This window comes from Daphnia magna, linkage group LG5 (assembly GCF_020631705.1).
Source record: "Daphnia magna isolate NIES linkage group LG5, ASM2063170v1.1, whole genome shotgun sequence".
In the NCBI taxonomy this organism is placed as follows: Eukaryota; Metazoa; Arthropoda; class Branchiopoda; order Diplostraca; family Daphniidae; genus Daphnia; species Daphnia magna.
The window spans coordinates 2,636,163-2,852,584 of record NC_059186.1 but is presented as its reverse complement, the minus strand read 5'-3'; the positions used below and the strand labels follow the sequence as shown (position 1 = coordinate 2,852,584).

At 41.4% G+C, this 216,422-nt stretch overlaps 8 protein-coding genes, 5 long non-coding RNA genes, 139 other non-coding genes and 3 pseudogenes across 158 annotated transcripts; 101 read left to right on the top strand and 54 right to left on the bottom strand.

Annotated features, from left to right (window-relative positions):
- Positions 1 to 2,312: 2,312 nt before the first annotated feature.
- On the bottom strand, positions 2,313 to 2,977 carry LOC116933508. Its single transcript, XR_004400146.2, has 3 exons — positions 2,787 to 2,977; positions 2,550 to 2,719; positions 2,313 to 2,488 (listed from the first exon to the last, which is right to left on the bottom strand). It is a non-coding gene; the product is annotated as an uncharacterized LOC116933508 (long non-coding RNA).
- A 6,352-nt stretch (positions 2,978 to 9,329) lies between these two features.
- On the bottom strand, positions 9,330 to 11,376 carry LOC116933525. The gene is made up of 2 exons (XM_032941283.2): positions 11,109 to 11,376; positions 9,330 to 11,015 (listed from the first exon to the last, which is right to left on the bottom strand). The coding sequence occupies exons 1-2, from the start codon at positions 11,374 to 11,376 to the stop codon at positions 9,964 to 9,966; spliced, it is 1,320 nt and encodes a 439-aa protein (XP_032797174.2). The 3' UTR covers positions 9,330 to 9,963.
- A 2,872-nt stretch (positions 11,377 to 14,248) lies between these two features.
- On the top strand, positions 14,249 to 15,520 carry LOC123472584. The gene has a single exon (XM_045174444.1). It carries the CDS (start codon positions 14,249 to 14,251, stop codon positions 15,518 to 15,520), a length of 1,272 nt encoding a protein of 423 aa, XP_045030379.1.
- Positions 15,521 to 23,137: 7,617 nt separating this feature from the next.
- On the bottom strand, positions 23,138 to 24,091 carry LOC116933512 (vegetative cell wall protein gp1-like). Its single transcript, XM_032941274.2, has 4 exons — positions 24,083 to 24,091; positions 23,823 to 23,977; positions 23,256 to 23,755; positions 23,138 to 23,194 (listed from the first exon to the last, which is right to left on the bottom strand). The coding sequence occupies exons 1-4, from the start codon at positions 24,089 to 24,091 to the stop codon at positions 23,166 to 23,168; spliced, it is 693 nt and encodes a 230-aa protein (XP_032797165.1). The 3' UTR covers positions 23,138 to 23,165.
- Positions 24,092 to 25,498: 1,407 nt separating this feature from the next.
- Positions 25,499 to 25,572, top strand: Trnai-aau. The gene has a single exon. It is a non-coding gene; the product is annotated as a tRNA-Ile (tRNA).
- A 153-nt stretch (positions 25,573 to 25,725) lies between these two features.
- Trnas-cga lies at positions 25,726 to 25,807 on the top strand. Its single transcript has one exon. It is a non-coding gene; the product is annotated as a tRNA-Ser (tRNA).
- Positions 25,808 to 26,329: 522 nt separating this feature from the next.
- On the bottom strand, positions 26,330 to 28,076 carry LOC123472335. 2 transcript variants are annotated; one of them, XR_006646758.1, is made up of 3 exons: positions 27,927 to 28,076; positions 26,599 to 26,764; positions 26,330 to 26,539 (listed from the first exon to the last, which is right to left on the bottom strand). It is a non-coding gene; the product is annotated as an uncharacterized LOC123472335 (long non-coding RNA). The 2 variants fall into 2 exon arrangements; XR_006646757.1 differs by lacking the exon at positions 27,927 to 28,076 and having other exon boundaries at positions 26,599 to 27,154.
- A 1,099-nt stretch (positions 28,077 to 29,175) lies between these two features.
- Positions 29,176 to 31,084, bottom strand: LOC123472436 (solute carrier family 22 member 4-like). Its single transcript, XM_045173923.1, has 9 exons — positions 31,003 to 31,084; positions 30,828 to 30,907; positions 30,732 to 30,760; positions 30,442 to 30,675; positions 30,081 to 30,321; positions 29,905 to 30,008; positions 29,678 to 29,832; positions 29,445 to 29,613; positions 29,176 to 29,374 (listed from the first exon to the last, which is right to left on the bottom strand). Exons 1-9 carry the CDS (start codon positions 31,082 to 31,084, stop codon positions 29,191 to 29,193), a joined length of 1,278 nt encoding a protein of 425 aa, XP_045029858.1. The 3' UTR covers positions 29,176 to 29,190.
- A 1,712-nt stretch (positions 31,085 to 32,796) lies between these two features.
- On the top strand, positions 32,797 to 32,878 carry Trnas-cga. The gene has a single exon. It is a non-coding gene; the product is annotated as a tRNA-Ser (tRNA).
- A 333-nt stretch (positions 32,879 to 33,211) lies between these two features.
- On the top strand, positions 33,212 to 33,285 carry Trnai-aau. Its single transcript has one exon. It is a non-coding gene; the product is annotated as a tRNA-Ile (tRNA).
- Positions 33,286 to 33,438: 153 nt separating this feature from the next.
- Positions 33,439 to 33,519, top strand: Trnas-cga. The gene has a single exon. It is a non-coding gene; the product is annotated as a tRNA-Ser (tRNA).
- A 9,629-nt stretch (positions 33,520 to 43,148) lies between these two features.
- On the top strand, positions 43,149 to 43,222 carry Trnai-aau. Its single transcript has one exon. It is a non-coding gene; the product is annotated as a tRNA-Ile (tRNA).
- Positions 43,223 to 43,375: 153 nt separating this feature from the next.
- Positions 43,376 to 43,457, top strand: Trnas-cga. Its single transcript has one exon. It is a non-coding gene; the product is annotated as a tRNA-Ser (tRNA).
- Positions 43,458 to 43,790: 333 nt separating this feature from the next.
- Trnai-aau lies at positions 43,791 to 43,864 on the top strand. Its single transcript has one exon. It is a non-coding gene; the product is annotated as a tRNA-Ile (tRNA).
- Positions 43,865 to 44,017: 153 nt separating this feature from the next.
- Positions 44,018 to 44,099, top strand: Trnas-cga. The gene has a single exon. It is a non-coding gene; the product is annotated as a tRNA-Ser (tRNA).
- A 623-nt stretch (positions 44,100 to 44,722) lies between these two features.
- On the top strand, positions 44,723 to 44,804 carry Trnas-cga. Its single transcript has one exon. It is a non-coding gene; the product is annotated as a tRNA-Ser (tRNA).
- Positions 44,805 to 45,137: 333 nt separating this feature from the next.
- Trnai-aau lies at positions 45,138 to 45,211 on the top strand. Its single transcript has one exon. It is a non-coding gene; the product is annotated as a tRNA-Ile (tRNA).
- A 153-nt stretch (positions 45,212 to 45,364) lies between these two features.
- Positions 45,365 to 45,446, top strand: Trnas-cga. Its single transcript has one exon. It is a non-coding gene; the product is annotated as a tRNA-Ser (tRNA).
- A 333-nt stretch (positions 45,447 to 45,779) lies between these two features.
- On the top strand, positions 45,780 to 45,853 carry Trnai-aau. The gene has a single exon. It is a non-coding gene; the product is annotated as a tRNA-Ile (tRNA).
- A 153-nt stretch (positions 45,854 to 46,006) lies between these two features.
- On the top strand, positions 46,007 to 46,088 carry Trnas-cga. Its single transcript has one exon. It is a non-coding gene; the product is annotated as a tRNA-Ser (tRNA).
- A 333-nt stretch (positions 46,089 to 46,421) lies between these two features.
- Positions 46,422 to 46,495, top strand: Trnai-aau. Its single transcript has one exon. It is a non-coding gene; the product is annotated as a tRNA-Ile (tRNA).
- A 153-nt stretch (positions 46,496 to 46,648) lies between these two features.
- On the top strand, positions 46,649 to 46,730 carry Trnas-cga. The gene has a single exon. It is a non-coding gene; the product is annotated as a tRNA-Ser (tRNA).
- Positions 46,731 to 47,063: 333 nt separating this feature from the next.
- On the top strand, positions 47,064 to 47,137 carry Trnai-aau. The gene has a single exon. It is a non-coding gene; the product is annotated as a tRNA-Ile (tRNA).
- A 153-nt stretch (positions 47,138 to 47,290) lies between these two features.
- Positions 47,291 to 47,372, top strand: Trnas-cga. The gene has a single exon. It is a non-coding gene; the product is annotated as a tRNA-Ser (tRNA).
- A 333-nt stretch (positions 47,373 to 47,705) lies between these two features.
- Positions 47,706 to 47,779, top strand: Trnai-aau. The gene has a single exon. It is a non-coding gene; the product is annotated as a tRNA-Ile (tRNA).
- A 153-nt stretch (positions 47,780 to 47,932) lies between these two features.
- Trnas-cga lies at positions 47,933 to 48,014 on the top strand. Its single transcript has one exon. It is a non-coding gene; the product is annotated as a tRNA-Ser (tRNA).
- A 333-nt stretch (positions 48,015 to 48,347) lies between these two features.
- Positions 48,348 to 48,421, top strand: Trnai-aau. The gene has a single exon. It is a non-coding gene; the product is annotated as a tRNA-Ile (tRNA).
- Positions 48,422 to 48,574: 153 nt separating this feature from the next.
- Trnas-cga lies at positions 48,575 to 48,656 on the top strand. Its single transcript has one exon. It is a non-coding gene; the product is annotated as a tRNA-Ser (tRNA).
- Positions 48,657 to 48,989: 333 nt separating this feature from the next.
- Trnai-aau lies at positions 48,990 to 49,063 on the top strand. Its single transcript has one exon. It is a non-coding gene; the product is annotated as a tRNA-Ile (tRNA).
- Positions 49,064 to 49,216: 153 nt separating this feature from the next.
- Positions 49,217 to 49,298, top strand: Trnas-cga. Its single transcript has one exon. It is a non-coding gene; the product is annotated as a tRNA-Ser (tRNA).
- Positions 49,299 to 49,631: 333 nt separating this feature from the next.
- On the top strand, positions 49,632 to 49,705 carry Trnai-aau. The gene has a single exon. It is a non-coding gene; the product is annotated as a tRNA-Ile (tRNA).
- Positions 49,706 to 49,858: 153 nt separating this feature from the next.
- Trnas-cga lies at positions 49,859 to 49,940 on the top strand. The gene has a single exon. It is a non-coding gene; the product is annotated as a tRNA-Ser (tRNA).
- A 333-nt stretch (positions 49,941 to 50,273) lies between these two features.
- On the top strand, positions 50,274 to 50,347 carry Trnai-aau. Its single transcript has one exon. It is a non-coding gene; the product is annotated as a tRNA-Ile (tRNA).
- A 153-nt stretch (positions 50,348 to 50,500) lies between these two features.
- Positions 50,501 to 50,582, top strand: Trnas-cga. The gene has a single exon. It is a non-coding gene; the product is annotated as a tRNA-Ser (tRNA).
- Positions 50,583 to 50,915: 333 nt separating this feature from the next.
- On the top strand, positions 50,916 to 50,989 carry Trnai-aau. The gene has a single exon. It is a non-coding gene; the product is annotated as a tRNA-Ile (tRNA).
- Positions 50,990 to 51,142: 153 nt separating this feature from the next.
- On the top strand, positions 51,143 to 51,224 carry Trnas-cga. The gene has a single exon. It is a non-coding gene; the product is annotated as a tRNA-Ser (tRNA).
- Positions 51,225 to 51,784: 560 nt separating this feature from the next.
- Positions 51,785 to 51,866, top strand: Trnas-cga. Its single transcript has one exon. It is a non-coding gene; the product is annotated as a tRNA-Ser (tRNA).
- Positions 51,867 to 52,426: 560 nt separating this feature from the next.
- On the top strand, positions 52,427 to 52,508 carry Trnas-cga. The gene has a single exon. It is a non-coding gene; the product is annotated as a tRNA-Ser (tRNA).
- Positions 52,509 to 52,841: 333 nt separating this feature from the next.
- Trnai-aau lies at positions 52,842 to 52,915 on the top strand. The gene has a single exon. It is a non-coding gene; the product is annotated as a tRNA-Ile (tRNA).
- A 153-nt stretch (positions 52,916 to 53,068) lies between these two features.
- On the top strand, positions 53,069 to 53,150 carry Trnas-cga. The gene has a single exon. It is a non-coding gene; the product is annotated as a tRNA-Ser (tRNA).
- A 560-nt stretch (positions 53,151 to 53,710) lies between these two features.
- Positions 53,711 to 53,792, top strand: Trnas-cga. The gene has a single exon. It is a non-coding gene; the product is annotated as a tRNA-Ser (tRNA).
- A 333-nt stretch (positions 53,793 to 54,125) lies between these two features.
- Positions 54,126 to 54,199, top strand: Trnai-aau. Its single transcript has one exon. It is a non-coding gene; the product is annotated as a tRNA-Ile (tRNA).
- A 153-nt stretch (positions 54,200 to 54,352) lies between these two features.
- Trnas-cga lies at positions 54,353 to 54,434 on the top strand. Its single transcript has one exon. It is a non-coding gene; the product is annotated as a tRNA-Ser (tRNA).
- A 327-nt stretch (positions 54,435 to 54,761) lies between these two features.
- On the top strand, positions 54,762 to 54,835 carry Trnai-aau. Its single transcript has one exon. It is a non-coding gene; the product is annotated as a tRNA-Ile (tRNA).
- A 155-nt stretch (positions 54,836 to 54,990) lies between these two features.
- Trnas-cga lies at positions 54,991 to 55,072 on the top strand. The gene has a single exon. It is a non-coding gene; the product is annotated as a tRNA-Ser (tRNA).
- Positions 55,073 to 55,632: 560 nt separating this feature from the next.
- On the top strand, positions 55,633 to 55,714 carry Trnas-cga. Its single transcript has one exon. It is a non-coding gene; the product is annotated as a tRNA-Ser (tRNA).
- Positions 55,715 to 56,047: 333 nt separating this feature from the next.
- On the top strand, positions 56,048 to 56,121 carry Trnai-aau. Its single transcript has one exon. It is a non-coding gene; the product is annotated as a tRNA-Ile (tRNA).
- A 153-nt stretch (positions 56,122 to 56,274) lies between these two features.
- On the top strand, positions 56,275 to 56,356 carry Trnas-cga. The gene has a single exon. It is a non-coding gene; the product is annotated as a tRNA-Ser (tRNA).
- Positions 56,357 to 56,689: 333 nt separating this feature from the next.
- Positions 56,690 to 56,763, top strand: Trnai-aau. The gene has a single exon. It is a non-coding gene; the product is annotated as a tRNA-Ile (tRNA).
- Positions 56,764 to 56,916: 153 nt separating this feature from the next.
- Trnas-cga lies at positions 56,917 to 56,998 on the top strand. The gene has a single exon. It is a non-coding gene; the product is annotated as a tRNA-Ser (tRNA).
- Positions 56,999 to 57,331: 333 nt separating this feature from the next.
- Trnai-aau lies at positions 57,332 to 57,405 on the top strand. Its single transcript has one exon. It is a non-coding gene; the product is annotated as a tRNA-Ile (tRNA).
- Positions 57,406 to 57,558: 153 nt separating this feature from the next.
- Positions 57,559 to 57,640, top strand: Trnas-cga. The gene has a single exon. It is a non-coding gene; the product is annotated as a tRNA-Ser (tRNA).
- A 333-nt stretch (positions 57,641 to 57,973) lies between these two features.
- On the top strand, positions 57,974 to 58,047 carry Trnai-aau. Its single transcript has one exon. It is a non-coding gene; the product is annotated as a tRNA-Ile (tRNA).
- A 153-nt stretch (positions 58,048 to 58,200) lies between these two features.
- On the top strand, positions 58,201 to 58,282 carry Trnas-cga. The gene has a single exon. It is a non-coding gene; the product is annotated as a tRNA-Ser (tRNA).
- A 333-nt stretch (positions 58,283 to 58,615) lies between these two features.
- On the top strand, positions 58,616 to 58,689 carry Trnai-aau. The gene has a single exon. It is a non-coding gene; the product is annotated as a tRNA-Ile (tRNA).
- A 153-nt stretch (positions 58,690 to 58,842) lies between these two features.
- Positions 58,843 to 58,924, top strand: Trnas-cga. The gene has a single exon. It is a non-coding gene; the product is annotated as a tRNA-Ser (tRNA).
- Positions 58,925 to 59,257: 333 nt separating this feature from the next.
- On the top strand, positions 59,258 to 59,331 carry Trnai-aau. Its single transcript has one exon. It is a non-coding gene; the product is annotated as a tRNA-Ile (tRNA).
- A 153-nt stretch (positions 59,332 to 59,484) lies between these two features.
- On the top strand, positions 59,485 to 59,566 carry Trnas-cga. The gene has a single exon. It is a non-coding gene; the product is annotated as a tRNA-Ser (tRNA).
- Positions 59,567 to 59,899: 333 nt separating this feature from the next.
- On the top strand, positions 59,900 to 59,973 carry Trnai-aau. The gene has a single exon. It is a non-coding gene; the product is annotated as a tRNA-Ile (tRNA).
- Positions 59,974 to 60,126: 153 nt separating this feature from the next.
- Positions 60,127 to 60,208, top strand: Trnas-cga. The gene has a single exon. It is a non-coding gene; the product is annotated as a tRNA-Ser (tRNA).
- Positions 60,209 to 60,541: 333 nt separating this feature from the next.
- Trnas-aga lies at positions 60,542 to 60,615 on the top strand. Its single transcript has one exon. It is a non-coding gene; the product is annotated as a tRNA-Ile (tRNA).
- A 153-nt stretch (positions 60,616 to 60,768) lies between these two features.
- Trnas-cga lies at positions 60,769 to 60,850 on the top strand. The gene has a single exon. It is a non-coding gene; the product is annotated as a tRNA-Ser (tRNA).
- A 333-nt stretch (positions 60,851 to 61,183) lies between these two features.
- Positions 61,184 to 61,257, top strand: Trnai-aau. Its single transcript has one exon. It is a non-coding gene; the product is annotated as a tRNA-Ile (tRNA).
- A 153-nt stretch (positions 61,258 to 61,410) lies between these two features.
- Positions 61,411 to 61,492, top strand: Trnas-cga. The gene has a single exon. It is a non-coding gene; the product is annotated as a tRNA-Ser (tRNA).
- A 333-nt stretch (positions 61,493 to 61,825) lies between these two features.
- Positions 61,826 to 61,899, top strand: Trnai-aau. Its single transcript has one exon. It is a non-coding gene; the product is annotated as a tRNA-Ile (tRNA).
- A 153-nt stretch (positions 61,900 to 62,052) lies between these two features.
- On the top strand, positions 62,053 to 62,134 carry Trnas-cga. The gene has a single exon. It is a non-coding gene; the product is annotated as a tRNA-Ser (tRNA).
- Positions 62,135 to 62,467: 333 nt separating this feature from the next.
- Positions 62,468 to 62,541, top strand: Trnai-aau. The gene has a single exon. It is a non-coding gene; the product is annotated as a tRNA-Ile (tRNA).
- Positions 62,542 to 62,694: 153 nt separating this feature from the next.
- Positions 62,695 to 62,776, top strand: Trnas-cga. The gene has a single exon. It is a non-coding gene; the product is annotated as a tRNA-Ser (tRNA).
- A 333-nt stretch (positions 62,777 to 63,109) lies between these two features.
- Positions 63,110 to 63,183, top strand: Trnai-aau. Its single transcript has one exon. It is a non-coding gene; the product is annotated as a tRNA-Ile (tRNA).
- Positions 63,184 to 63,336: 153 nt separating this feature from the next.
- On the top strand, positions 63,337 to 63,418 carry Trnas-cga. Its single transcript has one exon. It is a non-coding gene; the product is annotated as a tRNA-Ser (tRNA).
- Positions 63,419 to 63,751: 333 nt separating this feature from the next.
- Positions 63,752 to 63,825, top strand: Trnai-aau. The gene has a single exon. It is a non-coding gene; the product is annotated as a tRNA-Ile (tRNA).
- Positions 63,826 to 63,978: 153 nt separating this feature from the next.
- On the top strand, positions 63,979 to 64,060 carry Trnas-cga. Its single transcript has one exon. It is a non-coding gene; the product is annotated as a tRNA-Ser (tRNA).
- Positions 64,061 to 64,393: 333 nt separating this feature from the next.
- Trnai-aau lies at positions 64,394 to 64,467 on the top strand. The gene has a single exon. It is a non-coding gene; the product is annotated as a tRNA-Ile (tRNA).
- A 153-nt stretch (positions 64,468 to 64,620) lies between these two features.
- Trnas-cga lies at positions 64,621 to 64,702 on the top strand. The gene has a single exon. It is a non-coding gene; the product is annotated as a tRNA-Ser (tRNA).
- Positions 64,703 to 65,035: 333 nt separating this feature from the next.
- On the top strand, positions 65,036 to 65,109 carry Trnai-aau. Its single transcript has one exon. It is a non-coding gene; the product is annotated as a tRNA-Ile (tRNA).
- Positions 65,110 to 65,262: 153 nt separating this feature from the next.
- On the top strand, positions 65,263 to 65,344 carry Trnas-cga. Its single transcript has one exon. It is a non-coding gene; the product is annotated as a tRNA-Ser (tRNA).
- A 333-nt stretch (positions 65,345 to 65,677) lies between these two features.
- Trnai-aau lies at positions 65,678 to 65,751 on the top strand. Its single transcript has one exon. It is a non-coding gene; the product is annotated as a tRNA-Ile (tRNA).
- A 153-nt stretch (positions 65,752 to 65,904) lies between these two features.
- On the top strand, positions 65,905 to 65,986 carry Trnas-cga. The gene has a single exon. It is a non-coding gene; the product is annotated as a tRNA-Ser (tRNA).
- A 333-nt stretch (positions 65,987 to 66,319) lies between these two features.
- Trnai-aau lies at positions 66,320 to 66,393 on the top strand. Its single transcript has one exon. It is a non-coding gene; the product is annotated as a tRNA-Ile (tRNA).
- Positions 66,394 to 66,546: 153 nt separating this feature from the next.
- On the top strand, positions 66,547 to 66,628 carry Trnas-cga. Its single transcript has one exon. It is a non-coding gene; the product is annotated as a tRNA-Ser (tRNA).
- A 333-nt stretch (positions 66,629 to 66,961) lies between these two features.
- Trnai-aau lies at positions 66,962 to 67,035 on the top strand. The gene has a single exon. It is a non-coding gene; the product is annotated as a tRNA-Ile (tRNA).
- A 153-nt stretch (positions 67,036 to 67,188) lies between these two features.
- On the top strand, positions 67,189 to 67,270 carry Trnas-cga. Its single transcript has one exon. It is a non-coding gene; the product is annotated as a tRNA-Ser (tRNA).
- Positions 67,271 to 67,603: 333 nt separating this feature from the next.
- On the top strand, positions 67,604 to 67,677 carry Trnai-aau. The gene has a single exon. It is a non-coding gene; the product is annotated as a tRNA-Ile (tRNA).
- Positions 67,678 to 67,830: 153 nt separating this feature from the next.
- Trnas-cga lies at positions 67,831 to 67,912 on the top strand. The gene has a single exon. It is a non-coding gene; the product is annotated as a tRNA-Ser (tRNA).
- Positions 67,913 to 68,245: 333 nt separating this feature from the next.
- Positions 68,246 to 68,319, top strand: Trnai-aau. The gene has a single exon. It is a non-coding gene; the product is annotated as a tRNA-Ile (tRNA).
- A 153-nt stretch (positions 68,320 to 68,472) lies between these two features.
- Trnas-cga lies at positions 68,473 to 68,554 on the top strand. Its single transcript has one exon. It is a non-coding gene; the product is annotated as a tRNA-Ser (tRNA).
- Positions 68,555 to 68,887: 333 nt separating this feature from the next.
- On the top strand, positions 68,888 to 68,961 carry Trnai-aau. The gene has a single exon. It is a non-coding gene; the product is annotated as a tRNA-Ile (tRNA).
- Positions 68,962 to 69,114: 153 nt separating this feature from the next.
- Positions 69,115 to 69,196, top strand: Trnas-cga. The gene has a single exon. It is a non-coding gene; the product is annotated as a tRNA-Ser (tRNA).
- A 333-nt stretch (positions 69,197 to 69,529) lies between these two features.
- Positions 69,530 to 69,603, top strand: Trnai-aau. The gene has a single exon. It is a non-coding gene; the product is annotated as a tRNA-Ile (tRNA).
- Positions 69,604 to 69,756: 153 nt separating this feature from the next.
- Trnas-cga lies at positions 69,757 to 69,838 on the top strand. Its single transcript has one exon. It is a non-coding gene; the product is annotated as a tRNA-Ser (tRNA).
- A 333-nt stretch (positions 69,839 to 70,171) lies between these two features.
- Trnai-aau lies at positions 70,172 to 70,245 on the top strand. The gene has a single exon. It is a non-coding gene; the product is annotated as a tRNA-Ile (tRNA).
- A 153-nt stretch (positions 70,246 to 70,398) lies between these two features.
- Trnas-cga lies at positions 70,399 to 70,480 on the top strand. The gene has a single exon. It is a non-coding gene; the product is annotated as a tRNA-Ser (tRNA).
- Positions 70,481 to 70,812: 332 nt separating this feature from the next.
- Trnai-aau lies at positions 70,813 to 70,886 on the top strand. The gene has a single exon. It is a non-coding gene; the product is annotated as a tRNA-Ile (tRNA).
- A 153-nt stretch (positions 70,887 to 71,039) lies between these two features.
- Trnas-cga lies at positions 71,040 to 71,121 on the top strand. The gene has a single exon. It is a non-coding gene; the product is annotated as a tRNA-Ser (tRNA).
- A 333-nt stretch (positions 71,122 to 71,454) lies between these two features.
- Trnai-aau lies at positions 71,455 to 71,528 on the top strand. The gene has a single exon. It is a non-coding gene; the product is annotated as a tRNA-Ile (tRNA).
- Positions 71,529 to 72,351: 823 nt separating this feature from the next.
- On the bottom strand, positions 72,352 to 72,423 carry Trnag-ucc. Its single transcript has one exon. It is a non-coding gene; the product is annotated as a tRNA-Gly (tRNA).
- Positions 72,424 to 72,490: 67 nt separating this feature from the next.
- On the bottom strand, positions 72,491 to 72,605 carry Trnal-uaa. The gene is made up of 2 exons: positions 72,568 to 72,605; positions 72,491 to 72,535 (listed from the first exon to the last, which is right to left on the bottom strand). It is a non-coding gene; the product is annotated as a tRNA-Leu (tRNA).
- A 742-nt stretch (positions 72,606 to 73,347) lies between these two features.
- Trnag-ucc lies at positions 73,348 to 73,419 on the bottom strand. The gene has a single exon. It is a non-coding gene; the product is annotated as a tRNA-Gly (tRNA).
- Positions 73,420 to 73,486: 67 nt separating this feature from the next.
- Trnal-uaa lies at positions 73,487 to 73,601 on the bottom strand. Its single transcript has 2 exons — positions 73,564 to 73,601; positions 73,487 to 73,531 (listed from the first exon to the last, which is right to left on the bottom strand). It is a non-coding gene; the product is annotated as a tRNA-Leu (tRNA).
- A 742-nt stretch (positions 73,602 to 74,343) lies between these two features.
- Positions 74,344 to 74,415, bottom strand: Trnag-ucc. The gene has a single exon. It is a non-coding gene; the product is annotated as a tRNA-Gly (tRNA).
- A 67-nt stretch (positions 74,416 to 74,482) lies between these two features.
- Trnal-uaa lies at positions 74,483 to 74,597 on the bottom strand. Its single transcript has 2 exons — positions 74,560 to 74,597; positions 74,483 to 74,527 (listed from the first exon to the last, which is right to left on the bottom strand). It is a non-coding gene; the product is annotated as a tRNA-Leu (tRNA).
- A 742-nt stretch (positions 74,598 to 75,339) lies between these two features.
- Trnag-ucc lies at positions 75,340 to 75,411 on the bottom strand. Its single transcript has one exon. It is a non-coding gene; the product is annotated as a tRNA-Gly (tRNA).
- A 67-nt stretch (positions 75,412 to 75,478) lies between these two features.
- On the bottom strand, positions 75,479 to 75,593 carry Trnal-uaa. The gene is made up of 2 exons: positions 75,556 to 75,593; positions 75,479 to 75,523 (listed from the first exon to the last, which is right to left on the bottom strand). It is a non-coding gene; the product is annotated as a tRNA-Leu (tRNA).
- A 742-nt stretch (positions 75,594 to 76,335) lies between these two features.
- On the bottom strand, positions 76,336 to 76,407 carry Trnag-ucc. Its single transcript has one exon. It is a non-coding gene; the product is annotated as a tRNA-Gly (tRNA).
- Positions 76,408 to 76,474: 67 nt separating this feature from the next.
- On the bottom strand, positions 76,475 to 76,589 carry Trnal-uaa. The gene is made up of 2 exons: positions 76,552 to 76,589; positions 76,475 to 76,519 (listed from the first exon to the last, which is right to left on the bottom strand). It is a non-coding gene; the product is annotated as a tRNA-Leu (tRNA).
- Positions 76,590 to 77,331: 742 nt separating this feature from the next.
- On the bottom strand, positions 77,332 to 77,403 carry Trnag-ucc. The gene has a single exon. It is a non-coding gene; the product is annotated as a tRNA-Gly (tRNA).
- Positions 77,404 to 77,470: 67 nt separating this feature from the next.
- On the bottom strand, positions 77,471 to 77,585 carry Trnal-uaa. Its single transcript has 2 exons — positions 77,548 to 77,585; positions 77,471 to 77,515 (listed from the first exon to the last, which is right to left on the bottom strand). It is a non-coding gene; the product is annotated as a tRNA-Leu (tRNA).
- A 743-nt stretch (positions 77,586 to 78,328) lies between these two features.
- Positions 78,329 to 78,400, bottom strand: Trnag-ucc. Its single transcript has one exon. It is a non-coding gene; the product is annotated as a tRNA-Gly (tRNA).
- A 67-nt stretch (positions 78,401 to 78,467) lies between these two features.
- On the bottom strand, positions 78,468 to 78,582 carry Trnal-uaa. Its single transcript has 2 exons — positions 78,545 to 78,582; positions 78,468 to 78,512 (listed from the first exon to the last, which is right to left on the bottom strand). It is a non-coding gene; the product is annotated as a tRNA-Leu (tRNA).
- A 718-nt stretch (positions 78,583 to 79,300) lies between these two features.
- Trnag-ucc lies at positions 79,301 to 79,372 on the bottom strand. Its single transcript has one exon. It is a non-coding gene; the product is annotated as a tRNA-Gly (tRNA).
- Positions 79,373 to 79,439: 67 nt separating this feature from the next.
- On the bottom strand, positions 79,440 to 79,554 carry Trnal-uaa. The gene is made up of 2 exons: positions 79,517 to 79,554; positions 79,440 to 79,484 (listed from the first exon to the last, which is right to left on the bottom strand). It is a non-coding gene; the product is annotated as a tRNA-Leu (tRNA).
- A 742-nt stretch (positions 79,555 to 80,296) lies between these two features.
- On the bottom strand, positions 80,297 to 80,368 carry Trnag-ucc. The gene has a single exon. It is a non-coding gene; the product is annotated as a tRNA-Gly (tRNA).
- Positions 80,369 to 81,291: 923 nt separating this feature from the next.
- On the bottom strand, positions 81,292 to 81,363 carry Trnag-ucc. The gene has a single exon. It is a non-coding gene; the product is annotated as a tRNA-Gly (tRNA).
- Positions 81,364 to 81,430: 67 nt separating this feature from the next.
- Positions 81,431 to 81,545, bottom strand: Trnal-uaa. The gene is made up of 2 exons: positions 81,508 to 81,545; positions 81,431 to 81,475 (listed from the first exon to the last, which is right to left on the bottom strand). It is a non-coding gene; the product is annotated as a tRNA-Leu (tRNA).
- Positions 81,546 to 82,287: 742 nt separating this feature from the next.
- Positions 82,288 to 82,359, bottom strand: Trnag-ucc. The gene has a single exon. It is a non-coding gene; the product is annotated as a tRNA-Gly (tRNA).
- A 67-nt stretch (positions 82,360 to 82,426) lies between these two features.
- On the bottom strand, positions 82,427 to 82,541 carry Trnal-uaa. The gene is made up of 2 exons: positions 82,504 to 82,541; positions 82,427 to 82,471 (listed from the first exon to the last, which is right to left on the bottom strand). It is a non-coding gene; the product is annotated as a tRNA-Leu (tRNA).
- Positions 82,542 to 83,283: 742 nt separating this feature from the next.
- Trnag-ucc lies at positions 83,284 to 83,355 on the bottom strand. The gene has a single exon. It is a non-coding gene; the product is annotated as a tRNA-Gly (tRNA).
- A 67-nt stretch (positions 83,356 to 83,422) lies between these two features.
- On the bottom strand, positions 83,423 to 83,537 carry Trnal-uaa. Its single transcript has 2 exons — positions 83,500 to 83,537; positions 83,423 to 83,467 (listed from the first exon to the last, which is right to left on the bottom strand). It is a non-coding gene; the product is annotated as a tRNA-Leu (tRNA).
- A 741-nt stretch (positions 83,538 to 84,278) lies between these two features.
- Trnag-ucc lies at positions 84,279 to 84,350 on the bottom strand. The gene has a single exon. It is a non-coding gene; the product is annotated as a tRNA-Gly (tRNA).
- A 67-nt stretch (positions 84,351 to 84,417) lies between these two features.
- Trnal-uaa lies at positions 84,418 to 84,532 on the bottom strand. The gene is made up of 2 exons: positions 84,495 to 84,532; positions 84,418 to 84,462 (listed from the first exon to the last, which is right to left on the bottom strand). It is a non-coding gene; the product is annotated as a tRNA-Leu (tRNA).
- Positions 84,533 to 85,274: 742 nt separating this feature from the next.
- Trnag-ucc lies at positions 85,275 to 85,346 on the bottom strand. Its single transcript has one exon. It is a non-coding gene; the product is annotated as a tRNA-Gly (tRNA).
- Positions 85,347 to 85,413: 67 nt separating this feature from the next.
- On the bottom strand, positions 85,414 to 85,528 carry Trnal-uaa. Its single transcript has 2 exons — positions 85,491 to 85,528; positions 85,414 to 85,458 (listed from the first exon to the last, which is right to left on the bottom strand). It is a non-coding gene; the product is annotated as a tRNA-Leu (tRNA).
- A 440-nt stretch (positions 85,529 to 85,968) lies between these two features.
- Trnae-cuc lies at positions 85,969 to 86,040 on the top strand. Its single transcript has one exon. It is a non-coding gene; the product is annotated as a tRNA-Glu (tRNA).
- A 1,410-nt stretch (positions 86,041 to 87,450) lies between these two features.
- Positions 87,451 to 87,565, bottom strand: Trnal-uaa. The gene is made up of 2 exons: positions 87,528 to 87,565; positions 87,451 to 87,495 (listed from the first exon to the last, which is right to left on the bottom strand). It is a non-coding gene; the product is annotated as a tRNA-Leu (tRNA).
- Positions 87,566 to 88,002: 437 nt separating this feature from the next.
- Trnae-cuc lies at positions 88,003 to 88,074 on the top strand. The gene has a single exon. It is a non-coding gene; the product is annotated as a tRNA-Glu (tRNA).
- A 230-nt stretch (positions 88,075 to 88,304) lies between these two features.
- On the bottom strand, positions 88,305 to 88,376 carry Trnag-ucc. The gene has a single exon. It is a non-coding gene; the product is annotated as a tRNA-Gly (tRNA).
- A 5,204-nt stretch (positions 88,377 to 93,580) lies between these two features.
- Positions 93,581 to 93,652, top strand: Trnae-cuc. The gene has a single exon. It is a non-coding gene; the product is annotated as a tRNA-Glu (tRNA).
- A 368-nt stretch (positions 93,653 to 94,020) lies between these two features.
- Positions 94,021 to 94,135, bottom strand: Trnal-uaa. Its single transcript has 2 exons — positions 94,098 to 94,135; positions 94,021 to 94,065 (listed from the first exon to the last, which is right to left on the bottom strand). It is a non-coding gene; the product is annotated as a tRNA-Leu (tRNA).
- Positions 94,136 to 94,575: 440 nt separating this feature from the next.
- On the top strand, positions 94,576 to 94,647 carry Trnae-cuc. Its single transcript has one exon. It is a non-coding gene; the product is annotated as a tRNA-Glu (tRNA).
- Positions 94,648 to 103,433: 8,786 nt separating this feature from the next.
- On the bottom strand, positions 103,434 to 103,505 carry Trnag-ucc. The gene has a single exon. It is a non-coding gene; the product is annotated as a tRNA-Gly (tRNA).
- Positions 103,506 to 104,119: 614 nt separating this feature from the next.
- Trnae-cuc lies at positions 104,120 to 104,191 on the top strand. The gene has a single exon. It is a non-coding gene; the product is annotated as a tRNA-Glu (tRNA).
- A 230-nt stretch (positions 104,192 to 104,421) lies between these two features.
- On the bottom strand, positions 104,422 to 104,493 carry Trnag-ucc. Its single transcript has one exon. It is a non-coding gene; the product is annotated as a tRNA-Gly (tRNA).
- A 2,781-nt stretch (positions 104,494 to 107,274) lies between these two features.
- Positions 107,275 to 109,862, bottom strand: LOC123472354. Its single transcript, XM_045173758.1, is given in 4 exon segments — positions 107,275 to 107,694; positions 107,789 to 108,737; positions 108,897 to 109,063; positions 109,066 to 109,862. Coding segments are annotated over 4 exon segments (1,962 nt in total). The 5' UTR covers positions 109,832 to 109,862; the 3' UTR covers positions 107,275 to 107,614.
- A 1,023-nt stretch (positions 109,863 to 110,885) lies between these two features.
- On the top strand, positions 110,886 to 110,957 carry Trnae-cuc. The gene has a single exon. It is a non-coding gene; the product is annotated as a tRNA-Glu (tRNA).
- A 230-nt stretch (positions 110,958 to 111,187) lies between these two features.
- On the bottom strand, positions 111,188 to 111,259 carry Trnag-ucc. The gene has a single exon. It is a non-coding gene; the product is annotated as a tRNA-Gly (tRNA).
- Positions 111,260 to 111,326: 67 nt separating this feature from the next.
- Trnal-uaa lies at positions 111,327 to 111,441 on the bottom strand. Its single transcript has 2 exons — positions 111,404 to 111,441; positions 111,327 to 111,371 (listed from the first exon to the last, which is right to left on the bottom strand). It is a non-coding gene; the product is annotated as a tRNA-Leu (tRNA).
- A 5,385-nt stretch (positions 111,442 to 116,826) lies between these two features.
- Positions 116,827 to 116,941, bottom strand: Trnal-uaa. The gene is made up of 2 exons: positions 116,904 to 116,941; positions 116,827 to 116,871 (listed from the first exon to the last, which is right to left on the bottom strand). It is a non-coding gene; the product is annotated as a tRNA-Leu (tRNA).
- A 2,162-nt stretch (positions 116,942 to 119,103) lies between these two features.
- Trnal-uaa lies at positions 119,104 to 119,218 on the bottom strand. Its single transcript has 2 exons — positions 119,181 to 119,218; positions 119,104 to 119,148 (listed from the first exon to the last, which is right to left on the bottom strand). It is a non-coding gene; the product is annotated as a tRNA-Leu (tRNA).
- A 5,096-nt stretch (positions 119,219 to 124,314) lies between these two features.
- Positions 124,315 to 124,386, top strand: Trnae-cuc. The gene has a single exon. It is a non-coding gene; the product is annotated as a tRNA-Glu (tRNA).
- Positions 124,387 to 124,616: 230 nt separating this feature from the next.
- Positions 124,617 to 124,688, bottom strand: Trnag-ucc. Its single transcript has one exon. It is a non-coding gene; the product is annotated as a tRNA-Gly (tRNA).
- Positions 124,689 to 124,755: 67 nt separating this feature from the next.
- On the bottom strand, positions 124,756 to 124,871 carry Trnal-uaa. Its single transcript has 2 exons — positions 124,834 to 124,871; positions 124,756 to 124,800 (listed from the first exon to the last, which is right to left on the bottom strand). It is a non-coding gene; the product is annotated as a tRNA-Leu (tRNA).
- Positions 124,872 to 135,315: 10,444 nt separating this feature from the next.
- Positions 135,316 to 135,387, bottom strand: Trnag-ucc. Its single transcript has one exon. It is a non-coding gene; the product is annotated as a tRNA-Gly (tRNA).
- A 67-nt stretch (positions 135,388 to 135,454) lies between these two features.
- Positions 135,455 to 135,569, bottom strand: Trnal-uaa. Its single transcript has 2 exons — positions 135,532 to 135,569; positions 135,455 to 135,499 (listed from the first exon to the last, which is right to left on the bottom strand). It is a non-coding gene; the product is annotated as a tRNA-Leu (tRNA).
- Positions 135,570 to 136,312: 743 nt separating this feature from the next.
- Trnag-ucc lies at positions 136,313 to 136,384 on the bottom strand. The gene has a single exon. It is a non-coding gene; the product is annotated as a tRNA-Gly (tRNA).
- Positions 136,385 to 136,451: 67 nt separating this feature from the next.
- On the bottom strand, positions 136,452 to 136,566 carry Trnal-uaa. Its single transcript has 2 exons — positions 136,529 to 136,566; positions 136,452 to 136,496 (listed from the first exon to the last, which is right to left on the bottom strand). It is a non-coding gene; the product is annotated as a tRNA-Leu (tRNA).
- A 2,437-nt stretch (positions 136,567 to 139,003) lies between these two features.
- Trnae-uuc lies at positions 139,004 to 139,076 on the top strand. Its single transcript has one exon. It is a non-coding gene; the product is annotated as a tRNA-Glu (tRNA).
- Positions 139,077 to 141,296: 2,220 nt separating this feature from the next.
- On the bottom strand, positions 141,297 to 150,350 carry LOC116922513. Its single transcript, XR_004394085.2, has 7 exons — positions 150,167 to 150,350; positions 148,923 to 149,672; positions 148,739 to 148,858; positions 142,822 to 143,020; positions 142,575 to 142,764; positions 142,392 to 142,519; positions 141,297 to 142,329 (listed from the first exon to the last, which is right to left on the bottom strand). It is a non-coding gene; the product is annotated as an uncharacterized LOC116922513 (long non-coding RNA).
- A 423-nt stretch (positions 150,351 to 150,773) lies between these two features.
- Positions 150,774 to 154,753, bottom strand: LOC116923787 (enhancer of polycomb homolog 1). The gene is made up of 9 exons (XM_032930322.2): positions 154,373 to 154,753; positions 153,964 to 154,102; positions 153,794 to 153,894; positions 153,591 to 153,731; positions 153,083 to 153,526; positions 152,715 to 153,017; positions 152,435 to 152,583; positions 151,791 to 152,363; positions 150,774 to 151,718 (listed from the first exon to the last, which is right to left on the bottom strand). The coding sequence occupies exons 1-9, from the start codon at positions 154,529 to 154,531 to the stop codon at positions 151,601 to 151,603; spliced, it is 2,127 nt and encodes a 708-aa protein (XP_032786213.1). The 5' UTR covers positions 154,532 to 154,753; the 3' UTR covers positions 150,774 to 151,600.
- Positions 154,754 to 154,942: 189 nt separating this feature from the next.
- On the top strand, positions 154,943 to 157,955 carry LOC123472167. Its single transcript, XR_006646438.1, has 3 exons — positions 154,943 to 155,668; positions 155,732 to 155,766; positions 155,880 to 157,955. It is a non-coding gene; the product is annotated as an uncharacterized LOC123472167 (long non-coding RNA).
- A 2,125-nt stretch (positions 157,956 to 160,080) lies between these two features.
- LOC116922567 (coatomer subunit zeta-1) lies at positions 160,081 to 161,442 on the bottom strand. Its single transcript, XM_032928940.2, has 5 exons — positions 161,281 to 161,442; positions 160,942 to 161,187; positions 160,738 to 160,871; positions 160,580 to 160,670; positions 160,081 to 160,235 (listed from the first exon to the last, which is right to left on the bottom strand). Exons 1-5 carry the CDS (start codon positions 161,296 to 161,298, stop codon positions 160,188 to 160,190), a joined length of 537 nt encoding a protein of 178 aa, XP_032784831.1. The 5' UTR covers positions 161,299 to 161,442; the 3' UTR covers positions 160,081 to 160,187.
- A 5,753-nt stretch (positions 161,443 to 167,195) lies between these two features.
- On the top strand, positions 167,196 to 170,380 carry LOC123472230. 6 transcript variants are annotated; one of them, XM_045173475.1, is made up of 7 exons: positions 167,198 to 167,355; positions 167,477 to 167,537; positions 169,027 to 169,085; positions 169,147 to 169,317; positions 169,377 to 169,506; positions 169,571 to 169,677; positions 169,762 to 170,380. In XM_045173475.1, exons 2-7 carry the CDS (start codon positions 167,528 to 167,530, stop codon positions 170,080 to 170,082), a joined length of 798 nt encoding a protein of 265 aa, XP_045029410.1. In that variant the 5' UTR covers positions 167,198 to 167,355; positions 167,477 to 167,527; the 3' UTR covers positions 170,083 to 170,380. The 6 variants fall into 6 exon arrangements, with proteins under 6 accessions (XP_045029408.1, XP_045029410.1, XP_045029409.1 ...); XM_045173473.1 differs by lacking the exon at positions 169,027 to 169,085 and having other exon boundaries at positions 167,196 to 167,355; positions 167,477 to 168,004; positions 169,178 to 169,317; XM_045173474.1 differs by lacking the exons at positions 167,477 to 167,537; positions 169,027 to 169,085 and adding an exon at positions 167,549 to 168,004 and having other exon boundaries at positions 167,202 to 167,355; positions 169,178 to 169,317.
- An 18-nt stretch (positions 170,381 to 170,398) lies between these two features.
- On the bottom strand, positions 170,399 to 172,261 carry LOC116923164. The gene is made up of 2 exons (XR_006646580.1): positions 170,881 to 172,261; positions 170,399 to 170,808 (listed from the first exon to the last, which is right to left on the bottom strand). It is a non-coding gene; the product is annotated as an uncharacterized LOC116923164 (long non-coding RNA).
- An 8,375-nt stretch (positions 172,262 to 180,636) lies between these two features.
- On the top strand, positions 180,637 to 181,533 carry LOC116923616 (annotated as a pseudogene).
- Positions 181,534 to 205,885: 24,352 nt separating this feature from the next.
- On the bottom strand, positions 205,886 to 207,085 carry LOC116920648 (annotated as a pseudogene).
- Positions 207,086 to 213,776: 6,691 nt separating this feature from the next.
- LOC116918611 lies at positions 213,777 to 215,526 on the bottom strand (annotated as a pseudogene).
- Between the last annotated feature and the right edge of the window lie 896 nt (positions 215,527 to 216,422).

Genomic DNA, 216,422 nt, shown 5'->3' with positions numbered 1-216,422 from the left:
CCTAATTTTAAAAGGTGTGATTTTGATCTATTTATTTTTGAATTCATTGCTTTTTCAAATAATTCAATGCATTGTAATAGTTTTAAAAGGTCTTGTGTATTTCCAATAAAAACTGAAACATCATCCACAAAAGCGCGAATGTGATACGTTGACTGGGATATTGTTATAGGTTGGATTTGTTTTTTTATTAGTGGTAAAAAAGGCTCAATAAAAATTATATACAAACACATCGCTAATAAACACCCTTGTCTTACTCCTCTTTTTAAATAAATGTCTCTTCCAAACGTTTTATTGATAATAACTTTACTAACCTAGTTCTCGTATAAGATTCTTATTTGATTGATAAATGTTTTATCGAAACCTAGCTTGTCCAAGACCTCATATAAAAACGTCCCATCAACCATATCATAAGCTTTTTCAAAATCAAAGTTTACAATTGATAAACCTTTTGTTTGATTTCTACAATAAAATTCTTTCCCTTTATTTCTCATATTCTTTTTTTGTTGAGAAATGTTCAATTATATTTCTATTAGCTATTAAATTCTGGGTTATTTTATTCCACCGGTTTGTTCCTCACTCACGATATTGGGTAAAATATTTTTAAGTCTTATTGTAAATTTTTTGCTAGGATTTTATAGCCAGAACATAAAAAGGTAATTGTTCTCCAGTTATCAAGTATGTTTCTGCTGCCTCCTTTGTGGAAAAGAGTTATGATTCCAATTCACTGGGTTTTGCTAAGATTTTGCGATTTTAAAATAAATTTATACATATTTGTTATTTCCTGCTTTAAAATAGGCCAAGTCTTCTTCTAAAATTCAATAGGTAACCCATCTATTTCTGAGGATTTTTCTTCCTGGAATGTATTTATTGCATTAAATACTTTTCTTCTGAAACTTCTCTTAAGAGTTCGTGGTTTATTTCTTTACTTACGTTGATATTTTCTAAAATTAATTTTCTTTGTTTTTCGTCGTCTTCTACCACTATGCCATTCAAGTTAGTAATTGTTACGTAAGTTGAAAAGAATTCACTATTGTTGGTTAGTATCCATACAAATTGCAGACGAAAATCTAAAATTATCGTCGTCTGCAATACTATATTTTGCTGGATACCAAATTTGTTCAACTTGGCCTCCGATGAACGTTCAATACATCTTGAACTTGCCTTCGTCAGCCTTAGGGCATGTACCATTCCCTGATTGGCTAGAATCATCACGTGACAAACCCTTCCCTCCCCTCGTAATTTTTGCGTCGCTATTTTGATTTTAAAATAAACTTTAGGTCAGCTGTGCTTGGTTGTGCATTATATATCAACGAAAATAAACAATAGTTTTAAATTTGTATGTACAGTATCCTGCACAAAAAATTGAACAACGATTTATTTTGAAAAAGCCATCTGTGGGTAGAAAATATTATTAGTTAACCTTTTTAAGGAGAGGTAGGGTGGTTTTGGCGCAAAATCATCATAAGGGGGGTTGGGTAATGTCAGTCCACCCACTTTTTTTTTTGCCCTAGGTATTAAATGTCTGGAAAAAAGTGTAGACTGTATTATCTGTAGACTCCCCTACCCCCCGGCAAAGTAGAACAATTTTAGCAATACAAAATAGAGTCTTTCCATTACTCATTATTGTCATTATCGGGTCGGGTAATCTGGTAGCAAATCTTCATCCATTCCATTATCAGCAACATTCGGTCGAATCGGATTTGTCGTAGTCACAGGAGATATCTCGGTGTTTTTCTCTCGGACTTCAACGAACTTCAACTTGGTGAGGTTGTAGTCCAAAGACCTTGAAAGCTTTTACAAAATTGCTCCCGTTATCCGTTATTGTTGCTGTTAGTTTTCTTGTAATATCAAACTCATCATGGATATCTTCAAGGATTTTCGCAATCACGTCATACGTCGCCATCCCACGAATTTGTTTGACAGCCAAACAAGCTGATCTTCTGGTCAAATCATCAGCAAACCAATGAGCTGTAACGCCCAAGTAACTCTTTCTTCTCGTGGACCAGGCGTCAGCCGTTGTACAAACCCAATCTACAGTTTTCAGCTCATTCTTAAGCATAACTTTCTGCCTTAAAAAGGCTGAATTTATCTTTTTTCGGTAAAACTTTCTGTGTCTCATGTGCAATTTTGGACACAATCTCTTCATGAAGTTTCGAAATTCAATTCTGTCAGTGTGGTATAATGGAAGAACTGCGTCGCAAACATATTCCTATGGAGAATTAATGATAAGTTGCAAGATCAGGATTCAGGAAAGTTCAAATTGGTTTCTCAGACTTACCACAACATAATTGTAGAAGCTATCTCTTGTCAAAACTCTAGGATAGCTGTCGAACGATATTTTTTGTTGGGAGGTTTTCTTGCCTGAGTAAGACTCGGTTTCACCTTTAAGTGGTGACACGTTAAAACTTAGTCCTGATTCCATCTTCTTCTTGTGATCCAGTTCTTTGCATAAATCCTGATACTTGGGGATAATATCTTTGTGTCTGCTCTATAAAAAGTAAAGTAAAAGTGATTAACTAAATTAATATTGACACGAATTGAAAACGTACTTTAAGGTGCTTCATGATGTTTCCTCTGCTGTTCCAATACACTCCTAAGGTATTGTTATGCCTTTTTCAATCACCAATTTGGCACTTAATGACGAATGATCCTGGTGTTCTTCCGTTGCCAATGAATTTAAACATTTCCGGTGGAAACGAAATGCAAACCAATTTCAACTCTGGAAATTAAAACACAATGAAGCAATTTAGAAAACATTTGAATTTCAAAAGGCTAAGAAGCGATACCATCTTGGGTTGTGGGTGTGGCTTTAGTTATGTCTTTACAGCCCTTTGGTTCCTTGCCCTTAGTTTTGTCGGTCTTTTTGTTTTCCTTGTTCGTTGGATCAGAAACTTGACTAAGTAGGCTAACATCAGTTCTTAGCTCGGTTACTGATTTGTCACTGTCTTCATGGCTAGATACATCAGCATCACTGCTGGAACCGTGATCAGCGTAATCTCCTTCACCTAGAGTAAGAAAATAGATAGTTAAGTTTGGAATAGTCTAAGAACAGTCCATTTATAAGGTACATCTTAGCTGAGCAGCGGTTGGAGGGTTGTTCACTGAAACTGGTCTTCGTACAGTTGGAGTTTCCTCCGATGAATTGAAAGTACTGCAAGTAGTCTGTCTAAGAGACTTCGCTTGTTGTTGTTCCACCTCAGTTGTTGGAGGTGGTTGCAATTCGTGTTGGGCTGCAACTTTTGATTGTTGATGTTCAAGACTCTCAATCGTAACTGTAGTTGAAGATGATTCAGTGGCAACCAGAGTTTTTGATTTCTTAGCACACTTACTGGCCTTCCTCTCCTAGAAACATTACAAATTTACACTTCAGTTTTAACCTTTTCAAAATCATAATGTTTCCACTTACTTGTTTGTCATTGTTCTCTAATGACGGTTCACTGAAATGCTTTGAATTTGAAGCACACGATACTGTTTACTGTCACACAGCAAAAGGAATCAAGTGTCAAGCAACGTGAGAAATTGCCAAAACCCAGTATGAAGTTTAAAAAACGACCAAGAGATGGGGTCGAGTCCGAGTAAAAATACCGCTACCGCGAGCTACGAAATTTTGTACCACGGTAACGGTAGCGGTAGTGTAAAAAAAAACTAACGCGATACGGTACTGCGGTACTACCGCGATACCGCGTTACATACCGCGTTACAATTTGGAACGCGGTAGGCCAACCCTGGAACCAACCTTTCACACCTTTGTGTCAGGGGCGGAAGCAGCACGCCTTCTTGCCACTGAGCAAGGGCAATCATTCCGAAAAAAAATCAAGGGAGAATTCAAAGAAACTGGGGGGTTCTGTGACAGCCAGAGAAGACTCGCTACCTCTTTAGATGTGCCAAATGGTGAGAGAGACTCAAGCACAAATAATTCTTCACTGGGTATGGCTAATGTGGTTTCTTCTACACACCATTTCATTATTATTTTTATTATTCCCTCTTCGTTGTTAATTATTACTTTTTGTATTTAAAGTTTTACTCATTAATCGAGTGAAATCTGTACCCACAGAAACCCGTTCAACTAGTAATACTTGTTGGGGGCCATCCAATCCTGCAAGTGCCTTAAATAAAGCCACTGACCAAACTGTCCACTCGAACACTACGGGCAGGATTATTGTTCAATGTCACTCAATCTCATTAACAGCAAATCCCACGGCAAATGGTGGTTCCAAAGCTCTACCTGCCCCAGCTATACCCACTGCCCGTTCGACCACTGCCTGTTCGACCACTGCCCGTTCCACAACTGCCCGATCAAACACTGCCCGTTCAACCACTGTCCGTTCGACCCCTGCCCGTTCGACCACTGCACGTTCGACTACTGCCCGTTCGACCACTGCACGTTCGACCACTGCACGTTCGATCACTGCACGTTCGACCACTGCCAGTTCGACAACTGCCAGTTCATCCACTGCCAGTTCGACCACTGCACGTTCGACCACTGCCAGTTCAACCACTGCCAGCTCGACAACTGCCCGTTCGACCACTGCCAGTTCGTGTTGAAATTGCCCAATAAAATATATGACAGGACAATTTAGTGCAGCGTGATTACCTTTATTGCAACTGACATGAGATAGAGAGAGAACACACTTGACATGAACATGACATGAGTATTCAGACGACAAAAAGGAGTACGGGCATCATAATAAAGAAGCCTCTGCTTGCCTCCTTTTTCAACACACCCACTCAAGCATAGGCAATAAACTTTTTAACAATCATGGACAGTAATATTAATCTCTTCTCTCAATTTTGTAAATCTTGGTCCATTAAGGGCTTTCGTCAGAATGTCGGCCAGCTGCACATCAGTATTAATGTAGGTGACGTCAATAGCCTGTTCCTCTTGCAGAGCGCGGATGAAATGAAATTTAACATCAATGTGTTTCGTTCGCTGATTAAACTCCGCATTCTTAACAAGTTTTATTGAAGACTGATTGTCACAAAATAGAGTAGTAGGTGCAGATTGCGGCAGACGAAGATCTTGAAGAAGACGTCTCATCCATACCACTTCTTTGGCGGCCGTGGCAGCAGCCACCTATTCGGATTCAGTGGTTGATAATGAGACACACTTTTGCTTTTGACTTTTCCAGCTTACGGGGCCTCCATTTAGCAGCAGAACAACTCCAGTTGTCGAACGCCTGTCATCGAGATTTGAAGCAAAATCTGCATCGGTGTAGGCCAGGAGCTCATTTTGAGAGTCAGAATTTCCAAAAATGATTCCATAATTCAGGGTCCCCTTCAGGTACGAGAAAATCCGTTTAACGGCGTCCCAGTGAGCCTTTGTTGGATAACTAGAAAACTGTGAAACCTGGCTGACAGCGAATGCAATATCAGGTCGGGTACAAGTGACAGCATAAATAAGAGAGCCGACAGCTTCACGAAACGGCTCCAACAACGTTTGACAGGTAGACGAGTCGCATCCAAGATTTTTTGATAGACGCGTAAACGGATCCGCAGGGACGACGCGTGTGCTGCAGTCAGATAGGCGAAATTTTTCAAGAAGTCGCTTGATGTAGTTTTCTTGAGAAATATGAATAGTTTTCTTCAATCTGTCTCGAACTATCTGAATCCCCACAAAACAATCGGCAGGACCAGACGTCATCTCAAATTGTTTGGCTAGAAAATCCACCACACTGGCAAGTTTTGAGGGATGACTACTACAGACTAAGCCGTCGTCGACCCAGATCGCGATCACTGTTAGGCATTTTTCTTCTTTTAGAACGTAAACACACTGATCTGCACTGCTGCGGACAAAACCAAAACTAGTGAGAAAACTCTGAAACTTCAGATTCCAGGCTCTAGAAGCCTGTTTAAGTCCATACAGGCTACGCTTTAACTTGCACACTTTTTCTTCATGACCGGGAGAAATGAATCCTTCGGGTTGAACCATGTATAGGTCTTCGTCCAAATCTCCATTCAAAAATGCAGTTTTAACATCGAGCTGTAGCATCTCGAGGTCCAACACCGCAGCTATGGAAAGAATGACACGTAAAGATTAATACTTCACAACAGGAGAAAAGGTTTCATGAAAATCAATTCCGGGGCGCTGCGTAAAGCCCTTGGCGACAAGCCTGACTTTGAAACGACGAATTTTTCCTTCTCCATCTAGCTTCAACTTGTACACCCATCTGTTTTGAATGGCTTGTCGACCAGGTGGCAGGTTCGTCAGCGTCCAGGTTTCGTTATTTATCAAAGAATCCATTTCCTCTTCCATCGCAATCTCCCATTGGTCTGCTTGAGGGGATTCCATGGCGCTCCTAAAATTTGTCGGCTCTTCCACGGCACCCACCGCAGTGAATTTTGCGTAGAACTTGTTTGCAGACTCGTCAATCCACCTTACCGGTGGTCTCCGAATTCTTCGTCCGAGGGAAGGTTCTTGCGTTTCACCAGTTCTAGGGTTGCCGGCCAACTCTTTCGTGTTAGCTTCTTCACGGCTGGGGTTGGAAGTTTCCACTTCTTGAGACTCTATGGATAAAGCCGGTTCATCTTGAATGTTCTCTCATTGAATGGAGACATCGAGTTGTGGGGCTTGAGGCAGTCTCATTTCCTCTTCAAAACAGGAATTGGCCACAAGGTCAAAAATACTATTTGGCTGCTCGATCTCAACTGCCCGATCATCTAATTCTTGAAAAACAACATCCCTGGAAATCAAAACTTTACGACTTACAGGGTCCCAGGCTCTAAAAACTTTTTGAGTTTCACAGTAGCCCACATGATGACATTTCACTGCCTTGGGATCAAACTTGCTTCTTTTTTCTTTTGGAATGTGCACATACACCGTGGATCCAAAAACTCTGACGTGGGAAACATTCGGTTTGACTCCTATCCGGTCAGAACTTAAAGCTAGTAAGAAGAATGTCGGGGTGGGTGTTCGGAATGATGGTATCTGATTGGGCAATCGGGTTATGAAAAGGACGGCTGATGGTCGACCCATTTGTAATTCTTGTGGCCACCTTTGAGGGTGATGAGCGTTCTCCTTGTTCCGACGGGGACAGAGGAAAGAATTTGGTTGTTTCGAACTCTTCTATTACAGGTACGGAGACGGCATCACGTTCAAGAAGTATACTTCGAGCTCCAGAAACTGAAGAGAATTGTTCCAAAAATGTCGATAATGTTAATGATGTAATTGGTTCGCACAGGTTAAGATCAAGAAACAAACTACGGTCTCCTGTGCGTTTTTCTTTATAATGATCTTTTGGTTGTATGCTTGTGTGATTATTGTATGATCGAGGACGATCCTTTTTTTTAGGTGGCGATATTGTTACGTATGTCTTTTTATGTAGTCTTGTGTAGTTGTTTTTATAAATGACCGCTAGATGGCTTTTTCAAGCGTGGTCTTATTAATCTAGAGCTAGTTAGTTTGCGTCTGTATGTTGTCTGGTAAACAACTTATGCTCTACGGTTTTTGTTTATAAGCGTTTCGGTTAAACTATCTGTGTTTTAGTCCATTAGGGCCCCATTGGAAGTAGTGTTAGAGTTCTTTAGAGTAGTCCAATGGTGAAAGGGACCTTTATGTTTGTGCCCAGTGACGAAAGGGCTAACATTTAAGTAACTTTGGCTTTGGGCTGTTTGCATCAACAAGTGTTTATCGCCTCAAACAATTCTACCCGTGACAATATATTGAGTACAATATCATTCCATGGAAATTAAACACACCATAAGGTAATTCATGAGTTTGACCGCAATAAGCTTGTCAAATAAGGGAGAAATGTAAATCAAAAGAAGAAAAGAACAAAAATGAAAAGCTGTATTGCAGATAACGAGCAAGATTGAGACTCCCGACTCTTTGTTTACAGATTTAATGATGAAAAAAGAAATAGAACAACTAGAAAATATTAAATTTTTTACCTTTAGATTCTTATAATGCAAATATCCAATGAAGAAAGAGACAATACACCAGCACTGTCCAAAATCAAATGATTTTTTTTTGCAGAAATAGTTTTTTTTTTCTTAGCCTCTAGCACCCTCACCAATATTTCCCACAAAATGGCCCCGGCCCGAATGCTGATTGGTTATCACATTTTAACTCGTTTGCGATAAAAAATCTCAAAATTATTCAACGATCTTTTGTTCCTCAGATTCCTGGTGTTACAACGATTAGAAAAAACACCTTCTGAGGTCTGAAATAAGAAAATTTTTGCTCGAACGGCCGTGCCAAATTTTCTGGTCTTTGCTCCCACTTCCCCTCCAGATACCGAAAATTTTCATTAATTAATTACGATTTTACTAAACGTCCAAACCGGAAGAATGATACAAGAATGAAAAGCCCTTGCCAAGAGCTTCCGATAAATGTAAAAATGTTATCAAAATGTTAAAGTCCAAAAAATTCCATAATGGATGTAGTTTATTCCTTTTTCTCGATTCAGTCGAGTTTCGCGAAAGACGACGAAATAACTATAAAATCATTAACTCTTACGGAAATTTGTTTGGTTTTAACATTTTGCATTAAATTTCACAAAAATCAAAAGCTCTTGACAAGGGCTTTTTATTTTCTTTAAATGTAGTTTCTTTTGACTCTTTGTTTATTTTTAATTTAGATTTATTTAGCTGGACACGGCAGCTTTATTAAAACGTTAAATTTCATTTATCCTCATTCTTATGAAGGTATAAATGATACATAAGACCTGTACTAATTAAGTGAAAAGAATATTTATTGAAACAATGCATTGTATTTGTAAAATAATGAAAAACACTTTCATCCATACAATCAGTAAATCTCATGAATTCAATACGGATCATCAAAACTATCATTTTCTTCACAGCTATCACGTTCGTCATCGTTAGCAGTAAGCTCGCCTTCTTCTTCGTCAGTAAGTTGGTCAGTGCTATCGTAATCACTCTCGGAATCTGAATCTTCTTCTTCGGGTTCCAATAAACCGTCGTCAAAGTCAAGATCCTCCGTAAAGTAAGTTTCATGTGGGCCAAAATTTGAATCCAATTTGAAAATTTGAAAGGCGTCAGAAAATTTTGCTGACAGACGCTCTCTTTCCGTGTTAGCGATTAGAGCCTTTCCAGCTAGCACACGTACAGCCAGGCAACTACCAGGTAGCTACCGACAAGAGTCGGTCCTACCCATAATTTTTGCGAAAAAGAGTTGTTGTCTGGCTGTTGTTTTACAATGACCTGGTAGCTACCGATTGTCTATGATTAGGAAGTATTGTTAACAATAATGGATAACAACAGAACTTCAAAATTCCGTTATTTGGTAGCTTTGCATGACTCAAGAACAATAGGTTGACTGATAGTTTTTATTAGTTTTAATAGTTACTTTTATTAAAAATCACGAATAAAAAAATGGGAATACTGCAAAAGTATCGTCATTTGTCACGGTGGTATCATCGTCCGAAATTTTGCCGTCGTTATTTAAAATTGGTATAGGCATTACTTTACATTTTACATCAGAAATGCGTACTTCTGATAGAACATTTTCTAACAACTGGACCTCGGCAATTTTTAAAATATTTGCGGCGTTTCTAAGATTCTCGTACAAGCTTGATATCACAGACATTTGTCGGCCAATTAAATAAACAAACCCAGCGCGTTGCACACCATTGTGAATCAAGAAGACAGTTTCATTGTTTAGGTAAACACAGTTGTTGGGTGGCAAACACGACAGCCTCCAGTGATCACACTGTGCTACTTTGAATTGTTGTTCTCTGGTGTTTTCAAATGGAATAGTTGGCCCATTCTTATGCTCTTGTTTTAAAATCACTGTATTTGGAGTAGTTTTCAATCCGCAATATTTCTGAGTTTTGGATGATTCACTAAGACGTTTAACTAATTGAGCTAGTGGGTTGTTGCTGCGCCTAATGCGTCTTTTCAATTGCTGTAAGTAATTTTCAAACGGGAAGCTACTAAATTTATCCAAAGGACCGAATCGCATAACATCATCAGGTAGGTGGATGAGACAGTGTACATTAAATGTTATGAAATGCCCACCGTACAGCTTTTCTGATTCCCTGGCAAAATGTTTAAAAGCCGTTTACAATAATGATTATGCGTAAAACAGAGAGGTTGTGAACAAAGAAATTTGATTGCCACATGGAAACATAGGAAATGGTTATAAAGCGGGGAAGGAAGAATTCCCTTTAGTACAATTGGGCCAGTAAACAGGAACTGTCTTAATTCAGTTGCTTTCCAACGACACAGTTCCGAAAGAGAGCGAGGAAGTCGTGAAAATTCACTTGGAACCCAATTTCTTAATAATTCTAGACGGTCTGATATTTCTTCAAGCATTTCAGGAGTGATTAAATGCTGTGTAGTTTGACGATTCACCCAATGAATGAGAAGTTTACCCATCACACCCATGCAGACCAAATGCATGTAGTCCAAAGGAATGTCTTTGATCATGTCAATTTGAAGGTCTTCTAGAACTGATCTCATTTTATGATGCTCTGGTGTTTCTCTGTCGGTAAAAGTCTGATGCGTGCGAAGTGCAGCTTCCATGTCTGAAAAAACAATCCTTCCTTTTTTTTTACCAGGCTTCACAAAGTTGATTCCAATAGCTTTGCATTTGGGACAAGCGAATTTCCCTGTATGTCCACATGTGCCGGCAACAAAAGACCGAGCTGGTGCGTCACATATGAATCCCGACAATCGTACTTTAACATTCACTCCTCGATGATCCAATCCATCCTTTTCTAATTGAACAGCTTCATCAATAAATTTGCTCAAGAAAGAATTCACACAATCGGGCTTTCCGGTTCCATGGTATACACCGATTGGGAAAGGTTTTTCTTCTCCATATATTAATCCAAGAATTGGCCAGAAGGTACTCCGGCTGCTTTTTGTCAATGGTAGCCCATCAACATTCACCAATATAGAGCTGGATTCGGGAATAGAATTGTGTGGAAGATTAGCAAGTTGCTGATGGATTCCTTGTTTCAAGCCGAAATGCCAGTACTTCCCGTCTGCAATGTTGTCTAACAAAACTGATCTTGGAGTCTTGAGTAGGGTACGAGCATTCAGCGGCAGATCTTTAAATGTTCAATTCTGTTTCTTTAATGACTTCAATCCTTTAAGAAGGGCATTCGACGCAGAATGTGGAATATTGAAACGATTGACCCAACTTCCGAGAAACTGTTCGAGTTCTCTGTGACCATCAATCTCTATTACTGGGTTCAACAGTGCTTCGCAGTAGTCGGAATCAATTTCTACGTATTCTTCGTCATCAGATTCACTCTGCAGCCATCCCTCATCCTCATAAAAAATTGAGTTCACTGTCACTGCAGCTATTAGACTCGTATGAATCGTCACTTTCATAGTATCTGTCAGTATCTGATGATGCTGATGACGCATCTTCTTCACTTGACGTAGCTGCACACGTTTCTCCTTCATTTGACTTCGGCGGTTGATTGTCTTTTCCGTTATCGTTTTCCTCAAGATGTTGAGACAAAATTTGTGTGTCTTCTTCTCCACTTGTTACGGTATTACCAGAGTCACTATTGCTACTCTCATAATCACTGTCAGAATTTCAATCGTCAGCGGTTCCAAGATATCGAATAAGTGGAGCTAGACGATTGCGTTCTTGTCCTTTAGAAACATTCAGCTTTCGTCTTTTCGGGGGAGGATCCATATGCTGACCAATCTCACTGCACTTATTTTATAAGCCTATTCAATAAATATAAGTAATGGATCAATTCTGAAATTAACTAAACAATTAATATTTTAATATATTCTCAACTGGGAACTTACGTGTAAAGTATTGGAAATGTTAAGCCGTTATCAGTAGAAAAACAGTCTGCAGCTCTATCCTATTGTTGCAAATATTGTCTCCGATGATGTGGCTGCATATAATGTTTGGATGACACTAAAATGTACAAAGAGAAAATGAATACCACTTATATGAATGTTAATAGACAACAGCTTACCTTTTATCATGTTAAATTAATTGATGAATAAAACAGCATCGACTAAATGAAGAGCACGCGTTTGAAACACCCTCTTGTCGTATGCAGTGAGTCGAAACTAATCGTATCTTTTCCTGTTGGAATATTCACATTTGTTAAATAATCAATGAAGTAGAGCACAATCTTATGGCATGGTTTTTATTGTAAAAGAATGGACGTAATTAAAGTATACCTTGTAATCGCAGTCGAAAAGAAGAAAATGGTCTTGGTAATGTGGCAAAATGGAAGATGACAACGCGATTCAGAAAGTGTCAATAATGCCAACCTTTCTATGGATGCTCTACTTACCAAAAAGGCGTCTTTGTCTCTAGGGCTATGCAGTCTCATTTATTTATGAAATAAAAGGTTTCATGGACTAAAAATAACAGACAATTTGTTTTAATTAAAAGACATCCGATTCAAAATATTGATTTCGATACAAAGACTTGTTATAAAAATTAACGTACACCGTCTGAAGTCAGCCGCAGTGGCGGCAGCACTGTCGTTGTCACTTGCCTTGGTGAATCACTACGTTGTTCCCCTTTTGATCTTTCTTTTGTGTTCTGAGCGAACCTTTGATATCTTTAATTACGTATTATCTTAGAATAAGGTATGTTTTACATATTTTCGAATAATCCTATGCTAAATGTTGTGGATGCTTTTTTGCATCTTTATTGTGTCACTGATTTTTTATTTGGTATGGCAGATATTCTTAACGGATGAACTAAAGCACGTGGTTACGTACGTCTGTGATGGTATCTATCGGCTAATTTTTTAAAGGTATATTGCAAACAAACGTAAAACTGAGTTAATGTTTTTTATGGTTTACAGTTTAACTCTATTACCAGAAGGTGTAACACTTCTTTTTACCTGCATCGATGTTTTGGTTCACATATTTTGCAACTCATTCATAAAACACTCGCTCACCTTTCATCGTCTGTCATAAGAGATATTTTGTTAAGCTTAGTCAACCATGGCCTACTAAATGGTTAAGGCCAGTAAACTTCAATCTTCCCTATGAGAGCGAGAGGATTTGCTACCAAAGCCAATCAGAATCCTTTCTGATCACGTGCCGATTAGGGCCAATCAGGAGAGGGAGGATACGACGACGCAATCTAGCGCTCGATAGTGTGACTCCTTAAATAATAACAATTTACAGAGGACAGGGAATTTGGGTAGTAGTAGTAGATCTCAGAAGGTTTAATGTCCATTATGTATTTCCATATACGTTTCTTCCCTGAATGACCAATCGTCCCCAAATTTTGTACAAAATTCTGTCAAAATTTGATACGTGGTGTAGTGGTTTTTCATTTGATTCTATTATAGTTTAAAAAAGTTAATTTGCGTAATTGTTACCTAGCTGGTTGCCGAATCCTAGGCACTGAATTTGCTTTTGTTTGCGTAACCTTACAACTGTCAATGCATTGCAGTCAGTGCAGAAGGCTGTATAACAGTCACTAAACACAGTAAGTTTTTTCTTTAACAAAATGTTTTATTCAGTAGATTTTTATACATTTTTTTATGTTGCAGTAGTAAACAGGCTACCAGAACGGAGACTATTGTCACGTGGAGATCACGTGACATACGCGTGAGACACATCCCACACTCACCTCCTTCTTGGAAACAAGCAAGGGCGAATGTACGAGTACATTCGACCTTGTTTTGTCTGAATGTTGCGGTGGCATCACAGGACGCTTGCACCTTCTCTAACGCTTCGGGGAAACAAGCAAGGGCGAATGTACTCGAACGTTCGGCCTTGCTTTGTAGTAAATGGTTAAGGGTATCTTCTTCTTTTGTAGAAACAAGCAAGGGCGGATGTACTCGTACAACCGACCTTGCTCAGTAATAAGTCATACGGGTTATTTCGATTGTTCGTAGAAACAGCAAGGGCAAAAGCACTCGATGATTCAACCTTGCTGTTCACCTACCATAAATAGGCGGTGTAGTGTCTCTTGAATGTAATGTTCTTACTTGACGTCTTACCGTGTGGACGTCCTAATACACTCGTGTTACACATCACCCCCAAGTGTAACAAATGGTGGAGATGCAGCATTACTAAGGAGACAAGGCAAGGAAGTTTATCTTATAGTATTATTCATTGTCAGAGGCGAAAATCGTTTAGGGGCTCTACCACAAGCGGTTTAACCAACGGGTTGTGCCAAATCTTAAATTGTTGGATACGGAGCCACGTTTTCGGCTGACAGTGGGGAAGACTATTTGGTTTCTATTAGCTTTCTCTCAAGGAAATCGTTTATTGCTGTGACAAGATTTTGAGGTATTGTAATGCAGAAAGACATTAATCATTTTTTTGCCGGAGGTAAATGAGAAAGTCATCGAATCGACGTTGGCCTAGTTGTCCAAGGGATCCGAGCAGACGTTTACACCCTTTGCCTCCATCTACGCGCCCGGTACCGGAACAGCATCTGGAAGGAAAAACTGTTGAGCCGGACAGCACAGAGGACGTAGTGGGAAGTGGGCAGCGGATAATCCAGGCTGAAAAAAGGTTGGAGAGTACTGCGAAAGATCTTGAAGAATCTTACGTAGACAAGAGTATTGAGGCAGTTAAAGAAGGTAGCGAAAAAAGTGAAGACGACGAGTTGGAGAGTACTGCGAAAGATCTTGAAGAATCTAACGTAGACAAGAGTATTGACGACGTACACGAAAGTAGCGAAGAAAGCGAAGAAGAGGAAAACGGGGATAGCACTGACGAGGAGCAGTTATTTGCAGATACCGATAGTGATTCAGGTACTGGCATTATGCCTCCTCAGATAAAGTTTTTGAGTCCCAAGGTCTTTAAGGCAACGCCGGAAGATGACGCCTTCGACTGGCTTGAGCGTTACGAGTCAACGGGAGCGTACAATCAATGGGGCGATACGGAGCTAAGGGCGAATTTCAGCATGTATCTGGATGGAGCGGCAAGAAAATGGTACCTGTGCTCCACACTTCCGACGGAGTGGCGTGATTTACCCATACGACCGGGGGTTGGCCTCAACGCAGCTGATCTTCCGGCAGTAACTGGAGTCAGAACACTGTTTTTGAAAGAATTTCAGCAACAAAACTACAAGCTGTTCCAGGAAACACGCTTGCGGAACCGGGTTCAAGGTATCGAAGAAGCGACAACTAACTACTATTACGATGTTATTGATCTTTGTAGGGTGGTGGATCCAACAATGGCGGAAGCCACCAAAGTCGACTATCTTTTTGGGGGATTACGGCCCTCGTTGGTCGAAAAATTGTACCCGTTACAACCCAAAACAGGCGAAGAATTTTTAGAGGCGGCGAAACGGTTTACTGATGCCAAGCTCTTGGCCAATAGACGAAACTGGCCGGACGCGGTGCTCGGGGTGGCAGCAACCAGAGTGGCGGATGTTCCAATTGATTTCATTCGGACCCTTCCAAAACCAGCTCCAACTGTGGCTGATACGGAATTATGGAAAGTAATTAAAGAACTGCAAGGTGCGGTAGAAAGTTTGAAGATTCAAGCAACTCCACCTCCGAAGAGACCAGGAAACGAGAAGACAGTTACGTGGGGAGAGTCGGAGAGAATCTACAGAAACAATAACGGAGTACTCAAATGTTACTGTTGCTGTTAATCTGCTATGTTAATGTTAATCTGCTCGTTTCCGACAACGATCCTACTCAGGTCCTCCTGGCCCACAGAGAGGGCCGTTGGGTCCTCCCGCGCCAATCAACATCGTGTCCCAGGCTAGCCGAGACGGCTGCAGATTCATCAACACAGAAGGAGATAAAGGAGCAACCTATCCTTAGACTTGATTTCAGCAAGCTGATCAGAGAAGAAGTCACTTGTGGAACACGGCAAGTAATGGCAGTCGTCGACACAGGGGCAGCACTGACAGTTATATCACCGGAGCTGCTACGTGCATCCCAGTTCGTGCTGCGTCCATGGGACGGACCGCGGGTGGTGATGGCTAATGGAGAACAAGCAACGTTGATGGGAGCAGCCACCATTTCGGTCAACCAAAAAATGGGAACAGCAACTGGCGAAGCGGTGGTATTTGGGATGGACGGAATTGATTTGATTTTGGGCAATGATTTCCTGAAACAGTATGGCAAAGTACAAATCGATTATCGAGAGCCGAAGGCCTCAATTACTTTTGGAGATCAGCCTCTTTCAGCCATTACATCGCAGCGGACAGATCACCAAACACGGTCGGTTAAATTGATTACCAACGCTGATGTAACAATCCCTTCTTTCTCAGTGGCCAATGTGATGACAGTAGCGCCAGCTTTACAGGCGGAGAACTTTTGTTTCGAACCATCAGGAAAACTTCTACAAACCAAGGGAGTGTCGGTGGGACACGCGTTACTGGCAGCCAAAGTGGATTTCACCCCGTTGGCCAATTTAACGTCGACTAGCGTGTGGATTCCAAAGGGGACGACATTGGGAGTCATCAGTGGCTACGACGGAGAAATGCTGAGCTGTGGCCTAACGACAAAAGAAGAGAACTCCCCAATGACCAGACCACCAACAAAGGAAGAAGTGAATCAGCGGAGGAGACTCATAGACGACCTCAAAAAACAAGTAAATCATGGCATTCCGAAAGACAAACGTGAAAAAATGTTCCAATTGCTAGAAGAAAATTTGGAATGTTTTGCGGCAAACGCTTCGGAAGTAGGCCGCTGCAACATATCCGAACATAACATTGAAACGGGAGATTCCCCGCCAATCCATCAGGCCCCGTATGCCAGCGCGTGGAAGGCTAGAACCATCGTGAACGAACAAGTAAAAAGTTTGGAAGAGGCGGGAATTATCGAAATTTCGGACAGCTCGTGGTCCGCACCGGTGGTACTAATCAGAAAGAAGGATGGAACATGGAGATTCTGTGTCGATTACAGAAAGCTGAATTCAGTCACGGTACGGGATGTTTATCCTCTACCAAAAATTGCGGATGTGCTGAGTCGATTGGAAGGAGCAGAATTTTTTTCCATCCTCGACTTACAAGCCGGATATCATCAGATTCCGGTGAGAGACGAGGACCGTCACAAGGCTGCCTTCATTACGGCTGATGGGTTGTACCAGTTCAAGGTACTCCCATTTGGCCTATCGAACGGTCCCAGTTCATTCCAGCGGTCCATGGATATTATACTGGCCGGACTTCGATGGACAGCGTGCCTCGTCTACTTGGATGATGTTATAGTGTACTCGTCAACAATCGACCTCCATGTCGAACGACTAAGGTTGGTATTGGAGAGTTTAAAGAAAGCGGGCCTTAAGTTGAAGGTGTCCAAATGTCATTTTGCGGAAACCAGTTTGAAAGTATTAGGTCATGTAGTGGATGCGGATGGTATTCGTCCAGACCCGGACAAATTAGCAGCGGTAAAGGAGTTCCCACCGTGCAACGAAGGAAAGACGGTGGCTCTTAAAGTGAAGAAAGTACAGAGCTATCTTGGCCTGTGCTCTTATTATCGTCCACACATCAAAGATTTTTCTATAATTGCACGCCCGTTAATTTTGTTAACCAAAAAGGATGCAGTGTTTGATTGGGGTCCTGACCAGGAGTCCAGCTTCAACACACTGAAGCAAGCGCTGCTTGCAGCCCCAGTCCTGGCTCATCCGAATTATGACCTACCAATGGAAATCATTCCCGATGCCTGTGGCTACGGCATTGGTGCGGTATTGGCACAACGAGTGGAAGGGCAAGAACATCCGTTGGCCTATGCCAGCCGCCTGTTAAGCAGCTCCGAAATAAACTACAGCATCACCGAGAAAGAATGCCTGGCCTTGGTTTGGGCCTTAAAAAAATTTAAAGGTTATGTATGGGGATGCAAGATCGTGGTAGTTACAGACCACCAGGCGCTGTGTTGGTTGTTAACCAAACGAGATCTCGCTGGACGGCTAGCCCGTTGGAGCTTGTCGATACAGGAGTATGACATCGAAATCCGGTATAGAAGCGGAAAACTCCATGACAACGCAGATTGCCTCTCGCGATGCCCTTTACCCGTGACCGAAGACCAAGAAGAAGATCGCTGTGTGGCCATTGGACTTGTGGGGAGTGGCAGATCGGTGGATTTTGGACCGGAGGAAGAATTCATTGCGGAGCAGCGTCGGGTCCCGCGGTGGCGTCGTCTGATGGACCAGTTGGAAGCAGGTCGTGCAACGTTAAAAAACTTCTGTCTATTCAATGGGCGACTATGCTTACAGACCATTAAAAACGGTAAACAGTATCGTCGCCTGTGCGTCCCACGTTCCTTTCGGGAACGCGTCGTAAAGGCATACGATGACGACTTGATATCAGGGCATATGGGAGTTCGACGCACCCTAACGAAAATTGCTAATCGATTCTTTTGGGAGCGTTTGGCGATTGATGTTACGAATTATGTGCAATCATGTCCTAATTGCCAGGGTCGAAAAGGAGTGAACAAACGGCCAGCCGGTTTCCTGCAGTGTATTCAGGTGGCACGTCCATTTCAAAAGGTGGGAATCGACCTCTTAGGTCCGTTTCCCATGTCCAACACCGGAAATAAGATGATCATCGTTGCTGTTGACTACTTAACGAAGTGGGTGGAACTACGGGCCATGCCCAACGGAAAGGCGGATATGGTGGCAACATTTTTCGTTGAACAAATTGTGCTGCGTCATGGAGCACCGGAATCCATCATTTCGGATCAAGGGAAATGTTTTATAGCTGAGCTTACCCAAGAAGTCATGAAGAATCTTGGAACCAACCACAAGACAACGTCAAGTTACCATCCACAGGCAAACGGATTGGTTGAGCGAATGAATCACACCTTGGCGGCTATGCTCTCAATGTATGTCAGCGCGGACCATAGAGACTGAGACGAGGCATTACCTTACGTGTGTTTTGCTTACAACACGGCGCGGCAGGAATCTACGGGATATTCACCATTTTTTTTGCTTTACGGGCGTGAAACAATGTTACCTATTGATTTGGAATTAGGTGCGGATGCCAACCCTCGGCTGGTTACGTCGGGAACGGCTCCGGATTATGCAACCCAGGTTGTGACCGAATTGACGAAGGCTCGAGCATTGGTGCACACGCGATTGGGAGTCGCCCAGGACAACCAGCGACGAGAGTATGACAGTCGCCACAGAGAGCTTCAATTTCAAGTAGGAGACCAAGTCCTGGTGTACAAACCCTTTCGAAAAGTAAAACGAGCAGAAAAATTGCTTCATCGCTGGCAAGGACCGTTCAAAGTGATCCGACAGACAACTCCCGTGAACTACGAAGTGAAGTTAAGTTCCGGATCAAGAAAATCGGAGATTGTGCACGTCATAAAGATGAAACTTTTTCACGACTTGGTCGAACGAGGTCCAAATTTGAATACAGAATCCACAGAGGCGACACGTGAGACACCTCTACCAAACGCCCCTCAACCACCTGTGAGGATTCATCGGGAGACGGGTACGGATAATGGAAACCACGGTGAGAGGGCTGCAGTTTTATCCGACAACAGCGTCCATCCAGTACCGTCATTTGGGGGAGTTCGTCAGCCAGAAACAGCAAGCAGGCCGGCCCGCCTCCCCACAAGGATACAGCCGGCTCGTCGAGCTGGTCGACCGAATCGTTACCTCGCTTTGTTGCTGCCTTACACAATTTGTGTATTGGCCTTTCTCGGGTCAGTCAAGGTAGATGCGTTGCTTGTCCGAGACAACGTGCTTTTCAATGAAAAGCCGGGTGTCGCGTTCGGAGAATCATTCTGGACAGTCATAACAGACCTCGATATACGACCGGCAGAGGCAGTGGTTCAGACATTGAAAGTGAGGCTGAAGGAGTACGCGGACATGGCCGTTAAATGCCGTAAAACAGGAAATCAACAAGGTGCATCGGCGGCCAAAAAACTTGATGTCAAGTGTCATTGGTTTGAACGTGAATTAAATCAATCCGAACATCGACTAGCAATTTTTCGGGACGCCATTGGTTCTCCTTCCAAACAACGTCGAGCGGTGATCGATGGCGGCGGATCAGCGTTAAAGTGGCTGTTCGGAGTAGCCACCCAGGCTGATCTCGCTGGATTGAATAAGAAGATCACCGGCCTTACACACCGGGAAAATGAAATAGTCCATTTGATGGACCAGCAGGCAACTGTAGTGAACGAATCACTTTGGGAGATCCGGACAAATACCAAGTTGATCCAGGAGTTGGAAGGGCAAACGGCGGAACTAACAAAGAATTACAAAAATTTGCTTGGACGAATGGCAGAGCGTCAAGCTTACATGATCGAGTATTTCGATTTTTTCATCAATCTAGACACAGCATTCGAGTCGATGGAAGCGAGCCTGCAGTGGCTTCGAGACTTGGCAGACGCTCTTGACGAAGGGTTGGCCCTCTTGGCAAACAGCCGATTAGCGCCTCAGATATTTCCACCTGCTCAAATGGCTTCGGTGTTGAAAGCAGTTAATCGACAACTACCCTTGGGTTGGGCAGTATCGAGTGAAGAATTATGGGTGACCTATCGTGAAGCTATGGTGACGGTGGCAGCGGTGGAGGGACGTTTTCGTCTCTTTATCAAAATTCCGATCTACGATCACGCACAGCAGTATACCCTGTTTGAAATTTTCAGTTTACCACGAGCAACAGACAATGGCACCCATGGAGTGGCGATCGGGGACCTACCGAATTTTCTGGCCGTTTCCACAGATTTGGAGACTTTTATTGAACTTTCGACTGCCGACGTTCGGGGTTCCAAACAATCGGAACGATTAATTTGTAATTTTCATACAGGTTTAGGAAAACGGGGAGCACGGAAATCCTGTGCGATTTCGTTATTCACCAATGACGCCAACCGTAAACTAACGCAATGCAGACAACAATTTAAAGAATGGAAAGGATCCGAAGTAGCTTATCTTGGAGAGAATCGCTGGGTGTTCTCAGCCATTACAGCTCATGAGGTGGTGTTCTCATGTCCGATCGGTAGCAGCCAAGGGCCCCCGCAATCACTGTTGCTGCCTCCGTTTGGGATTTTTGATGTCCCTCCTGGATGTACGGCTCGAACGGAAGACTGGGTCTTCCCCGCCAGTTTAGACGGACGATTGGAGGTCTCGTTAGATCCTCTGGTGGCACCCACGCTGGCCGCAGTGGGGTTTAATGTAACAACGTTCAAATCGGTCGCCATCATTGAGCTCCCGAAGGCGAATGCCACATCAATTAATTTCATCAGCGACCTACTGCGCCAAAACGACGGCACTCGTGCGTCGTCTGAAATGACAGGATTCCAGATTCAAGAGTTAATGAAGAAGACGACCGAAGAATTTCAGCTGTCGGAGCCAAGATATCCGTTTGAACTTCTGATCATGTTACTATTACTAGTGGTGGCAACAACTTATCTCAGTTACCAAACTGTGTGGCTGAGAGGCCGTATGAGGGCCCACGAACAATTAGACGTTCAAGACGATCACTTCCTACCGCACCTCGAACAGGTGGCGGAGGTTTGACACGACATTTCCTTTTTTTTTTTTTTTTATGCTTCTTTTGGGGGTTCGTTTGGAATTTTTTGTTTTCGGGATTTTTTTGTTTGTTCTTTATTTTTGGTGTGTTGGGTTTTCTGATTTAGGGTTTTAGGACTTTTTTGGGGTTACCGTTCTGGGGGTTTTATTTTTATCAAGCAGTCGGGGGCGACCGCCTTCACAAGGGGGTATCTGTCACGTGGAGATCACGTGACATACGCGTGAGACACACCCCACACTCACCTCTTTCTTGGAAACAAGCAAGGGCGAATGTACGAGTACATTCGACCTTGTTTTGTCTGAATGTTGCGGTGGCATCACAGGACGCTTGCACCTTCTCTAACGCTTCGGGGAAACAAGCAAGGGCGAATGTACTCGAACGTTCGGCCTTGCTTTGTAGTAAATGGTTAAGGGTATCTTCTTCTTTTGTAGAAACAAGCAAGGGCGGATGTACTCGTACAACCGACCTTGCTCAGTAATACAGTGGCTACCTAAAGTATCGGAACGCGCGAGAGAACCTTATGGGAAAAGGCGATTTTCTCGGCGCTCCTAAATACAGCGCATTCGTCGGAAAGCGACAAATTTTTTTTTGTAGGGAGTTATAGGGGTCAGCTATTAGTTGATTTTTTTTTAGATTTTTTCAATGTTGGGAAGGGGTGTTTTTAATCCGAGCCCTAAGTATCGGAACACGCGAGAGAGCCTTATGGAAATGTGGCTACTTTTACAACCTATTATTAGTGAACTATTTGTAATAAAACTACAGGAAAAGATGCAAAAAACAGAACTATGCTAGTTCTACGATATACATCATTTTCAAATTTTTTCATTTAAATTTAACCCAATGAATTTCAATTTGAAAATCCAATTTATCAATTTATCCTTTTTTCCCCTTTCTTTCTCCTCCCAGCAGAGTTTTCGCGTTTTCTCCCCATTGGGTTGGGAGAAAAAACATCACCATTTTCTCCCAAACCAATGGGGAGAATATACCCGGAATATGAAAACGCGACAACTCTGCTGGGGGGTGAAGAAAGGGGAAATAAGGATAAATTGATAAATTAGATTTTCAAATTGAAATTCATTGGGTTAAATTTAAATGAAAAAATTTGAAAATGATGTGTATTGTAGAACTAGCGTAGTTCTGTTTTTTGCATTTTTTCCCGTAGTTTTATTACAAATAGTTCACTAATAATAGGTCGTAAAAGTAGCCACATTTCCATAAGGCTCTCGCGTGTTCCGATACTTAGGGCTCGGAATAAAACACCCCTTCCCACCATTGTAAAAATCTAAAAAAAATCACCTAAGACCCCTATAACTCCCTACAAAAAAAATTTGGTCGCTTTCTGACGAATGCGCTGTATTTAGGAGCGCCGAGAAAATCGCCTTTTCCCATAAGGTTCTCTCGCGCGTTCCGATACTTTAGGTAGCCACTGTAAGTCATACGGGTTATTTCGATTGTTCGTAGAAACAGCAAGGGCGAAAGCACTCGATGATTCAACCTTGCTGTTCACCTACCATAAATAGGCGGTGTAGTGTCTCTTGAATGTAATGTTCTTACTTGACGTCTTACCGTGTGGACGTCCTAATACACTCGTGTTACACATCACCCCCAAGTGTAACACTATGGAGAAAAAAGTTACACAGCGGCGACAAGATACCTAATTTTTGATGCTATATCCACATGTATTATGGTGGTCATCTGAACAGGTATGTCCTCAAAACCATTATTGTGCTGGTTCACCACCAAAAAAAAAGAATACAAAATACAAAAAAACTAATTTGTTTTCTGTATCTTTGCTGGCCGATATCTTGGATTAGGGCAAGTATTTGCCATATGGCCCCTCTGTAAACACAAAAAAAAATAAATTTTTTTAGAATAAAAATATAAAAAAACCTTAACTTACGTTGTGGCAAATCCTGTGTTTGGCAACTTTGTCGACATGCCTTACTCTTTTCTTTTTTGATTTTTTTTTGTATTCCCTCTGGATTGGGAATTTCAGATGGTGGAGCTGGACCTGGAGCTGGACCTAGAGCTGGTGAAGATGGAGCTGGACCTGGAGCTGGACCTGGAGCTGGTGAAGTTGGGGACGGTGAAGTTGGGGACGAAAAAGCTTGGGACGGAGTAGTTGGGGACGGAAAAGCTGGGGACGGAGAAGTTGGGGACGGAGTAGTTGGGGACGGAAAAGCTGGGGACGGAGAAATTGGGGACGGAGAAGTAGGGGACGGAGAAATAAGTGGTGGCAAAGAAGATGAAGAAAAAGAAGAAGGAAAGGAAGAAACTGGACGAGGAAGAGGAGAAAATTCTGGAGAAGGAGATGATGGAGTCGGAGAAGGTGAACTGGGAATGGGTGAAGAAGGATAGGGGGCAGAAGGCGAAGTTGGGGCCACAGCATTTTCATTAGCTCTACTTTAAACAAAAATAAGTATTAATTTTTAAATCTAAATATTATTAATTATCTATTATAACTTACCCTAATTCACGATCTTTTTTCTTCCTATAATATTGCCTCACGAGTGAATGGCAATTACAATAGAAAGCTGGCAGCCATTGATTGTCCGAGTCTGGACAATTTTGAAATTTAACAAAATACCAGACTCGGAACTTACCATCTTCACACACAAATTTCTAATAAATGTGAATGACCTTTCTACTTTCTTGTAAATTATGTTGTAATCTATCTCTCTAGTTAGGAACGGCAAAAACTGTAGTGACAAGCTTGAAAAAACTGACAGTTGACATGCTGAAAGTCGTGTCAATAACAAGAGCTGTTCTGCTATTGATACGATGTCCACTGGGTGGCGCGACATGACGTGTCGTTTTTTATAATTTTTTTTTCCGTAGAGGCAGAGTTATAAGAGGAGATTGTTATGGCAATCGGTTTTTTTTGCCATAATATGGCAACCGGTCTTCCCTCAATAAAAATTCGTGCAGGAACGTAACAAAAATAATCCTACCCATTCACCATCTAGCGGTCGATTGCGAACTAGGTTTCCACAATCTAGTTTGCAAAGTAAACATGTCTTTCTCAATTCCTGTTCCTTTGTTATTATATTAGATTGAACTAAAAATTGTCTTTTATAAGCTAATATTACAAAAGGTCATGGACTAATTTGTGTTACAGGAGCTGGTCGTGACTTAAAAGAGCCAAGGCTTTGTCCGCAAGTGCTTCAAATATACCGTGGAGGCGCCTGGTGGTGGTTTGCAGCAATATAACAAAATAATTTCGCGCAAGTTTGTTTAAACATTTGTATTGATGCTTACTTTTGACAATACATTTTTTTCCATGAACAAAAGTTCTTGACAGCTTTTTACTAGTTTTCATAGGTGTTCTTTCTTTGGCTAGGTAAAAATTACGAAAGCGTTTTGATTCCGTATGAAATCTTATGTGGACATATTGCAGTATTATATATGGTAGTGACTCTTCATACTTCATGGAATGCGATCTTCCAGATTTAGCTTGCAATTCAGCTTTCCCCTTCATAATAAAGGTATTGATGATTACTCTTCTTGTAAATTGTAAATTAGTTTTTTATAGTTGAATGCCAATTACTCTCTAATTCAAAACTAGTTTATTGGTCCAATAATTGACGCCAATAATTGACGCTTCTGCGAAAAAGTGCAAGTTGAAAGACTTGGCTTGTTATTACCGATTATTTTGATAACGGTGACGTCATGACTCGTAAGTATGAAAGAAGACAAGACGGAGAAAGAAGCAAACACTATAAATTGATTGGAATTTAGAAATCTTGGATCCAAAATCTGTTTATCTTTGGCCCACGTTACATGTCTATAGACAATTTTTTTCAAAAAAATTGCCCGAAGGACATTACCGAAGGAATCTTGTTTACATCGTCAAAAACTTCGAAAATTACAAACAAGAATTGTCATAAATGATATTTCGTTAAGCATAGTCAACGTGCCGATTGTGTTAAAGGGAAAACTTCTAGTGAAGAGTTTTATATTTTGAAATGACGTTATAAGGTAGTCGTTCGACATTTGTGTGAAAGTTAAGGAAGCGACCTCGTATGCACAACAACGTAAACGGAAACAGGAAATATTGTAGTATGGTTCCGAGGTGGGATGTTTTTTAATGCTAGCTGAGACGCTGGCTAATTTAATCGAGTAAAACAATGGTACGAATATGACGGCCTGTTAGCTCAGTTGGTTAGAGCGCCGTGCTAATAACGCGGAGGTCACGAGTTCGATCCTCTTACGGGCCAGTTACGTATATATTAACAATGTCCTTTTGTTTACGTCAACGTTTACCTCTCGTTCCAAACCGGTGACTTTGCTGACGTCAATGTTTAACATTCAACAATTTCTTTTGTGTACGCTTTTAATATACCTTTTGTTAATTAATCGCCACTAATGTAGCAGATGTGGCCGAGTGGTTAAGGCGACTGACTCGAAATCAGTTTCCATCTTGGAGCGTAGGTTCGAATCCTACCATCTGCGAAATATGTGAATAATGTAACCTTTGAATTATTTACATCGTCAAAAAGTTAGAAAATTACAAATAAGAATTGTCATAAGAGATATTTCGTAAAGCTTAGTCAACTTGCTGATTGTGTTAAAGGGAAAACTTCTAGTGAAGAGTTACATATTTTGAAATGACGTTATAAGGTAGTCGTTCGGTGTTCTCCGATCTCGTACTACTTTATTCTCGTACCGGTACGAGATCATCGGCACGAGATTGGAACTTCTAAGCAGTCGTTACGAGATCATCGGCTCTTGACAGAAGATATTTTAAAAAATTTCTTCGTCGTAGAAGAGCCACTTCTCTAACCAACCGCCCGGCATTGCTCCAAGCCGCTTAATGAAATTTTAGGGAAACTGGGCCGCCTTATATACGGTCGCAGGGGGTGAGCGCTGTGCCACCAAGCGGGGTTCGTTCCCTTTGGGTACGAGATTGTCAGTACGAGATTGCCGGTACGAGATACTTAAGTAAGAACGATTTAGTTTTATTAGAAACAATAGTTCTGAAAAAAAAACTTGCTTTATTGTAGTTATATCTGTATTTTGGCAAGAAGCAACTGAATTTAAAAATCAAAATACACTATTGGAACATTTATACGACTTGACTGACGATTGTATAGATTCTCAATTCGTTTTCAAGAAAAGCAGTTGAACTCATCTAACAAGTAAAGACGAGATGCTTCCAGTGCTGCAGATGACGAAGAAAGCCTTCTAATAAAATAAACGATTATTTAAATGGATGTTTAGACTTTATCAAATTTGTAAATTACCTTAATCAGATTGGTCATATTCACAGGGCATGCGATAAGTCTTGGAGCAGTACTTCAGAAGGTCATCTACGGTATATTCCTTGGTGTGTTGATATTTCTCCCAAATATCTTTAATCCTCTCGTTGGTCCTCATATACACTTTGTTCTGACTCCTGACGTCTTTACCCTGTAACAACAATCTTTTATTAATCAAATTCATCTGAGTTTCTTTATAGAGAAGTTCAATTAGATGATAAAGGTTCAAATCGCCCTTCTTAGGAGCATGCATGTTTATCCGGTAATGCCACCCTTCGGCATCGTTATTCGTCCGCACTTCTTGAAAAAAGACGCTCCAAGTATCTGGATACCAAACACGACTCGTAATCCACTGTTTCTCGACATAGTCAAAGAACGTTCTCAGATCCGTAATAGGTAATGGTGGAAGATTATCGTCGGTTCTTTCTTCGTTTAATGCAATCAAATCATCAACTAATTGGACTGATCGATCCTTCAGTTTTTTGAAACAACCTTGAATTTCTTGATATGGAACGAATGGCAAAGCTAATGTTTCCCGCACTAACTCTTCAAAAAAAAAGAAAATCCAAGTCTTTTTAGATTACGATACACACTTTGCGTCCAATGAAAATTGCAACCAAAAATCTTCGTATCAGGGAAAACATCTTCAAATGCTCTTTTGGTCGCTGTTTCGAAATCCAAGACCACTTCTTCTAAGCAAGGTTCGTACTCGGGATCAAAAAGAGATTTTAATTTTTCAAGGACCGCGACATAATCGCTTAGCTTGCGACCGGACATCAACACATAGAGCAATGGAATCTGTTTTGACTTTCCATTCTTCGTGACAAACCCATGGATGGTGAACAACTGGCTAAATGGAAGTTTAGCCACATGAAAAGTCCCGCCAACATACCATCTACGCATATTTTGCAAATCCCTTAACTGCTCTTTACTGGCGAACAAAATGTGCCGTCTATCCCCTACAGTGATGTCACCAACAAAAAAATCCTTCGGCAGAGCATGGTGTTGCAATTCAAATTGGAGGGTGGTTGGATGTAGACGCCTGTCCTTTTGTCTGACGTAATTGCCAGCCTTAGCTAAATTATCTGGGTGCGGTAGATCTAAATCTGGATGCTGCATAGCAGCTGGGACAAGTGCTTCTTCAGCAATAGCTTTAGCAGATTCAAATTTTTTGGAGAGTGCATTTTCTTTAACTTTTTTTACTAAGGGAACTTTCAAAATCAGAGAGGGATCGGGAAGGTGACTATGACCCTTTTCACCTTCCTTAAATTCTTCTCCCTTTTGCTTTACAAACGCTGCACAGGATTGCTCACCTTTTAAACCACGCCTCGTACATAGCCAAGTGACTACTCCACTTTTAGTGGGTTTCTCGCTTTTTCTCCCATATCGATTACCTATTCCATCCAACAACTGATCCTTTCCCCTTATCGAAGCCCCAAATTCAATATAAAAGTGTTTCACCCAGATTGCTGGTGTGATTGGCTCCTCGTAAATCAGGCTTTTCTCTCTGATGGGGACCGGAGTAACGTGACGAGGCGAATGAACAGTATCTCCATTCTCTGATTCAAAGGATGATCTAAGTGATAAGACAAAATATTATTAGTTACTTCGTTTGCAATAAACATTTTTTAACTGTATACCTGCTAGCTGTGGAATTATCTTCTGGTCTAACTGGGCTTGGCGGGTGAAGTGAAGTGTCTAATCTAAAAGAAAAATCAAAAGGATTAATTGCAGAGTCATTCAGAGACATATTGGCAACTGCCATGTCAAGTAATTCCTGTGGAATATCTGGAAAGTCCATATTTATTGACGGCATTGGAGGGACAACTTCTTCAAGGACGACTGAGTGGTTAGAGGAGCTATGAATAGTAAATCTTTCATTGACAATTATGTTTGTAGTTGAAGAAGTTGAAGCGATAACTGAATCCGAGAAAGGAATAACTGCTGCATTTCGCCTTTTCGGAGAACTTTGGTCGTAACGAGGGTTCGGTTTTCTGTTCCGTTTAGGTCGTGATTGCTGGAGCGGAATCGAATTAGCTTCAACGGCGGCTGAGGGAATACTCTCCAGTTCACAAGAAAAACATGTAAACAAATTGTCCCGCTTTGCGATCTTGTAGCAATCCTTGTCAATCGCTGAAGTAAATAAAAAAAAATTAGTAAAAATCATAGGAAGACATCAATTTCACAAACAAGTTTTCAGCAAACAAGAAATAATGACATAGAAAATAGTCTCTTGCAATCTCATACTTTTCAAATCTTTCAGTAATAAGTGGAATACAAAACAGTTAAGAGCAAAGACTGAACTTACATGTAAAACAGCGTCGGTGAACCGATTTCTCGCACTGATTGCACTTAATTTTCTGATCTCCCTTTTTAAACGCTATCTTACACACGAGACACTCCATTCTTGGAAAAAGATGAAACACAACTGTCGTAGTTCTCAATTTTGTCTTCTTATATAAGACGTCAAAGCAAAGCAAGCCAAGGTCATTCCAGACGCAACCCTTGGTCATTCCAGACGCAACCCTTGTAAGAATCCCATGGCGCTTGTTTACTCGAAGAGAATTCTGAGAGGCTTCAACTATCATCTACCGACATGTCATGTACAGCCACCGGAAAGTCAACAGTAACTTTCTTAGTAATGACCAGTAAGTAAGCAGGAATGGTTTTCTTGTTTAATTTGGCTGCATTTTCATAGATTTCCTTGGCTTCAGGATATTTCTTCTTAAATGTTAGCCAGCGAGTCGATTCAGGCAAAATGCTAATCAAGAAAATCGTCAAACAACTGGAGCTATAAATAATTAGGGTAACAAAACGTGAATGAAACTTACAAATATGTAACTACCATTGTCCCCATCGGCACAAAAAGGCAGAGCTGCAATATTATCCAATTACGGATAAAATATGCCAGTAATCCACTAATAAGATTTCCAATGGATTGAAAGCAATAGATGAGACAAATAAATTTGATTCGCATTACTGGAGCCTGTGCTTCCAATCCTTCATAAACATAAATATTACATGAAAATGTTTTCTTAGACACTCAAATTCTTTATTGGCTTACCCCAAATAATGAGGGCTTGTAAAACAGCAACACCTCCCATACCAGTAAGAAATCGAAGTCCTGCAAACGCGTCAAAATTAGGAGCGAAACACGAACCTATGCCAAAGGCCGCCATCCACGTCCCCAGTACAACAACTGACGTGCGTCGTCCTATTCTAGAAATGATTCACAATTGAGGAATAAATGTCCAAACTACGCGATGTTCCTCCGTGGAACTGCGCACTTACAAATCCGGCAAAGGCCCGAGGAGAAAAGCCCCCAGCAAAACTCCTAGCATTGTGATGAACGAACCAAAGGTAATCTTCCATGATTCATCGCACACGAGAAGGTACTGGGCAAAAAATATTTAAACTAAATTAACTTGTAGAATGTATGGATATTTAAATGGGCAACTGTATCTTACGTCAGTAACGATTGTTCTTGTAAAAACAGACTTGTCGAAAATCCAGTTGTGGCAAGTGGCGTTGACCGTGTAATTTTTATATGCACACTCCGGGGTGGTAGCATTCGGTATGGTATCAAAATCCTGGTAGTTACAGCTCCATGCACGAGGAGTTGCCAGAAGACTGTTGAGGGCAGTTCCGTTTAGCCAATCGGCTTTGTACTCTGGATCAATTGGATCATCGCAACCATCAACAAAACACCTGTCCGCGCATAAAATGAGCACGCATTATTCCAAGGATAAAAAAGAACAGCAGAAATATGTGCTAAAAGGCATTTCCCATTTCATTTGTTATTTACATTCTTTGAATTTAAAATGTTACCTGTAAGCAGGCACGCCTCCCACAAAGACGTAAATAAGGATACACGACGTTGGAAAGAGCAGGCCATATCCGATGCAAAAAAGATACTTGATTTGAAACCATCCCATTTTGCCCAAATGACCGAGGATGATGTCCGCGTTAAAAGCATCGCCAGGGTCGCCATCGTCAAAAGTGTTAGCTGCTGATCCGTCTTGATTTGGTGGCTTCTCGTTTTCAATCGGCTTCGGAGCACAAATTCATGATTTGAATTTGTGATAATTCCGATGGTACGGATACAGCTTTTAATGTACCATCCTTTGTCGGTAAGCTTACGGTGGACCTAAAAATAAATACAAATGATTACACGTACAATCCCAACTACACCATAAATTATCCATTATTGTTACCTCTTGCTCTTCGGCGCGCAACTGTTGTTCACGAATAATGTGAGCGTAAGTGCGAGATCTAACGTCTGGGGTTTTACCGCCTACACAGAATAGCAATATTTAAAAAAAATGGATTTTAATTCAAAGTAAGGAAGATCTTGTAATCAAAATTTATAGAAAAATTGGCAGTCAAGACCCAAAACTCCCTGTGAGCGACGGAAAGTAGAAACAACTCTTAAACGGTTTCTTCGCCCACAAGAAGTTACAAATACATACATGGTTATTATTATTTTTTTACTTATGTTATTTATTATGATTACGGAAGGGGAATTTGAGCCGATCAGCTCCTGGCCCACAAGTGAATAATCCACCTATAATTAAGTAGCTTGTTCTAGGTTAATATTGGCTTCTAGTATGCTTAATAGTTTCTTGTAACAATTCCCCTTTGAGAGCCTTAGATTACTCACCTCCAAGAGCTTTTAACTTAACTGGTTGCTATGGCACTCTTTTAATTTGCCATTGGGTCACGATATGAGAATATAGATAAACAAAAAGAGTTTACTTCACAATCACAGATGTTCTTCATTTTAAAATAAGATTAAATTGAATAATGTGTTCCATTATTGCATTACAACACACAATTATACAAAATGAATAACAAATATTAAATTTACCTTCAGCAAATGAATCAACACGTTCTGGGGAAATAATCAACTTCCAACGCATTGCTCTGTATTATCTTCTCTATCAGCAATAGTTGATATCCGATGTTCAGCAAATGGGTCAAAGTCTTCTCCTGCCACATCATTGAGAATCGCAGCTGGTGCTGTGAAAGTTTGCCTGCCTCCAATGGCAACTGCTCCATCATAATCTTCTCCTTCAACTTCATCAGTTGTGGCAATTGAAGTTACATATCCATCAAATCGACTTTGAACTTCATCGTAGATTTCTGAATAAAAAAAGCCTGAAACGTCAAATCCGATGTGATCTTTTTCATATATATCTACCTTGCTCCTTGGCTGGATTTCCTGAACTTGAGCTGCAATTTCTGTAAAGCATGCTGGAAACTTGGAAAGACATATCAATATCCGCAGTCGTCTGCTTTGTTTTTATTTTACCGAGTTGAAATTATTGCTGCCGTTTATTTCTTTTTTCAATTTTTAAATAATTTCATAATTCCGAAAAATGGAATGCTATGGAATGAAAACGTTAACATACCAATTTTATCCGTAATTAATAATCTATAAGATTCTTTCCAGAATTAGTTCTACCGTAAGTTTATTTATTCAAAGTCTAAATCCATCTATTGGCGAATTTCATCTCCAATCTACAAGCGAATTTCATTCGTTTCCTCCGACCCAAAATGGAAAATGCCTCGCCCTAAATCACTTCGGGAAATTAAATTTTAACAAGAAAGTAAACAATAAGCAATATTAAATTTTACAAGAGGGGACGTAGAGCTAAACCTGATATATTTATTTATTAAATCGTTCTTACTTAAGTCTCTGGTACCGACAATCTCGTACAAGCAATCTCGTACCGACAATCTCGTACCCAAAGGGGACGAACCCCGCTTGGCGGCGCAGCGCTCACCCCCTGCGACCGTATATAAGGCGGCCCAGTTTCCCTCAGATTTCATTAAGCGGCTTGGAGCAATGCCGGGCGGTTGGTTAGAGTAGTGGCTCTTCTACGACGAAGAAATTTTTTAATATATCTTCTGTCAAGAGCCGATGATCTAGTACTGACCGTTTAGAAGCTCCAATCTCGTACCGATGATCTCGTACCGGTACGAGATAGATGGTACGAGATAAAAATGGTACGAGATAGGGGTAGACCAGTTACGTATATATTAACAATGTCCTTTTGTTTACGTCAACGTTTACCTCTCGTTCCAAACCGGTGACTTTGCTGACGTCAATGTTTAACATTCAACAATTTCTTTTGTGGACGCTTTTAATATACCTTTTGTTAATTAATCATCATTAATGTAGCATATGTGGCCGAGTGGTTAAGGCGACTGACTCGAAATCAGTTTCCATTTTGGAGCGTAGGTTCGAATCCTACTATCTGCGAAATATGTGAATAATGTAATCTTTGAATTATTTACATCGTCAAACAGTTGGAAAATTACAAATAAGAATTGTCATAAGAGATATTTCGTAAAGCTTAGTCAACTTGCCGATTGTGTTAAAGGGAAAACTTCTAGTAAAGAGTTACATATTTTGAAATGACGTTATAAGGTAGTCGTTCGACATTTGTGTGAAAGTTAAGGAAGCGACCTCGTATGCACAACAACGTAAACGGAAACAGGAAATATTGTAGTATGGTTCCGAGGTGGGATGTTTTTTAATGCTAGCTGAGACGCTGGCTAATTTAATCGAGTAAAACAATGGTACGAATATGACGGCCTGTTAGCTCAGTTGGTTAGAGCGCCGTGCTAATAACTCGGAGGTCACGAGTTCGATCCTCTTACGGGCCAGTTACGTATATATTAACAATGTCCTTTTGTTTACGTCAACGTTTACCTCTCGTTCCAAACCGGTGACTTTGCTGACGTCAATGTTTAACATTCAACAATTTCTTTTGTGTACGCTTTTAATATACCTTTTGTTAATTATTCGCCACTAATATAGCAGATGTGGCCGAGTGGTTAAGCGACTGTCTCGAAATCAGTTTCCATCTTAGAGCGTAGGTTCGAATCCTACCATCTGCGAAATATGTGAATAATGTAACCTTTGAATTATTAACATCGTCTAAAAGTTGGAAAATTACAAATAAGAATTGTCATAAGAGATATTTCGTAAAGCTTAGTCAACTTGCCGATTTTGTTAAAGGGAAAACTTCTAGTGAAGAGTTATATATTTTGAAATGACGTTATAAGGCAGTCGTTCGACATTTGTGTGAAAGTTAAGGAAGCGACCTCGTATGCACAACAACGTAAACGGAAACAGGAAATATTGTAGTATGGTTCCGAGGTGGGATTGTTCAATGTAATAAGTGGACAGTGACTAAGAGCCTTCTCGTTTAAGTAATTTATTGTAGTTCAGTCTCACTGTGGAGAGTAATTCTATTGTCTAGAATTAATTACATGATATGTAGTACTTACGGAGGAGAGCAGTAGCACACACAAGATTGATTTACTTGACGAAAAATAGAGAGACAATTCTTAACTTGATTCGACACGAGACGAGACGAGACACGTCACGAGGCGAGACATTAACGTCATGAGGCAGATGATTTTTTTTTTTTTTATGCTTTCTCGAACAATCAGGGATAAACAGCATCCCTTGTGAGGTGGGGGGGGGGGAAAGCATCTAATTGTTAATACTTCCCCTCAATCAAATTGATTGGAGTATATAAAGAAAGATAGGATCTCATCGTCAATACTTCCCCTTAATCAAATTGATTGGAGTATATAAGAAAGGAAGATAGGATGCGTAGGGTAGAGAGCATCATCTACACGCTAAACACTTCCCTTCAATCAAGGAGATTTGGAAGAAACACGGGACAGATACAGACAAAATGATTTTAGATAATCAGCAGTGCGGAGATGGAGAAGTGCATCGAAGTCTACTGGAGGGCAGCAGGGCGCTCGATCACGCCGATTCTTGAACGGTTAAGTTGAAACGCCGGGGCAGCAAGTGGCTTCGTAAAAATGTCCGCTAGTTGATCACGGGAAGGAACGGGAATCATTTCCAGATGTTTGGATTGGACCTGAGCACGGATGAAGTGGTACTTGATCTCGATGTGCTTGGTGCGATCATGGAATTCCGGGCTATACACCATCCGGATGGCGCTGTGATTGTCACAGTGAAGTGGAGTAGGGCCAGATTGACAACACCCAAGTTGGTGTATGAGTTGACGAAGCCAGACGTTATCACAGCTAGCGTTTCCGGCAGCATAATATTCCGCTTCAGCGGTGGATTGAGCAACAGGCTTCTGGAGACGGGATTTCCAAGATATTGGCCCCCTGTTTAAAAGATATAGAGTGCCGGTCGTCGAGCGGCGTGTGTCCGGGCAGCCGGCAAAGTTGGAATCGGTATATCCAACCATGACGTTGATGGGGTCACCTGCGGAAAAACACAGACCGTGATGAAGAGTTCCACGTAAGTAGGCGAGAACACGTTTCGCGGCTTTCCAGTGAGCCGGTCCCGGATTTTGACAGTAGCGAGACACAGCAACAACAGCAAATGCAATGTCTGGGCGAGTGGTTCCCATGATATAAAGTAGAGCTCCAACCAACGCACGATATGCTGTGACGTTCTGACTGTTGAGGTCGTCTGCAGCGGGACAGTTGGCTACGGAAAGATAAGAGCAGGGATCGGCCGGGACATTCATTGTGTTGCAGGTGGACATCTTGAATTTCTCCAAGAGTTTCGCAACGAAATTGGATTGAGTGAGAAAAAGAGTCTGTTGGGCGCGATCCCTAGTGATCTCGAGGCCGATGAAGTCATTGGCAGGACCCGAGGTCATTTCAAAGTGTTGTTCCAGGTGGGTGATAATTTTGAGAGCCATGGATTTAGACTTGCTGGCGATGAGGCCATCGTCGACCCAGATTCCGATGATGATGATGTTGTTGGGATCGTCATCAACGTGATAGTAGATACAAGAGTCGGCAGTCGATCTAGTGAGCCCAAACATGATGAGGAACGAGTCAAATTTCTCATTCCATTTTCTAGGAGCTTGCTTGAGTCCGTAGAGTGGCTTGAGAAGGCGGCATACGTAGTTCTCCTTTCCAGGCTGAATAAATCCCTCAGGCTGTCGCACGTACAGTTCCTCGTCGAGTTCTCCATAAAGAAACGCAGTTTTGACATCTAGTGTTGTGAGCTCGAGATCGAGTGCGGCAGCGATGGATAGGAGGATGCGAAGGGAGTCAAGTTTTACTACCGGTGCATAGATTTCAGTCTCGTTGTAGTCGATGCCAGCTACTTGAGAGAATCCTTTTGCTACAAAGCGGGCCTTGTAGATTTTTGCTCGATTCTGGCGCCCGGGCTTGATTTTAAATGTCCATCTGCTGTCTATTAGAGAGCGATTGGGAGGGAGTGGTACAAGAATCCAACTACCATTTTTCATGAGCGAATCGAATTCCTGTTTGGCCGCAATTGTCCATTCGGGAGCTTGTTTGGACGCCATGGCATCTCTGTATTGATTCGGTTCCGGTTCCTCGGAGAGGAGAGATCCAGACATGGCCATATGTTCACAGTCGGATGGGCAATGTAGAGCGGGATGTGCGCTGTCTAAGGCCCTACGCTCTCGAATGCGTGCGGATGTTCTAGGAAGTATGCGACTAGGTGGAGTTGGTGAGCCTGGGTTGTGGTAGTGTGGCAGGTCTACAATGAGATTAGGTTGTTCCTGGCCTGATCGAGAGTGGTCATCCACGTTGTCTGGTTGCATGTTGATATCGTTAGGCTCAATGACCGACTGAGGTGCTATGACAACTGGATGAATGGTATGTCCTTCTGCAGCTGGAGTAGGAGCCGGAGTTGCTGGTGGCATGTTGTTGGGAAGAAATACATCGATTCCTTTTTGTAGATCGGGTCGAGGAAGACGAGGCACATAGTGATGGCTGATGGGTGATACATCTCTACTGACGTTGATCTTTCCGCTCATTGGGTCCCAGTACCGATCGCCCTTTTGGTCATCGGTGTTGCCAACGAAGAAACACAGCAGACCCTTAGCATCAAGTTTGCGTCTCAACTCTTTGGGGATTAAGACGTAGAATTCGGATCCAAAAATTCGAAGATTGGAGATATCTGGTTTACTGCCATACCAGGTTTCGAATGGGGTTTTTGAGTGGTAGACGGTTGAAAGAGAACGATTGAGAACGTATACCATGCAGTTGACGGCTTCCGCCCATAGCTGAAGAGGTAGGGCCTTGTTGGAGTAGAGAAGTGTGCGTGCACCTTCGACTATCGTGTGGTTGTCTCGCTCCGCCTTGCCATTTTGCTGCGGGGTATAGCGAACAGTGGTTTCGTGCCGAATTCCCTTTTTCTTCAGCCAGGGATCAAGCAGTAGGTATTCGGTTCCTCCATCTGTGCGAAGTGAGACGACCGATTGACTAGTTTGTGTGTGTAGAAGAGCGATAAAGTTTCTGCAGCATTCTGGCACTTCGGTTTTCTCTTTGATGAAGTAGACGACTCGAAATCCGCTGAAGTCGTCTCTGAAGGAAATGTAGTATCGTGCGCCCTTCAGACTGTTCACCTGCATGGGACCGCACACGTCGCTGTGAACGAGTGATCCGATGTGTGTGGTTTTTGTAGTGCTCGTCGGGAAACTGAGTCGATGCATCTTTCCCATAGCGCAATCGTGACAGCGTGTGGTCGGGGGTTGAGAGCCTATTAGGAGTTCGAGACCTAGCACAGCCTTTTTATTGGCCATCTCGATGATTTTACTGTAGCTGATGTGGCCGATAGTTTGGTGCCAGTCCTGAAGAGATCTCTGAAATGGACGAGCAATAAATGCTTCGTTGTCTCGAAGAACGGTGATATCGAGACGGTAGAGCTTGTTGTCAATCCGGGTGGCCGTCATGTCGAGTGTTCCATTTCTTTCGATGAATGCTTGTGACTCGGTGAAGTGCACCTCACCACCTTCTGCAGTAACGGCTCCGACAGAGAAAAGGTTGATGCCGATAGATGGAGCATATAGAACGTCGCTGATAGTGTGTTTCTTCCTGGCACCGTTGACCGATGTTACGATGTGTATATTTCCTTTGCCGAGGACGGCAGCTCGAGCTCCTCCAATCCCGTTGATCCACCTGGAGTTGGCTTCAAATGATGTGAAGTTACTCAGCATCCATTGCTGATCGGTCATATGACTGGATGCACCAGAGTCTAGAAAGATGTCGGTTCTGGAACGATTTTCTGTTGAGGAGCATGCTGCGAAACCGTCGATCTGACGTTCTTCTAGGGCAAATTGTGCTGCGTTCAACTCATCTCTTTCTTTTGTGAAGCATTCTTTCTCGGCGTGGCCATACTTGTCGCAGTAGCCACAGGGTACTGCATTAGTGTTCTTGAAGTTACAGTTCTTTACTTCATGACCGAATATGTTGCAGTGGCTGCAGCGTCCAAAGTCGCGAGGGCGTTTATTTTTTAGTAATCCAGGTTCGTTTCGGGTGCCTTGAGTGTAGCCTCCTCGACCTCTTTGAGGATAAGGATTTGGTCTGCGTGAGAGATTTTGTTGTTTCCCGAATTGGACAGACCGCCCATGTGATGAGCCTCGGTGGGCATTTGCTTGATTTGTTGGTCGTCTTTGGCTTAGCCTCTGGTCAATGGATTGAATTTCTGGTTCACCGAAGAAAGCCTTGTCGGCAGAGCTGCGTCCCCCATGTAGGAGATTTAGTCGTTCCTCTTCTCTTACGAGTCTTGAGGTTAAGTTTTCTAGGGTCCTTTCAGCAATCGGGCAGCTCTCGAATGAACATCTAAAATAATGAAGACTTGCTGGAAGGGTGGTTAGGATTTTTCCACAGATTTCTTCATCGTCCATGGCACCACCGGCTTCTCGAATTTGTTGGGCAATGAGCTTGATAGATTCAATGTGGGCCCTCATGCATAGTTCAGGCTTTAGTTTGTAGTTTAAGAATTCTTGTACAAGAGACAGTTTCCTTTCTGTGGAATTCTGTTGATATCTGCTAGTCAGTGAGATCCAGATTTCACGAGCAGTTTGGCAAGTAAGTAATGAACGTTGTTGTTCTTGATTGCAGCTATCGAAGAGATAGTGCATTGCCAGGTTATCATCCTGATTCCATTTGTCAATCAGTGCTTGATTTGTTACCACTGGTGGAACAGCATTGTTGAGTGTCTACATGTGAAAGGATAAGAGATACTGTGAACTCTGTATATGTATGTAAATATTGAATTGTAATCTCAGTGGATGTATATGTGCATACCGGTTCAGGTTTTAATCTGGTTCCTTCGACTATTGGCATGAGATTGCTTCTCCTGAGTGCCAGGTTCACACTGAACTTAAAGGTGTCGAAGTTCTGTCCATTAAACTGAACAGTTCTTACTCGGTCTCCCTCAAACGAGGGCATAGTGTCTGTCATCACTGTATTGCGGGTTAGAAAACTGGGCCCATAACCTGTTCAATGTAATAAGTGGACAGTGACTAAGAGCCTTCTCGTTTAAGTAATTTATTGTAGTTCAGTCTCACTGTGGAGAGTAATTCTATTGTCTAGAATTAATTACATGATATGTAGTACTTACGGAGGAGAGCAGTAGCACACACAAGATTGATTTACTTGACGAAAAATAGAGAGACAATTCTTAACTTGATTCGACACGAGACGAGACGAGACACGTCACGAGGCGAGACATTAACGTCATGAGGCAGATGATTTTTTTTTTTTTTTTTTGCTTTCTCGAACAATCAGGGATAAACAGCATCCCTTGTGAGGTGGGGGGGGGGAAGCATCTAATTGTTAATAGGGATGTTTTTTAATGCTAGCTGAGACGCTGGCTAATTTGAAATATGATGATAATATGACTGCTTCTTGAACCTGACGGAAGGCTTATCTCCATTGACGTAAAATGTTTTACGTTTATTAATATCTATGCCCCGTCAGGTAAGCAGGTAAGGAATGAGAGAAACAATTTTCTTCGTCAAACCGTTCCTGCCTACTCGATTACCACTCGACTGCCCTTCGTGTTGATGGGCGATTTTAATTGTGTTGACGACATCCAAGATAGGGCAAATATCCAATCCCTCCCTGTCCCAAGTAGTGTTGTTAGCTATGCTTTGAAGGAGATGGTTACTGGTCTTGATCTGGTAGACATCTGGAAAAAGCTAAATCATAGTGATCCGGGCCACACTTTCCATTACCACGATGGTTCTTCTAGGCTTGATAGGATTTATGCTAGTCGATCGTTTGCTGATAGATTTTTACATATTTGTTTGCAGTCTTTATCGATTAGTGACCATCAGTCGGTACAATCCACACTTACTTGCAATCTTGATCTCCCAAATCGTAGCAGACCACCTGCCGGATTGTGGAAACTAAATACTTCAATATTGTCAGAAGAAGGTTTTCAGAAATATGTAACCAATTTTATTCAGGAATCTGCTAATCATCCTCTTAGGGAAAGTAATGTAGCAAATTGGTGGGAGAGTGTCCTGAAACCGGGTATCAAGCGCATTTCGGTGGATTATTCCAGGCAAAGAGCAAGGCTGATAAGAGAAACTAAGTTTTTCTATCAATCTTGCATACAGGAAATGGCCGAAGCAGATACCTTTGATTGGGTTGCCTTTCAACAGTTGAGAAAATTTTCAAAGTCTTGGGAGGAGAGCACACTCAAAGGGTGTGGGATTCGTTCCCGCTGCTTCGAAGGGCCAGATGTAGAGGAAGCAAGTATTTTTCACATAAATCGTGCCAGGAATAATTATCGAAAATGTTGCATTGATAAGATCATTGCCCCCAATGGCACTTGCTTATCGACCAAAGAGGAAATTTCAGCAGAAATTGTTGCTCATTTTACAAAAATTTTTTAAGACTCAACCTTCTCCTGACATACTGGCAGGGTCTGAGTTCCTTGAAGGAGTAAGAGATTGCTTTAAGCCAACCCCAAACCTAACAGCACCAATTTCCCTTCTTGAGATTAGAGCTGCTCTAATAGCAATGAAGTCAAACAAGTCCCCTGGCACCGATGGCATTCCTTACGAGTTTTACGTAGAATTTTGGGACGTGATCGCACCCCACTTCTTGGATATGTTTAATCATATCCTGGAAAGGGAAACTCTGACGTCTTCGCAGGGCCAAGCGGCGATCAGGCTAATTCCTAAGTCTTCGGGACTTTGTGGAATTTCTAATTTTCGGCCAATTTCTCTTTTGAATTGTGACTACAAAGTCATGGCATCTGTCTTAGCGAGACGATTGAGGCAGACACTATCTTCTACCATAGGGCCTCATCAAAAAGGTGGGGTACCTGGTAGATTGATTTTCGATAATTTAAGTCTTTACAGAGATGTCATTCAATTTGTTGATGACCGGGGATGCCATGACTCTTCCAACTCTTTGATTCGGGGTATGGGCGCTGCCATTGTTGGAGTTGACTTTGAAAAGGCCTACGACCTGGTTAACAGGGAAGTCCTCTGGAGGATTCTGGATGCCATGGGTTACCCCACCACTTTCGTCCGTTGGTTACAGATTATGTATTCTGTAACAGGAATGTCAATCCTCAACGGATCGGAGGTGGCTGGGGTGATTAGTGATATTCAGTCGATTCGCCAGGGATGCCCCCTATCTGTCCATCTCTTCGTTCTATACATTGAGCCTTTGCTTGTGCGTTTATCTCGAGTTCTCAAGGGTATATCATTGTTTAATGAAAAACTCACTGTCAGAGCCTTTGTTGATGACGTCACCATTTTCGTTTCTTGTGACGAAGATTTTACCAGGGCAGGACAAATCCTTGATATGTTCTGTCAGTGGACAAAGGCAAGGATGAATAAGGATAAAACAAAAGCCCTGGGACTCGGGACTTGGAGCTCTAGATCAATTTGGCCTCTTGAGTGGCTTGTGTCAGCGCCAACATTGTCCCTGTTAGGAATTAAATTTTCCCATTCCATAGAAGAGACAGCTAGTAGGATTTGGAATGATGCATTTAGCTCTTTAAATGGTATTCTGCGAGAGAATGCCAGTCGACGGTTTAATATTTACCAGAGGGTGCTTTTCCTCAAGTCGAAGGCTCTCTCCGGAACTGTGTACTTTGCACAGGTATTACCTTGTAATCAAAAAATGGCTGACCAGATTTCGAAGGCTGTCATGAAATTTCTATGGATGGGAAAAGTAGAAAGGCCGAAGAAAACCGTAATTTTCCGTACTGTCAAAGAAGGGGGACTGGGAATGGTCAACACACACCTCTTTTACCGTTCCCTTTTCCTGTGCCCCATGTATAAAGTCCTGGCAGGCCCAAACAGCCCAGAAAGCTCTCTACTTCGGTATTGGATGTCCTTCCCTCTCCGAACCTTATTGCCACTCTACAAGGACAACACCGTCCCCGTAGCAGTCATGAAGAGGCCCTATTACCTTCAGGAACCCCTGCATCAAATCAAGCAACTCTTTGCATCTTCAATCCTGGTGCAGGGGAATCCAATGGTTCATCGGAAAACTTACAACCATTGGGTCCTGGAGGTGACGACAATGGGAAAGCTGGAGATCCTGAGGCCTAATCTGGATTGGCCACGAATCTGGAAGGCGACTGCAGCCCTTCCTAGTAACATCAGAGAGACCATGTTCCTGTTCAACCAGCGACTTCTCCCTACCAGGACCAGATGCCATCGGTTGGATCCCAACGAGGACGCAAAATGCCAAATCTGCCATCAAAACCCCGAAACCGATGAGCATCTGATGTTCCAGTGTCCTGAACGCCTCACCGTTTGGAGCTGGTTGGAAGGAATCATGCGTCAAAAGGGCTGCAAGACATCAAAAGAAGATCTGATTCGTGGTCATTTTGGGCCAATAGGGAATCTCCGGCAAGCGTTTACTCTTCTGGCTGCCTACATCTTCATCAACTGGAAGGCAAGGAACCATCAACGTACCCCAAATCAAGAAGAAGTAGAGAGCTTATGGAAAACACTTTACCCCCATAGTTAAATCCACCATTCTTTTTTATCCTTTCCCATATTTTACTTTCATTTTGTTCATTTAGTTTGTTTGTGTTTTATTTAATACCTAAATATGTAAAATCTTTGTTTATTTTTGTTTATTGTAATATCCTACCCCAATGTCATCTGCTATTGTTTACTTTTGTTTATTTTTAATTAGCACAACCTATGATCCCTTGCATTTGCTTGTTTTTGTTTCTGTTTTGCTCTAAGGCCCCCATTGCCAAATTTTCTTTTCTCTGCCCTAATAACGTCTGCATCCGAAGGGCGAAATTATTTGTTTGTTTTTGTTTGCTTTTGTTTATTTTGTTTTTTTGAAAATTGAAAATTAACAGAAAATAAAAGAGAATTTTACAATAAAAAAAAGAAATCCGTTTCCATCTTGGAGCGTAGGTTCGAATCCTACCATCTGCGAAATATGTGAATAATGTAACCTTTGAATTATTTACATCGTCAAAAAGTTGGAAAATTACAAATAAGAATTGTCATAAGAGATATTTCGTAAAGCTTAGTCAACTTGCCGATTGTGTTAAAGGGAAAACTTCTAGTGAAGAGTTACATATTTTTAAATGACGTTATAAGGTAGTCGTTCGACATTTGTGTGAAAGTTAAGGAAGCGACCTCGTATGCACAACAACGTAAACGGAAACAGGAAATATTGTAGTATGGTTCCGAGGTGGGATGTTTTTTAATGCTAGCTGAGACGATGGCTAATTTAATCGGGTAAAACAATGGTACGAATATGACGGCCTGTTAGCTCAGTTGGTTAGAGCGCCGTGCTAATAACGCGGAGGTCACGAGTTCGATCCTCTTACGGGCCAGTTACGTATATATTAACAATGTCCTTTTGTTTACGTCAACGTTTACCTCTCGTTCCAAACCGGTGACTTTGCTGACGTCAATGTTGAACATTCAACAATTTCTTTTGTGGACGCTTTTAATATACCTTTTGTTAATTCTTCGCCACTAATGTAGCAGATGTGGCCGAGTGGTTAAGGCGACTGACTCGAAATCAGTTTCCATCTTGGAGCGTAGGTTCGAATCCTACCATCTGCGAAATATGTGAATAATGTAACCTTTGAATTATTTACATCGTCAAAAAGTTGGAAAATTACAAATAAGAATTGTCATAAGAGATATTTCGTAAAGCTTAGTCAACTTTCCGATTGTGTTAAAGGGAAAACTTCTAGTGAAGAGTTACATATTTTGAAATGACGTTATAAGGTAGTCGTTCGACATTTGTGTGAAAGTTAAGGAAGCGACCTCGTATGCACAACAACGTAAACGGAAACAGGAAATATTGTAGTATGGTTCCGAGGTGGGATGTTTTTTAATGCTAGCTGAGACGATGGCTAATTTAATCGGGTAAAACAATGGTACGAATGTGACGGCCTGTTAGCTCAGTTGGTTAGAGCGCCGTGCTAATAACGCAGAGGTCACGAGTTCAATCCTCTTACGGGCCAGTTACGTATATATTAACAATGTCCTTTTGTTTACGTCAACGTTTACCTCTCGTTCCAAACCGGTGACTTTGCTGACGTCAATGTTTAACATTCAACAATTTCTTTTGTGGACGCTTTTAATATACCTTTTGTTAATTATTCGCCACTAAAGCAGCAGATGTGGCCGAGTGGTTAAGGCGACTGACTCGAAATCAGTTTCCATCTTGGAGGGTAGGTTCGAATCCTACCATCTGCGAAATATGTGAATAATGTAACCTTTGAATTATTTACATCGTCAAAAAGTTGGAAAATTACAAATAAGAATTGTCATAAGAGATATTTCGTAAAGCTTAGTCAACTTGCCGATTGTGTTAAAGGGAAAACTTCTAGTGAAGAGTTACATATTTTGAAATGACGTTATAAGGTAGTCGTTCGACATTTGTGTGAAAGTTAAAAGGAAGCGACCTCGTATGCAACAAAAAAAAAGCACAACAACGTAAACGGAAGTGTTAATAGAAGGAGACGAAGAGGTCGAAAAAAAAAAAAAACTAAAAACAGGAAATATTGTAGTTTGGTTCCGAGGTGGGTTTTTTTTAATGCTAGCTGAGACGATGGCTAATTTAGTCGGGTAAAACAATGGTACGAATATGACGGACTGTTAGCTCAGTTGGTTAGAGCGCCGTGCTAATAACGCGGAGGTCACGATTTCGATCCTCTTACGGGGCAGTTACGTATATATTAACAATGTCCTTTTGTTTACGTCAACGTTTACCTCTCGTTCCAAACCGGTGACTTTGCTGACGTCAATGTTTAACATTCAACAATTTCTTTTGTGGACGCTTTTAATATACCTTTTGTTAATTATTCGCCACTAATGTAGCAGATGTGGCCGAGTGGTTAAGGCGACTGACTCGAAATCAGTTTCCATCTTGGAGCGTAGGTTCGAATCCTACCATCTGCGAAATATGTGAATAATGTAATCTTTGAATTATTTACATCGTCAAAAAGTTGGAAAATTACAAATAAGAATTGTCATAAGAGATATTTCGTAAAGCTTAGTCAACTTGCCGATTGTGTTAAAGGGAAAACTTCTAGTGAAGAGTTACATATTTTGAAATGACGTTATAAGGTAGTCGTTCGACATTTGTGTGAAAGTTAAGGAAGCCACCTCGTATGCACAACAACGTAAACGGAAACAGGAAATATTGTAGTATGGTTCCGAGGTTGGATGTTTTTTAATGCTAGCTGAGACGCTGGCTAATTTAATCGAGTAAAACAATGGTACAAATATGACGGCCTGTTAGCTCAGTTGGTTAGAGCGCCGTGCTAATAACGCGGAGGTCACGAGTTCGATCCTCTTACGGGCCAGTTTCGTATATATTAACAATGTCCTTTTGTTTACGTCAACGTTTACCTCTCGTTCCAAACCGGTGACTTTGCTGACGTCAATGTTTAACATTCAACAATTTCTTTTGTGGACGCTTTTAATATACCTTTTGTTAATTATTCGCCACTAAAGTAGCAGATGTGGCCGAGTGGTTAAGGCGACTGACTCGAAATCAGTTTCCATCTTGGAGGGTAGGTTCGAATCCTACCATCTGCGAAATATGTGAATAATGTAACCTTTGAATTATTTACATCGTCAAAAAGTTGGAAAATTACAAATAAGAATTGTCATAAGAGATATTTCGTAAAGCTTAGTCCACTTGCCGATTGTGTTAAAGGAAAAACTTCTAGTGAAGAGTTACATATTTTGAAATGACGTTATAAGGTAGTCGTTCGACATTTGTGTGAAAGTTAAGGAAGCGACCTCGTATGCACAACAACGTAAACGGAAACAGGAAATATTGTAGTATGGTTCCGAGGTGGGATGTTTTTTAATGCTAGCTGAGACGATGGCTAATTTAGTCGGGTAAAACAATGGTACGAATATAACGGACTGTTAGCTCAGTTGGTTAGAGCGCCGTGCTAATAACGCGGAGGTCACGAGTTCGATCCTCTTACGGGCCAGTTACGTATATATTAACAATGTCCTTTTGTTTACGTCAACGTTTACCTCTCGTTCCAAACCGGTGACTTTGCTGACGTCAATGTTTAACATTCAACAATTTCTTTTGTGGACGCTTTTAATATACCTTTTGTTAATTATTCGCCACTAATGTAGCAGATGTGGCCGAGTGGTTAAGGCGACTGACTCGAAATCAGTTTCCATCTTGGAGCGTAGGTTCGAATCCTACCATCTGCGAAATATGTGAATAATGTAACCTTTGAATTATTTACATCGTCAATAAGTTGGAAAATTACAAATAAGAATTGTCATAAGAGATATTTCGTAAAGCTTAGTCAACTTTCCGATTGTGTTAAAGGGAAAACTTCTAGTGAAGAGTTACATATTTTGAAATGACGTTATAAGGTAGTCGTTCGACATTTGTGTGAAAGTTAAGGAAGCGACCTCGTATGCACAACAACGTAAACGGAAACAGGAAATATTGTAGTATGGTTCCGAGGTGGGATGTTTTTTAATGCTAGCTGAGACGATGGCTAATTTAATCGGGTAAAACAATGGTACGAATGTGACGGCCTGTTAGCTCAGTTGGTTAGAGCGCCGTGCTAATAACGCAGAGGTCACGAGTTCAATCCTCTTACGGGCCAGTTACGTATATATTAACAATGTCCTTTTGTTTACGTCAACGTTTACCTCTCGTTCCAAACCGGTGACTTTGCTGACGTCAATGTTTAACATTCAACAATTTCTTTTGTTGACGCTTTTAATATACCTTTTGTTAATTCTTCGCCACTAATGAAGCAGATGTGGCCGAGTGGTTAAGGCGACTGACTCGAAATCAGTTTCCATCTTGGAGTGTAGGTTCGAATCCTACCATCTGCGAAATATGTGAATAATGTAACCTTTGAATTATTTACATCGTCAAAAAGTTGGAAAATTACAAATAAGAATTGTCATAAGAGATATTTCGTAAAGCTTAGTCAACTTGCCGATTGTGTTAAAGGGAAAACTTCTAGTGAAGAGTTACATATTTTGAAATGACGTTATAAGGTAGTCGTTCGACATTTGTGTGAAAGTTAAGGAAGCCACCTCGTATGCACAACAACGTAAACGGAAACAGGAAATATTGTAGTATGGTTCCGAGGTGGGATGTTTTTTAATGCTAGCTGAGACGATGGCTAATTTAATAGGGTAAAACATTGGGACGAATATGACGGCCTGTTAGCTCAGTTGGTTAGAGCGCCGTGCTAATAACGCGGAGGTCACGAGTTCGATCCTCCTACGGGCGAGTTACGTATATATTAACAATGTCCTTTTGTTTACGTCAACGTTTACATCTCGTTCCAAACCGGTGACTTTGCTGACGTCAATGTTTAACATTCAACAATTTCTTTTGTGGACGCTTTTAATATACCTTTAGTTAATTCTTCGCCACTAATGTAGCAGATGTGGCCGAGTGGTTAAGGCGACTGACTCGAAATCAGTTTTCATCTTGGAGCGTAGGTTCGAATCCTTCCATCTGCGAAATATGTGAATAATGTAACCTTTGAATTATTTACATCGTCAAAAAGTTGGAAAATTACAAATAAGAATTGTCATAAGAGATATTTCGTAAAGTTTAGTCAACTTGCCGATTGTGTTAAAGGGAAAACTTCTAGTGAAGAGTTACATATTTTGAAATGACGTTATAAGGTAGTCGTTCGACATTTGTGTGAAAGTTAAGGAAGCGACCTCGTATGCACAACAACGTAAACGGAAACAGGAAATATTGTAGTATGGTTCCGAGGTGGGATGTTTTTTAATGCTAGCTGAGACGCTGGCTAATTTAATCGGGTAAAACAATGGTACGAATATGACGGCCTGTTAGCTCAGTTGGTTAGAGCGCCGTGCTAATAATTCGGAGATCACGAGTTCGATCCTCTTACGGGCCAGTTACGTATGTATTAACAATGTCCTTTTGTTTACGTCAACGTTTACCTCTCGTTCCAAACCGGTGACTTTGCTGACGTCAATGTTTAACATTCAACAATTTCTTTTGTTGACGCTTTTAATATACCTTTTGTTAATTCTTCGCCACTAATGAAGCAGATGTGGCCGAGTGGTTAAGGCGACTGACTCGAAATCAGTTTCCATCTTGGAGTGTAGGTTCGAATCCTACCATCTGCGAAATATGTGAATAATGTAACCTTTGAATTATTTACATCGTCAAAAAGTTGGAAAATTACAAATAAGAATTGTCATAAGAGATATTTCGTAAAGCTTAGTCAACTTGCCGATTGTGTTAAAGGGAAAACTTCTAGTGAAGAGTTACATATTTTGAAATGACGTTATAAGGTAGTCGTTCGACATTTGTGTGAAAGTTAAGGAAGCGACCTCGTATGCACAACAACGTAAACGGAAACAGGAAATATTGTAGTATGGTTCCGAGGTGGGATGTTTTTTAATGCTAGCTGAGACGATGGCTAATTTAATCGGGTAAAACAATGGTACGAATATGACGGCCTGTTAGCTCAGTTGGTTAGAGCGCCGTGCTAATAACGCGGAGGTCACGAGTTCGATCCTCTTACGGGCCAGTTACGTATATATTAACAATGTCCTTTTGTTTACGTCAACGTTTACCTCTCGTTCCAAACCGGTGACTTTGCTGACGTCAATGTTTAACATTCAACAATTTCTTTTGTGGACGCTTTTAATATACCTTTAGTTAATTCTTCGCCACTAATGTAGCAGATGTGGCCGAGTGGTTAAGGCGACTGACTCGAAATCAGTTTTCATCTTGGAGCGTAGGTTCGAATCCTTCCATCTGCGAAATATGTGAATAATGTAACCTTTGAATTATTTACATCGTCAAAAAGTTGGAAAATTACAAATAAGAATTGTCATAAGAGATATTTCGTAAAGTTTAGTCAACTTGCCGATTGTGTTAAAGGGAAAACTTCTAGTGAAGAGTTACATATTTTGAAATGACGTTATAAGGTAGTCGTTCGACATTTGTGTGAAAGTTAAGGAAGCGACCTCGTATGCACAACAACGTAAACGGAAACAGGAAATATTGTAGTATGGTTCCGAGGTGGGATGTTTTTTAATGCTAGCTGAGACGCTGGCTAATTTAATCGGGTAAAACAATGGTACGAATATGACGGCCTGTTAGCTCAGTTGGTTAGAGCGCCGTGCTAATAATGCGGAGATCACGAGTTCGATCCTCTTACGGGCCAGTTACGTATGTATTAACAATGTCCTTTTGTTTACGTCAACGTTTACCTCTCGTTCCAAACCGGTGACTTTGCTGACGTCAATGTTTAACATTCAACAATTTCTTTTGTTGACGCTTTTAATATACCTTTTGTTAATTCTTCGCCACTAATGAAGCAGATGTGGCCGAGTGGTTAAGGCGACTGACTCGAAATCAGTTTCCATCTTGGAGTGTAGGTTCGAATCCTACCATCTGCGAAATATGTGAATAATGTAACCTTTGAATTATTTACATCGTCAAAAAGTTGGAAAATTACAAATAAGAATTGTCATAAGAGATATTTCGTAAAGCTTAGTCAACTTGCCGATTGTGTTAAAGGGAAAACTTCTAGTGAAGAGTTACATATTTTGAAATGACGTTATAAGGTAGTCGTTCGACATTTGTGTGAAAGTTAAGGAAGCGACCTCGTATGCACAACAACGTAAACGGAAACAGGAAATATTGTAGTATGGTTCCGAGGTGGGATGTTTTTTAATGCTAGCTGAGACGATGGCTAATTTAATCGGGTAAAACAATGGTACGAATATGACGGCCTGTTAGCTCAGTTGGTTAGAGCGCCGTGCTAATAACGCGGAGGTCACGAGTTCGATCCTCTTACGGGCCAGTTACGTATATATTAACAATGTCCTTTTGTTTACGTCAACGTTTACCTCTCGTTCCAAACCGGTGACTTTGCTGACGTCAATGTTTAACATTCAACAATTTCTTTTGTGGACGCTTTTAATATACCTTTTGTTAATTCTTCGCCACTAATGTAGCAGATGTGGCCGAGTGGTTAAGGCGACTGACTCGAAATCAGTTTCCATCTTGGAGCGCAGGTTCGAATCCTACCATCTGCGAAATATGTGAATAATGTAACCTTTGAATTATTTCCATCGTCAAAAAGTTGGAAAATTACAAATAAGAATTGTCATAAGAGATATTTCGTAAAGCTTAGTCAACTTGCCGATTGTGTTAAAGGGAAAACTTCTAGTGAAGAGTTACATATTTTGAAATGACGTTATAAGGTAGTCGTTCGACATTTGTGTGAAAGTTAAGGAAGCGACCTCGTATGCACAACAACGTAAACGGAAACAGGAAATATTGTAGTATGGTTCCGAGGTGGGATGTTTTTTAATGCTAGCTGAGACGATGGCTAATTTAATCGGGTAAAACAATGGTACGAATATGACGGCCTGTTAGCTCAGTTGGTTAGAGCGCCGTGCTAATAACGCGGAGGTCACGAGTTCGATCCTCTTACGGGCCAGTTACGTATATATTAACAATGTCCTTTTGTTTACGTCAACGTTTACCTCTCGTTCCAAACCGGTGACTTTGCTGACGTCAATGTTTAACATTCAACAATTTCTTTTGTGGACGCTTTTAATATACCTTTTGTTAATTATTCGTCACTAATGTAGCAGATGTGGCCGAGTGGTTAAGGCGACTGACTCGAAATCAGTTTCCATCTTGGAGCGTAGGTTCGAATCCTACCATCTGCGAAATATGTGAATAATGTAACCTTTGAATTATTTACATCGTTAAAAAGTTGGAAAATTACAAATACGAATTGTCATAAGAGATATTTCCTAAAGCTTAGTCAACTTGCCGATTGTGTTAAAGGGAAAACTTCTAGTGAAGAGTTACATATTTTGAAATGACGTTATAAGGTAGTCGTTCGACATTTGTGTGAAAGTTAAGGAAGCGACCTCGTATGCACAACAACGTAAACGGAAACAGGAAATATTGTAGTATGGTTCCGAGGTGGGATGTTTTTTAATGCTAGCTGAGACGATGGCTAATTTAATCGGGTAAAACAATGGTACGAATATGACGGCCTGTTAGCTCTGTCGGTTAGAGCGCCGTGCTAATAACGCGGAGGTCACGAGTTCGATCCTCTTACGGGCCAGTTACGTATATATTAACAATGTCCTTTTGTTTACGTCAACGTTTACCTCTCGTTCCAAACCGGTGACTTTGCTGACGTCAATGTTTAACATTCAACAATTTCTTTTGTGGACGCTTTTAATATACCTTTTGTTAATTCTTCGCCACTAATGTAGCAGATGTGGCCGAGTGGTTAAGGCGACTGACTCGAAATCAGTTTCCATCTTGGAGCGTAGGTTCGAATCCTACCATCTGCGAAATATGTGAATAATGTAACCTTTGAATTATTTACATCGTCAAAAAGTTGGAAAATTACAAATAAGAATTGTCATAAGAGATATTTCGTAAAGCTTAGTCAACTTGCCGATTGTGTTAAAGGGAAAACTTCTAGTGAAGAGTTACATATTTTGAAATGACGTTATAAGGTAGTCGTTCGACATTTGTGTGAAAGTTAAGGAAGCGACCTCGTATGCACAACAACGTAAACGGAAACAGGAAATATTGTAGTATGGTTCCGAGGTGGGATGTTTTTTAATGCTAGCTGAGACGATGGCTAATTTAATCGGGTAAAACAATGGTACGAATATGACGGCCTGTTAGCTCAGTTGGTTAGAGCGCCGTGCTAATAACGCGGAGGTCACGAGTTCGATCCTCTTACGGCGCAGTTACGTATATATTAACAATGTCCTTTTGTTTACGTCAACGTTTACCTCTCGTTCCAAACCGGTGACTTTGCTGACGTCAATGTTTAACATTCAACAATTTCTTTTGTGGACGCTTTTAATATACCTTTTGTTAATTCTTCGCCACTATTGTAGCAGATGTGGCCGAGTGGTTAAGGCGACTGACTCGAAATCAGTTTCCATCTTGGAGCGTAGGTTCGAATCCTACCATCTGCGAAATATGTGAATAATGTAACCTTTGAATTATTTACATCGTCAAAAAGTTGGAAAATTACAAATAAGAATTGTCATAAGAGATATTTCGTAAAGCTTAGTCAACTTGCCGATTGTGTTAAAGGGAAAACTTCTAGTGAAGAGTTACATATTTTGAAATGACGTTATAAGGTAGTCGTTCGACATTTGTGTGAAAGTTAAGGAAGCGACCTCGTATGCACAACAACGTAAACGGAAACAGGAAATATTGTAGTATGGTTCCGAGGTGGGATGTTTTTTAATGCTAGCTGAGACGCTGGCTAATTTAATCGGGTAAAACAATGGTACGAATATGACGGCCTGTTAGCTCAGTTGGTTAGAGCGCCGTGCTAATAACGCGGAGGTCACGAGTTCGATCCTCTTACGGCGCAGTTACGTATATATTAACAATGTCCTTTTGTTTACGTCAACGTTTACCTCTCGTTCCAAACCGGTGACTTTGCTGACGTCAATGTTTAACATTCAACAATTTCTTTTGTGGACGCTTTTAATATACCTTTTGTTAATTCTTCGCCACTAATGTAGCAGATGTGGCCGAGTGGTTAAGGCGACTGACTCGAAATCAGTTTCCATCTTGGAGCGTAGGTTCGAATCCTACCATCTGCGAAATATGTGAATAATGTAACCTTTGAATTATTTACATCGTCAAAAAGTTGGAAAATTACAAATAAGAATTGTCATAAGAGATATTTCGTAAAGCTTAGTCAACTTGCCGATTGTGTTAAAGGGAAAACTTCTAGTGAAGAGTTACATATTTTGAAATGACGTTATAAGGTAGTCGTTCGACATTTGTGTGAAAGTTAAGGAAGCGACCTCGTATGCACAACAACGTAAACGGAAACAGGAAATATTGTAGTATGGTTCCGAGGTGGGATGTTTTTTAATGCTAGCTGAGACGATGGCTAATTTAATCGGGTAAAACAATGGTACGAATATGACGGCCTGTTAGCTCAGTTGGTTAGAGCGCCGTGCTAATAACGCGGAGGTCACGAGTTCGATCCTCTTACGGGGCAGTTACGTATATATTAACAATGTCCTTTTGTTTACGTCAACGTTTACCTCTCGTTCCAAACCGGTGACTTTGCTGACGTCAATGTTTAACATTCAACAATTTCTTTTGTGGACGCTTTTAATATACCTTTTGTTAATTCTTCGCCACTAATGTAGCAGATGTGGCCGAGTGGTTAAGGCGACTGACTCGAAATCAGTTTCCATCTTGGAGCGTAGGTTCGAATCCTACCATCTGCGAAATATGTGAATAATGTAACCTTTGAATTATTTACATCGTCAAAAAGTTGGAAAATTACAAATAAGAATTGTCATAAGAGATATTTCGTAAAGCTTAGTCAACTTGCCGATTGTGTTAAAGGGAAAACTTCTAGTGAAGAGTTACATATTTTGAAATGACGTTATAAGGTAGTCGTTCGACATTTGTGTGAAAGTTAAGGAAGCGACCTCGTATGCACAACAACGTAAACGGAAACAGGAAATATTGTAGTATGGTTCCGAGGTGGGATGTTTTTTAATGCTAGCTGAGACGATGGCTAATTTAATCGGGTAAAACAATGGTACGAATATGACGGCCTGTTAGCTCAGTTGGTTAGAGCGCCGTGCTAATAACGCGGAGGTCACGAGTTCGATCCTCTTACGGCGCAGTTACGTATATATTAACAATGTCGTTTTGTTTACGTCAACGTTTACCTCTCGTTCCAAACCGGTGACTTTGCTGACGTCAATGTTTAACATTCAACAATTTCTTTTGTGGACGCTTTTAATATACCTTTTGTTAATTCTTCGCCACTAATGTAGCAGATGTGGCCGAGTGGTTAAGGCGACTGACTCGAAATCAGTTTCCATCTTGGAGCGTAGGTTCGAATCCTACCATCTGCGAAATATGTGAATAATGTAACCTTTGAATTATTTACATCGTCAAAAAGTTGGAAAATTACAAATAAGAATTGTCATAAGAAATATTTCGTAAAGCTTAGTCAACTTGCCGATTGTGTTAAAGGGAAAACTTCTAGTGAAGAGTTACATATTTTGAAATGACGTTATAAGGTAGTCGTTCGACATTTGTGTGAAAGTTAAGGAAGCGACCTCGTATGCACAACAACGTAAACGGAAACAGGAAATATTGTAGTATGGTTCCGAGGTGGGATGTTTTTTAATGCTAGCTGAGACGATGGCTAATTTAATCGGGTAAAACAATGGTACGAATATGACGGCCTGTTAGCTCAGTTGGTTAGAGCGCCGTGCTAATAACGCGGAGGTCACGAGTTCGATCCTCTTACGGGCCAGTTACGTATATATTAACAATGTCCTTTTGTTTACGTCAACGTTTACCTCTCGTTCCAAACCGGTGACTTTGCTGACGTCAATGTTTAACATTCAACAATTTCTTTTGTGGACGCTTTTAATATACCTTTTGTTAATTCTTCGCCACTAATGTAGCAGATGTGGCCGAGTGGTTAAGGCGACTGACTCGAAATCAGTTTCCATCTTGGAGCGTAGGTTCGAATCCTACCATCTGCGAAATATGTGAATAATGTAACCTTTGAATTATTTACATCGTCAAAAAGTTGGAAAATTACAAATAAGAATTGTTATAAGAGTTATTTCGTAAAGCTTAGTCAACTTGCCGATTGTGTTAAAGGGAAAACTTCTAGTGAAGAGGTACATATTTTGAAATGACGTTATAAGGTAGTCGTTCGACATTTGTGTGAAAGTTAAGGAAGCGACCTCGTATGCACAACAACGGAAACAGGAAATATTGTAGTATGGTTCCGAGGTGGGATGTTTTTTAATGCTAGCTGAGACGATGGCTAATTTAATCGGGTAAAACAATGGTACGAATATGACGGCCTGTTAGCTCAGTTGGTTAGAGCGCCGTGCTAATAACGCGGAGGTCACGAGTTCGATCCTCTTACGGGCCAGTTACGTATATATTAACAATGTCCTTTTGTTTACGTCAACGTTTACCTCTCGTTCCAAACCGGTGACTTTGCTGACGTCAATGTTTAACATTCAACAATTTCTTTTGTGGACGCTTTTAATATACCTTTGTTGTTAATTCTTCGCCACTAATGTAGCAGATGTGGCCGAGTGGTTAAGGCGACTGACTCGAAATCAGTTTCCATCTTGGAGCGTAGGTTCGAATCCTACCATCTGCGAAATATGTGAATAATGTAACCTTTGAATTATTTACATCGTCAAAAAGTTGGAAAATTACAAATAAGAATTGTCATAAGAGATATTTCGTAAAGCTTAGTCAACTTGCCGATTGTGTTAAAGGGAAAACTTCTAGTGAAGAGTTACATATTTTGAAATGACGTTATAAGGTAGTCGTTCGACATTTGTGTGAAAGTTAAGGAAGCGACCTCGTATGCACAACAACGTAAACGGAAACAGGAAATATTGTAGTATGGTTCCGAGGTGGGATGTTTTTTAATGCTAGCTGAGACGATGGCTAATTTAATCGGGTAAAACAATGGTACGAATATGACGGCCTGTTAGCTCAGTTGGTTAGAGCGCCGTGCTAATAACGCGGAGGTCACGAGTTCGATCCTCTTACGGCGCAGTTACGTATATATTAACAATGTCCTTTTGTTTACGTCAACGTTTACCTCTCGTTCCAAACCGGTGACTTTGCTGACGTCAATGTTTAACATTCAACAATTTCTTTTGTGGACGCTTTTAATATACCTTTTGTTAATTCTTCGCCACTAATGTAGCAGATGTGGCCGAGTGGTTAAGGCGACTGACTCGAAATCAGTTTCCATCTTGGAGCGTAGGTTCGAATCCTACCATCTGCGAAATATGTGAATAATGTAACCTTTGAATTATTTACATCGTCAAAAAGTTGGAAAATTACAAATAAGAATTGTCATAAGAGATATTTCGTAAAGCTTAGTCAACTTGCCGATTGTGTTAAAGGGAAAACTTCTAGTGAAGAGTTACATATTTTGAAATGACGTTATAAGGTAGTCGTTCGACATTTGTGTGAAAGTTAAGGAAGCGACCTCGTATGCACAACAACGTAAACGGAAACAGGAAATATTGTAGTATGGTTCCGAGGTGGGATGTTTTTTAATGCTAGCTGAGACGATGGCTAATTTAATCGGGTAAAACAATGGTACGAATATGACGGCCTGTTAGCTCAGTTGGTTAGAGCGCCGTGCTAATAACGCGGAGGTCACGAGTTCGATCCTCTTACGGGGCAGTTACGTATATATTAACAATGTCCTTTTGTTTACGTCAACGTTTACCTCTCGTTCCAAACCGGTGACTTTGCTGACGTCAATGTTTAACATTCAACAATTTCTTTTGTGGACGCTTTTAATATACCTTTTGTTAATTCTTCGCCACTAATGTAGCAGATGTGGCCGAGTGGTTAAGGCGACTGACTCGAAATCAGTTTCCATCTTGGAGCGTAGGTTCGAATCCTACCATCTGCGAAATATGTGAATAATGTAACCTTTGAATTATTTACATCGTCAAAAAGTTGGAAAATTACAAATAAGAATTGTCATAAGAGATATTTCGTAAAGCTTAGTCAACTTGCCGATTGTGTTAAAGGGAAAACTTCTAGTGAAGAGTTACATATTTTGAAATGACGTTATAAGGTAGTCGTTCGACATTTGTGTGAAAGTTAAGGAAGCGACCTCGTATGCACAACAACGTAAACGGAAACAGGAAATATTGTAGTATGGTTCCGAGGTGGGATGTTTTTTAATGCTAGCTGAGACGATGGCTAATTTAATCGGGTAAAACAATGGTACGAATATGACGGCCTGTTAGCTCAGTTGGTTAGAGCGCCGTGCTAATAACGCGGAGGTCACGAGTTCGATCCTCTTACGGGGCAGTTACGTATATATTAACAATGTCCTTTTGTTTACGTCAACGTTTACCTCTCGTTCCAAACCGGTGACTTTGCTGACGTCAATGTTTAACATTCAACAATTTCTTTTGTGGACGCTTTTAATATACCTTTTGTTAATTCTTCGCCACTAATGTAGCAGATGTGGCCGAGTGGTTAAGGCGACTGACTCGAAATCAGTTTCCATCTTGGAGCGTAGGTTCGAATCCTACCATCTGCGAAATATGTGAATAATGTAACCTTTGAATTATTTACATCGTCAAAAAGTTGGAAAATTACAAATAAGAATTGTCATAAGAGATATTTCGTAAAGCTTAGTCAACTTGCCGATTGTGTTAAAGGGAAAACTTCTAGTGAAGAGTTACATATTTTGAAATGACGTTATAAGGTAGTCGTTCGACATTTGTGTGAAAGTTAAGGAAGCGACCTCGTATGCACAACAACGTAAACGGAAACAGGAAATATTGTAGTATGGTTCCGAGGTGGGATGTTTTTTAATGCTAGCTGAGACGATGGCTAATTTAATCGGGTAAAACAATGGTACGAATATGACGGCCTGTTAGCTCAGTTGGTTAGAGCGCCGTGCTAATAACGCGGAGGTCACGAGTTCGATCCTCTTACGGGGCAGTTACGTATATATTAACAATGTCCTTTTGTTTACGTCAACGTTTACCTCTCGTTCCAAACCGGTGACTTTGCTGACGTCAATGTTTAACATTCAACAATTTCTTTTGTGGACGCTTTTAATATACCTTTTGTTAATTCTTCGCCACTAATGTAGCAGATGTGGCCGAGTGGTTAAGGCGACTGACTCGAAATCAGTTTCCATCTTGGAGCGTAGGTTCGAATCCTACCATCTGCGAAATATGTGAATAATGTAACCTTTGAATTATTTACATCGTCAAAAAGTTGGAAAATTACAAATAAGAATTGTCATAAGAGATATTTCGTAAAGCTTAGTCAACTTGCCGATTGTGTTAAAGGGAAAACTTCTAGTGAAGAGTTACATATTTTGAAATGACGTTATAAGGTAGTCGTTCGACATTTGTGTGAAAGTTAAGGAAGCGACCTCGTATGCACAACAACGTAAACGGAAACAGGAAATATTGTAGTATGGTTCCGAGGTGGGATGTTTTTTAATGCTAGCTGAGACGATGGCTAATTTAATCGGGTAAAACAATGGTACGAATATGACGGCCTGTTAGCTCAGTTGGTTAGAGCGCCGTGCTAATAACGCGGAGGTCACGAGTTCGATCCTCTTACGGGCCAGTTACGTATATATTAACAATGTCCTTTTGTTTACGTCAACGTTTACCTCTCGTTCCAAACCGGTGACTTTGCTGACGTCAATGTTTAACATTCAACAATTTCTTTTGTGGACGCTTTTAATATACCTTTTGTTAATTCTTCGCCACTAATGTAGCAGATGTGGCCGAGTGGTTAAGGCGACTGACTCGAAATCAGTTTCCATCTTGGAGCGTAGGTTCGAATCCTACCATCTGCGAAATATGTGAATAATGTAACCTTTGAATTATTTACATCGTCAAAAAGTTGGAAAATTACAAATAAGAATTGTCATAAGAGATATTTCGTAAAGCTTAGTCAACTTGCCGATTGTGTTAAAGGGAAAACTTCTAGTGAAGAGTTACATATTTTGAAATGACGTTATAAGGTAGTCGTTCGACATTTGTGTGAAAGTTAAGGAAGCGACCTCGTATGCACAACAACGTAAACGGAAACAGGAAATATTGTAGTATGGTTCCGAGGTGGGATGTTTTTTAATGCTAGCTGAGACGATGGCTAATTTAATCGGGTAAAACAATGGTACGAATATGACGGCCTGTTAGCTCAGTTGGTTAGAGCGCCGTGCTAATAACGCGGAGGTCACGAGTTCGATCCTCTTACGGGCCAGTTACGTATATATTAACAATGTCCTTTTGTTTACGTCAACGTTTACCTCTCGTTCCAAACCGGTGACTTTGCTGACGTCAATGTTTAACATTCAACAATTTCTTTTGTGGACGCTTTTAATATACCTTTTGTTAATTCTTCGCCACTAATGTAGCAGATGTGGCCGAGTGGTTAAGGCGACTGACTCGAAATCAGTTTCCATCTTGGAGCGTAGGTTCGAATCCTACCATCTGCGAAATATGTGAATAATGTAACCTTTGAATTATTTACATCGTCAAAAAGTTGGAAAATTACAAATAAGAATTGTCATAAGAGATATTTCGTAAAGCTTAGTCAACTTGCCGATTGTGTTAAAGGGAAAACTTCTAGTGAAGAGTTACATATTTTGAAATGACGTTATAAGGTAGTCGTTCGACATTTGTGTGAAAGTTAAGGAAGCGACCTCGTATGCACAACAACGTAAACGGAAACAGGAAATATTGTAGTATGGTTCCGAGGTGGGATGTTTTTTAATGCTAGCTGAGACGATGGCTAATTTAATCGGGTAAAACAATGGTACGAATATGACGGCCTGTTAGCTCAGTTGGTTAGAGCGCCGTGCTAATAACGCGGAGGTCACGAGTTCGATCCTCTTACGGGCCAGTTACGTATATATTAACAATGTCCTTTTGTTTACGTCAACGTTTACCTCTCGTTCCAAACCGGTGACTTTGCTGACGTCAATGTTTAACATTCAACAATTTCTTTTGTGGACGCTTTTAATATACCTTTTGTTAATTCTTCGCCACTAATGTAGCAGATGTGGCCGAGTGGTTAAGGCGACTGACTCGAAATCAGTTTCCATCTTGGAGCGTAGGTTCGAATCCTACCATCTGCGAAATATGTGAATAATGTAACCTTTGAATTATTTACATCGTCAAAAAGTTGGAAAATTACAAATAAGAATTGTCATAAGAGATATTTCGTAAAGCTTAGTCAACTTGCCGATTGTGTTAAAGGGAAAACTTCTAGTGAAGAGTTACATATTTTGAAATGACGTTATAAGGTAGTCGTTCGACATTTGTGTGAAAGTTAAGGAAGCGACCTCGTATGCACAACAACGTAAACGGAAACAGGAAATATTGTAGTATGGTTCCGAGGTGGGATGTTTTTTAATGCTAGCTGAGACGATGGCTAATTTAATCGGGTAAAACAATGGTACGAATATGACGGCCTGTTAGCTCAGTTGGTTAGAGCGCCGTGCTAATAACGCGGAGGTCACGAGTTCGATCCTCTTACGGGCCAGTTACGTATATATTAACAATGTCCTTTTGTTTACGTCAACGTTTACCTCTCGTTCCAAACCGGTGACTTTGCTGACGTCAATGTTTAACATTCAACAATTTCTTTTGTGGACGCTTTTAATATACCTTTTGTTAATTCTTCGCCACTAATGTAGCAGATGTGGCCGAGTGGTTAAGGCGACTGACTCGAAATCAGTTTCCATCTTGGAGCGTAGGTTCGAATCCTACCATCTGCGAAATATGTGAATAATGTAACCTTTGAATTATTTACATCGTCAAAAAGTTGGAAAATTACAAATAAGAATTGTCATAAGAGATATTTCGTAAAGCTTAGTCAACTTGCCGATTGTGTTAAAGGGAAAACTTCTAGTGAAGAGTTACATATTTTGAAATGACGTTATAAGGTAGTCGTTCGACATTTGTGTGAAAGTTAAGGAAGCGACCTCGTATGCACAACAACGTAAACGGAAACAGGAAATATTGTAGTATGGTTCCGAGGTGGGATGTTTTTTAATGCTAGCTGAGACGATGGCTAATTTAATCGGGTAAAACAATGGTACGAATATGACGGCCTGTTAGCTCAGTTGGTTAGAGCGCCGTGCTAATAACGCGGAGGTCACGAGTTCGATCCTCTTACGGGCCAGTTACGTATATATTAACAATGTCCTTTTGTTTACGTCAACGTTTACCTCTCGTTCCAAACCGGTGACTTTGCTGACGTCAATGTTTAACATTCAACAATTTCTTTTGTGGACGCTTTTAATATACCTTTTGTTAATTCTTCGCCACTAATGTAGCAGATGTGGCCGAGTGGTTAAGGCGACTGACTCGAAATCAGTTTCCATCTTGGAGCGTAGGTTCGAATCCTACCATCTGCGAAATATGTGAATAATGTAACCTTTGAATTATTTACATCGTCAAAAAGTTGGAAAATTACAAATAAGAATTGTCATAAGAGATATTTCGTAAAGCTTAGTCAACTTGCCGATTGTGTTAAAGGGAAAACTTCTAGTGAAGAGTTACATATTTTGAAATGACGTTATAAGGTAGTCGTTCGACATTTGTGTGAAAGTTAAGGAAGCGACCTCGTATGCACAACAACGTAAACGGAAACAGGAAATATTGTAGTATGGTTCCGAGGTGGGATGTTTTTTAATGCTAGCTGAGACGATGGCTAATTTAGTCGGGTAAAACAATGGTACGAATATGACGGCCTGTTAGCTCAGTTGGTTAGAGCGCCGTGCTAATAACGCGGAGGTCACGAGTTCGATCCTCTTACGGGCCAGTTACGTATATATTAACAATGTCCTTTTGTTTACGTCAACGTTTACCTCTCGTTCCAAACCGGTGACTTTGCTGACGTCAATGTTTAACATTCAACAATTTCTTTTGTGGACGCTTTTAATATACCTTTTGTTAATTCTTCGCCACTAATGTAGCAGATGTGGCCGAGTGGTTAAGGCGACTGACTCGAAATCAGTTTCCATCTTGGAGCGTAGGTTCGAATCCTACCATCTGCGAAATATGTGAATAATGTAACCTTTGAATTATTTACATCGTCAAAAAGTTGGAAAATTACAAATAAGAATTGTCATAAGAGATATTTCGTAAAGCTTAGTCAACTTGCCGATTGTGTTAAAGGGAAAACTTCTAGTGAAGAGTTACATATTTTGAAATGACGTTATAAGGTAGTCGTTCGACATTTGTGTGAAAGTTAAGGAAGCGACCTCGTATGCACAACAACGTAAACGGAAACAGGAAATATTGTAGTATGGTTCCGAGGTGGGATGTTTTTTAATGCTAGCTGAGACGATGGCTAATTTAGTCGGGTAAAACAATGGTACGAATATGACGGCCTGTTAGCTCAGTTGGTTAGAGCGCCGTGCTAATAACGCGGAGGTCACGAGTTCGATCCTCTTACGGGCCAGTTACGTATATATTAACAATGTCCTTTTGTTTACGTCAACGTTTACCTCTCGTTCCAAACCGGTGACTTTGCTGACGTCAATGTTTAACATTCAACAATTTCTTTTGTGGACGCTTTTAATATACCTTTTGTTAATTCTTCGCCACTAATGTAGCAGATGTGGCCGAGTGGTTAAGGCGACTGACTCGAAATCAGTTTCCATCTTGGAGCGTAGGTTCGAATCCTACCATCTGCGAAATATGTGAATAATGTAACCTTTGAATTATTTACATCGTCAAAAAGTTGGAAAATTACAAATAAGAATTGTCATAAGAGATATTTCGTAAAGCTTAGTCAACTTGCCGATTGTGTTAAAGGGAAAACTTCTAGTGAAGAGTTACATATTTTGAAATGACGTTATAAGGTAGTCGTTCGACATTTGTGTGAAAGTTAAGGAAGCGACCTCGTATGCACAACAACGTAAACGGAAACAGGAAATATTGTAGTATGGTTCCGAGGTGGGATGTTTTTTAATGCTAGCTGAGACGATGGCTAATTTAGTCGGGTAAAACAATGGTACGAATATGACGGCCTGTTAGCTCAGTTGGTTAGAGCGCCGTGCTAATAACGCGGAGGTCACGAGTTCGATCCTCTTACGGGCCAGTTACGTATATATTAACAATGTCCTTTTGTTTACGTCAACGTTTACCTCTCGTTCCAAACCGGTGACTTTGCTGACGTCAATGTTTAACATTCAACAATTTCTTTTGTGGACGCTTTTAATATACCTTTTGTTAATTCTTCGCCACTAATGTAGCAGATGTGGCCGAGTGGTTAAGGCGACTGACTCGAAATCAGTTTCCATCTTGGAGCGTAGGTTCGAATCCTACCATCTGCGAAATATGTGAATAATGTAACCTTTGAATTATTTACATCGTCAAAAAGTTGGAAAATTACAAATAAGAATTGTCATAAGAGATATTTCGTAAAGCTTAGTCAACTTGCCGATTGTGTTAAAGGGAAAACTTCTAGTGAAGAGTTACATATTTTGAAATGACGTTATAAGGTAGTCGTTCGACATTTGTGTGAAAGTTAAGGAAGCGACCTCGTATGCACAACAACGTAAACGGAAACAGGAAATATTGTAGTATGGTTCCGAGGTGGGATGTTTTTTAATGCTAGCTGAGACGATGGCTAATTTAGTCGGGTAAAACAATGGTACGAATATGACGGCCTGTTAGCTCAGTTGGTTAGAGCGCCGTGCTAATAACGCGGAGGTCACGAGTTCGATCCTCTTACGGGCCAGTTACGTATATATTAACAATGTCCTTTTGTTTACGTCAACGTTTACCTCTCGTTCCAAACCGGTGACTTTGCTGACGTCAATGTTTAACATTCAACAATTTCTTTTGTGGACGCTTTTAATATACCTTTTGTTAATTCTTCGCCACTAATGTAGCAGATGTGGCCGAGTGGTTAAGGCGACTGACTCGAAATCAGTTTCCATCTTGGAGCGTAGGTTCGAATCCTACCATCTGCGAAATATGTGAATAATGTAACCTTTGAATTATTTACATCGTCAAAAAGTTGGAAAATTACAAATAAGAATTGTCATAAGAGATATTTCGTAAAGCTTAGTCAACTTGCCGATTGTGTTAAAGGGAAAACTTCTAGTGAAGAGTTACATATTTTGAAATGACGTTATAAGGTAGTCGTTCGACATTTGTGTGAAAGTTAAGGAAGCGACCTCGTATGCACAACAACGTAAACGGAAACAGGAAATATTGTAGTATGGTTCCGAGGTGGGATGTTTTTTAATGCTAGCTGAGACGATGGCTAATTTAGTCGGGTAAAACAATGGTACGAATATGACGGCCTGTTAGCTCAGTTGGTTAGAGCGCCGTGCTAATAACGCGGAGGTCACGAGTTCGATCCTCTTACGGGCCAGTTACGTATATATTAACAATGTCCTTTTGTTTACGTCAACGTTTACCTCTCGTTCCAAACCGGTGACTTTGCTGACGTCAATGTTTAACATTCAACAATTTCTTTTGTGGACGCTTTTAATATACCTTTTGTTAATTCTTCGCCACTAATGTAGCAGATGTGGCCGAGTGGTTAAGGCGACTGACTCGAAATCAGTTTCCATCTTGGAGCGTAGGTTCGAATCCTACCATCTGCGAAATATGTGAATAATGTAACCTTTGAATTATTTACATCGTCAAAAAGTTGGAAAATTACAAATAAGAATTGTCATAAGAGATATTTCGTAAAGCTTAGTCAACTTGCCGATTGTGTTAAAGGGAAAACTTCTAGTGAAGAGTTACATATTTTGAAATGACGTTATAAGGTAGTCGTTCGACATTTGTGTGAAAGTTAAGGAAGCGACCTCGTATGCACAACAACGTAAACGGAAACAGGAAATATTGTAGTATGGTTCCGAGGTGGGATGTTTTTTAATGCTAGCTGAGACGATGGCTAATTTAGTCGGGTAAAACAATGGTACGAATATGACGGCCTGTTAGCTCAGTTGGTTAGAGCGCCGTGCTAATAACGCGGAGGTCACGAGTTCGATCCTCTTACGGGCCAGTTACGTATATATTAACAATGTCCTTTTGTTTACGTCAACGTTTACCTCTCGTTCCAAACCGGTGACTTTGCTGACGTCAATGTTTAACATTCAACAATTTCTTTTGTGGACGCTTTTAATATACCTTTTGTTAATTCTTCGCCACTAATGTAGCAGATGTGGCCGAGTGGTTAAGGCGACTGACTCGAAATCAGTTTCCATCTTGGAGCGTAGGTTCGAATCCTACCATCTGCGAAATATGTGAATAATGTAACCTTTGAATTATTTACATCGTCAAAAAGTTGGAAAATTACAAATAAGAATTGTCATAAGAGATATTTCGTAAAGCTTAGTCAACTTGCCGATTGTGTTAAAGGGAAAACTTCTAGTGAAGAGTTACATATTTTGAAATGACGTTATAAGGTAGTCGTTCGACATTTGTGTGAAAGTTAAGGAAGCGACCTCGTATGCACAACAACGTAAACGGAAACAGGAAATATTGTAGTATGGTTCCGAGGTGGGATGTTTTTTAATGCTAGCTGAGACGATGGCTAATTTAATCGGGTAAAACAATGGTACGAATATGACGGCCTGTTAGCTCAGTTGGTTAGAGCGCCGTGCTAATAACGCGGAGGTCACGAGTTCGATCCTCTTACGGGCCAGTTACGTATATATTAACAATGTCCTTTTGTTTACGTCAACGTTTACCTCTCGTTCCAAACCGGTGACTTTGCTGACGTCAATGTTTAACATTCAACAATTTCTTTTGTGGACGCTTTTAATATACCTTTTGTTAATTCTTCGCCACTAATGTAGCAGATGTGGCCGAGTGGTTAAGGCGACTGACTCGAAATCAGTTTCCATCTTGGAGCGTAGGTTCGAATCCTACCATCTGCGAAATATGTGAATAATGTAACCTTTGAATTATTTACATCGTCAAAAAGTTGGAAAATTACAAATAAGAATTGTCATAAGAGATATTTCGTAAAGCTTAGTCAACTTGCCGATTGTGTTAAAGGGAAAACTTCTAGTGAAGAGTTACATATTTTGAAATGACGTTATAAGGTAGTCGTTCGACATTTGTGTGAAAGTTAAGGAAGCGACCTCGTATGCACAACAACGTAAACGGAAACAGGAAATATTGTAGTATGGTTCCGAGGTGGGATGTTTTTTAATGCTAGCTGAGACGATGGCTAATTTAGTCGGGTAAAACAATGGTACGAATATGACGGCCTGTTAGCTCAGTTGGTTAGAGCGCCGTGCTAATAACGCGGAGGTCACGAGTTCGATCCTCTTACGGGCCAGTTACGTATATATTAACAATGTCCTTTTGTTTACGTCAACGTTTACCTCTCGTTCCAAACCGGTGACTTTGCTGACGTCAATGTTTAACATTCAACAATTTCTTTTGTGGACGCTTTTAATATACCTTTTGTTAATTCTTCGCCACTAATGTAGCAGATGTGGCCGAGTGGTTAAGGCGACTGACTCGAAATCAGTTTCCATCTTGGAGCGTAGGTTCGAATCCTACCATCTGCGAAATATGTGAATAATGTAACCTTTGAATTATTTACATCGTCAAAAAGTTGGAAAATTACAAATAAGAATTGTCATAAGAGATATTTCGTAAAGCTTAGTCAACTTGCCGATTGTGTTAAAGGGAAAACTTCTAGTGAAGAGTTACATATTTTGAAATGACGTTATAAGGTAGTCGTTCGACATTTGTGTGAAAGTTAAGGAAGCGACCTCGTATGCACAACAACGTAAACGGAAACAGGAAATATTGTAGTATGGTTCCGAGGTGGGATGTTTTTTAATGCTAGCTGAGACGATGGCTAATTTAGTCGGGTAAAACAATGGTACGAATATGACGGCCTGTTAGCTCAGTTGGTTAGAGCGCCGTGCTAATAACGCGGAGGTCACGAGTTCGATCCTCTTACGGGCCAGTTACGTATATATTAACAATGTCCTTTTGTTTACGTCAACGTTTACCTCTCGTTCCAAACCGGTGACTTTGCTGACGTCAATGTTTAACATTCAACAATTTCTTTTGTGGACGCTTTTAATATACCTTTTGTTAATTCTTCGCCACTAATGTAGCAGATGTGGCCGAGTGGTTAAGGCGACTGACTCGAAATCAGTTTCCATCTTGGAGCGTAGGTTCGAATCCTACCATCTGCGAAATATGTGAATAATGTAACCTTTGAATTATTTACATCGTCAAAAAGTTGGAAAATTACAAATAAGAATTGTCATAAGAGATATTTCGTAAAGCTTAGTCAACTTGCCGATTGTGTTAAAGGGAAAACTTCTAGTGAAGAGTTACATATTTTGAAATGACGTTATAAGGTAGTCGTTCGACATTTGTGTGAAAGTTAAGGAAGCGACCTCGTATGCACAACAACGTAAACGGAAACAGGAAATATTGTAGTATGGTTCCGAGGTGGGATGTTTTTTAATGCTAGCTGAGACGATGGCTAATTTAGTCGGGTAAAACAATGGTACGAATATGACGGCCTGTTAGCTCAGTTGGTTAGAGCGCCGTGCTAATAACGCGGAGGTCACGAGTTCGATCCTCTTACGGGCCAGTTACGTATATATTAACAATGTCCTTTTGTTTACGTCAACGTTTACCTCTCGTTCCAAACCGGTGACTTTGCTGACGTCAATGTTTAACATTCAACAATTTCTTTTGTGGACGCTTTTAATATACCTTTTGTTAATTCTTCGCTACTAATGTAGCAGATGTGGCCGAGTGGTTAAGGCGACTGACTCGAAATCAGTTTCCATCTTGGAGCGTAGGTTCGAATCCTACCATCTGCGAAATATGTGAATAATGTAACCTTTGAATTATTTACATCGTCAAAAAGTTGGAAAATTACAAATAAGAATTGTCATAAGAGATATTTCGTAAAGCTTAGTCAACTTGCCGATTGTGTTAAAGGGAAAACTTCTAGTGAAGAGTTACATATTTTGAAATGACGTTATAAGGTAGTCGTTCGACATTTGTGTGAAAGTTAAGGAAGCGACCTCGTATGCACAACAACGTAAACGGAAACAGGAAATATTGTAGTATGGTTCCGAGGTGGGATGTTTTTTAATGCTAGCTGAGACGATGGCTAATTTAGTCGGGTAAAACAATGGAACGATTATGACGGCCTGTTAGCTCAGTTGGTTAGAGCGCCGTGCTAATAACGCGGAGGTCACGAGTTCGATCCTCTTACGGGCCAGTTACGTATATATTAACAATGTCCTTTTGTTTACGTCAACGTTTACCTCTCGTTCCAAACCGGTGACTTTGCTGACGTCAATGTTTAACATTCAACAATTTCTTTTGTGGACGCTTTTAATATACCTTTTGTTAATTCTTCGCCACTAATGTAGCAGATGTGGCCGAGTGGTTAAGGCGACTGACTCGAAATCAGTTTCCATCTTGGAGCGTAGGTTCGAATCCTACCATCTGCGAAATATGTGAATAATGTAACCTTTGAATTATTTACATCGTCAAAAAGTTGGAAAATTACAAATAAGAATTGTCATAAGAGATATTTCGTAAAGCTTAGTCAACTTGCCGATTGTGTTAAAGGGAAAACTTCTAGTGAAGAGTTACATATTTTGAAATGACGTTATAAGGTAGTCGTTCGACATTTGTGTGAAAGTTAAGGAAGCGACCTCGTATGCACAACAACGTAAACGGAAACAGGAAATATTGTAGTATGGTTCCGAGGTGGGATGTTTTTTAATGCTAGCTGAGACGATGGCTAATTTAGTCGGGTAAAACAATGGTACGAATATGACGGCCTGTTAGCTCAGTTGGTTAGAGCGCCGTGCTAATAACGCGGAGGTCACGAGTTCGATCCTCTTACGGGCCAGTTACGTATATATTAACAATGTCCTTTTGTTTACGTCAACGTTTACCTCTCGTTCCAAACCGGTGACTTTGCTGACGTCAATGTTTAACATTCAACAATTTCTTTTGTGGACGCTTTTAATATACCTTTTGTTAATTCTTCGCTACTAATGTAGCAGATGTGGCCGAGTGGTTAAGGCGACTGACTCGAAATCAGTTTCCATCTTGGAGCGTAGGTTCGAATCCTACCATCTGCGAAATATGTGAATAATGTAACCTTTGAATTATTTACATCGTCAAAAAGTTGGAAAATTACAAATAAGAATTGTCATAAGAGATATTTCGTAAAGCTTAGTCAACTTGCCGATTGTGTGAAAGGGAAAACTTCTAGTGAAGAGTTACATATTTTGAAATGACGTTATAAGGTAGTCGTTCGACATTTGTGTGAAAGTTAAGGAAGCGACCTCGTATGCACAACAACGTAAACGGAAACAGGAAATATTGTAGTATGGTTCCGAGGTGGGATGTTTTTTAATGCTAGCTGAGACGATGGCTAATTTAGTCGGGTAAAACAATGGTACGAATATGACGGCCTGTTAGCTCAGTTGGTTAGAGCGCCGTGCTAATAACGCGGAGGTCACGAGTTCGATCCTCTTACGGGCCAGTTACGTATATATTAACAATGTCCTTTTGTTTACGTCAACGTTTACCTCTCGTTCCAAACCGGTGACTTTGCTGACGTCAATGTTTAACATTCAACAATTTCTTTTGTAGACGCTTTTAATATACCTTTTGTTAATTCTTCTCCACTAATGTAGCAGATGTGGCCGAGTGGTTAAGGCGACTGACTCGAAATCAGTTTCCATCTTGGAGCGTAGGTTCGAATCCTATCATCTGCGAAATATGTGAATAATGTAACCTTTGAATTATTTACATCGTCAAAAAGTTGGAAAATTACAAATAAGAATTGTCATAAGAGATATTTCGTAAAGCTTAGTCAACTTGCCGATTGTGTTAAAGGGAAAACTTCTAGTGAAGAGTTACATATTTTGAAATGACGTTATAAGGTAGTCGTTCGACATTTGTGTGAAAGTTAAGGAAGCGACCTCGTATGCACAACAACGTAAACGGAAACAGGAAATATTGTAGTATGGTTCCGAGGTGGGATGTTTTTTAATGCTAGCTGAGACGATGGCTAATTTAATCGGGTAAAACAATGGTACGAATATGACGGCCTGTTAGCTCAGTTGGTTAGAGCGCCGTGCTAATAACGCGGAGGTCACGAGTTCGATCCTCTTACGGGCCAGTTACGTATATATTAACAATGTCCTTTTGTTTACGTCAACGTTTACCTCTCGTTCCAAACCGGTGACTTTGCTGACGTCAATGTTTAACATTCAACAATTTCTTTTGTGGACGCTTTTAATATACCTTTTGTTAATTCTTCGCCACTAATGTAGCAGATGTGGCCGAGTGGTTAAGGCGACTGACTCGAAATCAGTTTCCATCTTGGAGCGTAGGTTCGAATCCTACCATCTGCGAAATATGTGAATAATGTAACCTTTGAATTATTTACATCGTCAAAAAGTTGGAAAATTACAAATAAGAATTGTCATAAGAGATATTTCGTAAAGCTTAGTCAACTTGCCGATTGTGTTAAAGGGAAAACTTCTAGTGAAGAGTTACATATTTTGAAATGACGTTATAAGGTAGTCGTTCGACATTTGTGTGAAAGTTAAGGAAGCGACCTCGTATGCACAACAACGTAAACGGAAACAGGAAATATTGTAGTATGGTTCCGAGGTGGGATGTTTTTTAATGCTAGCTGAGACGATGGCTAATTTAGTCGGGTAAAACAATGGTACGAATATGACGGCCTGTTAGCTCAGTTGGTTAGAGCGCCGTGCTAATAACGCGGAGGTCACGAGTTCGATCCTCTTACGGGCCAGTTACGTATATATTAACAATGTCCTTTTGTTTACGTCAACGTTTACCTCTCGTTCCAAACCGGTGACTTTGCTGACGTCAATGTTTAACATTCAACAATTTCTTTTGTGGACGCTTTTAATATACCTTTTGTTAATTCTTCGCTACTAATGTAGCAGATGTGGCCGAGTGGTTAAGGCGACTGACTCGAAATCAGTTTCCATCTTGGAGCGTAGGTTCGAATCCTACCATCTGCGAAATATGTGAATAATGTAACCTTTGAATTATTTACATCGTCAAAAAGTTGGAAAATTACAAATAAGAATCGCATAAGAGATATTTCGTAAAGCTTAGTCAACTTGCCGATTGTGTTAAAGGGAAAACTTCTAGTGAAGAGTTACATATTTTGAAATGACGTTATAAGGTAGTCGTTCGACATTTGTGTGAAAGTTAAGGAAGCGACCTCGTATGCACAACAACGTAAACGGAAACAGGAAATATTGTAGTATGGTTCCGAGGTGGGATGTTTTTTAATGCTAGCTGAGACGATGGCTAATTTAGTCGGGTAAAACAATGGTACGAATATGACGGCCTGTTAGCTCAGTTGGTTAGAGCGCCGTGCTAATAACGCGGAGGTCACGAGTTCGATCCTCTTACGGGCCAGTTACGTATATATTAACAATGTCCTTTTGTTTACGTCAACGTTTACCTCTCGTTCCAAACTGGTGACTTTGCTGACGTCAATGTTTAACATTCAACAATTTCTTTTGTGGACGCTTTTAATATACCTTTTGTTAATTCTTCGCCACTAATGTAGCAGATGTGGCCGAGTGGTTAAGGCGACCGACTCGAAATCAGTTTCCATCTTGGAGCGTAGGTTCGAATCCTACCATCTGCGAAATATGTGAATAATGTAACCTTTGAATTATTTACATCGTCAAAAAGTTGGAAAATTACAAATAAGAATTGTCATAAGAGATATTTCGTAAAGCTTAGTCAACTTGCCGATTGTGTTAAAGGGAAAACTTCTAGTGAAGAGTTACAAATTTTGAAATGACGTTATAAGGTAGTCGTTCGACATTTGTGTGAAAGTTAAGGAAGCCACCTCGTATGCACAACAACGTAAACGGAAACAGGAAATATTGTAGTATGGTTCCGAGGTGGGATGTTTTTTAATGCTAGCTGAGACGATGGCTAATTTAATCGGGTAAAACAATGGTAAGAATATGACGGCCTGTTAGCTCAGTTGGTTAGAGCGCCGTGCTAATAACGCGGAGGTCACGAGTTCGATCCTCTTACGGCGCAGTTACGTATATATTAACAATGTCCTTTTTTTACGTCAACGTTTACCTCTCGTTCCAAACCGGTGACTTTGCTGACGTCAATGTTTAACATTCAACAATTTCTTTTGTGGACGCTTTTAATATACCTTTTGTAAGAAGAAGAAGTAGTAGAAGAAGAAGAAGAAGAAGAAGAAGAAGAAGAAGAAGAAGAAGAAGAAGAAGAAGAAGAAGAAGAAGAAGAAGAAGAAGAAGAAGAATATGGCTGCGGCGGGGGTGGCGGCGGCTTCTACCGTCACACCGGGAACCAGACAATAGAAATTCAACAACATCTGGTCTCTTAAATGTCCGGGCATGGCTTTGTAAAGCAAAGCATGGGTTGTTTAAAAAGTAAAGGGTTAGTTTCAACTAAGCGTTTATCGTAAAAATTATTGACGCCAATCCCATATTGTCTAGTGGTTAGTTTTTATGGAGGGGTTTCCGGAAGGGAAAAATAAGATAAAGATAAAGAAACTAAGTGTTTATCGTAAAATTTATTGAGGCTAATCCCATATTGTCTAGTGGTTAGGATACCTGGCTCTCACCCAGGAGGCCCGGGTATAATTTCCGGTATGGGAATAAACATAAAGAATTTGTCATGTATTGGGAACAGATTAATTGCATGTATCATATTTATCTCCATTAATACTTCATGTTTCTGACCTGGCCTACCGAGGAATCAGACATTTTCCTCGTAGTTTTTTCCATGCTTAATTCATTCTTGCTCATAACGTATGTAATTTTAGACAACAGGTGGTGGACTTCGCTCCTAAATATTCATGATTTTCCAAATTAGGTAAATAATTTGTTGCGATGACCGAGAATCGAACTCGGGTCGATTGCTTGGAAGGCAACCATGCTAACCACTATACCACCATCGCTTATTATTACAGTAAGACACTCGTATGAAAAATCTACTCCGGAAGCACATTTTCCAAGAGAACAAACTGTCAGGAGTGGGATTTGAACCCACGCCTTCATTGAAGACCAGAATTCAGATGCTTTTGTGAAGTAAGATTTATATCCTTAAGTCTGGCGCCTTAGACCGCTCGGCCATCCTGACTTATTTATATCAGTTGTACCATTATGAAAAATTACGCTGTTCATCAACAAACTCAATAAAGCACTTTACATTTAATTAATAACGTTTTCCGACAGCAAAGCTTTTGCTTCAGCTATCAGAAGAAGAAGAAGTAGTAGAAGAAGAAGAAGAAGAATATGGCTGCGGCGGGGGTGGCGGCGGCTTCTACCGTCACACCGGGAACCAGACAATAGAAATTCAACAACATCTGGTCTCTTAAATGTCCGGGCATGGCTTTGTAAAGCAAAGCATGGGTTGTTTAAAAAGTAAAGGGTTAGTTTCAACTAAGCGTTTATCGTAAAAATTATTGACGCCAATCCCATATTGTCTAGTGGTTAGTTTTTATGGAGGGGTTTCCGGAAGGGAAAAATAAGATAAAGATAAAGAAACTAAGTGTTTATCGTAAAATTTATTGAGGCTAATCCCATATTGTCTAGTGGTTAGGATACCTGGCTCTCACCCAGGAGGCCCGGGTATAATTTCCGGTATGGGAATAAACATAAAGAATTTGTCATGTATTGGGAACAGATTAATTGCATATATCATATTTATCTCCATTAATACTTCATGTTTCTGACCTGGCCTACCGAGGAATCAGACATTTTCCTCGTAGTTTTTTCCATGCTTAATTCATTCTTGCTCATAACGTATGTAATTTTAGACAACAGGTGGCGGACTTCGCTCCTAAATATTCATGATTTTCCAAATTAGGTAAATAATTTGTTGCGATGACCGAGAATCGAACTCGGGTCGATTGCTTGGAAGGCAACCATGCTAACCACTATACCACCATCGCTTATTATTACAGTAAGACACTCGTATGAAAAATCTACTCCGGAAGCACATTTTCCAAGAGAACAAACTGTCAGGAGTGGGATTTGAACCCACGCCTTCATTGAAGACCAGAATTCAGATGCTTTTGTGAAGTAAGATTTATATCCTTAAGTCTGGCGCCTTAGACCGCTCGGCCATCCTGACTTATTTATATCAGTTGTACCATTATGAAAAATTACGCTGTTCATCAACAAACTCAATAAAGCACTTTACATTTAATTAATAACGTTTTCCGACAGCAAAGCTTTTGCTTCAGCTATCAGAAGAAGAAGAAGTAGTAGAAGAAGAAGAAGAAGAATATGGCTGCGGCGGGGGTGGCGGCGGCTTCTACCGTCACACCGGGAACCAGACAATAGAAATTCAACAACATCTGGTCTCTTAAATGTCCGGGCATGGCTTTGTAAAGCAAAGCATGGGTTGTTTAAAAAGTAAAGGGTTAGTTTCAACTAAGCGTTTATCGTAAAAATTATTGACGCCAATCCCATATTGTCTAGTGGTTAGTTTTTATGGAGGGGTTTCCGGAAGGGAAAAATAAGATAAAGATAAAGAAACTAAGTGTTTATCGTAAAATTTATTGAGGCTAATCCCATATTGTCTAGTGGTTAGGATACCTGGCTCTCACCCAGGAGGCCCGGGTATAATTTCCGGTATGGGAATAAACATAAAGAATTTGTCATGTATTGGGAACAGATTAATTGCATGTATCATATTTATCTCCATTAATACTTCATGTTTCTGACCTGGCCTACCGAGGAATCAGACATTTTCCTCGTAGTTTTTTCCATGCTTAATTCATTCTTGCTCATAACGTATGTAATTTTAGACAACAGGTGGTGGACTTCGCTCCTAAATATTCATGATTTTCCAAATTAGGTAAATAATTTGTTGCGATGACCGAGAATCGAACTCGGGTCGATTGCTTGGAAGGCAACCATGCTAACCACTATACCACCATCGCTTATTATTACAGTAAGACACTCGTATGAAAAATCTACTCCGGAAGCACATTTTCCAAGAGAACAAACTGTCAGGAGTGGGATTTGAACCCACGCCTTCATTGAAGACCAGAATTCAGATGCTTTTGTGAAGTAAGATTTATATCCTTAAGTCTGGCGCCTTAGACCGCTCGGCCATCCTGACTTATTTATATCAGTTGTACCATTATGAAAAATTACGCTGTTCATCAACAAACTCAATAAAGCACTTTACATTTAATTAATAACGTTTTCCGACAGCAAAGCTTTTGCTTCAGCTATCAGAAGAAGAAGAAGTAGTAGAAGAAGAAGAAGAAGAATATGGCTGCGGCGGGGGTGGCGGCGGCTTCTACCGTCACACCGGGAACCAGACAATAGAAATTCAACAACATCTGGTCTCTTAAATGTCCGGGCATGGCTTTGTAAAGCAAAGCATGGGTTGTTTAAAAAGTAAAGGGTTAGTTTCAACTAAGCGTTTATCGTAAAAATTATTGACGCCAATCCCATATTGTCTAGTGGTTAGTTTTTATGGAGGGGTTTCCGGAAGGGAAAAATAAGATAAAGATAAAGAAACTAAGTGTTTATCGTAAAATTTATTGAGGCTAATCCCATATTGTCTAGTGGTTAGGATACCTGGCTCTCACCCAGGAGGCCCGGGTATAATTTCCGGTATGGGAATAAACATAAAGAATTTGTCATGTATTGGGAACAGATTAATTGCATGTATCATATTTATCTCCATTAATACTTCATGTTTCTGACCTGGCCTACCGAGGAATCAGACATTTTCCTCGTAGTTTTTTCCATGCTTAATTCATTCTTGCTCATAACGTATGTAATTTTAGACAACAGGTGGTGGACTTCGCTCCTAAATATTCATGATTTTCCAAATTAGGTAAATAATTTGTTGCGATGACCGAGAATCGAACTCGGGTCGATTGCTTGGAAGGCAACCATGCTAACCACTATACCACCATCGCTTATTATTACAGTAAGACACTCGTATGAAAAATCTACTCCGGAAGCACATTTTCCAAGAGAACAAACTGTCAGGAGTGGGATTTGAACCCACGCCTTCATTGAAGACCAGAATTCAGATGCTTTTGTGAAGTAAGATTTATATCCTTAAGTCTGGCGCCTTAGACCGCTCGGCCATCCTGACTTATTTATATCAGTTGTACCATTATGAAAAATTACGCTGTTCATCAACAAACTCAATAAAGCACTTTACATTTAATTAATAACGTTTTCCGACAGCAAAGCTTTTGCTTCAGCTATCAGAAGAAGAAGAAGTAGTAGAAGAAGAAGAAGAAGAATATGGCTGCGGCGGGGGTGGCGGCGGCTTCTACCGTCACACCGGGAACCAGACAATAGAAATTCAACAACATCTGGTCTCTTAAATGTCCGGGCATGGCTTTGTAAAGCAAAGCATGGGTTGTTTAAAAAGTAAAGGGTTAGTTTCAACTAAGCGTTTATCGTAAAAATTATTGACGCCAATCCCATATTGTCTAGTGGTTAGTTTTTATGGAGGGGTTTCCGGAAGGGAAAAATAAGATAAAGATAAAGAAACTAAGTGTTTATCGTAAAATTTATTGAGGCTAATCCCATATTGTCTAGTGGTTAGGATACCTGGCTCTCACCCAGGAGGCCCGGGTATAATTTCCGGTATGGGAATAAACATAAAGAATTTGTCATGTATTGGGAACAGATTAATTGCATATATCATATTTATCTCCATTAATACTTCATGTTTCTGACCTGGCCTACCGAGGAATCAGACATTTTCCTCGTAGTTTTTTCCATGCTTAATTCATTCTTGCTCATAACGTATGTAATTTTAGACAACAGGTGGCGGACTTCGCTCCTAAATATTCATGATTTTCCAAATTAGGTAAATAATTTGTTGCGATGACCGAGAATCGAACTCGGGTCGATTGCTTGGAAGGCAACCATGCTAACCACTATACCACCATCGCTTATTATTACAGTAAGACACTCGTATGAAAAATCTACTCCGGAAGCACATTTTCCAAGAGAACAAACTGTCAGGAGTGGGATTTGAACCCACGCCTTCATTGAAGACCAGAATTCAGATGCTTTTGTGAAGTAAGATTTATATCCTTAAGTCTGGCGCCTTAGACCGCTCGGCCATCCTGACTTATTTATATCAGTTGTACCATTATGAAAAATTACGCTGTTCATCAACAAACTCAATAAAGCACTTTACATTTAATTAATAACGTTTTCCGACAGCAAAGCTTTTGCTTCAGCTATCAGAAGAAGAAGAAGTAGTAGAAGAAGAAGAAGAAGAATATGGCTGCGGCGGGGGTGGCGGCGGCTTCTACCGTCACACCGGGAACCAGACAATAGAAATTCAACAACATCTGGTCTCTTAAATGTCCGGGCATGGCTTTGTAAAGCAAAGCATGGGTTGTTTAAAAAGTAAAGGGTTAGTTTCAACTAAGCGTTTATCGTAAAAATTATTGACGCCAATCCCATATTGTCTAGTGGTTAGTTTTTATGGAGGGGTTTCCGGAAGGGAAAAATAAGATAAAGATAAAGAAACTAAGTGTTTATCGTAAAATTTATTGAGGCTAATCCCATATTGTCTAGTGGTTAGGATACCTGGCTCTCACCCAGGAGGCCCGGGTATAATTTCCGGTATGGGAATAAACATAAAGAATTTGTCATGTATTGGGAACAGATTAATTGCATGTATCATATTTATCTCCATTAATACTTCATGTTTCTGACCTGGCCTACCGAGGAATCAGACATTTTCCTCGTAGTTTTTTCCATGCTTAATTCATTCTTGCTCATAACGTATGTAATTTTAGACAACAGGTGGTGGACTTCGCTCCTAAATATTCATGATTTTCCAAATTAGGTAAATAATTTGTTGCGATGACCGAGAATCGAACTCGGGTCGATTGCTTGGAAGGCAACCATGCTAACCACTATACCACCATCGCTTATTATTACAGTAAGACACTCGTATGAAAAATCTACTCCGGAAGCACATTTTCCAAGAGAACAAACTGTCAGGAGTGGGATTTGAACCCACGCCTTCATTGAAGACCAGAATTCAGATGCTTTTGTGAAGTAAGATTTATATCCTTAAGTCTGGCGCCTTAGACCGCTCGGCCATCCTGACTTATTTATATCAGTTGTACCATTATGAAAAATTACGCTGTTCATCAACAAACTCAATAAAGCACTTTACATTTAATTAATAACGTTTTCCGACAGCAAAGCTTTTGCTTCAGCTATCAGAAGAAGAAGAAGTAGTAGAAGAAGAAGAAGAAGAATATGGCTGCGGCGGGGGTGGCGGCGGCTTCTACCGTCACACCGGGAACCAGACAATAGAAATTCAACAACATCTGGTCTCTTAAATGTCCGGGCATGGCTTTGTAAAGCAAAGCATGGGTTGTTTAAAAGAGTAAAGGGTTAGTTTCAACTAAGCGTTTATCGTAAAAATTATTGACGCCAATCCCATATTGTCTAGTGGTTAGTTTTTATGGAGGGGTTTCCGGAAGGGAAAAATAAGATAAAGATAAAGAAACTAAGTGTTTATCGTAAAATTTATTGAGGCTAATCCCATATTGTCTAGTGGTTAGGATACCTGGCTCTCACCCAGGAGGCCCGGGTATAATTTCCGGTATGGGAATAAACATAAAGAATTTGTCATGTATTGGGAACAGATTAATTGCATATATCATATTTATCTCCATTAATACTTCATGTTTCTGACCTGGCCTACCGAGGAATCAGACATTTTCCTCGTAGTTTTTTCCATGCTTAATTCATTCTTGCTCATAACGTATGTAATTTTAGACAACAGGTGGTGGACTTCGCTCCTAAATATTCATGATTTTCCAAATTAGGTAAATAATTTGTTGCGATGACCGAGAATCGAACTCGGGTCGATTGCTTGGAAGGCAACCATGCTAACCACTATACCACCATCGCTTATTATTACAGTAAGACACTCGTATGAAAAATCTACTCCGGAAGCACATTTTCCAAGAGAACAAACTGTCAGGAGTGGGATTTGAGCCCACGCCTTCATTGAAGACCAGAATTCAGATGCTTTTGTGAAGTAAGATTTATATCCTTAAGTCTGGCGCCTTAGACCGCTCGGCCATCCTGACTTATTTATATCAGTTGTACCATTATAAAAAATTACGCTGTTCATCAACAAACTCAATAAAGCACTTTACATTTAATTAATAACGTTTTCCGACAGCAAAGCTTTTGCTTCAGCTATCAGAAGAAGAAGAATATGGCTGCGGCGGGGGTGGCGGCGGCTTCTACCGTCACACCGGGAACCAGACAATAGAAATTCAACAACATCTGGTCTCTTAAATGTCCGGGCATGGCTTTGTAAAGCAAAGCATGGGTTGTTTAAAAAGTAAAGGGTTAGTTTCAACTAAGCGTTTATCGTAAAAATTATTGACGCCAATCCCATATTGTCTAGTGGTTAGTTTTTATGGAGGGGTTTCCGGAAGGGAAAAATAAGATAAAGATAAAAAAACTAAGTGTTTATCGTAAAATTTATTGAGGCTAATCCCATATTGTCTAGTGGTTAGGATACCTGGCTCTCACCCAGGAGGCCCGGGTATAATTTCCGGTATGGGAATAAACATAAAGAATTTGTCATGTATTGGGAACAGATTAATTGCATATATCATATTTATCTCCATTAATACTTCATGTTTCTGACCTGGCCTACCGAGGAATCAGACATTTTCCTCGTAGTTTTTTCCATGCTTAATTCATTCTTGCTCATAACGTATGTAATTTTAGACAACAGGTGGTGGACTTCGCTCCTAAATATTCATGATTTTCCAAATTAGGTAAATAATTTGTTGCGATGACCGAGAATCGAACTCGGGGCGATTGCTTGGAAGGCAACCATGCTAACCACTATACCACCATCGCTTATTATTACAGTAAGACACTCGTATGATAAGTCTACTCCGGAAGCACATTTTCCAAGAGAACAAACTGTCAGGAGTGGGATTTGAACCCACGCCTTCATTGAAGACCAGAATTCAGATGCTTTTGTGAAGTAAGATTTATATCCTTAAGTCTGGCGCCTTAGACCGCTCGGCCATCCTGACTTATTTATATCAGTTGTACCATTATGAAAGATTACGCTGTTCATCAACAAACTCAATAAAGCACTTTACATTTAATTAATAACGTTTTCCGACAGCAAAGCTTTTGCTTCAGCTATCAGAAGAAGAAGAAGTAGTAGAAGAAGAAGAAGAAGAATATGGCTGCGGCGGGGGTGGCGGCGGCTTCTACCGTCACACCGGGAACCAGACAATAGAAATTCAACAACATCTGGTCTCTTAAATGTCCGGGCATGGCTTTGTAAAGCAAAGCATGGGTTGTTTAAAAAGTAAAGGGTTAGTTTCAACTAAGCGTTTATCGTAAAAATTATTGACGCCAATCCCATATTGTCTAGTGGTTAGTTTTTATGGAGGGGTTTCCGGAAGGGAAAAATAAGATAAAGATAAAGAAACTAAGTGTTTATAGTAAAATTTATTGAGGCTAATCCCATATTGTCTAGTGGTTAGGATACCTGGCTCTCACCCAGGAGGCCCGGGTATAATTTCCGGTATGGGAATAAACATAAAGAATTTGTCATGTATTGGGAACAGATTAATTGCATATATCATATTTATCTCCATTAATACTTCATGTTTCTGACCTGGCCTACCGAGGAATCAGACATTTTCCTCGTAGTTTTTTCCATGCTTAATTCATTCTTGCTCATAACGTATGTAATTTTAGACAACAGGTGGCGGACTTCGCTCCTAAATATTCATGATTTTCCAAATTAGGTAAATAATTTGTTGCGATGACCGAGAATCGAACTCGGGTCGATTGCTTGGAAGGCAACCATGCTAACCACTATACCACCATCGCTTATTATTACAGTAAGACACTCGTATGAAAAATCTACTCCGGAAGCACATTTTCCAAGAGAACAAACTGTCAGGAGTGGGATTTGAACCCACGCCTTCATTGAAGACCAGAATTCAGATGCTTTTGTGAAGTAAGATTTATATCCTTAAGTCTGGCGCCTTAGACCGCAAGCCATCCTGACTTATTTATATCAGTTGTACCATTATGAAAAATTACGCTGTTCATCAACAAACTCAATAAAGCACTTTACATTTAATTAATAACGTTTTCCGACAGCAAAGCTTTTGCTTCAGCTATCAGAAGAAGAAGAAGTAGTAGAAGAAGAAGAAGAAGAATATGGCTGCGGCGGGGGTGGCGGCGGCTTCTACCGTCACACCGGGAACCAGACAATAGAAATTCAACAACATCTGGTCTCTTAAATGTCCGGGCATGGCTTTGTAAAGCAAAGCATGGGTTGTTTAAAAAGTAAAGGGTTAGTTTCAACTAAGCGTTTATCGTAAAAATTATTGACGCCAATCCCATATTGTCTAGTGGTTAGTTTTTATGGAGGGGTTTCCGGAAGGGAAAAATAAGATAAAGATAAAGAAACTAAGTGTTTATCGTAAAATTTATTGAGGCTAATCCCATATTGTCTAGTGGTTAGGATACCTGGCTCTCACCCAGGAGGCCCGGGTATAATTTCCGGTATGGGAATAAACATAAAGAATTTGTCATGTATTGGGAACAGATTAATTGCATATATCATATTTATCTCCATTAATACTTCATGTTTCTGACCTGGCCTACCGAGGAATCAGACATTTTCCTCGTAGTTTTTTCCATGCTTAATTCATTCTTGCTCATAACGTATGTAATTTTAGACAACAGGTGGCGGACTTCGCTCCTAAATATTCATGATTTTCCAAATTAGGTAAATAATTTGTTGCGATGACCGAGAATCGAACTCGGGTCGATTGCTTGGAAGGCAACCATGCTAACCACTATACCACCATCGCTTATTATTACAGTAAGACACTCGTATGAAAAATCTACTCCGGAAGCACATTTTCCAAGAGAACAAACTGTCAGGAGTGGGATTTGAACCCACGCCTTCATTGAAGACCAGAATTCAGATGCTTTTGTGAAGTAAGATTTATATCCTTAAGTCTGGCGCCTTAGACCGCTCGGCCATCCTGACTTAATTATATCAGTTGTACCATTATGAAAGATTACGCTGTTCATCAACAAACTCAATAAAGCACTTTACATTTAATTAATAACGTTTTCCGACAGCAAAGCTTTTGCTTCAGCTATCAGAAGAAGAAGAAGTAGTAGAAGAAGAAGAAGAAGAATATGGCTGCGGCGGGGGTGGCGGCGGCTTCTACCGTCACACCGGGAACCAGACAATAGAAATTCAACAACATCTGGTCTCTTAAATGTCCGGGCATGGCTTTGTAAAGCAAAGCATGGGTTGTTTAAAAAGTAAAGGGTTAGTTTCAACTAAGCGTTTATCGTAAAAATTATTGACGCCAATCCCATATTGTCTAGTGGTTAGTTTTTATGGAGGGGTTTCCGGAAGGGAAAAATAAGATAAAGATAAAGAAACTAAGTGTTTATCGTAAAATTTATTGAGGCTAATCCCATATTGTCTAGTGGTTAGGATACCTGGCTCTCACCCAGGAGGCCCGGGTATAATTTCCGGTATGGGAATAAACATAAAGAATTTGTCATGTATTGGGAACAGATTAATTGCATATATCATATTTATCTCCATTAATACTTCATGTTTCTGACCTGGCCTACCGAGGAATCAGACATTTTCCTCGTAGTTTTTTCCATGCTTAATTCATTCTTGCTCATAACGTATGTAATTTTAGACAACAGGTGGTGGACTTCGCTCCTAAATATTCATGATTTTCCAAATTAGGTAAATAATTTGTTGCGATGACCGAGAATCGAACTCGGGTCGATTGCTTGGAAGGCAACCATGCTAACCACTATACCACCATCGCTTATTATTACAGTAAGACACTCGTATGAAAAATCTACTCCGGAAGCACATTTTCCAAGAGAACAAACTGTCAGGAGTGGGATTTGAACCCACGCCTTCATTGAAGACCAGAATTCAGATGCTTTTGTGAAGTAAGATTTATATCCTTAAGTCTGGCGCCTTAGACCGCTCGGCCATCCTGACTTATTTATATCAGTTGTACCATTATGAAAAATTACGCTGTTCATCAACAAACTCAATAAAGCACTTTACATTTAATTAATAACGTTTTCCGACAGCAAAGCTTTTGCTTCAGCTATCAGAAGAAGAAGAAGTAGTAGAAGAAGAAGAAGAAGAATATGGCTGCGGCGGGGGTGGCGGCGGCTTCTACCGTCACACCGGGAACCAGACAATAGAAATTCAACAACATCTGGTCTCTTAAATGTCCGGGCATGGCTTTGTAAAGCAAAGCATGGGTTGTTTAAAAAGTAAAGGGTTAGTTTCAACTAAGCGTTTATCGTAAAAATTATTGACGCCAATCCCATATTGTCTAGTGGTTAGTTTTTATGGAGGGGTTTCCGGAAGGGAAAAATAAGATAAAGATAAAGAAACTAAGTGTTTATCGTAAAATTTATTGAGGCTAATCCCATATTGTCTAGTGGTTAGGATACCTGGCTCTCACCCAGGAGGCCCGGGTATAATTTCCGGTATGGGAATAAACATAAAGAATTTGTCATGTATTGGGAACAGATTAATTGCATATATCATATTTATCTCCATTAATACTTCATGTTTCTGACCTGGCCTACCGAGGAATCAGACATTTTCCTCGTAGTTTTTTCCATGCTTAATTCATTCTTGCTCATAACGTATGTAATTTTAGACAACAGGTGGCGGACTTCGCTCCTAAATATTCATGATTTTCCAAATTAGGTAAATAATTTGTTGCGATGACCGAGAATCGAACTCGGGTCGATTGCTTGGAAGGCAACCATGCTAACCACTATACCACCATCGCTTATTATTACAGTAAGACACTCGTATGAAAAATCTACTCCGGAAGCACATTTTCCAAGAGAACAAACTGTCAGGAGTGGGATTTGAACCCACGCCTTCATTGAAGACCAGAATTCAGATGCTTTTGTGAAGTAAGATTTATATCCTTAAGTCTGGCGCCTTAGACCGCTCGGCCATCCTGACTTATTTATATCAGTTGTACCATTATGAAAGATTACGCTGTTCATCAACAAACTCAATAAAGCACTTTACATTTAATTAATAACGTTTTCCGACAGCAAAGCTTTTGCTTCAGCTATCAGAAGAAGAAGAAGTAGTAGAAGAAGAAGAAGAAGAATATGGCTGCGGGGGGGTGGCGGCGGCTTCTACCGTCACACCGGGAACCAGACAATAGAAATTCAACAACATCTGGTCTCTTAAATGTCCGGGCATGGCTTTGTAAAGCAAAGCATGGGTTGTTTAAAAAGTAAAGGGTTAGTTTCAACTAAGCGTTTATCGTAAAAATTATTGACGCCAATCCCATATTGTCTAGTGGTTAGTTTTTATGGAGGGGTTTCCGGAAGGGAAAAATAAGATAAAGATAAAGAAACTAAGTGTTTATCGTAAAATTTATTGAGGCTAATCCCATATTGTCTAGTGGTTAGGATACCTGGCTCTCACCCAGGAGGCCCGGGTATAATTTCCGGTATGGGAATAAACATAAAGAATTTGTCATGTATTGGGAACAGATTAATTGCATATATCATATTTATCTCCATTAATACTTCATGTTTCTGACCTGGCCTACCGAGGAATCAGACATTTTCCTCGTAGTTTTTTCCATGCTTAATTCATTCTTGCTCATAACGTATGTAATTTTAGACAACAGGTGGCGGACTTCGCTCCTAAATATTCATGATTTTCCAAATTAGGTAAATAATTTGTTGCGATGACCGAGAATCGAACTCGGGTCGATTGCTTGGAAGGCAACCATGCTAACCACTATACCACCATCGCTTATTATTACAGTAAGACACTCGTATGAAAAATCTACTCCGGAAGCACATTTTCCAAGAGAACAAACTGTCAGGAGTGGGATTTGAACCCACGCCTTCATTGAAGACCAGAATTCAGATGCTTTTGTGAAGCAAGATTTATATCCTTAAGTCTGGCGCTTTAGACCGCTCGGCCATCCTGACTTATTTATATCAGTTGTACCATTATGAAAAATTACGCTGTTCATCAACAAACTCAATAAAGCACTTTACATTTAATTAATAACGTTTTCCGACAGCAAAGCTTTTGCTTCAGCTATCAGAAGAAGAAGAAGTAGTAGAAGAAGAAGAAGAAGAATATGGCTGCGGCGGGGGTGGCGGCGGCTTCTACCGTCACACCGGGAACCAGACAATAGAAATTCAACAACATCTGGTCTCTTAAATGTCCGGGCATGGCTTTGTAAAGCAAAGCATGGGTTGTTTAAAAAGTAAAGGGTTAGTTTCAACTAAGCGTTTATCGTAAAAATTATTGACGCCAATCCCATATTGTCTAGTGGTTAGTTTTTATGGAGGGGTTTCCGGAAGGGAAAAATAAGATAAAGATAAAGAAACTAAGTGTTTATCGTAAAATTTATTGAGGCTAATCCCATATTGTCTAGTGGTTAGGATACCTGGCTCTCACCCAGGAGGCCCGGGTATAATTTCCGGTATGGGAATAAACATAAAGAATTTGTCATGTATTGGGAACAGATTAATTGCATATATCATATTTATCTCCATTAATACTTCATGTTTCTGACCTGGCCTACCGAGGAATCAGACATTTTCCTCGTAGTTTTTTCCATGCTTAATTCATTCTTGCTCATAACGTATGTAATTTTAGACAACAGGTGGCGGACTTCGCTCCTAAATATTCATGATTTTCCAAATTAGGTAAATAATTTGTTGCGATGACCGAGAATCGAACTCGGGTCGATTGCTTGGAAGGCAACCATGCTAACCACTATACCACCATCGCTTATTATTACAGTAAGACACTCGTATGAAAAATCTACTCCGGAAGCACATTTTCCAAGAGAACAAACTGTCAGGAGTGGGATTTGAACCCACGCCTTCATTGAAGACCAGAATTCAGATGCTTTTGTGAAGTAAGATTTATATCCTTAAGTCTGGCGCCTTAGACCGCTCGGCCATCCTGACTTATTTATATCAGTTGTACCATTATGAAAAATTACGCTGTTCATCAACAAACTCAATAAAGCACTTTACATTTAATTAATAACGTTTTCCGACAGCAAAGCTTTTGCTTCAGCTATCAGAAGAAGAAGAAGTAGTAGAAGAAGAAGAAGAAGAATATGGCTGCGGCGGGGGTGGCGGCGGCTTCTACCGTCACACCGGGAACCAGACAATAGAAATTCAACAACATCTGGTCTCTTAAATGTCCGGGCATGGCTTTGTAAAGCAAAGCATGGGTTGTTTAAAAAGTAAAGGGTTAGTTTCAACTAAGCGTTTATCGTAAAAATTATTGACGCCAATCCCATATTGTCTAGTGGTTAGTTTTTATGGAGGGGTTTCCGGAAGGGAAAAATAAGATAAAGATAAAGAAACTAAGTGTTTATCGTAAAATTTATTGAGGCTAATCCCATATTGTCTAGTGGTTAGGATACCTGGCTCTCACCCAGGAGGCCCGGGTACAATTTCCGGTATGGGAATAAACATAAAGAATTTGTCATGTATTGGGAACAGATTAATTGCATATATCATATTTATCTTTTTTTTTTTTTTTTTTGTAAAATCCTCTTTTATTATCAGTTAATTTTCATGGCACTCTAACATTTATCAAAACAAAAGAAAACAAAGATACAAATAATTATTTTCCTTGGATGCAGACGATTAAAGGGGAAGAAAAGCAAAAATTTGACAATGTAGGTCCCGTTAATTGGTCGACTAACAAAAACAAACAAATGCGAACAAATATTGAGGTAGATTAATACAAGAAAAACAAAAAACCAAAGGTAAACAAAAGCAATTGTCTAGCAGACACCAAAAAACAAAAATAAACAAAGGATTTACAAATAGAGGCAGGGAAATATATACAAAAGCAATATAAAAGAACAAAACGGAACTAAAAGGGAAGACTAAATGGAAAGGAGTGGACTGGGAGGAAAAAGTGCTTTCCATAAGCTCTCTACTTCTTCTTGGCGAGGGATACGATGGGTATTTCTTGCTTTCCAGGTGATGAAGATGTATGCAGCCAGAAGAGTAAATGTTTGCCGGAGATTACCTATTGGCCCAAAATGGCCACGAATGAGATCTTCTTTGGAAGACTTGCAGCCCATTTGACGTATGGTTCCTTCCAACCAGCTCCAAACGATGTGGCGTTCAGGACATTGGAATGTCAGATGCTCATCGGTTTCTGGGTGCTGATGGCAGATTGGACATGTTGCATCTTTGGAAGGATCTAACCGATGGCATCTGGTCCTGGTAGGGAGAAGTCGCTGGTTGAAAAGGAACATGGTTTCTCTGATGTTGCTTGGCAGGGCTGCAGTCTCCTTCCAGATACGTGGCCAATCCAGGTTAGGCCTTAGGATCTCCAGCTTCCCCAAAGTGGTCACCTCCAGGATCCAATGGTTGTATGTTTTCCTGTGCACCATTGGACTCCCCCGCACCAGGATCGAAGAGGCAAATAGTTGTTTTATTTGGTGCAGGGGTTCCTGGAGGTAAGTGGGCCTCTTCATAACTGCAACGGGTACGGTGTTGTTCTTGTAGACAGGTAGTACGGTTCGAAGAGGAAAGGACATCCAATCCAATCTCCATTAATACTTCATGTTTCTGACCTGGCCTACCGAGGAATCAGACATTTTCCTCGTAGTTTTTTCCATACTTAATTCATTCTTGCTCATAACGTATGTAATTTTAGACAACAGGTGGCGGACTTCGCTCCTAAATATTCATGATTTTCCAAATTAGGTAAATAATTTGTTGCGATGACCGAGAATCGAACTCGGGTCGATTGCTTGGAAGGCAACCATGCTAACCACTATACCACCATAGCTTATTATTACAGTAAGACACTCGTATGAAAAATCTACTCCGGAAGCACATTTTCCAAGAGAACAAACTGTCAGGAGTGGGATTTGAACCCACGCCTTCATTGAAGACCAGAATTCAGATGCTTTTGTGAAGTAAGATTTATATCCTTAAGTCTGGCGCCTTAGACCGCTCGGCCATCCTGACTTATTTATATCAGTTGTACCATAATGAAAAATTACGCTGTTCATCAACAAACTCAATAAAGCACTTTACATTTAATTAATAACGTTTTCCGACAGCAAAGCTTTTGCTTCAGTTATCAGAAGAAGAAGAAGTAGTAGAAGAAGAAGAAGAAGAATATGGCTGCGGCGGGGGTGGCGGCGGCTTCTACCGTCACACCGGGAACCAGACAATAGAAATTCAACATCTGGTCTCTTAAATGTCCGGGCATGGCTTTGTAAAGCAAAGCATGGGTTGTTTAAAAAGTAAAGGGTTAGTTTCAACTAAGCGTTTATCGTAAAAATTATTGACGCCAATCCCATATTGTCTAGTGGTTAGTTTTTATGGAGGGGTTTCCGGAAGGGAAAAATAAGATAAAGATAAAGAAACTAAGTGTTTATCGTAAAATTTATTGAGGCTAATCCCATATTGTCTAGTGGTTAGGATACCTGGCTCTCACCCAGGAGGCCCGGGTACAATTTCCGGTATGGGAATAAACATAAAGAATTTGTCATGTATTGGGAACAGATTAATTGCATATATCATATTTATCTCCATTAATACTTCATGTTTCTGACCTGGCCTACCGAGGAATCAGAAATTTTCCTCGTAGTTTTTTCCATGCTTAATTCATTCTTGCTCATAACGTATGTAATTTTAGACAACAGGTGGCGGACTTCGCTCCTAAATATTCATGATTTTCCAAATTAGGTAAATAATTTGTTGCGATGACCGAGAATCGAACTCGGGTCGATTGCTTGGAAGGCAACCATGCTAACCACTATACCACCATTGCTTATTATTACAGTAAGACACTCGTATGAAAAATCTACTCCGGAAGCACATTTTCCAAGAGAAGAAACTGTTAGGAGTGGGATTTGAACCCAAGCCTTCATTGAAGACCAGAATTCAGATGCTTTTGTGAAGTAAGATTTATATCCTTAAGTCTGGCGCCTTAGACCGCTCGGCCATCCTGACTTATTTATATCAGTTGTACCATAATGAAAAATTACGCTGTTCATCAACAAACTCAATAAAGCACTTTACATTTAATTAATAACGTTTTCCGACAGCAAAGCTTTTGCTTCAGCTATCAGAAGAAGAAGAAGTAGTAGAAGAAGAAGAAGAAGAATATGGCTGCGGCGGGGGTGGCGGCGGCTTCTACCGTCACACCGGGAACCAGACAATAGAAATTCAACAACATCTGGTCTCTTAAATGTCCGGGCATGGCTTTGTAAAGCAAAGCATGGGTTGTTTAAAAAGTAAAGGGTTAGTTTCAACTAAGCGTTTATCGTAAAAATTATTGACGCCAATCCCATATTGTCTAGTGGTTAGTTTTTATGGAGGGGTTTCCGGAAGGGAAAAATAAGATAAAGATAAAGAAACTAAGTGTTTATCGTAAAATTTATTGAGGCTAATCCCATATTGTCTAGTGGTTAGTTTATGGAGGGGTTTCCGGAAGGGGAATAAACATGTATAAGGTAGGTGCATTTTAAAATATTACTAAAATTACATAAATAAAATATGAGGGAAAGAATCTACTAATCTACTGGGTAGGGAGTTTCTACGGGAAATGGGGGGATATCCTCAGCTTCGGGGTTTGGTGCACCATGATGGAAATGGGCACACACCATATCCATTGATCCCTGGATCGCTGCCAATCGGGCCTTGAATCGGAAGGCACCCCAGGATCTTCCGTTGATTCCGAGAATCGAACGGATTTCGTCGTTCCTGGGGTACCATGAACCAAGAGACCCGACAACCAGGGGGAGAATCCTCCCATGTGAAGAATATTTATCATATTTCCGCTGGTAGGCATTCTCCATACTCCCTGGTTGGTCATAGCAGACCACGACGTCAACCATCACCCGGGAACCGGATAGTTGAAATTCAACATCCGGTCTTAACCTTTGCCCGGGGATGGCATTGTTGATCGTGACGTCATGTCCCTGCTTGACTAGCAGCGATTCCAAGAGATCTTGGATGGTGTTGTGCCTCTTGGTGGCGAGATGGAGACCTTCTTCACAGTGGTTAAGCACATGAAACCCGGTCTCGTTTTGCTTTCCGCATCGGCGGCAACTCGTATCTTGCTCATGTGAGCAAAACCACGAGTGCCCCCGAAGAGGAAGGATGTCGAGCCGGGCCCTGTGAAGATATCTCCAGTCGCGGAAGGAGAGGGGCGTACGGCAGGATACCAGGCGAGCCATGTCTTTCGACTTGTCTTCCAGGGAGAGGCCAGTGGCAACTACTCCCTGGTGGCTCTTGTCGGAAATTAGGTCCCTGGTATAGCGCTGCCGAGCTACTTTCCGAAGTCCGCGGACTGCCTTGACTGGGCTTACGGAGACGTCATCGGCGACAATTCTTAGGTTTTCGTCACCGGATACATCAATCCGCACTCCCAGTCGTTTGGCAGCTTGGCGGGCAAGAGTCCATAGATTGGACCCTGCCTCCGCGTACCTCAGTCTGTAGAGCCCCCCATCCACGGATCCCGAAAGATATTCCCCAACTGGCAACACTCCTGGATGCTCGTTTCTGAACCCTCGCCGGATGGTTTCATGGAACTGCTCTCGACATATGTTCCTCACTGTAGGGTCTCTACAAGTGAGGAGCTGAGCAGCCCTGGCGATGGTCCAGATATCGGCATCATCAGTGAGGCGGCATGTTCCTAGGCCCCCAACCCGCCGGTCCGCGTAGAAAAACGGGACCGTTGCGTGATTGGGAAGGTTGCAAATAAGGCCTAAGAACTTCCTACACTCAGTGTCCAGTTGGGTGAGGAAGTCTTTCAGGACCCGACCCGAAGCGAGGTGATGGGAAAGGGAAGGTAGAAGGTGGCTACGGAAAATCTCAAGTTTTTGCCATGGTGCGAGGTGGGAGGCGGCAATCTTGTCAAGGTTAGGGATAAGGTCAGTGGGAGGACGAAACCGCAATTTCCCGCCGATCGGTGTACCAAGATATGTCTCTTGGTCGTCTGGTCCCAAGCACCGAATGGGTGGAGTACCGATTCGGCACAGAGCCTCAGACGGCTTGCCTTTGTCAATGACCAAGCAAGCACACTTCCCGGCGTTGAATTGCAGCCCTAAGGTGTCAGCGGTGAGGGATAACATGTCTAAAATATTTTGGAGCTCGTCAGGAGAATTTGTAACCACGGCAATGTCGTCAGCATATGCCGTGGTCTTGACGAGTGAGCCAAATAATAAAAATCCGGGGTTGATATTGGACTTTCCGGCCCTGACGAGGGGCTCGGAAGCCAGATTAAAAATAGGGGCGCTAAGAGCGTCACCCTGACGAACACCTGCTGTTGGGGAAATACGAACAGATTCTTTCTGAACGGCAAAATCCATCCGATTCCCCGAGTAAATGTCCGCCAGGATGCGCCGGAGGTCGTCTGGTATCGGAAGAGAAGCAAACAGCTCTCCAAGAACGGCGTGAGGAACAGAACCAAACGCATTGCACATGTCTAGCCATGCTATAGACACATGCCTACGTTTGGTCCTTGTCTCCTCGACAACGGTCTGCAAGAGCTGTGTGTGCTCCTGGATACCATGGACCCCCGGGAGGAAACCCTTTTGCTCGGGAGATAACCAGCCAAGATCTGAGGCGACCTCTGTGAGTCTCTGGCTGATTACTCCCGAGAACAGTTTGTAGATGGTCGGAAGAAGGGAAATTGGCCTAAAGTTGGAATAATCGCTAGTGTCCCCTTTCTTAAAGATGGGGACTGTTCGCGATATTTTCCAACAGTTAGGAATTCCAATCTTCCAAACTATTCTACAAACTGTTTCCAGCAAGATGCAGTCGGGGTCGAGGGCTCTTAGATGTCGATATTCTAGGCCATCGACCCCTGGTGATGTATTTGTAGCCCGGTGAAGTTTAGCCTCAAGCTCTTTTTGGCTAGGCGCACGATTGAGGAAGTCCATCTGGTCCCTTGATGGATGGGACCAGTCGCAGGTGTCGTAGAGTACCCTCGCACTCTGGCACTGCTGCGAAGGTAGACTCGAGCGGTGGTAAGTCCTCTCGAGGTATTCCTCCGCAGCTTCAACAGTGCCATCGTACGAGGGTGAACGATCTCCGAGCACCTCTCGAACGGCTCTTCTTGGGTAGATATTGAAAAGCCGTTGAATCTTCCTCGCTTCGTAGGCCTTGAGCTTGATCTGTCGCCGGGCTCTCTGCATCTGCCGGGTTTGGTTTCTTTTTCTTCCATTAGGGTTTCCTCGGGGTTTTTCAGGGCTAGGGTCTTCTAAAATCTGTGCTTTGGGGAGCCAGTCAGCAGTGCAACGTTCGAGGACGCCTTCAAGATCAAGAAGAGTCTCGCAGCTCAGAAAAGCAGGTACCCAGAGACAAGCGAAATCGCCGCCTCTTTGGCTTTGCTCTTCTGAGCTGTCTTGGCTGCATCCTCGAACATTTTGCTGACTGGGGAAAAAGGGTTGGGTCTCTTGAGGGGGATCGGGTTGGGGCCCTTCCGGAACTACAGGTGGTGGATAAGAAATTTCTTGTAGAGGGAGTTCCTAGAGCCAACTAAAATTTTGTGTATTAAAAGATGCAGTGAACTCCCTCTCAAGAATTAAAATGGGGCTTTGGGTAAAATTTGCTGGAGATTGGGCATTACCAGGCCCCTCCTCTTCGATCGCCGGCATTCCCATCACGGATAACTCTTGACGCTCATCTTCTGTGACAGCGATCTCCTCTTGGAAGGTCACTACCACAGAAGAATCCCGAACAGAGGTATCCGCGTTGAAAAACCGTGGCGACCGGATGGAGGGTGATTGCTGTGGTGCTGAGTGCAATCTCTGGTAATGCCCTTTTAGTGTAGGGCCATCTCCAGCAAATCCACACACTCCGCATTCCCAATATTTAACTAGTCGGAGTGTGTGGGCTGTCTCTAGGTGTCTGTGGATACTACCCATGGCTCTGGTGTTAGTTGCCAAGGTAGTCCACTCACACCTAGGACACTTCGTGGGTTTCCCAGGGTATTTTAAAATGATTTTGTCCCCTTCAATTCTGGAAGGGGAAAACGTGGGGAGAGAAGAGTGAGCGGGATTAGGAGACCCCTGCGAACCATCCATTGCAGATGCAATGGTTAGTTCGAGGGATTGGCGGAGAATACTGGAGGAAAGGGACTCAGTACAAGGTCTTGCATGTCTGCCAGCTGAAATAAACGAATTAAATTCCTTTTTACAGCCAAGGCAGACATACTGGGTGGTGTACTGAACCCCTCTCCTAGAATGTCTTTCTTTTATGTGTGTCTCCGCCAATTGTCTCTTGCGATCCCCAGACCAGGGACCGCTACCTCGCTCACCTTGACAGGATTTCTCCCCACATTTTAAAATGTTTGGCAGAGGAACTGGGATTTTAATGATTGTCCCATGGAGTCTTACTCTAGTAGAATTTCTACTAGATGCTCCTTACTCTGCCATTGCTACCCTGGGCCCACTTACATATAAGAGTGTAAAACAGAAATTTTTAGGAAGTAAAAACAAAAAATGAAATAAAATTCGGAAAAATATAGGGAGAAAAATTTAAAGACCAATTAAAAATATGAAGAAAAATATTTTTTTTTATAGGATTTTAGAGGATTAAAAAATAAATAAATAAATAATAAGGGAAATGGGGAAAAAAAAATAATTAAAAGAACGGAAAATGAGATGAAAAATGAATATAAATAAACAAGTAGAATGGAATATTAAAATTACAGAAAAAATAGTATTGAATAAAAGCAAAATATTTGTTTTTGTAAAAACAGAAGAGTTTCTCGGATGAAGTTAGATAAAAGAGAAGAACAATATAACGAGCTAAAACATAACATCAATAAAAAAAAAAGCATAATAAAAAATTTTTTTAAAAGGGTTTTTTGGATGTAAATGGATAAAATGTAAAAATAATACAAGGAGCTAAAACATTTCATCAATGAAAACGGGAGCTCTTTAAAAACACATCTGCTCTACACGAAGTCTAGCAGACGTTTTTCAAAAATTATTGAGGCGAGTTAAAATTTATTGAGGCTAATCCCATATTGTCTAGTGGTTAGGATACCTGGCTCTCACCCAGGAGGCCCGGGTACAATTTCCGGTATGGGAATAAACATAAAGAATTTGTCATGTATTGGGAACAGATTAATTGATATATCATATTTATCTCCATTAATACTTCATGTTTCTGACCTGGCCTACCGAGGAATCAGACATTTTCCTCGTAGTTTTTTCCATGCTTAATTCATTCTTGCTCATAACGTATGTAATTTTAGACAACAGGTGGCGGACTTCGCTCCTAAATATTCATGATTTTCCAAATTAGGTAAATAATTTGTTGCGATGACCGAGAATCGAACTCGGGTCGATTGCTTGGAAGGCCACCATGCTAACCACTATACCACCATCTCTTATTATTACAGTAAGACACTCGTATGAAAAATCTACTCCGGAAGCACATTTTCCAAGAGAAGAAACTGTCAGGAGTGGGATTTGAACCCACGCCTTCATTGAAGACCAGAATTCAGATGCTTTTGTGAAGTAAGATTTATATCCTTAAGTCTGGCGCCTTAGACCGCTCGGCCATCCTGACTTATTTATATCAGTTGTACCATAATGAAAAATTACGCTGTTCATCAACAAACTCAATAAAGCACTTTACATTTAATTAATAACGTTTTCCGACAGCAAAGCTTTTGCTTCAGCTATCAGAAGAAGAAGAAGTAGTAGAAGAAGAAGAAGAAGAATATGGCTGCGGCGGGGGTGGCGGCGGCTTCTACCGTCACACCGGGAACCAGACAATAGAAATTCAACAACATCTGGTCTCTTAAATGTCCGGGCATGGCTTTGTAAAGCAAAGCATGGGTTGTTTAAAAAGTAAAGGGTTAGTTTCAACTAAGCGTTTATCGTAAAAATTATTGACGCCAATCCCATATTGTCTAGTGGTTAGTTTTTATGGAGGGGTTTCCGGAAGGGATAAATAAGATAAAGATAAAGAAACTAAGTGTTTATCGTAAAATTTATTGAGGCTAATCCCATATTGTCTAGTGGTTAGGATACCTGGCTCTCACCCAGGAGGCCCGGGTACAATTTCCGGTATGGGAATAAACATAAAGAATTTTTCATGTATTGGGAACAGATTAATTGCATATATCATATTTATCTCCATTAATACTTCATGTTTCTGACCTGGCCTACCGAGGAATCAGACATTTTCCTCGTAGTTTTTTCCATACTTAATTCATTCTTGCTCCTAACGTATGTAATTTTAGACAACAGGTGGCGGACTTCGCTCCTAAATATTGTTACACTTGGGGGTGATGTGTAACACGAGTGTATTAGGACGTCCACACGGTAAGACGTCAAGTAAGAACATTCCATTCAAGAGACACTACACCGCCTATTTATGGTAGGTGAACAGCAAGGTTGAATCATCGAGTGCTTTCGCCCTTGCTGTCTCTACGAACAATCGAAATAACCCGTATGACTTATTACTGAGCAAGGTCGGTTGTACGAGTACATCCGCCCTTGCTTGTTTCTACAAAAGAAGAAGATACCCTTAACCATTTACTACAAAGCAAGGCCGAACGTTCGAGTACATTCGCCCTTGCTTGTTTCCCCGAAGCGTTAGACAAGGTGCAAGCGTCCTGTGATGCTACCGCAACATTCAGACAAAACAAGGTCGAATGTACTCGTACATTCGCCCTTGCTTGTTTCCAAGAAGGAGGTGAGTGTGTGGTGTGTCTCACGCGTATGTCACGTGATCTCCACGTGACAGATCCCCCCTCGTGAAGGCGGTCGCCCCCGACTGCTTGATAAACATAAAACCCCCAGAACGGTAACCCCCAAAAAGTATTAAAACCCTAAATCAGAAAACCCAACACACCAAAATAAAGAACAAACAAAAAATCCCGAAAACAAAAAATTCCAAACAAACACCCCAAAAGAAGCATTTAAAAAAAACAAAGGAAATGTCGTGTCAAACCTCCGCCACCTGTTCGAGGTGCGGTAGGAAGTGATCGTCTTGAACATCTAATTGTTCGTGGGCCCTCATACGGCCTCTCAGCCAAACAGTTTGGTAACTGAGATAAGTTGTTGCCACCACTAGTAATAGTAACATGATCAGAAGTTCAAACGGATATCTTGGCTCCGACAGCTGAAATTCTTCGGTCGTCTTCTTCATTAACTCTTGAATCTGGAATCCTGTCATTTCAGACGACGCACGAGCACCGTCGTTTCGGCGCAGTAGGTCGCTGATGAAATTAATTGATGTGGCATTCGCCTTCGGGAGCTCAATGATGGCGACTGATTTGAACGTTGTTGCATTAAACCCCACTGCGGCCAGCGTGGGTGCCACCAGAGGATCTAACGAGGCCTCCAATCGTCCGTCTAAACTGGCGGGGAAGACCCAGTCTTCCGTTCGAGCCGTACATCCAGGAGGGACATCAAAATCCCAAAACGGAGGCAGCAACAGTGATTGCGGGGGCCCTTGGCTGCTACCGATCGGACATGAGAACACCACCTCATGAGCTGTAACGGCTGAGAACACCCAGCGATTCTCTCCAAGATAAGCTACTTCGGATCCTTTCCATTCTTTAAATTGTTGTCTGCATTGCGTTAGCTTACGGTTGGCGTCATTGGTGAATAACGAAATCGCACAGGATTTCCGTGCTCCCCGTTTTCCTAAACCTGTATGAAAATTACAAATTAATCGTTCCAATTGTTTGCAACCCCGAACGTCGGCAGTCGAAAGTTCAATAAAGGTCTCCAAATCTGTGGAAACGGCCAGAAAATTCGGTAGGTCCCCGATCGCCACTCCATGGGTGCCATTGTCTGTTGCTCGTGGTAAACTGAAAATTTCAAACAGGGTATACTGCTGTGCGTGATCGTAGATCGGAATTTTGATAAAGAGACGAAAACGTCCCTCCACCGCTGCCACCGTCACCGTAGCTTCACGATAGGTCACCCATAATTCTTCACTCGATACTGCCCAACCCAAGGGTAGTTGTCGATTAACTGCTTTCAACACCGAAGCCATTTGAGCAGGTGGAAATATCTGAGGCGCTAATCGGCCGTTTGCCAAGAGGGCCAACCCTTCGTCAAGAGCGTCTGCCAAGTCTCGAAGCCACTGCAGGCTCGCTTCCATCGACTCGAATGCTGTGTCTAGATTGATGAAAAAATCGAAATATTCGATCATGTAAGCTTGACGCTCTGCCATTCGTCCAAGCAAATTTTTGTAATTCTTTGTTAGTTCCGCCGTTTGCCCTTCCAACTCCTGGATCAGCTTGGTATTTGTCCGGATCTCCCAAAGTGATTCGTTCACTACAGTTGCCTGCTGGTCCATCAAATGGACTATTTCATTTTCCCGGTGTGTAAGGCCGGTGATCTTCTTATTCAATCCAGCGAGATCAGCCTGGGTGGCTACTCCGAACAGCCACTTTAACGCTGATCCGCCGCCATCGATCACCGCTCGGCGTTGTTTGGAAGGAGAACCAATGGCGTCCCGAAAAGTTGCTAGTCGATGTTCGGATTGATTTAATTCACGTTCAAACCAATGACACTTGACATCAAGTTTTTTGGCCGCCGATGCACCTTGTTGATTTCCTGTTTGACGGCACTTAACGGCCATGTCCGCGTACTCCTTCAGCCTCACTTTCAATGTCTGAACCACTGCATCTGCCGGTCGTATATCGAGGTCTGTTATGACTGTCCAGAATGATTCTCCGAACGCGACACCCGGTTTTTCATTGAAAATCACGGTGTCTCGGACAAGCAACGCATCTACATTGACTGACCCGAGAAAGGTCAATACACAAATTGTGTAAGGCAGCAACAAAGCGAGGTAACGATTCGGTCGACCAGCTCGACGAGCCGGCTGTATCCTTGTGGGGAGGCGGGCCGGCCTGCTTGCTGTCTCTGGCTGACGAACTCCCCCAGATGACGGTACTGGATGGACGCTGTTGTCGGATAAAACTGCAGCCCTCTCACCGTGGTTTCCATTATCCGTACCCGTCTCCCGATGAATCCTCACAGGTGGTTGAGGGGCGTTTGGTAGAGGTGTCTCACGTGTCGCCTCTGTGGATTCCGTATTCAAATTTGGACCTCGTTCGACCAAGTCGTGAAAAAGTTTCATTTTTACGACGTGCACAATCTCCGATTTTCTTGATCCGGAACTTAACTTCACTTCGTAGTTCACGGGAATTGTCTGTCGGATCACTTTGAACGGTCCTTGCCAGCGATGAAGCAATTTTTTTGCTCGTTTTACTTTTCGAAAGGGTTTGTACACCAGGACTTGATCTCCTACTTGAAATTGAAGCTCTCTGTGGCGACTGTCATACTCTCGTCGCTGGTTGTCCTGGGCGACTCCCAATCGCGTGTGCACCAATGCTCGAGCCTTCGCCAATTCGGTCACAACCTGGGTTGCATAATCCGGAGCCGTTCCCGACGTAACCAGCCGAGGGTTGGCATCCGCACCTAATTCCAAATCAATAGGTAACATTGGTTCACGCCCGTAAAGCAAAAAAAATGGTGAATATCCCGTAGATTCCTGCCGCGCCGTGTTGTAAGCAAAACACACGTAAGGTAATGCCTCGTCCCAGTCTCTATGGTCCGCGCTGACATACATTGAGAGCATAGCCGCCAAGGTGTGATTCATTCGCTCAACCAATCCGTTTGCCTGTGGATGGTAACTTGACGTTGTCTTGTGGTTGGTTCCAAGATTCTTCATGACTTCTTGGGTAAGCTCAGCTATAAAACATTTCCCTTGATCCGAAATGATGGATTCCGGTGCTCCATGACGCAGCACAATTTGTTCAACGAAAAATGTTGCCACCATATCCGCCTTTCCGTTGGGCATGGCCCGTAGTTCCACCCACTTCGTTAAGTAGTCAACAGCAACGATGATCATCTTATTTCCGGTGTTGGACATAGGAAACGGACCTAAGAGGTCGATTCCCACCTTTTGAAATGGACGTGCCACCTGAATACACTGCAGGAAACCGGCTGGTCGTTTGTTCACTCCTTTTCGACCCTGACAATTAGGACATGATTGCACATAATTCGTAACATCAATCGCCAAACGCTCCCAAAAGAATCGATTAGCAATTTTCGTTAGGGTGCGTCGAACTCCCATATGCCCTGATATCAAGTCGTCATGGTATGCCTTTACGACGCGTTCCCGAAAGGAACGTGGGACGCACAGACGACGATACTGTTTACCGTTTTTAATGGTCTGTAAGCATAGTCGCCCATTGATTAGACAGAAGTTTTTTAACGTTGCACGACCTGCTTCCAACTGGTCCATCAGACGACGCCACCGCGGGACCCGACGCTGCTCCGCAACGAATTCTTCCTCCGGTCCAAAATCCACCGATCTGCCACTCCCCACAAGTCCAATGGCCACACAGCGATCTTCTTCTTGGTCTTCGCTCACGGGTAAAGGGCATCGCGAGAGGCAATCTGCGTTGTCATGGAGTTTTCCGCTTCTATACCGGATTTCGATGTCATACTCCTGTATCGACAAGCTCCAACGGGCTAGCCGTCCAGCGAGATCTCGTTTGGTTAACAACCAACACAGCGCCTGGTGGTCTGTAACTACCACGATCTTGCATCCCCATACATAACCTTTAAATTTTTTTAAGGCCCAAACCAAGGCCAGGCATTCTTTCTCGGTGATGCTGTAGTTTATTTCGGAGCTGCTTAACAGGCGGCTGGCATAGGCCAACGGATGTTCTTGCCCTTCCACTCGTTGTGCCAATACCGCACCAATGCCGTAGCCACAGGCATCGGGAATGATTTCCATTGGTAGGTCATAATTCGGATGAGCCAGGACTGGGGCTGCAAGCAGTGCTTGCTTCAGTGTGTTGAAGCTGGACTCCTGGTCAGGACCCCAATCAAACACTGCATCCTTTTTGGTTAACAAAATTAACGGGCGTGCAATTATAGAAAAATCTTTGATGTGTGGACGATAATAAGAGCACAGGCCAAGATAGCTCTGTACTTTCTTCACTTTAAGAGCCACCGTCTTTCCTTCGTTGCACGGTGGGAACTCCTTTACCGCTGCTAATTTGTCCGGGTCTGGACGAATACCATCCGCATCCACTACATGACCTAATACTTTCAAACTGGTTTCCGCAAAATGACATTTGGACACCTTCAACTTAAGGCCCGCTTTCTTTAAACTCTCCAATACCAACCTTAGTCGTTCGACATGGAGGTCGATTGTTGACGAGTACACTATAACATCATCCAAGTAGACGAGGCACGCTGTCCATCGAAGTCCGGCCAGTATAATATCCATGGACCGCTGGAATGAACTGGGACCGTTCGATAGGCCAAATGGGAGTACCTTGAACTGGTACAACCCATCAGCCGTAATGAAGGCAGTCTTGTGACGGTCCTCGTCTCTCACCGGAATCTGATGATATCCGGCTTGTAAGTCGAGGATGGAAAAAAATTCTGCTCCTTCCAATCGACTCAGCACATCCGCAATTCTTGGTAGAGGATAAACATCCCGTACCGTGACTGAATTCAGCTTTCTGTAATCGACACAGAATCTCCATGTTCCATCCTTCTTTCTGATTAGCACCACCGGTGCGGACCACGAGCTGTCCGAAATTTCGATAATTCCCGCCTCTTCCAAACTTTTTACTTGTTCGTTCACGATGGTTCTAGCCTTCCACGCGCTGGCATACGGGGCCTGATGGATTGGCGGGGAATCTCCCGTTTCAATGTTATGTTCGGATATGTTGCAGCGGCCTACTTCCGAAGCGTTTGCCGCAAAACATTCCAAATTTTCTTCTAGCAATTGGAACATTTTTTCACGTTTGTCTTTCGGAATGCCATGATTTACTTGTTTTTTGAGGTCGTCTATGAGTCTCCTCCGCTGATTCACTTCTTCCTTTGTTGGTGCTCTGGTCATTGGGGAGTTCTCTTCTTTTGTCGTTAGGCCACAGCTCAGCACTTCTCCGTCGTAGCCACTGATGACTCCCAATGTCGTCCCTTTTGGAATCCACACGCTAGTCGACGTTAAATTGGCCAACGGGGTGAAATCCACTTTGGCTGCCAGTAACGCGTGTCCCACCGACACTCCCTTGGTTTGTAGAAGTTTTCCTGATGGTTCGAAACAAAAGTTCTCCGCCTGTAAAGCTGGCGCTACTGTCATCACATTTGCCACTGAGAAAGAAGGGATTGTTACATCAGCGTTGGTAATCAATTTAACCGACCGTGTTTGGTGATCTGTCCGCTGCGATGTAATGGCTGCAAGAGGCTGATCTCCAAAAGTAATTGAGGCCTTCGGCTCTCGATAATCAATTTGTACTTTGCCATACTGTTTCAGGAAATCATTGCCCAAAATCAAATCAATTCCGTCCATCCCAAATACCACCGCTTCGCCAGTTGCTGTTCCCATTTTGTGGTTGACCGAAATGGTGGCTGCTCCCATCAACGTTGCTTGTTCTCCATTAGCCATCACCACCCGCGGTCCGTCCCATGGACGCAGCACAAACTGGGATGCACGTAGCAGCTCCGGTGATATAACTGTCAGTGCTGCCCCTGTGTCGACGACTGCCATTACTTGCCGTGTTCCACAAGTGACTTCTTCTCTGATCAGCTTGCTGAAATCTAGTCTAAGGATAGGTTGCTCCTTTATCTCCTCCTGTGTTGATGAATCTGCAGTCGTCTCGGCTAGCTGGGACACGATGTTGATTGGCGCGGGAGGACCCAACGGCCCTCTCTGTGGGCCAGGAGGACCTGAGTAGGATCGTTGTCGGAAACGAGCAGATTGCGGATTTTCCCAACAATTCCGGGCCATGTGCCCCGTTCCGTTACAACAGTAACATTTGAGTACTCCGTTATTGTTTCTGTAGATTCTCTCCGACTCTCCCCACGTAACTGTCTTCTCGTTTCCTGGTCTCTTCGGAGGTGGAGTTGCTTGAATCTTCAAACTTTCTACCGCACCTTGCAGTTCTTTAATTACTTTCCATAATTCCGTATCAGCCACAGTTGGAGCTGGTTTTGGAAGGGTCCGAATGAAATCAATTGGAACATCCGCCACTCTGGTTGCTGCCACCCCGAGCACCGCGTCTGGCCAGTTTCGTCTATTGGCCAAGAGCTTGGCATCAGTAAACCGTTTCGCCGCCTCTAAAAATTCTTCGCCTGTTTTGGGTTGTAACGGGTACAATTTTTCGACCAACGAGGGCCGTAATCCCCCAAAAAGATAGTCGACTTTGGTGGCTTCCGCCATTGTTGGATCCACCACCCTACAAAGATCAATAACATCGTAATAGTAGTTAGTTGTCGCTTCTTCGATACCTTGAACCCGGTTCCGCAAGCGTGTTTCCTGGAACAGCTTGTAGTTTTGTTGCTGAAATTCTTTCAAAAACAGTGTTCTGACTCCAGTTACTGCCGGAAGATCAGCTGCGTTGAGGCCAACCCCCGGTCATATGGGTAAATCACGCCACTCCGTCGGAAGTGTGGAGCACAGGTACCATTTTCTTGCCGCTCCATCCAGATACATGCTGAAATTCGCCCTTAGCTCCGTATCGCCCCATTGATTGTACGCTCCCGTTGACTCGTAACGCTCAAGCCAGTCGAAGGCGTCATCTTCCGGCGTTGCCTTAAAGACCTTGGGACTCAAAAACTTTATCTGAGGAGGCATAATGCCAGTACCTGAATCACTATCGGTATCTGCAAATAACTGCTCCTCGTCAGTGCTATCCCCGTTTTCCTCTTCTTCGCTTTCTTCGCTACTTTCGTGTGCGTCGTCAATACTCTTGTCTACGTTAGATTCTTCAAGATCTTTCGCAGTACTCTCCAACTCGTCGTCTTCACTTTTTTCGCTACCTTCTTTAACTGCCTCAATACTCTTGTCTACGTAAGATTCTTCAAGATCTTTCGCAGTACTCTCCAACCTTTTTTCAGCCTGGATTATCCGCTGCCCACTTCCCACTACGTCCTCTGTGCTGTCCGGCTCAACAGTTTTTCCTTCCAGATGCTGTTCCGGTACCGGGCTCGTAGATGGAGGCAAAGGGTGTAAACGTCTGCTCGGATCCCTTGGACAACTAGGCCAACGTCGATTCGATGACTTTCTCATTTACCTCCGGCAAAAAAAAATGATTAATGTCTTTCTGCATTACAATACCTCAAAATCTTGTCACAGCAATAAACGATTTCCTTGAGAGAAAGCTAATAGAAACCAAATAGTCTTCCCCACTGTCAGCCGAAAACGTGGCTCCGTATCCAACAATTTAAGATTTGGCACAACCCGTTGGTTAAACCGCTTGTGGTAGAGCCCCTAAACGATTTTCGCCTCTGACAATGAATAATACTATAAGATAAACTTCCTTGCCTTGTCTCCTTAGTAATGCTGCATCTCCACCATTTGTTACACTTGGGGGTGATGTGTAACACGAGTGTATTAGGACGTCCACACGGTAAGACGTCAAGTAAGAACATTCCATTCAAGAGACACTACACCGCCTATTTATGGTAGGTGAACAGCAAGGTTGAATCATCGAGTGCTTTCGCCCTTGCTGTCTCTACGAACAATCGAAATAACCCGTATGACTTATTACTGAGCAAGGTCGGTTGTACGAGTACATCCGCCCTTGCTTGTTTCTACAAAAGAAGAAGATACCCTTAACCATTTACTACAAAGCAAGGCCGAACGTTCGAGTACATTCGCCCTTGCTTGTTTCCCCGAAGCGTTAGACAAGGTGCAAGCGTCCTGTGATGCTACCGCAACATTCAGACAAAACAAGGTCGAATGTACTCGTACATTCGCCCTTGCTTGTTTCCAAGAAGGAGGTGAGTGTGTGGTGTGTCTCACGCGTATGTCACGTGATCTCCACGTGACAATATTCATGATTTTCCAAATTAGGTAAATAATTTGTTGCGATGACCGAGAATCGAACTCGGGTCGATTGCTTGGAAGGCAACCATGCTAACCACTATACCACCATCGCTTATTATTACAGTAAGACACTCGTATGAAAAATCTACTCCGGAAGCACATTTTCCAAGAGAACAAACTGTGGATTTGAACCCACGCCTTCATTGAAGACCAGAATTCAGATGCTTTTGTGAAGTAAGATTTATATCCTTAAGTCTGGCGCCTTAGACCGCTCGGCCATCCTGAATTATTTTTATCAGTTGTACCATAATGAAAAATTACGCTGTTCATCAACAAACTCAATAAAGCACTTTACATTTAATTAATAACGTTTTCCGACAGCAAAGCTTTTGCTTCAGCTATCAGAAGAAGAAGAAGTAGTAGAAGAAGAAGAAGAAGAATATGGCTGCGGCGGCGGTGGCGGCGGCTTCTACCGTCACACCGGGAACCAGACAATAGAAATTCAACAACATCTGGTCTCTTAAATGTCCGGGCATGGCTTTGTAAAGCAAAGCATGGGTTGTTTAAAAAGTAAAGGGTTAGTTTCAACTAAGCGTTTATCGTAAAAATTATTGACGCCAATCCCATATTGTCTAGTGGTTAGTTTTTATGGAGGGGTTTCCGGAAGGGAAAAATAAGATAAAGATAAAGAAACTAAGTGTTTATCGTAAAATTTATTGAGGCTAATCCCATATTGTCTAGTGGTTAGGATACCTGGCTCTCACCCAGGAGGCCCGGGTACAATTTCCGGTATGGGAATAAACATAAAGAATTTGTCATGTATTGGGAACAGATTAATTGCATATATCATATTTATCTCCATTAATACTTCATGTTTCTGACCTGGCCTACCGAGGAATCAGACATTTTCCTCGTAGTTTTTTCCATACTTAATTCATTCTTGCTCATAACGTATGTAATTTTAGACAACAGGTGGCGGACTTCGCTCCTAAATATTCATGATTTTCCAAATTAGGTAAATAATTTGTTGCGATGACCGAGAATCGAACTCGGGTCGATTGCTTGGAAGGCAACCATGCTAACCACTATACCACCATCGCTTATTATTACAGTAAGACACTCGTATGAAAAATCTACTCCGGAAGCACATTTTCCAAGAGAAGAAACTGTCAGGAGTGGGATTTGAACCCACGCCTTCATTGAAGACCAGAATTCAGATGCTTTTGTGAAGTAAGATTTATATTGTTGCGGAACGGGAACAAAGAATCAAACGCAACAGGATAATTACCAAAAACTTAGCTTTATTAGACGACACGATGAACACAATGATGAAAACCCAGTCTCATTACTAGACTGCTTGACTACTGAAACTACACTAACTCTGACCCTCCTGATCTCCCCATTTTTAAGAGGTAAATCGGACGTTGTAGAATTAGGCTACGCACCAAACGTTGGCTGTGCGTTCCTTAATTCTCAACACTCGGCCTTTCCTGACTCGAGTTTGTAACCACAAACCGAAATCAGATACATTGAACACAAAGGACATAAAGTTTTAACTGGTTCCCGGAACAAATCTAGCAGGTCGCATTGATCGTCTTCCACTTCGGGTGATGACGGCCGTCTCTTTCTCGCGTTTCTTCTTAGGATGGTCATAAATACGGTCTTGTGGAGTACAGAAAGGTTTCAACTGGCTTACGTGAGCTGGAAATCGCCGCCAAACTCGTTTCTTTCTTGAGGCTGGGATTTCCTCTACTAGGTAAGTCAGGGGGCTGACTTTCTTAACAACTTGATATGGGCCGATGTATCGTGGTAGGAGTTTCTTCGTGAGTCTAGTTTTGCGAATGGTCCTCGCTACCAGAACTAAGTCTCCAGGTTGAAATAATTGCTGCTTCCGTCTGTTTTTGTCCGTTCTGTTTTTCAGTTTCGCCTGTTTTTCTTGTAATCTTGTGTGGATTTCTGTACGAAAATCGGCAACTCTCTTCAGGAAGTCTTGATGGCGTTTCATCTTTGATTCAGGCCAGGGAAATAGTCGTTCATGAGATAATTCCGCTGAACGGCCGTAGACAACTTCGAATGGTGTAGCCTCCGTGGCCTCTTGTTTGGCGGTATTGATGGCTATCACAGCATCTACTATCTTTTCGTCCCAATCGGTGTGTCTGGTGTTGACGAATGCTTTTAAGGCCATAACGAGGGTACCGTTCATTTTTTCGACTTGGCCGTTCGATTGAGGATACTGGGCTGAGGCGAAAGAGTGGCGAATATTCCAGTGGGCGAATTCTTCTTCCAAAGAAGCAGAGGCTAAGGCGGACCCGCGGTCACTTATGATCCTGTCTGGATATCCATGGTGACAGATTACTTCCTGGTGGATGAAATCACGAATAAAGATGGCCGACGTGTCAGGTACTGGTTTAGCTATAACCCATTTACTGAAGTAGTCGACGGCCACTAGGATGTATCTGTTTCCTCTGGTGGTTAACTTGAAAGGGCCAACGTGATCAATTCCCATTAATGAGAATGGTTTCTTTGGTATAGGAATTGGTTGTAGTTCACCTATAATTCCTCCTGGTGGACGTTTGTGCCTTTGGCAAAAGTAACATGATGACACATATGTTCGAACGTCGACTGACATGTTCGGCCACCAAAATCTTTCCGTGATCCTGGCTAACGTTTTGTGAACTCCCAGGTGTCCACTTGTGGCTGAGGCGTGACATGATTGAATGATTTCTCTGCGAAGAATTGATGGGGCGACAAGCTGATGCTTTTTACCGTTTTCTTTTGTGTTTTTTCGATACAATACTCCATTGCAAAGGCAAAATGAATGGTCAGTTGGAATTTTTGGGTCGGTTGGCAGTAGTCCTTGTAGGCGAATGACCTTCTCCTTGATCGAGGGATCACCCTGCTGCCAAAATGCTACTTCTTGTGATGAGTAACCGTCCATACGTAGACTGCAAATGCTTGGTTGCTCTGTTTTGAGGTTCGGCTCCGATATAGGATGACGCGACAGGGCGTCGGCGACTCGGTTATCGATCCCTTTCAGATGCTCGATAGAGAAATCGAATTCTTGCATATCAATAATCCAACGAGCAAACTTCCCTTTGATTTCTTTCTTTTGGCATAGCCAGCGTACGACATTGTTGTCAGTTTTTACCCTAAATGTTCTGCCGTATAGATAGGGGCGAAGTTTTGTCAGGGCCCAAACCAAAGCTAGGCACTCTAGCTCGTTCGAATGGTAGTTTGCTTCAGCAGGAGATAAACGTCGGCTGAGGTATGCAATCGGGTGGAACTCAGTCGTCACCTTTTGCATTAGAACGGCTCCGAGACCGTAACCACTGGCATCGGTGTGTAATTCCAACTCTCCTTCCGCCTCGTGATGGGCTAGTAATGGGGCCGATACTAGAACAGACTTCAACTGCTGAAAGGCCGTTTCCTCTTCGTTTCCCCAGGTCCATTGAGCCTTCTTCTTGAGACGCCGATAAAGTGGTGTGGCGATCGATGCGAAGTGTTCTACGAATCGACGGTAATATGAAACGATACCGAGGAAACTGCGGAGCGTAGTCAAACGTAGATGAGGTGGGTAGGTGGCCGGAGATGGGAATTCTAAAATAGCAGCCAGTTTACTTGGATCTGGACGAATACCTTCTGACGTCACTTGATGTCCTAAACAGGCTATTTCTTTAACTGCATACGTACATTTTTCGGGATTCAGTGACAATCCTGCTTGATCAAGAGCCGTTAGGACAGCTTCCAGCCGTTCATAGTGTTCTTCGAAGGTGCTTCCGTATATCACTAAGTCGTCCAAGTAGACTAGACACATAGTCCACTTCAATCCTGAAAGGACTTGGTCCATCATTCGTTGGAATGTGGCGGGCGCGTTGCAGAGGCCAAATGGGAGCCGTTTACATTCGTACAAGCCATCAGGCGTAATAAACGCGGTTTTTCTTCGGCTGTCGGAACTCATTGGAACTTGCCAATATCCACTTTTTAGATCCAGACTTGAGAAGACTTTTGCTCCGCCAAGACGATCCAGAAAGTCATCAATGCGAGGTAGTGGATAGACGTCGCGTACAGTAACTGCATTCAATCGCCTATAGTCAATACAGAACCGGATTTTACCGTTCTTCTTGGGAATCATCACAACCGGAGACGCCCACGGGCTGGAAGATGGAGTGATGACATCGTTGTTCAACATTTCTGTTACTTGAGTTTGAATGAAGTCTCTTTCTACCCGAGAGACTCGGTATGGCGCGGATCGGATGGGACGCGAATCGCCGGTGTCAATGTGGTGTTCAAAGTGTGGAGTGCTACGTAGGGGCCCCGATGTCTCGTGATGAAAGAGATGCTCGTAAGTGTTGAGTAATTGTTCCATACAGGCCTGGTATTCTTCCGGCATCTTACCAACGAGCCTGGTGACGAACTCAGATGACCCTTGCTTACTTTCTTTTTGTTGAGTGAGACTGCAAAAGAACTCTTCTGTTGATTCAAGTATCTGCAGTTCGGGTGCGATTTCAGCTTCCACGAGCTCTTCTCCTGCATAGAACCGGATGTTTCTTGATGTCAAATTAAGAATAGGAACAAAAAGACCATCTTCCTGTTCAGTGATCAGGCTGCTTGGGATTATCCACTCTCTTCCTGGTCGGGCTGAGTACGTGCGATTGATGATAAACTGGTGCTCTTCTTTTCCGATTGTCTTCCTCTCTGGTGACGTCATGTCCATCTGGATAAATGCGAGAGTTTTGGCGGGTACAACGGTCACTTTCCGCACTGTTAAGTGGTTTGACAAAGATTTGTCTTCTTCGGGCATCATACAAGCTGCCAGCCAATCGTTTGTCTCTGATTTCGGGGCATTTTTCTGGAGGTCTGACAATTTCAGGCCACCTCTTTTGGCTTCCATGACTCCGGCTTCCGATAAGGAGACAACCACTCCGACTCGAGCTATCCAGTTTGTCCCCAAGATGATCGGATGAGACGGGTCTTCGAACACGAGAAATTTTACTTCTTCACTTATTTCTTCCCAACAGAGGTTTAAAACAATTTCACCAGCAGGTGCTTTGGACGCCGTTCCGTCTGCCAATCTAAGGGGAGGTGTTTGCGTTTCTTCGATTTTGAGATGACAGACCAACGATCGACAGATGACATTAACAGTGGCGCCTGGATCGACTAATGCGCTAACCTTTTTTTCAATCTTGTCCACATCTACTTCTATTACCGCCGGTCGAATTGAGCAATTGGGGGCTTCTACTGTTCCGATGGCCGGGTCTGCCCCATCGACCCGGCTTGCCCGTTTCCCGGATGCGGGCTCGATGGACGACTGTTTGGTTGAGATGGTGGACGGACTGGCTGGTTTCTTTGGTCTTGATAGCTGTAGGGCTGATTCCGAACAGGACAATCACGTTTCATGTGTCCATACTGGTGACATTGGTAACATTGCCTGTCATCCAAAGTTCCGGGTGGTCGCCGCTGATCTTGCCAATTTACTTGACGCACAGGCGGTGGCTGGTGATACGGTGGTGCTTGTCGTTGAAAAGCCATTCTTTTCTGTAGATCTGATACTTGTGCAGCGAGGGTTGCATTCTGAGCGACAAGAGATTCGATCGTCTTGCTGTGTTTGTCGGGAATCTCTGGCGTGTGAATGATGGCTGCTTCCAGACGGGAATACGCTTCGATGAAGGTCTGGACATTCGCTAGCTGACTGTGCACTAACACCGGCGCGAACTGGTGATGACGGATTCCGTGGATTAAATAAGGGACGAACCCCGCTTCGCTCATTTGATGCGGGCAGTATTGGCGTAAAGTAGCCTTGCTAAGAGCGTACTGTGCAGCAGATTCTCCCACCATTTGTTGCCTCGCCTTCACCATCGTTTCCCATTCGATGAACGTGTAACGTTTGCGGAATGTGTCCCGGAAAGCTGCTGACCATCCGGCCCAATCATCTACGGTTCCGGCCGGAGGTTGCCACTGCCAGCTAGCTGCAACGCCACGCAGAGCCGCGTTAACCATTCGCCTTTTCCGGTCCTCATTCCATCCTCCAGCAGTTGACTCTCGCTGGACCGTCTCTAGCCAAACGTATACATCTTCTTCTATGGTTCCGCTGAACGTTGGAAGCGGGTGACTGGCTGCAGTATTTTGGTTTTGTTGAATGGCTTGCAGAGCGATCTGAAGCGCTTGTCCTTGCTGGACTTGGATTTGTTGTTGCTGCTGTTGAGCTTGCTGCTGTTGTTGTTGAGCTTGCTGCTGTTGTTGTTGAGCTTGCTGTTGTTGTTGAACCAAGACTGTGAGGGCAGCGCGAGCTTGTTGAACGGCCTCCATCGTTTCTTGATGTAGAGCAGCTCGGGTTGTAATGGATGCTTCCACTGGACGATAGTTAGCCCCTCCGCAATAATTACAGATGGACGGTTGGCCTTCCACGCAAAGGTCGCAATGCTGTCGTCGACGGGGCATACGTTGCAGACTCACCGCAACAGAAAAAAGGTAACGGTCTACTTCTCGGAATTTAAAGGGGGTGGGGGCTCAAGGACGTGCGAATTCGAGGAAAGCGTCAGGACGCAACTTGCTCTTCTTTACTGGACTCAAAAACTTAAACAGACTAATCAATTGTACGAGAGAAAAATGGACATGAAATGTGAACTGACAAAATCAATTACTACACGAAGCTTCTACAAGAAAAGGCAAATAAAAGTAAAAGAGAATAAAGAAACCAAATCTCAGCCCAGGGTTCAATAGGATAGTTGATAAATCAACTTTTCAGAGATCCTATCCCACTCCTGACACCAAAAATGTTGCGGAACGGAACAAAGAATCAAACGCAACAGGATAATTACCAAAAACTTAGCTTTATTAGACGACACGATAAACACAATGATGAAAACCCAGTCTCATTACTAGACTGCTTGACTACTGAAACTACACTAACTCTGACCCTCCTGATCTCCCCCCTTTTAAGACGTAAATCGGACGTTGTAGAATTAGGCTACGCACCAAACGTTGGCTGTGCGTTCCTTAATTCTCAACAATATCCTTAAGTCTGGCGCCTTAGACCGCTCGGCCATCCTGACTTATTTATATCAGTTGTACCATAATGAAAAATTACGCTGTTCATCAACAAACTCAATAAAGCACTTTACATTTAATTAATAACGTTTTCCGACAGCAAAGCTTTTGCTTCAGCTATCAGAAGAAGAAGAAGTAGTAGAAGAAGAAGAAGAAGAATATGGCTGCGGCGGCGGTGGCGGCGGCTTCTACCGTCACACCGGGAACCAGACAATAGAAATTCAACAACATCTGGTCTCTTAAATGTCCGGGCATGGCTTTGTAAAGCAAAGCATGGGTTGTTTAAAAAGTAAAGGGTTAGTTTCAACTAAGCGTTTATCGTAAAAATTATTGACTCCAATCCCATATTTTCTAGTGGTTAGTTTTTATGGAGGGGTTTCCGGAAGGGAAAAATAAGATAAAGATAAAGAAACTAAGTGTTTATCGTAAAATTTATTGAGGCAAATCCCATATTGTCTAGTGGTTAGGATACCTGGCTCTCACCCAGGAGGCCCGGGTACAATTTCCGGTATGGGAATAAACATAAAGAATTTGTCATGTATTGGGAACAGATTAATTGCATATATCATATTTATCTCCATTAATACTTCATGTTTCTGACCTGGCCTACCGAGGAATCAGACATTTTCCTCGTAGTTTTTTCCATACTTAATTCATTCTTGCTCATAACGTATGTAATTTTAGACAACAGGTGGCGGACTTCGCTCCTAAATATTCATGATTTTCCAAATTAGGTAAATAATTTGTTGCGATGACCGAGAATCGAACTCGGGTCGATTGCTTGGAAGGCAACCATGCTAACCACTATACCACCATCGCTTATTATTACAGTAAGACACTCGTATGAAAAATCTACTCCGGAAGCACATTTTCCAAGAGAAGAAACTGTCAGGAGTGGGATTTGAACCCACGCCTTCATTGAAGACCAGAATTCAGATGCTTTTGTGAAGTAAGATTTATATCCTTAAGTCTGGCGCCTTAGACCGCTCGGCCATCCTGACTTATTTTTATCAGTTGTACCATAATGAAAAATTACGCTGTTCATCAACAAACTCAATAAAGCACTTTACATTTAATTAATAACGTTTTCCGACAGCAAAGCTTTTGCTTCAGCTATCAGAAGAAGAAGAAGTAGTAGAAGAAGAAGAAGAAGAATATGGCTGCGGCGGCGGTGGCGGCGGCTTCTACCGTCACACCGGGAACCAGACAATAGAAATTCAACAACATCTGGTCTCTTAAATGTCCGGGCATGGCTTTGTAAAGCAAAGCATGGGTTGTTTAAAAAGTAAAGGGTTAGTTTCAACTAAGCGTTTATCGTAAAAATTATTGACGCCAATCCCATATTGTCTAGTGGTTAGTTTTTATGGAGGGGTTTCCGGAAGGGAAAAATAAGATAAAGATAAAGAAACTAAGTGTTTATCGTAAAATTTATTGAGGCTAATCCCATATTGTCTAGTGGTCAGTTTATGGAGGGGTTTCCGGAAGGGGAATAAACATGTATGGGGTGGGTGCATTTAAAAATATTACTAAAATTACATAAATAAAATAAATGGTTAAGAATCTACTACAATATTAACCCCGGATTTTTATTATTTGGCTCGCTCGTGAAAACCACGGCATATGCTGACGACATTGCCGTGGTTACAAATTCTCCTTCCGAGCTCCAAAATATTTTAAACGTTTTAACCCACACCGCTAACACCTTGGGACTGCAATTTAATGCCGGGAAGTGTGCTTGTCTGGTCTTTGACAAAGGCAAGCCGTCTGAGACCCAGTGCCGAATTGATAATCAATTGATTCGGTGCTTGGGTCCAGACGACCAAGAAACATATCTTGGTACACCGATAGGCGGAAAATGGCGGTTCCGACCACCAACTGACCTTATCCCTAACCTTGACAAGATTGCCGCCTCCAACCTTGCACCATGGCAAAAACTTGAAATTTTCCGTAGTCACCTTCTTCCCTCCCTTTCCCATCACCTCGCTTCGGGTCGGGTCCTGAAAGATTCCCTTACCCAACTGGACACTGAGTGCAGGAAGTTCCTAGGCCTTATTTGCAACTTACCCAACCACGCAACTGTCCCCTTTTTCTATGCAGATCGGCGGGTTGGGGGCCTAGGAACATGCCGCCTCACTGATGATGCTGATATCTGGACCATCGCCAGAGCTGCTCAGCTCCTCACTTGTAGAGATCCTACCCCGGGTAGGAAACAATACTGACCATTCTTAATCCAATGTTGATTTTAGGTCGGTTCACGTCGTAAATGCGTTATAAGTTACATGAGATTGGTCCATGGTTGGAAAAATATTGGAATGTGGTTTTTCAAAAACCAACTCAAATCCATCCTGGGCCATTCTTAGAAAGTTGATTTTTAACGATGCATGTATCCCGCTACTAAACCAATGTAGATACAATTTCGAACCTTTGCTGTTGTTCGATATCGACTAGCCAATAATAACCCAATGTCCAAAACACAAATTTCAACGATGTATATATCCCAATATTTATCCAATGTCAATACAATTTCGAATTTTTGCTGCTGTTCGATATCGAAATGCCACTAGTACCCCAAAGTTAGAAACTCAAGTTTAAACGATATATATATCCATATACTAATCCAATGTTGGTACAATATCAAATTTTTGCTGCTGTTTGATATCGAAATGCCACTAGTACCCCAAAGTCAGAAACCGAAGCTTAAACGATACATATATCCATATACTAATCCAATGTTGGTACAATTTTGAAGTTTTGCTGCTGTTCGATATCAAAATGCCACTAGTACCCCATAGTTAGAAACTCAAGTTTAAACGATATATATATCCATATACTAATCCAATGCTGGTACAATTTCGAATTTTTGCTGCTGTTCGATATCGAAATACCACTAGTACCACAAAGTCAGAAACCGAAGTTTAAACGATTCATATATCCCTATACAAATCCAATGTTGGTACAATTTCAAATTTTTGCTCTTGTTCGATATCGAAAGGTCAATAGTATTTCAAAGTCAAAAGTCCAAGTTTAAACGATTTATATATCAATATACTAATCCAATGTTGGTACAATTTCAAATTTTTGCTCTTGTTCGATATCGAAATGCCAATAGTATCCCAAAGTCAGAAAGCGAAGTTTAAACGATTTATATATCCATATACTAATCCAATGTTGGTATAATTTCAATTTTTTGCTCTTGATCGATATTGATTAGCCAATTATAAGCCAATATTGGACAAACAAGATTAAACGATCTTTATACCACGATACCAACCAAATGTCGATGCGATACGAATTTTTGTTGTTGTTTAACGATAGTATTATTGGTATGTATGTATATATGTATAGTTTTGGGGTAGAAGTCGGGGAACGGTAAACACCCTGTGTTTGGAACTGGTTTTTGGAACCGGGTTTAATTTTAGTGAGGAATTTTTAACATAGGTCCTACGATGTTACCTAGTCTCGTCATTCGATAACTGATATAAGTGCAGAATTCCATCATTGGCCGAGCATTGGCTTGCCAATAGAAAGCTTGTATTTTTGTGCATCAATCCAAGCCTATGCGAACATCGGATTAGTTTTGGCGAATATTGTTTCCTGCCCGGGTATATATCGAACAATAACATAAATTCGAAATTGTATCGACATTGGATTAGTATAGGAATATATAGATCATTTAATCTTTTTTTCCTAATTTTGGTTTAGTATTGTCAAATTGATATCGATCAACAGCAAAAATTCGAAATTGTTTCAACATTATATTAGTATCGGGAGATAAACATCGATTTCTGACATTGGTTTACTGTTGGCTAATCAATATCGAACAAGAGCAAAAATTTGAAATTGTACCAGCATTGGATTAGTATATGGATATATATATCGTTTAAACTTGAGTTTCTAACTTTGGGGTACTAGTGGCATTTTGATATCGAACATCAGCTAAAATTCGAAATGGTACCAACATTGGATTAGTATATGGATATATATATCGTTTAAACTTGAATTTCTGACTTTGGGGTACTATTGGCATTTCGATATCAAACAGAATCAAAAATTCGAAATTGTATTGACATTGGATAAATATTGGGATATATAAATCGTTGAAATTTGGGTTTTGGACATTGGATTATTATTGGCTAGTCGATATCGAACAACAGCAAAGGTTCGAAATTGTATCGACATTGGTTTAGTAGCGGGATACATGCATCGTTAAAACTCAACTTTCTAAGAATGGCCCAGGATGGAATTGATTTGGTTTTTGGAAAACCACATTCCAATATTTTTCCAACCATGGACCAATCTCATGTAACTGATAACGCATTTACGATGTGAACCGACCTAAAATCAACATCGGATGAAGAAAACAGAATGGTCAGTATTGTTTCCTACCCGGGTGTGCTTTTTAAATTTGTTATTCTTAATTACATTTTTTGTTGTATTTTTGAAATGTTTGGTCTAAATTAACGATTAAACATGAAAATCAAATGATTGTTGTGTAAATTAGTATCTATAATCAGTAAAAATAATAAAACTGTAACCACGTACTAAATTTAAACTAACTTTGGTTTTCACTGGGAAATTTTTTCTAAGTTTTTAACCAAATTCCGGAATTACTCCGGAAAACATATTACTTGATATGTATAGAAATAGCTAAGTGGATAAAGCGTCTGAAAGATGAAGTTGTTATACAGTGGTCTAGGGTTCAAATCCGGCAAATCCGGCTAGGTCTGTCTTTACTTTATGTTACGATGAATAAAGCTATTGTTTTGTTTTAGGCTACTATTTAATTTTTGATGTTGGAATGTTGAATGTTGGTCCAATGTTGTTTTGCGCCATTATTGGCTGCATATCGAAATCGCACATCGGCCCGGGTCATTTCCAACTTGAGTCGCCAAACCTTGTCCATTTCTGTTATGCCAATATTGATAAATTAATCCCGGATCAACACTGCTTGCCGGTGTTCTACCAAAATACATGTGTAATATTGGCATAGCAGAAATGGACAAGGTTTGGCGACTCAAGTTGGAAATGACCCGGGCCGATGTGCGATTCTGATCCTGAACCAATGGCCGATTCTGTATCGGCAACAACATTGGACCTAGATAAAATTCCTACCCGGGTACTGTGAGGAATGTTTGCCGAGAGCAGCTCCACGACACCATTCGGCGAGGGTTCAGAACTGAGCATCCAGGAGTGTTACCAGTTGGGGAATATCTTTCAGGATCCATGGATGGGGGGCTCTACAGACTGAGGTACGCGGAGGCAGGGTCTAACCTTTGGACTCTTGCCCGCCAAGCTGCCAAACGACTGGGAGTGCGGATTGATGTATCCGGCGACGAAAATTTAAGAATTGTCGCCGATGACGTCTCCGTAAGCCCAGTTAAGGCAGTCCGCGGACTTCGGAAAGTAGCACGGCAGCGCTATACCAGGAACCTGCTCACCGACAAGAGCCACCAGGGAGTTGTAGCCCATTGCCTCTCCCTGGAAGGAACATCGAAAGACATGGCTCGCCTGGTATCCTGCCGTACGCCCCTCTCCTTTCGCGACTGGAGATACCTTCACAGAGCCCGGCTCGACATCCTTCCTCTTCGGGGGCACTCGTGGTTTTGCTCTCAGGAGCAGGATACGAGTTGTCGACGATGTGGGAAGGAAAACGAGACTGGGTATCACGTTCTTAATCACTGTGAAGAAGGTCTCCAGTTAGCCACCAAGAGGCACAACACCGTCCAAGATCTCCTGGAAACGCTGCTTGTCAAGCAAGGCCACGATGTCACTGTCAACAAAGCCATCCCCGGGCAACGCCTAAGACCAGATGTTGAATTAACATTATCTGGTTCCCGGGTGATGGTTGACGTCGTGGTCTGCTATGACCAACCAGGGAGCATGGAGAATGCCTACCAGCGAAAGATTGCTAAATATTCTTCCCTTGGTAGGATTCTCCCCCTGGTTATCGGGTCCCTTGGATCATGGAACCCCAGGAATGAAGAAATTCGCTCGATACTTGGTATCGATGGACGGTCCTGGGGTGAATTTCGATTCAAGGCCCGACTAGCAGCAATCCAGGGATCAATGGAAATGGTGTGTGCGCACTTCCACTACGGTGCAACAAACCCCGAAGACGAGGAAAACCCCCAAGTCCCGTAGATTCCCCACTCCCAGTAGAATAGTTTTTTTTTAGTCAATTTTATTTAATTTTATTTTTTTAAAAATATATTTTTGTACTTTTCCCTTATTTTAATAAATTTTAAAATGAACCCTTTTAATACAAGGTTCTTCCCTTTTGGAAAATACCCTTAAAGCCTGACCACTATACCACCATCGCTTATTATTACAGTAAGACACTCGTATGAAAAATCTACTCCGGAAGCACATTTTCCAAGAGAAGAAACTGTCAGGAGTGGGATTTGAACCCACGCCTTCATTGAAGACCAGAATTCAGATGCTTTTCTGAAGTAAGATTTATATCCTTAAGTCTGGCGCCTTAGACCGCTCGGCCATCCTGACTTATTTATATCAGTTGTACCATAATGAAAAATTACGCTGTTCATCAACAAACTCAATAAAGCACTTTACATTTAATTAATAACGTTTTCCGACAGCAAAGCTTTTGCTTCAGCTATCAGAAGAAGAAGAAGAAGAATATGGCTGCGGCGGCGGTGGCGGCGGCTTCTACCGTCACACCGGGAACCAGACAATAGAAATTCAACAACATCTGGTCTCTTAAATGTCCGGGCATGGCTTTGTAAAGCAAAGCATGGGTTGTTTAAAAAGTAAAGGGTTAGTTTCAACTAAGCGTTTATCGTAAAAATTATTGACGCCAATCCCATATTGTCTAGTGGTTAGTTTTTATGGAGGGGTTTCCGGAAGGGAAAAATAAGATAAAGATAAAGAAACTAAGTGTTTATCGTAAAATTGTTGAGGCTAATCCCATATTGTCTAGTGGTTAGTTTATGGAGGGGTTTCCGGAAGGGGAATAAACATGTATGGGGTGGGTGCATTTAAAAATATTCCTAAAATTACATAAATAAAATAAATGGGGAAGAGTCTACTAATCTACTGGGTATAGAGTTACTACGGGAAGAAGGGGGTTATCCTCAGCTTCGGGGTTTGGTGCACCATGATGGAAATGGGCACACACCATATCCATTGATCCCTAGATCGCTGCCAATCGGGCCTTGAATCGGAAGGCACCCCAGGATCTTCCGTTGATTCCAAGAATCGAACGGATTTCGTCGTTCCTGGGGTACCATGATCCAAGAGACCCGACAACCAGGGGGAGAATCCTCCCATGCGAAGAATATTTATCATATTTCCGCTGGTAGGCATTCTCCATACTCCCTGGTTGGTCATAGCAGACCACGACGTCGACCATCACCCGGGAACCGGATAGTTGAAATTCAACATCTGGTCTTAACCTTTGCCCGGGGATGGCATTGTTGATCGTGACGTCGTGTCCTTGCTTGACTAGCAGCGACTCCAAGAGATCTTGGATGGTGTTGTGCCTCTTGGTGGCGAGCTGGAGACCTTCTTCACAGTGGTTAAGCACATGAAACCCGGTCTCGTTTTCCTTTCCGCATCGGCGGCAACTCGTGTCTTGCTCCTGTGAACCAAACCACGAGTGCCCCCGAAGAGGAAGGATGTCGAGCCGGGCCCTGTGAAGATATCTCCAGTCTCGGAAGGAGAGAGGCGTACGGCAGGATACCAGGCGAGCCATGTCTTTCGACTTGTCTTCCAGGGAGAGGCCAGTGGCAACTACTCCCTGGTGGCTCTTGTCGGAAATTAGGTCCCTGGTATAGCGCTGCCGAGCTACTTTCCGAAGTCCGCGGACTGCCTTGACTGGGCTTACGGAGACGTCATCGGCGACAATTCTTAGATTTTCGTCGCCGGATACATCAATCCGCACTCCCAGTCGTTTGGCAGCTTGGCGGGCAAGAGTCAAAAGATTGGAACCTGCCTCCGCGTACCTCAGTCTGTAGAGCCCCCCATCCACGGATCCCGAAAGATATTCCCCAACTGGCAACACTCCTGGATGCTCGTTTCTGAACCCTCGCCGGATGGTGTCATGGAGCTGCTCTCGGCATATGTTCCTCACTGTAGGGTCTCTACAAGTGAGGAGCTGAGCAGCCCTGGCGATGGTCCAGATATCGGCATCATCAGTGATGCGGCATGTTCCTAGGCCCCCAACCCGCCGGTCCTCGTAGAAAAACGGGACCGTTGCGTGATTGGGAAGGTTGCAAATAAGGCCTAGAAACTTCCTACACTCAGTGTCCAGTTGGGTAAGGCAGTCTTTCAGGACCCGACCCGAAGCGAGGTGATGGGAAAGGGAGGGAAGAAGGTGGCTACGGAAGATTTCAAGTTTTTGCCATGGTGCGAGGTGGGAGGCGGCAATCTTGTCGAGGTTAGGGATAAGGTCAGTTGGTGGTCGGAACCGCAATTTTCCTCCGATCGGTGTACCAAGATATGTTTATTGGTCGTCTGGACCCAAGCACCGAATTAATTGATCACCAATTCGGCACTGGGCGTCAGATGCGATTACCGAGAATTGAACTCGGGTCGATTGCTTGGAAGGCAACCATGCTAACCACTATACCACCATCGCTTATTATTACAGTAAGACACTCGTATGAAAAATCTACTCCGGAAGCACATTTTCCAAGAGAAAAAACTGTCAGGAGTGGGATTTGAACACACGCCTTCATTGAAGACCAGAATTCAGATGCTTTTGTGAAGTAAGATTTATATCCTTAAGTCTGGCGCCTTAGACCGCTCGGCCATCCTGACTTATTTATATCAGTTGTACCATAATGAAAAATTACGCTGTTCATCAACAAACTCAATAAAGCACTTTACATTTAATTAATAACGTTTTCCGACAGCAAAGCTTTTGCTTCAGCTATCAGAAGAAGAAGGAGTAGTAGAAGAAGAAGAAGAAGAATATGGCTGCGGCGGGGGTGGCGGCGGCTTCTACCGTCACACCGGGAACCAGACAATAGAAATTCAACAACATCTGGTCTCTTAAATGTCCGGGCATGGCTTTGTAAAGCAAAGCATGGGTTGTTTAAAAAGTAAAGGGTTAGTTTCAACTAAGCGTTTATCGTAAAAATTATTGACGCCAATCCCATATTGTCTAGTGGTTAGTTTTTATGGAGGGGTTTCCGGAAGGGAAAAATAAGATAAAGATAAAGAAACTAAGTGTTTATCGTAAAATTTATTGAGGCTAATCCCATATTGTCTAGTGGTTAGGCTTTAAGGGTATTTTCCAAAAGGGAAGAAACTTGTATTAAAAGGATTCATTTTAAAATGTATTAAAATAAGGGAAAAGTACAAAAATATATTTAAAACAAAATACAATTAAATAAAATTGACTAAAAAAAAACTATTCTACTGGGAGTGGGGAATCTACGGGACTTGGGGGTTTTCCTCGTCTTCGGGGTTTGTTGCACCGTAGTGAAAGTGGGCACACACCATTTCCATTGATCCCTGGATTGCTGCTAATCGGGCCTTGAATCGAAATGCACCCCAGGACCGTCCATCGATACCAAGTATCGAGCAAATTTCTTCATTCCTGGGGTTCCATGATCCAAGGGACCCGATAACCAGGGGGAGAATCCTACCAAGGGAAGAATATTTAGCAATCTTTCACTGGTAGGCATTCTCCATGCTCCCTGGTTGGTCATAGCAGACCACGACGTCAACCATCACCCGGGAACCAGATAATGTTAATTCAACATCTGGTCTTAGGCGTTGCCCGGGGATGGCTTTGTTGACAGTGACATCGTGGCCTTGCTTGACAAGCAGCGTTTCCAGGAGATCTTGGACGGTGTTGTGCCTCTTGGTGGCTAACTGGAGACCTTCTTCACAGTGATTAAGAACGTGATACCCAGTCTCGTTTTCCTTCCCACATCGTCGACAACTCGTATCCTGCTCCTGAGAGCAAAACCACGAGTGCCCCCGAAGAGGAAGGATGTCGAGCCGGGCTCTGTGAAGGTATCTCCAGTCGCGAAAGGAGAGGGGCGTACGGCAGGATACCAGGCGAGCCATGTCTTTCGATGTTCCTTCCAGGGAGAGGCAATGGGCTACAACTCCCTGGTGGCTCTTGTCGGTGAGCAGGTTCCTGGTATAGCGCTGCCGTGCTACTTTCCGAAGTCCGCGGACTGCCTTAACTGGGCTTACGGAGACGTCATCGGCGACAATTCTTAAATTTTCGTCGCCGGATACATCAATCCGCACTCCCAGTCGTTTGGCAGCTTGGCGGGCAAGAGTCCAAAGGTTAGACCCTGCCTCCGCGTACCTCAGTCTGTAGAGCCCCCCAACCATGGATCCTGAAAGATATTCCCCAACTGGTAACACTACTGGATGCTCAGTTCTGAACCCTCGCCGAATTGTGTCGTGGAGCTGCTCTCGGCAAACATTCCTCACTGTAGGATCTCTACAAGTGAGGAGCTGAGCAGCTCTGGCGATGGTCCAGATATCAGCATCATCAGTGAGGCGGCATGTTCCTAGGCCCCCAACCCGCCGATCTGCATAGAAAAAGGGGACAGTTGCGTGGTTGGGTAAGTTGCAAATAAGGCCTACGAACTTCCTGCACTCAGTGTCCAGTTGGGTAAGGGAATCTTTCAGGACCCGACCCGAAGCGAGGTGATGGGAGGAGTCGCAATTTTCCGAACCGCAATTTTCCGCCTATCGGTGTACCAAGATATGTTTCTTGGTCGTCTAGACCCAAGCACCGAATCAATTGATTATCAATTCGGCACTGGGTCTCAGACGGCTTGCCTTTGTCAAAGACCAGACAAGCACACTTCCCGGCATTAAATTGCAGTCCCAAGGTGTTAGCGGTGTAGGTTAAAACGTTTAAAATATTTTGGAGCTCGGAAGGAGAATTTGTAACCACGGCAATGTCTTCAGCATATGCCGTGGTTTTCACGAGCGAGCCAAATAATAAAAATCCGGGGTTAATATTGGACTTTCCGGCCCTGACGAGGGGCTCGGAAGCCAGGTTAAAAATAGGGGAACTAAGAGCGTCACCCTGGTGAACACCCGCTGTCGGGAAAATGCGAATGGATTCTTTCCCAACGGCAAAATCCATCCGATTTCCCGAATATATGTCTACCAGGATGCGCCGGAGGTCTTCTGGTATTGGAAGTGATGTGAACAGCTCATCCAGAACGGCGTGAGGCACAGAACCAAACGCATTGCACATGTCCAGCCATGCTATGGACATGTGCCTTCGCTTGGTCTTTGTTTCCTCAACAACCGTCTGTAAGAGCTGTGTATGTTCTTGAATACCATGGACCCCCGGGAGGAAACCCTTTTGCTCGGGAGATAACCAGCCAAGGTTTGAGGCGACCTCCGTTATTCTTTGGCTGATCACTCCCGAGAACAGTTTGTAAATGGTGGGAAGAAGGGATATTGGTCTATAGTTGGAATAGTCGCTAGTGTCCCCCTTCTTGAAAATGGGGACAGTTCGCGATGTCTTCCAACAGTTAGGAATCCCCAGCTTCCAGACCATTTTACAAACTGTTTCCAGCAGAATGCAGTTGGGGTCGATGGCTCTAAGATGACGGTATTCTAGGCCATCAACCCCTGGTGATGTATTGGTAGCCCGGCGAAGCTTAGCTTCAAGCTCTTGTTCGGTTGGCGCACGATTGAGGAAGTTCATCTGGTCCTCTGATGGTTGGGACCAGTCGCAGGTGTCGTAGAGTTCCTTCGCACTTTGGCACTGCTGCGGAGATGGTCTCAATCGGTTGTAAGTCCTCTCGAGATATTCCTCCGCAGCTTGAACAGTACCATCGTACGAAGGTATACGGTCTTCTAGCACCTCTCGAACGGCTCTTCTTGGGTAGATTTTGAAGAGCCGCTGAATCTTCCTCACCTCGTACGCCTTTTGCTTGATATGTCGCCGGGCCTTCTGCATCTGCCGGTTTTGGTTTCTTTTTCTTTTGTCAGGGTTTCCTCGGGTTGTTCAGGGCTAGGGTCTTGTAAAATTTGAGCTTTAGGGAGCCAGTCAGCTGTGCAGCGTTCGAGGACGTCGTTTAGGTCATTAAGTGTCACACAGCCCAAGAAGGCAGGGACCCAGAGACTAACAAAATCGTCGTCTCTTTGGCTCTGCTCTTCTGAGCTGTGCTGACTACGTCCTCGAATACTTTGCTGACTGGGGACAAGGGATAACATCTCAAGGTTCGGTGAAGGGTCTAAAATCTGTTCTGTTAAAATTTGGGGGTTAATATTTTCTTGTGGAGGGAGTTCATAAAGCCAACTAAAATTTTGTGTATTAAAAGAAGTGGTGAACTCCCTCCTAAGATCTAAAATTGGGCTGTCGTTAAAATATGCTGGAGATAGAACATTACCAGGGGATTCAACGATCGCTGGGATTTCCACCACGGATTGCTCATCACGCTCGTCTTCTGTTGCAGTAACCTCCTCTAGAGAGATCACTGCAGCAGAAGAGTCACGGTTGGAGCAATCCATATTGGGCATCCCAGCAAATCGGATGGAGGGTGATGGATTGGGAATGGAATGTAATCTTTGGTAATGTCCTTTTAGGGTAGGGCCATCTCCAGCAAATCCACACACTTCTCATTCCCAATATTTAACTAGTCGGAGTGTGTGGGCTGTCTCTAGGTGTCTGTGGATACTACCCATGGCTCTGGTGTTAGTTGCCAAGGTAGTCCACTCACACCTAGGACACTTCGTGGGTTTCCCAGGGTATTTTTAAATGATTTTGTCCCCTTCAATTCTGGAAGGGGAAAACGTGGGGAGAGAAGAGTGAGCGAGATTAGGAGACCCCTGCGAACCATCCATTGCAGATGCAATGGTTAGTTCGAGGGAATGGCGGAGATTGCTGGAGGAAAGGGACTCAGTACAAGGTCTTGCATGTCTGCCGGCTGAAATAAAGGAATTAAATTCCTTTTTACAGCCAAGGCAGACATACTGGGTGGTGTACTGAACCCCTCTCCTAGAATGTCTTTCTTTTATGTGTGTCTCCGCCAATTGTCTCTTGCGATCCCCAGACCAGGGACTGCTACCTCGCTCACCTTGACAGGATTTCTCCCCACATTTTAAAATGTTTGGCAGAGGAACTGGGATTTTAATGATTGTCCCATGGAGTCTTACTCTAGTAGAATTTCTACTAGATGCTCCTTCCTCTGCCATTGCTACCCTGGGCCCACTTACATATAAGAGTGTAAAACAGAAATTCTGATGAAGTAAAACAAAAAAATGAAATAAGAATCAGGAAAAATATAGGGAGAAAAATTTAAAGACCAATTTAAAATATGAAGAAAAATATTGTTTTTTAAAAGGATTTGATAGGATTTAAAAAAAAATAAATAAATAATAAGGGAAATGGAAAATGGGAAAAAAAAGTTTAAAGAACGGAAAATGAGATGGTTGACCATATGATTTTGATGTAAAATGAGATTCAAAAGTAGTGAATATAAAAAAAAAAATTTAAAATTTTCTGGGAACTTAGATTGAGATAAATTAAGATACCAAAATAAAAGTGCAAACTAGATGTTTGAAATAAGAAAATCTGAAAATAAAATAATTTTTTTTTTTGAAATAATAAAATTTTAATCCGTAAAAAAGAAAATTGGCGATAAATGAAGTGATTTTAATTTGATAAAAAAATATAAATAAATTTTAAAATGAAAATAAATAAACAATTAGAATGGAATATAAAAATTAAAGAAAAAATAGTATTGAATAAAAGCAAAATATTTGTTTTTGTAAAAAAAGAAATATAACGAGCTAAAACATAACATCCATAAAAACCCAGAGCTCTTTGAAAACACGTCTGCTCTCGACAAAGTCTAGCAGGGAAAAATAAGATAAAGATAAAGAAACTAAATGTTTATCGTAAAATTTATTGAGGCTAATCCCATATTGTCTAGTGGTTAGGATACCTGGCTCTCATCCAGGAGGCCCGGGTTCAATTCCCGGTATGGGAATAAACACAAAGAATTTGTCATATATTGGGAACAGATTAATTGCATATATCATATTTATCTCCATTAATACTTCATGTTTCTGACCTGGCCTACCGAGGAATCAGACATTTTCCTCGTAGTTTTTTCCATACTTAATTCATTCTTGCTCATAACGTATGTAATTTTAGACAACAGGTGGCGGACATCGCTCCTAAATATTCATGATTTTCCAAATTAGATAAATAATTTGTTGCGATGACCGAGAATCGAACTCGGGTCGATTGCTTGGAAGGCAACCATGCTAACAACTATACCACCATCGCTTATTATTACAGTAAGACACTCGTATGAAAAATCTACTCCGGAAGCACATTTTCCAAGAGAAGAAACTGTCAGGAGTGGGATTTGAACCCACGCCTTCATTGAAGACCAGAATTCAAGATGCTTTTGTGAAGTAAGATTTATATCCTTAAGTCTGGCGCCTTAGACCGCTCGGCCATCCTGACTCATTTATATCAGTTGTACCATAATGAAAAGTTACGCTGTTCATCAACAAACTCAATAAAGCACTTTACATTTAATTAATAACGTTTTCCGACAGCAAAGCTTTTGCTTCAGCTATCAGAAGAAGAAGAAGTAGTAGAAGAAGAAGAAGTAGTAGAAGAAGAAGAAGAATATGGCTGCGGCGGCGGTGGCGGCGGCTTCTACCGTCACACCGGGAACCAGACAATAGAAATTCAACAACATCTGGTCTCTTAAATGTCCGGGCATGGCTTTGTAAACAAAGCATGGGTTGTTTACAAAGTAAAGGGTTAGTTTCAACTAAGCGTTTATCGTAAAAATTATTGACGCCAATCCCATATTGTCTAGTGGTTAGTTTTTATGGAGGGGTTTCCGGAAGGGAAAAATAAGATAAAGATAAAGAAACTAAGTGTTTATCGTAAAATTTATTGAGGCTAATCGCATATTGTCTAGTGGTTAGTTTATGGAGGGTTTTCCGGAAGAGGAATAAACATGTATGAGGTGGGTGCATTTTAAACAATTACTAAAATTACATAAATAAAATATATTGGAAAGAATCTACTAATCTACTGGGTAGGGAGTTTCTACGGGAAAAGGGGGGATATCCTCAGCTTCGGGGTTTGGTGCACCATGATGGAAATGGGCACACACCATTTCCATTGATCCCTGGATCGCTGCCAATCGGGCCTTGAATCGGAAGGCACCCCAGGATCTTCCGTTGATTCCGAGAATCGAACGGATTTCGTCGTTCCTGGGGTACCATGATCCAAGAGACCCGACAACCAGGGGGAGAATCCTCCCATGCGAAGAATATTTATCATATTTCCGCTGGTAGGCATTCTCCATACTCCCTGGTTGGTCATAGCAGACCACGACGTCGACCATCACCCGGGAACCGGATAGTTGAAATTCAACATCCGGTCTTAACCTTGGCCCGGGGATGGCATTGTTGATCGTGACGGCGTGTCCCTGCTCGACTAGCAGCGACTCCAAGAGATCTTGGATGGTGTTGTTCCTCTTGGTGGCGAGCTGGAGACCTTCTTCACAGTGGTTAAGCACATGAAACCCGGTCTCGTTTTCCTTTCCGCATCGGCGGCAACTCGTATCTTGCTCCTGTGAGCAAAACCACGAGTGCCCCCGAAGAGGAAGGATGTCGAGCCCGGCCCTGTGAAGATATCTCCAGTCTCGGAAGGAGAGGGGCGTACGGCAGGATTCCAGGCGAGCCATGTCTTTCAACTTGTCTTCCAGGGAGAGGCCAGTGGCAACTACTCCCTGGTGGCTCTTGTCGGAAATTAGGTCCCTGGTATAGCGCTTCCGAGCTACTTTCCGAAGTCCGCGGACTGCCTTGACTGGGCTTACGGAGACGTCATCGGCGACAATTCTTATATTTTCATCGCCGGATACATCAATCCGCACTCCCAGTCGTTTGGCAGCTTGGCGGGCAAGAGTCCAAAGATTGGACCCTGCCTCCGCGTACCTCAGTCTGTAGAGCCCCCCATCCACGGATCCCGAAAGATATTCCCCAACTGGCAACACTCCTGGATGCTCGTTTCTGAACCCTCGCCGGATGGTTTCATGGAGCTGCTCTCGACATATGTTCCTCACTGTAGGGTCTCTACAAGTGAGGAGCTGAGCAGCCCTGGCGATGGTCCAGATATCGGCATCATCAGTGAGGCGGCATGTTCCTAGGCCCCCAACCCGCCGGTCTGCGTAGAAAAACGGGACCATTGCGTGATTGGGAAGGTTGCAAATAAGGCCTAAGAACTTCCTACACTCAGTGTTCAGTTGGTTGAGGCAGTCTTTCAGGACCCGACCCGAAGCGAGGTGATGGGAAAGGGAAGGTAGAAGGTGGCTGCGGAAAATCTCAAGTTTTTGCCATGGTGCGAGGTGGGAGGCGGCAATCTTGTCAAGGTTAGGGATAAGGTCAGTGGGAGGACGAAACCGCAATTTCCCGCCGATCGGTGTACCAAGATATGTCTCTTGGTCGTCTGGTCCCAAGCACCGAATGGGTTGAGTACCGATTCGGCACAGAGCCTCAGACGGCTTGCCTTTGTCAATGACCAAGCAAGCACACTTCCCGGCGTTGAATTGCAGCCCTAAGGTGTCAGCGGTGAGGGATAAAATTTCTAAAATATTTTGGAGCTCGTCAGGAGAATTTGTAACCACGGCAATGTCGTCAGCATATGCCGTGGTCTTGACGAGCGAGCCAAATAATAAAAATCCGGGGTTGATATTGGATTTTCCGGCCCTGACGAGGGGCTCGGAAGCCAGATTAAAAATAGGGGCGCTAATAGCGTCACCCTGACGAACACCTGCTGTTTGGGAAATACGAACAGATTCTTTCTGAACGGCAAAATCCATCCGATTCCCCGAGTAAATGTCCGCCAGGATGCGCCGGAGGTCGTCTGGTATCGGAAGAGAAGCAAACAGCTCTCCAAGAACGGCGTGAGGAACAGAACCAAACGCATTGCACATGTCTAGCCATGCTATAGACACATGCCTACGTTTGGACCTTGTCTCCTCGACAACGGTCTGCAAGAGCTGTGTGTGCTCCTGGATACCATGGACCCCCGGGAGGAAACCCTTTTGCTCGGGAGATAACCAGCCAAGATCTGAGGCGACCTCTGTGAGTCTCTGGCTGATTACTCCCGAGAACAGTTTGTAGATGGTCGGAAGAAGGGAAATTGGCCTAAAGTTGGAATAATCGCTAGTGTCCCCTTTCTTAAAGATGGGGACTGTTCGCGATATTTTCCAACAGTTAGGAATTCCAATCTTCCAAACTATTCTACAAACTGTTTCCAGCAAGATGCAGTCGGGGTCGAGGGCTCTTAGATATCGATATTCTAGGCCATCGACCCCTGGTGATGTATTTGTAGCCCGGCGAAGTTTAGCCTCAAGCTCTTTTTGGCTAGGCGCACGATTGAGGAAGTCCATCTGGTCCCTTGATGGATGGGACCAGTCGCAGGTGTCGTAGAGTCTTCTCGCACTCTGGCACTGCTGCGAAGGTAGACTCGAGCGGTGGTAAGTCCTTTCGAGGTATTCCTCCGCAGCTTCAACAATGCCATCGTACGAGGGTGAACGATCTCCGAGCACCTCTCGAACGGCTCTTCTTGGGTAGATATTGAAGAGCCGTTGAATCTTCCTCGCTTCGTAGGCCTTGAGCTTGATCTGTCGCCGGGCTTTCTGCATCTGCCGGATTTGGTTTCTTTTTCTACCATTAGGGTTTCCTCGGGGTTTCTCAGGGCTAGGGTCTTCTAAAATCTGTGCTTTGGGGAGCCAGTCAGCAGTGCAACGTTCGAGGACGCCTTCAAGATCAAGAAGAGTCTCGCAGCTCAGAAAAGCAGGTACCCAGAGACAAGCGAAATCGCCGCCTCTTTGGCTTTGCTCTTCTGAGCTGTCTTGGCTGCATCCTCGAACATTTTGCTGACTGGGAGAAAAGGTTTGGGTCTCTTGAAGGGGATCGGGTTGTGGCCCTTCCGGAGCTACATGTGGTGGATAAGAAATTTCTTGTAGAGGGAGTTCGTAGAGCCAACTAAAATTTTGTGTATTAAAAGATGCGGTGAACTCCCTCTCAAGAATTAAAATGGGGCTTTGGGTAAAATTTGCTGGAGATTGGGCATTACCAGGCCCCTCCTCTTCGATCGCTGGCATTCCCATCACGGATAACTCTTGACGCTCATCTTCTGTGACAGCGATCTCCTCTTGGAAGGTCGCTACCACAGAAGAATCCCGAACAGAGGTATCCGCGTTGAAAAACCGTGGCGACCGGATGGAGGGTGATTGCTGTGGTGCTGAGTGCAATCTCTGGTAATGCCCTTTTAGTGTAGGGCCATCTCCAGCAAATCCACACACTCCGCATTCCCAATATTTAACTAGTCGGAGTGTGTGGGCTGTCTCTAGGTGTCTGTGGATACTACCCATGGCTCTGGTGTTAGTTGCCAAGGTAGTCCACTCACACCTAGGACACTTCGTGGGTTTCCCAGGGTATTTTAAAATGATTTTGTCCCCTTCAATTCTGGAAGGGGAAAACGTGGGGAGAGAAGAGTGAGCGGGATTAGGAGACCCCTGCGAACCATCCATTGCAGATGCAATGGTTAGTTCGAGGGATTGGCGGAGAATACTGGAGGAAAGGGACTCAGTACAAGGTCTTGAATGTCTGCCGGCTGAAATAAACGAATTAAATTCCTTTTTACAGCCAAGGCAGACATACTGGGTGGTGTACTGAACCCCTCTCCTAGAATGTCTTTCTTTTATGTGTGTCTCCGCCAATTGTCTCTTGCGATCCCCAGACCAGGGACTGCTACCTCGCTCACCTTGACAGGATTTCTCCCCACATTTTAAAATGTTTGGCAGAGGAACTGGGATTTTAATGATTGTCCCATGGAGTCTTACTCTAGTAGAATTTCTACTAGATGCTCCTTCCTCTGCCATTGCTAACCTGGGCCCACTTACATATGAAAGAATAAAATAGTAATTCTTATTGACTAAAAACAAAAAAGTAAAGCAAAATTCGGTAAAATATTGTTAGAAAAATAAAAAATAAACCATTAAAAATCTGAAAAGAAAATTCTAAATAAATATAGAAAGAAAGGATTTTTAGAAATTTAAAAAAGAAAGAAAAAAAAATACCAAAATTGATGTTTGAAGTACTAAAAATTAAAAATAAAATAATTTTGTGAAGAATAAAAAAAAATAAATAAATAAAAAACCGAAGAAATTGTGGAATGAATAAAAAAAATTAGTGAAGAATAAAAACAAATAAAATTTTACACCAAAAAAAAATTGTGGAATAAAAAAAAATTTGTGAAGAATAAAAAAAAATTATAAACCGAAGAAAGTGTGGAATGAAATGAAAAAAGAAATTCAAGGATAAAAAGAATAAATAAATAAATTCTATGGAGTAATAAAATTAAAGAAATATATGCATTAAAATTCAATATTTGTTTTGGTTAAAGCATAAGAATTTTTTAAAGGGTTTTTTGGATGTCAATGGATAAAATGTAAAAATAATACAAGGAGCTGAAACACTTCATTAATAAAAACCAGAGCTTTTTAAAAACACGCCTGCTCTCCACGGGGTTTGGCAGAATACTACTTGGTTAGTTTATGGAGGGGTTTCCGGAAGGGGAATAAACATGTATGGGGTAGGTGCATTTTAAAATATTGCTAAAATTACATAAATAAAATAGATGGGAAAGAGTCTACTAATCTACTGGGTGGGGAATTTCTACGGGAAGAGGGGGGATATCCTCAGCTTCGGGGTTTGGTGCACCATGATGGAAATGGGCACACACCATATCCATTGATCCCTGGATCGCTGCCAATCGGGCCTTGAATCGGAAGGCACCCCAGGATCTTCCGTTGATTCCAAGAATCGAACGGATTTCGTCGTTCCTGGGGTACCATGATCCAAGAGACCCGACAACCAGGGGGAGAATCCTCCCATGCGAAGAATATTTATCATATTTCCGCTGGTAGGCATTCTCCATACTCCCTGGTTGGTCAAAGCAGACCACGACGTCGACCATCACCCGGGAACCGGATAGTTGAAATTCAACATCCGGTCTTAACCTCTGCCCGGGGATGGCATTGTTGATCGTGACGTCGTGTCCTTGCTTGACTAGCAGCGACTCCAAGAGATCCTGGATGGTGTTGTGCCTCTTGGTGGCGAGCTGGAGACCTTCTTCACAGTGGTTAAGCACATGAAACCCGGTCTCGTTTTCCTTTCCACATCGGCGGCAACTCGTATCTTGCTCCTGTGAGCAAAACCATGAGTGCCCCCGAAGAGGAAGGATGTCGAGCCGGGCCCTGTGAAGATATCTCCAGTCTCGGAAGGAGAGGGGCGTACGGCAGGATACCAGGCGAGCCATGTCTTTCGACTTGTCTTCCAGGGAGAGGCCAGTGGCAACTACTCCCTGGTGGCTCTTGTCAGAAATTAGGTCCCTGGTATAGCGCTGCCGAGCTACTTTCCGAAGTCCGCGGACTGCCTTGACTGGGCTTACGGAGACGTCATCGGCGACAATTCTTATATTTTCGTCGCCGGATACATCAATCCGCACTCCCAGTCGTTTTGCAGCTTGGCGGGCAAGAGTCCAAAGATTGGACCCTGCCTCCGCGTACCTCAGTCTGTAGAGCCCCCCATCCACGGATCCCGAAAGATATTCCCCAACTGGCAACACTCCTGGATGCTCGTTTCTGAACCCTCGCCGGATGGTGTCATGGAGCTGCTCTCGGCATATGTTCCTCACTGTAGGGTCTCTACAAGTGAGGAGCTGAGCAAGCCCTGGCGATGGTCCAGATATCGGCATCATCAGTGAGGCGGCATGTTCCTGGGCCCCCAACCCGCAGGTCCGCGTAGAAAAACGGGACCGTTGCGTGATTGGGAAGGTTGCAAATAAGGCCTAGAAACTTCCTGCACTCAGTGTCCAGTTGGGTAAGACAGTCTTTCAGGACCCGACCCGAAGCGAGGTGATGGGAAAGGGAGGGAAGAAGGTGGCTACGGAAGATTTCAAGTTTTTGCCATGGTGCGAGGTGGGAGGCGGCAATCTTGTCGAGGTTAGGGATAAGGTCAGTTGGTGGTCGGAACCGCAATTTTCCTCCGATTGGTGTACCAAGATATGTTTCTTGGTCGTCTGGACCCAAGCACCGAATTAATTGATCACCAATTCGGCACTGGGCGTCAGACGGCTTGCCTTTGTCGAAGACCAGGCAAGCACACTTCCCGGCATTAAATTGCAGCCCCAAGGTGTTTGCGGTGAGGGTAAAAACGTTTAAAATATTTTGGAGCTCGAAGGGAGAATTTGTAACCACGGCAATGTCGTCAGCATATGCCGTGGTTTTCACGAGCGAGCCAAATAATAAAAATCCGGGGTTAATATTGGACTTTCCGGCCCTGACGAGGGGCTCGGAAGCCAGGTTAAAAATAGGGGAGCTAAGAGCGTCACCCTGGCGAACACCTGCTGTCGGGAAAATGCGGATGGATTCTTTCCCAACGGCAAAATCCATCCGATTTCCCGAATATATGTCCACCAGGATGCGCCGGAGGTCCTCTGGTATTGGAAGTGATGTGAACAGCTCATTCAGAACGGCGTGAGGCACAGATCCAAACGCGTTGCACATGTCCAGCCATGCAATAGACATGTGCTTTCGTTTGGTCTTTGTCTCCTCGACAACCGTCTGTAAGAGCTGTGTATGTTCCTGAATACCATGGACCCCCGGGAGGAAACCCTTTTGCTCGGGAGATAACCAGCCAAGGTCTGAAGCGACTTGCGTTATTCTCTGGCTGATCACTCCCGAGAACAGTTTGTAAATGGTAGGAAGAAGGGATATTGGTCTAAAGTTGGAATAGTCACTAGTGTCCCCTTTCTTGAAAATGGGGACAGTTCGCGATGTCTTCCAACAATTAAGGACCCCTAGCTTCCAAACCATTTTACAAACTGTTTCCAGCAGAATGCAGTTGGGGTCGATGGCTCTAAGATGGCGGTATTCTAGGCCATCAACCCCTGGTGATGTGTTGGTAGCCCGGCGAAGCTTGGCTTCAAGCTCTTGTTGGGTTGGCGCACGATTAAGGAAGTTCATCTGGTCCTCTGAAGGTTGGGACCAGTCGCAGGTGTCGTAGAGTTCCCTCGCACTTTGGCACTGCTCTGCGGAGATGGTCTCAATCGGTTGTAAGTCCTCTTGAGATATTCCTCCGCAGCTTGTACAGTACCATCGTAGGAGGGTGAACGGTCTTCGAGCACCTCTCGAACGGCTCTTCTTGGGTAAATGTTGAAGAGCCGCTGAATCTTTCTCGCCTCGTACGCCTTTTGCTTGATATGTCGCCGGGCCTTCTGCATCTGCCGGTTTTGATTTCTTTTTCTTTTGTCAGGGTTTCCTCGGGGTTGTTCAGGGCTAGGGTCTTGTAAAATTTGTGCTTTAGGGAGCCAGTCAGCTGTGCAACGTTCGAGGACGTCGTCTAGGTCATGTAGAGTCTCACAGCTCAAGAAGGCAGGAACCCAGAGACTGACAAAATCGTCGTCTCTTTGGCTCTGCTCTTCTGAGCTGTTGTGACTACGTCCTCGATTGCTTTGCTGACTGGGGACAAAGGTTAAGGTCTCAGGGTTAGGTGAAGGGTCTAAAATCTCTTGTGATAAAATTGTGGGGCTAGTATTTTCTTGTGGGGGGAGTTCATAGAGCCAACTAAAATTTTGTGTATTAAAAGAAGAGGCGAACTCCCTCCCAAGATCTAAAATAGGGCTTGCGGTAAAATTTGCTGGAGATAGGACATTACCAGGGGATTCCTCGATCGCTGGGATTTCCACCACGGATAGCTCATCACGCTCGTCTTCTGTTGCAGTAACACCCTCTAGAGAGATCATTGCAGCAGAAGAGTCACGGTTGGAGCCATCCATACTGGATATCCCAGCAAATCGGATGGAGGATGACCGATTGGAATGTAACCTTTGGTAATGTCCTTTTAGTGTAGGGCCATCTCCAGCAAATCCACACACTCCGCATTCCCAATATTTAACTAGTCGGAGTGTGTGGGCTGTCTCTAGGTGTCTGTGGATACTACCCATGGCTCTGGTGTTAGTTGCCAAGGTAGTCCACTCACACCTAGGACACTTCGTGGGTTTCCCAGGGTATTTTAAAATGATTTTGTCCCCTTCAATTCTGGAAGGGGAAAACGTGGGGAGAGAAGAGTGAGCGGGATTAGGAGACCCCTGCGAACCATCCATTGCAGATGCAATGGTTAGTTCGAGGGATTGGCGGAGAATACTGGAGGAAAGGGACTCAGTACAAGGTCTTGCATGTCTGCCGGCTGAAATAAACGAATTGAATTCCTTTTTACAGCCAAGGCAGACATACTGGGTGGTGTACTGAACCCCTCTCCTAGAATGTCTTTCTTTTATGTGTGTCTCCGCCAATTGTCTCTTGCGATCCCCAGACCAGGGACCGCTACCTCGCTCACCTTGACAGGATTTCTCCCCACATTTTAAAATGTTTGGCAGAGGAACTGGGATTTTAATGATTGTCCCATGGAGTCTTACTCTAGTAGAATTTCTACTAGATGCTCCTTCCTCTGCCATTGCTACCCTAGGCCCACTTACATGTAAGAGTATAAAACAGAAATTCTTATGAAGTAAAAATCAAAAATGAAATAAAATTCGGAAAAATATAGGGAGAAAAATTTAAAGACCAATTTAAAATATGAAGAAAAATATTTTTTTAAAAAGGATTTGATAGGATTAAAAAAAAATAATAATAATAAGGGAAATGGAAAAAAAATTTTCAAAGAACGGAAAATGATATGGTTTTGATGTAAAATGAGATTTAAAAGTAGTGAATATAAAAAAAATTTAAAAAAAAATTTAAAAATTTTCTGGGAACTTAGATTAAGATAAATAAAGATACCAAAATAAAAGTGCAAATTAGAAAATCTGAAAATAAAATATATTTTTTTTTTTTAAATAATAAAGTTTTAATCCGAAGAAAAAAAATTAGCGATCAATAAAGTGATTTAAATTTTAAAAAAAAAAAAAGATAAATCAATTAAAAATTAAAATAAATAAACAATTAGAATGGAATATTAAGATTAAAGAAAAAAATAGTATTGAATAAAAGCAAAATATTTGTTTTTGTAAAAACAGAAGAGTTTCTCGGATGAAGTTAGATAAAAAAGAAGAACGATATAACGAGCTAAAACATAACATCCATAAAAACCCAGAGCTCTTTAAAAACACGTCTGCTCTCGACAAAGTCTAGCAGACCTCTGTCACTGTCTGAGCGAATGAATAAAAAAAATTAGTGAAGAATAAAAACAAATAAAATTTTACACCAAAAAAAAATTGTGGAATAAAAAAAAATTTGTGAAGAATAAAAAAAAATTATAAACCGAAGAAAGTGTGGAATGAAATGAAAAAAGAAATTCAAGGATAAAAAGAATAAATAAATAAATTCTATGGAGTAATAAAATTAAAGAAATATATGCATTAAAATTCAATATTTGTTTTGGTTAAAGCATAAGAATTTTTTAAAGGGTTTTTTGGATGTCAATGGATAAAATGTAAAAATAATACAAGGAGCTGAAACACTTCATTAATAAAAACCAGAGCTTTTTAAAAACACGCCTGCTCTCCACGGGGTTTGGCAGAATACTACTTGGTTAGGATACCTGGCTCTCACCCAGGAGGCCCGGGTTCAATTCCCGGTATGGGAATAAACATAAAGAATTTGTCATGTATTGGGAACAGATTAATTGCATATATCATATTTATCTCCATTAATACTTCATGTTTCTGACCTGGCCTACCGAGGAATCAGACATTTTCCTCGTAGTTTTTTCCATACTTAATTCATTCTTGCTCATAACGTATGTAATTTTAGACAACAGGTGGCGGACTTCGCTCCTAAATATTCATGATTTTCCAAATTAGATAAATAATTTGTTGCGATGATCGAGAATCGAACTCGGGTCGATTGCTTGGAAGGCAACCATGCTAACCACTATACCACCATCGCTTATTAATACAGTAAGACACTTGTATTAAAAATCTACTCCGGAAGCACATTTTTCTAGAGAAGAAACTGTCAGGAGTGGGATTTGAACCCACGCCTTCATTGAAGACCAGAATTCAGATGCTTTTGTGAAGTAAGATTTATATCCTTAAGTCTGGCGCCTTAGACCGCTCGGCCATCCTGACTTATTTATATCAGTTGTACCATAATGAAAAATTACGCTGTTCATCAACAAACTCAATAAAGCACTTTACATTTAATTAATAACGTTTTCCGACAGCAAAGCTTTTGCTTCAGCTATCAGAAGAAGAAGAAGTAGTAGAAGAAGAAGAAGAAGAATATGGCTGCGGCTGCGGTGGCGGCGGCTTCTACCGTCACACCGGGAACCAGACAATAGAAATTCAACAACATCTGGTCTCTTAAATGTCCGGGCATGGCTTTGTAAAGCAAGGCATGGGTTGTTTAAAAAGTAAAGGGTTAGTTTCAACTAAGCGTTTATCGTAAAAATTATTGACGCCAATCCCATATTGTCTAGTGGTTAGTTTTTATGGAGGGGTTTTCCGGAAGGGAAAAATAAGATAAAGATAAAGAAACTAAGTGTTTATCGTAAAATTTATTGAGGCTAATCCCATATTGTCTAGTGGTTAGGATACCTGGCTCTCACCCAGGAGGCCCGGGTATAATTTCCGGTATGGGAATAAACATAAAGAATTTGTCATGTATTGGGAACAGATTAATTGCATATATCATATTTATCTCCATTAATACTTCATGTTTCTGACCTGGCCTACCAAGGAATCAGACATTTTCCTCGTAGTTTTTTCCATGCTTAATTCATTCTTGCTCATAACGTATGTAATTTTAGACAACAGGTGGCGGACTTCGCTCCTAAATATTCATGATTTTCCAAATTAGGTAAACAATTTGTTGCGATGACCGAGAATCGAACTCGGGTCGATTGCTTGGAAGGCAACCATGATAACCACTATACCACCATCGCTTATTATTACAGTAAGACACTCGTATGAAAAATCTACTCTGGAAGCACATTTTCCAAGAGAACAATCTGTCAGGAGTGGGATTTGAACCCACGCCTTCATTGAAGACCAGAATTCAGATGCTTTTGTGAAGTAAGATTTATATCCTTAAGTCTGGCGCCTTAGACCGCTCGGCCATCCTGACTTATTTATATCAGTTGTACCATTATGAAAAATTACGCTGTTCATCAACAAACTCAATAAAGCACTTTACATTTAATTAATAACGTTTTCCGACAGCAAAGCTTTTGCTTCAGCTATCAGAAGAAGAAGAAGTAGTAGAAGAAGAAGAAGAAGAATATGGCTGCGGCTGCGGTGGCGGCGGCTTCTACCGTCACACCGGGAACCAGACAATAGAAATTCAACAACATCTGGTCTCTTAAATGTCCGGGCATGGCTTTGTAAAGCAAGGCATGGGTTGTTTAAAAAGTAAAGGGTTAGTTTCAACTAAGCGTTTATCGTAAAAATTATTGACGCCAATCCCATATTGTCTAGTGGTTAGTTTTTATGGAGGGGTTTCCGGAAGGGAAAAATAAGATAAAGATAAAGAAACTAAGTGTTTATCGTAAAATTTATTGAGGCTAATCCCATATTGTCTAGTGGTAAGGCTTTAAGGGTATTTTCCAAAAGGGAAGAAACTTGTATTAAAAGGGTTCATTTTAAAATGTATTAAAATAAGGGAAAAGTACAAAAATATATTTAAAACAAAATACAATTAAATAAAATTGACTAAAAAAAAACTATTCTACTGAGAGTGGGGAATCTACGGGACTTGGGGGTTTTCCTCGTCTTCGGGGTTTGTTGCACCGTAGTGGAAGTGGGCACACACCATTTCCATTGATCCCTGGATTGCTGCTAATCGGGCCTTGATTCGAAATGCACCCCAGGACCGTCCATCGATACCAAGTATCGAGCGAATTTCTTCATTCCTGGGGTTCCATGATCCAAGGGACCCGATAACCAGGGGGAGAATCCTACCAAGGGAAGAATATTTAGCAATCTTTCGCTGGTAGGCATTCTCCATGCTCCCTGGTTGGTCATAGCAGACCACGACGTCAACCATCACCCGGCAACCAGATAATGTTAATTCAACATCTGGTCTTAGGCGTTGCCCGGGGATGGCTTTGTTGACAGTGACATCGTGGCCTTGCTTGACAAGCAGCGTTTCCAGGAGATCTTGGACGGTGTTGTGCCTCTTGGTGGCTAACTGGAGACCTTCTTCACAGTGATTAAGAACGTGATACCCAGTCTCGTTTTCCTTCCCACATCGTCGACAACTCGTATCCTGCTCCTGAGAGCAAAACCACGAGTGCCCCCGAAGAGGGAGGATGTCGAGCCGGGCTCTGTGAAGGTATCTCCAGTCGCGAAAGGAGAGGGGCGTACGGCAGGATACCAGGCGAGCCATGTCTTTCGATGTTCCTTCCAGGGAGAGGCAATGGGCTACAACTCCCTGGTGGCTCTTGTCGGTGAGCAGGTTCCTGGTATAGCGCTGCCGTGCTACTTTCCGAAGTCCGCGGACTGCCTTAACTGGGCTTACGGAGACGTCATCGGCGACAATTCTTAAATTTTCGTCGCCGGATACATCAATCCGCACTCCCAGTCGTTTGGCAGCTTGGCGGGCAAGAGTCCAAAGGTTAGACCCTGCCTCCGCGTACCTCAGTCTGTAGAGCCCCCCATCCATGGATCCTGAAAGATATTCCCCAACTGGTAACACTCCTGGATGCTCAGTTCTTAACCCTCGCCGAATGGTGTCGTGGAGCTGCTCTCGGCAAACATTCCTCACTGTAGGATCTCTACAAGTGAGGAGCTGAGCAGCTCTGGCGATGGTCCAGATATCAGCATCATCAGTGAGGCGGCATGTTCCTAGGCCCCCAACCCGCCGATCTGCATAGAAAAAGGGGACAGTTGCGTGGTTGGGTAAGTTGCAAATAAGGCCTAGGAACTTCCTGCACTCAGTGTCCAGTTGGGTAAGGGAATCTTTCAGGACCCGATCCGAAGCGAGGTGATGGGAAAGGGAGGGAAGAAGGTGACTACGGAAAATTTCAAGTTTTTGCCATGGTGCAAGGATGGAGGCGGCAATCTTGTCAAGGTTAGGGATAACGTCAGTTGGTGGTCGGAACCGCAATTTTCCGCCTATCGGTGTACCAAGATATGTTTCTTGGTCGTCTGGACCCAAGCACCGAATCAATTGATTATCAATTCGGCACTGGGTCTCAGACGGCTTGCCTTTGTCAAAGACCAGACAAGCACACTTCCCGGCATTAAATTGCAGTCCCAAGGTGTTAGCGGTGTGGTTTAAAACGTTTAAAATATTTTGGAGCTCGGAAGGAGAATTTGTAACCACGGCAATGTCGTCAGCATATGCCGTGGTTTTCACGAGCGAGCCAAATAATAAAAATCCGGGGTTAATATTGGACTTTCCGGCCCTGACGAGGGGCTCGGAAGCCAGGTTAAAAATATGGTAATATATGGTTTAATCCCATATTGTCTAGTGGTTAGTTTTTATGGAGGGGTTTCCGGAAGGGAGAAATAAGATAAAGATAAAGAAACTAAGTGTTTATCGTAAAATTTATTGAGGCTAATCCCATATTGTCTAGTGGTTAGGATACCTGGCTTTCACCCAGGAGGCCCGGGGTTCAATTCCCGGTATGGGAATAAACATAAAGAATTTGTCATGTATTGGGAACAGATTAATTGCATATATTATATTTATCTCCATTAATACTTCATGTTTCTGACCTGGCCTACCGAGGAATCAGACATTTTCCTCGTAGTTTTTTCCATACTTTATTCATTCTTGCTCATAACGTATGTAATTTTAGACAACAGGTGGCGGACTTCGCTCCTAAATATTCATGATTTTCCAAATTAGATAAATAATTTATTGCAATGATCGAGAATCGAACTCGGGTCGATTGCTTGGAAGGCATCCATGCTAACCACTATACCACCATCGCTTATTATTATAGTAAGAGACTCGTATGAAAAATCTACTCCGGAAGTACATTTTCCAAGAGAAGAAACTGTCAGGATTGGGATTTGATCCTTAAGTCTGGCGCCTTAGACCGCTCGGCCATCCTGACTTATATATAAAAGTTGTACCATAATGAAAAATTACGCTTTTCATCAACAAACTCAATAAAGCACTTTACATTTAATTAATAACGTTTTCCGACAGCAAAGCTTTTGCTTCAGCTATCAGAAGAAGAAGAAGTAGTAGAAGAAGAAGAAGAAGAATAAAGCCCTGGCGATGGTCCAGATATAAGCATCATCAGTGGGGCGGCATGTTCCTAGGCCCCCAACCCGACGGTCCGCGTAGAAAAACGGGACCGTTGCGTGATTGGGAAGGTTGCAAATAAGGCCTAGAAATTTCCTACACTCAGTGTTCAGTTGGGTAAGGCAGTCTTTCAGGACCCGACTCGAAGCGAGGTGATGGGAAAGGGATGGAAGAAGGTGGCTACGGAAGATTTCAAGTTTTTGCCATGGTGCGAGATGGAAGGCGGCAATCTTGTCGAGGTTAGGGATAAGGTCAGTTGGTGGTCGGTACCGCAATTTTCCGCCGATCGGTGTACCCAGATATGTTTCTTGGTCGTCTGGACCCAAACACCGAATTAATTGATCACCAATTCGGCACTGGGCGTCAGACGGCTTGCCTTTGTCGAAGACCAGGCAAGCACACTTTCCGGCATTAAATTGCAGCCCCAAGGTGTTTGCGGTGAGGGTAAAAACGTTTAAAATATTTTGGAGCTCGGAGGTAGAATTTGTAACCATGGCAATGTCGTCAGCATATGCCGTGGTTTTCACGAGCGAGCCAAATAACGCTAATCTCATATTGTCTAGTTGTTAGGTTTATGGAGGGGTTTCCGGAAGGGGAATAAACATGTATGGGGTAGGTGCATTTTAAAATATTACTAAAATTACATAAATAAAATAAATGGGAAAAAGTCTACTAATCTACTGGGTAGGGAGTTTATACGGGAAGAGAGGGGATAACCTTAGCTTCGTACGTCAACCAAATTGATGTACATTTGATGTTTCCAAGCCGAATAGATAGTCCAGAGAAATCAGGAATTCACAAAGAGACTCGTATGGTCCTCTGGTATTGGAAGTGATGTGAACAGCTCATTCAGAATAGCGTGAGGCACAGATCCAATCGCGTTGCACATGTCCAGCAATGCTATAGACATGTGCTTTCGTTTGGTCTTTGTCTCCTCGACAACCGTCTGTAAGAGCTGTGTATGTTGCTGAATACCATGGACCCCCGGGAGGAAACCCTTTTGCTCGGGATATAACCAGCCAAGGTCTGAAGCGACTTGCGTTATTCTCTGGCTGATAACTCTCGAGAACAGTTTGTAAATGGTAGGAAGAAGGGATATTGGTCTAAAGTTGGAATAGTCGCTAGTGTCCCTTTTCTTGAAAATGGGGAAAGTTCGCGATGTCTTCCAACAATTAGGAATCGCTAGCTTCCAAACCATTTTACAAACTTCTTCCAGCAGAATGCAGTTGAGGTCGATGGCTCTAAGATGACGGTATTCTAGGCCATCAACCCCTGGGGATGTGTTGGTAGCCTGGCGAAGCTTAGCTTCAAGCTCTTGTTGGGTTGGCGAACGATTAAGGAAGTTCATCTGGTCCTCTGATGGTTGGGACCAGCCGCAGGAGTCGTAGAGTACCCTCGCACTTTGGCACTGCTGCGGAGATGGTCTCAATCGGTTATACGTCCTCTTGAGATATTCCTCCCTTAGAGTGTGCGCCTGGTCATTATTCGACAAGTCCTGTGGCCACGGCGGTGAAATCTTCAGTACGGTTTTCAAGTCTTCAACCCCTGCGTCGTTAGCCTCAGCTTGGCTACAGAATAACACGTTGCGAAAATTGTTGTCGTATAAAGGCAACATATTATTTTCGTGCCAAATTTTGGGATATAGACATATTAGAATACTGACACACATAAACAGTGTTCTGTGACGTTGGGGTTATAGCTACCACCCTTGACATAACGACGCGTCCTGCATGGTTCAAATCTCATAAATAAATATTGTAGCATTTTGTCGATAAAAATGTGAAAATGGAGGTTGATGGAACATCATCTTCACGTGACTGACCGTGAGTAAACTTGATGACCTTTACGGTAAGTGGGAGAAGAAATGAAAGAACTACGGGAGTAGAGTGGTAGAATGGTGGGTGGAAGGTCGGAGGTGAAGAAGGGATAGAGAATGCAAAAATAAATAAATTTTTTTGAATTTCCACTCCCCTCACTCTTTGGGGGATGGGGAGTTTAGGGACTTTAACAATGTAGTCGTCCAGGTGGGATGGTAAAAATCTTTTTCTCTCGCTAGCTCTAACGGGACCAGGAGTGGTATCCTCCGGTGCAGGAGCGGAGGTTGGTGCGGGAGTGGAAGCGGAAGCGGCAGCGTGACATTGATCAGCAGTGGATACTGGTGTGGGATCGGCAGCGAGTGCGAGTGTGGGATCAGCAGTGAGGATGCTGGAGGATTCACCTGAGGCATTGTCCTCCATTGCTACAAAGGTAGCAGGGAAAAGCCGCGTGACGTTTATCCTCATCTGAGATCTGAAGACCCAACTCATCACACAAGATGTGTAGCTGTCAGCGTTCGTTGGCGGAAAGGGTATCCGGAAACTCGAAAGAGAGGTCATAACCACCAGCCCACTCCTCCAAGAGGTCTCTGTAATCATCAACGTCATCATCAGAATCGGATTCTGATGAATAGTTTTCTGATTCAGATTCCTCTGGTAGGAGCAGGTCGTGGTCTCCAATGGGATACTCCTTTTCCACGCAATCGTGGGCTAGACGAAGAAAACTCACGAATTGGTCCCTCTCCTCCTCTGCTAGCTTTCGCTTAAGCATAAAGGTGGCAAGGTACCCATACTGGGCCTCTTCGGTCTTCCACCACTATAAAAAAATTAAGAACGTTAACTTTATGCTTTAAAACGGTATTAAATATAATAAATTACGTGATTAACGAACGCTTTGAATGCGCCCACATTCCCTCTACGGTGTTTGTATGCACGCCCATTACAGGATCCTTATAAAACTGAGAGTGGTTCACGACTTTACGGTTCCATGTTCGTATCCAAGAAGGCTAATAATAAAAATAGTTAATAAAAACGTAAGTAAAAATAACTACTTGTACTTACTTCAATTTCCGGTATGCTAGCAAACAATCGGACAAGATTGTGGTACCCGGAAGATTGAAATGTTTTATAAGAGGGATGAGCGTTGACGCCTTTCTATTTTTCACGGGAACCATAAAGCAGCGGTTGGATCACCGCTCAACCCCTCCAAACACCCAAAATCCGTCCCGCCTTTTGCCACGATTGTACTTACCTGAAAATAAGCGTAATAAAAACAACCGCCAATGTAATAGAACAACTTGTAACTTACGCTTTCCAAACATGGATTTGTCAATTTCCACAGTTGTCCCGGGGCCTCCGATTGGTTCCAACAGTCCGATAACGGTCTGAACGGCAACCTCTAGGCATTTCCTACCCCAGGACACCACCGTCCACCTATTGCCAATATCCAGCTACCGTCTGGTTTCCTCGTGGGTGTAACACATAAACCAGAAGTACGTTAACGCTATCTAGAAAAAAATGAAAAAGTTATTATCTTTTTCAGCATTGATTACAATAATAATTTACACTTGCACAACCCCGCACAAGCAGCTAGCTAAATTTTTTGAGTAAGGAATGTTTCAAAGCCTTACCTCAACATTTCCAAATGTCGCTTAAAAAAACACACCCCGTAAGGGTTTCAAAAATGACCTGACCTGTTACTTGACCTGAAGAAAAGAAGCAAGATGTAGACTTTCCCAACCCTGTCCCGTCGTGTCCATCACCCCGTCTACACTACCTATTAAACAAACAACAACAAAAAACCCGTTACCCCGCCAATAGGTGGCTTTCAACATTTAAATCGGTGTTCGGATTTTTGTGCAGGATACATTACTTGGCCATGGTACAAGTTGAAATTTAGAATTTATCCCTGAGATATTTTCCTTGGGAAAGATTGAAGGCTATCCCGTGATTATGGGCCCCAAAATGTTTATTGTTTCCCCAGGGGTTCCAGCCGGGTTTTGATTGGTTGTCAATTGGAGGGAATTATCGCGTGTAAACTGGGGATTTTATCTCCAAAAAAGCTGTTATTTTTCCAGGAAACTTTTTGAAAGGTACTTGTTTACCTTTCCACAACACGAAAAATAACAGCTTTTTTGGAGATAAAATTTTTTGTATTATATCAGCACAGAGGTATAGCACACGATTCCAAAAGATTTTGTAATAAAACTAACTACAACTTAATTAAATATATTATTTTTCATTTCCCTCCTATAGGGCCCGAGAGGACAAATACCCCAGGTCGGAATTCAGCCTTGGCAACTCAGCATCCGATCTTGGTCTATAGTAAATAATCCCGTGATATCTTTCCGATCAGCGCTTAAAGAAAAGGTTGCCCAAAGCCAGTATGCAATTCTTCCGAATTTTCCAAATATCGTCCAACTAGCTTTATTGAGGACAACCACAAGCTCATCAAAACTTAAGCAAAATATAGCAATTTATTAATTTTAATAATAATACTAATGGTTTTTCTTTTGCCATAATTATTCTTTTGAAATCAAATCTTGTAGGCATATTTGTAAAATTCCACAAATCAACATCCGATTCAGGTCCTTTCAACATTTTATTTTAAAAAATTTGAAAAACATGCATTTCTTACATAAATAGTACATAAAAGTTAAAAAATATATATAAAAGGGATTAAACCGCATTGATCAAAATATAAAAATTAAATACGCAATGACGGTAAAGCCTTGATTCCCCCCATGCTTTTGAGGAAAAGCTCAAGAATGGACACGTAAAGTACTGACGCGCCAGAATATTAAATACCAGAATATATTGGTTTTAATACCATGTTGTTTCCTTGCTAACGTTGGTGGCCTTCGGTAATTGTTCCTGCTCCCTAGGTACAAGGGAGCAGTACATTTACAGTGGGTACCGAAAGTATCCGTACGGCTGAGAGGATCAGTAGGGAAAACGCGTTTTTCAAAACGCTCCCATAAATAGAATTCTCGGTGGAATTCAATAAAAAAATTTTGTAAGGTTAATATTAGGGTGGGGTTTCATGTGATTTTTTTTTTGAATTTTTCAACAACGCGATATGTGGTTTGTATCGCGTTCCAAAAGTATCCGTACGGCCGAGAGGCCTAGTAGGGAATGGGCTTACTTTGGAAGCCTGTTATTCGGTAACTACCTAATATTATAGGGTGGGAAAGTTCTTAAAAAAAAGAGCTGCATTAGCTCTATATGTGATTATCAGAACATATTTTTTGAGTTTCATTTATAGTAATGAAATTCAATATGAAAACACGGATTATAATTTTTCCGTTTTTTCTCCCTCGATTCCCCTTCACCAGTGTTGCCATATCCCAAAATCATTACCCTTTCTCTAATTTTCTTCCGCATTCATGGGGGGACGGCAATCTTTTTTCCGTCGGAAGAAAAAAAGAGAAAGGGTAATGATTTTGGGATATGGCAACACTGGTGAAGGGGAATCGAGGGAGAAAAAACGGAAAAATTATAATCCGTGTTTTCATATTGAATTTCATTACTATAAATGAAACTCAAAAAATATGTTCTGATAATCACATATAGAGCTAATGCAGCTCTTTTTTTTAAGAACTTTTCCACCCTATAATATTAGGTAGTTACCGAATAACAGGCTTCCAAAGTAAGCCCATTCCCTACTAGGCCTCTCGGCCGAACGGATACTTTTGGAACGCGATACAAACCACATATCGCGTTGTTGAAAAATTCTTTAAAAAAATCACGTGAAACCCCACCCTAATATTAACCTTACGAAATTTTTTTATTGAATTCCACCGAGAATTCTATTTATGGGAGCGTTTTGAAAAACGCGTTTTCCCTACTGATCCTCTCAGCCGTACGGATACTTTCGGTACCCACTGTACATACATTTTGTTTTGATAAAATGTGGTATCATTTGTTTTAGGCTAATGTAAATGGATGGCAGCATGCGATTGTGGCCGATTGGTCGCCGATTCTATTTCTCCAGGTCCACCCCTTGAGAAAAAGCGGGAAAAGGGAAAAGTGGTAGAAATTTTGGAAATTTTGGGAAATCACGGAAATTTAAAGAAATTACGGAAATGAAAACAAGTGTTCTTAAAACGTCCGATAAAGTGTTTTGGATGATTATTTAGTTAATTTTAACAAATTCAGGTTTATTACAGGTGAATTACTCGTGGACTGTTGGTAATTTCGTATATTTTTTTACAAACCGCCATTATTTGGAAACATTCTTTTCTTGTGTAGCTATATGGCAACTCTGTAGTCGCTAGATAACAAATATAGCAGACGACTTAAATACTTGAAAATGGCGCTATGAAAAATTGGGCATTTTCTGTTTTTTCGGAAGGATGAACTAAATCTGGCGTCTCATATGATCACTATCCTTAAACAACTAAGGTATAAACAGAGTTGCCGTTCGATCACTAGTTCGCGATCGATTGATCTCGATCTCGATCAAAAAAAATTTTGACCGTTTCGATCGTTTCGATTGATCAAAAATGAAATGATCGATCGATGATCGAAATCGATCGAATCGATCGCGTTAAATTTTTATCATTGTATTTCTGTTTGAATCTTTCCAGCAATTACACAGCAATAAACAGCATTATTTAGTGGGGTTACCAGACGTTTTTGAGGATTTTTTTTCCCACTCACGACAGCAGGAGCCATTTAACTTCAAAAACAGCAACATATTGAAATTCAAATTAGATAGCTTGCATCTCTTAGAAGTGAAAATTAAGCCTGCCGTACTGCATAATCTCTCACAAGCTGCTGAAGAAGGTAGACCACTATTATACTTCTAATGGAAATATAAATATAAATTAATAATGTATAAATGAGCAAGAATTAGGAATAGAGCAGTAAAACATCCTACGTTGCACGTTCTCCACAAATGCGAAAATCTCATTTGTGTCCAAGTTGGTCTGCTGCGGCTGCAGCGTCTTATGGAGAAACCAACTTCTTCATGTTAAAAAATAAGTTTTCATAAATATAATTAAGATTTTCCCCCTTTTCTTCCTAGTAGTGGGTACCCTATTTATTTTTCATTTCCCAATTTTTTTTTCTAGCCCTCGTTCTATCTGGTTTATTTTTATTTAGCTATTGTTTGTGAATGGTTTGTTGTTCATCCCCTTGTAGCAGACGAATTTCGGGCAGCAAACGAAATTCTTCGGCTAAAAGAGACGAGCAACTTACAAACAAAAATAAAATAAAAATAAAGTAGATAGAACTGGAGCTAGAAAAAAAAATTAGGAAATGAAAAGATGAATAGGGTACCCACTTCTAGGAAAAAAAGGGGGAAATCTAAATTATAGTTATGAAAACTTAATTTTTAACGTGAAGAAGATGGTTTCTCCATAAAACGCTGCAGCCGCAGCAGACCAACTTGGACACAAATGAGATTTTCGCATTTGTGAAAAACGCGCAACGCAGGATGTTTTACTGCTCTATAGAGAAAAAAAAACACGCGAAGTTCGTCTACTATCTGAAAAAAGTTTTATGTCGTCTGATTAATGAATGTTTTAAAAACTTTCTGTATCCGCCACTAGGTGTCACCACAGTCGAGATCGATTTCGTTCAACCCCTTTCGATCTCGATCTCGATCCTGATAAATCGGTTTGATCAATCGATTGATCTCGATCGCAAAAATCTCGATCGATCGATCAATCGATCTCGATCATTAAATCGATCGCGGCAACTCTGGGTATAACAACTAGGGATCAACCACGAGCATATCGGGGCGCTTTTTTTCCAATCGGGGTTCACATTTCGGGGCATCGGGTTGGAGCTTTCGGGGCTCAATCGGGGTACGTAATCAGCGATGCAACCCCGATTGCAACTAATCGACTTATGATAAAACCTAATCGAACGAGTATTTCGACCCGACAGCCCCGATTACAACCCCCATTATACCTTATTCTGCCCGCCTACCCCAATTTTTTTACAATTAATGCGGCTTGAAATTATAAATAAAATAAAATGAAATCATTTTCTTTAATTTGATTCCACTTTCTCTTGGTTTATCCGGTGGGTAGTAGTAGAAATTACGGAAAAATAGAGAAATCACGGAAAAATAGGGAAACCGCGGAAATTTAGGGAAAAGTACGGGGATTCCGGAATTTACGGTATTTTGGGAAAAACTAGAAATTACGGATATTTACGGAAATCACGGAAATGGAAAAAAAAATACGGAAAAATTTTCTCGAGGTTCACCCTAGAAAAGAGTTGGCGACCACTCGATTGTGGGCTGGATCCTCCTTACTGCTGTCTAAAAATAAAGTGTCTGAAAACTAGAAATAAGTCGTGTGCTTTATAGACCATAATATAAACTTAAAAGAACAAATATAATATTTATGCAACTTATACATTCCTTCATCGAACGCACTGTATATAAATAAATTTAAAAACCTTTACGCTTCCTAATTCTTTTCCCGATCTTCAGATTGTTAGAAAGACGACTAACTCTTCAAGCTTTTTATGTTTTGCGGATGCAGCATAAAGAAAAGTTCCCTTCCTTTAATATCTGGGTTTGTGTCTTCATATGACGACCTGTTCGGCTAATAGACCTACTTCACCATGATGTAATCCTTTTTTTTTTTTTTCATCCTCGTACACGTTTGGGCGTAGACAAAAAGGTCATCCTTTAATTAAGCATTCATGATAGCATTGCCAAGAAATTTCACTCCGAGATAGCTCTCAAAGCACAGTGAGATCCATACCTAGACGTCAATTACAAGTTAATTCTAGTAGTTCACTAATAGACGGTAAACTGTGATAGTTATTCTGAGCGCGGAAATTCAACCGAAGTGAACTGAGGAGAAACATGGGACGAACTTAAGCCACAAGCAAGTCTATTAACAGTGAAAAACTGCAACTATATAATTGTAGCCATACGTATTTTAAGTAAACTACGAAGACTATTTCTTTCAATAAATTACCTGTATCACTCGTTTCCTCAAAAGTTCTAGAGAAATTAAATAAAGTATCTGTAAAAAGCTCATTACTGTCCCGTTGCATAAGAAATGAATGAGACATGCGTGTACCGGTTGACTTTCGATATATGCTAAGTAGCGCTCTCCAAGACGTTGTCTAGAATTTCTTTTGCCGAAGCCAAGAACCCAAACGTCAACAAGACAAAGCCTAGGAGAGGCTACCTAGCAAATATGTTATGCGTATTGTGGGAATTTTTAACCACGATCTTGAAGTTGTTGTCTGATTACCTCTTCCCTTGGTTAAAGCAGATTGCAGTCCATGTAACGGCGTAATCCAGATGTTGCCGCTCAGAGTGGATCGAGTCACATAAAATACGAAACTTGAAAGGGCCTTCGACTACGCGCTACCTAATACGGCGAACAGTAAATTATAATTCAATGTTGATTATGTTGGCATAAGAGACAATCTTACACCATCGAAAATTTACTAAATGTGTTTTGTTGTTTTTTAAGTAAAAACAAAAAGTGAAGTGAGCTACGTGTTCACACTACAGGACACACAAGTCAGCGGGGAAGGGCGATTGAGCAAAATTGGGAAAGAACGTCGCGGTCGACTGCCACGCGGCGTTTGAGACGCGGGCTAACTGTGATGCCGGTATTAGACAACAACTGAGAAAGAACTGAGGATAAAAAGAAACAATCTTGAGCAACCACGTTGAAAAAAGAAAGCATGGATAGAAGGAATGGTGGAAAGATGCAAGAAATAAAGGCTGTCCTTCGTAAAGGATTCGGCTTGTCATATTCTGCAAGGTAAGCCAGGTACGGGATTTCCCGAAGAATTTCAGGTATGTGGGTGCTAGCCCTACAGCTGATTCCACACAGCGCGACGAATGCCATCGAAACAATCAGAAGACCCACGGCTCACGTTCGCCTACTCGTCCGTTCAAGTAGCTTCACGAATCGGCCTTGAAAGGCTGATGCCTCCCCTCTCCGAACACTTCCGCATTTTTTCGCGCAACGCTCTGCACTAGCTGCAGTTAACCGAAAGAGGAGGGGACTTTCGATTGACTGCAATGGAACTTTGGATTGTCGTAGATTATTCGTGACTCAGCCGTTGAAGAATGCGGCGTTACACCGCTTCAGGTGAAAATCTTAGGCATTCGGCGCCACCTCTGCCTCCTGGTACATCGCAGTAGCATGGAATTGGCGTCACGAGAATTACCTTAAAAGGCATCCAGAAAGGAATTCCTATTTTAGCGAGTACTCCCGAATTCATGTTACAGATGAGCAGGACAACAACTTTCAACTCAATATTTTGTATCCAGATATTGTCAAAAGGAATCCACATCACGAGGCCAAAAATTAAGTTTTAAAACCCGTAAATAAAAGAACCGAATATGTCCAGCTTTTAAATTATCGTGGCAGTTAAAGTTAGCACCTGACGTTCTACCGTCGAATGTGAAACTCGAACAACGTTCAGGGGAAGACGGGTCACTTTAAATGGGGAATGAACTAGAGAAAAACGTTTCAGTTACCGGTACCGGTCGTACTTGTGACAATCATACAGTATTCATGGCAAAATTTATCAGAAAGCAAAATCAAAAGCTTTCGGCACCGTTGCAATTTTGCTTACAAAGTCTAGCATTCTTTTTGTTTACACTTTTACATTTACTATAATTGAAAGTAATAATGCTTTTAGTTTACAATTATGATTACCTGGTTGCGGACGGAAAATAACTGAAAGAAGGTTTAGTTCAGAAGCAGCTATACGTAAACCTGCGAAGCCCTAGCAAGGAATTTCAGCAACCTTGAGTTATAGACCGTTACGATGTTGCTTGCCTTCTAAATGCAAGTGTTTGCAGTAAGCTGATGGCGCCAAGATCTCAAGTGACCTTCACTAAGTTACGGAGGATAAGAGAAATGAAAGAAAGAACCATGTGGTTGGAATGTTGCGAACATTCCACAGGAATGCGAGGAATGTGTACTATCTGCACGAATGAGCAATGACTATTTTGGGTATCAACGTCATTTCGATTTTGCTCGTCGACTTGTTCAGATAACCCTAAATGGTAATAGTTCGACTTTCAATCGACACGCCACTTCTCACAGTACTAGATCATGAAGATGGAGTCCAGTTCGCGAAACGATTCGCAACTAGAACACGACATCAAAGAAGCCTGAGCTGAACGAGTTGAGGAAATACGACGTACTTAAAAAAAGAAGAAAAAAAAAACAACCTATGATCCGCACAGATTTAGCTCAATAACACCAAGGTATTTGATTGATAAACAGCAATGAAACGAAATAAACATAAGACGGGGGATTTCAACAAAATACATGTATTTACACACACACGAACGACACTGTACATTCACGAATATTTCGCTTTTCAGACTCTCTTGTTTTTACGCAATTTTCGATGAAGATGGTACTCCAGCTTAAAAAAAAAAAATAATAATTGGGGAGATGAGGGAAAAAACTTCACTGTGGGAAAAAGCATTTTTGTTGTTGGAGCCAAAATTATCACACTCAGCCTTGTGCTCTAGGCTGTACTTTACAAGAGGCTCCAGCATTTCGCACGGAGGGTTTCTTTCCAAATTAAAATGGAACATTACAAAAAGTTTCAAATCGATCATTGAAAAAGACCAATTAATGCATTTGTCGGTTAACCTTGACACAAGCATGATTACTTTAAACCAGCTGTCAAACCGACATGCTTCCACGGAAAGCAAAGACAAGTGGCTGCAAAACAAGACAAATTCACGGCCAAGGAAAATTACGAAATTCCTACAGGTGCCATCCAATGCCAATGAGTTGGGAGACCAGCTGCTTATTGATCCTCCATAGAAATTTTTTGCCTCTTCATCGAAGCTCATATCTTCGCGTAATACGTAAGATCGTGTTTGGTTCTCCTTAAATAAATGAACACTTATGCGAAAAATGGAGCACGTTATCATTAGAATGACAAATGTACATGTGACGCTTTCTACATAAGCGAACTCTCATAGAGAATACGGATAAGTAACTGAAGACTATCCCTGAGTAAAAAATGAATAATAACCATTGGCGATATGAACAATCTACAATGACAAAGGAAAAGGGGGTGAGAAAAACAGGTTGATTTTCCGCAGGGATCTGTTTTAATGCAAGTCACGTGACTTCCATGGCAAACGTAGAGTCGATCAAAAGGAAATCGACAACAGTTTGGTTATTTTGGTCCTTGTCTTCAGCAGTGTGTATGTCACCCAAGCACGGATTCACCATTGAACTGTTTTATTACAAGAGTCGTTAGTGAAGAAGTGCATGTAAAACAATCGATTATAGTGAAAACTATAATTACCAATCGTTATTCGGCAAAGAGGCACTCTTGGGAATTTTCCAGAATGGAGAATCGGTCGCAGTTGACGGTGATCCTACTCCGTTCAAGTGAACAGAGGGAAGGGGTTTTTTGCCGTTCGGTTCCTGCGGACTGGCCTCTCCCGTAACATCTTCGGGTTGGACAGAGTCGAAATAATTCCACCAGTCTAGATCCATTTTCCCAATAGAGGACGCAGTGTCACCAATAACGTTGAAATTCGAATTGGTGACGCAAGGTGGGCTAAACTCAGCCGGTGGCACTCTAAAGCCGTCTAGACCCGCATCGAAAAACAAACTGTCAACGGTCGGGGAATCGAAATTCTGATAATGATCGTTTTTGTCATCCGTATGGATATCAACTGAACCGACAGTATTACTACTGGGCTCGTTGCAATTCGATTCGATCAGTGGTTCGGCGGGTGAACTTGGCCTAAAATGTTTCCAGCTTGTTCGGATTTCTTCCTTCAAATCTTCAGATAGAGTCGGATGGCTAGATCTGTCATCCATACTGCCCCAAGTGGCTTCAAACGGAGAAGAAGTGCGATCCAGGACAACCCTATGATGCAGAAGGTTAAAACATGTAAATCAACACACCTACCGAGTCAGTAAAGCCAAAAATTAACGAACCTTCCTCCCCGCCCAACACGTCTGCGGGCTAACCCAATGCAACGAGGCCGAGGCGTCGCCAAAGAAGTCAGACAGAATCGGAACCTCTTATCAGCTAACCCACCATCATCGGGACCATAGTAAGGATGTGGACTTGACACCTGGGTCGGCTACAATACAAACGATAGAATTTTTTTCTTTTTTTAGAACTCAGAAACAGAAACAGTTTGTATGATACGATAAGCAATTTTTCTGCGAGGGCACGCCTACGTTCAGAACCTACGAATCGCTGAGAACTTACAGCAAGGTAATTGCAGTGAAGTTTACGCCGAAATGTAAAGGGGCCTTGTTTTTCGATGTCGGATTCAGCTTCATCAGCCTCGCTTTGGGATGCAACAACGGCACTTTCTGCCTCATCCTCAGAGCTCGCAGAAGGTCCATCGCTAAAACAACTCATACCACGCACTGATGATGCGACTGATGCCGATACTGTTGACGCAGTCGGTGTAGGAACTCCGATTGCTGTCAATCCTCCTCGGGTTGTGGAATTCTTGTGCCGCCGTTTACGGTAATTCCGGCGTTCTTTTCGGATCAGCAGCTCGTCCTTGTACAATTTAATTCGGTTTAATAAAGGAAAACGTTTAAGTTGCACTGTAAGAACCATCTTACTTTGAACGATCGCCCTCGATTTGTTTGTATAGAAGGAAGGTTCCCGGTCAAGGGGGGAATGGCATTAGACCATACATTAGAGCTCTGAATAGTGGACAACGGTGCTGAATTGGGACGTGGTTGTTGCTTAACTTGCGATGTTAATTCATTGATGACATGTCCCGAATAGTCAGAGAGCTGATACCGTTTCTCGTACACTTCGATTCCAAAGTGCACCACTTCTCGCTTAAACTTTTCTCTCTTTTTTATCATATCCAAAAGTGATAATGCACGACTCAAATCTCTCCTCAATTTCAGCATTTTTTCGTATGAAGCCTCATCATTTTTCCGATGCTTACGCGTTTGCATCTTTTCAGTTCGGCGCCTAAACGCGATATACGGATTGCCGCTGGAACCGGTTCCTCCGAATTTTTCCGTCTTTACTTGCGGAATTAACGGATTGAGCTGTAAAAGACCGATCCATCAGCTTAAGCCATAGAAACAATTACCGACATGAATAAAAACATACCATTTTGAGACGTTTGTTTAGCCAATAATCATATACTGCAATTATATAATCATTGTCTTGTTTCAACAATGATTTTGCCTCATTGAGTGTAACTACAGTTTGGCCCGAATTTTTTTCCAACCTGTCCATCATTTCTTCAAACTGAATTAAACACAAAGAAATAAACTATGTTTGTATTTGATTACCAATGTGGATATAGATACCTGTAATGGAGTAATGTCTAACTTTCCTGCTTGAGAATTAATCCACCTCTCATCATCTGAATCCATGTCGTAGTCTGGAATGTCTTGTTCCATTGTAAATGCTGTTCCATATATTTTTAGTTTAAGTATCATTATGACAATACTATCTATCACATAATTATTTGACATACGTTGCATGTGAATAAGATTTCTTGGCACTTTCCATTCTCCTGGGTAACATCTGCTGTAGCAGCCTGCTTCATCAACCTGGAACACTTCTGGAGTGGGAATAATCAAGCCAGTAACAATGGCACGCTGAAGGTGGTGTTCCTGTAATTAAAAAAAACACAATTTTAAATTTGTCACTATAACTTAGAAAAGAAATTAAATACAAATGAAACTAAATGTTAAACAAAAAAATCAGGAGGGAATATCCAGGAATGACTGTAACGAAACGCGAAGTCAATAATTTCGAGTTTCAAAATTCAGATTTACAGTTGAATTTGGCGCCAACCGAAGGAGCATCCAAGATGGCGGCAATTTCCGTTGTCCGCCATCTTTAATGATAATTTACACAATTATGCCAAAATCAAAAATTACCGTTTCTTCTTCTTTCTCCATGCCGGTTGGCATTTGAGGGACTGCACGATTAATAATCGTAAAGTCCGGTAAATCTGGCAGTTCATGAGCCATGAAAACGGCCATGGGCTTGGCGGCATCCAAAGCCCGGGCACGAAACGATAACTTCGTCGTGCTCATCTTGAAGAGCCCGGTAGTCTGCTGAGCCGATCAAGCAATTTGTTGAAATTCTAGCCCAACGTAGGGCTATAAGGGTCCTACCCCGCACTAATTAACACAGCATCTTATCTAACACATAGCCATATTGTTGTTTCTGGTAGAAGCACTATCCTAGGAGGAAATAATCACACAATTTCTTCAAGCAATCTGCTGGTAAGTTTTGCTCGTGCCAAGATGGCGGACAAGCGATGAAAATTCGACGCAGAAGACAAACTTTAAACCCCGCCCTTCCCTACTGAAACGTCACCAGGGTGGACTATAAAACTCGGCCAGGTAACTCATACTGAATACGGAGGACACATCTGTTCAATAATTCAAAGTGAACAAGAACACTAAATATGATGATAGGTATACTTTAACTATATTTAACTGTTTTAATGTTTTATTTTCACCCATTCAATATTTTACCGTTTTTACGTATATCAGCAGAGCAGTAACGCCATCTCGTATCGCAACACAGGGTTACATGGTTATTTAAAGAAAAAACAAACTGGAACTTTGTTGATTCCTTAAACTTAAACCATCGATTATGAGCACTCACGGGGTTCACGAGGTTTCCCATAGCCTTGACGATTTAAAACTATTTCGTCATTTTCCAGAAATGTTTATGCGTGATAGTCATGTTGCATTTTCCATGGAGCTACGACATGTCATAATGTTTTATTAATTTTTTAAAGGATACCTTTCCTGCATTTTGTTTTACCATTTATTGATAAAAACAGTATCCTTTTCAAAGCGAGATATGTATCGCATCAACATTATAGGTACTCGAAGATGTAGATCACAGTGTGTCAGGTGGTGATTCCCAGACAAAGTAATCGCATGTCCCGGCCAAAATCCTCTAGAGTTATAGTCAAGGGAGTTATTTTTGTTTAGGGAAGGATAAAAAAAAAACGAATATCCCAGCGTTCTCCATTGGATTCAGAAATTCTGTTCGCCTTAATCATCGGGTGTAGCGAAGGAAGTTCAGTGTGAGATAATTTTTGTTTGTCTGCTCCATCATTTTAGATCTTCAGCAACATTTATTGATCGCTTATTTCAAGTTTCGTTTTTTTATGTATGAAGAGAGATGTACGATTTCCGCAGAGCTTGTTATAGGTATGAATGAGAAAACATCTAAAATTGGTGAAGCAATAAGAATTTCTTATTTATTTGCCGCAGAACTGAAGTGTTCGCCCTTTTTTTACATTACGACGGTAAGTTTGTATTCTAATTCCACTATTCAAACAACTTTCAGAAAATGAAGCTCGTTTTTCGTAGAATCAAATTCTCCTCTACATAGCAACGTTTTTATAATTATAACCAACAGGTACAAGAAAGTAGACATTGCCGAATTTCCCATTTCTAAACCTTACCAATTTACGCCACCAGTCATAGAACCCCGTTCTATGACTCTGACGCCACCAAGATTTAGAGGCTGTGTTGTAAGACTGCCAAAAGAAACGTATATTAAACTTTTTAAAATATTTTATTTATATGAAAAATATGAAAAATATTAATCTATAAAAATATATAAAAAAATTTAAAATCCGCAATAGTTATACTTATTATATTGAAATTCTCATACGGGCGCAATCATGATCCAAACGGAAATAGGTAAAATAGAAGAACCCTACCGTAAAATAAGATTTGCGCCGAAAAATTAGTTTTAAACGTTTTTTCTTTTGCGCAATAACGGACATTTAGTATTACATTCCTGTCATGTAACGTACGAACATGTATGAAATCTACCTTTTAATTGGCGCAGTACATGCGGAATCGGGGGTTGATTATTAGCAGAGTCAACGTGGATTTGGGGAGACGCCACATCGGATGTCAAACTTTCAAACGGAAAAATGAAGTTGACTGAACACGAAGCAAAAATCGAAGTGTTCAGATTTGCATCTTCTTCCTATTCCCTGCTTCATAGGAAAACTTGGACAGCTTGGTGAACATCGGGCAGCATAATTTGGCAAATGATCGGTTTTGTCATATTTTTTATATTTCTTCATATTTTTTCGTATTTTTCGTATTTTTTGCTTAAAAATATTGGGGTGTAGGAATTTTTTTTTCGAGTTGACAATGACAACCGCCCTGTCCTAGGCAATCACAAAAGTTGTTCAAAAAATGATAAAACCAAATAACTTCTGTCATTAGACAAGGACAGTAGACTATGTATATACGTATAGTAGATTTACTATGTACATATTTTTTTTTTTTATTTGTGCATTTCATAAGCGATAGCTATGATTGTTGGGTTTGTAGATTTAGCGATTCTGGACGGAAAATACTTACGGCGAAGCCTTGCAGTACGACTAGCAGGAGAATGGTACTGGAAATATTGACAGTCGAGGGTGGGTTGATGTCATAGGCCTTTAGCAAGAATGAAAAGCGACTGACAAGACGACTTACAAACAGGCAAGCTCCATAAAAAGATTGCTACAACCTACCACATTCGTTAACATTGAAATTCATGGCTTTTATTCCATGTACGTACATTAACTTGTATAACTATAATCACGTCTGCTGCTGCACTACCACCGGACACCAAAAGCTACAATCAACGTCCAATGATGGAAGGCAAATACTGATTCACCTTCTCAGATCATGAGACTCTATCTGAACTTCCATCCTTACCAATTGCTATTTCCTTTCAAGATCTGATTCTGATCTGAAAAGCTTGGCAAGCCTACCCAGATCCAAACCCTTTAGGAAGTCAAGTTCCAGAAAGCTAGGTGCAGCCAGGTAAATTTGCTTATGAGAGTCACAGATATAGTGAAAACCACCAGACAGGAATGTAAAAAATGCAGAACTCACATGGACATGCATTACCTTGCCAATACCAGTCTTTTTCTAGTATAACACTATTTTGTCACCCTGTTTTCTGCATTCAGCATGCAATTTTACTGAAATCTATACATGGAAAAGTTCAGTTGTTAAGCCCACTGAGCTATTAGGCTGTTAATGATGCCCATGGTACAATGTGGTATACCTATAACACCTGTAACATTATACTCACACCTCAGGAACCATTGTGTTTCATTTTCACAACAAAAAACTTTTTTTTTTAATACTTACGTATCATTCACACAAGACACAAGTAGGTTGAATTATATACTTTTTTCGGTTGAAATCAACTGTTGCTTTCGACATCCGGTCCATTGCCATGCAATAGGCCTACCAACTTCTTAGCACTGAACACATATTTTTTCCCTCTAATACTGCACTTCTTTCTAATTAGCTTCAGCTGTGTAAGTGAAATTAGTGTTCAAAATTTCGACATTCCAGATGATTGTGAAACAAAAAGAATTAAATTAGACATCGTTTATTCTTTATTGTAACGATTCTTTATTATAACGAAAGCAAACAACAGCCTTCATTAAACAAATTAGTCAGGTTGCTAGGTTACCAGTGAAACCACGCCCCCAAAAGGAAGATCGCGGCAAAAATACAACTAGAAACGCTATAATACCTGATCTCAGCAGCCTTCTGGCGGTAATCAGCTTGTACTACACTTTGTACAGGGCCTTATGGAAAATCAGGATTCTGATTCTGATTTATCACTTGATGCGCCTCAGCTGTCAGTCTGTCCCTACTTTCCAATGACGGCAAAAATCAGGAAGCAAATTGACATCATGGCTTCACCGCTTTAGTTTGCTTTATCTCGGCATGCAGAAAGTTGAAAAGGCCACGTAGTACTACGCTAAGCTAGATGAGCAAACGTACGCAAAACATTAATAAACCTTTAAAAAATGTGCTTGAGTTCACGAGCACCATCCACAGAAAAAAAAGGAAAAAAAAAGTCACACACGGAAAAAGAAATCTTAAACATAAGTGGATATTCTTTTCTTATAGAATCCCCACCGGGAAATTAAAGGAAATAAAAAAATCGCTGCCAAAACGGAAAGTATTTTATAATATACTCTGTCTCCTTATTTTTTTTTTTACTTATATATTTTTTTCTTTTCTTTTCTATTTTTCAAGGGAAAACCATAGAAAAGCTTATTTAAATAAGATGTGCGTTATATGAATAGTTTTAGAAATCCCAATGCAGTTAATTACCAGTGTTCTGCCGAATAAAGCTCTTTCGAATAAAAAACGTATTCTGAATAAGAATACGAATAAAATCTTATTCTTTATTTCGAATAAATTTTTATTCGATTTATTCTTATTCTTTATTCTCGAATATTTTTTACCTGTATTTTATTTTTATTTTTTATTCGATTATCCAAAATTTAAATGGAAAAATCGAATAAAAAATAAAGTTCCTCTAAGTTTAAAAATCTTTGTTTCCGCTAGCCGTTGCTCTTTTGTTTGGAAATATTTTTTCCGTTTCCGTTTTCTACTGTTCCATGAATCTGGATTCCGTTGATTTTGAAGTTTTTTTTGTTTGATTTGATTGGACTGGCTGTGTCACCAAAATAAAGAAATCATTTGCTTAATTATTTACTATTAATTGTTTTTAATTTTATGATTCAAAAATCGAAACATCATCCTTAAATTAAGAAAATCATTAGAATTTATTTTATTCGAAAATTCATTCGAAAATTTATTCGAAATACGAATAAAAATAAATTTTATTTTTATTCTTTATTCTTTATTCTTCATTTTTTATTTTTATTCTTTATTCTTATTCTTTATTCGATTCAATTTTCATTTTATTCGTATTCATATTCAAATAAATTTTTCCTTATTCGGCAGAACACTGTTAATTACACTCGTGAAGTTATTTCAAATTTAAAAAAGATATGGGTTCGTGAATTGCGATGCGTCCCTTACGAGACTACACCAACAATCGAATTACTTCCCCCTTTTTCAAATTTAGATTCTATATGGCGGATTTGTTAGTGTATTTAATATAAAAAAAAAAAATAGAATAGACTTAAACTTTCCATTTTGATCTTCACAACACGAATTTTTTATAATTGGTGTATTTTGTTTATAAAATGGACACCTAACTGCTGACTGAACAAAATAATAACCACAATCTCCTTTGTATTTAGTTTATTCCTGTACATTTTTTAAAAACATTTTTTTGTAAACATTGAGGTATCCAGTTAAATATTTTGGCCTGAGTATCTGATTTTTAGAGAATAATAATTCACTGATTGGTAAATATTATCTGTAAGGTGAAAAAACTGAATTTATCAGTTAACTTATTGCCCACACAAAGGAAATGCGGCTTTACTACAGTGAACGTGTTACTTTTTTCCGACTTTGATTGAGGAAGTAAAAGTGGATTAACTTCAAATTATGCGGAATTCACGCTGTGGTCATGCACATACATCATATAGTTTGAACGCCCCGTTCCCAAGATATAAGCTAATGAAGGGCTACATTTCATCGTCTTGTGTCACAAATTTCTTTTACCATCAGGTTTACCATCGGGTGACACTGAAACATACACAAGATAATTTAGTTATCGAACTAGAGACGCATAACCGAAGACGATAATGTCTTCCATACATGCTTTCCTAATCCGAAAACTTATGGTATATTTTCGTTTTTTATGCGTAAAAATATTACAACCATTTCATTAGAACAGATTTGTATTTTATAAGAACAAAATAACTGTAAGGAAAACAAAGAAATGTTTTCAACGGCATTGGTAGATCATAGTTGATACAACATTCAACCACTATTTCAGAAGAGACCATTTCAGCTGCTCCTTTGCTGATTGAAGCACCTATGCATAAACAAAGAAGAATTCAGACTGGACCCTCTACTTTTCAGTATTATAATACTGTATTAACACAAGAGAGCCCCTATGCAATGGCTTAATAAGACTCGTTTTTAGAAAAATGTCTATTATATCCTATGGAATTTGAGTGATGCAATCTCAATATTAAACAAGACAATGGTCTAAATGAGAATCTCCTTTTACTTTTCTTTTACATATGCTATGCATAGAAGCTTTGGCTGAGATAGATCTGACCCATATTGGCTAAGACTTCTAAACACAAAATGTTTTGGGTACACAAAGGAGATGTCTTTGTTCTGGGAAATAGTTGTTAAACTTTTAACACAAACCTGAGCAACTGTCTGTTCCCCAATTGGAATGTCATCATTACGGAGAGCTACCCTGTATGATATGGCAGTAGGATCTGACTCTAGAATGATTCTACACCCAGATGGAAAATCATGGAAATTAAGTTAACACCATTACAAAGATAAATGATGTTTCTTACCCAGAGTCACAAATTTCATCCAATGCCAGCATTACCACATCAAGGTTTTCCATAAGTGACCGTTTTTCCACATTTTTCCTAAGTATTTGGCTGATGGAGTCATACAAACAATTTAAAACACTAACCAGGATCAACTAAACAGCAGAAATTAGTGCATTCAACTAAGAATTCTTTTTGTTCAGAAAGTAACAAAGCACCTTTTACCTCATTTTCATGATTGCTACCCATGACATAGAAATAAAGATCCACATTGCTTTTGTACACACAGGTCATGTTTTCAAGCATTATGATCTCTGTATTGGCTCGATGTGTTTTGTTGAAGAGATTTTTTTCAAAAACCTTCTGTTCTTTTGCAGTGGAGAGTGTATTTGGATCGTAGTACTTTGCAAGAATGCGTTTCCCGTCATTATCCAGAATAGCAATGCCTTTAATTACATACAGTGAAGGTTCCTGAAAGTAACAGGAATTTTTGCGTCATGTTAAACAACTGAAGTGTATCCCTGAAAAAACCAGATTCAAGAATAACATCTGACAACTCATTACCAGAACATGATTATCCATTTTTCTGTAGGGGTTTCCAACACACGAAATCCGGAAATGTGCTAAATCTTTAATACACAACCTTAGATGTAATAGAAGTTCACTAACGATATCAAACCTCTATCACCTACTTGACAGTTGGCAAATGCAACGTTGGCATTCCTCATGCACCGGACACCGGGTATAAAAATGTATTTGGAAAGTGGAACGGTATATCATGGAATACCCGTGGAAACAGCAGGAGCCAAAGAAACTTTCTTTCAACTTGGTCTCCGCGAGACGGTCTCGAAGGGTCGAGACCGTCACCCGTACATCCCAGTGGGACTATCCCGGCCCTCTGATTGGCTCTCTTCACCCTTACATCCTTCTATGTCTTTCTGCTTTCCGCTCCCACATTTTCCTGATGTACACAGTGTGGTTTTCCGTGGGGCTGCCGCTTTGATTTGTTTGTTTCTTTCGTGTATTTTTATTATTTACATTTATTGTTTGTTCTTTATTAAGTTTTACAAATACAATATTTTTACTTACATTAATTGTTTTTTTCATTTTATATAATAGATTGAATTAATTACCGGTGTGTTTTCTTAAATAAGTGTAAATTGTCATCCAATGGGCCTTGGGTTGGCGGTTCCAAAACCCGATCTTGTAATGATCGGGGAAACTATAAGTCCAAAACTTAAAAACTTATAGGAATGGATATATCTGGATAAGATCTGTCCATTTCTGCAAAAATATTGCTTAAAAACTACTTATTGGAAGAGTAACCCGATTTGCCATTTTTCCGGTAGGTCGGTGCGGTTTAGCGGGTATCCGGTAATCCCCACCCCCGAATAATACTTAATATTTAAATAATTTTTTGCGGGAAAACTATAAGACCAAAATTAATAAATTTTACAGAAATGGATAGCTCTTATCAAGAGCTATCCATTTCTGTAAAAAAAGTTAAGACAATTTTCATAAACAAAAAAATTTTGGGCAAGAACTTTTTTGTAGTTTTTGCGCTCTAGAGATATACTCGATCCTATAGACTTAAGTAATAATTTTCATTGTTTTTGAAACTTTTTAGTGTATGAATATTTTTTCATAAATTATAGAGAAATAGATAGCCCTTATCAAGAGCTTTCCATTTATATAAAATTTATTAATTTTGGTCCTATAGTTTCCCCGAAAAAAATTATTTAAATTTCCCGTATTACTGGGAGATGAGGGTTAACTTAGACCCGCTAAACTGCACCGACCTACCTGAAAAATGCCGAAGCGGTTTACTTCTCCAATAAGGAAATTTTGAGCAATATTTTTACAGAAATGGATAGATCTTATCAAGATATATCCATTCCTATAATTGTTAAAACTTTTGGACTTATAGTTTTCCCGATTGTCCCAAAATCGGGTGTTGAAACCGTTTTTCTCCAGCCCGCACCAACCCAGTTGCCCATGAGAGTTCATTCACAATAATTCTGATGGAAACACACCGATGTTTAATTCATTCCTGTTTTATAAATTGAAAAGCCATTTAAAAAAGGTATAAGTAGTGTAATAGCATAAATTAATAAATTAAAAACAAAAATCCAACGATAACGAAAAAATATTCATACACAAAAAAGTTTAAAAAAAAATTTATATTGTTACTTAAGTCTATTGGATCTAGTATATATATCTAGAGCGCAAAAACTACAAACAACGTCTTGTCCAAAATTTGTTTGTTTATGAAAATTATGTTAATTATTTTACAGAAATGGATAGCGCTTACTAAGAGCTATCCATTTCTGCAAAATTTATTAATTTTTTCCTTATAGTTTTCCCGCCAATAAATTATTGAAATATGACGTATTTTTATGAGGGGGGTTCCTTAGCCCCGCTAAACCGCACCGACCTACCCGTAAAATGGCGAAGCGGTTTACTTTCCTAATTAGTACACCTTAAGCAAAATTTTTGCAGAATTGGATAGACCTTATCAAGATTTATCCATTCCTATAAGTATTAAAACTTTTGGACATATAGTTTTCCCGATTCTCCCAAAATCGGGTTTTGAACCTTTTTCTCAGACCCGCACCAACCCAATTGCCCATGGATGACAATTAACAATAGTTATAATGAAAACACACCAATATTTAATTTATTCCTGTGCTATAAAATTTAAAACGATATAATGAAGATACAAATAGTTTATTAACAAAATAGTAAGTTAGAAACAATAAATATAAACATAAATAATCATAAATAAATAAACATGAAAAACAAACAAATGAAGGCGGCAGCCCGACTACTCCACACACGCCACAGCCCCACAGGCCACACACCACAAGCAGAAGGGGTGGAGGGGCTATAGGGTGAGGAGAGGGAGAGAGCCAATCAGAGGGCCGGGATAGTCCCACTGGGATGTACGGGTGACGGTCTCGACCCTTCGAGACCGTCTCGCGGAGACCAAGTTGCTTTCTTTAACGGTTCAAACAAAGTCTTCATCCGTCATTCGATACAGATCCAATTACATCGGGTGCTCAAAACGGATACCTTGATTCGTTAATCGTTACCAACGGATCCGTTTTCACTTTGTGAATGAAATTGCATACGTATGCAATCCGCATCCGAGAACGGACTATGTTTATTGTTTGTTTTTCTTTTTTTAGTTATATAAATACTATGTTTTTACATTTTTCAAATCTTTTTTTATTTTCTAGAATAGGATTGAAATAAGTAACGGTGTGTTTTTATTAAAATTAGTGTAAAATGTCACCCATGTACACTTGGGTCCAGAGTTGCCCCGATCTGGTAAAATTTTTGAGCGGGAACATAATTTCGATCAAATTTTTTATCTGGGCTCAAATCTTTGGCAAAATGATTTTGATCTGTTCCCGGATCAAACATTTTTTATCTCTGAACACCAGAACGCGACCAACTTTTGGAATCCAAAGTGACATCTATGAACATTTTCTGGAATCAGCATGACACGATAAAACCCATAAAGCAGAGGTGTGCGTTTGTCAAAAAATCCTTTAACGCGTTAAAATGCATTTTCCATTTAGCTTAACGCGTTAAAGTGTTTTTCTCGCCAGTTAACTACAGTTAACGGAAATTAACTAGTTAAAAGAAATTAACTGAGTTAAAATATTTAACGTGTTATTTTTCTGTTGGTTTTGACCTGTTTTAGACCGCTTTCTTAAAACTAAATTTTAAAGATACATAACACTTAAACGGCCATATGGCTTTTATTGAGATCTTGGTTTATCATGGCTAACAAAGTTGACGTACAGGCAGAGGGAATGACAAATATTGCTTAAAACTTCTTAGTTTAAGAAACACAAGAGAACACTTTTTTTGCGAGAACCTACGTCCCAATATTTACGAAATTTCTAAGTTTTCATATAGAAAAATCATCCTGTCAACATTTTGTGTTGCAATGTTCGAACGCTGGGCAGTAATAATATTACCAGCTACGCTGAAAATTCTTTCAGCTGGAGCTGAAGTGGCAACTATGCATAATAATTTTTTTGCAATTGCACTTAATTTTGGAAACGTATGCTGGTGGTCTTTCGACCATTGAAAAGAATCAACATTGTCGGCTTCGGAGTGGTCCGGGTTCCGTAGAGCTAAGTAAGATATCAGTTCGCATTCAATGTCCGATTCGTGATCAGGTTTGCTGCGCTTGGCAAACCTTGCACCGAAGAGTTCGCTAAAGGCAGTTTTTTTACCAGAGCTTGAAGTTTCAGTCATTGAAGATGCCGACTTCAAATCTGTGGCAGTCTGCCTGTTTTCGTTTGAATTTGGGAAAGTTTTGTAGAAATCCCGAATTCCTTCCATCATCCCGTCAACTGAAGAATAAGTGATTGGGTCTCCCTTAAATTTAAAGTCGAGCGAACAAGCAAGTCGAAGTATGGGGGTTTTCGGGATTCGTTTTTCTAAGGAAATGCGCACCTTCTCCTTTAAAGCATTTAGACCGAAATCTCCGTGGTGGATGGAATTCTATAATGAATTTTGTTTTTATTTTCAACGGAATATTATCTTAATAAAGTTGTTATTAGTAAATACCATTGGTTTGCCCATATTGCCTACTCCAAAATCTTCGATTTCAGAAAATATCATTTCATCAGCAGAAACGTTATCGTTGGTATCGTTGGAGCAGAGCTCCATAAGAACAGCAATTGTTGGAATTATCCAAGATATAGTTGAATACTTCTGCCCCTGAAGAACATCAGTTGCGGTCTTAAATGGCGTTAAAAACTTAAGCAGTTCATCGATCTGTTTCCTTTCTTGGTGCGAAAAGATAAGGTTCTGGTGTTCCGTCCCGACTAAGAGCTCTTCAATTACTTTAAAGTTTCGTGATATCGATCTCAACATTGTACAATTAGTGTTCCACCTGGTTGGCACCATTTTTTTTAACGATTCGATGTAGGCTTGTGGGTTTCGATTGAAGATTTCGTTATAATCGTGATCGTTCAATAAAACGCCTTCACACGAGTTTTCTTCAGTCATTTCTTTATTAAGTGACTCGTGTGTGACTTCTTCGGCTTCACTTAATGTCTCGCTGTCATTGGATTCTTTTTCAGCATCGTTTGCCTTTCGTAATTGAAGTTCAATTTCTTTTCTTCTTTGCTCCAACTGTTGACGTTTTGCCAACAATTCCTTTTGTTTTTTTGACACTGCATGGCTCTTAAACTGGAAATGTTTTACAACGGCTTTCCATTTTTCGAAAAGAGCGAGAATTTGTGGCACATTTTCAAAACCATCAACGGCAAGGGAAAGATTCAAGTTATGTGCAAAGCAGCCGTAGTGAACAACTCCAAGGATTCGCCTTGCACATCGAATATTAGCTCCATTGTCTGTCACAAAAACTGTTCGAGACAGACTGATGCCGAATTCCTTTATGATTTCTTTCACTGCTTCAGCAATATTGATTCCGGTGTGAGAAAGAGGAAAGTGGCGAGTTGCTAAGACATAGCTTTTTGGCTCAAAATTGCGAAGGACGTGGGCAGTCAGAGTCATGTAGGCCAGGTGTTTAAAGTTGTCAACCCACATGTCAGTTGTGCAACACACAAACTCAGCTGATTTAAATTCTTCTATGACGGCAAGCTTACATGCCTCGTACATTTTGGGGATTCGATAACGACTAAAAGTCGTTCGATGCGGAACATGATACTGCTGCCCAACTGCTACTTTCATTAAATTTCGGAAGCCTTTCCCCATCACAACATTTACTGCATGTAGATCCTGAACATTGAAGTTTGCAATTGCGGTATCGAGTTTCATTTTCTTTTCTTTTGTCATTGTTCTATAATCTGTGATTTTTGGTTGATCTTCAGGGATTTTTTGTCTGTGTTTGACATTTAAATGGTACCTCATTAATGATACTGAGATTGCCATAAGCTTTTTGCAATGCTTGCAGATTGCTTTTCCTGGCTTCGACTCAATTTGCAAGAAATGATTCCAAACCCAACATGACTTCAAATTTGTGTCGTTTGCTGAAGGTTCAGGTTCAATATTACACTCTCAGTTTTCAGGGGATATTCTAATCTTATACGTTGGTTATCCGAGATTCGAATACCTCTTAGCTAGAATAGGTATGGTAGATGGTCTTACCTATTCTAAATCTTCGACTATCTATAAGACAATCCTTATTCGAAATAGAATACCCTTCGTACTTCCGGGTATTCGAAGATCGAGTTTGAATAAAACGCCCCCTCCGTATTCGAATTCGAATACCAGGTATTCGAATTTTTGCATCAGCGTCAGTAAACGTTGCCATCCAAGAGATATTTATCAATAAAAATCATTTTAAAATACAGAATACTGGATAGAAATCCCACAAATAATTCTTAGACACCGGGATTTGATTTAATATAACAGATTTAGCAATATTGAAACAATAAATATTTTTTGTCAAATCTAATTTGAAATATGGCAAACATCCAGCATGCAAAAAAAGTTAATGACGGTCTTCAGTGCAGACAATTTTGACAGTTATGTGATTGAGGGCTTTAATGGAATCTAAAACTTGTATCTCAACTTTATCTGCAGAAGACCTGCGGTTGCATCTCCTGTCGACTAACAAACTGCCGGCTGGAATTCCAGAAAAATTGCTAGGTAATATCTATGTAGTAGGAATCTATTTTAAGTTGAACATTTTCTGTGCTGTGTGTTTGTTGGTTGGTGAGACCCTTTTCCAAAATGTCCATTGATTCTTTTAAATGCTTTTTATGTTCAGTTATAGTTAAAGGCAATTATTCTCAACTGACAAGTCACTTGAAACTTTTTCATGGCTTCCTTAAAACAACAGGTCATAGTAACAGAACTTTGTATTGTGGGAACGCTGACTGCAAGGCTGGCTTCAACAGTTTTGCTAAATATAGAGACCACGTTATCAATTGTTTAGTTAAAGATCCACAACCAGATGTTAGACAAGTACTTCCTGATGTTTCTTTTCAACATATCGAACCAGGAGTAACTGATTTCGATGTTAGTGATCCTTTACAGCAGGACAGTTTTCACCAAGCGAATGCAACAGCAGATAAAACAACTCAGAGATTAGCTAGATTCTTTCTTGAATTGAGGGCCAAACACAATGTTAGTCATTCTGCCATTGATTTCATTGCTAAAAATATTGATACTATCTTTAAAGATGTTGCTCAGTTTTGTGATTTAGAAACAAATTTGACATTAACCAACATTGAAAAAGCCACTAGCAAATTGAATTCTCACCAGAAAAGGATTCGTTATTTTACCAGTAATATGGGATTTGTAGAACCAGTCGCGAAGTGCGTAGGCCATAACAATCAACCAGAACTGACTGTAAATAGTAGAGGGGAAACTCAGCCTAGAAAGAATACCTTCCAGTACAACTCTATTAGGAAAACGTTGAGTAGATTATTTTCTAATGCTGAATTTTACAATAAATATTTTAGTGAATCTCCTAGTACTGATGGTTTCTTCGTGGCCATCGTGACAGTTCTCATTTCAGGAATCATAAATTGTTTTCCAAAGTAAAAAATGCCCTTCGTTTACAAATATTTTTTGATGAATGTGAATCAACTAATCCTTTGGGCTCCAAAACTAAGAAACATGAACTTGGAATGTTCAATTTTAAGATTTTAAACCTTCCTGAGTGCGAAAACTCCCTATTGAGTAATATACATTGCTTTGCTGTTTGTAATAGTGAGGATTTATGGAAATGTGGAAGAATCTACTGGAATTGTGGCTTGTGATCCAACGATAGAATACGAACCAATCGTCAACGAGAATCAGATACTTGATATCATTGTGACGGACCAACCTTCAAATAACAATGTATTTCGTCACTACATATTTACTTCTTGCTTTTTCTAACTGTTGGAATTTTTACTTTACTTGTAGGTGATTGATTTCAACGTCATCGACATTTTAAATGCGACCGACGAGGGGAAAGTAATTGTGCAAAACTACCTGGAACGACTTGAGGCTTTCATTACTGAAAAAGAGCGCATCACAATTGTTCAGATCCTAGTGAATCGCTTAGTGACATTGACTGGAAAACTCGACTTATTTCCCCCGACGGAGAAAAGAAAAAATCTTGGTGAAGCCATAGTGGCTGCGTTTCCTTGCCTGGGAATCAACGTGGATGGCAAAGTGTTTTCTTGTCATTTCTATAATCAAACAACTGGATCTGGTTTTATTGAGACAAGGCTGAAAAGACTGAGGGAAGTTCATCGTGAAGAACCACGCCGGAAGAGGCCAACACAGGACTCTTCTCCAATCCAAAAAAACCGCGTGTCACGAAACGGCCTCATGTAAAGAAAAATGCCGACTACATCTTCAATGAAGCCGAATGCCAGTTTAAGGTTTATTTTTTAAATAACATTCAATCCACAATAAAAGCTTTAACTTTGTTTATATTTACAGGTTGAATGGTTGAAGAGTCATCCGCCTGGAGGAGATAATGACACAGTCATCATTGAGTACAGCAAGGCGACTTTTGGGTATCGCCAAAAAGAAATCAAACAAACTCTGACTGAACCTGGTCTCATCATGAAAGAATATCCCCGCTTCAAGGACTTCCAAAATGGATCTCTGGTAATGTGCTACAGCAATACGTTCGAGATGTTTCAGCTAACTTATTTTTATTCCTAAAGTTTCAGGTAGAATTTCAGTTACTCTATCCCGATGCCAAGAACTTCGAAAAAGTCTTTAAAGAAAAATTCTTATTTAAAATATTGGCTCTGGCTAATAAAAAAAACATTGACATTCCTGACTGCCCTGACGGTAAGTTGATTATAGTCTACTTTTCGAGTTAATTTGTCATTTTTCACGAAATACCTTTTAACAGAATGTCTTAAGGCCGTTTTCGTGTTACTAAAGCTGACTCCAAGCATCGTTAAACTCCGAAAAGTTAATTTTCGTTTGATTACGGAACGACTGATAGTCTTTTTAAAGGCAATTTTCTTTTCAGTTTAAAAGTTTACTCTTTTTCGTCTTTATTTATAACTATAGCAATTTTTTATTGTGTTGTGTTTACAGGATAATGCTGACTTGATTCAATTAAGCGAAACGCGAGACCCTCATTTGAAGCAGCCATTCATCTGCTGCATGGGAACGATGGAAACTCCTACAAACTTCTGGATTGTTATCGATCGTGATATAATACTGTGTGGTAACGACTTTGCAACTGCTTTCGTTAACTTGTTTTTCTCGTTTTATGCATTTAATTTAAATTTCCCTCAGTATTTGGAATCATTTTATGGATTTTTTGAGGAATGCGTTTTCGATATTAAAATTCCTTCTCCCTCAGTAACAGCCTTTAGAGCATCCCTAGAATGTTTAAGAGACCTACAAGGCTAAATTGCAATGCTAACACAATCGAGCTTAAAAGTGAATGGCGCCAACTTTTATAAAAGTGGGCGCTTTCAAGCTTATAAGCTTGATTGTGTCATCATGTGCAATGATGTTTATTTTTAAGTTGAGGTGTTCCAAAAATGCAAATACTGTTGTCTTATTTTGTTCTCCTGTTCTTTATAATAACAAACTGGGTTTTTTATGATAAAAAATTTGTTGTATTTGTATAAATGTTGTCTTGCACCGTTGTAGTATGCTCCTTCCCATGGCCTAATCTCAGATGAATACAGACTTCTGAAAGACATCTATATTTTGTAATTTATTCATAGTCGTGAAGCAGTATATTTATAGATTGGTGGGTATGCATGAAGAATCGGGGGAAGGGTAAATTCAGGATGCTAGTAGGAATCGAATATCCCTAGTATAGGGGGTATTCGGGGGATATTCGAACCCCTATTCTAGAACAGGTATGCTACTAATAGAATACCCCCCCTATACTATTAGTAGCAAAAACCAAAACGCTACTAGTTCGAATACCCTCGAATACCCCCAAAAAACTGAGAGTGTAGAAGCTGACGTTCCACATGCACTTTCAGCTTGGTCAACTGCTTCGTTGAATGACGAAGTCAGATCTTTGTTATTGTTAGATTTGGTATTGCTAGCCTTCGAGCTCTTAGTCAGTGAAGGACTACATACAGTATTTTTTGTTCGAACCATTCTTTCACCAATTTCCTAAAGAACCAAAATCCAACATAAGTTATATTTTTTTACATATACAACTAAGTTGTAAACAATCGTACTCACTGTGAGCGGGAAAGAAGCACATCAAAATTCTTTTGCTCTTCACGAAAACCAATACGTATACTTCAAATTACTTTCGAAGTTTGTCTTTGTGCTATTGCAAAACATATAATTTATATGTCAATGATTGAACGGTTAGACCTTACAGATGTATAAGTATAAGATTTCAATAATAATATTATTTATTACCCCTTTCAGTTTTCAAGGCTCCAAAAAGTACGTAAAATTCCAATTCAAATACCAAATTCAATGACGCCAGCACTACACGTACACGACTCAAAACAAGGTACGACTTACAATGTACAATCTAAGAGGCATGAATCACGAAGTCACGAATTACGAAGTACGAAACTACGAACGACTACGACGAATAGTCGTCTGACCTCTGACTCTGATTCTAACTTGAATTTGAATACAAATAACAGTACTGTCGGCTTTACACATTTAAATTTATTATACGTAACATTTAGAACATTGCCGAGAGCCCGAAATGCCCACAAATTTTCTTTATTTATGGATTATGTGCTTTCCATTCAAGTTTAACTTTGTTAAAAATTTTAACGCGTTAAATTCTCCTCCAAATTTTGGCGTTTTCATGTCGCCGTTAACTGCCCGTTAACTGAAAGAAATGTTGCTAAGAAATAGCTTAACGCGTCCCGACTTTAACGCGTTAACGATCCGTTAACTTCATTTAAGATAACTTTCGCACACCTCTGCCATAAAGTTGTCGACATTCTGTTATGTTTATCACCGTCGTCTGCACAGTTTTTGATTGCTGAATGAAACAACATGGATCGTCTTGGGTCGTATCAAGTGACTGAGACTCTCAGCTTGGATCAGTAAAAATGCCTGATCCAAGCGGATACTTTTGTAAAACAACAGCAGACCCCAACAAGCAGAATAGCAGACGAATAGTAGCAAATGCTGTATTATTATTTTTATTTGCAACCAGATATCGATCATCGCGACGGCTCTCAGAGACGCTTCTTGGTGATTCTCAGCGATGGTAGCCTACAGCGAGATGCACTTTCCTGCACGGTGCGATGTACTTTTCTATAAGTCGCGATGCGTTTTTTCGTGCACACTCTCCACAGTGGAGTTTTCTGCAGGGCTGCCGTTTCATTTGTTTCTTCTTTTATTTAGTTTAATGTTTGTAATTATTTTATTTATACAAATGCAATGTTTATACCAATTTTAAATCTTTTTTCGTTTTATAAAATAGAATTTAATTACGCATTGGTGCTTTTTTATTAAAATTGCCGTGTAGTCACCCAAGTGCCCATGGGTCAGCCCCTTTCACAGGGAAATTAATTATAAACGGGAAACTCAAAGTTCAAAATTTAAAATAATTATAGAAATGGCTATGTTTCGATAAAATCTTCCCATTTCTAAAAAAAAAAATTGCTTATGGAAGTACTTATTGGAGTACTAAACCGATCCGCCATTTATCGAGTAGGTCAGTGCGGTTGAGTGGGTCTCCCCATCTCCCAATAAATCATGTAATGTAAATAACTTTTTACAGGGAATCTGTAACACCAAAATAAATAAATTCACATAAATGGATAGCTCTTAATAAGGGCTATCCATTTGTGTAAAATAATTAAAGGAATTTAATTAAATAAATATTTTTTTGACAGTAAGTTTTTTGTAGTTTTTGCGCTCTATAGGGGGTTTTCGTCGAAATACACAGTTGCCAAATCGTGAATTGGTATTAGGGGGCTTTCTGCAAACCACGCCACCATATTAGAAGTGGATTTTTCCCCGGTAAACTTCAGTTGTTTGAAAAAGGTGATTGTTGGGATTGTTATCGTTGTTGTTAATGCGAGTGTAAATAGTTTTTGATTTGAGTTCAAAAAGTGTATATTCATCAACAAGTTTAGATCCAGTTAAAAGGGCTCGTTATTTGGAAAAAATAAGTTCCATCAACATCCCTTGCCCATATTAAATTCCAGAACTTATGTGGTCAAGAGGAAAAGAATGCTGACAATTTGTTTCTGATATTACCTACCCGGAATTTTTTTTTTGTATCTGAATCTGGTCGGGAGTTCGGGAGGGAGGGCGAACCTAGGGTGCAATTATCGGAAGTTCTTGCTACAGCGGAGGCCGAGAGACAGCGGTCTAGGTGAACGGACGGTTGTGGATCCAGACGAATCGGGAGAAGAGGCGGGCGCAAGAGAGCGATCCGCTACCTATCCACCCCTTTCAGTTAGTAGGGCCGAGGGTAGGCTTAACTTGGTGGAAGCGGGGATACAGGGTGCCTACCACACGAAGTCACTTCAGTGGGACTCCGGCGACCTACGAGAGGACGCGGTCGGGCTCAGGTTGACTACCGAGGCGGAAGAGGGCGCCAGTCAGGAGGGCTCGGACTGGCACGGTTGGAGAGTCCGACCCATATCCTCGGGAAAGTCATCACTTGCAGATTCGGTAGACGAAGAGGAGCTTGCGAGTGAGTCGTCAGGCAGTTCAGTGGTTTCTCGGGCTGCGTCACCAGTAGTCATTGCCCAACGACCAACTGCCCCCCCCCCAACTTAAGTACCGGGCTCCTTCGATCTTCTACGGGAGGAAGGATGAGGATGCAGTGGATTGGCTAGAGCGTTATGAGAGTACGGCTATCTATAACCGCTGGGGACCAGGTGAGATGGCCGAGAATTTTGGGATGCATCTGGATGGGGAGGCTAGAAAATGGTTTCTCTGCTCTTGAGCCCCGGCGGTGTGGTGGGATACACCGGCAGTGGCAGCAGCGCCGGGAGTGCTGGCTGTGCCTGGGATGGAAGTACTACGAACGAGATTTCTTATTGCCTTCCAGCCGCAAAATTGGTCGCTATCAAGAGGCAAAGTTACGACAGCGGAAGCAAGGGATAGACGAATCAAGAGTGGAATACTTCTATGACGTCATCGATTTGTGTCCGAGGGTAGACCCAGGGATGACGGAAGAGGCAAAAGTGGACTATCTATTTCGTGGTTTGAAGACTACCCTTGTCGAGAAGATCTGGGTGACTAGCCCGAGAACTACAGCGGAATTCTTGACTGCGGTGCAGCTTCAAACGGAAGCGTCGGAGTTAGCTATTTGACCCGAATGGGCCGGTAGCGTGTTGAGACCAATGAAGGGGTTACCTCCTCCAAAGAAGGAAGCTAGTACCGAATTGAGAGACTTGGTTCTGGAATTGAAAGCTGAGATCGCAAAGTTAAAACACGCGTCAAAATATCCCAGGCCGGAGGGTGGACGGGGAAACTCAGGGCGGCCTCAAAATAATGTGTCGTTCGCATCTCGGACTTCGGACGGGAAACCTATCTGTCATAATTGTGGCAAAGCGTGGCACATCACTCGTTTTTGTTGGGCGGAGAAGGGACAAGACCAGAAAGTGCGCCCCCGAATGAAGATGGGAAGGGCGGTCTGCGGATTGATCGTCGAGACGAGGGAGAGAACAGATGGAGAAACAATAGGCGTAAGGAAGATGGAAATGCCCGGCAGGCTAATCGACGGGACTCCGAAGAAAATGCCCGGACAACCGTGGGCATGGTGTCGGCCGACGAAGACGACTCATGAGAAGCGGCCGTACTGGTTATTGATTCTTCCCGCCTGATAACAGAAGAGTTAGTGTGCCGGGGAATGAGGATCAAGGCCGTGAATGACACCGAGGTTGTGGTGTCGGTGGCATCTCTCAACCTGCAAGAGACACTAGGAGCTTGACGTATGGGATGGGACGGACCTTCTGTAGTCATGGTAAACGGCCAGAGATTTCCCCCGCTAGGAGTCCTCGAGCTAGAAATCGAGCATAGAGGAATGAAGGCTAGTAGGAAAGTAATTGTATTGGAAATGAAATGGATCGAGTTACTGCTGAGTAACGAATTTTTGATCCAGTTCAAACGGCTCCAAATAAATTACGTCCCGACTGGCGCAGAGTTATTGCTGGGAGAGTTACCCGTTAACGTAATCGAAGACCAGGTGGCCGTGAATGCACCTAGATAGGTCACGAAGTCGGGTAAAATTCTTCCGCCCAGAGCCATTGTTCCGGTGGAGATAGAAGCCACGACTCTCAATGAGGCAACATGGATGGTTGAACCCTCGGAACACCTTAATTGAGTCAAGGAGGTGACGGCGGGTAAAGTGCTGGTGTTTTCGGATCAGCCGTTAGGACAGGTGTTGATGGTTAACTTACCTAATTGGTGCGCGTATCTAAGGGAGGGGACCGTTTTGGGGCAGATAGAGGCTGTATAACCCTCCATTGTCGCCGTGGATGAAGGGGGAGCGCCAGATTCGCTAGGCGACAATGTTAGGGAGGGCGCAGGTGAGTCAATAAGCGGCTCAGATTCTAATCTGAGAGTGACCTCTATTCCTCGTCAAGCTTTTCAGGCTCAAGTAGCATCGACACTTCCCCCTGCTCATGTGGAGAAGTTGGTTGAGCTACTCGAGGAATTTGACACCAGCTTTGCTTTGAAGGAGAGAGAGCTGGAGTGTGCAAGATTGCAGAGCATCGTATAAATACTGGTACAGCTACGCCGGTACATCAGTCTCCCTACAAGAGTGCTTGGAAAGAGAGGGCTATTGTGCAGAAACAAGTGGATGAAATTCTGGACCGAAGTGTGATTGAACGTCAAGCCCGTGGGAATCGCCTGTGGTCTTAGTGAAGAAAAAGAATGGAAGTTGGCGTTTTTGTGTCGATTATCGCCGCCTCAACGCCATATCAGTAAAGGATGTTTACCCGTTACCGAGGATCGAAGTGACTTTGTCTCGGATGGGGAACGCTAGCATCTTCTCGACGCTGGATCTAGAAAGTGGGTACTGGCAAGTACCACTAAGCGAAGAGGATAAAGTGAAGACAGCGTTTGTTACCCCCGACGGCCTTAATCAGTCTCTGGTTATGACCTTCGGGTTGGCCTTCACACCGGGAACGTTTCAACGCATGATGGATTTGGTTTTAACCGGCCTGAGATGGACGATTTGCCTCGTTGAAAATTAGGCTAGTGAAGTGTCAGTTTGGGACCAGCAAAGTCAAGGCCTTGGGCCACGTCATTAGTGGGGATGGGGTTAGGCCTGACCCAGAAAAGATTAAAGTGGTTGCAAATTTTCCTTCTCCGTCAACCCTATGTAAGCCGAGTGAGCAGTTGAAGTGCGTACGAAGTTTTGTGGGGCTTTGCTCCTATTATCGCCGGTTCATTCCTCAGTTTGCACACACAGCCAAACCCCTGACAGACATGTTTAAAAAGGGTGGTTGCTTCGTGTGGGAAGAGTCGCAAGAAGTCAGCTTTGGGCTGATGAAGCAGGCTATAGTGAGTGCGGCCTTTTTGGCCTATCCCGAGATGCACCCTGACGCCTGCGATTATGGTTTGGGAGCGGTGTTAAAACTGCGCGTAAACAACATCGAGAGGCCACTGGCCTACGCGAGTCGTCTCTTGTCTCTAAGTGAGTCAAATTACTCGATCACGGAGAAAGAGTGTCTCGCTTTAGTTTGGGCCATCAAAAAATTTCGGAGTTACATATGGGGAATGAATACTTTGGTGGTGACCGATCACCACGCTCTGTGTTGGCTTCTTACCAAGAAGGATCTAGCCGGACGTCTAGTTCGCTGGAGCCTACAGCTTCAGGAATTTCTGCTACGGATCATACACCGTAATGGAAGGCTACATACGGATGCAGATGCGTTTTCCCGCTATCCGGTCGACGCACCGCAGGAGTTCGATGATCAGCTGCAGTGTACTCTAGCTGCCTTCAGTGTTGACACTGATAGTGAGAGTGAGTTTCAGCAAGCGCAGCAAGTGGAGTGGGACCAGGTCTTCGCGGGGCTGGAGAAAGGAAAGAAATACAGCCAGTATAGCCTTAAGGACGGTCTGCTTTGTCAGGCAAAGGTCGTTGACGGCGGGCTCCTACTAAGGCTATGTGTGCCTCAATCCTTTAAGAACGAGATAATGCGCTCTTGCCATCATGACATTACTGCCGGCCCCCTAGGTGTCACTCGTACTCTTGATAAAGTGAGGGGTAGATACTACTTGTGGGCCATGGCCGATGACGTGCGTGAATTTGTGTGGGCGTGTTGCATAAAGTGTCACACGTGAGTGCCAGTCCCGAAAACCAGTCATTCAGCGACCAGCGGGGTTTATGGAAATCCAAAGGAGCGAACGTCCGTTTGAGAGACTGAGGATGGATATTCTGTTAACTTTTCTACTGTCCAAGAGTGGGAATTAAAGTATTGTTTTAGCCGTGGATTACTTCACCAAGTGGGCGGAAACTCGAGTGCTACCATCAGCAGATGCGTCGGAGGTGGCAAATTTTTTGGTGAAATGTGTGTTGTTAAGACACGGAGCTCCACGTCAGCTGGCGACCGAACAGGGACGATGCTTCACTGCAGAGATAACTAAAAAGGTGTTGGAGGCCGTACGACAACGGCTTACCGTCCCCCAGGGCAATGGTTAGGTGGAAAGATTGAACCACAACCCTAGCTGACATGCTGTCCATGTATGTCAGCTCCGACCATAAGGATTGAAACGAGTCGTTACCTTTCGTAAAGTTTGCTTACAACACCAGCCAACATGAAAGCACCGGACGGACTCCATTCTATCTGGTGTACGGAAGAGAAGCTGTTCTCCCCAACGATGGCGCCCTCAATGCGGATCCGAATTTGGTACCTCCACCTGACCGGGATCCATCCGAGTGGGTGGGTGGAACGTCTTCAACAGGCCCGATTGGAAGTACAGGTTCGCGCTGCTGCTGTGCAGCAGAGACAGAAAAAAGTTAACGACGAGGGCCGGAGGGAGACGACGACATACCTGCCTGGAGAAGAGGTACTCATCTACAAGCCTATCAGAAAGGTTGGAAAATCTGAGAAGCTTTTACATCGTTAGTTGGGACCGTACACGGTCGTTCGACAAACCACCCCTAGTAACTACGAGCTGCGGCTGGGCCGAACGGTTAAAACAGAAATCGTTCATGTTGAACGTATGAAACCGTTCGTCGATTGCGAAAGCATTCCGACGCCGGAACGAGAGGCTGACGTTGGGAGCTCATCGGGAGTCCCCGTACCTGAACTAAGAGGAGTGAACCGGAACACTCCGGCTGACACTCCCACTGCACGTGATGGGCCGTCACATGGTACAACCATCGCATCCAAAGGCGTCGGCCTTCGACGCTCTAGAAGAATATGGGCACCGAGAAAAACTCTTTTATTGACCTTTCCGTTGATGTTTTTACTTGCGTAATGTCAGGTCCGGGTCCGGTAGCTGCCAGTGAAATCGTCGCCTATCAAGGGGTGATCTTCAAGTCGGAAGGAGAATTAGCCTTCTCCGACTCAGAGTGGGTAGTGGTGAAGGATTTTACGTTTGATCCAGTGGACCAAGTGATAAAATCGTTATACGAATGGTTAGACATTCGAATGAACGCCATGACCGATCACTACACCGGACCTAAGTCTCAGTTTAAACAGGCATTGCAACAACATGTGAAAGAACGGGCAAAAAAAGAATTGTTGAAGTTGCTAACTAAAATCAGCCATCGGTGTTCAAGAGTCCAGAGTGAAACGTGGCCTAGTGGATGGAGGAGGTCGAGTTCTTAACTGGCTGTTTGGGGTCTCTACCCAAGAAGATCTTGCTAGAGCGTGCTTGAACCTATACCACACAGGACATAAAAGGGGGGAGTAACGAAGGGGGTAAGATAAAATGGTGGGGAAAAGTCTGAGAAACAACGGAAAAACATGAATGTTTAAAATGCCACAGTTTTCGTTGAGAGGAAAAAACTTCGGCGAACTTCTCAGCGGATTCTGTCTACAGACATTTTAATTAGGTGCCCTTTGAGCACTTATAATGAATAAATCTAACAGTAATTTAATTAAAAAGTTCGTTTCGATAACTGAACTTCGTTTTTATCAAGTACCTATATAACTATGGATTTTTTAAAAGTTAAAGTACAAATACAGCTTAAAGTTAAATCTAAAAAACGAAAACGCGCTAAACGCGGCGGAAATAAAAACACAAAACTAAATATTTAATAACTCTAGTTGTAATGATTTAAAATTTTTTTTTGCAGTGAACTACCAACCACTACATCTACAAAAGTAGAAATTTTCATCGAAATCCACGATTTGGTTGCCACATCCATTGGTCGACTTCGCGTGGATTGAATCTATAAACTTTATGTGGAATTATTTTATATTTTAACAAGAATGGCCATAGGGATAACGGCAGAGAAAAAACAGACCCCTATTCTCATGCACATGCAATATCGGGTCAAATTTACGGACCATGAATGGGTCGTCGCAGCCGGGCACAAGCTTATCCCGTCTGTATACGCAGGTATAGCTGTTGACAGAAATAGCCTAGGAATGCCCGGTGCCGTCGGATATTCAGGTCCAACTTATGTCGCCATCCACTCCAGCAAACATTGTTCATCAACTGCTTTAAATCATTGTTTGGACTTTGAATGATTACTGAAACTCCCTGAATACAATTTTATAACAAAAAGTTCAGATGAGAGAGTGAAGCCGATTGTTATGTTCTCAGGTATAAAATCAAATTGATGAATGAAATTTTATTTCTAACACTTTTTATATAACTATTTTCTTTCTACTAGTTGACAGGGGTCCAGACGAAAATCCTCGTTACAACAAAGTTATTGAAGTTGCCATACATCACTTTGTGTCACACGATCTTGATTTCTTTTATTATCGCGATTTTTATCTTTACAAATGCACCAGGTAATATCGACTTTATAACAATCCTATTGGATGAGATTTTTTATATACACAAATACAAAATGCTTTTTCATTTATATATTTTCACATAAAAAGGCAAGAGTGCCCATAATCGAGCAGAGTGGAGGATGGCCCCTTTAAGTCGCCCACTATCTGGGTTAATTCTTCCTCATAATCACTACGGGAACCACCTTGACGCAGCTGGTAATACCATCGATGTGGACCTTGAAAAACAGTACTTTGAAAAAGCTGGGACTACTCTAGCAGAGGTATGGGGTGAATTAGTATTTGATAGATATCCTTGTGTTGCTGAATATGTGGATCCGGATTATTCCGAATTCAGTCAAGATCGGCTCAACGTGAAAGATCAGTATTGGTTTTCGCAGCATGTTTGCACGAGCCCGTACTTTACGCAAATTGTTAAGTGTAAAAATCTAATGGGTTGTAATGGGCCGAGAAGCTCATACTTGGCCGTTTTTCCTACACGGTTTATCCCTCCTCCGATTCCGTTGATACAAACTAACAAAGGTTTAAAAGCTTCTTATCGAAGTGGCTTTGAAAGTCACGTCTTTCCATCTTTATTTTTATCGCTTCATCTTTCACGCGATTTATTGCCTACTTCAACTAAAGAATTCCAAACGCTCCCTTATGATCAGTACACACCCTTGGTTCAGTCACAGTTATCGGATTGAATTTGCAAAAAATTTTCGCTTTATTTTGCATCGGAAGTTATGCTGAAGAGTCACATGATCGTACACAAAAAGAAGACTCAAAGCGCAAACAGTCATTGAAAAAGAGATCATCGTCGCAAGAACTAGACCTGTTCGCATCGCAGCGATGCGACAGAGAGAGATGATGGCTATTATTGTATTGTAAAATCGTTCGACATTAACTGTGTGTGACCTTGTAATATAGCCTTTAGCAGCAAGACATAACTAGGCCCAAAGGGCCAAACAAAAAAAACAAAAAAAAACAAAGAAAGAGTGAAGGAACGGAAGAAAGGGGCGTAATAAACGCCGTCTAGACAGCTCTTTCAACTTAGCCACCTCAGATCTTTTTTCGCTCTCGCGCAGCAAGCATGGCTAAATCTAAGAGATCTAAACGATCCCGTAAATCGAGTTCAGATTTAAGCTCGAGCTCAAGCTCGGACTCTGACTCTTCTAGTTCTTCCAGTACTTCTAGTTCTAGCTCCTCGGACTTTCTTGACACCAAGCCCAAAAAGTTCGTTTTCAAAAAACGTATTTCTGGCCGTCTCGCTAAGTGGGTTGTAAAGGGAATCCCCGAGAAGCAATTGAAAGCGGCTAGAGAAGCATTTAAGCCTTTGGTCGAGAAGCTGGACAAGAGATACGACGCTTCCAACCTTTTCACCAACCCTAGATTGGACGAGACACTTTACGCGGCCCTCAAATCGGTCAAAAATTCCTAGGCCGCCATCGCTAATATCGACCCGCAGGAAAAAGTGTATAGAAGGCAGACTGACTTGATTTTGGACATGGCCAAACCACTCTTGTTTCTTGTTAACAAGAATAAATTCAAGAAGAAATCTTCCGACGCTTTGGCCCTAAAATCACTGACGATGTTATGGTGTCATCTCTTCAAAGATATCTCCACCACCCGACGGAAAAACATCTTGTCGCCGGTTCACCCTAACCACGCCGGCCTTCTTTCTCGCTCTGCTGAGACGCTCCCCATTGGCGGTGAAGATCTCTTTGGCGACGCTTTCATCAGGGAACTTTTGGCCCAAGTTCAAACTGCTGCACTGGTCAACATCTCCGTCGCTCCTTCTGCTACATCCACTCCTGTCAAACCCAGGCCCCAGCCACCAGCAGGTCCCAGCAATCCTAATTTTTCTCAACGGTATCACGACAACAACCGGTATGTCTTTCTTATATGTGTTTTTCTGTTAAGTTGGACACCATTTGCTCTCGACAGTTTTTTCTGTCCCCGCCCTTTTTTACTTCCGTATAGCTGGTAGGGCAACCAATTTTGTTGACGGTTGGACTCAGCTTTCGCTGGATCCCTGGGTCCTCTCGACAATTTCTTCTTGTTTTAAGCTCGACTTTTTCGGCAACCCCCTTTTCAACGCCAGCCGCCATCGAACGCAACGATGGACGCTTTTTAATCCTCTCTCTGTGATGAGGAAGTTGACACTCTAATCACGAAAGGCGCAGTGTTCGAAGCAGGAGAGGAAGCAGGTTATATAAGCCGGTATTTTTTGGTTCCAAAAAAAGGCCCTAATGAGTGGCGTCCAATAATTAACCTGAAACCGCTGAATCAATTCCTCAGATATAGACATTTCAAGATGGAGGGTATTGTGACTGTCCGTCACACAGTACGACAGGGTGACTTTATGGCCAAAATAGACTTAACTGACGCCTATTTTACCATCCCAGTTTTTAAGGAGCAACGTAAGTTCCTTTGTTTTCGTTGGAAGAACAAGACCTTTGAGTATACCTGCCTCCCTTTCGGTCTCTCTTCATCACACTGGGTCTTTACCAAGCTCCTAAGGGTTCCGGTGGCTTTTCTTCGCAGACTCGGGATTAGATTATTCATTTATTTAGACGATATTCTCGTCGTTGGATCTACCTTTCAAGAATGTATAGCTTCGGTCAAAAAAGTCATTTCCACCCTCGAATCTCTTGGTTTCTTGATCAATTTCAAGAAATCAGTAACAACCCCATCGCAATGCATAGAATATATTGGGTTGATCACCGACTCTCTCGCCATGTCATTCCGCTTAACCGACAAGAAAATAGCTGATGTTTCTCGGTTATGTAAAGAAGCTCTCAAAAAGGGGAAATATTCCCTTCGAGCACTCGCAAAGATTTTAGGGAATTTGAATTGGGCCACTTATGCGGTCCGTTTCGCTCCCGCGCACTATCGTCACCTTCAGGCCCTTCTTATTTCAGCGTCCAAAAATAACAACGATGACTTGGACGTCATCGTTTCCCTAGAAAGCGTAGCATTATCTGATTTGACTTGGTGGGTCAATGAGGCCAATTTCTCAAAGGGCAAGGGCCTGCTTTCTACCCGCCCCGATGTGTATTTTTCCTCCGATGCCTCCCGCATCGGATGGGGCGCTGTTTGCCTCGACAGGAGAACAAGTGGGCCCTGGACTTCATCTGAACTTGATATGCATATCAATTCGCTAGAGCTTCTCGCTACCTTGAAAGCACTCGAATGCTTCACTTCATCAGTCAGGGACTGTTCAGTAGTGATTGAAGTTGACAAAACTACAGCTGTCAGTTATATTAACAAACTAGGCGGTTGTAAATCGAAATCTCTGTGCTCAATCGCTCTTCGTATTGCTCATTGGTGCGAAGAAAGAAACTTATATCTGAGCGCTGTTTTTGTCCCCGGTATATTAAATACGTTAGCAGACACAGAATCGAGACGGGCTTCCTCCTCAGGCGACTGGATGCTGTCCCCTCGTGCGTTCCAGAGCATCCAATCTATTTGGGAAGTCCAAGTGGACCTTTTTGCGTCAGAATGGAATCGCCAGCTCCCTCGTTTCGTGAGCTGGTTTCCCCAACCACAAGCATGGAGAGTGGTCGCGTTCAGCTTCAACTGGAAAGGCCTGAACGGATTTTGCTTCCCCCCGTTCAATTTAATTCACTTCGTTCTGTCGAAGCTGTTGAAGGAGGAGGCAGACCTAGTACTGTTAACTCCATTTTGACCGAGCTTACCCTGGTTCCCGATGGCCATGGAACTCTCTTGTGACGTCCCTCGGCTGCTACAACCCCACCCAAACCTGCTGACCTCCCCACTGGGGGAGAGCCACCCTCTGATACAGAACAATTCGGTTCGGCTAATCGCGTGGCGACTATCAGGTGTTTCTTTCAAGAACGCTGACTTTCGGAAAACGCTTTCAATCTCGTCCTCGCGTCATCTCGTAAAAATACAGTCGCTGCCTACCAGTCCGCCTGAAACGCTTGGCGAAGTTGGTGCTTTCCAAGGAATCAGGATCCCCTGTCTGCTAGCCCCACAGTCGTAGCCAACTTTCTAGCTGATTTTAGTGTTAAGAGGAGTTATAGCTCGGTCAATGTAGCCCGCTCTATGCTCTCCTCTACTCTTTCTTTGAAACCGGGTGGTGTGGACAGCGTCGGCAAGGACCCACTGGTCGTCAATCTACTAAAAGGGCTTTATAACAACTCACCATCGACGCCCAAGTATATTGCTACTTGGAACCCCGACACAGTTCTCTCCTTTTTTTATGTTCAGGCCGCCACAGACCTTTCTCTCCTCGAACTAAGCCGCAAATGTGTCACACTTATCGCTCTCTGTTCGCTTCTTAGAACGTGCGAAGTCGCTTCGATCCTTCTCGATTCCGTTTCTATTTCCGACTCAAAACTTTCGTTCACGCTCGGACGACAAAGAAAAACACAACACTCGGGGCCCCTCAAACAATTTTCAATCGATTCTTGGCCTGCTAATATTGCTATTTGCCCGGTATATTGCGTCAACTCATACATGGAATGCACGGCCGAGTTACGAGCTACACGCAATTCTTCCTTCTTTTTCATAAGTTCAACGAAACCGCACAGTGCTGTTTCCTCCTCCACGGTCGGTCGCTGGATCAAAGACCAGCTGGGGCTGGCTTGAATAGACACTTCTTCCTTTACGGCCCACTCTACTAGAGGCGCCGTCGCTTCCAAAGCCGCAAGGAACGGGCTCCCGATCCAGATGATTTTAGACCATGGCCATTGGGCCAGAGAGTCTACTTTCGCCCGGTTTTACCACCGGGAAACGGTCGTTGGATCGTCAAACCCGGCTGGTTGTTCGGTCCTGTGAGTCTGATATTATCCGGCCTCTCTACATTGCCTCTTTATATCGGTTCCTTATGTAATTACGTTAATCTGTGCTTTTAAAACACAGTTAATGTCGAATAATTTTACAATACAATTGTACAATTGTTCGAACCTTGGTGAGGAACAATTGGGATTGTATGTAAATAAAAGTGAGACATTAACTGTCTTGCCCAATCCCACCCACCACGTCTTTTATTTAACCGCAGTTATTCTTCCTCATCATTTTCAGTAATTTCGGCGATAACAACCGATACCGCAAACGCAATTACAACAAGACCAATGGCGTCTCAAACAACAACACGGCCAACGCTTCAATCTAGTATTGTTCCTTGTTTCTCATCAGTATTCGCGGATGTTCATTTTTGTTGCCATCGCCTGTTTGTCAATTTTGGTTTATTCCCGTGCTGGCCCTATAATTTTGTTGCTGCCCCGTGCTTCAAACCTCTGAGGTGGCTAAGTAGAAAGAGCTGTCTAGACGGCGTTTATTACGCCCCTTTCTTCCGTTCCCTCACTCTTTCTTTGTTTTTTTTTTTTTTTGTTTGGCCCTTTGGGCCTAGTTATGTCTTGCTGCTAAAGGCTATATTACAAGGTCACACACAGTTAATGTTTCACTTTTATTTACATACAATCCCAATTGTTCCTCACCAAGGTTCGAACAATTGTACAATTGTATCAGATGACACTAATGTCTCCGAAGCAGAGGACGCAAACTGGATTGACAAAAACGAATTGAATATTTCTGGAACCACACCATTTGTCAAAAAGCCCTCGATCTTATCGTGCCCAGCTGTGACGCTTGAATAGCATTTTTCTAATCCATGGGAGAACGATGAGTGAATAAAAAAAAAACTTATCGTGCCTGAATTGTTTATAACACAGTAACTGCCAATCAATCAATATTTCTGAGCAAATTGTTGTTGTATGTAAAACTTAAAACAGTTGTTAAAATACAGTATTTTTAACCTTTCATAGCCTGCTTTTTAGGATATGGTTTTCAGGGGGGGGGGTCTTCGCGTTAACTACGTAATTAAGGGGGAGGGGGCCTCCGATTTTACGGATCGGGCGGCAGGACCATAAATGGTCGATGCGGTGGAATATGAGCATTGTTGGCACTTGTATGTAAAGAAATAGAATAAAAATTTAATTAATAACAATTTTGTTAAAGATTTACTTACATGGGTTGAGCGCAGTATTGGGCATCGATCACCGAATGGCGATCGATGATCTCGATCTCGATCCCACCAAATTTTTGATCGAAATAATCGAAATCGATCGTGATTCTTTTTTTATCTAATCGATCTCGATCTCGATCAATTTTCAAAAACAGTTTATTTCCGGTTTGTTACACAGTGTAAAAAACAGATTGATAATTCAGGGCATTAAACGGTAATATTACGGTTCAATCCCATGTTTTCAAACTTAATTCTTCATCGACACAGTTTTTTTTAAGTTTTCGAAGGATTTGCTGACCGATTCCGGCAGCAGACGCCATTTAGTTTTAAAAAAAACTAGCATTCCGAAATTTGGGTCGGAAAGGTTGCATCGCTTTGGTGTAAATATCAAGCCGGCCATACTGAATAGCCGCTCACACGCGGCTGATGATGGTAAACCAGTGTTGTACTCTCTATGAGAAAAGAATTATGAAATTAATCCTCGTTCAATGAATAATTTTAACTAAAGCCACCCTACTGAAAAATTCTTTTAATGGTGGGAAAACGATTCAACGATGTGATATCCCCGTTCACATTGGCAAAATAACTATCGACCTCGTCAATTTCCAAAGGATTATTGATTTTGTATCCATCCGAAAATCACGGTTTCTTCTTTGGCGACGCATTATCGTTAACTTCAATTACTGATCTGAAATATATAAATTTATTGGTTAGCAGTCAATTTATGGGCCGTGGCAGATTGTTTGCCAGCACTACCTTTTTTACAACGATTGGCATTAGCACTGGAAGTACCTGCAGCAACATCTTCCTCACTGATATAGAATTTTATTATTTAGCTAATGAGGGAATTAAGCTAAACATTTAAGATTAATGTAGTCACACATTTATTTCTTCGCAGTGTTCTTCTGAGTTTGATGAAGCTACACCACTATCGAAAGAAGCCATCTGATTCAGACTGGTCTGCAGAAAAATAAGAGAAAAAGATAAGAGCTTCGATTGCGACTCATAGGTGGCAACCAAACATTTGTTGGAGGCGGATTTGCTTAACCAACAAAAACAAAAGAATACTTTAATTATATCATTATTAAATTATAATAATATAATATAAATCACAATTTATTAAAAAATAACAATTGGAATTAATAATATATATGATATATATTAATTATAGTAGTGACTTATTAGGTATTCTTTTAATAAAAACATTTCAAAACAAAAGAATGCCTAATAATTTACTATTATAATAAATAATTCTAATATTCATAAATAGAAATTATATATTCTTTATTTCAGTTAAAATTTGTTTTATAGTAATTTAAATTATATTATTATAATTTAATAATGATATAATAGAAGTATTCTTTTGTTCTGGGAGTTAAGCAACTCCGCCTAAAATAAGTGTCTGGTTGCCATAGAAACGAGATTTCCATACCTTAACTCTGTCTCGCGTAGACCAGTAGAGTAAAAAAAAATGGTAAAACTTTGTAAAATTCTTTGCTATGCCTAACGGCAAGTATTCCCAGCATACACTGATGTAAGGATGTGAGCTCACTGATGGGTGTCTCGTTTCCATGGCAATTTCTTACATGGTTTTTCCACATTTTACCATTTGCTTCAATTTGGTTAAAATTCGATGCAATTATGCTATTTGACAATAGGGGCATTTTTATTTGAAAAGGGTGGTCTTTTTTTGGGAACATACTGTACCTTTGGCGGCGTTCATAAATTATGTAACGAGATTTAAAGGTTTTTTAACCCCCTTCCCCCCCATTGTAACAAATTATAACAAAAGTTTGACCCCCCCCCTAGATTACTACGAAACAGAGGCTGAACCCCCCCCCCTTTTTTCAAAAAGCTCTGTCGATTTTGTGGGCAAATCTTTGTCATTTTTTATTGATTTCCACTTTTCCTTGAACTCAGATTGGCAATTTAATTTTGATTAAGCTGGATTAGCATTTGTGTATGCATTATACAATTCAGAATAAGGCCACTGGGTGTCCACCTTCGAGATTTAGTTGGGCATATGTCAATGGCTGAACCGGGCTGAATTGGGAAGTGGCGCGCTATTGCGCAATTATTCAATAAAAACATCAGCAACGGGATAGCCTAGTTTGAAACCAAGTACCGGTTAGGTTGATCAATAATAAAATAATAATATAAAAATAATAAAAGGCCCGCCATGGCTAAAATAAGTAAAATAGTTGTAGTGCCAAAACGCTACGGTGGGTTAGGTTAGGTTAGGATCGCACATTTCGTCGTTGCCTTTGCCACTAGATGGCACCACACGAATGACTGATTGTACAATCAGTTTTCACGGATGACTTCATTGTTCTTAAAATGCTAATAAAACAAATGACAAACGACAGCCGCCAACGATATTTGTAAACAAAAAGTTAAACAGAAAATATAAGTTATAACAACAGATTTGAAATTCTGCTCAGACACGTAGTTTAATACGGCGAATCGAATAAGAAATAAATAAAAACGAAAAGTTCCCCAGTTTACACGCGATAATTCCCCCCAATTTCGCAGCCAATCACAAACCGGCGGGAACCTCAAAAATTTGAATTTCGACCGAATAAATAAATATATAAAATGAAGAAAAACACCAACAGATTTAAAATTCTTCTCAGACACGTAGTTTAATACGGCGAATCGAATAAGAAATAAATGAAAACGAAAAGTTCCCCAGTTTACACGCGATAATTCCCCCCAATTTCGCAGCCAATCACAAACCGGCGCGAACCTCAAAAATTTGAATTTCGACCGAATAAATAAATATATAAAATGAAGAAAAACACCAACAGACTTGAAAATTTGCCCAGACACGTAGTTTAATACGGCAAATCGAATAAAAAATAAATAAAAACGAAAAGTTCCCCAGTTTACACGCGATAATTCCCTCCAATTGACAACCAATCAAAACCCGGCTGGAACCCCTAGGGAAACAATAAACAATTTGGGGCCCATAACCACGGGATAGCCTTCAATCTTTCCCAAAGAAAATCTCTCAGGGATAAATTTTAGTTTTATCCATTTTCTTGAAGTTTCTAGACCTATAGCAACTAAACAGAGGGCACCATCCTCTACTGAGACGTTGTAAAGTTGTTTCGCAATACAGCCGTTGGCTGCGAAACGACGAAAGGGTTTTCTCGAATTTTCTTTCTCGGTTTCCTAATTGTTCGGATAGCGACACAGGCAAATATGGTTTTGCCTTTGTTACGTGACAAAGTCTTGAACCCCCCACCCCCCTTGTCACAATCAGTAACATTTCATTCAACCCCTCCCCCCCTATCAGATTACATAATTTATGAACGCAGCCTTTCCTATTATATCGTGATGTAACTATAACAAGTGTTTTAGTTATTTTGGGGTGATTTTCAACGAGGTAACAGTTGTGAGCGGCAGATGGTGTCGTCCTAACCCTTGTTTTTTGTCTGATTGGCTCTCGCTAAGTTATGTCTACCGACCATGGGAGGTAGGGGAGAACGGGGTCAACGTGGACACGGGTCATATTGGACAAAGACCCTAAGTGCTACATGTTATGGAAAAAAATTTTTTTTTTTAATTTTTGTATAGACTGCAATGTTTAACGTTCTAGAAAAAATATTGATTAAAATCGAATCATTATAGTTCTTGTTATCGCAGAATTAAAAAAATGGCCCTGTTTGATGTAATATTCTTCCCTATTACTGTAAGCATTTTTAAAGTGAAAAACACTACAAATGAATAAAATAATGATATGTGAAATAGCGAATTCATTTCTTTAATGATAGACCAAGATCGGATGCTGAGTTGCCAAGGCTGAATTCCGACCTGCGGTATTTGTCCTCTCGGGCCCTATAGGAGGGAAATGAAAAATAATATATTTAATTAAGTTGTAGTTAGTTTTATTACAAAATCTTTTGGAATCGTGTACTATACCTCTGTGCTGATATAATACAAAAAATTTGATCTCCAAAAAAGCTGTTATTTTTCCAGGAAACTTTTTGAAAGGTACTTGTTTACATTTTTACAATGTACCGTAGCAGACGTTAAGTGATTGACTGTGACTAGTGACTGTAGTGTCAAACTGTTTTCGTTTTTTATGTCATGAGTAGTGTAGTTTGTGATGTCGGTAATGAGTTATTTGACACAATTAGTCTTTTTAAGTTATCTGATTATGCTAAAGGACTTATTCATAAGGAAACAGAAATTTACTTAGAAAAACGTCTGCTTCTTGTTCTACAGTTGTAATACGGGGAGGGGGTGTTGTGGAAAGGTAAACAAGTACCTTTCAAAAAGTTTCCTGGAAAAATAACAGCTTTTTTGGAGATCAAATTTTTTGTATTATATCAGCACAGAGGTATAGTACACGATTCCAAAAGATTTTGTAATAAAACTAACTACAACTTAATTAAATATATTATTTTTCATTTCCCTCCTATAGGGCCCGAGAGGACAAATACCGCAGGTCGGAATTCAGCCTTGGCAACTCAGCATCCGATCTTGGTCTATTGATGAAAAACTTAAATTTTAATGCCTTTCCAGTGTTAAGTTATTAACGAAATACTAAATAGCACCGGGTTGGGTCATTTTGGACACACAGTTTTGGGGTCATATCGGACAACTTCGATATTGGAGTGGGAGGTGCTTGTGGAGAAGCCATATACGAAACATTCTGCTACAAATAAGATATCGATTACAAATCGAACTCGATACTCTGTTAAGCCCTCCCATTTTACTCTACCCGCCTACAAATTGTCCATTTCAGCCCCCTATTTCGTAAAAATGACATAACTCTCTATTTTTCATTTCTATTGCAAATATTTCAATATGAATGAATAAAATATTGAATAAGCAGTCTACCCATATTTTTTTAAAATTTATTTTACGTCTCCTTATGAGGAAAACTGGCAGTGTCCAATCTCACACCGTTCCTGTCCAGTTTCGCCCCGCCGTTTAAATAAAAACTAAAAAAAACCGACTTCATTAAAATCCTTATAACTCGTTTATTTTAAGACTTAAAAATTACAAAAAAATTGTGGAGTTACCCAAGAAGGTGCTGCACCATTAACTAAAAATAAATATTAGAAAAAGAACATAAAAATCTAAATAAAGAGGAAAGAAATTTTTTGTCCAGTTTGACCCCGTTCTCCCCTACTCAAGTTTACAGGCCTTAACCATTAAGTGCGCCTTGTTCGGGGTTGTTTTGGGGGAACAGTCCACATCTAAAAGTCTGTAGTTTACCCCAACTGCAGTCTAGATCCGCATTTTACTGTTGCTCGTACAGTAGCGGTCCATGAAGTGGGACAAGTCGTGCGAAGGGAGAAGCTTCCCACTTTGCCGGTTTGTCCCACTTCGTGGCGCCCCTTAAGAACAATACAAGAAGGGTCTTGCAACTGCTAGAGAGATGTGACCTTGTTGCCCTCAGCACTGTTCCCGTGGCCCAATATTTGTTGCTGAACCCGATACATGAAGTTTATCATTAAGAAAGTGTGTACGTACGCACTTTCTGTTTCTCTTATTCATCACAGCAAAATATTACGTATATTACATCAATAGAAGTACATTACAAATAAAAAAACATTTTCTAGGTTTAATCGTAATAACATAGAACACATGAAGTAGACTAGAAATCACAAAATTTTGATTGAATTTCACAAGGAATTTTTAAATATGATTGGCGAGTTATCTCAATAATTAAAGGGTGTTTTTTTACTCGGCAGCGATTTCCATCATATATTTAGGGCAGAAAACCGGTTAAAAAGGGTTTGAAGTTTAAACCCCCGCGCAAGTTCAAAGAATACAAGGCTAAAGGGGTCTTTTTGGTGCAGGCTCCACCCCTTCCCACTTTGTAGGAATTCCCACTTTGCGAGCCTCCCACTTCGTGGACCGCTACTGTACAGATGCATAGACTACTCTAAATAAAGGACGGGACTCTTTCCCTATCTCGCCGTATTAGAGCTTGTCGGGTGGGTAGGGCTGTGGCCCGGACCAAATGGGACGGGTTTTTTCTTAAGGGGTAAAATTAACGGGTTTTTTTCCTTAAAGGGTTTTGAACCGGGTTGACGATGCAAAAAAAATGTCCCGTCCCGTTTGACCCGTGGGTCAGAAAAAACAACCCGGGTCGGGTCATGTCCCGCGTAATTATCGGGTCAAATGCACTTTTCTTCTCTTCTTTTCAGTCTCGTCATCAGACTCAACCATTACAACGTTTATATTTGGAAAACTTCTTTTTTTACCAGTAGCATCGCCTGATTGACAGGATTTAGGTACATTTGGACGTTTTCTGCGAATGGTGGCCAATTTTCAAAACGATTTTTTCCACTATCCACAATATCTTTAAATTTTTTTACAATGAGCTAGAACTTGAAGTAGGAAAGCATAGCATTTTAGCATAGTCTCCAGCAGTTCAAAACTATATGTGATTTTGTTTGGCATAGAATTGTGTAAAACTTGTGTAGAAATTGTGGAAAGTGGAAAAATTGTTTTGAAAATTGGTCACCAGTCGCAGTACTATATTGAGACAAACGTCCCGAGGCGCCTGTGGGTTGGTGACTTGGTGGGAGGACCTAAGTTCCCAAGTACGCAGAGAGATACCCCGATTCCTGACCGTTACTGTAGATTGCTATGTTTTTAAGTTATTCTGCTTTGTTGACTCGTAACTAGCGTAAGAGTTAAAAGCTTCTTTGTCTTACTACTAGATGGCGCCACATCTCGGGTTAGCCCGAGAACCCCTTGAACCTTACCAAAACCCGTCCCGAAAAAAAAAATTCCTTAAAGGGTTGCCTTTTATCGGGTTTTTTTTTCCTTGACCCGGAATCTGACCCGGGTTTTCATGACCCGGGCCACAGCCCTACGGGTGGGTTCTTTTCACGAAAAAAAATAAAAATTATGTATTTTTAAATACAGCTGATGATTCTAACTATCATAACTTTTTCTTTATAAAACGTAAAAATTAAGGAGATATTTCGATTTTAATTGTAGAAGGAGGGGGAAAAGGCGGGGCACGATGCCATCTATCAACCAAAAGTTGCAAGTTCTTGTTGATTGACAACTGAACTCGAAATTGCAGATGTTGCCACCTATCAACCAAAATCGCATGTTCTTTTGCTGATTGACAACCAACACAGTCTCAGTGACTCGAGTCCAACCTCGGACCTTTTCCAGCTTTGAAAGTTAGTTCCAAGGTTGGACTCGAGTCTTCACTACGGTTATCGTCGGATAACCGCTAGGGGGGGACGTTAGAAAATCCGCCAAGCAATTTTCACGCCATTATCGTGATATTATTGTTTTTAAACGATTAATCGAAATTCTAGGGATGTAATTAATCAATGTTAATGATATATTTTGTGGGTGGAATTTTAAGGGCTTCAAGCTTGTGATTTTACATTAGCTTTCCCTTTCATATAAAATTTCAGAAAAGTCGTTTGGTACTACCGTTTAGTACCACCCGATTTGTTATTGTTTGTCAGTGGTTTCTCAAAACATTGAAATTCTAAATTGTGTGATTTTTTATTGCATCCACCTGACAAGGACCGACTTCCCAAAAACGTCTTAGAGTAAATAGATTCCAACAGTTTGTTTATCATTAAATTAAAATTGTCTTTCGTTTCCCTGCCAACGACCAGCACTTTATCGATTTCTGATCTTTCAAGTTTTATATGTGAACCCGCTACTAAAGGAACCTGAAATATAAATCGAGTAAAATTGGTAAAAATAATGATAAATGATTGTTACGATAGACGTTGACTTATTACCATGACTTGCAGCTCATCACCCGTCCTGTTTCTTTTCCCCTGGCTACTTTTACTAGTAGCATTTGTTTGCCTCAATTCTTGTTTCAAATCATTAATCTCTTTATTCAATTCTTGGATTGTTGTGTACAATAAACCATTTTCAATCTCTAATTCGTCATTTCGTTTGGTCAGTGACTCAATCTAATGGTATAGAAACACTTTTCATTCATTTATGCTTGTTTGTTTGGTTTACAAAATTTACCTGATGATTAACATCTTGGTTCTGGGATGATGATGAATCACTTTCTGGTTGGCCTTTGTTGCAGCTGTGAGAAGGTGGATCGACTTCAGATTGATGTGACTCGACATGTTGAACATGTTCAACATTGTCCTCGTCTTTTGTGAACATAAGATTAGAAAACATGAGATTAAAATAACTATACTTGTAAATTTATTTTCTTTGAATCACCTGCTTCCTGAAACATGTCAGGTGACAATTGAACCATATATCCATTTCCAAATTTACTGGTCACTAATCTAATTCTTGTATTGTAGTGGCTTTCACAGTCGTCTTTTAATGCCATCTCAAATTTCTTCATTTTTGATTTGTGAGTGTAATTGTTGGATTGATTTTTAAAAATTCCTTATGAATTGAAACGTCTGATTTCTTGTGAGTTAACTTACTTCGGATTTCGGAAAATGTTATGGAATTCAGTTCAAAATGAAAACAAGAAAAATCGAAAAACGATGTCTGTTGAAAATAACAAACAATGTTGCCTAACTGCTGAGTAATTTGCTGTCTTCGGTAACAAATTGGAAAACAAATTATGACTTAACTAGCGCTCGGCCCCGCACCAATCGGGGAGCTTTTTAGTCGATCCGGTGCGGGGATAATCTTAATCGGGGAAGTCATATCGGTGCTCGGTGCGGTGATTTCGGTGCTCGGTGCCTTCCCCGATTATCAATAAGAAGTATTCCCCGATTACGATCCCCGATTACGTTCCCCGATTAGGAAACTTAACAACGATTTTGGATGTGTGGCATAACTTCGAAAAAAAATTAGAAGAATACACCATCACTACGTAATTAAACTTGAATTAGTAATAAAAAATATTTATTCAGAATACTTTTTTACTAAAATATTACTATTCTTTTTATATCAACCTGTCTTAAAAGCATGTAATAAGTCAAAATGGGAAACTATAAATATATCAGTTCACTCCGAAAATTAAAATGTAATTATATTTCATTTCTTTCTGTATAACAACTGTATTACCGTGTGACAACACGAAACGCATTAATGGAACAAGGGCAATAACAAAATGTAACAACTTAAACGTAAATACATTATACCAATTCACACGAATTTTACATATGTTAATTTAATTGTTATGCATATCTTCGATAAACTCTTCGACTTCAATCCCGTTAACCAATCCTGCCCTATACCATGAGCGCAAACCCACAAGAGCTTCAATGGTTTCGGGATTCAAGCTCATGCGGGAAATACCAAAAACATCTTTCCCCGCACTAAAGGATCTTTCACAGGCAGCGCTCGTTGCAGGAATCGAAAGGAGGTCTTTCGCCATGTTGCACAATTTTGGCCATTTAGTAGATTTCACGGCCCAATAATAAAAAATATTAGTAGGATCGCCGTCAGCGGGTTCTGTCTCTTCTGCCTCATACTCCTTTAATTCATCCTTTTGTTGTCTCTCAACAGATGTTCGATTGCGTCCTAAAATAAATTTTGAAATATATGTTTGGTTGATTTTTGATTTTGTGTTGACGTGGCTTTTCATTCCGATAGGAGAATTCTCTTTTCCCCTAAGCCGCTTGGCAATGCTGCATGATGGTGTTGGATTGTTGGAGCACGCAGTGTTATATTCATCCCAAATTTATTGTATTCTGAAAATGAAAAGCTTATTGTTATATAATAAATGATGAATACATTTAAATTTAAAAGTGGATTACGCTGGCTTTACTCTGCTGATAATAAGGTTTTCATCCGTCCCGATGTAAGCATCGTAGGTCTCACCGCCAGTACTCCATCCGTTGTCAATGAAATACTTCATCTTGCATCTCGGATCGACGAAGGTGGCTGCCATTACTAAGGGGGACGCCTTATCGTAATATGAGGATAATTTTGCAAATCCAGCGGCAGCTCCCTGTACAAGCAAGGGATGCTTGCTGTGATCACAGGATGCTTCTTCAAGTTGATCTAAAAGACGAGTATACATTGGCACTACAAGAGACAATGTGGGGTATTGACTAGCCTCTACATAGGTAGTCACTACCGCAAAGTCCTCTAGAAATGCAAACACTTGGCTAAGAATAATCCATTCATCTTCTTGAAGTTCGTACATCCGGAGCTCTTGTTCCTTTGCTATTTCATTAAGAGCATTTTTAATCTTCAAAGCTCGTTTCAGAAAAAAATACGTTAAGCTCCATCTCGTTGGGCAATCAAGGATTGGAAATAGATCGGTTGGTATTAGTCCACCGTCTAAAAAGAGTGATAACGACTGAACACAGTAATGAGGTTCTCTTATTAGAGGAATTGTTTATTCATCAAATCTGGATGTGCTCAGACAAGGTGTTGTGAATAATACTTACAAAAATGATGGAATACACACAGTTCTTAATATGAAAGTATTATTCACTAGGTTCTCTCTGACGACTCTATCACTCTTCCACTTCTTCATGTGTCACAGAGTTCGCTCTTCCTACCAGGACGGTGACACGCACTGCCTCCCATACAACTCGCACTGCTCACTAGATGGCAGAAATGCCTTAACGTCAACACTTCCCCTCATCACGCCATCAGTAAAGACAATACAGACATATAGACAGGACCAATCAATGAACAAAATAATACAAGACACGAGAGGTTAGATCCCACCATACAAAATTTCTTACAACCCTGAGCACCAAGTTATTAGATTGATGTTTCACTCCTCATTCTCTGGAATCTTCTTGACTCCCAGCTCATCCATAATTTTTGTCTGACTTTCGAAGTCCAACGCTTTTGTCAGGATGTCGGCTAGTTGATCTTTGGTGTTGACATACGAAACATCAATAACCTTCTTTACCACTTGCTCCCTGATGAAGTGGTACCGCACGTCTATGTGTTTGGATCTCTTGTGAGCTTCGGGATTTTGCGCCAATGAGATTGCGCTCTCGTTGTCGCATAGCAGCGGTGTCGCGGTTGCTTGAAATTTGTCTAACTCACCAATAATCCGGCGCAGCCATATTGCCTCTCTGCATGAATCACTGGCAGCAATGTATTCTGATTCCATAGTTGAAAGCGCAACGATTGGTTGCCGCCTGCTGGACCAGGTAACAGCGGCTCCATTTAGCGTGAAAACGAATCCTGAGGTGGATCGCCTGGAGTCTGGATCGCCCGCGTAGTCAGCGTCTGAGTATCCAGTAAGAGTTAGGGTTGAATCGCTATCGCCGAAACAGAGTCCATGTTCCCGCGTACCGGCGAGATATTTCAATACACGTTTGGCCGCCTTCCAGTGACTCAGTCCGGGATTTCCACAGTGTTGTGCAAGCTGGGCTGCGATGAAAGCGATATCAGGTCCCGCCGTGGTTGCCGCATACATGATGCTCCCCACTGCTTCGCGATAGGGTATACAAGCCATTGCATCTTTTTCTTCCTGGTTTGATGGGGACATTGTTTTTGACAAACGGGGTCCTCCTTTATCGGCCGGAATGGCAACAGGGTGGCAGCTAGTCATGTTGAATTTTGAAAGAACTTTGTCTATGTACTGTGGTGCCGACAGGGAAATTCTTTTGTTTCGTCGATCGCGTGAAATGACGAGTCCAACAAAGTGGTCCGCAGGTCCAGCAGACATTTCAAAATTCTTGTTGAGGAACGCCATGATTTTGTTTATGATTTCTTTGTTGCTTCCAGCTACAAGACCATCATCGACCCAGATGGCGATTATGATGATTGTCTTCCCCTCATTTTTGAAATAAATGCAGGGATCAGTCAAATGCTTTGAATCAGTCCGTATGATAGGAGGGCAGAGTGAAGTTTTTGGTTCCAAATGCGAGATGCTTGACGGATGCCATAAATCGATTTGTTTAACTTGCATACTTCGTTTTCACGTCCAGCAGTGATGTAGCCTTCTGGCTGTGAAATGTATAATTTTTCGTCGACTTCTCCATAGAGAAATGCGGTTTTCACGTCTAGTTGAATTAGTTCTAGATCGTGTTTGGCTGCAATTGCAATTACGACTCGTAAAGAGTCGTATCGTACGACTGGTGCGAATGTTTCTTGATAATCGAAGCCCTTAACTTGGCGGTATCCTTTCGCGAAAAAACGTGCCTTTTTTCTTTTAGGTAGTCCGTCTTTTCCCGTTTTTATCTTGAAATTCCAACCACTGGGAATGCAATTCCTTCCTGGGGGCAGGGGCATGAGTGTCCAGGTATTGTTCTTGTGGTGTGATCTTATTTCATCGTCAGTTGCAATTTTCCATAGGTCGCCTTCTGTTGACTGTATGGCTTCTTTGTAGCTTTTCGGTTCGTAGAATATGAAGCTATGCGCTTGTAGAGCTAAATTTGTTGAGCGGCATAGTGATGGTGTTGTAGTAGAAATTGCTTTCACTGCATCCATAGGCCACTGTTTTCTTGGGATAAGACCTCTTTTTGACTTTCTGACGGGTTCAGTGGGTTCTTTTCTCTTTCTGTTGGTTGTTTTGTTCTCAGTACTGATATTTTGGTTAGGAATATGATGCGAAGGTTGGGTACTGTTAGTATCCAATCGATTGCGATTGACATTCTCATTTGATTCGATTGCTGTCTGAGTGTTGGTATCAGTTGTTTGCTCGCTAACCTGGGAATTTTCGTATACTTTTACATGGCGGCTGACAATAGTTCTTCCAGTTGATTCGATGAATATACGGCTGGCCTTTTGATTTTCACATTCGCCAACGTACAGGCCTCTGATGGCTTTAGGATCGAGTTTTTGTCTCTCTGTATCTGGTATTAGAACGTAAGCGGGTGATCCAAAAACTCGTAGATTTGATATATCGGGTTTCTTACCATGCCATAGCTCAAATGGTGTGATGTTTTTCTTTTCCGATACAGTTCTGTTTAAGGTGTACACGGAATGATTGACAGCTTCTGCCCACAGTTTTAGTGGCATTCCTTTTGCGTGTATCTGACTTCTAGCGGCCTCTACTGTTGTGCGATGGTCTCTTTCTGCTTTGCCATTCTGTTCTGGGGTGTGGGATGCAATGGTCTGTTGGTTGATTCCATTTGCTGCCATCCAGTTTTTGAAGTCTTGACCGGTGTACTTCCCACCGTTGTCGGATCTCAGTGTCTTTATTCTTTTTCCAGTTTCGGTGAATAGTTTCAGGGAGAAAGCTTTGAAAGATTCGCTGGTCTCTGATTTGAGTTTTAAGAAATACACAGCTTTATATTGACTGAAATCATCTTTGAAAAGTGCGTAATATCTTGCACCGTTTGGTGAGGCGACTTGCATCGGCCCTACTAAATCGGAATGAATTAGTTCGCCAACTCGATGGGTCTTGCTTTGACTCGTGGTGAATGGAAGCTTATGCATTTTTCCAACGTTGCAACCGTGGCAGCACTCGTTGAGATTTTTGCTGTTTGGTGAGATGGACATTCCTGTTACTGCTTCCCCTGTCGCCATTTTTATGATTATTCTTCCATTGGCATGCCCGAGTCTTTCGTGCCAAGTGTCGATAGATGCTGTGCTCGAGCTAGCAGCCATGCTCTTTGTCATGTGATGATCTGTGGAGATATCGAGTCGATACAGCGTCTTTCCTATTCTTGTCCCGACCATGATGATCTTGCCATCTTTGGTTACGTTTGCTGTGTCGTTGATGAATGTGACATTGTACCCATTCTCTGTCACACAGGCAATTGAAATTAGATTAACTGATAATCCGGGGACGTACAGTACATCTTTGATTATTCCTGATTGTTTTTCACCGTTCACAGTTCTATTTACAAGAATGTCTCCGATACCATGAGCAAACAGTTTTGTTCCTCCAATACCTTCAATTGCCCAGGTGCCAGGTTCAATGTTTCGTAAGTTGGGGAAGTTTGATAGTTGGTCGGTCATGTGTTCCGTTGCTCCAGAGTCGAGAAAAAATACTCTGGGCTCACTAGCTTTGAGAAATGCCGTGGATACGAGGGAGAAGTCGTTCTGGCCGTTGGATGGACCATTAGAGTGTGCATAGTTGCCTTTCTTCCCACCATTAGATTGTTTTTCTCCTTCGTCTGCTATTCGTATTCTGCATTCGAATGCGTAATGTCGGCTTTTACCGCAATATGTGCACTGAGCGCTGTCTCTTGCGATTTGTTCTCTTGATCTGCTGTGGCTATGGCTACCACCACCTCTTCGACCTCGACCAAAATTCCCGCTATGACGTGGGGCATTGGTGTTTGTGCTAGAGTTTCCTTGTCCAAAGAACGCGGCATTGGGTCCGCTTCCTCCTGATGTAGAAGGTTGATTAGATCCTCCGGTGGGGATAGCTGTTTGAGCAGCTCTAAGATTTATTTTTCTTTCTTCCGTGACCAGTCTGCCTCTGTGTGCTTCAATCGTTTTGTCGTTCTCTCCCATGCTGTCCCAGGAGGATACCAAGTGGTCGAATCTCGATGGCAAACTGCAAAGGATCTTGGTCATGACGTCATGATCAGTTCTTCCAACTCCCAAATCATTCAGTTGTGCTGCCATGGATTCCAGAGCAGTCACATGTATCATAATATCCTCTCCGTCTACATAACTGTAATACAGAATGGATGGTTGTTGATGGAACGGATTTAAGGCACAGGTTGGCCTGTGGTCTGATTGAATACCTTAGATTGATGAATTCCCTGTGTAACAGGTGTTTGTTGTCTGCGGCTCTCTGTAAGTATTGTGTAGTTAATCTGTTCCACATCTCGCAAGAGGTTTTGCAATTGAAAAGAGCTTTCTGTCTTGTCTCATCGTTGCTGTTGAAAATTAGCAATCTAGCAAAGCAATCTTTCTTCTTCCAAAGTAGAATCTCGTTTCGGTTGGTCAGGATACTCTCATCGCCTTCACCCTCATACACTTCATCAGGTATGGTTAATCTCCCTGAGAGAATTGAGTACAGTGCCGGTCCAGTTATAGAACCGCCTAGCTATGGAACCGGCTCGGTTATCGAACCGATTTTTCTTTGCCGTGTTTCAGCGCCACCGTTGGCCGTATTATGAACTATTTCGATTTTCTATGGCGGGAATGAATGGGTTTTGCCAAATAAACATGCAAAAAAATATTACTGTAATGGGTTTTATCTTTTTAGGCAATGTTGTACATCGGTTTAATGACCCAACTAATAATAATAGGCGTTAAAGTTATTCATACCAAATACAATAATAATAATAGGCGGTAAAGTTATTCATTCCAAATACAATAGAATACAATAGCTTCCACTATTCATTCTTATCTTCTAGCACCTTGTTCCATTCCAGTCCTTCTACCAACTCTAATTTCTTTTTCCTTCTGGTATAACAACAGTTCTTCTAGTTCATCAAACCACTTCCTCTGTGAATGGTCCCCCACCAATGAAGATACACTAGTATCTCACCATTCATAGCCATAGACTATATTACACATATATTAAAAATCTTTTTAAGTTAGTCATAGCAGCGGTTCGAACATGGGACTCTAGATCTATAGCGAACAGCATTACCACTCTGCTATGTGCCCTTACATTCTAAGACCGTCAAAGTTTGAGGGATGAAAGAACCGACGATAGGTGGCACTAAGATCGGGTGCTTGGTTATAGAACCATTCAGTTATAGAACCGCGCACAGGCCGGTTCTATAACTGGACCGACACTGTAATACATATGATCGTTAGCCATGAGGTTTTTTGTTTGTTTTTTTTAAGTTATCACCGTAGTGTATGATACTCACTTCCACAATCTCTTTCACTTCTTTAAACTCAAATAGTATCTCCGTAGAGTGTTTCCAATTTTGGAACATTGTTCCATCGAATTTTCTTACGTGCCTAATGGCGTCGAGTGACAGGTTTAATTCCATTGTGGACATTTCTCAATCAGTCGCGTGGCTCTGGGCCCATAACCTGATAACGACTGAACACAGTAATGAGGTTCTCTTATTAGAGGAATTGTTTATTCATCAAATCTGGATGTGCTCAGACAAGGTGTTGTGAATAATACTTACAAAAATGATGGAATACACACAGTTCTTAATATGAAAGTATTATTCACTAGGTTCTCTCTGACGACTCTATCACTCTTCCACTTCTTCATGTGTCACAGAGTTCGCTCTTCCTACCAGGCCGGTGACACGCACTGCCTCCCATACAACTCGCACTGCTCACTAGATGGCAGAAATGCCTTAACGTCAACAAAGAGTTTTTCGTCTTCTTCGTAATCCAGTTCTTCATCTTCTACTTCACAATATTTTGCAATTCTTTTAAATTTTTCAATCCGTTGTGGTAAAGATCTTATTCCCACAACGAGATCGCGGAGCTGTTCAAAATATCAGAAAACCTATTAATTAAGGTATTTAAAATTTTTAACATAGTACTTTTTTCACCTTTTGCAGAAGTACACGCATCACATCAAGAGCGGATTTCACACAAAGATTAATTACGTGTGCGAAGCAACGAATCCAGTATTCTTTTTTGAAAGGACGGTAGGTATTGCGACTTAAATATATAATGTGGTCAATAAACGTCCCATTTGAGCTGGCGTTATCAGTTGTTATTGCCAACATTGGGTGGGGATACGTAGAGTGGTTAATACAATTTGTGTTAATAAAACAATGACAAAACTAGTAATGGAATATTATTACCTGCTCATTCAGTTGAAATGACGAAACGATATCGTAAAATTGCTCTGCCAAATTTTTACCGGAATGTTCCCCATTAACTTGTTTAAAGCCAATTATGACGTCGACAGGCTGAAACTTCTCGTTCCATGTTGCCACTGTAATACCCATTACTGCAAAATTATTTGGTGTTGTCCAAAGGTCGGTAGTGAACGCCACTTTTCTTCTTCCTATTTTCTCCGTAACCTTGTGTTTCATAGCAATATACGTTTTCATTAATCTGTCTTTTACAGCGGTTCCTCCTAAGGGTCTGTACGATGGATGTAATTTGGAAATAAAATTTCTAAATGAAGGCTCTTCCCCAAGAGTAAATGCATGGCTATTTTTCACAATAAACTCCAAAAATGCCTTATGGGCTTCAGCAACGTCATACTGAAAATAGAAACATTTCCATTATAATAGCTTTATTGAATAGAATGCAAAACAGGTTATGTTTACCTTAAATGCCTTTACAGCTATACCTTCACCATCCACTGCTGTGGTTAGATTTGTAATACCAATCATATCTGAATGTTTGGTATGCATATGTTTCGACATTGTGCCCGTACCACTGATGATGAAAGTAGCTGGGCAATATTTACACTTGCAAGTTTTACTTGTGCCAATTTCATCGAAATGCAACCAAGTCCAGGATTTGCTTTTCCTCGTTCTTGATACAGAGGAGCTTGCAGCTAATTCTGTAGACTGAGAATTTGATGTTGACGTAGATTTGCCTGTGGACAAGTATTTCTTAAATTACTTAATTTCTCCTCACAGAATTGGAATAGAGAAGAGAACTGACCTGCAAGACTACATGCTTCATTTGTTGATTGCATTTCAGCACTTTCATCTGCACTGTCGTAAAATTCAATGCTAATTGTGCTTTACGTACTGACGTTCTACGCATTGGACAAAGCCGACACCGATCTTTTATGAACACGTGAATTCTTCGGTGGCATTTTAGTAGAAAAATCGCCTTTAGATTAATCAAATAAAAATTACACTACGAAAGTAGTCAAACTATTAATCCCACGATTCGTAAACAACTCAGAAATGTTAGTCACCATCGAACGAAAACAATAACAAATCGCACACTACTCACATGGTCCTGATTGACCAATGAGAAACATTGAATAGTCAAACATGGCGTCACCTTTTTTTCCATCACTTTAGACGCATTTCTTGTCGGTACTAGCGGTGCAGCACCGATTATAGCACCGTTCAGCACCGAAAAAAAATTCCCCGCGCCGAACTTACCCGATTCATTTTAATCGGGGAAGCTTAGCGGTGTCCCCGATAAGAACGTGATCGGGGCCGAGCCCTAGACTTAACTCTAAATTTAAGAAATTGAATGTCAGTCCATACAGCTCGTGGTGAAAGTAATGTATTTCTAAGAAATTTAAATCACCATCACTCCACACAAATGAAATTTAATAGCGTATTGCCGTATTGGGTAGACGCTAGCTAATAAGTAATTTACTGCTATACACTTCAGAATGTTATATTAATTTGCGACCGAACTATAGCTCTGAATAACTCAAATTTTACGGCAATCGCTAGCTCTTGGTGACAGCTATTCATTTCCGTATAATTCAAATAGAAAAAAAAATAGGAAAAAAGTCGCAAATCTCAGATCTCAGATTTTGCGATCCGGATCCGTAGTCGACCCAATCAAGAAAGCAAACCCAAAACTTTTGCTCCCGAATTTTTTCCTTTTAGTAATTTTCATTTGAATTTTACAGCAATAGATAGCTTTCATCGAGAGCTAACGATCGCCGTAAAGTTTTATTTATTCAGAGTTATAGTTTAGTCGCTAATTAACATTACATTTTGAAACGGGACAGTAAATTACTAACTAACTTTATATTTCAGGTTCCTTTAGTAGCGGGTTCACATATAAAACTTGAAAGATCAGAAATCGATAAAGTGCTGGTCGTTGGCAGGGAAACGAAAGATAATTTTAATTTAATGATAAACAAACTGTTGGAATCCATTTACTCTAAGACATTTTTGGGAAGTCGGTCCTTGTCAGGTGGATGCAATAAAAATCAAAGAATGATGCTTCAAACACTGAGTCAAACAAACCTGGTCTCCCAGAAGATGACCTCAACGACATTATTAGTATGCCAGGATTTTATTCCTAAATATTGTAAACCGTTTTCATTTTATAATAATTGTTGACAGGGTTTGTCAGAGACACATGCAAAAACATCTACGGAGACGTCCTACCGGAGAAAAAATGTCCCATTAGAGTAGCAATCAGAAATAAATTGAATACCGAGTGCCGTGCATTAAAAATATACAAGTAGACTGTCTGTACTCACTCCCAAGAGAGATTAAATGCAATCAGATTATAATTCTTACAACAAAATAATGGTCACAAGTGAAAAATCATAACGTGCGAACTGCGAAGCCTTCTTAATTTTGTATTCAATATTCCAACCTGCATATGCCGGTGCACAATCACATCATAAACCCTAGCCGTACATTTATCAGGTAATATTGCAGGACAATTATTCTGAGTCATTTTTAATAATTTAAAAGACAAGGAACAAGTACAGTAAAATTGCAAACCCCGAATATTTGATACTTAAGGTAAATTTTCTTGCCAAGCAATAGGAACCTCTTCTCTTTGTAATTGACGCACTTCCGTCACAATAGGGGAGAGTTGAGGTGATGGATATAGCTGCAACTAAATAGAGAATTTTTTATAAATTTCAGCTAAGATGAGATTGATTTATAGCAGAGCTATTGGGGTTGCTGTTGACATAAGTCAGCAACCCAATGAATTAGAAATAAGATACTTACATAACCCAGGGTTCCCACTAGGTAAAAGTTCTAAGATTCCAAGACTTTTCAAAGAATTCCAAGACCATTTTTGGCTATTTTCAAAGACAAAAAGCCAGTCTATATTATTGAATGAAAACAGAAATCTTGGTTACAACGATATCGGAGATTCCAACGGAGACAGAGACATCAACGACAAATGACAAGATTGATAAATATTTAGAATTGGTTGGAAGAAAACGAAATTCGATGATTAATTATTTATAAAGACTGGAGAAGACGCAGAATGTCTTAAAGTGTAGTATTCTAGAACATTTCCTGAATTGGAAAAGTATTACTACCTAGCCTTTTACTTGAATTAATTTTCATGGAAAACCTAGGGATGATTAATTATTTATAAAGACTGAAAAAGACGCAGAATGTCTTAAAGTGTAGTGTTCTAGAACATTTCCTTAATTGGAAAAGTATTACTAGGGTAAATAAATCAAAAACCTTTTTTCCTATCTCCCCCTGCAATCGAAACCCCCCTGGATTTTTTTAAATTTTGCAACGCAGCATCCGAAACTGGTCTATTCACAATGCTTTCCTTCTCCGTATTTTCTTCTAGCATGTTCTCATTTATTGAGAATCCCATTTCTACGGGAGCATTCCCTCCCGCGTTCCCTTCCCCCTGAGAGAAAGTAAGGGCATGTTGAATCAATCTGTAGAGCTCTTCGTAACCGGCGGGAAAATTGGCAGGACAAAAAATTAAAGAATAAAGAGCATCTAGTCTGAACCTCTTTTGCTCAATATTGCGACTTGGGTCTGGATGAAAAGCTTCAAAATCTGGTTTCAACTTAGAGCCAACTAATGTCACGAGTTTGTCAAATTGAGATTCAATTTTGTCACTGTCTGAATGGGTAAGACGGTTAGCTTTAACGAAAATTTCGCGCAAAAGTTCGTTCCTCTTTCATGCAATCTCGGGTTGTGATAGAAGAACCTCCGGGTCAAAACAAGATATTGCCCTAACGATTGAATATCGAAGGGGGATCGTTCGATGATTTTCGAACACATTTTGACGAGAACTTTTCCTACCAAAAAAAATAAAACAGTTGAAAGGATAGATTAATTGAATTTCCCCTTCAAGAAAACAGCTTCGTGACATACCACATTCATTTCTGAGGATTTTAATGTCCAAATCAGTTACTGAAGTCTTCTTTTTTTTCTGCAAATCAACAATTTTTGAAATTTCACTTACTGCTCCACTGCCAATTTTAATTTTTTCACAAGCAAGAAAATATTCCTCGTTTTCCAAGTCGGCAGTGACGACTTTGTAGGGCCGTCCTTCAAATTGTTAAAAAAATTGAGGTTTCAAAAAACGTTTTAAAAGTTGCGTTAAAATTTGCAACAGTTCTTCAAATAAAAATGGAGCCATTGGGTTCGGAGATTGGAATTTGCGCTCAATCTCCTGTCCAACACAAATAAAAAACTGAAGTTTGGCCTTGTAGAAAGGATCACTAAAAAATTCCACCAGCGTTTTCCAGCTGTGAAGACTCTCTTTCCTGCTTTGCTTGGCTTCTTTCAAAAAAATTTCTAAATGTGGAGAAATAGCAAGTAGAGTTTTGGCAGGCTCAACATTTTCTACCCAACGGGTGGAGCAAAATTTCTTCGGCAAACAAGTTGACTTTGTTATTTCTTTAAACTCAGCTTTTCTCAAGGTACTTTCTTTGAAAAGCCAGTAGCTGCACGTGAGAGCCTGTTGAACTTTCCAATTTACAATGTCATGACCACTTCGGAATGCTCCGTGGCCAACGTGCAGCCCGCACGATCCTAATTGAAATCGACCGGGAGGGTCCACATTTTCTTCACTAAGTTCGATCACAAGATCCTGTTGGAGCTTATTTAAGAAACTCCAATTAACATTTGGCCCATCCATTGACACTTGAATCAGTTTGTCAAAAAGGAAGACCAGCAAATCCCAGTTTGAAATGTTCTAGCAAATCTTGTGCTTTGCATCGCTCGAAGAAAATTGAATTAAAGTAGCTGGTTGTTATAATCCTGGTAATAGAGTAAAAAAAACGCACATGCAGCTCCATTTGACCTTGCTTGATGACTCTGTTGGTCGATTCGTCAAAGTATCCCGTGATACAAATACTGCTTTTTACTTGAGCACGTAGATTTTCATTAAAAAGGGGGCCGAGACCAAAATTTAAAACATAGCCCATTTTTGTTCTACCTTGGGAGTAGCCCTGCGCAATTTTACTATCAGGGAACATTAATCGAAAACTTTCTGAATCTTCTTTTGCTGAGTTGAATGAACGATGCTCATGGACATTTTTCAAGCACTTGCGTATTTCGGCTGCAGTAGTGGTGTCAGAAATCACAAAGAGAGAGTCTACATTAGAAGAAGACCTGACTGAGGAAGTAGGGGCAACTTTGACATGGTATATAAGTTTATGGTAGGCGTATTTCCAGAGACCCTCGTCTGGGAAAAAGGGACGAAAACTGGAATGAGCTGCTACTGGCAACTCTTGCCGGGTGTGTTACTGTGTAGACTACTTTAACGTAGGCTCTTATGGGACTACCTATTTTGAACTGTTGCATTAAGGTGTTTGAATTTTTTTTCTTTAAGAAAAATTTTTATCGTGCGTAGAATTAATTTTAATGCAAAGTTCATTTTTTGGATTTTAATTTAAAAATGCTTGTATAATTAATAACTTACAATATAGCATTACTATATTGTAAGTTATTAATATTTTAACTTACTTTTTCATTGTCGTTTCTAGTAAAGTATATTTCAGTAGCACAAAAAATTGGGTATCAACTCTTTAAGAACTGAATTGTGAAAAGTGACTCTCGCTATTTTCTATAGAACAAAAGTTTTTATACGGGGTTCGTGAAGGTCGAACTACAAGAAAATTTAGTTGAAACGTTTGAAGGGTAAATCAGTCTGTAAGACGTTTAAGGAAAAAATTACATAGAAAAGGGGGGCGTATAAAAAATTAATGTTACGTAAGAATAAAGGGTAGGGAAAAAATAATGAAAATGATAAAGAATAAATTGTTTTGGTTCTTTACATAGCTATCCGGTTGGTTGATTGCGTCTCGCAATCAATCAAGGTCAAATTTGGAACGGAATAGAAAGTGAGCCAAAACAAAACAAGAAAACAACATTAATTAATTCAACAGAACAGCTGCTTCTCGATGCGCTTGTCTTGGTGCGTCCCGGTGGAATTTGTTCCGTGGAGGCTCTCCTTGTAGAAAAGGGACTGATGGTGCAAAAAGTTCCGGGCGGGTTGTTGAATAGAGGCGGGTAAGTTTACAATAGTAATGGGCGGTGATGGATTTGAGGGGTTTAATAACGCGGGGTGGCCTACTTCTATATCATTATCAGATGTTTTGGTGAAGCAAGTGAAAGGGTTACAAGTACTTAGAAAAGAAGAACAAGGTATGTATCTTGCAATAAGGGAACCTACTCCACAAAAATGAAAGAAAAAGAATCCGATAAATCCCATCCCTAGAAGACTACAAATGCTACTTGACCAACTAAGAAACTTAGACGACAGGGAAACGTTCTTTTCTTTTTGGAGTGAGGAAAGAAGAGTGCTCATGTGAAAAGGATTTCCAAGGTCGATGCTATGTTCTTCTTTAGCAGCAGCTATTATCTCGGCGATTGCAGCTGTGGTGCTCATCGGGTGGGGGGTTAGCGCGGGGTGTAAACTTAGTGCGAGTAGCTTATCAATTTCATACGGAAAAGTGTTGATCAAACTATGTCCTTGGATTATTACACCGGGGACGATTGGATGCCAAGAACTGTTTTTGTAGAAATGTGCTCGGCCGTTGATGTTGACGAAATTTTTGTGCCAGTAACAGGGGGTGTAAGGCGTCAGTTCCCATCCTTCGGTGTCTAAAGTGTAGTCGCCGAGTTTGGGTTGAGGACCACAGTTTGTGATTTCAGTGGTGATCGTTGAATTTTTCGGGGAGCATTGATAGACGCTGATCGATTCACCAGTGGCTATCAATTTGCTACATGTGGGTAAATTAAGGTAACTGGCAGCAAGCCATCCACTGTGTTGTGCGGTGGCGATAGCAGTTTTGTGTGCCAGCACTCGATTTTCACATTGCAGAGCTCGAATTTCTCGAGCCACTCCATTTATTCCCTCGGTAGTTCGTGTTGGTAATATGGTGTGAAATGTAACTCCATTTAGCAACAGCACATATATGAGTATATATAATCGTCTCATAGACGTATCACCTCTTGGTGTAGAAGATATTGAAACTTACCTCAGTAAACTTGTAGGAATTAAACAAGATATAAGTAGAATACAGTGATGATGAAACACTTGTCTATTCAACACGAGGTGAGAAGATTACACACAGAATATGGTACAGAATAGTAGTCAAGTGATATAGCAGACAGAAACGAGATCAGACAGAATAAACAGTGTTGCCAGATTGTTAATAAAGGATACACGTATCTGTATTTCCAACACTCTCTCTCAGATGCGGGTTTCCTGTTTCCAGTAATCCCTAGTGTGGAACTTGAACAATACCCAGCCTATTACGGAGATCAGTAAAGCGTGATACAGGAAGTGGCTTGGTAAAAATGTCCGCTAGTTGATCAGCCGATTTCATGTACTCAAGGACTATCTCTTTTTTCCTCTGCTGCTCTCTGATGTAGTGATAGTGAATGTCAACCATCTTGGTGCTCTGCCGCTGATGTTGATGAGCCGTTAGTAAAATCGCCGCTTGGTTGTCACAAAAGATTCGAACAGGCAGCTGCCCCCATCCTGGAATGAGATCGGGAAGAATACGACGAATCCATACAGCGTCTGAAGCCGTTTCGCTAACTGCTATGTACTCCGAAACTGTCGTGGATTTCGAAACACACTTCTGACGACGACTCTTCCATGCAATTGGTCCTCCATGTAGAAGGAATACGCTTCCTGTTGTGGACTTCCTGCTGTCGAGACACCCTGCATGATCTGAATCTGAGTAAGCGAGTAGTGTCGGACCTGATGTAGATCCACTGTAACAGATGCCAAATTGTGAGGTGCCCTTCAAATAGGAGATAATACGACGAACGGCATTCCAATGGGTTTGATCATGTTTTTCTGAATATCGTGAGACCAAACCGACGGCAAAAGAAATATCCGGCCTAGTCATTAAGGCCAGATAAAGAAGACTGCCCACGGCTTCTCTGTAAGGGACATTGATGAGTAAACTTTGGTCGTTTACTGGTTTGATGAGACGCACATTTGGATCGGCAGGAACGTCCTTTGGAGCACATGACTCCATGTTGAAAGCCCCAATGATCTTGGTAATGTAGTCTTCCTGCGAAAGATAGATTTTCCGTGCCGCACGATCCCTGTTGATGTCAATGCCAACGAAGCGGGTGACGGGATGAGCCCTTATCTTGAAAGTTTCGTCCATAGTGGTCAGAAGAGCGTCGATTGCTGACTGCTGGCTGCTGGCAATGATGGCGTCGTCAACCCAGATAGCCAAGTATGTGCGCTCCTCGCCCCTCAAGCGAATAAAAAAACATGGGTCAGCAGTGCTGGATTCAAAACTCTGATCTTTAAGGAAACTGGTGAAGAGTTCCCCCCAGACATGTGGAGCCTGCTTGAGACCATACAAGCTCCTCTTCAGTCTGCACACATCTTGCTCTCGTCCAGAGAGAATGAAACCCTCTGGCTGTTCCATAAAAATTTCCTCTTCAAGAAGAGGTTGGAGAAAAGCGTTTCTGACATCTGATTGGTGCATTTCCAAATCTTGTGAAGCAATAACTGAAAACAAAGCTCTTAAAGTGTCGTGTGAGACCACAGCAGCGTATGTCTCGTCGAAATCGATTCCAGGTCGCTGGCTGAAACCTTTGGCCACTAGTCTCGCCTTGTATCTTGGTGGTACTCCATTTGGGGCTGGTTTGACTTTAAAAACCCAGCGACACTTAATTGGTGTTCTGTCAGGTGGGCAAGGAACAATTTCCCAAGTGTCGTTCTCTATCAACGCGTTGTACTCTTCCTGAATTGGATCCTTCCACTTTTCGTACTCGGGACAATTCATGGCATCCTTGTAACTGGAGGGTTCATAAGGTGCACTGTATCCAAACTTGGCTGACCATGCCTTCCATTCTCTTTTTGGAATTCTACCTCTCAAAGAGCGTCGCGATGGCAGATGTTGATTATCTTCTGGCTCTCTCTGGTCAGGTGGATTCGTGACGTCTTTTGAAGGGTCGATTTCTTCCGAAGAAGGAGATGGCTGCTTTTCTTCCACTGTAATCGGATCATCAACCCCTTTAACCAGCAAATCCGCTGATGTCGGCTCGACTAAAGAAATAGTGTGTTGATTGGGTTCAAAAACAATTGAATTATTATTAGGAGGGTGAACATTAGCTGACGTCTCCTTTGGTACATCGGCGAGGCGGTGATGCTCATCGAAGATTGCATCCCTACTGATCTTGATGGCTCTTGTCACAGGCTCCCAAAAACGATAAGCCTTCTGAGTTAAACTGTAACCAACGAAGATGCAGCGTAAACTCTTTTGGTCAAGCTTGCGTCGTTCAGCTTTTGGAACATGAACAAACGCAATTGATCCGAAAACGCGCAGATGAGAGAGATTAGGTCGCTTGTTGTGGTATTTTTCAAAAGGAGTGACAGGAAAAGACGTTTTGCAGAGAACCCGATTCAATGAGTAAACTGTGAAGTTGGCCGCCTCAGCCCACAGACAAAGTGGAAGTCGACAGTCCTTAATGAGCTCGGTGGTTCCACTGCTAACTTCCTCTCCCCACGACTCAGATGGGGCTGGAGAATCGTAGAGACAGCTGCGCGCACCTTCTGTGACGGTGCGAATACCTCTTTCTGACACCCCATCTTGTTCAGGGGTGTGCGGTGCACTGGACTCGTGACGGATTCCTTTTCGCAACAGCCACTCAGCAAAAACGTTGCTTGACCACTCTCCACCTCCATCAGTTCTCAGAGTGCGAACAAGATTGCCAGTTTCTCCTCGTAAAACATTGATGAGTTCCATGAACTTAGAAGCCGCTTCCGATTTGTATTTGAGGAAAAATATGAATCTCCAACCGCTGTAATCATCTATAAATAAGACGAAATACAGAGCTCCATTAGGTGTAGCTTTTTCCATTGGACCACAAAGATCAGAATGAATCAGCTGGCCAGTGTACGTCGCTCGAACTCGCCCAACTGGAAACTTTAGTCGTTGATGTTTTCCATATGCGCATCCAGTGCACGGTTCCGAAGGAATGACTGTACTTGCTATGTCAAGTCCATCAACTACTCCGCTGGAGGCCATTTTGACGATCGTGTTATAACTGACATGAGCTAACCGCCGATGCCACGTTGAAATGCCTGGTGAGATAGACGACGGAAGTGCAATAGTTGATTCAGCCTCTTCTTCATAGCGTGGGTTAATGGCAAGATGATATAGTGTGCGCCCGACACGTTTCCCGAACATTATGTTTTCTTCATCTGCAGATGAGAAATGAACATTTGCGCCTGTGAAAGTGGCCATCCACCCAAGATCCGTGGCAGCTGCAATCGAAAACAAATTCGTTCCAAGACCCGGAACATACAGAACTCCTTTAATTGTGGCTGGTTTCTTGACTCCGTTTGTCGTAACGATCCAAACCTGAACGTCTCCAGAGCCCCTTACAGGATAGTTTGAGGAACCTATTCCCTTGACAGTCCAAGAACCTTCTGATACGCTGGTAAAATTGGTCAGCCACTCTCTCTGATCCGTCATATGTTGAGTGGCTCCGGAATCTGCAAACCAGTCTCCATTGCTTCTTGTTTCAAAACGCGGAGTGATGGACACTAGGCTATAATCCTGATCCTCCAGAGGAACATCGATGACTGAATCAAAGACTGCCTTTTTTCCGTGATCTCTCTTGACTCGTTTAGCCATCTGCTCTCTCTCACGATCTGTGCGTTCATGGCGCTTCCTTGTGTTGCAATCAACAGTATTGTGATTGTCCATTGTACAGTAATCACATTTCTTTGTTGATTTGCTGTGTTGATCGTCATGCTGACTGGCCTGACGATCTTTTTCATGCTGATGGCGAGTGTTGCTTCGTCCTCCTCTTTTAGGGTGGTTACGATTGTTGTGGTGTGATGAACCAGCCGATGGATGAGCATAAAGACCATGTTGTGTAGACTGATCCGATTGTTTTGCGTGAAAAGCCGCCTCTTGACTGCTGCCTCCTTTAGGAGTCCATCGACCGATTTCTCTTTCTTCTTGCAAAAGAAGAGACGTAAGAGAGACCATTGTCTGTCTATCCACAGATATGTGTCTCCAAGATGACACAAAATTTCGAAAAGGGGCTGGAAGAGTGCATACAATCTTCGTAATAAGCTCTCTTTCTTCTATAGCCTTGTCAACTTCACCTAGGTGATGAGCAATTGCCTTGATGTCAGCGATATGCGTTTTCATATCATTGCCCTCCTTGTATTGGTATTGATAGAATCTGGCCTGAAGATCGTAGAGATTGTCTGAGGCTTGCTCGAGATGTTGGGCAGATAGGGCCTGCCACATCTGATATGCTGATGTGCAGTCTATGAGAATCCTTTGCTGAGATACTTCAATCGTGGACAAGATATAGCCCCTTGCCTTACAATCTCTTTGTTTCCAGCTCGCAATGGCATCTGCGTTGGCAAGATTGCCAGCAAGATTCTGCTTGTTGAAGGAGAGAAGAGTTGAAAGATAAATGGTGTCTAAAGTGAACAAAGCTTATTTAGACTTTATATACCATATCGGGAAGTAGTTCTTCTCCCTGGACAATGCCAATCAAGTTGTGTTGTTCGAGAAGAACCCATAGTCCTAACTTCCACACAGAGAAATTTATGCCATCATATGTAGCAATATGTGCTGTTTCTTTTGAGTTTGACATAGCGCTAGTAGTGTTCTATCGCGTCAATCCTGGGCCCATAACCTGTTGGTAATATGGTGTGAAATGTAACTCCATTTAGCAACAGCACATATATGAGTATATATAATCGTCTCATAGACGTATCACCTCTTGGTGTAGAAGATATTGAAACTTACCTCAGTAAACTTGTAGGAATTAAACAAGATATAAGTAGAATACAGTGATGATGAAACACTTGTCTATTCAACACGAGGTGAGAAGATTACACACAGAATATGGTACAGAATAGTAGTCAAGTGATATAGCAGACAGAAACGAGATCAGACAGAATAAACAGTGTTGCCAGATTGTTAATAAAGGATACACGTATCTGTATTTCCAACAGTTCGGTCTCGGGCGTATTGAGAATGTGCTGCTCCGCTGATTTCAACCCGGATAATGTCAGCAGTTTTTTCGATGTCTTCTTCCAGTGGTTTACTCGGATGAGCGTTGGTATCAGTTAAAGAATGTAAACGTAAAATTACTTTGTCCATTCCGATTACTTGTTTGTAACTTTTTTCGGATGAATTACAATATTGCTTGTTAGTTGTATTGTAAACAAAGTCAAGTTGTTGTTCGACGTCACGAATTCTTTCTATTTCACTGTTGTTAGTCAGGTAACGTTGAGCGATACCTGTTTCCACAAGCCTTAGTTTGCACTGTTGAACTTCTCTTAACGATTCCTTCCAGACAATGGTCACTAGGTTGTGAGAAACGGATCCGTTGATCCCTCCCGGTATATCACCAATGGGTGAACTTATCGTACAGTTAGCGCACTCAGTTTCTAAAGTAACTTCTTCTAATCGGCAGTTGATCAGCTGATCACCTGTGACTTGAAGCCAGCTACCCTGCACATTTGGAATACGTTCGAACGACCACTTATTGTTTCCTAAGTAGTCCATGCTTTTGCCATGGCACAATCGGGAATCACGCATTTTTTCACATTCATGTGCATTGACTTCTATTGGCACTCTTGATTGACTTGAAGTTTGCCAACCCCAGAAGTCAGTATAGATGTGTTTCTTTTCCAGCCATATGGTACACGAATGGCCAACAAAACGGGTGATTTGGGGAAGAGTAGAATAGACATCATAATATTCTGGAATAGCGGGAAGGGGGCTTATTTGATAATCACAGTCATCGCTAGTGAATTTTAGGAACCCTTTTGGCTGAGCAGCCGTACAATTACAAATAGTGATGTTAAGAGCATGGAGGCGAGAAAAAAACGGTATGATGAGGAGGGGTAGAAGACATAATCTATGAGAAAAGTAATTTCAAAATCAATTTCAGGGATCCATTCTATGAATTATTAAGATTACTAATACAAAGTTTTTAGAATTTAAATACGGTATAAAGATAGTTAAAGTAATTCGAACGTAATTAACAAAAAAAAAATTTCAGCAATACAATTTCATAATTTGACAACTGGTTTTAAAAGATTCCGAGGATGTAACCCGAGGCGACGCTCTGGTTGTATGGGTAAGGTTGACGTCTCTGGAATCGGTTTGGAAGGTAAGGAAATTGTTGGTCAACTTATCATTAAATTTGGAGTAGGAGGAATTGTGGGTGGGGGTCTCATCAAATTTTGAGTAGGAGTTTCTTTTTCACAAGGAATTTGTTCTAACTCAGATTGAAGGTTTGTTTCTAGGAGTAGAAAATCATCTACGGTTTCTTGTACGAATTTTTCGGCTTGTTTCTCAATTCTTACATAAAAAAAGTCGACACCTGGTTCGTCTTTCCAGATCATTGACTCAAATAGGGGTTTTATTCGATTCACATGTACAAGCTGAGTTTGTTTTCCTACGTCTTGTTGTATTTCCACAGTACTATTGTTGCTTACTTTCAAAATTCTAAAAGGGCCTATAAAACGTGGAATGAGTTTTTTACTAATTCCCGCCAAGGGCGTTCGCATATCCAGTAAAACTTTATCTCCTACGTTAAATTTTTGCTCTTTTACGCGTTTATCGTACTGGGCTTTTTGTTGTTCACGAGCTTGGGAAAGATTGATTTTGACAAGCTGAAAGGTTTCGTGTAAGCGTTTCATAATTTGACTTTTATAGTCTGAGGGAGTAACTATTACTGGGGGAAGAGGACGGAGGAATTGATCAATCGGCATGACTGGATCACGACCGTGATTTAGAAAATATGGAGTCTCAAGTGTTGACGAGTGGACAGAATTATTATAAGCGAAAACAACGGGGCCTAAAATATCCTCCACCCCGCTCGAATCCATTCTCCAAATATTTCCTTATCATTTCACCAACAGTTTTGTTGAATCGCTCTGTTTGCCCATTAGTCTGAGGGTGATACGCAGTTGTTTTCATGCGTTTAATGTTTAAAGCTCTACAAAGCGCAGAAAATAATTCAGAAGTAAAATTACTGCCTCGATCTGTAATTATTGCTTTCGGGGGACCATGATGTAAAATAATTCGTTCTACTAAGGCTTTACTAGTACTGAGGGCGGTACAGTTGGTAAGAGGAATGACTTCTATCCATTTAGAAAAGTAATCCGTGATTACTAATATATAATTGTTTCCTTGAAGTGAATGCGGTTTGATTGGACCTAGGAAATCTAAGCCCAATACTTCAAAAGGTCTTGTAGCGAGGTCTAACGGGTTGAGATAGGCTTTCGTACTGTGCACT

Bases quoted from the DNA above. Each gene is read 5' to 3' on its own strand.
- LOC116933525 (XM_032941283.2), bottom strand. From the start codon at position 11,376: ATGAAGGAGAAACGTGTGCAGCTACGTCAAGTGAAGAAGATGCGTCAT. The intron at 11,016-11,108 runs GTTGGGTCAATC...GAACATTTAAAG, and splicing joins ACTCGAACAGTTTCTCGGAA to ATCTGCCGCTGAATGCTCGT.
- LOC123472584 (XM_045174444.1), top strand. From the start codon at position 14,249: ATGAGAAAGTCATCGAATCGACGTTGGCCTAGTTGTCCAAGGGATCCG.
- LOC116933512 (XM_032941274.2), bottom strand. The intron at 23,756-23,822 runs GTAAGTTATAAT...TGTTTAAAGTAG, and splicing joins AAAAAAGATCGTGAATTAGG to AGCTAATGAAAATGCTGTGG. The intron at 23,195-23,255 runs GTAAGTTAAGGT...TTGTGTTTACAG, and splicing joins AACACAGGATTTGCCACAAC to AGGGGCCATATGGCAAATAC.
- LOC123472436 (XM_045173923.1), bottom strand. From the start codon at position 31,084: ATGTATGTATTTGTAACTTCTTGTGGGCGAAGAAACCGTTTAAGAGTT. The intron at 30,908-31,002 runs GTCTTGACTGCC...TATTCTGTGTAG, and splicing joins TCGCTCACAGGGAGTTTTGG to GCGGTAAAACCCCAGACGTT. The intron at 30,009-30,080 runs GTAAGATACAGT...TTTTTTGCCCAG, and splicing joins CAAGAACAATCGTTACTGAC to TACCTTCTCGTGTGCGATGA.
- LOC116923787 (XM_032930322.2), bottom strand. From the start codon at position 154,531: ATGAGCACGACGAAGTTATCGTTTCGTGCCCGGGCTTTGGATGCCGCC. The intron at 154,103-154,372 runs GTAATTTTTGAT...TTTTAATTACAG, and splicing joins TGGAGAAAGAAGAAGAAACG to GAACACCACCTTCAGCGTGC. The intron at 153,732-153,793 runs GTATCTATATCC...TGTTTAATTCAG, and splicing joins TAGACATTACTCCATTACAG to TTTGAAGAAATGATGGACAG.
- LOC116922567 (XM_032928940.2), bottom strand. The intron at 160,872-160,941 runs GTAAAAGGTGCT...TCTGCTGTTTAG, and splicing joins GTAGCAATCATGAAAATGAG to TTGATCCTGGTTAGTGTTTT. The intron at 160,671-160,737 runs GTAAGAAACATC...ATCTGGGTGTAG, and splicing joins GATGAAATTTGTGACTCTGG to AATCATTCTAGAGTCAGATC.
- LOC123472230 (XM_045173473.1), top strand. From the start codon at position 167,253: ATGGAATCTAAAACTTGTATCTCAACTTTATCTGCAGAAGACCTGCGG. The intron at 167,356-167,476 runs GTAATATCTATG...TTTTATGTTCAG, and splicing joins AATTCCAGAAAAATTGCTAG to TTATAGTTAAAGGCAATTAT. The intron at 169,318-169,376 runs GTAATGTGCTAC...TTATTCCTAAAG, and splicing joins ACTTCCAAAATGGATCTCTG to TTTCAGGTAGAATTTCAGTT.